This window comes from Miniopterus natalensis, chromosome 2 (genome assembly GCF_054644295.1).
Source record: "Miniopterus natalensis isolate mMinNat1 chromosome 2, mMinNat1.hap1, whole genome shotgun sequence".
Taxonomy (NCBI): domain Eukaryota; kingdom Metazoa; phylum Chordata; class Mammalia; order Chiroptera; family Miniopteridae; genus Miniopterus; species Miniopterus natalensis.
Window position 1 is genome coordinate 120182640 of NC_142082.1, and position 284751 is coordinate 120467390.

The window sequence follows — 284751 nt, forward strand, 5'->3', positions numbered from 1 at the left end:
GAAATGTAACACGTAAGGAACTATTATTTATTGAGCCTGTGTCAGGCAGGATGTCTAAAACAGTCCCTCAGAGACATCCCTGGAACCTGTAAATATGATATGACTCCTGTTATTAGGCTCTGTTATGTGGTCAATTGACTTTAAAATAGAGAGATTATCTAATCCCAACAACTCTTAAAAGCAGACACCTCTCCCATATCGGTGGTAGAAGGGAAAGTCAGAGAGAGAAAGCAAAGCATGAGAAAGATTTGACACCTGGCTGGCTTTGAAAGTGGAGGAGGCAATGTGTACAAAACAGAAGCCCTTAGGTGCTGAGAGGGACTCACAGTTTACCACCAACAAGGAAACAGGCACCTTGGTCCTGCAACTGCAACTTGAATGAGCTCCAGGGAGCCTGCACAGAAGAGCCCAGCCCTGCTGACACCTTGCCTTTGCACTTGTGATACCCTGAGCATAGAACCCAGCTGAGCCCACCTGGACTTCTACTACAGAACTGTGAGACAGTAAGTGGGTATTGTTATAAGTGTTATGTGTGTAGTAATTTCTTACAGCACCAATAGAAAATGACCTACATGTCAATTACATATGCAAGGCTCTTTACCTATGTATTAGGAATGAATTTCACTTAAAGATTCCTTTCTTAATTTTCTATAAAGAACTTGATTTCAACCTTCACACCTGGCTAGTAGGGAGCTCTATATCAGTCATTCTTGGAGGTCTTTCACCTCCACCAAGGATGTGACAAGTTTCTGAGATCATACCACATAGTGCTACTGGGGTCATCAGTCATGCTTGCACACTAGTTAATGCTGGAACATTTCTTCTACCTGGATGACCTCTTCAGGTATATCCTTGACATTCAAGTCCCAGCTAAGGACAGATTTACTGTGCAACTGCAGGGCTTTTCATTTGAATGAGTCCCTTCCAAGGCCCTGTATTTAATTATTTGCAATTTTATATCCCTTTTCTTAAAGGGGGGTGCCCAAACGATACAAACTGTATAAATCCACTAAACCTGGATATCCCCAGCTCAGAACATCACTGATTAACTAACTAAAGCAATTCCTCTTCCCTCCCCCTACATCCCCTTAACTGATTGTAACTTTAGACATGGTCTTTTACTTTCTCTCTAGTCCTAATTTTTTCACTACACTTAAATATCTGAATATTAACTTAATCATTCAAAATGTGTTCATTTCCTGCCCCTTCCTGCTAGAATGTAAGTTTGTGGAAGGTAGGCACTTTATGTTTTAGTCATTCCTATATCCCCAGAACCTAGGATAATGATTGACAAATAATAGATGCCAATCGATATGTAGTGACCGAAGGATCTCATGTCTACCAAACTGCTACATTCCGGCTCTTTTAGCCCATTTTAGACTGCTATAATAAAAATACCATAAACTGGGCAATTTATAAACAGCAAACATTTATTTCTCAGAGTTCTAGAGGCTGGTGAGTCTTCAGATCAAGTCACTGGCAGATTCGGTATCTGGTGAGAGCTTGCTTCCTGGTTCATAAATGGTGGTCTTTTTACTGTGTCCTCACGTGGTGGAAGGAGCCAGGGAGCTCTCTGGGGCCTCTTTTGTAAGGGCACTAACATGACCTAACCACCTCCCAGAGGCCCTATGTGCTAATACCACCACATTGGGGGTTAGGGTTTCAACACAGGAGTTCTTGGGGAGACACAAGCATTCAGACCATAGCACCGGCCAAGTTTGTGGCACAGCTATGTCTGGCTAGTAGGAGTCACTAGTGGGAGTCCCAGGCCTAGGCTCCAGCCTCCCTGATGCAGCACTCAGCCATTCACTCTGACATCCTGTCACATTCTAAGGACAGTTCCAGGGATCAGGGAGCAAATCCCTACTGCTCTAGAGACCTACCAAGTTCTTTCTCATCCTTTTAGCCTAGGCATCACTTTTTATTCTCAGTGAAATCCTTCTTTCCCCAGGCAGTACCAAAGGATGGCCTGGAAGAATTTCTCTGCTTTGTTCCCCCTTTTCTACCTTAAATATAAATAATATTACATTATATTACAAATTCACATTTTTAAATGAGAATAAAAGCAAACTTAGAAAAATGTTCCTATTTGCATTGATTTGTAATACTATACGAATGCAGCTTCAATAAATTCCTAGCCACCTGGTGCACTAGTTCCAACCAGATTACTAGCCCTAAACTCGTGAAGTAGAGATTTGGGGGTGGCTATTTCAAGCTAGGAGGGAATGTGTTTTGAAAGCAACTTCTGCTTTCTTCCCTGCCACAAACATCCCCTGAGACAAGGAAGCAGGGTTGCTATCAGCTTAAATGAGGGAAGGAAAAGAGGCAAATACAAGAAAACAAACAAGATCTCTTTTATTTTTCTTTCTCACATACATTATTCATTTAATCTTAAAACAACCACATGAGCCCGGCCAGCATGGCTCAGTGGTTGAGCACCAACCTATGATCCAGGAGCTCGAGGTCCGATTCCTGGTCAGGGCACATGCCTGGGCTTTGGGCTCGATCCCCACTGGGGGGAGGGGAGTGTGTGCAGGAGTCAGCCAATCAATGACTCTCATCGCTGATGTTTCTATCTCTCTCTCTCCCTCTCCCTTCCTCTCTGAAATCAATAAAGATACATTTTTTAAACAAAACCACCACATGAAGCTGATATTATTCCCATCTGCCAAAACTGAACATAGTCATTACCAGTGATGCTGTTATCACTGCACGTTTATTCTCATTAGTATCCCACTCTGTCCGATTTTGTACTCTGGCCTCTGGAGAAATTTAGAAGCTTTTCCTAGGATTTGAGTTAAAGGACATTTGAATGAATCTCTCATCTGGATGCTAGTGTTCCAAATGGAGCTCAAGCACTTAAACTCTCCCTCCAGATGTTGGAGCAGCTTTTAGTTGTTCTTGTAATTTTGGTACTACGGAGGATGACTCTTAATTGTTAACTTCCTTCATCTTTTCTCCCAGAGCTTATAGACACTTTCATATAAATTGGCCTTCCCATAGCCTGCCTTGGTTATCTTGAAGTGGGTGTGCCACAGAGGCCTTTCCTGTAACCTTCACTGCATTAATTATAATAATTATTATACATGGTAATTAAAGTCAGCCAGTGTTTCTTACAGTGTGGGATGTGTAGACTGATGGTACATGAGGTCATTTTATTTATTTTTATATTTTTTAAAGTGTTGATCTGTTTCATTATCTGACTGGAAAACTAGACACTCCACCAGTTCAGGGGGATGGGTGGCTTAATCCCCCTCATCATTTTGGCTCCTGCTCACCCTGGCCTACATGAGATAATTTTAGATGGATGGAACATTAAAATGCCAGTGAAACCACTCATTGAAAAAGCTATTCTTTCAATATCCTTTAATCTTCCTGATTATATTAAGTAGAAAAATATTAGGTTGAGGCTAATATGTAGAACTCTTACCAGTCTTCCTTTTCCAACAAATTGAGAGCCAGCCTTGGGCTCAGACCCTTGATAAACTACCTAACTAGAATGACATTTTGTTTTCCTTGCATTTGTTTTTAAGGTCTACTTTTATTTACTCAATTGGAAATGTTTTCTGCTTACAAAGAATATAATGTTTCCTTTTAAAGTAAATCTATTTAAAATAAATCTATTTAATTTTTTTAAAAGGTTAATTAATAATATTTCATAATAGTACTTGATAATATTTGTGCTTCCTGGATCAAGTAAAAATTGTGACAAAGTTTGGGAAACACTAAATTAAGCTATTCCTATGAATGGTCATGTGATGTTCTGACATTGACAATAATACAGGTTGCAGGTCATGTGCATTAGAGGCAAGTTATCATCTCTTTAGCACGATGCCTGTACTTTGGATTGTTGCCAGACACTCATCTAATTCCCTATTTGTGGGGACCAGTGGAGCTTCATGGGCATATCAGCCACCAGTAAATGTGCTAGGGTTAGGTTCTTGGGATGAAGCTGGGTAGAGAACACACCCGGAATAGTTAAAAGCAAGCTCACTTTCAGAGTAGTGGAAGGAACTAATGGGTCTGGGGAGTGAGGGTGACTTTGTAACCCAGAGGTAAAGCAAGGGGTTAGATGCTATGACCCAAAAATCAGGACTGGTCTAAAAGTGGAGTCTGAAGCAATTTAGGCTGGTTTAGTGTTGGTTCCAGTCAAAAAGTGGGTGGGACTCTTAAAATGCTAGCAAATTATGGCCCTGGCCTGGTAGCTCAGTTGGTTAAGAGTGTTGTCCTGATACACCAAGGTTGTAGGTTTGATCTCGGGCCAGGGCACACATAAGAATCAACCAATGAATGTATAAATAAGTGGAACAAATAGATGTTTCTCTCTAGCTCTCTCTCTAAAAAAAAAAAAAAAAAAAAAAATCAATTAAAAAAAAAAATGCTAGCAAATAATTTTTCTTCAGGTTCCTAAAAACAACATTGGAAAGAAATGATTATACAATAGAAGAGAACCTAGCCCATGTGTAGAGTACAGGTAATTACACCAAACTGCCTTGTTAACTGTTCCATTCTCAAGTGTATGATGTAAATTAGAATCTCAGGTTTGGACTAGGGATGAGGAAAACTTAAATATATGACTTGAAAGTACTTATCAATATATTATGTACATTTTTGTACTAAAACACATTTCCAGTTGTATAATAAAAGTAAATGGGAAAAAGATTCACTGAACAGAAAAGTTGGTTTATAGAAACTTTGAGTATATTACACTGTATAAATTATACCTTCATTATTTTATAAAGAATGTAATGGTCAGCAAAGCAGTGAGCTGTCAATTCAACAAGCAAAGAAACAACTTAGACTCAGAGTCATAAGTATTTTCTTCATAACAGAAACTTACTTCTTTTTACATGTAAAGATATTTTTTACCAAATGGCAACTAACTTATCTTTTAAGAAACAAGAGACTAATTCTGAAAATTTTTATTTTATTACTTTATTTTTTTTGCTTGGGTTTTAAATTTTCATTTTCTTGTCTGTGTTCACATATTGCAGTATAATCAAATAATACATTTTCAAGCTTAGGTTCAGTAATAAATGAATAAATAAAATTCCACATTGTTTAAGTTGGTACTAAGGCCATACATACACAAGCTTTTATATTACTTTCTCTGGTTGTTTTGCTAATAATGAACTTGACTATAAGTGTAGCATCATATTATGCTGGACTCTTTAGGTGATGTATAGCAGAGAAAGCACAGAAAAAAAATTCAAGCTTTGTGTGTGTGTGTGTATTTTATATATATATAGACAACATAGATAGAGAATATACAGATATTCATAGATACAGACAACAGTGTGGTGATAGCCAGAGGGGAAAGGGGGTGACGGGTAGATGGAGGTGGGCAAAGCAGGGGAAAAAGGGGGTGGAGATTTTGCTTGGGATGATGGGTGCACAATGCAGTGTGCAGATGATGTTCTGAGTTGTACACTTGAAACCTGCACAGTTTTGTGAACCAATGTCACCCCAATAAATTACAAAAATTCTTCAAATTGATCATAATTAACAAGTAAATTGATGATTAGTAGTGGATATCTGTAATGTAATTAAGCCTTGAAAAAGATATGTGTGGATTGTCTTCTGACAACCTCTTGTGTGCAATAACTAAATACTCCAACATGATTAATGATTTGCTGCAACAAAGCAAAACAATTAGCAAATTAATATAGTTTAATTTGCACTTCTATTTTAAGGCTTAGGTTGCTTTAAAGGTGTTAAAAAGTATCCTCACACCCCAATCTACTTAAAGGCCATTAGGAAATTAAAATATTTGCATTTCTCAATTTCTTCTTCTGCTTAAATTTTTAAATTCACTCAGCTATTAAGGTAATGTGAATGACTGGCTTTGTGTTGTTTTGTAAGTAAGTTTTACCTGTTCTGGAAAAAACCATAGGTCTTCAGTACCATTAGTTCAATAATATTTTTTAAAAACCCAAGCAGGTGCACTTTAAGAGTACTTCCAAAGGGGGGAGAAAAAAAAGAGTACTTCCAATGAGATGAACATAGAATTAGGAAGTAGAGCTGGGGAAGGAAAGCTAAACTCAGTGAAATTTGCATACATTAATAGCCCAGTTGGGTTTTATTTTGTTTTTCACTGGTAGCCTCTGGGAACTGATACTTAACTATTTATGTTTTATTAACGAACAATTATTTTGCTTTATTTATTAATTTTATATCCTGAAGTGCTTAAATAGAAATAGCATACTTCCCACCAAACTTGCTCAAATGAAAAGCTGAGATATCAATCTATAATCCAGAGCACTTTTAAGAGCTACCAAACAGAACGTAACATTCTTGGGAAAGAGTATGGGTAAGCTGTCAGTTTTTCTAGGTAGAAAAAGTAGCTGACAGGGCAATCATCAAATTCCTATCTTTTATTCTAAGAGATGTAGTCTGGAGTTTTTTAAGTGAATAGGAATTTTGTATTTTAGTGCTAACAGAATTCATCACTTAACTATCACATTCAAAGGTCTGATATTACCATTGGTGCATTTTATGCATGTTACACACATTTTCTATTTCTACAATATTTTCAGGGGAAATATTGTTATCGTAACGGGTTCTATTACTCCTACTAATTGCAGTTCAGAAAATTCAGTCTTACAGGTAGGTGATTTCCTAGTCATATTTCACTCAATTATTTTGTTTCTCAACAAGATAGGCTGCCATGTATGTAGTCTACTGGAGAATAAGGAAAGTTTACTCGTTCACTGCTGTATCTGCAGTATCTAGTAGCTTGACCCAGTCTTGGTGCATAAAACTTGTTGAACAAACCCTGATCCTGCTGAGTGAAAAATTAAGTCAGTTAGTTCTTTGGGGACTCAGGCTAGATGATCCCTAAAGTTCCAGTCAATGGTAAAGTGGAAAAGTATTTCTTATTGCCTCTAAGTACTCTGAAAAACAGTGGATGAAAATAGTGGTTTAGAACAGTATCAATGAGTGGAGATTGCAAATAGCTCAAAAGACATTAGTATTTGGGGTTGAAGGGGGGGGGATGGGGGTTAAGGTGAAGGGATTAAGAAGTACAAATTGCCAGTTATAAAATAGTCCTGCAGATATAAAGTTCAGCGTAGGGAATACAGTTAATAATATTGTAATAACTATGTATGGTGCCAGGTGGGTACTAGACTTATGGAAGGGGATCACTTCTGATACAAATGTCTAACCACTGTGTTGTACACCTCGAACTGACATAATGTTGAACGTCAACTGTAATAGAAAATTTTTAAAAAAATATTAAAGACATTAGTACTTGTTACAAAGCCTGTGTGGTGTATCATAAAGACAAAGTTAAAAAGCTGACTGCATGATGATAAATTACGTCTTTTTTTTTTTTTAACATGTGACCTCAAAAGGTAGTTTATTGATACTATTGTATCAATAGTGCCTAGAACAATGTCTGGTTCACAGTGAGTATTCAATAAATACCGGCTGAATTAATCGTGTAATACTAACATTCCTTTTGAACTCTAGAAGCAGTTGGGTCTTTACCCATCCTTAGAAAGCGATGGAGCAGGAACAGAAATCCCTTAAAAGGTCAGGACTAGTAACGGGGCTGAGCTACGCTCTCGGGTAGTACCGGACAGGCCTAGAGCACTGAAGGAAAAGGAAGAAAGAGGGCCCAAATTACGCGGAAGAGAAAAAACAAAACAAAGTGACAAAAAAACAAGCGTAAGAGGAAACACGTTTCTATAGGGGAGGCTGGCAGGAAGCCGCCGCAATTACCGCAGGTCAACCCTGTCACCAGGCGGTCACCTCCGCTGAGATCTGCCTACCCCCAAAGCCCTGGGCTACACGGGCCTCACTTTTAAAAAGTCCTTATCAATACTGACATGCCCAAGTTCATCCGAGTTCCCCAGAAAGGGAAATCACAAGCGCTTAACTCACAACCTATCCACCATTCCATTCAAATTACGCAGCCAATAGGAAAAACCGCCCTCCTCAAACGACTCGGCGGAGCCGTGACAGCCTTGGAAGCAGGACTGCGGTGTCAGAGCCGCCGCACCGCCCGCCTGTCGGCCTCCGGAACCTCAGGAGCCCTCAGCCCGGCAGGACAACCTTCCTTCCCTGTCTCCGCCCTTCCAGGTTGGTCCCAGCCCCCGCAGCCCCGGCGGCCTGGACCACACCCGCTTCCCTCCGGTGGCCTGGCCGCCCCCGCCGCGGCTCGCGGGAGCGCTCTTCCTGGGGCGGGCGCGGGCCCAGGGCGCATGCGCCCTGACCGAAGGGCGCCTCCCTGCCCGGATCTCGCGAAGTTACGCTAAATTGGCCGCCGGTGACGGGTGGCCGGCCGGGGGCGGGAGGGCTTCTGTGGTAGAAAGGGAGGTCCGCTCGGCCGGGCGCGCCGCCCCAGTGCTCTGTGGGATACTGGAAGTCTCGAGCGTCTCCTCCCGGCTCCCAGCGCTCCTCTGGCCCGCACTCATAGAAACAGTCACACCCCCCCTGCCTCCCCTCTCTTCCCTCTCCGCCTCCCCCTTCCCCCCTCGCGATAAGAAGACCCGGCGGCAGGAGAGGGGATGAAGATGGCGGACGCGAAGCAGAAGCGGAACGAGCAGCTGAAGCGCTGGATCGGCTCAGAGACGGACCTCGAGCCTCCCGTGGTGAAGCGCCAGAAGACCAAGGTGAAGTTCGACGATGGCGCCGTCTTCCTGGCTGCTTGTTCCAGCGGCGACACGGACGAGGTCCTCAAGCTGCTGCATCGCGGCGCCGACATCAATTACGCCAATGTGGACGGACTCACTGCCCTGCACCAGGTCTGTGCGCCCCGCCGCCTGTTCTCTCACCCTGCGGGTCCTCGTCGCGCTCCCGCCGGGGCCTGCGCTCGGCGCTGGGCCTCCTGAAGCTCGGGGCGGCTTCCCGCGATGGAAGGAGGGAGGCAGGGAGAGAGCTGGTGGAGGGAGGGCGCTGGGTGGGAGGCCCCCTTCAGACCGGTTGGCGGTGGAGTTGGGAACCGGCCGATTTCCGGGGCCGAGGGGAAAAGGGACTGTGGTTGGCTTGGGGCCCCAGGGCCTTTTGTGGACGTGTGTCTGGGATTTGGGGACGAGACCGGGAGGGGTGGGTGTAGTGTGGCTGTGCCTGAGGCCCGATGCCAGTGATAAACTCGGAGGGCAGAAGATGCTGAAGAAAAAAGACCAACAAGGGGCATTAGGGACCCTTGGGCAGTTGGCCGTCTTTGGCTTATAGGGGCATTGGATTTGTTGTACTTTGTAGGACTTGATTACAAATGATGATGATGATGATGATGATGATGATGATAGTAATCAAGAGCCCTAAGCCTAGAGCCCTGAGCGGACGATTTCCTGTTTTCTCCTTTATTACTCTTGGTCACTGGGGAGGGAAAAAAAAAAAAACGGGGTGTAATTAGCTGATCTGCACCGGCTGAAAGGGAGGCGACGGGGTAAGGAAGCGTTTGCAGGGGCTTGCCTACCCCGCCGGACCCGAACGTATTGAATGGAGAGTTTGCCGCAGTGTCAGAGATCCTTGAGCCGCAGGTCCTGGGGTGTGCACTGGAGTTAGAAAGAGAAGAATAAACACGGGCACTCTTTTCAAAGCCAGTTACCGGGCTCTGATTTTTCTTGTGGGGGTGGGAAGCTGTTCACAAACTTTTCTCAAAATGGATGCTTTGTGCATGTTAAAGTTTTATAGTAGTCTGATTGGGATCTCTCAATGTTAGCCAAATAAGGAGAAACTATTGGCAATCCAGAGATAATGTTCCTTTGCCTTTAACAGGCCAAGAGCAACACAACCACGTAGAGTTCTGCATAAAAAGCAATTTTTAGTGATGGTAATAGGTGAGAAGACATAGACTCTTTCCAATTTCTTAGTGGGCAACTTGGGAGTTACTAGAAAAGGACTTGACAGCAAAGCTTCCCCTTACATTGAAAAGACTTGTACAGTAGCTCAAAGTTGCCTTGGTTATATTTGGAAGATTGTGGCTTTATTTTGAAAAATATTGTAGCAAAAACTTGTTTGGGAGGTTGAAAATTAAGACTTTGTATTTTATGCGTATTACCTTGCTGCATTTTTCAAAGAGACGTGTGTGGTGGTGGCATTTTTCCTTTTACTCTTCCTGTTTAATGAATGACCATCGCTTTAAGCTTTAATTGAATTCTCATATCAAACTTGGCTTATAGCCTTTGTTTACAAAGTTGACTGGATGAACTGAAGTGACTGACAAGTTGCAGGACAAATCTGGAATTCAGAATGTGGCACCCCATGGTCTATGCCATGGTCTTTAGACCCTTTTCTATTTAATTAATTCAGAGTCTGTAATGTATATGAAGCTTTTTATTTGGCTGAAGTTTATTTTAAGGCATAGCATAACTCTAAATTCTAAAAACATGGTGTTGAAAATGAAGATAAGTTTGGCATTAAAAATGATAATGTAATTATATAAAGTGAATCTTTAAATTTATTTCAATGTGGTTTACACATTTTATTATGGAATTGTTTCCGAAAGACAGTTATTGTATGCCTGAGGTTAGGATACAATTAGATAATGGTTCACATCAATATATTTTATTAAAATTGTCAAATAGAAATGTAAAGTTGTTATTGTTGTGGAGGAATCCAATTTGTAGAGGAAATTTTCTAATACTTAATATTATTGGCTTAGGTAGGCAGAGAAAAAAATATGTAACAGGCTTCTTAAAGATTTTTTTAATGTATTCTCAACTTAGACTTGTTGCAAGAATTATCAATCAGATTTACCAGTGTCTTCCTGAATAACTGAATTCAGTGGTTAGTTTGGCATTATACAGGTGTAGTCTTCATTGGATATTTTGTTTTAGCGGACAAGTGCTTAAGCAGAAGTTTCCAAGTTTATGCATAATCATTTGCATAACATTTTTTTTGTAATCTTTCTGCACATTCCTAAATCAGTGAAGCTAAATTCTTTAAAATATCAAGGATTAAAATTTTTTTTTACCTTTTTCTCCGTTCTCATTTCTCCTTTATTAAGTCTTGTTTTCCTCTATTGTGATTGTGAGCACAAGGAGTTTGCCTGAGGCAAATTCAGGACAACAGATAGTGAAGGGTGATAAATAAAACTCATTTAAATAAAAGAATTACAAGAAAATGTTAAGCTTTTAAGGAATCTTTTGAATGCTGCTTTTTTAAATACTTAAATTATAAAACCTAAAGTTGACCCACTGATTTGTTAATAGTCCTTGAATAGTTATTTTATTTAGCTTCTCAAAAGATCATAGAACACTTAAAATGTTTTTAGTAGATTAATTATTAGTTAATGTTTTGGAATATTCATTTACTTTTTTTGCTTCTGATCAAGTGTCCTAAATTTCACTGTCAGGAGAAAAGTTTTAGGGACATCACAACACACAAATATCTAATATTTTCCTTCCTTTTTTTTTAATATAAGCAACTTATATTTAAAAGTTTCTCTTTTTAAAAAAATATTTCTTTATTGATTTCAAGGAGAGGGGGAGAGAGATAGAAAATCAATGATGAGAGAGTCATTGATCGGCTGCCGCCTGCACGTCCCCTGCCCCTGGGGCATGGAGCCTGCAACCCGAGCATGTGCCCTGTCTGGGAATCCGGCGGGGATCTCCTGGATCCTAGGTGGATGCTCAACCGCTGAGCCACGCTTGGCCTGGCTAAAAGTTTCTTTATTAATTGGTTAAATGTGCTGTTATTAGGAGTTACAGAAGATAATCAGCTTTCGGCTCTCCTTTTTGTATAGAAATATGTCTTGCAGCCCTGGCCCGTGTGGCTCAGTTGGTTGGAGCGGCGTCCCCTGCACTGGAATGTCGTGGGTTCCATACCCTGCCTGGGCACATACCTAGGTTGCGGGTTTGATTACGGGTGTATGGGAGACAACCCATCCGTGTATCTTTCTCACATTGATGTTTCTCCCTCTCTCTCCCTCCCTTCTTTAAAATCAATTTTAAAAAGAAAAAAGGAAGAAATATGTCATGCATATAAGAAAAAAGAAAGCAGTGTTTCTTGTCGAATTTCCTATCTTGGTCTCTAGAATAGCCCACTCCCCCATTGCTAGAAAATGGTATGGAAATTATGATACAAATATCTGATTTTCTAGAACTGAGGTCTTAGAGTATATTTTCATTTATACAGTGGGTGATAATCAGCTCTGATTTTATAGCTACCTGGTAGAGTTTTAGACTTATGTGATCTGTATTGCAGTTTACTTTATAAAGATTTCAGGAGAGGAATAGAGTTTTCTATAGAATGTTTTATTGCTGACTCTTACTAATATTGGTGTGCATAAAAGGCAGGACTGAAATTTCTTCCAGTAGTTTTTAGTTTAGCCTTTTGTTTTGTACCTTAAAATCGTACCTGCTTCCTCTTGTGCCAGTGACTTCTAAGTCAATTTCCATTTCTCACATTTCTGCAGAGCTCCAGTCCCTCACTTTCATTTTTCTACAGATGTTGTATTGATTTATTATTCAATATATTGTGATTTTATATTTAAAAATATATCTTTAAGTTGTAATATAGCCCATCCTTTTTGCCATGGAATAGCAACTACTATACTGTAATTACATTTACTTTAGTGATTTCTTCAAAGGATCTTACTCAAACATGGATTTTTATAATTGTACTTCAGTTTTATAATATACTTTTATTACTTCAACCTGAAATGAAACTTGTCTTTCTTCACCAAATCTACTCTTTTCATTGATCCCTGTTTCTGTCAGTGATGTCGTTAGTCTCTAGGTCAGGGCTTAAGCATTTTAACTATTGTTTACTCATCCCCTTGTCTGCATATATCCAGTCAGTCTCCTTCACACTTGCCTTGCATCAGTTCTTTTCCTTGCCACTCTCACTATCAATCTAGTTCATTCCTTTATTATTTTTATCCCTAGAGTATAGTAATAGCTAATTGCTTTCCCCATATCTTCTTCCCTGGTCCAATCCAGCATTCAATTCAAAATTTTAATGATACCACTTTGTGTCACTCCTTAAATTCAGATTTAAAGTGTTTCATTATTTAGTTTATACCTGATATATCTGCATTGTGTTATAACTTTTATTTTTTTTAATTTCCATAACTATGGTCATACTTTTTCTGCCACTAGAGTATCCTCCTCCTTTGCCAGTCAAAATCCTAGTAAATTTTCAGAGTTCAACTCTGTTGCCAGCCAGAAGGTATCTTTCTATCTTTTGAATTTGAATAATATTATGGCACTGGAGAGACACTCCTCTGGGGTGCTCACTGTACCTTACTTACATTTTGCCTTTCTGTTGCTATTAAAACCCTTCTTAGTGAATAGTGTTTGTAAGTTGTCTTTCCTAGATGACTCCAAGGACCCAGGCTCCACAGTTTGTATTTCCAGAGCCTGGAACATAGTAGGTGCTCACTAAAGACTTATCGAATTGTATCTTTTGCCTTCATAGATACGAAGTTTATTTATGAGCTAAATTTTTAAAACCTTTACATCCAGATGCTTAGAGTATTGTTCTTGTACATAATAGAACTTGTATGTTTATAAAGAAATGAAAAATTTTGTTGTGGGTCTTCTGTACAATATTTTTTTATCTTGAGATTTAAAAAATTCTTAATATTAACCTTCTTCCTATTAAAACATCCTAAACCTGTTTAAATCTTGTTTAAGTAATAGATGAATAGTCAGTTGAGTCATTAATTTGCTACCTTCTCTATAAGGGTCTGAACTAGGTCCTATAGAGGAATACAAAGTAGAATTAGATCCATGTTCTATGTGATTATAATTTTAAAATGCTGAATTTATACTTTTCAATACAGATTTGCAGATATGTTTAGTATTAAATCCGTTTGCCCTTAAATATAAATTTTATCAACTTCTAAGGGAGCCATTTGAAGCTTCTTTGTAAAAATATGTGACTCCCATCTTGTCAGTAAAAGGAATACTTTTGTGCAGTCTTTTCTTAAGCCTTAATCTTCTCAGCCAATCAGTTTTCACTGGATTGTAATCTGAAATGTAACTCTCTTTTTAAAAGTATTCTAATAGTGCTACTTAAAATGTTTTCCAACCAGAAGGAAAAGAGACTGGAAGCATCTGATACTGAGTCTCTTGTGAGGCAATCATGTAATTGGTATATATGAGCCACCTATTTAAAACTGAATATAGAGCTTATAATTGTTTACCCTTTTTGGAGGGGGCATGTTAAGATCTTGGAAGACTCTATTGGATCACTCAAATAATGTTAAAATATGTGATTAAAAGAATGTGCAGTTTAAGTTATTTTTCTGCATAATATTCTTGTTAGAAAGCTATAACACTTTAAGCTGATGGCTCTTAAAATTTTTATTGAAATCATCCTAAATCCATTTTTTAAAAACCCCACCTAAACAAACAAAACTTCTAACCCCATACTGGCCCCTCACTTCCTGCAAATAAATGGACAACCCTAGCCATATATGGGTTATGCTGGTAGGGCATCAGTACCCACACTGTTGCTGTTATAATGCCTTCTCTGCAGTTACTGCCTTTGTGCTTCCTGGCAGCAGTTTTGTGGTCTGACTTTGAAGTGTCACAACCAGGACCATCTTTCATGTGCTTCAGCTACAGTGTGATTGCAAGCTGTGACTTAGCATTTTCTAGTATAGCCAGGTAGAAGCACTAGATGGAGTAGAGAAATTTCTTTTTCATCAACCATTTGTTACCATATTTTACAAAGTACTGTTCACGTAAGAAAAGTACCTGTACTTTTTTAAAAAATCTAGCAAGATGATTTTTAATACATGACTGTTTAGGGGAAGGCATATAAAACAGTTGTTTTTGTTACTGCTGTAGCATGTTACTTCTTGATACTTCCCAAAGTTTCTATTTTCATTTCATCTCTGCCTGCAAAAAAATGCCATTTTTACCCCACTTTTCTTTTGAAAGTTTGTGAAGTTCAGTCATGTTGAAAAGATGGAGTATTGGAATTTTGGTATACATCTTTGAAAGGTTGAAAACTGCCAACAGTCATTTTGTGTTTATTCGAAGTTGGGGTTTTAAATATGTAGTAGCCATGACTTATCACAGTGTTTTATTGAGGAATGGAATTGGCTGGTGAGCATTTGCTGAGGATTTGCTATATGCGAAACATTATGGTAGGTACATTTGCAACCAATATCTCATTTAATTCTCAGAATGTCCTTTTTCTCTTGATCAGGGTTACTAAGATAATAAACGGAAGAGTGGGGTTCTAACTCAGGTTCTATCTGGTTCCAGAAGCCCAAACTTAACACTGTGTTAGATGTTTTCTTTTAAGTCTGAAGAAGAAAGCACATATTCTTAAATCTTCCAGTCATTATGATTCATTATTAGTATTTGGAGGGTCCCCTCAATTAGCAGAGGATCAAATGAAACACACGCGTATATATAATTTTTTCTTCATCTACTTTTGTGTTAGCTAGCCAACACTTTAAAAAAAATTCTATAGTAATTGAAATGCAGTAGTATTGTCAGAATCTGTCCTAAATTTTAAGGACTGCCAGTATTGTGTCTAACTGGTCATTATGTGCAGAGTATTTGATCAAGTGCTTTGGGAAGTTTCAAAGGAAGTTACAAAAGCAACAAAAACTTTTGTTTTAGGACAGAGTTTAATCTTTAAACATCTTCATTTTCCTTTATCGTAATAACAATTTATATTGTTGCTTTAGGTGTTTTTATATATTCATTTACAGTAAATACTTTATAAAACACACATTCTTAACTCTTTTAATGAAAAGAGGTAAATTTTAGGTAGACTCATATCACTGATATGAGTTCATCACTATTACTTAGCTTAATCCCCTGCGTTTACTTTCAGTTTGTCACTACCATTTAGCTTAACCTCCTGCAATTTACTTTCTGTGCAGTGATTATTGATATTTATATTTAAGACTTGAGATATTACAAGAAATGCTAACAAAGTTACTTGAATTAACTCCTGAATTAGTAAAACAACAATAATTATGTTTGATTTTAATTGGAAGCCTTCTTTAGTAGGAATATCCAAGTCATAAGAATATTCCATTCCTTAAATTATTTTGCACACTTGAGCCAAATTATATTTCAGATCTTAACTTGGAAAAGGCAATAGAAATTTTTTTTCCTTATGAGAGCACCATTTGAAATGGGATTTGCTTGTTGCCCATCAAATCATTGATTCCCAGAATTTTACGTTTCATGGACATGGTTTTAAATTTTTTGATGATTAAAAGAAGATAGTCTAATTTTCATTTTGCCATGTTTGGGCATTAAAAACAAACAACTTGATCACCTTCTATCATCATTTCGTAGAGAAAAAGAATAACAAAAGGATATAGGGTATGAGTATGTTCAAATGAAGGACAGTGGGGTCTCATATCAATCTACAGTATTGCTGTATTGACCACAGCTGTTCTTGGTGCTCTTTTATGCAAGTAGAGAGTGTGATTGGGGGTGAACAGATTTCATGTCTATTTCCTATGTCCTCCTTTTAGGTAGGATGTGATAGAGTGCAAGTGGTGTGGCAGGCTAGATTGCATCAGGGTGCAAGCTCTTGGCTCCTCATCGACCCAGTAAGGAACAATGAATAATTTGCCTGAAGAGATTCAGGAGATTGGTGAAAACTGCCTTTAGGTACCACTGGTTTCATACTTACACTTCCATAAGCCTTTGCACATGTAATCTTCCTCTGGAATGTATTTCCCGGCTTATTTATATTAAGGCACAGCTCAAAGAACAAACTGTGGACTTGCTTGACCACTGGGGTACACGATGATTCTCTAACTTCCTATTTAAACCCTAAGAGTGACACATATACACTATCTGCTATCCTTAGTATATCTTATCACCTGACAAAATAGTGAATTCCTTTAAGTAGGGGCTTTGGTTAATTTTTCTTTAAATTCCTTTGGTAACTGCATTTTTTAGCAAGTGCACAGTAAATGTTTGTTGACTGAAAAAAATTGAACACAAATAGACTAATCTTGTGAAGAGCTGAATGCATAGAAAACAAAATGATGATAGTTTGTGTGGGTAAATATAACAGCTAACAAACATTAAAGATGTTCTAATAAAAAATTGTATACCAAAAACTTACTTTTATAATACTTACAATGTAGAGGTAGTTGTATTATGGTCAAAGTGGAATATATTCTTGATTACCAATACAAATAGAATGTTGCTCAGTTTATGTAACATTTAAAAAATTAATTTCTTTAAACAAATCATTGGGTGTTTATTTAGAAAAGGAATCCCTAGCATACTGGCATTAGAAACTAATTCATATTTTCTAACAATTTTAATCACACTTTTTTTCCTAAATAACATTTTCACTATGGATCCCTGTATGTCAGTATTTTCTTACCTTATTAGTATTTTGGTGGTTTATCTTTTCATTGTTGTGCTGGCTAACCATAAAAAGACAAAGTTGAGCTCTCTGTTACTGCCCTAAGTGTGCTTTCTCGACTTGAATGTTCTTTCATGGGTGGAGACATTCCACATTGTCATGTGTCGTATAGGCATTTCTGAAATGACATTCAGTAGAAACCATGGAAAGAAATGAAGGCATTCCTCAGCTGTCACCTTTTTAGTACTCTATTTAAATGCGTTATGTGCATTGAGTGAGATGTTCTGCAGGGAGAGCTTCACTGAATAAAAAAGCATTACTTTAACTTGGTTATTAACTCATATTTGAGACGAAATTACTTTTTGTTTAACATGTTCTTTCACAAAAAAATCATAAGGCTGTAGAAAGTTGTGTCATTTTCTTGAATACTTGCGTAAGGCAAAGGAGAAATTTTATGAGATGTGAATTGATACCCTCTTAGAAATTAACCGTGTGGGAAAGTGTATTTTCTTGGATTTACTGTTAAAGCACATAGACACACACACCCCAATTATCTTTACTTTGCATTAAACATACTAAAGTATATTAATTTTATTTGCCTTCAAAATTATTTTAGATAGTTATAAACTTATTTCAATATTTATACTTTTGCTTGTAATATTTCTGGAAGTCTTCTATTAGAGCTTCAGCTCCAGAACACTCTTTTGACTATTTTCAGTGTTGTGGTTTTTTTTTGCTGTTTTGTTGTTTTGTTTTGTTTTTAATTCTTTCAGTTTTTTAACTTTGAAAATGATAGTCATTTTGAGACAAGACTGGCAGATAGGTAGGTCATGGGTAATCATGGTTAATAAATACTATCAGTGATTAGATGATATTTTCTAAAAAGCTTATTCTTAATTGGAGCATGTTCATAAAAAGGCTATCTTGGACTTTAGTTAACTCTTTCTGCATTGTTTGGATTTGAGTATGCTTCAGAGTTTCTTTATGATTAACCTAGTGTAGTCTTCATTTGTTTTCTAGACTTTGCATGAAGCAACTCAAGGTGATAGCTTGTGATTTGAACGTGGTCTTTTTTTTTGTGGATGTTGTATTTTCCAAAAAAGAATTTAATGCTGCTTTTGCCAGATCACTATACTGTATTTTATTAAGAGCTATTGTTTTCTCAGAGATATGTTAATTTATACAGTCTTTTTTAAAAAAAGATTAACACAGATGACTTTTTCAGTAATTTCTATATCCTTTCCAAGTACATGGAATAATCTGCATAAAAACTTTGCCTCATTCAAGGTTTTTTTCTTTTAAAATATCTATTGCTATTTAACTCTTCCAATCATATTTTTTTTTATAAGTGTCTTTAAATTTATGTTCTTCTCAGTATTTTTATTTATCTTATGTTGTACATGAAAATGCCTTAAGTAATTATTAAGCCTTCAATGCCTTCTGCTCTGTCTTTTCCATCTTCATTTTATTTTAAAAAGGCTTATTTTCAAGTTTGTTTGCTGTTCTATATGTATTTTAGCTAAAAAAAAGAAAATTAAGAAAATATTTAAGTACTTAAAGCATCAAAGAGAAATAATAAAAAAAATTAAATGCTATCCAAATTTTCAGACCTGAAGGTAGCCCTATTTAAAACTTTGGTAAATTTGCCCTGGCCAGTGTAGCTCAGCGGTTAGAGCAATGGAGAAAATATCCTCTGGTGAAGATTTAAAAAAAAAACAAAACTTTGATAATTTTATTTTATCCATCTCTAATACAACTTGTTATAATTATACTTAACTTTCTGGTTTATAACCTGCTTTTTATATTACACATTGTTAGAAATATTTCTCTGTTAATGAATATTGATTCCACTGTGTGTATATATGTGTGTGAGTACACTTATACATCCCAGAATTTATTTTCTTAGTTGTCTGATGATGGATATTTAGTATATTTCCAATTTATTTTTATATGGTGGATATTATACAAAGATACACATCAGCAGTGTTCAGCTGATGTGCTGCAATAATTTTTAAAACATGCAATACCTGACTATTTAGTCAGGGGCAAATAAAAAAATGACAACAGCCAATACAACAATAGCCGTCCAGTAGAGGATGAATTAAAATTATACCTACTTTTTTTTGTCAGATTCGCAAAAATACAATACATTTTTTGGTGTGCCACAGAATTTTAGTAGTTAGTTTATGTGTGCCATGAGATGAAAAAGGTTGAAAATTGCTGATGTACATCTTTGCTCATTCATGACATTGTATTGCTAGAGTTGTTTCTTAGAAATTTTGTGTTTGCTCAAAATAACGTGGGGCTTTAATGTTGGTTTATACAAAATACATTTTCAGTCAAGTTTCTGGTATATCTAGTGTAGAATACTAACCTTAAAAGTAGTCGTGCTGACACATATCTATTAACATTCATAACGTGATGTTATCTTCCTTAAGTCACCCATAGGAAAATCTGTTTTATTACTTTGTTAGTCTGTATGTATTAATAAAATTTGTGTTGTACAAATTTTTAATATATTAAAGTGTTTGTGTTTTACAGATATATGATGCTGTAATTCATTTAGTTATTAACTCATTCATGCAACAAATAGATAAATCATTATTTACAGTATGCCTGGCACTGTACTAATCTCTAAAAGCAGTGGTCCCTGCCTGCATGTGCTGTACAATATAGGGGAAATGGCAGTATGAACAAGTAATGACAATTTTAGTAAATGTTAGAATAGGGTGAGATGAAAGTTTTTATTAGGAGGATTTAACCTAGAATGTCAAGAAAGACATCCTTGAGGAAATTATGTTTAAGTTATAGGTAATTTAACAGATGTCTTGAGCACTGCCCCCTTCTTAGTTGTCCTCTGAATGCCTCTGTTCAGTTTCTCTTTTTGATCTATTTCTTTCTTAAAGAAGAATGTTTCAGGGTTGTTACATGTCTATTTTTTCTTTTCCATATCATTCATTCTTATAGTTTCAACTGTTTTCTTTCTATGTGATCTGTTCTCCTTTTTAAATACACATCTTATTTTTGACATCATTCTTTTAATAAACTAAAATCATTGAGTCATCTTCGGTTTTCTCCTTTACTTACATACAGTCAGTAACTCCTGTTACATGCACAGCTGCACAAGAAATACTCCCAAATTCATACTAGCTTTTAGATATTCTTTTTAAAATAAATTTTATTTGTATTGAATGACATTGGTTAATAAAATTATATAGGTTTTTGGTATACAATTCTATAATACATCATCTATATATTGTATGGTCACCTCCCCAAGATACTATACTCATTTAACAGAATTAAAGGCCTACTCTGTGTCATACACTATTAAGTGCTGGGGGGATATATTTTAAAGCAAAACAGGAACCAATACTATCCTCATGGAGTTTATAGTAAAATGAAATTACTTAGCCATCAGGAAAGTGCAAATCAAAACCATAATGAGTTACCTCTGTACAACCACTAGAATGGCTGTAATAAAAACAACAGATAATATCAAGTATTGACTAGGATATGGGAAAATTAAACCTTCCTACACTGCTGGTGGTAATTAATGTAAAATGGTGCATCCACTTTCAAAACAGTCTGACAGTTCCTCAAAAGGTTAAACATAGAGTTACCATGTAGCCCAGCAGTTCCATTCCTAGGTGAGTAGAAAATACATCTGTGAGAATTGAAAACATATGTCTACACGAAAATGTGTACATTAATGTTTATAGCAGCATTGTTCAAAATAGCCAGAAAATAAAAACAACACAGATGTCTATCAGCTTATGAATGGGTGAATAAAATGTGGAATATTTTGTTACTAGAATCAGTGGAATATTATTGGGCGATAAAAAGAAGCAAAGTACTGTCATGGCTGGGTGGTTCAATTGGTTGGAGTCTTAGCTGTACACCAAAAGGTGTGGGTTCAATTCCCATTCAGGGCACATACCTAGGTTTCGGGTTAGATCCCCAGTCAGGGCAGGTATTGGAGGCAACCCATTGATGGTTCTCTCTCACATTGACTGTGTGTGTGTGTGTGTGTGTGTGTGTGTGTGTGTGTGTGTGTGTGTGTGTCTCTTCCCCCCCCCCCCCCCCTTAAAATCAGTAAACATATCCTTGGGTGAGGATTTTTAAAAAAGGAAAGAAAGAAACAACATAGATGAATCTTGAAGATACTATGCTAACTAAAGAAGACCAGTCACAAAAGACCACATATTGTATGATTCCAGTTTATATGAAATGTTCAGAATAGGCAAATCTGTAGAGACAGAAGATAGATTAATGGTTGCCAGAGGGTGGAAGTGTTGTGGAAAAGTGGGGAGTGACTGCTAATAAGTATAACATTCCTTTTTAGGGTAATAAAAATGTTCTAAAATTGTAGTGATTATACAACTCTGAATATACTAAAGCTCTTAATTGTACACTTGAAATTGGTTATTGTATGATGTGTGAATTATATGTCTATAAGCTGTTATTTTTTTTTAAAGAATGAAGTTACTTTTGTATTGATCAGTGTTCACCACTAAAAATTGAGGCACTGGCAGAAGCTGTAATTATATTCTGCCTGTCCCCAACCCCACCAGGGGCTTAGTGTTCATCACTGTAGTGTGATGGCAAAGAAGACATTATTTCTGCCCTGACACAGCTTGCAGTGCACTAGGGTATATAGACAGATACACAGATAATTATACATTTATGTCAGTTATGTGTAATGATATTTAATGGTAGTACAGAGTGCTGTGGAAGTGTATAAAGGCACATCTCACCTAGATTTTGGGACGGGGAATGCTTCCTAGAGTGACCGTAAAAGTTAGCCCAGGTTGTAAGGGAGGGAAAGGTGTGGGAAACTATTTCAGAGAGAGGGAATAGCGTATGCAAAGAACTGGAGGTGAACAGAAGTGTTGAAGGATTTTAATCAGGTTAAATGGAACAAGCAAATTTTCTTTTTAAGAAAAATCACTTTGACTGCTGTGTCTCAACATGCACTGAAAAGAGGACAAGACTGGAGGCAGGGAGCCCGGCCAGGCGTGGCTCAGCAGTTGAGCATCGATCTAGGATCCAGGCGATCGGGGTTCGATTCCCTGTCAGGGCACATGCCCAGGTTGTGGGCTCAATCAGTGACTCTTATCATTGATGTTTCTGTCTCTCTCTCTCCCTCTCCTTTCCTCTCTCTGAAATCAATAAAGATATATTAAAAAAAAAAAGACTGGAGGCAGGGAGACTGGTTTAGGAAGTTGAGTAGTCTAAGAGAGATGAACTAGCTTAGTGGCAGTGGAGTTGGAAAATAGTAGGTAGACTCAAGGACATATTTAAAAAATAGAATTTGTAGGACTTGGAAATGGATTGGCCTGAGGGAATAGGATTTAAAGGTGTGAGAGCACTTGGTTTCTGGTTTGGACAACTAGGTGAATGGGGGTGCTTTTCACAGCATGCATTCATTTAATAAGTACTTAGTGTGCTTACTCTGCAGGTCAGGAGCGGACTATATTTGAATGATATTGGGGGAGACAGACAGTAAATAAGAAATGACAAGTGTGATATGTATGCTAATAGATATACAGGATGTTGAGCTAGCATGGGCCTAACTATAAATAATCTATCAAAATCTTGTTTGGAGGTATGTGTTTTTTAATTTGTTTGTTTTGGTTTTGTCTTGGACTTAACCTGTTTTCTTAGGTCTTTTTAGTTATCTGGAAGTGTGAATACCAAAAGCAAAACTATTTATGAGTCTACAGAAAAACCACAGTATAAAAGATGGTTAGATTTCTTAAGGGTTTGGTGAAATATCTAAAAACATATGCAAATTTTTTGGTTTGTTTTTCTGTACCTTAGTTTAGAAAAATTAATGAAGAACTCCTAAGTATGGCCAAATTTACTTTTATGATGTTGTGGGGGAGGGCAGAGTATGTGTTTTTAGAGGTATGGGTAGGGGTGGAGCATAGACCTGTTGTGGAGGAATAAAGGAGTGGTAGTAGTAACAATCTAAATGACTTTTATTGCCTGAAATAATACACTGTGAAAATAAGGTCATAGGTTAAAATAAGAGGTGAGAGTACATTTTCTTAGAGCATGTTGAATTTTGCTAAGAATTGAATCGATAAAGAATTTATTCAACAATCTCTTAACTTCCCTTAGTTTCTAAATTTACTAAATGGTGTTTTCAGAGAAAATAAAGATAAAATATTAGTTATAACTAAGAAACTTATACCTTGATATATTTTAATATTATTTTGCTTGAAATTTTGCTAAAGTCGCTTTGAGTATTTGTGACTTCATTGAAAATTTAAAGTTTTTAAAAGTTGCACAGTTAATGAGAAAAGTAGCAGTTGTACAGAAAAGTCGTGTGGGTTATTTTGACTTTGAGCAAGCATAATTAGACTTGTTTTCAGCTTAAATGAAACAAGAAATGGTTATTATATGTTAAACTTTAACTCAAAATTAACATGGCATCTTTTTCCTTTTTCAACCTACCCTTGACATTTAAAGTCAATCTTGGGATGAGGGGTTAATGTGTTTGCTTGTTTCATGTGTGAAATGGACTGATAGTATATAAATTGTTCTCCTTCAGAAAAAATTTAAGTGTCAGAAAGTTGTTTGCAAGACAAGATGTATGGTATGATTCCATTTGGAGGCAAAAAATGTTTGTATAGAAAAGAATATCTGCAGAAATTACCCCAACTATTAACAGTGGTTATCTCTGGGAGGGAAATATAGCAGATTTTGAATTATGCCATCTTTGACTCTCTTACAACAAGCAGAAAAAAAGATGATGAATCTGAAATGGAGAATAATGCCTAAATGGCTACTTCCATTAATGTATTAAGTTTTAAGGAGTAAATGTAGAAGTATTAACATAACTAAAGAATTTTAGTCTTTGGCCACTCAAGAAAGTGATTGATGGTTAAGTATTTCTGTATTATGCCTGCCTTTTCTCTCAGCCTTTTATATCATAAGGAAAGACTAATTGCCAATGTGAGGGACACCTTGGGAGAGTTTTTAAAACAAGTAAGAAAATGAATTAGAGGTTTGGTTGGATGTATTTTGAAGCTTTTGGCAAGTGGACTACAGAAAATTCAGAGAAAAGATACGCATAATTTCCCAAAAGGCAAAAGTTTTTGAGGGATAAAGGGATTTTAAAAGATAAAATTTGGATTTCAGAATTTTAAACGATTCCAGTGGGAGACAGGTAGAGGAACTATATAGAAAAGACATTTTTTAATACAGTGAGCTCTTTTTGCTATGTTTTATATATGAGTATAAAAAGCATTTAATGATGAATATCTGTTTTAAGGATTGAATTGCGAAAAAAAAAATGGCCACACGTCTCCAAGAACAGATTCAAGAATGTTGAAACTCAGAGTTTACATGAATTTTGTGAAAATATTTTCAAAGATAGTGAAAAGTGGGCTCTTAAGAGTTGTAAACTGGAGCAAGAAAAGGGAGTACTAGAACTGGTGACAAGGCATTTAATTTATGTGTACATTTGTTTTAAAATGGTCTCCTACTCCAAAGGGCAAAAATGTAATATCTGTTATTGAACAGGTAGTTTGAGAAGATAATTTCTTGATAACTAGATGTCAGTTTGAGGTTTCTGAAAACAAGTCATGTTCACCTATACTTCCTTTTCTGACAAGATTGGTACATTTAAATGAGGGAAATGATACAAACCGAGTATAGCTTGATTTTTAGTAAAAAACCTTGGGCAGGCTCTTGTTAGATCTTTGTGGTTAACATGACAAAAGTCTGGCATGAATATTAGCAGGATTAGATGGATTAATCACTGGATGAGCCACTATGTACACGTCAGCCTACTGATTACATGTCAGCCTACTGATTGGTCACTCAGTGTCAACCCAGAGGGAAGACTAATGTAGTGGTCCTTGTGTTCTTTTTCTTTTCTTTTTTAAAGAAAGAATTTTCTTAAAAATATATTTTTATTGATTTTAGAGAGAGGGAGAGATAGGAACATTGATCCATGAGAAAGAAATACAACATCGATTGGTTGCCTCCTGCATGCCCTCTCTGGGGATCACACCCGCAACCTGGGCATGTGCCCTGACTGGGAATCGAACCGGTGACCTCTTGGTGCATGGGTAAATGCTCAACCTCTGAGCCACAATGGAATCTTGACCCTATCCTATTAAACATTTTAGTAGATAAAACTATAGAGCTGAGAGAGAAATTCAAAAAGACGATGAGTTATTAATGTAAAATTCTGCTTCAAAACATTGATGAGTTTAGCTTGGTAGAGATCATCTTTGGCAAACATGAGAAAAAAGTTACTGAAACTTTAACAGCAAGTTTAATATCTAAAAACAGTATAATAATTTTAAAACATACTACTTCAGTATAAAGCTAAATTAAATAAGCCTTTAGCCTAGATTTTTTAAAAATCTATTCCTCTATACTGTGAGATCACATCTGTAGAACTGCGTGTAGTTCTACAGTTTGATATTTGTTTACTGTATCAGCAGCTCTTACCAATTACAGCCTTCTTTTGATTACCCACCAGAGGAATAGCTTTTGTGTAACAAAGTTAGTTCTACAGAGAAAAACAAACCTATATTCCAATACTGTTTTCTAGAATTCTTAACAAATTTATGTGTAATTGCACACACACACACACACACACTTGAAGTTATTCATATGCCCTAAGACCACCCCACACCACCCCAGACCATGAGCTCAACTATTTCTTTTGAGCCCCCTGAAAAAAGAAAGGTGCCAATTTTCAAAGCAACATACTTACACCAACCACTAGTAGGAAAATAGTAGAAGGACCTCTTGCATAGTATTAGTTAGGGTTCTTCCTTTTAAGTTAGAAAAGTCCATTGGAACTAGTCCAAATGAAGTAATTAACTATAAGGGTATAGAGAGAATCTCATAGAATCTGGGGTTCTGGAATGAATTAGAACCAGGAACTCTATGCAGCCCAGGAAGTCTTCTATCTACTCATTACTGTTTCTAACAAATCTACTTTATTCTCTTTTACAGCAAACTAGATTTCTTGTTTTCCCAGTTAAGAAGGCAAAATACAAGGTTAACAATTCCAGAGTTTATATTCTGGTCTATATATCTAGAGAGATTGAGCTCCTTCCGAATTCTAAATCCAGATATCCAGGAAAGGGGTCCACCTTAGGTCATCAACAGCAGCTGGTGGGGCTGGATCCCTCTGAGCAAACATACCTACTGTAACTGTAATTATTTTGAGGAGATGAGAGAGACATAAAGCTAGAATTAAGAAGTGAGTTTAGCCCTGGCGAGGTGGCTCAGTTGTTTGGAGCACTGTCCCTATACACCAAGAGGATGCGTGTTCAATACCCAGTCTGGGCACATGCCTGAATTGCAGCTTCGATCACCTCTCTAAAAATCAATAAAACATATCCTCAGGTGAGGCTATATACATATAAAAAAAGAAGTGAGTTTAGGAAGACACAAATATTGATTGGGACATCACAAAAGAAAATATACAAGTGTTGTTAAAGGTACAAAAAGATATTCCATATCATTCATCAGATAAATGCACATTAAGAATGACAATAAGGTGTCAGTATATATCCACCAGACTGGCTAAAATTAAAAAGATTGATAATACTACATGCTGAGGAGGATGTGGAGAAACTAGGATTTTCATATACTGCTGGAAGAAGTATGTGAAATTTCACATGTATTCAAGTATATTAAAATTTGTTTCTCTTACTGAGTTGGACATACATAATACCAAAGGGAACATTTACTCTGTGGATTAATGCACATTTTAAAGCTAAAATTTCACAGGAATCTGCTGAGGCTCCTTGTTAAACTGATTGTTATATAAAAATTAGAATTTATATTTATAGGTGGTAGATATTCTCTTATATTGATTTGCTGTCACTGTTCATTGGCTTAAAAAATGATTGCCGAGTGCCTTGTATGTGCTAAGCTTTTTTGTTAGGAGCTAAGGAATACAGAGATTAGCAAAAGAAGATAAGACGTTGCTCTCATTAATCAAATAATTAATGTGAGTTGTGTTAAATAGTTTGAAGGAAAAGTATAAAATATACGGGATGGAGCAAAAGTAGATTTACAGATGTTCGTTTGGGAAACAATACAATAATTAATAAATAATACAAGAATAAACTTTTGTATACTCACAACTGTAAACCTACTTTTGCCCCACCCTGTATATGTCACATGTATTTCAATAAATAATACAAATATTATAAGGGAGGAAAACGTTTTGAGACTTTGGATGGAGTCTCTGTGGAAGTGATGATTGAACTGAGAAATGAAAGATGAATAGGCTTAACTTGGTAAAGAGTTGGTAGAGTGTGGAGAGGTAGGTTCTTGGTGGTAGAAAGTGAAATAGTTTCTGGCCAAAGGAAATAATATATAAAAGCCCTTCATAGGAAGGAGGGAGAGAGGGGGCAAGGCTCAATGGAAAAACTGAAAGTGCCACTGGAGCACAGTGGGTGAGGGAAAGAATGGTGTGTCAAGAGATTTGGAGGTTAGGCAGGCATCACCTCTAGTAGGACCCAGGAAGCCTTGTTAAGTCCATTTCATACAAAGAGCTCTAGAAACTCATCGAGACCTGTAATTGCCCTGTAATGTAATCTGATTTTCATTTTTAAGACAACTGCTGCCTATAGAAAAGATTAGGGTGGAGGTGGGGATGAGTTCTACCGGGAGACTAGTTCCTGAAGCTGTTACAGTAGTTCAGAAATCTGTTCTCTGATGGCTCTACAATTGAACATTGGTATTTTACAAAATGTTAAAAGGCAGGCTAAAGGGGGTGAGGATGGGGAAGAATTCTTTGGTCAGTATGTTTAAGAGATGTTTCATAACACAAGGTTAAACAGATTTTGCTAGAATTATTCACTCTTTAAAATGTGCTGAAAGGTGTGAGTGAGGAAAGGAGCTGAACTCAAGTGACAGAAAAGGAATGGGCGTATTTGAGCCTGAAGGAGGTTTGGTTTTAGGAAGTGGAGGAATAGACTGTGAAGAAAGGTTGAGAGAATGGATCCTGGCAAGTCTGGAAGTATAGGCTTGAGTTATAAATTGGTAAAGAATTTGTAGCAGTACAGTGAATGAATTAAGGTCTACTGTAGAAGATTAATTTGATAGTTTTAGAAAATAGATTAGGACATAGCCCCTGGGAAGCCATTTCAGTAGCTCATCTCAGATAAAAATATTCCTTTTAGCCTCCTTTTGATTTTATTTGATACTGTAAGTTTCCTATTTACCAAAAAGAGAGGGGTTTTTTTAGATCAATTATTTTATAATTAAAATTATAATCAAATTATTTTATAATTTTAATCTGTAGAATTTTGTGCTTAAATTACAACATGATTTGTATTAGAAGCTATAAGAAGTTAGGAATTGGGTCAGGAAAGATTAACCCAGGAATTTATATGCATGCATAGCCCATGGACGCAGACAGTAGTGTGGTGAATGCCTGGGGGGTTCAATGAAGGAAAAGGGAGGACATCTATAATACTGTCAACAATAAAGGTAAATTTTTTAAAAGGTTAGGAATTGATTGATAAATGTTTTTCTGCTTTCCCTCCTGACTGGGAATTGAACTGGCAACCTTTTGGTACAGGCAATAATGTTCAACCAACTGAGCCACACCGGCCAGGACTATTTTTTGTTCTTACTACTCCATTATACAAATGAAGAAACGGAGTACAGTTGTAACTGCAAGGTCACAACAAAGCTTTTAAATTGTGGAGCTGAGAGTTGAACCTGGGCAGTTTGACTGAAAACTGTTCTCTTAAACATTATGTTTATCCCCTCTGGACTACTTGAATCACCAGATTGTATCTCTAGAATCCTCAGGAAACCCTGGCGCTAAATTATAGAACTGTAGATAGACCAGAGCAGATCCGGTAGGTCAGCTATCTTCTGAAGCTATACTAATGGTGTTCCAAGAAACTTCCTAGATACAGTCAGGGAACACCAAAGTTTAGCTTTTGCCACCTGACACGCTCTGCTTTCCCAGGGCTCACTGTTTATTATTATAAGTACTATTGGAAAAGAAGTTTAGGACTCTGTTAAGTATGGTTATATTATCAGTCCTTGGTTCTAAATACCTTTACCTGAGAAATGTTAACTGAATTTATAATGACTAAAATATAACAGAACTAGTAGGTCACGGGTCTTATGTATTTTATGTCTTCCATTAAGTTCTTTAAAATGTTCCTTTTTTCAGAAGACATTGTATAAAAAGTCTTATTAAATGCTTCTGTTTCATTTTTAATCTTACATATATGGGATCTCATACCTGCTTTTCTGTTTCTGTTCCTGTATTAAGTAATTTTTTCCATTACTAAAAGCTTGTTTGTTTTTGTTGGATAATCTGATTCTAAGTTTAGAACTTCTACGAAGTTTTACAGGACTGTGGATGACAGGGAGATAAAAAACTAAAAGACTGTAAGAAAAGCAGTTCCTAGTTTCAGCAGAAAATTCAAAGGCATCTGTTTTGTGTGTGTGTGTGTGTGTGTGTGTGTTTCTATTATTAACTGCTCTCTTCCTATTTTGGAATAAAAGTAAAACTAGTGCCTAGTTTAGGTATGGTAGTTATCATAGATACAGTACTGCAAGTAGTATGCTCTTTGAAGATCTGAAATAAATAAAATGGTTTGGTTCATCACCCTGTTTTAAATAGAAGTGAATTTTCAAGAAAGATTCTATTCTTTAATTACTCTGCAAAACACTGTAAAATTTAACATTGTTTAAGAAAGCCTTGTATGGGAAAAATGAATTATGAGTTATATCCTAACTAAACATTTTTATTCTCAGAGACCCATTTATATGAATAAATCTTTATTCTTTCAGAAATTTACTGTAGCAAGCAATCTGATTGCTGCTTAGATTAATAATGGGGATTACTCTATAATACTATAAACTTATTGACTTATATCAACAATATAACTGTCTTCCAATTTTTAAAGGAAATAGATATATTTTTATTTAGAGCAGGGATTTTCAACCTTTTTCATCTCATGGCATACATAAACTAATTACTAAAATTCTGTGGAACAAAGAAATATATTTTTTGTCTATTTGACCAGAAAAAAGGTATAATTTTTATTTCATTCACACCAGACAGCTATTACTGTGTTGGCTATCATTTTTTTACTTGACAATCTAAGGGGGGGGGCTTTTTTCTGCCAAGGGCCATTTGGATATTTATATCATCATTCTCCAGCCATGCAAAATTATCAACTTAAAAATTAGCAATGAAAAAAGCTCCTGGATTTATTGAAATTCAAGTCCTGCCTGCAGTTGCCTAGGCAGGGCCAGACCAAATAATATATGGCCCTCGGGCTGGACATTCCCCACCCCTGCTCTAAGGGAAAAGAGGTTAGTGTCCCTGACTAAATAGGCAGGTATTGCGTGTTTTCAAAATTCTTGCAATACACCATTTCAAAATTGCTGATTTAGAATAATAAAATTAGGTTACTAAACCCACCATTATTGAAAGTAGACAGTAATAGAATGAACTTTTATCTTTGAAAGTGCTTGCTCTGTTTACCAATTTCTTCTTTTCATTCCCTCCCAAGGAAATAGTCTACACTTTAAAATTTTTGTTTTATTTTGTTCTCTTTAACTTTTTTTATTTGATGATCATTTTGTTAGCATAGGCTAAATATCTTCAGACAATCAATTTTTGCCCTTCAATTTTGAAGGTAATACTAGAGTTCAGTTTTATGTTTTTAGGTGTCTTTGAAAGCCAAGATATGTTTATTGTAAATTAAAATTCATGGGCAAATGAGTGCCAGTAGAACTAAGAAAAGGATTAGAACTTATCTTAAAATTTTCTTATGGTTATTTGGGAATTTATCAAAAGACATTTTAATTTTCTTTTGAATCTTTTTCACAAGGACTTTTCTAGATGGCAGCTACACTCCTCCCACCTGCCTCTCTCTCTCTCTTAGAAATAGACCTAAGAGACCATTGAGTGGGAGAAGACAGAGAATTACTATAACCCATTCTTACATATTAATAAAGTACATTTTAAGTTTTAATTAAGCACAGATAAAGAGAATCTTAGGTAATTTATGAAGTATAATTTTAATTTTTAATTTTTATTTTTTTGATCCTCACCTGAGGATATTTTTCCCATTACTTTTCACAGAGAGTGAAGGGGGGCGGGGAACATCGATGTGAGAGAGCTACATCAGTTGGTTGCCTCCTGCACTCGCCCCACCCGATATGGAGCCTGCCACCAAGGTATGTGCCCTTGGCCAGGATCAAACCTGGGACCTGACAGTTTGCGGGCTGACATTCCAACCACTGAGCCAAATCGGCTAGGGCTAAGTGTAATTAGTTTTATATAAAATAAGCAATGAAAGCAAGTTGGGTTTTTTTATACTGATATTTGTTAAATGTTTAAGTTCGTTAGCTTTTTTAGCTTTTTCATTTTAATGTTTATATATTCACCCTATAGAAAACTTGGAAAATACTAAAAAAAGAAAAAGAAAGAAAAGAAAAAATTGTGTTAATATATTGGTGGTTTTTTTCTTGCAGTCACTCTACCTTGCATGTGTTTGTATTTGTTATGTATTTGTGGTTGTACTATATAGATAATTTTTTATATAACTTAACCATATAGCTAATTATTCCTATAGAATAGTATTCATTTGGATGTTTATAGTTTTCTTAACCATTCCAATTCTGTTTAAAGGTTTTCATTGTTCATAGTTTACACATTCATTTATTTTTCCAGCCAGCAAATATTTATTGTGTGCTTGCTCTTGCACTCATAATTTGATAAACGTTTTAACATATAAGACTTTTTCAGTGAAAGTAGGATAATTTCTTTAGCATAGATTCTCAGAACTGAATCTTATGGGTCAAAATGAAGAAACTATTTTAAACCACTTATCATAAGCATTACCAAACCGCTCCCAAAGGGTTGCACCAATCTAATTGACCTTTTGAAATGAGAGTCTGTTTTACTGTACCCTCACTTGTAATATACATATCTCAGCCCCTTTAAGATGAATGTAGAGGTATGGTTAATTTTTAGCATCTAAATATATTACAGGTAGATTATGTAAATTTAAAAAATATGTGTAAATGAAATCCATTCCATAATTTATTTCTGTAGTTTCTTCTACAGAAAATGCTTGAATCAAAATCATAATTAAAAATATATACACAAGAGTTAAGAATAAAGCAAAAACAGAAACAAATGTATGACGAAAATGTGTTTGATTGGAAAGAAAGTTATAATACCAAATAACAAATAATGAGTCAAATTTAACACTGCATAAGAGGGAAGGTAACTGGAAAGAACGCTGGTTCTGTCTTAGGTTTAAATATTTCCTGTGCCATTTATTAGCTTTCTGCTCTTAAGGGACCCCTCTAGCTTGTTTCCCTTTTTGGAAAATGTGGATGATGAAAGCCAGGAAAATCAAGGAAGAAGATTTGGAATACACAGTTACTGTATGCCTCCCCTTTAGGAAGAAAGATTAAAGAGTAGAATATTTGAACAACTTTTATTTATGTAGCTCCAGCTCTCAATTATTGTTACTGTTTTAATGTATTAAGATCTGGTGGTGCTATTTTTAGATTAGTGGGGTTTTCAATTTTATTTTGATAGAATGCTTATACAGAATTTTGTACGCTACTCTGTAAAAAATTATTTGAAGGCTTTTAAGTATATCAAGCAGTAAAGTAATAGCTATAGTAAAACATGAATAAAATTAGTAGAGAAAGATTATTTTAGTAACATGGCAGCTGGAAGAAAGATTAGCCAAGCCATCTGTGAATTTAATTACAGTATAACGTGTTAAAGTGGATTTTCAAACATGAATTTTGCTATTTTAGGTTTTGGAAATGTTTTTGTATTTGTAGTTTAACTTTTGCATGATGTTGGTATTCAGTTCAAGCAAAGTGAAGATGCTTCATTATGTCTCGAAGAAATACCATAGTTATTTTCTCACCTTGCTTTCTGCTTTACCTCTATAGCACACAATTCTTTTTTTAATCCTCACCTGAGGATATGTTTTCTGTTGATTTTAGAGAGAGAGAAAGGGGGTGAGAGAGAGGGAAACATCTATCAGTTGCCTTCTTTATGCACCCCAACCTGGGTCTAACCTGCTACCTTTTGGTGTACAGGACAATGCTCCAACCAACTGAGCCAGCCAACCAGGGCCACACACACTTTTGTTTTGCCCTTATAAACACCTAGAACTGTTGCCTTTCAAAAAGTTCAATATGGAACAAGTGAAATCTTGTATTTTCAAGTTTATGAAACACTTAATTGCTTAATAAAATGTTATATTGTAGGGCAGTGTAGGTGTTTAGAAAATAGAGAGCTAGTGAAGTGTAGAGGGAAGAACTTCTACCACTGCAATGAGCTGGGAGAGACAGTTATTGAGAAGAGGAGCAATGGATTCACTAGACAGTAATAGTTGTGTAGTGTGGTTTTACATTCTTTTTTTTTTTTTTGAAAAGCTGTGGATTCATGATTGTATCTATATTTACCTTCACTTTTCCAAAGAATTCATTGTAATAAGCAAAATAGATAAAAGAAAGTATACCTGCATGAATCTAGAAAGCAAGATAAGGACTTTTATTAAGATTGTGGTATTTTGAATTATACAAAAATTTATATTCTGCATGATTGGTATTTTAGGTAGAATCAGTTAAAAATAACTTAAGAGGTAAACAGCATGGAAGCAAGACTTTCCCCAAAAAAAGTAAATTACTTTCAATTGTTTATCTCTCTTAAAACCATCTTTTGTGTATCAGATAAGTAAATGTTTGTTGAACTACATTTTATAATTTTAAAATAAGAATCTCATACTATATTTTTTCAATTTGGGAATCAAAGATTTCAGAAATCTAGCATTTGCTAGAAAAAAATGGACCAATTGTAAGGATTAGATGAAATACTAAATTTATAAAAAGGAATACTAATAAAAGAACTTAAGAGGAAATGTCAAATTTTCACTTTAAACATTGGTACTGACATTATTTGTAACACTTGAAGCTTAGAGGAAATAATGTTTGTTAGAGAACATTTATTATAGACTTAAAATTGAAATCTGCTTTGAATTTCTCTCTCTCTCTTAAATGAATTTTGAGATGTATAAAGCATTTAATGGGGTATGTAAAGTAGTTCAACTCTCTCCAAGTTGAACAAAGTTGTTAGGGCATAAGACCTCAAATTCTTAAAACCTGTCAGGACCTTACTTACTTCTGTGGCCTCTTCCCCTTGTTCATCTATATTCTACCTGTGCTTCCTTCAAACCCTTAATTATACTAAGCTCTTTCATACCTCCAGCCCCTGTATGTTTTCCTTTTGCCTGGAACAACCTCTCTACCTCTTGGGTAACTCCTGTTCATTAAGCTTTGTGACTTCCTGAAAGAAGCCTTCACTGACTCCTTGTCTTATCCTCCGCAGACCTGTCTTTCCCTGTTAGAACCCTGTTCTTTCATACCTCTTCTCTTAGGGTGTAATCATATATCTGTTTGTTTACTTGCCTACCAGTGAAGTGCAAGCATCTATCATAGTGCCTGGCTAATAGTGAACACTAATAACTAATTGTTGAATGATTAAATTTTTAAAATTCAGTAGCTTCATTCCTATTAAAAAATGGGCAGAATACTTGAAAGAATACTTTCCCCAAGACATACAAATGGCCAGCAAATATATGAAAAGTTGCTCAACTTCACTAGCTATAAGGGAAATGCAAATCAAAACCACAATGAGATACCACCTCATACCTGTTAGAATGGCCATTATCAGTAAGACAAGAAATAAGTGTTGGAGAGGATGTGGAGAAAAAGGAACCCTCATATACTGCTGGTGGGAATATAAATTGGTATAGCCACTATGGAAAATAATGTGGGGTTCCTCAAAAAATTAAGAATAGAGCTACCATATAACCCAGCAATCCTCTTCTGGGTATCGACCTGAAAAAAATTGAAAATATGTATTCGTAAAGATACATGTACCCCTATTTTCACTGCAGCATTATTAATTTTTTAAAATCTTCACCCTAGGATATGTTTATTGATTTCAGAGACAGAGGAAGGGAGAGAGAGAAACATCAATTGGTCCCCCCCATACACGCTCCGACTGGGAATCGAACCCAGAACCTAGGTATGTGCCCTGACTGGGAATCAAACTCTCAACCTTTCTGGTATATGGGATGATGTTCCAAACAACTGAACCACCCACCGGGGCATTGGAACATTATTCACAATAGTCAAGACATGGAACAACCTGTTTCCTTCGTGGATCATTGGATAAAGAAGATGAGCCCTCTTGTGTCCTATTCCTGAACTCACCTATTACTGTAACTGTTCTGTAATTGTTAGTTTACTTGACTGTCTCTTCCACTAAAACATAGTTCCTTCATTTTGTCTTTGTAGCCCTAGCACCTAGCACATTACCTAGAATACTGATTGCTAGACCTTCAGGAAATGGTTAATGATATGAAGAATTTTCTTCACAATCATCCATTTCAAAGACTTCAATCTTAGGGCTTTGAATAGAAGTGGACATTTGGAAATTGTTCTTCCTAATTTATTTGATGCATAGATACACAAGTGAATAGTTAAGTTAAGATTTTTAATAAGTGGGCAATTTTTTAATATTACAGTACAGGACATCTCATTGTTGACTTGACTTGGTACATCTGTGGTGACTATTCAGGAGCCTTCTCTTTCTTTAAAATTCAGTGAGTATGCTTCCAGAAGTCATATTCTGTACCTAGTTTAAAAAGATTACTATTTCAGATTGTGTGAAGATACACTTTGGAAAATATTTTAAATCCCAGAAAGTAACCTAAATATATATCTAGAAAGATTAAATTGGAGGGTAGTTACCAACCCTTGATTGTCTGTAGCCTCATTTCACAGATGTGCCCTAAGGATTTTTTTTCTTTTTTTTTTTTGGTTAACCATACCAGGAAGGACAAGTAAATTTTAATAAGCAATTTTATTAAACTGATATTTATTGTTCCAGCATGTAACACTCTGCTGTAAACATTATAAAAGGAAAAAGAGGGCAAACACAATTTGTAACTTAGTCTAATAGAGATGAGTCAAGTGCACATATAAGTAACACTGTACAGAACGAGGTGAAAGGTACAGCCCAATGCCAACTATATGCAGAAAGGGGAATGTTACACCAACCAGTGGCTAACTGGAGGAAAACTCAAATCCTCAAATGCTGGCAGGGGTATGGAGTAATTGGAACCGTCATTGTTGGTGGAGAGGTAAATTTTCCCACAATTACTTTAGGAAAATGTTTATCATTTTCTTATAAAAGTAAATGCACACCTGCCCAGAAATTCCATGCCTAATGTTTACCCAAGAAAAAGGAAAACATATGTTCTAAAAAGACTTGTACCAGAATATTCATAGCAGCTTTATCTTAATAGTGGAAAATTTGTAAAAACCCAGGTTTTTATTAATAGGAAAATGAATAAACTACTAGGCAAAAAGCAACAACAACAACAAAAAACTACTGATACCCACAGCTACATGAATGAATCTCATATATATTTTGCTTAAAGAAGTCATTCCCAAAATAAGAATGTGCTCCGGGATCCCACTTAAATGAATTTTAGAATGGCAGCATCTTACTTTTTTTTTTTAAGAATACTTTATTGATTTTTTACAAAGGGAGGAGGAATGAAGAAGAGAAACATCAATGTGAGAGCGTTACATTGATTTACTGCCTCCTGTATGCCCCGCTGCCAGGGATTGAGGCAGCAACCCAGGCATATGCTCTGACTGGGAATGGAACCAGCAACCCTTTGGTACATAGGACAACCCCCAGCCAACTGAGCCACACTAGCCAGGGCATATCTTTTGTAGTAGAAAAAAAACAGGAGTGGTTGTTTCAGGGCAGGGGTTGGAGGGAGGAGGGTTCATTATATAAAAAGAAAACTAAACATATTAAATTCTACTTAATTATACACATGCTAAAGTATTTAGGGAGATAATTTACTAGTTATACTAATTTCTACAGTTTTATACCTTTGGTACATTTCACAGTAGCTAGATTACTAGATGGATGAAGGAATGACAAGGTAGGTAGATATGTGCCAAAGCAAGTAGTAACGTTAATAGTAGAATCTAGATGGCAGATATATAGATATTCACAGTAAAGTTCTTTCTGCTTTGCTGTATGTTTGAACATTTTTATAATAAAGTGTTGAGGAAAAGAAGGGAATATTACATGTGGGAGGTAGTATCAGGGAAGTATTTTTATGTTTTATGTGATTTAAGGGATGTAAAGGATTTTTTGGAGGAGGGGGCAGTTTAGGCAGAGGTGTGGGAAAGCATTATAGGAGGAAGGAACAGCATTAGAAGAAATACCAGGGTAAGAATTAGACTAATGAGTAGTTCAGTATGTCTGAAGCATAGGGTAAAATATTGAAACATGAACATAGAAAAGTAGAAGACATTTGTGTAAGAAGTCATTAGGAATTTTTTTTTTAGGAATGTAGGACATTTCTTCCTCTAACCAAAGGAAAGGAAGAAGTGGGATATGAAAATACAAGAACTCGAATATGAAAACAGTGAGATTCTTAGAAAACCACCGTTGATCATTTCAGTTTTCTTGATAGAGTAAGAGTATATAGCTATTTGGTATTTATTATAAGTGGCATTGTGGAGCAGTAGGGTTTAATATTAATGGTATCTTAGAGACACTGAAGCAGTGGTAAATACAATGTTATAGGACTTCAGCCAAAAGACATGTAAGAATAATCTGACCTAAAAAAATAACTGGAAAATAAGCATTACTTACAGGACTGATACCGATGTTGCAGAATCCACACACTTAGCCCAAGTACTTTCATTTATTTGGGAGAAGTCCTCACATAGTTTCTGTGTACTTTTATTTTAGGTTCAATTTTTTTAATGTTTGGCACATTAAGAGCTATAAATTAAAATGATGATATTAATTTTCATTAAAGAGGAAGCTATCATAGATTAAAGTGGTGACAGATGAAAGCAAGATAGTGGGCAGAAAACCTATTAAGAGCAAATATTCCCACAAAGCATTTTAGGTATCATTTTAGCTGCATAAACTATTGGCAACAGGGACATTTGTTGTAAAACATCAGAGTTTAATAGTTGATACCATAATGAGTTAACAGAGAAAAGTTAAATTACTTTTTTTGTACTTGTTTGAAATGACAAAGGAATGTGTAACAGACTTAAGGAAGATTTCCATCAAAAGTTTGTTTTTAAGGAAATTTCAGTGATTAATGTATACTCTTTATGTATTTTAACTTTGTGGATTTGATCGTAATATTTTGCAGAAACACTTCTGAGATTACCTTGAGAATATATTTAAGTGAAACTAGAATAAAAAAACAAAACCTCTCATGGTAGTTTGGTACCTGTGTTTCATGTATTTTAAGGTTATTAGATTTGACTTCTGTCTAGGCGTTTCCATCCATGGGAATCCCAAGGCCTTATATGGTCAAGACTTAGCTTTTAGACTTTCTGTGAAATGCAAGGCACCACTCCAAAAAAGAAAGAAAACCAGAGTAGCTGGCTTTCACTTTGTCTTCTTTGCTCTCTTCTTGGCTGCCTTTATTACCACAGTAGCTAAATTACTGAGAACTTTATGTGCATTGGGAGTCTGTCTTACTAGTAGAAGGAATTCCTTTTGTGGCAGTAGTTTTATGCTCAGTTGCTAATGCTATTTATTGGTTATGTAATTTGATTTTTTTAAAGGAAACTTAGAGGCAGTTCTGGTTTATTTTATGTGGGAAAGGAGGGGATCATATCTGCATGTGGTGCAGTGGGAATTGTAGGTTTCATTAATGACAGGTATTAGAGAAAGTGAAAGTGAAATTATTTGCTTGGAGGCTTTCCTACCTTAGAACTCCTGTTGGTTAGGAGATGTAGGGTTTGAAAAAGGTGAACATTCAAGTGATAGCCAACAAAGGACTACTAAGACATTTACTTATTTCTACACTGGTATGATGTTTTCAGCCCTAGTCATCTTCGCTTTGAAGAATGTGGTGGTTGTTTTTTTAGTGGTTATAAGTATCACTCATTTGTACATTTAACTTTAAAATACTTTAATATTTTGTAAATATTAGATTTCTTAGTATAAATTGCACATTTTTCATGTAGGAAAAGAGAAGGTATCATTCCCCCTAACATAATAAGATTGCAAAATGTTCTTTCTGTAACTTATCCATCCTCCTGTAGTAAGTCAGATATGACATGGAAAAATTAATTTCTCTAATATTGTTATCTACAGATGACAAAGAATCAGCAACCTATTTCTGAGTCTTACCAGTAAAGCTAAAATCATACTTGTAGGTCCCCCCATTTAACATTTGATTACTGTCATTTGTATTCTAGATACTGTTATGAATACATAATTGGGTTCTTGCCTTTGAGAGCTCATAGAATGGTGGAGGCAAAATGAAACGGAAATGAATGCAGAGTAGAAAATTACAGTACAATGTTTTAAGTGTGTTAGGATAGGTATGTTCAAATATTACAGAAAATGGAAGGAGAGAGTGATTTAACTCTGGTTGCATTAACATAGTCTGGGAAAGGCCTTAGAAATAAAGGATTAAGATGATTAAAAGAAGACTAAATTGAGGAGCAATCTGTTGGGTCCAGTATTGTCTCAGCCATTACTCAGGTGTGTTCTTTTGTCTTCTTCCAGAGAAGTTATCAAGTCGCAAACTACCTTAGTTAATTCTAATGACCAAAAATAATTGAAATTTTATTATCAGGTTACTTTTCTTTTTCCTTTTTTTTTTTTTTTAATGTCTTTATTGCTGTCAGAGAGAGGAAGGGAGAGGGAGAGGGAGAGGGAGAGAGGGAGAGAGAGAGAGAGAAACATCAATGATGAGAGAGTCACTGATTGGCTGCCTCCTGCATGCCCCCTACTGGGGATCGAGCCTGCAACCCAGGCCTGTGCCCTGACCAGGAATCAAATCTCGATCTCCTGGAACATAGGTCATGTTCAACTGCTGAGCCACGCCCACCGGGCTCAGCTTACTTTTCTTGGCAATTGGACTCAACCCTCTCCTACCTCCAACTTGCTTTTTTGTGATAGAGCTAAGAATGTGCTTTTTATAGGGTTTTTAGCACTGGGTTTTATCTGAAGTCCTTTTTTATAAATCCTTACCTGAGAATATTTTTTCCATTGCTTTCCAGAGAGAGTAGAGGGACACAACTGGTTGCCTCATGGACTTACAAACCAAGTATGTGCCCTTGACCAGAAATGGAACCCGAGACCCCTCAGTGCACGATCTGATGCTCTAACCATGGAGCAACACCAGCCAGGGCTGAAGTCCTTTTATTTGTCATGTCTGCCTTAGCAAAATTTTGTAGCTCCTGTCTTTCTGGCAGAAGTATCTAGTGTCAGAGTCTTTTAGATAGCTGGAGAACCATCCCAATGGAATTTTCTTGGATCCATGTAGTTATTGATGCATAAAATCTGCATACAAAGTTTTTTCCCTTAAAGGTGTAAAATAGTATAATATTATGAAATTATTAATTTATTATCAGTTATCTGTATCTGAAAGAGACTTAGAATTCACAGTGCAGTGATACACACATTTATTATATTATAGATAGATTATATGTATGGGATGATGATTACCCAGACTGTGTGCCTCAACTTGAACATAAAAATTGATGTTGATAATAAAAATAGATGTTAGTGGGAAAGGGATTTGTTGACAAGTTCTGCTGCTGTTTTATTCCAGTATTTTTAAATTTAATTGTTAAGAACATTCATGTTGAAGACCATTTACTAACTTTTCTAGTTCAGTAGTTTCATGGAAACAGTTGGAAATATTGCAGTAAATTTTTGTGATAAATTATCTGTAAATGTAGAAGTATTGGCATCTTTTTATAACAGTTTGGGGAAAGTGATTAAATGAGTGATTTATGCAACACAAAATTATACATATTCCTTTCCCTTGATGCAATGGATTGTATAATTGCTATTCATATGCCTTGCCTCCTCAAAAGTAAACAGTGAAAGAATAATAATTTTTATTATTTATTAAAAGGTTGTTATTTTACACCTTTTTACTCATCTAGTACAAGTACTGGCACATTATCAGGTGATTCTTGTTTGTTTATTCTGAAGTTATAATTTCAGATTGTTTTGGAATTCCAAGAAATGGAGGATGGTTCAGTGTTAGAGCTTTAAGTTTGTGGAAATGGAGAGATTTAAATTTAGATAACTTTAGCTTAAAGAACTGATGACATATATAAGGGGAGTTGGAACACAGATGAAAAGACAGATTAGAGATTAAGTAGAGAAGGGAACGTGATGCTTGGATACATGCAAGCTAAAGCAATGAAAACTGGTATATAAATAAATGCATTCTATGTTCAGAAATCTAGCAATGTAGCCAGTATTTATTGCAGCATAACAGATTACCCCTAAACTTAAAATACTAAACACTTATTATCTCACATTTTCTATGGTTCAGGAATTTGGATGTGATTTAGCTAGGTGTTTCAGGCTTAAAGTCTCATATGAGATTGCCCTCAAGCTATTGGCTTGGACTGTGGTCACATCTGAAGGTTTAACTAAGGGGGCTTCAAAGCTCACTCATGGGATTATTATTGGCACGCCTTGCTTCCTTGCCACATGGGCCTGTCAGCATGACTGCCTCTTGATGTGGCAGTTGAGTTCATCCAGGTTGTGAGTGATTCAAAAGAGGGCAAGAGAGAGAGTTAAAATCTAATCTCAAAAGTGTTATCTCATCACTTCTGCATCTTTCAGTCTGTTAGAAGCAAGCTACATTTGGTCCAGCCCACACTCAAGGGAGAAGCTTACACAAGGGTGTGACTACCATGAGGCAGGGATCATTGCCTTCTTAGAGGCTACCACAAGAAGCAAACTAAACTAAAATAATTTTTATGGCATTTTACATACCTCAATTTATATTAGTAAATACTTAACAGTTGTTTCCTATTTACTGTGTCTTGCTTACTAGAAACTGTTTATTTCTCCCTTTCTTACTGTTCAACAGAACACTTGAAAATGAATTACGTGTTTGCTTGGTTTTTTCCCCTCTGCTCTCCATCTGAATGTTTGGTGCCCCTCTTATTTTGTGACTTGAAGTTAACATTAACTCCTGCTTCCTTAATATCTCTATCAGTGGTCCCTGAAATGCAGAGTAGCTTGGTAGTCTAAAATGGAAAATAATATTTGCTTAAAATAACCAAGTAAGTCGAAATGGCTCAGTTGGTTGAGTGTTGTCTCCTGCACCGAGAAGTTCCGGTTCGATTCCTGGTCAGGGCACATGCCTGGGTTTCGGGTGTTGTCTGTGGTCAGGGAGCTTACTGAAGGCAATCGAACAATGTTTCTCACATCAGTATTTTTCTCTCTCATCCCTCCTCTCTCCCCCTTTCTCTTAGCATGTCCTCTGATGAGAATTAAAAAATAATAGGAACCAAATAAGATTTTTTTTTTCAATTTCCTTCCCCAGGAAAAATATCACTTCATCATATATTTTTTGCTGAAGCATATCTGAATATAGCAGAACAACTACCACCACATTCTCAGCTTGTTAGACACACCTTTGTCCATTCCTTTCTGAAAAGGGTGCAGGAGTATAGTTCTCTTCCCTGATTTTATTTCTCCTATTCATATCATGGCATGATAAAAAAATTGTCTCTTCCCAAACCCCTCCCCTTTTTCCCCAGTTTGAAGTTATACACGCACACATCTAAATTTCCTTAAAATTTAACATTAATTCATGAAGTTTCATGAAATAATTCATGTATTCTAGTATGAGGAGAAATAGATATTAGAGAGGACTTGTCATTTTGTAATTTTATCTATGTATATGTTTATTTCCGATTACACTATGAGTTTATTGCAGGCAGGGTTTGGCTCTTTTTAAACTTTGAGCTGAGCACTGTCTTGTATGCTAAAAGAGCAATAATAGTTACGTAATGGATGTTGATTATCCGTAACTAACCATCATTCATTTAGAGAACATTTCAGAATTTCTCTATACAAATCCTTTGACATACTTTTATTTAAAAGGACACATATTACATAACTATTTTAATTAGAATGTATTAAATTTAATTTGCCAGAAGGAAAACAACAACAGAATAATGGTTAAATTTTAGTTTTTTTATAACTAGAGAGCATTTCCTTAAACATTTTTTTAAGGTTAAGAAAATAGGCTATAAATACGTAGTAATAGGATTTTTTAACCCACGTTCCAATTTTAGAAAGATTCTAGGAAAGATTAAGGAATCAGCACATATATTTTTGCTCTTTTCCCCCCTCATTTTGTTAGCCATATTATTATTTCTACCTTGCTAGAATTTATAATGTTTACATTCTTTTTATTCACTTACTATGAGTCTTTTGACCATTTTGTCTTGATTTCTGAATTTATTTTGTTCTTTTCATTGGCCAGATTTTATTCTTACATAGGGTTTATCATCTTATCTTTGATCTTATGTTTTTTTAGTACGTTAATAAGTAGCACCAAAATGTGCCTTTTTTCCTTTGGTTTGTCAAGTCGTACTTTCTTCCACACAGTTTTCTCTATCTGGATATTTGCGTACTTTCATACTTTTTTTTTTCTTTTTCGTTTTGTTTTGTCTCTCCTTTCTCAAATAGTCATGGTTCCTCAGGTTTGAGATACGCTTTTCCTTATCACATTTTACATATGCTGCTTATGCCATGTTGTTTATTTTTCTAGCTTTAATTACCATGGATATCAGTGGGAAGTTCTTTAAAGTGGAAATTCTTGGGGATCACCCTCAGAGATTCCGATGCCTACTCTATTTCTTCCAAATCTTCAGTACTCTGCTTAAGTTCATGTAATTTATCCTACCTCTTTTTGTTATTGTTTGTTTAGTTATCTGTCTTGCCTGCTGGATTCTAAGCTCTGTGAGTGCAGAATTGTGGTTTGTATCCTTTACCAGTGTATTCCTAGCAACAAGCGTCTGTTTATAGTGGGCACTCAATAAATATTTGTTGAATTTATGAATAATCTGTGCTCTTTATTGGCCACATATTTTGCTGAGCACTGAAGAAATTCATCAAGAAACAGTTAGGTGGCTAACAACTATATGAATCTTTTCATTTGTTTTGGAAAACCATAATTTTATATACTCTCTATAGATAAGCTTTTGGAAAATAACTCAGTGACTTTAATATTTTGGCATATATTTTTCCAGACTCTTGATTGGGCATATCAGTGGCAAGAATTGTATCAGATAATGCACACTCTTGTAACCTGTTGGTTTTTAAAATTTTAATTGAATAAAATAGTAAGCAGATACTTTTATTTGGTCCCCCAAAACTAAATTATTTTCTTATTAGTATGTATGCATTGATTAAACTCTCTTAATCAGTTTGTGACTATGTCTGATAAAATTCAACAAGGAAACCAGTTGTCTGTAGCTACTTTCATATCTATCTACAGAGTTTAGACAGTAATGAAACCTGGCAAAAAATTAATTTTCCCCCAAAAGCTCTCCTCCTTTAACTCCTCTCTACTTATATACTACTTACTCTTCCTTTATTACTTCTATATTGGTTATATAAATTGCTTAGTTTTTTCTTCTTTATTTGCTTATCTTAATATCCTAAGTAGATTATGAGCATCCTAAGGGCAGTGCTACATGACCATTTGTTTTACTTCATTAACAAATATGTAGGTATTATGGGGTATATAAGTCAGTTTGCATTCTTAAGGGACTATAATCTAGTTGGCAGAAAAGATTGGAACACATGAAACAATAATAAAGGCATCATGTCTCACACAGTACTTGGTGTAGTTTTATGTACACATACACGGTAGGTCATAAATGCCTACTCCTTAAGGAGAGGTTGGCATTTTATTTTGATTCATTCTACATATATTTATTTATGTCAGGCACTGTGCATAAAGGAAACAAAGAGAATATACTCTCTAGTGCCGATCCTTGAATCCATCAAAATAGGTGACTAAATCTGTTATAAATAGTAGGCAATCAATGAAAAAATTATTTGTAAGAAAATGATCCCATAGTCGATACTTTTTTTTATGTCCCTAAAAATTCTAATCGCTAGAGGAAATTGTTCTTTCCTTACTAAGTCCCCAAATTAAAGTGTTAGCCTCTAAAGAGCTAGGTTTAACTTAGTACTGTTCTTACAGATATTTATCAATAAAGGAAATAACAATGCTGTGTAATAAGAGTAGATAAAGGGCAAACTTTAATCTTTGAATATGGTTTAGAGTTTTTGGCATTCTCATTCAAGTAGTTAGTATTTCTTGGGTGAAGTATGAATGTTTAAGCAGTACTTAGGTTACTTTTACTGTAGGAACTTTCATTCTTTTCTTTTTTAATCTCAAAAATGGTTTTTCAGATTTTCTTATGGCCTATTTGCCATGTCTAGTTTATTCAGTCCAAAAATATATATTATATCTTCTGTATTTTCTCTAGGATGCTATATATACATAAGTCTGAACTTTTCTTCTAGCCATTGTATATAACCTATTTTGAATTTATTGTTCCATAATTTTATCATTTGAATATATGAATTATGAGGACAGGTTTTTATTTTTACATCTAGGTTTCCTACTTGTTTATATGATAAAAGAGGTAAAAAATTTAATTAAATGCAACGCTGAACTTGTTAGCTGTTTTTATAACTAAATATAACATGACCTCCTAAGATTATACATGCTCTTTTATTTGCCAATCTTAATGGAAGACCAAGGTGTTTGTTTTTTATTATTTAATATGGGAGTACTGCTTGGAGTTTTCCATTGTTTTTCTTGTATAAACCATACCCGTAATTCCTCCTTTGATATGTCCAAATTCAGTTTTCCTTAAAGTAGAAGAAAACTGACATCTATGTCACTCAGAATGCTTAGGGCATGGGCAATTTTCTAGTGTATCTACAAATTTCTGATCCCACCAGTTGAACAGAACTGAGATTTTCTTACTAAGGAGTCAGAGTCGTTTCAAGGAAGTGGAAATTGATTTAGAGAACTTTGTATTCAAATTAATTGTCTATTATTTATTATTAATTAACTGTTACTAATGATTAGGCACAACCTGTAAGCATTTCAACTAATTGACTAAAATCATGTGTTCACCTAAGTTGCTATAATTACATTTATACAACTAAGTATTGTCTTTTGCCTTATTCTACACTGTATATAATTTGTATGAATGAGCTTATATAAAACTTTTATATATAAAAGTGTTTGAAGGAGGTTTGGCATCCCTAAGATTTTTCTGAGGTTAAAATTTAATCTTCCTCTTAGAAATCATTGGTGAATGGGACTTTTACTGAAAGTAGTGGTACTAAAAGGAATATTTGGCTACTCTGCACCATTCGACTATTTTGTTTTGTAATTTATAGAGGGATGAAAAAGTAAGTTTTGGATAAGAATATAAAAAAGAAAAATTTAAATGATGTAGCACATGGCTTATAATATTGATACAAACATAGTAGCACTATTTGACAAGCACTATTTAAGTGCTGTATATATTAATTCATATATTTTTCGTAGTAAATGTTTTAGGTGGGTACTGTTATTCTCCTTTTCTAGAGGAGACTGTGGCACACAGAATTTTAAGTAATTTACCCAGTGACATCCAGCCTAGTAAGTGGCAGAACTGAATTAATCCAGACAATTGGGCTCTAGAGTCCGTACTTTTAACAAAACCACTTTCATGAAAAGGAATATAACAGTATTAGAATATATTTCAAATGCTGCTAAATTTGTAATTGTGATTTACTCTATTGAATTCCGTAGTTGCTAAACACATTTGTTTTTATCTTTTCTAGGAGTGAAATTTAATGATTTTTTAAAGATACACATGTCCCACCCAGAATCTTATCTTAAAGCCATGGAGACTCTGTCTTTGAGCCGGTGTTGTATAGCTCCTTTATTCAACTTTTTGTTATTAGGCTTCTCAACTTTTTTCCTAAAATGTGTAGGGAACAGAGTTTGTCCTTGAGCTAACTTCCTGAGAAAATTGGTAGCCCCCCTTTAAAATAAAAACAAATGTTTTATATACTTGAACTAGTTTATTGAATTAGTTTACAGCTCAAGTTGACAAAAGCTGCCTCTACCTGGACTTAAATGACAAAAGTGTCTTCACACAGCCATTTATTGTTGGTAATTACTCTGAATATATATTCAAGAAACACTTAAGATAAGCCATGTCAGATAAGATTTTGGAAGTATATTTGAGTTCTGTTTCTTTCCATATTTAGTCAAATTTTTAAAGTCAGCAAATCATGTGTCTCTTAATGTGCTGCATGTCCTAGCTTTTGATTCTCTTAGCAACAGTATTGTTATGGGCATGCTTTGCCAGTTTCTTGTGTATGCTTTATAAGTGTTCAAGAGAATACTTGGAACAATTTACACCACAAAGTTGAGATTCATATATAATATATATTTTGTGACAATTGTTTGTAGCATTTAATTTATATTGAAACATTTCAAAAACTTGTAACAAAATAAACATGTATATTTAACATTAACTGCATTAGGTATTTTTGTTGTTTTTTCTTATGTTACACTGAAAAACATAAATGTTTTTCAAATAGCCAGGTCATTCACCTTCTTAAAATGGAGAAACTTTAAAAATTAATCATTCCTTCTGAAAATCTTTTATCTTCAATGCCCAAGAATTACTCATAAGATAAGACAAATAAGACTCTATTCTGGATCCTGCCTACCTTTATCCTCGCCATGTGTGACTTTGTATCTTCATAGACCAGGAAGTGTTTGTCATTGTTCATACATTAAGCTCAGGTGTAGAGCCGCCTCCAGGAAATATTCCCTGACTGCCACCATTTCTCCTTAGTTCTTTCTTTTTTCTCCGAGCTTCCACAATAAGCAGTGCATGGCTCTGTAATTATATTTATTACATTCCTTTTGATATAATCTTCTACTTGTGTATTTGTCTCCTTACCAGATGGTGAACTTGAGAACTTTTTCTTTAACTAAATGAATAAAATACCACAAGTGTCTTTTTCTTCCAAGTAGAATTACTGATCATAATTTAATCTTAATCCTTCTCTTAATTTTTTCATAGACACTTCTCTACATTCTCTCCCTGAGTGATCTCAGTCACATTGTTTTCATTATTACCTTAATGCAGATAATTCCCAAATTAATATTTTCATCACATGTCTTTTCAAAGATCTGCATATCCAATTGACCACTAGATAATGTGTGGTTGGATAGAGACACAGATACCTATAAATTCAGCATATTCAAAGCTAAAAATTATCTTACTTTCCCCAACCTGCTCCTCTAATCTGTTGTATTTATTTCCATGAATGGCTTCTCTCTGTCCTTCACTCTTCATACTCAGTCTTTAATTAATTTGCACATTTTCTCCTAAGTTTTTTTAATATAGATCTATTCTGAGTAACTGCTCTTGCTCAGATCAGACTCTTCCCTCTTCATATTGCTTCCAGTAATCTTTTCTGTAATACTGACCTGATCATGTCATCCCCTCTGCTTAAAAGCTCTGAATAGCTTTTCAAACATTATCTTGAAATTCTGAAATGTTTTCTACTACTTCCCCCTACTGCTGAATTGAGCCACTATCACTGATGGAAATGTAGCAGGTTACCTGATGTATGAGAGTAGAATGCAGATTTAAAACAACCTGTAGTATCCAATCCGGTCACTTTTGCATTATATGCAGATCTTTTACCTACAATATATTCAGACCTTTTACCACCTAGCCTTATCCTGTTTTGTAATTTACAGATACTTTATACCACTGAATGACTTGCATTTGCTCATTAAACTTCCTTCCAGTTAACTTTCTAAGTGAACAACTTCTATGTAATCTTCAAAACTTTGCTCAAATATGTACTATTTAATGAGACCTGTATGGACCATCCTAGTTAAAAGAATAATACCCTTTTATGTCCCCAGTGATATTTTAAAACTTTCTACCCTCTGCTATTAATGCCTTATATGATCAGTTATTTATGGACTAGTCTCCTATATTATAATATGATCTTTTCCATCCCCTGTGTTTCTAGGGCCTTGGCATATATAGTTTTGAGCATATATAATATGAAGAGTAGCTAAAGAAATTAGGGAGACTTAGCCTTAAAAAGATCTGATAATTCTTAGAGGGGAAAAGTCTTTATAATATTTAAAGGTTATCAGTTAAAAGAGGAATTCCATTTGATATGTGAAGCTTAAGGATTCGTGATAGAAATCAAAGGAAGACACTTAGCATGTACAATTTAGAAAAAGGTAAATGCCTTATACTGAAAATAATAATAGTAGGCTTTCAATAAATGGTACCCTATTGTTTTTTACTTCTTAAATTGAGGTCTAATTTACATACAATAGTATACACAGTTTTTAAGTGTATACATTTTTACATGTGTATATGTCTAAGTAAAAAATCGGAAAGCTAGATAACATTTCCAATCCTACAGAGAGCTTCCTCATGCCCCTCGAATCATTTCCCTGTGAATTTAACCATGATTCTCAGCTTTACCACCAGATATTACATTGTTTTTTATCGTCACCCCAGGATGTGTTCATTGATTTTAGAGAGAGGAAGAGAGAGAAACATCAGTCTGTCTCACGACCAGTGATAGTCACTATTAACCTTTGGTATATATTATATACTGGTTGTTTGTTGCACATATTTTTAGTAAAATTGGACTTATTAGGCACCTTGTTTTGCATCCTTTTTTAAAAAATAATATATTGTTGACATTGTCCCATATCCTTTTATAATCATTTTTTTGTTTGCTTGACATTCTCCATTTTTAAAAGCCAATAATCGTATTTGTATTAGATACATTTATTGAATAGAGTTTTATATTTTTATATTGATAAAAAACAGAATACTACTTTGGAGCCTATAGGAATTAAAAGAGGTTGAAAGAAAAGGAGAATAGAATTTAATATCTATTCTCAAGAAAAATTAATGATTAGCTTATAAATAGGCCTATTATTTCAAGCCACTGTAAATCCTTAGTTATCTCAAATAACATAAACTACTTTCTAATATAATGGAATTTTGATTTCTTCTTTTGTTATTAGATAGCTTTGGTTCTCAAATTTCTCTTACCCCTTATTTAACCACTGTTCTTTGAAAAAAACAGTTCTTTTCCCAAGCAGTGTATACTTAAAGCTTGCTTATAACTTGTTTCAAGAGGAAGAATCATGGATACTTAAAAAATGGTTAACTTGTTAGGGAATTTGACTTCTTCCCTCCACTTGAAAGATAAAGATACCAAAGTACCAAAAGATTAAATTACTTTTCCACAGCCGCAAAATTTGTGACAGAGCCAGAACTAAAGCTTAGAATCAGAAGCTATGATTTCCAGTAAGTGCTTTTTTTACTTTACGTATAAAATACTTTGTCATTAGAACTTTTCTTGACACTAGCTTTGTCATTTTTCAACTAAGAAAATCCTAATTGCTTCTGTGATAGGTAAAGGAAAATTGGTTTTATTTGGATAACAAACACTTAAGTGCCTAGAATGTATGATACCCTATTTCTGAGACTGCAGATATGTGAGAAATACATTAATGAGCTAGGAATATCTGTGGGAAGCAGTGTTAAGTGTGGAAAGAGCTTATTTTTTGGAATCTGAACATGTATGTTAGAATCTCAGCACTACCATTTCCCACCTGTGTGGTTTATTCAAAATACTTAATCTCTTTGAATCTTTGCTTTCTTGTTCATTCATTCATTTATTGAGCCCCTACTACATACCAGGAACTGTATATGTTAATGGGCATGCAGCAAATTCTTGTTCGTATGAGGGTTTTTGTGAAGATAATGCACATAAGTCAGTAAAATAGATAAAGGATCAATCATACTACTTGGCATAAAGTAAGCATTGATAAAAGTTTCCTTTTTTTACTATAGGTTGAGGTTCTCAAACTTTTTCATCTCAGGACCCCTTTATACTCTTAAAAATGATTGGAAAGAGCTTTTGTTTCTGTGGATTGTATGTATTAATGTTTACAACACTAGAAGTTAAAACTGAGGATTTTAAGTATTTATTAATTCATTTCAAAGTAGCAATACTTTAGCCATGTTACATAATTAACATTTTTTAATTAAATAACTTATTATTTTGCTCTTTTTGAAAGCTTCAATTTACCACTGGCAACAAATACTGTTAGTTGTTGTTTTTGAAATGACAACTTACTTTGTTCATTTTCAAGAAAATGTCGGCCAAAAATCCAAGTTAGACTAACTGTAGTTTGTCTAAGTAAAAATGATATTGCATGGGAAAAAGTGGTGGGTTCAGCTTGCAACTCAGCCACACAAGTGCTTTTCGTCAGGGCATTCCTTATGAGAAGTGGTTTATGCGTACTTCTGTCTTGTTCTACAGAATATTAGAAAGATGTGTATTTAAGGGTGAAAATTTAATTATTATTTTTATTTTTTTTGTAAATAACATTCATAAGTAAAAAATAGCTTTTTTCTTTTTAATTAGTGCATAGTGGTGAAGACAGTGTTAGAGTTCCTTTTTTTTTGCCACTGCCTTAATGTGTACTAAGGTACAAGCAGTTTTACCACTAGTGCCTTTACACTTTCAAGTGCACATGTCAGCACAGTGAAAAAAGGAAATAGAACCTTAGTATTATTTTGAAAATGGTTTTGACCATGTCAGCTCCCTGAAAGGATTTCTCCCCCCTCAGCAGACCACATTTTGGAAACCATTGCTATGGAGGGTATTTTTGGTGCTTAATTATAATGTTTTGATTGTTTTCGTTTTAATGAAATGTACTTGTTTTCCTCATGGGGTTGGCATCGTCTAGTCACATACACTACTGTTGTAATGTATCTAAGCAAGGGCTCTTACAATTAAAATTTTTAGTACATTGGCCTGTTTGATGGCAGTACAATCAAAATAGCAGTAGACTAATTTACAGAGAATATATTATAAAAGCTGCAAAGTAGAAATTTTATGTCATTGGTATATATTAGGAGTGTTGATTCACATCTGTTGTAATCTTTGTGTTTTTAGGCTTGCATTGATGACAATGTTGATATGGTGAAGTTTCTGGTAGAAAATGGAGCAAATATTAATCAACCTGATAATGAAGGCTGGATACCACTACATGCAGCTGCTTCCTGTGGATATCTCGATATTGCAGAGTAAGCCAGTTCTGTTTACTTTTATCCAAATACAATTTTAGAGACCTGAGATTTTACAGAAATTGTTGTTAAAAGTAACTGAGTGATATATTACTGTAATTCATGAAAATTATTCTTCCCAGGAAAGAGAATAGTGGTTCTTGGGAATCCAAATATCAATATGAGATCATCTTCCTGTTTCCCAACTCTTTGGCTTTTGTTTGGTATTTTGTATTAATATGAGTAATTGTACCCATGCTTCACTCCCTCATTTTCTTTTGAGTTCATGTATTGGATTGTCAAATGATTCAAGGTTAATATTTAGGAATCCAGTTATCCGTATGCAATTATGAATTGTTAGGGGAAATTAATAATTTTCAATTTGGTTACTTTGCTATAGGGAGAATATGATACATAGTTTTCCAATTAGCCAGTTTATGCTTGCTTAGTTTTCAAATTCAGTAAGAAATAGTCATTGTATTAACTACCTTAAATGAGTGGATGCTTTCCAAGAAAATGTGATTCTTTAAGCTTTTAACAGGAAGTATGGATATCTTGACAGAATAATTTTTTCATTAAGTTTTTTCTTTTTACTATGTATCAACACCATAAACATTTTTGTTGCCTGTCTGCTCACATCAAAGCTTTTCAGTGAGTAAATACTGAATATGGGAGTTCTACTCTATGAATCTCTGTTAGTACACCTTCATGGTTTTATTTCTTTGTATATTTCACACACACCCCCCAATGTATATTGAAGATATGATACTTAAATTTTTCAATTTAAAGGGGAGGCATTGTTTGGTGAAATGAAAGCGCTCTGGCCTTAGAATCAAAAGATCTGCATTGGGTTTTATTACTGACTCTTAACACTAACTGCACTACATCTTTTAGTAATTTGTTTCCTCTTTCTGGGCCTTGATTTCTTTATGTGTAAAATGAGGTATTTTTGCCATTGCACAACAATAGTTGTTCATAATTATAATCATGGTTCTCAAGTTCCTTACTCCTCTCTGTTCTTTTTATGCTCATCAGAGGACTTGGATATCTTCTTGATAGAAAAAATAGCTAATGTTCATTTATCTTTAGCTGTCCTTAAATATTTGGTACTTAGGCTCTGGAGTCAGCTGAGGTGGATTATGAAGGCTTCCTCAATCAATCTCCAGCGGCATGACCTTGCTTAACTTTTATAAGCTTCAGTTTTCTCCTCTGTAAAATAGGAATAATATTTCCCAGGTTTATTGTGAGGGTTAACTGAAATAACTTACCAAGCATAATATTTGGCACATAGGAAATACTATGTGTTAACTTTTTACCATTATCTCATTTATCTCTTCTGGGAAAATGAAAACCCAATTTCTTTAGGAGTTTAATCTTTGTGTTTTTTTTATTTATGCTTCTGAGTTTGAAAAGACAATAATAATTATTCTGAATAATTTCCTATGGAATAATTTCCATAGACTTGATTGATAACCCATTGTGTCACTTGAGATGACTTTAGCTGCAAGTAAGCGTATCAAATTTAAAATTCCCTAAAGAATAAGAGCTCTTGTTAGACAGGATAATATCTACTTTAGAGAAAGGGCATTCAGGTTTATTAAAGTGCTCGATGATATCATCTAGGGCCTGGGGTTTTTCAGTCTTTTTTCTTCTTCTGACTTTCCCAAATATGGACCTTACTCTTACCCTTGTCCCCTCCTCCTCGCAAGATGGTCACCACAACTCCTGAATTGTGTTTTTCCATATGCACATCCCAAGAGCAAAATAAAAACTGGGTGAGCATTGGAAAGTATCTTTTCCATACTCTGTGTATGTCAAGGAGGGGAACCTTTCCCAGAGAACCTTCTGACTGCAGTTTATTTCCCCTTAAGGCACTTAAGTTGGCCCTGGTTGGTATTTGCCTCTTTTCTACACTGGAAAAGCAAGTATCTGGCATATTCAGTTTTTTACATGCCAGTAAATAAGTCTAAGGGGGGTGAGCAGTCTGCTCAGATGTTAATATTTTCAATAGAGTAACTGTAACTTCATTTTTTGGAAGGTGGGATATGGAATATGTGCTTCATAGGACCTGTGCAAACAAGAAAGACCTGTTTTGACCAAGGTTGACTAGAATTTTGCTGATCTAACTACCTTCCTATAGGCAGTTAGAATTTATGGCTGTGGTTTAACGGAAGTGTTTAAATACATAGTTTCTTTGAACCAAATTAAAATTAGAAAATGATGATTTTTCCTTTTTTGCTCTTTCTGTCATATGAATTTTTAAAAAGTAATGACAATGTTTTATAAAAGTTAATTTAACTAGTATATACTTGGTTATTTGTTAAGTGATAGCCCCAAACTTTTCCAAATGTATGATTATTTTTATCAGCATTATCTCTTTCAGCAATTAATTTCACTAATAAGCGTGAGAAATTAATGAAACCCTAGTTTTCTTGGGCCTGGAAAAATATACCATAGTGGGTGGCTTAAGAGATTGGGTGAAGATATCCCCCAAATCAGAGCATTTGTAGGATGAAAGGCCCTAATAATACTAACGTAGTGACAACAGTTAAAAACCAGGAATAACCTAGGAAAATTGGGTCACTCTGCTAAGTGAAGTATTTAGAGTTAAATTTGTTCAAATCCTGGTTCTACATTCACTAACTTTATGCCCTTGTCCAGGCTACTTAACCTCTATGATTAATATTATTTATGAAATAATATGATTATTTGGGGAATAATCAGGCATCTTCCTAGCTCTTATTTCTCATTTTGCTTTCCATGTTTTTCAGTATGTCAATACTGAGCTACTTTTAGTTCCCTAACACTCCCTACTGATTCACATCATAGTTCTTTGCACACAGTGGTTCATTTGCCTCATTTCTACCCTTGATCAGTTCCTACCAAACTGTCTAGATGCAGTTTGTGGAAGGGTCACTTCTTCCAGAAACCTTTCTGATATTCCTAACTGATATTCCTTTCTGATATTCATCGTCATCTCTAACATATCAGTTGCTTATGTGCTTCTTTACCAACTGCATTATGCACAGAATAGTGCTAACTCATCCCTATTAACATGAGAGCCGAAACAAACAGTGAAACAGAGATGGTTTATTTACTCTGAGAATTTGAGGCTGATTAGGATACAGTGAGTTCTAAGTTTTTGACCTTTATTGGAGATAGTAGAACAAAGAATATGAGGTTACAGTTTAGTTTCTAGACATTTAACAATTTCGTATGTGGCCTGTAGTGTAGCAGAAGCCAGTTGAATAGATGAATGATAGTTCTTCATATTCTGGCTCAGTTATTCATATTCTGGCTCAATTATCTCACCTTTTCACCAGGGTAATTACCCTCAACCTCTCCCTGCTTTGAATAAGGTAGAAGTCTTAGGGAAAACCAACAGTAATGTTTGATAATGCCCCTTCTCCAGAGTGGACTAGAGGACTTTTAAATTAAGTGAGTTTGGGAGTATCATGTTAATGTTCAGCATATGCATTGTTTTACTAAATACTGGTGGGTCATGTATTGAAATTGTGTGCATTAACATCATTCTCTTCCTTTGGTGTGCTGAATTGATAGTGTTATGGACTGAGTTGTGTTCCTACAAAATTTACATGTAGAAACCTTAATCTCCAGAACCTTGGAAGGTGACTGTAGAAATGGAGCTTTTAAAGAGCTGATTAAGTTAAAATGAGACCTCTAGGGTGGGCCCTAATCCAGTCTTACTTGTATCTTTATAAGAAGAAGAAACTTATATATAAAAAGAGAAACCAGGGATGTGCACACAGAGAAAAGACCACCAGGCGACACAGTGAGAAGGCAGCCATCTGCAAGCCAAGGAGAGAAGCTTCAGAAGAAACCAGACTTGCTAACACCTTATTGGACTTCCAGCCTCTAGAACTATGAGAAAATTAATTTCTTTCATTTAGACATTTAATCTATGGTATTTTGTTTTGTTAGCATTAGCAAACTAATATTGGCAATATAAAATTCTCACTGTCACATTAAGGTATTCTTCCCCAAAAATTATAATGTTGATGTCATTGAGTTATAGATGAGAAGTAAAAGTGAATAGTATGACTTTTGAACATACTAGGAAAGGCAAATAACTGTGGAACCCAAGAAACCATGTGTTCAATTTATTGTTCCAATCTATAATGGTCAATTAATTATATCTCTCTAACCATAAATGTTAACTAAATTATATATGTAAACTATTATATGCAAAGCATTGAAAACCAATGCTTTATTTCTGACAGAAGAAATAATTGGAAACCAATGCTTTATTTCTGACAGAAGAAATAATTGGATGAAAATATAATAGCTATACAATGGCAGCATTTTAATTTTGTCACTGTTTTTCATTGGCTAGAATATTTTTGTAAAAGAAACTTTCTCATATCTACTATTTGGTTACCCCCAGTACAAGTTTTATAGGAAGGATGGTATATATTATTTATTCTTTCCCTCTATATACTGATTTTTAAAATAATGAGTTGGTTCACTAGTTACCTTCAAAAAGAACTGATTGGTCTTTTGAGGTGTTAGTAACTTTAGGAGTTCCTGCATTTAAATATACTTGATATGTTTCAGTCCACTGCCGTTATAATATCCTTATTGATTAGCACATTGTACCATCTTTGGTCATTAAGAGTCTTGATATTGGCTTCTGAGTCTTTGGGACATGACCAATAAAGTGCATTTGCACTTTAGTATTACAAGATGTTACAGACATATTTTACATTTCCTGCCCTGACTCTAGACTTGCCATTTTTCCAAGGAACCCCTTGTTAAGGGTGCTAGAAGTGCTCATTGTTACTACTGGTTATTGTTTCCAATTCAAATTCAGTATCAAGGTGTTTTTCTGTAATCTCTTCCATTTTATATCAATATTTCCTTTTTTCCTCACTTCATTGCCAGAAACTATAAGATTAAAATAACACATCATTACTATTTGTTTCATTATATATTCACATACATTACACTGCTTAAAACAACAATACCACCAACCGCAACAATATGATTACTAAATGGTATCCCACTTGAAATATACCATCAGATTACTCTGTGTAGCAGTCACTTGAAATAGTTCTTTTTTGTGTGGTTACGCCACCAACTAGATACACTGTTAGTTCATTGTTTAGTTTTATTTATTTTTGCAGTTTGCTTTTTAAAAATTTAATTTTGTTTTATAATTTATATAAAATACCAGGTTCTAATAGCAATCCCTGTTCTACCTCTCTCTTTCCCCCCACATCCTATAGTTTTTTTCAAATTTCTGTTTTATTTATATATTTAAATTTATCTTTATTGTTGAAAGTATTACAGATGTCTCCCTCTTGTCCCCCATCGAACCCCTTAATCTCTTCCCTCCCCATTCCCCCTTCCCTCTCAGATTAATCAGTCTGTTCCATGCTTCCATGTCTCTGGATCTATTTTGTTCACCAGTTTATTTTGTTCATTAGATTCCACATATGAGTGAGATCATGTGATACTCGTCTTTCTCTGACTGACTTATTTCACTTATTCCAGTGTGTTTTTTAATGTATTATTTAAAATAAATATCACTCCTCCTTTGTAGGTAAATGGTAGAACATCATACACATATTTCTCCACTTTGCTTTTTTCACTTAACGGTCTATTATGGAGAATGCTATATAGTGGGATATAGAGATAATTCTCATTGTTCTTTTTAGGTTTAGTACTCCACTGTGTAGTATGTCATTGTAATTTATTCAGCCTGTCCCTCTTGATTGATCAGTGAAGGTCATTTATTTGAATGACTACAGTTTTAGCCTTGGAATTGGTGTTTTTTTGGTATTCTTACAGATCATAGGAATTTTTATGTTTATGTGAAAAATATTTTGTTTTTGAATAATAAAACTTAAATGACTTGTTTTATTAACATTTTGGTTATTGCTGTAATTGTTTTAATTTCATCACTTTTTTTTTTTTAGACCTCCACTGCAGATGTTTAAGGAATACTTTAATCTTGAGTTGCTTTAGTATTTGCCATAAAATTTTCCAGTAGTAGAGAAAATTAGCCCTGTACTAAGCTAACATTATTTAGCTTCATAGTATATAGAATGAAGTATTGAGTAACTGGTATATCTAATATATTTTTCTTGTTTGAAGTAGTTTGAAAAACATTACTGTTGAGGATTCATATCATTATAAAATGCTGGTAGGATTCCATCAGTGACATTTTCATGGTTTCATTTACAACTTGGAAAAAGTTTCATTAGCTTTGTCACTTGATCATTAAAGAACCAGCGATTTAAGGATATGAAAACTTTTAAATATTTGTGGTGGCTTATTTATAGGTTGGCTTTTCTTCATTTTAACCTTTATTCCATAAACATCCATTTGTATCCTCAAGGTTTTTCTTGGCTTGTCCTTGAAAATATATCCAGTATCTGTTTTTCGTCACCTCTTTCATTTCTCCTTGATCCTGGGCACAGTTGTTTTTCTTTGGAATTATTGCAGTTGCAGTAATACTAACCATAACCATCCTCTTCTCCCCATGTATTTTCCATATAGTAGCTCTAAGCTCTCCTACAGGTTCATAATGCATTCAGAAGCCAGAGTTCTGGCGACCTATGAGGCTATTGTTTGGCCCCTCATCACCTTTCTTACTTCATTTCCTTCACTTTTCTCCAGGCTCTTTTCATTCAGTCACGCTGGTCTGGTTCCCTTGCTTATTAGCCTTTAAACAAACTAAACATCATGCTTCATAGTCTGATCCTGCTTGATTTCTGTCTGGAATTAAATACTAGTAGTTATTATTGGTAAAAGAATCAGAAATTCTTACCAATTTAAGAGCTATATAAACTCACCACACCAATGAGGAACATTATAATACTCCTGAACTCAAGCTCAGGAATCAGACAGCTCTGTTTAAATTTTAACTCTGCCAGGTAATTGGTGTTAACTTTGAACAAATTACCAGCTTCTGTGAACCTCTGCTTCCTTGTCTGTTAAATGGAAGTGTTAATACTTGTCCCTGCTTTATAAGATTATTTTGAAGATTAAATGAGATAATATGTATAAGACACTTGGCACAATGTGTAGCATATACTTAGAATTCAGTAAATGTTAGCTAAATTACTTAGTGCAATTTTTGGTTACTACTTTTAGTGCAAAAAGATAAGCTCTTGGTTCTCCTAGGTTATTATAATTTTGTCTCAGGACAAACCTAGCTAGATAAGAAGAGCAGAGGAAAAATGTAGTCATTTGTCATAATATCTTTGATTTGTGGGTATTTGAGCCCCAAGAAGAGTTGGCAAATCCATAAATTTTTGTTTTATTTACATATTTCTTGTCAAGAATGATACTTGTTAGTGTAAACCAGACCAGGCATTTTGATTAAAAGTCTCAGAAGGTGAAACTAAGTCTAGGTTCCTATGAAAATAGTAAAATTTTATTTGAGAGATACGTATATCTTGCTATAATGACAATGAGGTCTGTTTGTCTAAAACTATAAAGGTAATGTTCTCATATACATTTATATTCCATTTTTTAAACAACTTTATGGGACTGTTCACTGTTATTTCCATTTCACAGAAGTGGATCCTCATTCTCAAAGACTCAAATTCTGATGTTCTATTCATTATAGCACAATTGTTTCCTATAGTTTTGTTAGCCATTGTGAGATATAAAAATGACTGCAACATAGTCTCTAACCTTCAAGTTTACAGAAACATGTGAAGTCGATTAACTAAGACCAGATGGAGTAAATGGACCAAGAGATGAACAAGTAGCAATGAGGAAGAACTGGTTAATTCTATTTAGGCCAATCAGAGAAAGATTCTATAACAAACAACATTATTAAATGATAAGTAGAGTTTTTGCCTCTGGGAATTGAAAGCTGCTTGAGGAAAGTCATGTTATTCATGAGTGAGAAATAATATATGTAAAGCACTTAGCTGGCTTCTACTGTATTAACAGTTGTCATTTCTTTGTTAAAACATATTGACTGATTTCCATGAGGTGGTTAGAATGGAACACTGCAGCTAATGAGCTACTTCTACTAAGTTCACTCACTTTCAGTTCCACCAGTTCAGTTGCAAGACTACCAAAAGTTAGTTGTGTTTTTTAGCCTGTTAATGCCTGTTGAACTTGTTAGTAATTATATAATTTAACCAGATAGCCCCAAACTGATAAAATGTGTACAAAAAAGAAAATTGTTGCTGTAACTAAATTTAACTCTTTGGAAAGACTCAATAAAGGCAAGGCCCTAAATATATAATTGCTGTTTAATTAGACATGGGTTTGACAACTGAAAGAATAAAAGAAAAATTACCTAGATTGTTTTTCAGTTTACTTCAAGTTTTTCCTTCACTTTAAAGATACTTTGAAGTCTTAGACAACACATTATTATGGGCATGGTTTGTTTAAGAAAGACAGCATGGATTTGTCTTTGGAGACATTCTTTAATACCTTTTATGTTGAAATGTCTTATTTACATTTATTTGTTTTCATAAATGTACTATGTTTTATAATTCCCTGTTTTAATCAGCTTTTCTTGTTAACCAAGCAAATACTGACCCCGATTGTAGTGGATAAAAAGGTTTCTCTGGAGCTGTAATTTTTTTAGGGGGGGAAGCATTAGTGGAAAAAGGAGAGCGTAGTAGATAAAACTGGGAAGTCTTTGTTTATCCCACTTACTATAAATTTACTTTTTGCAAAAATATTAATGTATTTGGTTATAGAGTGCAACCTCAGACTTAGTGGAGTTGTTACATAAGCTATATTATCTTTCTAAAATATGAATTTTATATTTTTGGATGAGTGATGGGTTTGGGTGAGTGTTGGTAGACCTATATTATAATTCTTCTTTTATAGGTGAGGAAACTGAGTCATAGCAATCACACAGTAAATGGCAGAGGTAGGATTTGAATCTACACAGTCTAACTTTCCATGTCTGCATGTTTAGCTACTGCACTATTCAACCTTTCTTTCTAGCCTTTGTAGTTGGGAAAATGATGCCATTGAACTTATTAAAGGATCTGAAAAGCAAGAGGAGAGAGTGTATTGGAATGTGGATTTAGATATGCTTAATTTGAGATGCCAGTGGTAAAGGTGCAGTAGGAACCCAGGAATATTTTGGGTACGTTTTTAATGCATATACTAGATTTCATCAAATCTAAGATTCCATTGTTATACACAATGCCAGTATTTTATGTACTAATTTAAAAGATTAAAATAATCAAATTATGTTAGTGTTGTTCTTTTAACTTTTTAATCACCTAGGGTTTTTTCTTTTTTCACATAGTATTTTTCTCTGGGCAACTTAGTGTTACTGATGTTACATTGCTTAAGAATGTTCTGCTGTTACCTTTGGGATTTTCTTCTAAGCCACTGATATACATTCTGCAAATTTTGATGTTGGTCCTTTCTTGATCTTACCAGAAAGTATCAACAAAAAGTTTCAGACAGCATCCAGGAAAACATTTTAAGCAACAGTTAAGCTCAACAAATAAGGGAGTAACAATGCACATAAGTCGACTGACGTGAGGACAGATATTCACAACTACTTCTTATCTGCCACCTGGCCATTTTAAGACATTATTTAGAGTAAGATCCATTGATTGTAGAAGATTTCAGTGATATTAAAATGTAAGGGAAATGTACATCTTTTAACCGTTACACATAAGTAGGATTTTTGCCTCTGGGAATTGGGAGCTGCATTAATAAAGTAATTGATTTTAATAAACAAATATGTGTTTTTAGGAGTTCGTTCATGATCAAAAAAGTATAGAGTCACTGTTCTGGGGAATAATTGAGAGGAACTGGAAATGCTAAAGACAGAACCTTCACGACCTCCTATATTTAATAAAGGTGCAAAGAGAAGAGAGGAATTAAAATTTCCCCACAGTTTGAATTTGTTTACAGATGACAACCCAGATGCCTACACAACTGGAAATAGAGCCTAGTTTCACAAATAGACCAATTTCTCTCACAAGTATTAACCTGGTTTTTTCTATTGGCAGAATTAGTTATATCTGTAGCATAATTGTGGAATTATGATGTCAGAAATTAAAATTTGGCAAGGTGTCAGGACTACTAACAGCTGTACTAATAACATGATTTATATACAAAAATAATACTTCCATCTGTGGGTTTTTGCAGATTGAAGTATTTTCAAAAGGTTAAAAACTGGTAATGTTATAAACTTTGCAATTTATTGACAATTAAAAATGAGAGAATTTCTGCCTCTAGGCAGATAGAATAGATATGCTTTATTCTCTTCTTCCTGCTAAGTACAACTAAAAACCCTAAACATCATATATAAACATAAGGAACCCTCTAAAGGTAGAAAGAAGGCAGAGCAGCTAGGGATCTGAAGAGCCAAAAAATGACACAGATGAGTTTTTTGGCTTTTCTTATTGCCACATATATCCCATACTTGGAGCTGAAGAAGCTGGTAACCCAAAGCACCAATGAATGCAGACCCAAAAAAGCCTAATCTCTTTAGCCAAATACTAGGAGAGGGGCACCCTTGCAAGGCAGAAAACTTAAAATAATAATAATTAATAGTAATAATGGTAACCACTCTACTCCAGCCATACACCGTGGGAAAAAAATCTTAATCCCACACACTCACCAGCAAAGGCCAAGTAGGGAGTGTAGACTTCCATCCTTACTAGACTGTAATAAGGCACCCCAATACCCACACTGTAGTGATGTAAGATTAGGCTAGATACAGAGCCAGACAAGACTTTTATCCCCATCAGATGGTTAGTCTCCCCCTGCCCCCCACTTGAAGTGGAGACCATATAGGAAGCCTGGACTTTCACCCCTACCTGGCAGGTAAGGAGGAGGTCTTACTCCTTCCTGCTCGGGTGGTGTCTAAATCGGCCTAGTAGACAGTGAATACTTTTCACCACCACCACCAAGCATTAAAGAGCCCTACCTCCCTCCCATCATGGTGTCAGTGGAGGCTACATGGGGAATAGTGAGACAAGGATATCCTTCTCAGCTAGGTAGGTATCAGTATAGGTTTGGTAGTGAGCCAGAAGTAACAAGGAGCTGCCCCATCTCTGATATCACTGGAGGCTGAATGGGGAACCTGGACTTACACTCCCCACCTTCCTCTGCTAAGGTAGGGCCAGATAAAGCCAGCTGACATAGAAGATTTAAGCACGATCTATTCATAACACATTGCCCAAAGTGTTCATATTTCATTTGAAAATCAAGTCAGACCAATAAATATCTCAAATTAAGTGGAAGAAGATAATCAATAGAGACCAACCAACATTTCTGTGACAGTAATGTTAATCTTTAAATTATCTGATAAAGATTAGCCCGGCCGGGCATGGCTCAGCTGTTGAGCCTCGACCTAGGATCCGGGCAATCGGGGTTCGATTCCCGGTCAGGGCACATGCCCGGGTTGTGGGCTTGATCAATGACTCTCTCATCATTGATGTTTCTATCTCTCTCTCTCCCTCTCCTTTCCTCTCTCTGAAATCAATAAAGATATATATAGATTTTTAAAATTATCTGATAAAGATTATAGAGCAGCTAGCATAAAAATGTTTGAACAAGTACTTACGAGCTTGCTTAAAACAAATGAATAAGTCTCAACAAAAAAATAGAAAATCTGCAAAGAAGTAGAAGGAAAATATTAGGAAGAACCAAATGGGAAATTTTTTTTATTTTAAATGTTTTTATTGAGTTTAGAGAGAAGGGAGAGGGAGAGAGAGAAACATCAAAGATGAGGGAGTCATCATTGATAGGCTGCCTCCTGCACGCCCCCCATTGGGAATTGAGCCCGCAAACCCAGCTTGTGCCCTGCCTGGAATTGAACCTTGATCTCCTGGTTCATGGGTCGAAGCTGAGCCACACCGCCTGGGCCATCTTAACCATTTTTAAGTGTGTAGTTCAGTAGTGTTGTTTATTCATTGCACAAGAGATCTCTAGAATTTTTCATCGTGCAATACTGCTACTCTGCCATTAAACACTTTGTCCTCTCCTCTCCCTGTAGTTGTTGGTAACCACCTATTTTCTGTTTTTATTATTTTGACAACTTTAGATACTTCATATAAGTGGAATCATAAAGCATTTGTCCTTTTGTGACTGGTCTATTTTGCTTAGCATAATGGTCCTGAGGTTCATCTTTGTAGCAGAATTTCTTTTTTTTTAACGCTGCACTCACTGACTTTCTCAGATTTAAAAACCCATGTATTGAATACATGAAACATTCATATATTGGTTAAACTGACTTTTTGATACTAGTTTTCCTACACTACATAAGAAACTCAGTATTTATTAAATTTGGACACAAAATATATTGAGCTCTTGCTGATGAAGTTACTTTCTCCTTGTCTCTTTGATCACTGTTCTCAGCTTCTGATTTAAAGACAAAATTTTAATTAAAAAATCAGATTTTTAAAATAAACTATTTCTCTTAAACAATTTTATCTGTAGTTTGATATTTGACAAAATTCAGAATCCAAGATAATTGAGACTGTCAAAATTTGTATTACAAATTCAGTTAACACTAATTCTTTTTAAAAAATTCTTTTAAATTACAGTTGACATTCAAAATTATGTTAGTTTCAGGCGTACAGCATAGTGGTTCTGAAACTTACATAACATTTCTGTAACTTATAGAGTGGTCCCCCCTGGCACCATACGTAGTTATTGCAGTATGATCGACTATATTCCCTATGCTGTACTTTACATCCCTGTGACTATTTTGTCACTACCAATTTGTATCTCTTAATCCCTTCACCTTTTTCACCCAGCCCCCCAGCCCCCTGCCATCACAGAGTAATTCTAACACAGACAGAATCCTACCTGCTTATTTAATACACCATATCCAAATTGTAATCAGTGACTTGGTTAACTTTATACCTTTCGTTTGGTTTTTTAATAATTTTGTAAAATTCCATTTGGACCGTGTCTTCATTTTAAGATGTTAATTTATTTATTGAAAATTATTTATTTATTATAAATTCAATAAATTTGGCAGTTCACCATTTTATCACTTACAAAATTCATAAAGAATGTCATCATTTACTAAGTAGCATTTCCTGTTTTGGTCTCCTTTGCATTACTTGAATAAATCATTAACTATTTACCTTTGAAGCATCAAGAAAGTTGCCCATCGAGAAACAGCCTGATTTTCTGACTTTCAGTTTGGGACTTCTATGAGAAATGTTTGGGTTTTTTCTTTCTAAGAAATCTTAGAATAAATATAGTATATATTTTCTAATTAGCAGTCACTTGAGCTTCTTATAACATCCCAGTTGGTTTGTTATGAAGGAAATCTAGGCCTGTGTTTGTTATGAAGGAAATCTAGGATCCCTCAAAGTGAATTTCTATATTTTGTTTCACATTATCTTAAACATTACTTTGTAAATGTCTTGATTTTGCATGATGTGATAATAGAATTTTAATTTTAATTTTAGATAACTCATTTAAACTTCATACAGCCCTGTAAGTCACATATAAATGAGACTTCAAATGTTTTAAGTTAATGAATGTCACAGAGCTTTCCAGGCAGAGGTGGGAGTCTAACCCAAAGTCTGTAGAACTTAAAAAACTTTTATGCTCTTTTTCATCCAACCAACATTTGAATGGCTTCTTGAGACTATTAATAGTAGATAAGAATTAATACCATGGGACTTTATGTATTTTAATACATCCTTTTTTAAAATGTACATTTGCAATCAATAGTTCTGGAGTGCAAAAGAGGTTTGCGAATTGTATGCATGCGATGCATGCGCGTGTGTGTGTGTATCTATATATATATGTGTATATATATGTGTGTGTGTATATATATATACACACACATATATATATACACCTTAACTTTTGGCTCAGGGATTGCTCCAGGCCCTGCTTCCTGCCTCTAGTTTTGGAACTTTACTCTTGTTATTTTCTCTTAACATCCTTCCTGTTTATATAAATTTTGGATTGTCTATATTTGGCTTTGACTTGGTATTTCCTTGAGACTCTGCTTCCCATATAGCTCCCTCTGCTGCAAGTACTGCAGCTACATTGAGGTATTTCTTTTATTTTCAGTATTTATATCCTGTGAATGATTTCTAATATTGTACCTAAGCAAAATAGAAGTGGTTTTATGTGTAAATATCCCTAATTACAAGGTTTTGCCTAGTAGAATAGTTTCATTTTCATATTCTTTTGGATCATAATACAGTTTTTACTCCACACATTTTTTTCTTTGCTTCATAATTCATTTATTTATTTGTAGTATATAAATGTTCTTGTTTAGTTTTATATTATGTTTTCCAAAACTGTGAGAAAGAAAAAGTTACTTCAATTCAGGTATGACTTCTGTCTGTAAAAAACCCATGAAAATCATAAAAAATGAAACATTACTTTGTAAGGGAGAAATGTTTGCAACATGTTACTAAGTTTAAAAACAAGCTACAGAATGATATGGCAGCCAGATTGTGGTCTGATACACATATATATAATACACTTGCTGCAGAAAGCTTGGATTACAAAAAATTTCTTCTCACCAAAAAAACCATAACTAACACAAATCCCTTCTAATCCTACCTCTTACAGATGATCGGTTAATTTTATAGTGTGTATTCTTTCTTTTTTTTTTTTTTTCTTTCTATGTGTGTGTGTATGTATCTGTAAAAGTTACATCTCCACATAGATACATCTAGCTAGATGGGGAGTAAAGGCCTTCTTAAAGCAAAAGATTGGCAAACCTGACTTCATAAAACCTTTAAAATTTAGTAAAATACAAAGTGCTATAAGAAAAGTTTTTTAATGCAGTGAAATGAAATACGAAAAAAAAAATTTGTAGCACATCTATTAGTCAGATGCAGGGAATAACAAGTTTTTTCATATATCATTAATACCACTATCAATCCATCACATCATGTAAGCCAAGAACTTTAATTTACCTTAGACACCTTTTTCACATTGACTTCTCATGTCCAGCTGATCTCCTAACATCTCCTAGGTGTCTCTAGAATTCATCCATTTCCTCTTAATGAATGGGGCTTCCAACATAATTGTTTTATACTACTACTGTAGCTACTTAACTGGTCTGCCTACTTTCATTCTTTCTCTATTCTAATTTATTTTCCATACCACACAAAGTGATCTTTTAGAAAACACATACCTGATCATGTAAGCATCTTACAAAAAATAAACATTCGCTCACTTTTGGCGGGGGGGGGGGTATCAGAGACAGAAATATGTAGAGATTTATCAGTTATTTCAGTTACTCTCAAGAAAATGAACCTGGCCCCTGTCTAGCCATACACACTTCCTGTCACAGGGTTTTGGTTCCTTTTGTTCTCCCTTCCTGGAACACACTCTTTTGGTTATCTTTGTTAGTACCTACATATTCTTCAGGAAATTCTTTTCTCACCTCACCAAATCAAATTACTCTATTTTTCACTGCTAGATATGACAAAATTCTCTGTCATAAGACTTACCATAATTTTACATTTATTTGGGTGATTTGTCTAACTCTTTTACTAGACTGTAGGCTGTTTGAGGCGAGGGGCCACGCTTGTTTTTGCTTACCGTTGTAGTGCTAGCATGTAACATAGTGCTAGATGCATCCTAGACACCTGTTTTAGTCAGCTTTGGCTGCTATAACAAAATACCATAGACTGGGTGGCTTAAACAACAGGCATTTGTTTCTCACAGTTCTGGAGACTAGGGAGTCCAAGGTACTGGCCAATTCTGTATCTGGCACTTTTCCTGTCTTGCAGGTAGCTGTCATCTTTCAGTGTCCTCAGGCAGAGAGGTCATGAGTTCTCTTCCTCTTCTAAAAGATCACTTAATTCCATCATGGGTACTCCACCTTCATGACCTCGTCTAAACCTAATTACCTCCTAATACCATCACATTGAAGGCTGGGGTTTCAACAAGAATTTGGGGGGACACAAATATTGAGCCCATAACAACACCCCATAAGTATTTGTTGAATTAACACATTAGAAATACAAGCAAAAGGTGTAAATAAGTTCACAAAAGGAAACTCATATGCCAGTAAACATACTGAAATATTTTCAACCTCATGTGTAATCAGGAAATAAATTTAAACAATGATAAGATGTTTCATCCTCATAATGTTGAAGAAATTTTAAAAGATTGATAATGTCAAGTGTTTGTTTTAGAACATGTCCGTTTGGAGGACGTTATCAAATAAAAGTATCATCCAGCCTTTACATATCTAGTGAAATATTTTCAGCTATTAGAAGGGAAACAATGCATTCCAGTGCATTTAAAGTATTCCCATTAATTTTTGTTTTACAATAAGAACCTCAAAGTGACTATGCATATATGTTTATATATACACATATAAATTCATAGCAAAGGTACTGGAAAGATATTTGCCATATGGTTGATAGTGTTTACCCCTGGGAAGAGATCATGATAGTAGAAGAAGAGGTTTAAAGAGGAGGCCTTTCCTTTTTCTTTTTAAATCAGTGGATTTTTTATTATTATTATTTTTTACTATTTTTATAATGAGAAGGTTATGTAGTCTGTGAAAAAAAATACAATTAAGAGTTAAGTTGTTTAGAGACATAGAGAAAAACTCATTCTTTATATATAAAAAAGGAAAACCAGGGATGCAAAAAAGAGCATGGTTTAGTCTGGAACTACAAGCAGTTCCATATTGTTGGAGCTTAAAGTGTGATACAGGAAAGAAGAGGAATGAGGCTGAAAAAGAACACAAAACCAGATTATTGAAGGTCATGTGTGTTTTCTCCTACTATGGACAGCCACTCAAAATTTTTTTAGTTAGAAACTGACAACGGTTATGTTACATAGATGATTCTAGGACAGGTGCAGTTGACACATGAAAGTGATTGATAACTGTCTGTATCTGGATCCCTTTGGCAGGTTTGATGAAGCCTATGGATACTTTCTCAGAATTGTGTTTTGGATGCATAAAATACAAAGTATAATGAAAACCGATTTTATTGGATTTCATTTATCAAAAATTAGAAAAATACATTTGTGGTATATAGTTATATATGTGCTTCTTTAGTAATACATTAAATAAAAAGACCTAATGATTGGTCTAATAACTACTTTAATTTCAAAATAGTGGTGAGCATACATAATATTTTAAGATATCTATGTCAGTGGAATTGTCTTCTGAATTATGTCCCTGGACCCCAAGTAAGAACTGTTGCTATGGCATGAGACTGGGAGCATGAAGATCAGTCAGTATGGAGATAATGAAAAATCTTAGTGGAGACAGTCTGAAATGACTCTATGAAAGACTTTCTAATTATTATTAAAAATCAGCATTTTTTTGCTCCCAGCTGGGTGGCTCAGTTGGTTGGAGCATCATCCTATATGCCAAAAGGGTTGCAGGTTTTATTCCCAGTCAGGGCACATACCTAGGTTGTGGGTTTGGTCTCTGGTTGGGTGTGTATGGAAGGCAACCAATCTATATTTCTCCCCTCTTTTCTCTCTAAAAATCAATAAAAATATCCTCCGGTGAGGATTTTTAAAAAATCAGCATTTTTTTTTGTATTGATAGGGCAATTTGTGTACATTATAGAAAAATTAAGAAATATAAATAAAACTTAAAAAGAAAATATGCCCTATGGTAGTTATTTAAACCTTAAGTAATACAGATCCTATCCTTGGTGTTTTTAGGTTTTTTAAAAATATTTTTTATTGATTTTTAGAGAGAGAGGAAGGGGGGGAGAGAGAGAATCATCAATGTGAGAGGGCGGAAACATTGGTCAGCTGCCTGCTGCACACCCCCTAGTGGAGGTCGAGCCCACAACCCGGGCATGTGCCCTGACTAGGAATCCAACCAGCAACCTTTCTGTGCACGGGACAATGCCCAACCAACAGAGTCACACCAGCCAGGGCCCTATTCTTGGTTTTCATTGATGCTCTTACATAGTTTTCCTCATTGGCTATGCATTTAGTCTTATTTCAGTGATATCATCCTTGCTTAACTGTCCTCCCTTTGATTTTACAGGTTTTTGATTGGTCATGGAGCACATGTAGGAGCTGTCAACAGTGAAGGAGACACACCTTTAGATATTGCTGAGGAGGAGGCCATGGAAGAGCTACTTCAAAATGAAGTTAATCGGCAAGGTAATATAAAAGCAGCCTAAATGGAAAAAATGTTTACAACTGTTTTAGAAAGAACATGATACTTTTTCAGTAAATTGTTGACATTGAAAGACAATTATAATTTGAGTGAGGGGGAAAATCAGCTTATCTAACATACAGTATGATTCTATTTGAAAAATATGTTTCCCAACTCTACATCTTAATATTTTTAAACTTGAAAGAAGTATCTTAAGTGGTAGGATCAGGCATAAAATTATATGGTAATAAGAGTTTGGAGAGAAATAAAACAGGCAAAAAGGTTAAGATGTGCATAGGATGAATGTGACACATTGTAAGTTTAAATAAGTGGTCAAGAAGTTCTCACTGATAAAGTGGTACTTAAGCTAAGATCTGAATGAGGAGAGGGGATGAATCATGTGGATATGGGGATGGAACATTCCAGACAGAGGGAATAATGAATGCAAAGATGCGAGGGTACCTGGTGTATTCAGAGAAGCAGCAAGTAGCCTAGTGTGACTGGAACAGGCAGAACAAGGAAGAGGCTGGAAGGGGATAAGGTCCCAAAAGATAACAGTGACCCATATTACATAAGGCTGTATGTGCCATTGGAAGGACTTTGGCTTTTAGTATGAGTGAAATATGGAGCCAAGGGTTTGAGGTAAAGAAATGACATGATCTGACTTACTTCTGGAAGGATCTCTGTGGCTGTTGTGTTGAGAATAGATTGTAGGATATTAAGGGCAGAAGTAGGAGAATGACAATGGCACAAGTCGGGTGGTGGTAAAACAAAGTGATGAGAAGAGGTTGGATTTTTAGATATATTTTGAAGGTTTGGCCAAGAGGGATTATTGAATGATTAAAGGTAGGGTGTGTAAGAAAAAAGAAAGCAGGGGAAATTCTAAGATTTTTTGTTTGAGCAACTAGGTAGATAAAGTTTCAGTCTGAGAGGTGAATATTGTGGGAAAAGTAGATTTTGTAGGGAAAGTTCAGGGGTTCATTTCCAAGGCATGCTAAATTTTTAATCTATTAGATATCCAAGCAGTTGAATATGTGAGTAGAGAGAGGTGCAGGCTAGAGAGCCAAATTTGGGAGGTGTCAGTTTATAGATGAGGAGTGATTGCTTATGGGTAGAGTTTCTTTTAGCAGTGATGGTTGTTCTAAAACTGTAATAATCGTAACATAACTCTGCAAATTTACTAAAAACCACTGAATTGTATACTTTAAATGATATATCTCAATAAAGCAGTTATTTTATATACTATATATATATATATATGTGTGTGTGAATATATATATACACACATCAGTGAAATTCAGCAATTCCTCTTCTGGGTATATACCCAAAGAATTAAAAGGAAGGTTTCAAAGAGATATTTGTACACCCATTTTTAAACGACATCATTCACAATGACCAAAATATAAAGGTAACGCAACTGTCCATCACCAAATGAATAGATAAACAAAATGTGCTATATACATACAATAGGATACTATGCATTGTTAAGAAGGAAATTCTGACACATGTTACAGCCTGAATGAACCTTGAGGGCATTGTATTAAGTGAAATAAGCCACTCACAAAAAGACAAGTACTGTATGATTTCACTTATATGAGGTGTATCTCAAGTAGTCAGATTCATAGAGAAAGTGGAATGATGACTGTCAGGAGCTAGGAGGAGGTAGAAACGGGGACTTGTTTAATGGGTATAGCATTTTACTTTTACAAGATGAAATGAGTTTTGGAGATTGATTTACACAACAATGTAAATGTACTTAACACTACTGAACTCTATACTTTAGACTGGTTATTAAGATGGCAAATTTTATGTTTTGTCTATTTCACTACAATTAAAATTCTAAATATATATAAATAAAATTACTGTGTGTGATTTCCACTATATTTCATTTGGCAGTGATTAAATGGGTATTATCAAAAGAGAAATGTGTTTTACTAAGGTTAAAGGATAAAGAAAAAGTATGAATATTGGGTTAGAGGGTTGACTCCTACTGAAATGTGATTCATCAGGAAATAGAAACAGAGATATAGAAACTAAGCCAGTCCCTTGAAAAGAGATTTTTATTCTTTGGGATTAGGAGAAGTCATAATGACTTCTCAGTTGTTCCTGGAAAAGAAATTTTTATTACTTGGGATTCAGAGAATTCATTATGACCACTCAATTGTCCCTGGAATAGAGATTTTTATTCCTTGGGATTAGGAAAATTCATAATGACTACTCAGTTGTTTAAAAAGAAAAATCTTAGGCACTAAAACTGAGAAAATATTTAAATGCCAAATAGAATTGAGGCATTATAACAAGTGGTTAAAGATACTAGGAGAAACAGGACACACTTAGAAAAGTTGTCTTAAACTGAAGTTTGAATAAGTACACAGAAGAGCTTTTAACAACTATGCCCTAGGCAGGCATTTTGGAGTAATGGGATCTTCAATATTTGAGGAAACTAGAAGAATAGATACAACTCATCACAGGCTAGAAAGAAGAGTACCTTATCTACCATATTGTCCTGATGAGTGCACAGATAGCTAGCAGTTTCCTGTAAAACTGGTTAAAGTAAATTGTTTTGTACTGTCTAATATTAGCAAGTATTAGGAACTAAGCAAGGCATGGATAGGTACAGAAAACTTCTTGCCTTTGGTTCCCTTTTATAAAAAGAAAACTGTTAGCAATGCTGATTTTAATTGTAGTGATTCATTCACTATTGATTAATGTGCCATCAGATGTTCTGAGTGCTGGGTATTAAAGGAAGAAAAGACGACAATCTTTGTTCTTAAGAGTTTCACAGTGGCAGATATATCAACAGAGCTTCACAGTGCAGTGTACTATGTGTAAAATATAGATAGAAACAAGGTTGTGGGAGAGCAGAAAAGGCTCCAACTGCAGTAGTCAGGAAAGGTTTCAGAGCGATGACATTTGAGAAGGAGTTTGCTTGGCAGAGAAGGGAGGCGATGGACAGAAAAGGCATATCAGAATGGGCTGCCAGCAAATGCAAAGAAAAGGAATTGGAGACATAGCATATATGGAGAATTTATTAGAATTGTAAAGGAGATAAAAAGTCAAGATGGAATTAGTAGGAGTTGGAAGTGAGGCATAAAAAGATTGGGCTGGATCCAGATGGTAAGGACAAGTATTTGATAGGCACTGAACAGATGCAACAAAGATCTCAGTAAGAAATAACCTGATTGGTTTAGGTTTTTAGTAATAAAGCTGATGGCAATTTGGAGGATGAATTAAAATTCGGGGGAAGGGAGGGTGCATGGTGACAAAGAAGGCTCTTAAATATTAGCCCAGATGAAAGATGATAAGGGCCCAAACTATAACATTTAAGATGGGAAAGTAGAGCTTTCTTGAGGTAAAATTAAAGTAAAATTAAAACAGTTTGGTGAAGAATTGAATGGGGAGATGGAAAAAATCATTTGCCTTCCTGAAGTTTCCAGTTTAAGAAGTAATGACTGGATGAATTTATATGGGAAAATGTGGGACACAGCAGGAAAAGATTTAGGAAGTACATGAGTTTGTTTTGGGATATGTTGAGTTTGTGGTGGCTAAAGCATTTCTAGAAAACAGTGTCCAGTGCACTGTTGGAACTTAGGAGATGTCAGGGTGGAAAATGTAAATCTGGGAGAATAATACATGAGGGAGAATTCTGGGAAATAGTAAATGAGATGACTGTGGAACTGAAAAGGGAAGAACTAATACTAATAATAGTAGCTAACTCTTATTAAATGCTGGTTATATGCCAGGCATTGAGCAAAAGTCTTTATGGGTATTACCTCATTTCATTTCATCCTCATAGCAACTTAATAGATTAATACTACTATTATTCCCATTTTACAGATGAGAAATTGAACTTAGTGATTTGCTCAAAGTCATACAGATAGGAAGTGGTGCTGTATGTAGTTCAGTCCCAAACCCTATGATAGATATCTTGAGCCTACACTCTTCATCACTGTCCCAGACTGCACTTACTAAGAATGTGTCCTGCCCTGGCCGGTGTTGCCCAGTGGTTAGAGTGCCTTGGGTTTGATTCCTGGTCAAGGCCACATACCTGGGTTGTAGGTTCTGTCCCCAGCCTCCTTCAGGGCGAGTACAGGAGGCAACCAAACGATGTGTCTCTCCCACATTGATATTTCTCTTTCTCACCTCCTCCCTCTCTACCTCCCCCACTCTTTTCCTCCCTTCCACTCTAAAAATCAAGGGGGGTAATATCTCCTGGAAAACATAATGCTGTTTACTTTTTATATAATTTTCATGAATTTATATAGCATAACTATATTCCAAAGAAACCAAAAGACAGGGACATCTTTAATAGATTTTAATAATTATAAAAGAACTACCCTAAATTTATCTCTGGTAATAATAATATTTCTCACATTGTTTATCCTGGTATGAAAGTTGTTATTCAGTATTTTAAAATTCTTTAACCATTCTTTTTTTTTCCTTCTAATTTCTCCTTCTAATATATTTGATCAATAACAAGTTAATATAAGTAAATTTCCTTTGAAAGTAGTAATGATTGACTCTTGCTGGGTTGCTCAGTTGGTTAGAGTATCAATCCCAGTACGCCAAGGTTGCAGGTTGGATCCCTAGTCAGGGCACATACAAGAATCAACCAGTGAATGCATAAATAATCAGAACAACAAATTGATGTTTCTCTTTCTCTCTCTCTCTCTCTCTCTCTCTTCCCCTTCCCCCTCTCTAAAATCAATCAATAAAAATTATAAGAAAGTTGTAATGATTCAACAGTGGCTAAACCTATTTCTAGTTTATATTTTAATGTAATTTTCTTTATTTCACTTGGGACACAAGTCAATTTTTGTATCTTAGCTCACCAAATGTCAGTTTAATTTAATTTAATTTAATTTTTTACCTAAGAGATTTGACTACATTTCAATCTAATAGTTATTGTTTTTCAGTAATAGTGACAGATATTAAATAGTCTAATCACTGTATTATACCGAATTTAGTTTTAATATCTGTTGTTTTCGTTGTTTAAAAACCTTGCAGGGGTAGTGGATGGATTAAATCGTAAATACATTATAAGATTTACTTTCTATTAGACCATAGACCAAGAAAAGAGAAGCAAAATCATAGACTTTTAGATCTGATAATGGTGTTTAATCCTGATCAGCACTTCACATACATCAGTTTATTTAATCCTCAGAGCAACCCTATGGGATAGGTACTTTCATTACCCCTATCTTAGAAGTAAAGAAACTGAATATTAGCACAGATTAAGTGTCTTGCCCAAAATAATAAAACTAGTAAGTGTAAATGGCAAGTCAGGGATTGAAACTCAGCAGGCTAGTTTGAGTTTTTCTAACTGGAGTTTCTTAAGCATAAGAAATTTTCCTTTGCATATGCTTGAATTTTAAACTTGAGTTGTTTTGTTTTTATATAATTCATATGAAAGGCCTTTTTGGAAGCAAAAAATTGTATTTTTTTTTGTAATTAGTTAAACATAGCATGAAATTAGATAAATCTAAAAGTAAGAAGTAGGGTTTTGGGTTTTTTAAATTTCAAGTCCAGAGGAAATTTAGAATAGTAAAAGATAGTAAAACTCTGAAAAAGTGGATAAAGATAAGAAGCTCATGTTTTAAAAGACTAATAAAAGAATAAAGCATAAGAAAATAAATCAGTCTGAGAAAAAATAACAGTAAAAAGATTTTTCTTAATGTATAATTCAGTTTTATAAGTTTTTTCTGAATAACATGAAAAGATGTCTTAAGTAAGATGACCTGGTTATCTTTTGGTAGGGAAATTTTAATATATAAAATTGTTTTATTATGGAAATGGTGATACTTTTAAAATAAAGATTATAATAGATTTTGTTCATTACACATATACAGTATATATAATTGATTGTTTTTATAAAGTCTATTTGGGAAATCTTTATTGCAAGTTTCTTTCAAATGTGGTAATGATATATTACAATCTTTAGTTTGAAGATGACTTTACCTGTACTTGTGTAATCTTGGGATTTAAGAATTTTTTTTTCAGCCATTTACCGTTAAGCTTCAGTTCAGCAGTTTAGCCATGTTTTGAGTGAATGGCAGTTTTTAAGCAAGCAAGTTAGGATGCAGCCCTGGAGGAGGGTAAAGCTTGCACACCAGCACCCATGCCTGTGCACCTGAGGGCCCAGGCAGAGATCCAGGAGATTAGAATGCTAGGTGACCATTAGAGGAGAAAGGCTAGAGGCTAAAAAGGCACTGAGACCAGGTATTAAGCAGCTTTATGAGCTGCTCCTGTTGTTTTATAGGAGGTGAGCAACTTATGTAGAAAAGTAGACAATATATTTTGATACAGCAGAACTGGTGTGACATTGGTGTGGGGAATGAAGCAGAAAGGACTGAGGCTGAATGAGTTAAAAGCCAGTAGTAGTAGTCAAAGTGTGAGACATAAGATATGAACTAAGAATGGTGGTAGAAGCCATCAAGACGACAGTCTGTGTCACAGGGATGGGGAACCTCCAGCCCACAGGCCTTGTATGGCCCTCAAAATCATTTAGCCTGCCCCTGCCAAGGCAACTACAGTTCTAGCCGTCACATTAGACGTGAGTTAATTAAATGTTTGACCAAATATAGCAGGCTAATTTTTAAGTTGATAATTTTTGTATGGCCCTTGAATGATGCTATAAATATCCAAGTGGCCCTTGGCAAAAAAAAGGTTCCCCACCCCTGCGGAGATGGCACCTCAAAAGCTGGTAATTAAAAGGATAGATTAAGGATGTCTTCCATGTTGCTGGGTAAGTATTAGTACCTAGCATAGTAAATGTAAGACAAACAGCAAGAAGCTTGGCTGGGGAAAATTGAGTTAAGATTTTAGCATTGAGTTGAGATACCCATGGCATATTATTTTATTAATTTTTTTGCGTAGTCTTGACCTCTTTTCTGTTCTCTGTACTCATATATCCGACTGACTACCTGATATCTCCAAGAAGATGTCTATTAGGGCATCTCAAACTTCACATTTTTCATATTAAAAACTTAGTTTTTTGCCTGGCCAGGCGTGGCTCAGTGGTTAAGCGTCGACCTAGGATCCAGGCGATCAGGGTTCGATTCCCAGTCAGGGCACATACCCGGGTTGCAGGCTTGATCAATGACTCTCTCATCATTGAAGTTTCTATCTCTCTCTCTCCCTCTCCTTTCCTTTCTGAAATCAATAAAGATATATTTAAAATAAAATAAAAACTTAGTTTTTCAAATTGCTCAGGCTAAAATAAAAACCTTTGATTCATCCTTGACTTCTCTTTTTCTCATACATCCAAACTAACAGCAAATTCTGTTGGTGTTCCTTGAAGAATCCAAAATCTAACCTCTTTACTAACTTCACTGCTACCACCCTGGTTTTAGTAACTATAATTTCTTTCCTGGATTATTGCAGTAGCTTTCAAATTAATACTTCAATTTCTGCTCTTAACCTTTTAGTTTAAGTGATCCTCTTAAATTAAGTCAGATTGTATTACCCTGCTCATTGTAGATACCCTGGTTTTTCTAATCAAAAGATCATTCTAAGCAGGCTTCTACCTCAGAGCCTACTACTAACTTCCCTCTGCTTGGAATGTTCTCCCATATTATATATAGTGTGACTGTAACTCACTTCATTTCTTGCTCTAAATGTCACCTTATCAAAGAGACTGTTCTTTACCAATTCATATGAGATAATACCTCTTTTTCATTACCTTCTGTCCTTTTACCCTGCTTTATTTTTCTTCACAGTTGTATCATCTTCTGCACATAAGTTGACTTCTGTACCCATAGCAACTTATAAAGTACCCAATATATAGTAGGCACTCAGGACATTGGATGGATGGATGGATGAAAAAACCCTGAACAGATAGTTGGATACATGGATATAATTTATAGGAGATATCTTAACTGAGGAGATGTGTGTGTGGTGTGTGTGTATGATTGTTTTTTACTCATTTATTCATTTAGTAAACATTTACTTACTGATCCCTTTTACTTGGTATCGGGTACTCATCCACCTCATCCACACAGTGGGAGTACAAGATTAAAAAGCAGTATCTTTACCTTTAATATTCTTCTCTAGTAAGATTGTAAATGCATTGTGGTATGTGCTGTTTATTAAATAGCCAGCCAGTGAAGCCATAAGACATGAGATCATTCATGATTTTCAGGATTATCTTTTCTATTTACTTTTTTCCTCAGGATGCTGATCTCTTTGAAGGTAAGAACTAGAGTATCCTGTTCCTTTTTAATTCTCCCCACTCTTATTATCAACCTAGCACAGTGCTTAATAGATTCTTTTAAATTAATGAACATCTATATAATTTATGAAAATTATAAAATTAATACTAATGATATGGACAATGTAATGACATTGGAAAAGGAAAGAACGTTTGGTAGAGAAATAATCTGTTTTAAGATCTGGTAAATTTTAGATGAAGACAGCACCTCCAAGTGTTCAGTAAACGTTTATACCTAATAGATTAGAGTTCAGAGAACTGGTTAAAGCAGTAGATAGAAATATGAGACTTAATTACATATGATTTTTTTAAAAACAAAAGGAATAATCAGTAAAGGTAAAAATAGAGCCAAAATAATATTGTGGGGCAAAAACTAAATACATAATCAGTAGAGAAGGCTAATAAAATATCTACAATATTCCCACAGTTTTCATTAAACCAGGTTGTTATAAGCAGCCCATTTTTCAAAAATAATTTCACTTTTAATTTTCATTTAAACTTGAAATGTTTTAGATAATTTTATTTTCCAACATAGAACATTTTCTATAAATAAATATAATTTTAATTTTATCAGGGGTTGATATAGAAGCAGCTCGAAAGGAAGAAGAACGGATAATGCTAAGAGATGCAAGACAGTGGCTAAACAGTGGTCATATAAATGATGTCCGGCATGCAAAATCTGGAGGTACAGCACTTCATGTTGCAGCAGCTAAAGGCTATACGGAAGTTTTAAAGTAAGCATTGTTTTCACAGTTGTTTTCCTACCTTGGTTTGTTTTCTTTACTTCGGTGTTCCTTTTCTTAAGATACCTTGCACACATTTCGAAACAGCTTATAAAAGTTATTTAATGTTTGTTTACAGAAAGAAAAACTGCTTTGAATATTGCTTTGTTTCTAAAGCTCTTTCACTCTCAAATTTTTATTATTTTACAGTCGTTTTCTTTAGTTGCAATTTTCCAATAGGTTAATAAGTGTCAGACAACCATTAGCTGTTACCTTCTTGGATAATAAATTATTACAGAATCGTTTTGAGGTTCCCAGATTGGTCACCTCTGGTTTCTGAGACTAAGAACAATGTCATATATTAACGTATTTCTGTTTAAACATTCTGAGAGCTTAGTTCTCAGAATTCTGAGAGCTTGGTTCCTATTGAGTGTTTATTAACATGTAATTTATTTCAAATAGTTTCTTTTTGCTATGTATACACTGGGACTCAAGTGCTATAATATTAAATATCAAGCCGTAAGCAACTTAGACTATATAGGGCTACATATTGATCAGCAGATTTCCTTGGAGCAAAGTTTCTTTATGTCACAATAAATTTTTGTGGGTTTTTTTACTTATACAGTGCAAAAGTGTTAGCAACTATGTGAAAAATATAATTTAGTGCATAACTTTTGTTATGGGTATATGAAAGGAAATAAGTCTGACCCTAGCAAAATCTACTCTACCCTTTATATTGCTTTTGTTCCTCTTGGGTTTCTAATATCATGTTGTTCTTATTCCCCCTCCTCCGTAAAAAAAGTGAAGCAGTTTAAGTGTATCAACTATTCCCAAATTTCTTCCTTTATTCAGTCCCTACTCCAATAATTTAAGTCTTCTCTTAGAGTAGTACAGTTAACTTCTGATTAGTTTCCTTGTCCCTCCTATCTGTTTCTCTTTAATCTAAAACTTTTTAAACTTTCAGACCCCATTATCGGGTCATGAAATGAACGTAGTGAGTCTCCAACAGCATTTTTAAAGAAAGAATTGGAAATATCAGAGTATTGCATATGGTAAAGGTAAATATGATTTGTTAAAAGTTTTTTCTGAAAACATGTATGTAAGTACTGGGCTACACTGTAAAATACTGTAGATTCTAGACTGCTTTCAAGTGGTCTTTGTAATTAGGTTATCCAGGTTCTTAAAATCCTTCATGAAGATTCTCAGTGGGGATCAGTATATATGTTAAACTCCTCAACTTAGCACATAAGACCATTTGTCATCTGGCCACTGGCTCCTCTTTTAAACTATGCAGCTATCATTGATCCTCAGACATGTATTATTCTGTCTGTATATACTTGAAGTTCTGTCATGATGTCTTAATGCCTACTCTTGTTTCTGTCTAGATACCTTCATTCACTATCTCTTCAACTTGGAGGCACATTTCTTTCGATCCTTTGTCTCAATTCAAGCCTCTTAAGCCTATGAAAAATAAAATGTTCAACCTCATTCATAATAAGTGTAGATAAAGCTATAATGAATTACAATTTTTCATTTATCATAACAAAGATCAAAATGTTTGGCACCCTGTCTTGGCAAGATTGGGGAAAAGGACTCTTACATTACTGGTAGAGATATAAATGACAATTGAGCAGATTCTGTCAAAGTAATAGTTATTCTTGGCTTGGCAGTTCTACCTCTGGGATTTTTTTAAATTTTTTTTTAATATATCTTTATTGATTTCAGAGAGAGGAAAGGAGAGGGAGAGAGAGAGATGGAAACATCAATGATGAGAGAGTCATTGATTGGCTGCCTCCTGCACACCCCCGACTGGGGATCGAGCCCTCAACCCGGGCATGTGCCCTGACCGGGAATCGAACCCTGATTGCCTGGATCCTAGGTCGACGCTCAACCATTGAGCCACGCCCGGCATGGCTACCTCTGGGAATTTTTAACAGATATTCTCACTCATATAGGAAGTAAGATACATGTTAGCAGTGTTGTTTGTAACAGGAGTAGGAGAATGGTTTGAATGAATTACAGTACATCCTTTCACTTGAATACTCTAGCAATTAAAACACTGTATATAGATATGGAAAGAGCACTAAGGTATATTGTTAAGTGTCAAAGTCAGGGAGAAAAGTGCATAATTTGTGTTTATTTAAAACTTAATTGTATTTGCTTATATATGCATAAGATTTCTCTAAGGATTCAATCAAAATTAGTAGTATGGTTATCTATAGGGAGGGGAAACTGGTTAAAGATCAGTAGCAGAGGAGTGACTTCACTATATAGGCATTCTCTTCTATTTTTAAACCTGTAAGTATATTATTTATGAAAATACATAAATTAAAATACATGTGAAATGAAAAATAAATAGAGGGTATCTTTTTCAAGTGTATTCTCCCCTCTGGTCCCCTTCCCCCCAAACACACACAACCCTTTTCCACTGATTTTGATGCTTTCAGTTCTGTACTCCCATTGCATCGCATCATAGAGCCTGTCTGTGAGGGCTGATTGTTGTTTCACTTGGTTTTTGTCCTCCATTAGAGGCTCTTTGAAAGTAATAGGTACTGTCTTAGATTTTTGAGTGTTCTTGTATGGCCTGGAGCATACACAAAGAACCATATATTTGGGCAGGGTGGAGGGTGTCTGTCTACCTTCCTGACTTTTTTTCTCCACACAGGCTCCCAGATACTTATAATTTTATATTGTTCAGGATATTTAATATTATTATAGTTCATATCTTCTAATGGGTATACCTTATATTCCAACATTATTCTAAGTTTCTGGTAATATATACACACATACATATGTGTTTTAAAATATATGTTTATTGATTTCAGAGAGAGGAAGGGAGAGGGGGAGAGAGAGAGAGAGAAACATCTGTGATGAGAGAGTCATTGATTGGCTCCCTCCCTACTGGGGATCAAGCCCGAAACCCGGGCATGTGCCCTGACCAGGAATTGAACCTCGATCTCCTGGATCATAGGTTGATGCTCAACTGCTGCTCCGTGCCATGCCGCCAGGCTGATTATATATATATATGTATATTAATGGACGTATTTTTATTTAAACCTTGATTTATATGCGTTAGCCTGTTCTTTAAAAGATTGGTGGTCTTCAGGCAGGTGGCAAGCATGGTATGAGAATTATATGGGGGACTTATTAAAAATATAGATTTACCAGGCCCATCTCCTAATATGCTGCTTAATCCAATAGGTCTAGGGTGGAGCTGGGCAGTCTTTTTTTTTTTTAAACTCTTCACATGGTTCTGTTATGGAGCCAGAATTGGAAACAGCTGCTTTAGATATTGTTAGGAAATAGGGAATTGGTACTTAAAATAAATGAAGGGTTATGTATTAGCTATCACTACCACCTTCTGTAGGTAAAAAGAAGCCCTTCTCAAGCTCAACATCTTGGAAAGTAAGGTAAAGGTCACCAGATTTCATGAGTTGTAAAGTATTTAGTGTTTCGCCTGTGTGTGTGGGGCTGTGCTATGTGCAATTTATAGACCCATTCTTTGCTCTCTGTGAGCTTAATTTCTAAATAAAATAAAGGTTGATGTCAGTATACAGTTAGAAGGGCATACTAACATAATTTGTGCAACTCTTTGCATTGTATTAAAATGTATTCCTGTTTTCTAGCTTTGTTGATGATTGGATATCTGCTTTCTACTGCTGCAGAAAAGTAGACTGGACCCCTTGGAATATTTGTTTTGCTTTGTTTTGTTCCTAACAATCACATTGTCATTTTCCTATGAAAATTTTTCATGGTAGATCATAAAGGTTTGTGAAAACTTTCACAGACTTGTTCCTCAACTATAAGGCAACAAAAACACTACAAAGTAAGCTTGTTCGATCCAGGTATATTTTTAGAACACATTTAACCTGAGATAAATTATCATATGGACACTTGAAGACTTCCATACAATAAATCAGTTTAACATACAAATTGATCCAGTAGCTTTAAATCTCACATTGAAAAATATAGGCTTTCCTCTGAAAAATTTAATATTAACAAGAATTAATCAGTGTCACACCAAACCATAAGACTTATAGGCATTAGGAATTAATTAAAGCTGAATGCATTATTATGGCAGTAACTCAAAATGCTCTTTGCCAGAGTTTTCTGAGAATTACTTTCTTTTGCCCTATTTCTTTGAATGGGGATAGGGGAGAGATATGAACTATGATAAGGGAAATATATTGCAAATTTTTGTTAACTCGCATGGTATAAACCTATTGATTACAGTTGTTCATTTCTAGATTTTAATGATTATTTGTCTAACTTATTATAATTTCTTTAGACTTTTAATACAGGCAGGCTATGATGTTAATATTAAAGATTATGATGGCTGGACACCTCTCCATGCTGCAGCTCACTGGGGTAAAGAAGAAGCATGTCGAATATTAGTGGACAATCTGTGTGATATGGAGATGGTCAACAAAGTGGTAGGCCTTTTAAATGTATTTTAAATTTTAGAAATATAATTTTAGTCTTAAAAATATTACAAGAATAAATTACATAATTGTATTAATTTTTTACTAACTGTAAAACAAATTTTTTCAATTATTGATTTTTATTATTAATTGTTTATGTCTTTTTCAGCTACCTATGAGGTGGTTTTGGCCTTATTCTGCAAAGAGAAAATTATTACTCTTTCAGTAATCATATTACCATACATATGGAATAGATTGGGGTACTTCAGTTGAAATTATGTTCTTAAGAATTCATAACTTTGGAAAACTTTGCATCTCTATAAGAATGTTTTCTTCTGTTATCATATTTATGAATTGGAACACATATAGAAGTGTGTTTCTAATTCTTCTCACCTTATAGACCTATTAGCTTGCTTATAGTAGCTTTTTAAGTGACGTGGATAGTAAGTTATCAGATTTATTATTAGATTAGATTTTTCTCCTCTGCTCCCTTTCAGGTACCATCAGTTACCAGTGTCACCATTATTCTTACTAGTTCCCTCCCACTCCATGTCAGTAAATTATAAGGATCATTTACCAATAGTTGCAGAGCTCAAAACATATTTTTTTCTAGTGAGCCTAATTATCCTTGACTTCCATGAAATATCCCTTATATATGGCATTTCATAGGCTAGTATAGGTTCCTAAAATGATCTCATCTTTTATTCAGATGTGCACATCTAATTCTTTTGTTTCCATTAAATATGGATGCTGGTGCTGATTTCTCTAGTAACTGCGTTTTCTAATTGGGGCTCTGCAAAGGGAAGAGATACACCACATGCCCAATATTTTCCCACACATAAGTGTTTAGAGCTTAAGGATAGTAGTGCGGATTCATTTCCTAGTTGCTGACATAAAGGGATAAAGAAGCCCTCTGAATGTCTTTGCTCTTTCTATAGTATTTCATATATGTATTTATAAATGTATTTTAAGTAAGAAATATGCAGGCAAGAAAATCATAGGAAGTGGTGAAAATCTTTAGGAAAGTTAAGATAAAAAATGTTCTACAATGATTCATCTATAACTATAGATTTGCCCTTAGAAATAATTGTCTTCAATCTAAATATTTTTTAAAACTTGATAATTTGCTGTCTATTTTTAAAATTATAACAGTTTTCTGTTCTGTAATCAGCATTAGAAAATGAGTAAATATTGATACTATTTAATTTTAAGTTAAAGGACAGCTAATTTTAGCTTTGACAATTCATATTCCTCTCTAGCAGTTGGAATTTTTCTGAAGAAATTAGCAGAAGAATATCTGTTACCTTCTGATCTTTATTCTGCATTTCTGTCTCCCAAATTGTGTCCCCTACAGGCTACTTGTCCACTGGCATGGGCAGTGCTAATACTGGTTTATTCAGTGATAGTGGCTTTCAGATAAGGACCAGAAGAGAGAAGCTTATTACTTGAAATGATTTTCCAAAAAGATTATATTACTTCCTACTTTAAACATGTTGTTTTGCTAATGAAACATACATAATATATAGTATGTATGAGAAAAATTATTTTATCTTTCATCTGTTTTATCATTGTCTAACTCCTATGCCATACAATTCATAATTATGCTCTAGGAAAAAAACTACATAAAATCATTTTGGCCCTAGCCTGTGAATCTTCAGTTGGTTGGAGCATCGTCTTGTGCACCAAAGGGTCGTGGGTTCGATTCTGGGTCAGGACACATACCCAGTTGGGTTGTAGGTTCAATCCCCAATTGGGAGCATGTACTTGAGGCAACAGATCAATGTTCCTCTCTCTCCCTATCCCATGCTCTCTCTCTCAAATCAGTAAAAAACATTAAAAAATCATTTTGCTTTATCTTTTATTTCTGTATTACTATATTAGAAGTTCCTTGAGTCATCCTATATTTTAATACCTATCTCTTCCTTTTATTTTTATTTTTTTAATTATATTTTTATTGATTTCAGAGAGAGGAAGGAAGAGGGGGAGAGATAGAAACATCAATGATGAGAGACTCGTCATTGATCGGCTGCCCCCTGCATGCCCCCACCTGGGAATGTAGCCCACAACCTGGGTATGTGCCCTAGGTGGGAATCAAACCACAATCTCCTGGATCCTAGGTCAATGCTCAGCTGCTGAGCCATGCCCGGCCAGGCTTATCTCCTGATTTTAGCACTTTAGTGCATCTTTATGTGATCTTGAAAGACTTGTGCCTCATAATTCCTTAGAATATTTCGGTTTTCAACTTGTTTTAGGGTAGTGCTGTCCTTTTAACAACTGCATGAAGTTATCTGAATTTTGCAGATTAAGGAACATGATCAGAGAAATAGAATAATTTTCATAAAGCCCTAATAATTGTTTCCTTTTAGTCTGCTAAGTTTTCTGCAACTTTTGTTAGTTTTTGAGTTCTCGTATATTTTATTTTTCCTGATACTAACTCATAAATTGTAAAAATATGGTTTGTAAATTTTTATTAAAATATGATTTTTCTTTTAAAATATCAAGATTTAATAGCAAGAGGCTACATAGTACACATAGCATTTTGAGGGCCTTTGTGGCATAAATATATCCTAATACAAGCTTTTTTTTAGGATTCTATAGTAATGGAAGATATTTTTATAAACTTCCAATTTTTAATTTTATAATTTTGCCTATGTGACTTAGGCTGTCTCTGTTTTCATTGGCTACATTTTAAAGTAACATGTCATAATTCATATTCAATCAAAACAAATTAGTCTTGATTATGGAAGCCTGCCTATATGAATTTATCTTGTCATTTGATACTTTCTTCAGTACTTGTAAATTAAAATTTTTTACTAAATTTCTTTTTTAAACGATATCAAGAAATGTGGTTGAGGTACTTTCAGAGTTTAGATAAATTCTTTACTAATAGAACACATAATTTGGGGAAATGTATAATATAGAAAATGTAATAAATCATATCATAGAAAGCTTGAAAGTTTTTCTACATGAAAATGGAGAAAATGTGCTAAAGTTACAGTAGTATTTAGAAATTTTAGTCTTGTTCCTTTAGTTTATTTGCTAACTCTAAACACATTTGCTATCATTTTAACTTTAAATTATGATATCAATTTTAAATTGAAAGATTTTTATTTTGTTTCCTTAACTAATTAAAAGAATTATTTTACTAGAATGTACCCAAATACTAGCTCTTTTAAAATATTAACTAAAGTGCCCTTATAGTTGGAATTTTTCTCTAAATGCGGTATTACAGTCATTGGTAGAGAACTTTTTAACTTTGTAGATGTCATAATGAAGATTTAAATGAATAACAAAACTGCAACTGTTATTAATGGACAAGGGTTTTTTTCCCTGATTCTATCTGAGCTGTTATTTTCTGTAAAGACAATGGAAGAATAGAGACAAAGATTCTGTTCCCACTTTCTTTTCATTACCTGCATGACTTAGGCAAATACCATACACTCAGAACCTGAGTTTCCTCATCTGTACAGTGGGAACCATAATAATGTATGTCCTGACTACTTCACTGGTTGTTGTAAAGATGAAGAGAGATCATACCAGCAAAGGAAATTCAGTTAGAACAAGTGAGGAAGGAAGAATGAAGAGACTGTGCAGTTAAACAGCGGCTCTAAGGTGGCTTTTGTAATTTACAGATGTATCAAACTGATTTTTTTAAGCAGTGATTTTTTTAAAAAATAGTTTTCTTGATTTATTCTCTTCTACCTCAGCATTTTGTGCCCTCCTCAGTAGTTTCCTGGTTGCTTTGAGTGACTGCTTATATGCCCTACTTCATTAGTACCCCATTAATGAAGCATAGCAGCCTTATAGTAGTTAAAATTGGTTAGGCTTCATAACTGTCCTAGCAATTGTTTAAAGAGCATGGTTAAGTTACTGAGTTAAGTTAATGGGTGTGCTTTTCTGAAATTAGAAACTTTTCTGTGTTTGTAGCCTACATTTTACTCTAGTTTTTATTCTCTATCAGCTGCTGTTTTACGAAGTAGACTCGTTTATTAAGGGAGAAAGTAAAAAGAAAGGTTAGTAAGGTGATCCTGTTTCTTATTCTTATAAAGGAAAATTCCTTGGTTACGAAAATACCGCATCGCATTTAATTGCTGCTAAAATTTTATTACAATTTTTAAAAAATGTTCAAGGTGTATTTTATTTATGAGAAGGGATAATAAATGCTTAAAAGAATACTTAAAAGAAGCCAGTAAGATATTTCCATATAATAACATGATCTTGAACAGTTTGTTTAGCAAGTACAGCATGTGTAATATTATAGAATTAATCATACAAAGAGAGTATGATATAGCAAAAATGGGATTAACATGTATTGCTAATCTCAAAATCCCCTCCTAATTTTGAGCCAGTTATTTTTGTCTCAAAGCCCTTTATTCTTCAGGAATTTAATACTTAGCATTTAATACTCAAGGTGGAAATGGGGAAAAGAGGTTTATTAAAGCTAAAACATTTGGACTAGGTGGGAAGGATAGATTGTCTCTTAATTTCTTACTGGGAAGACTTTCTAACAAGAAAAGGCAGATATAAAAGTGTTTTTCAATCTTGTAAATTTTAAATACATACATTGCCCTATTTGATAAAGAAGCATTTTATGTACTTTTAAAATATATGTTGTATACCATATCTTTTATTTTATAAACAGACAATGGAAAAACTAGCTCAAATGTTTAAGTAGCTTATATTTCATTTTATAGTGTTGGGAAATGTAATTGATATATGAGTAGATGCCAGGATTCTCATATTGGAACAGAATTGAGGGTTGTAGTTTTGTTTGTTTTTAAATGGAAGAATTTGTGTGATTTTAAAAGTCGTTATCTACCCATTTGGCTTTGTTGTAAATATGAGACACCTGTTACGAAAGAAATTTTAATTTCCTTTCAGAGTGATTTCTAGTGGAAAAAAGTTAAATGTTTTTTGAGAAAGGATCATACACTGGCTAACATATAGGGTAGAATATGTTATAAATATGAACTTTTTGGCATTTTGGAAACTTGTAACAGAGGGTTATTATAAGGACTAATGCAGGCAGCAGGGAAAATTCTTCCTGTGTTTGGTTACCAACTCTTTTAAGTTTTCTTTTCCACACTGAATAAAAATACACTGACAGATGTTCATCTGGATTAATTTTTTAAACTAAGCCATACTTGTGGCAGGCTGCACTTTAAGCAGTTTTTTAGAAATATATTTTTTAATTGTATTACTCTAAGAAATTAGTTAATTTTTGTAGAGGTATCAAAAAGTAATAAGGCCTCCAAAGGTTAAACATGGAGTTAACATATCACCCAGTAATTCCACTCATAAACTATACACCCAAGAAAATGAAAACAGATGTCCAAACAAAAACTTGTACACAAATGTTCACAGAAGTTATTATTCATTGTATGTAGCATAAAACAGAAGCAAATATTCATCAACTCATGAGTAGCTTAGCAAATGTGTGTCATGCAATGGAATATTATTCAGTGATAAAAAGAAATGAAGTATCGATACATGATAAAGCATGGATGGACCTTGAAAAACTTATGCAAAGTGGAAAAAGCTAGTCACAAAGGATCACGTATTGTATGATTCCATTTATATGAAATGCCCAGAATAGGCAAATCCAAGGTAACAGAAAGTACATTAGTGGTTGGCTCAGGCTAGGAGAGATGAGTAAGTGGAGAGATGACTGCTAATGGGTATATCCTTTCTTTTTGGGGTAATCAAAATGTTCTAAAGTTAATTGTGTTGATAGTTGTAAAACTATGAATGTACTAAAAACATGAATTGTATACTTTAAATGGGTAATTTTTATGGTATATGAATTATATCTAAATAAAGTTGTTACGCAAAAGGAAAGGTGTATCAGCTAATTCTCTTTCACATGGTTTTTTCATATATCTCCTTTGAGTAATGTGTACTATGTATTATAACTACCATAAAATAGTTATCTAACTTTTTTTCTGTATAATTACACAGAATCACCAGAGGCATTTTGTAATTTATTGACTTTTTACCGTTACCACCCCCCTTGTCTCCTACCTAGGGCCAGACAGCCTTTGATGTAGCAGATGAAGACATTTTAGGATATTTAGAAGAGTTGCAAAAGAAACAAAATCTGGTATGTTTGATGACTGTCTAAAAATTATCTACATTAGGGTATTTCCTTAATAGCTTTGACTTTCAGATAGGTAAAAAAAATATTCCTGTGATGTTTTCTACTTTGGCCATCAAACTAAAATGATAGGGACAAGAAAATAAAGGAGTGGTAGTGGTGTTTTGCCTGTGTGTTGCTTATCCCCATTCTTCTAAACTCCCCTTCACAAAATGAATACTCTTATAATGTATATGTCCTGAAGAATATACATGTTCTTCTAATTTCATAAGAAAGTTTGCTTCAAAAGTAGAGGCTATAAAATCTCAGATTTCTCAAATAGCAAACCCTAGATAAGCAAGGAGTGATGTAACTAGAAAACAGATTTTTAAATAAAATATTATCAGACATCCTAAGTGGTGATTGGATCTTGACTTTTTAGTGAACTAAAGTTGAGAGGGATCTAAAAGAGTCCAACTTAGTCCTTCATGGAGTTTTTTAACTGTCTAAACTTTTTCTTTATCCAAGCCCTTTTCTTTTCGGGTACAGCTTAAATATTTTCTTTGTTTTATTTTGTTTAGTGTTTGGAAAACTACTTTGTTATTATTTTCAATTTTGTGTTTTATTAATGTTATCTTAATAGTATTTCTATTTTCCTTTGCGTAACTTTTATGAAGCTGCATAGTGAAAAACGGGAGAAGAAATCTCCACTAATTGAATCAACAGCCAATATGGACAATAATCAGTCACAGAAGACCTTTAAAAAGTAAGTAAAATATTAAAGTAGATTTTGTTATTGTTATGAATGAGTTGGCATGATGGTCACAGGCATGATTGTTAGATTTTGTAGATCTGGGGGAAAATTAATGTATTTTGACCTTTTGTGCATATAATTGTTTGAAAGCTATTTTCCTTTCACAGCAAAGAGACACTGATTATTGAGCCAGAGAAAAATGCATCCCGTATTGAATCTCTGGAACAAGAAAAGGTTGATGATGAAGAAGAAGGAAAGAAAGATGAATCTAGCTGCTCTAGTGAAGAAGATGAGGAAGATGACTCAGAATCAGAAGCTGAAACAGGTAAAATTTGAAGGATAAAAGGATTTTCTATTTTTTGTTTTGGTGTTAAGTAAGCTGCGAGAACAGGCTTTAATTTTGAAACTTTTCAGACTGATTTGCTACTTTTTTGGATACCTACCAAGCCAGTAAATTACCTTCCAGGGAGTATAGTTGTGATGTTTTGTTTTCTCATTACATGGAATCTCTTTTTCACCTCTGTCTCTTTATGACCTTTTTAGGTTTGAAGGTGAAAAGATTTCTAAGTCTCTCTTAGGATGGCGTAGATAGGATATAAATGAGTTTCCAGCAATCCAAGAATGTTCCTGCTATTTTCTGAGGCCCAAAAGTCCAGAAGCAGGTCCCAGCAGCATCCCAAAAATTACCTTAGAAATAGTAAAAATTTAGAAAGTTGGGGATGAGTCAAGATACTTTCCTGTGGGAATATAGGGAAATTTACTTTGAGAAATTTTAGAGATAAAGAATAGTATAATAGAAATTCATATTCCAGCTACCAAGACTTAATAGTGGACGTTTAGCTATATTTGCTTTAAATTTTTCTTTTAATAAAATTAAAACAGCACAGTTGTCTTCTTTATATACCCTAGTCTACTTCCCTTTCCTCTCTTTCCAAAGACAGTCACTATCATGAGTTTTTCTGTAATCTTCTAGTCCATTTTTATACTCTTATCTTACACATACATTCAGAAATAATCCATAGTAATTATACGGTTGTTTTGTGTTTTTGTTTTTATACCTTAGGAGTTGTTATGCAACTTGCTTTTTTACTCAAAAGTTGTATTATTTAGATTTGTTCATATCTGTTTCTTTATCTTTGTAACTTACCCCTTTAGTTGCTGTATAATATTCATTAAATGCATCCATTTCCCTTCTGATAAATATTTACCTTATTCTCAATATTTTGTTGTTGCAAATAATGCTGCAGTGATCATTTGTGTAAATGCCTCCTTGTATATAAGCACAAAAGATTCTCTAATAGAATTATTAGTCACATTTTCTTTTTATTTTATTTTGTTAATTTAATTTTAAATTTTTACTAAATTTATTGGGGTGGCATTGGTTAATAGGATCCCATAGGTTTCAAGGGTAGATTTTTATGATAAATGATGTGTATATTGCACTTGGTGCCCACCACCCAAAGTCAGATCTTCTGTCACCGTATATTAGTCACATTTTGAATTTTCATAGATGCTACCAAATTGTTTTATCAGCGCTGCCATAACAATTTACATTCTTTTCCTTTATAGTATCAAGGATATTGTTTCTGCGTTTTTTCCTCTCATACACATTTTTATAGATTTACCAAATTGCTTTTATTAACATTTATTTTCTTATTCTATATCAGTTAATCTCTCAGAACTTCTGAATAACATGAGATTCCAGTATTGCCATCACTGAATTGCATAACCTGGTGTTTTAACATAACTTTATCAGAAAAAAATATACCATTTCCAATAAGATTTTTGTTCAGTGGAAGACCTGTCATTATCAAAACCAGTTTGGTGGTCATTGGTAAACACACAATAGAGCCCTAGAATTTCTTAGACTACCTATTTGTCCTCTAGAAACAACAATAACAGTTTTGAATTAAATTTTACTTTTATTCAGCGAAATATTTCATATAACAGAATGGAAGAAGCTAAAGTTTACCAAATAAACACATGTCGAGGAACATAAGTTTCCCATTAAAAACAAGATGTTGCTTAAACAGATACAGGCTAGCTTTGTTGTGAGGTGTTTTGGATATGTTTTGGATTCCCTTATTTTATTTTATGTTTTTTTGAGAGAGATTACTAATTGTACAAGTAAATTATTTTTCAGTATTTTTGATATATGTAAATAGCTAGATTCTAGTCACTTAGGGCCTTAATTTTTTTTATTTATTGCTGTCACATTGCTGGTCAGGTGAGTCAGTATATATCCTTTGTGTTGGTGAGACAGTAATATCGCTAAAATTGGAAGCTGAAGCAACAGGTAATTATTGAATGTTATAATTTATTTCTATAACATGCTAATTAAAATATTTCTAATTATCAAAACAAATTGTGTGAGAATCAGCATGCACAGTGTTTTAAGAACACACACTGATTAATGCATGTAATTTTAGGTGTGGGTAGTATATTTAACCTTACATTTTTCTGTGAAATTATGATAATATCTGCTTTATATGGGTACTATATAGCAATCAATTGCTTTATAATGTGTTGGCTTTCATATAATAATTGTATAAAATTCTTTACTGCTCATTTAAATATGATCAATATTCATGCTTACCTGGTATCAATCATCACTTCGGTTACATTTGTGCTATTTCCCATGTTCGAGATGAAATACTATCATTGAAATTTAAATTGTCTCAGATACTTTTCTAAGTACTTAACGTTATTTTTGTGTCGTTAATCTCTTCCTTATGCAACATGTCTTGGCCCCCAATCTATAGTAAAATACATAATTAAACTGTATGCACATTTGCACAAGAAAGCCAGGACTAGCATCGAGATCTCCTAACTCATGTGTCAAGTCTTTTACTACTTACAAAGTAGAATTTAAGAACTGTAAGTCCAGGCATCTCACAGAGATTTTTACTATCTATTTTTTAAATCGGCCCCTTCTGTACAATTTAGTGTTCAATGGTAGGCACTGGGGAGCTATTTAAAACAAACAAAAGACAGATTTAGGCCTGTCTTGCCACTGACTAACAATTCTCCTGACCTCTTTTGGTTGAAATTTCCTTGCTTGTGAAATAAGAAATGGACTAAATGATCTGGATAATTCTTTAAACTCTACTATTCTATAAATATAAATAGAACTAATTACCATCAAATTGTATTGTATTAGTTCCTTGTTAGGGGCTTAAGCATACCAGTTACTCTCTGCTTAGTTTCTCACTGAGCTAACTTTAAATGTTCCTCTGAAGCATTGTACTATGATAATTTTGTTCTTCCTGTTGCTGATAGTTGTGCCAGGAAAATTTGACTCTGTCTCAAGAATTAATCCATGTAAATGCTGTGTGGTTCTTTCTCCCTCTTTTAATATCAACAAGGCTTTATCATACTTTATTTGGCAAGCTTAAGAAAGCATCCATTTCCCTGTAGAGCTACAGCTTGATTTGACAATTTCTAAACTTTCTTTTTTCTACTTTTTGTATGGTTATTTTTTTTAAAAAACTCTTTGACGTAAAATAACTATTTTGCTGAATTTTCTTTCATAAATCATTTACCAAACCAGTTTTTAAATTGGTGTTCTTTTCATAAATCAGATGAAAATAGGAACTTAACCAAAAATTTAATTTCCTTTCAAATAGTTTATAAATTTGAGAGGTAGCTGAGAAATGAGAAAAGGGAGGCATACTTTTGACTTTAGGTTTTTTTTTCCATTAGGACTTGGAAAATTTTCATTCTTTGTTAAAATCAAATGGCTAGAAGGGCTTCAGCTATATTAATAATGTTTATTTACTTTAGTTGGATAGTGGACATCTGGGATTTGTTTCATTATTATTCTTAAACCAAACATAAATGTTTACATACATGAATATACATTCTTTGGTGTATATATTTCACTGATATGAAACAGAATTTTAAACCAAAAGAAAACAGGGAGAAAAGGAAAAAATAAAATGAGAGAAAATCTGTTGGACTTTATTATTTATCTCTTCTACTAGACACGTAAGCTCTTTGCAGTTAAGATAGTTTCTTTTCATCGACTGATACATTCCCAGTACCTAGGACAGTACTGGAAATATGGAGACAATACATATTTGTTGAATTACTCTCTCCATTTAAGCGGATTGTTTTCCAGGAAGATGGTCTAATTAGGTTATACATTATTCATATTTAACTGTGCTTATAGGCTTAGCTTCTCTTGAAGGAAAAGATGTATTACTTAACAGTGAAAATAAATTTTATTAGACTGAGTCTAGCTGATTTAGTTTATTTGAAAACCTAATGTTATAATAGTTTTTAAATGTGACAGTTTGCCCATGTCCTTTGGTATAGTTTGAGATACACTTTTTACCTTATTAACATCTTATGGATGTTTTTGTAGTCACAAATTGAAGTGAATGAATCATTGCAAATTCATATTGTTGGTGGGATGTCTATACTTGCCCTGAAGATAGGGCTTTTTAAATATTGTCAACTTAAAAAGTGTAACAGCATATAGTAATGATAAGGTGGAAGATTTCTTTGGAAAACTGATTATCTAAAGGAGAGAGAAAGATAGTATAATGAAAATGAGTATCTCATAGAGCTTTAAAAGCACGATACTTCTTCTTCAAAGTATAGAAGGATACCTATCCTACCTCATTTTGAAACTAGATAAAATGACCTTTGATCATTTGGAAAGTAAACTTTTCTAGTTCATTTATAAATTGCAGTTAATATAAAGATTTAAATTATGTATGACCTTTTTGGTAAAAGCCAGTCTGACTTAATTGTTCAAACACAGTCTGAATTTTTTCTAGCATCAGATCTATTTTTCTAATATTTTCAAAAATCTTTTTCTAAGCGATTCATTATCAGTTGGAAATTGTCTTGATACATTGTGAAAAGAGTTTTAACCTGATCTTATGCCCATTTAACTATAGACTTTTTAGAGGTGAAAAGGCATGCTCTGTGACATTGAAGCATACCTTTATTAGGAATCTAAGCTGATTATTGACAGAAAGCACTTTTAGATTTCCTGGAATAAAGAAGATTCATCAGTTTTAGGTATATAAGTTGTTTATACATTAGAAAATACACAGCTCTTGTAATTTTTTTAGTTACATTGTATTTATGCATTCAAGTTTTAAATATTAATTTAAGAGACTTCTTAAATTTCCAGTGTTAAAAGTGCAAAAGTAAGATTCTGTTTATGCTTTTTATTTTTTGAAGCTTTGTTGTGTTTCTTCATATTATTTTATTTAGGTTAGCATACATACTGAAACATTTCTAGAAACTCCTTAAAAATTTTACTTGTTTAAAGGGATGATAATAATAGTGGGAGAAGACTTTGAATTAATAAAACCTTAAAACAAATAGAATATAAATTTTTATTATTCCAGCCATTGAAACCAAGTTCATATAGAATCTTAACTCTTAATCTTCTTTTTTTCTTCTTTTTTTTTTAATTAAAATAGATAAGACAAAGCCCATGGCTTCTGTAACTAATGCCAATACTTCTAGTACACAAGCAGCTCCTGTAGCTGTTACAACACCTACTGTGTCATCTGGTCAGGCAACACCTACATCACCTATAAAAAAGGTAAGCCTAAATTGCATTTGCTAAAAATACATATCTTCTATTTAAGTACCATTGGGGCTAAAGTATTAAGACAGTTCTCAGTTTTTATAGTTTATTCCAAAAATATCTAAGGTTTAAAAATAAGAATATATTTTTCTTTCTTTAATTTGATCAGATTTCTGAATCATATTATATTATAGTCATATTATATTCATTATGCTTTTTGCAGTTGATACTATAGTTGATAGATATCAGAAATAAACGGTAGAATGATTAAAATTTTCATATGAAAATTAATCATGGTAGTTTTTATTTCAGTTAAAACTTCGAGAAACACAGATTTTCAAAACTCTTTTATCTCTGTTAAGTAAAGGTGCATTTTGATAATTTCACATGAGCATTAAGTTAAGCACGAGTCAATGCGAAAACTAGAATCTAGATTTTCTAACTCAATACAAAGCACCACGCATGCAAGTATGGCATACCAGTAAGAGCGTGATCTTTGAAGACAAACCAGAGATTAGCTCTGACCCCACCTGTTGTAAGTTTATGCCTTGAGTGAGTTACTATCTTCCTTATCTGTCAAAAAAGAAAAAAAAAGATAAAAACAATTAAGTAAGTTAACATTAAAGTTTTAGTTGAGAGAGCCTGGCTAGTGACAAAATGTTAGTGTCATTCCTTCCTCCCTTACTCTGTTCTCCATGTGTTCTCTGTCCTTGCTTCCTTTTCTCCACCAAACTGCTTTTTAACTAGTGTGTTGATATTTTTAAACTTTCTTTTTCCCTGCTTCTCTAAAACCTCCACTTCTTTAAACCCAAATTAAAGATTAATTAAGAGTTCTATGTTACTGTTTTTTTTACCTACTTGTCTCTTTTTAAAGGCTTCTTTTCCACCAGCCCTTATCTTTAAGGAACATACTCATGCCTCTTTCTGTATGTACACACAAACCCACAATGCACAGACTTACACACATACCTTTTTTTTTTTTTTTTTTTTGCTAAACCATTTAAGAATTGGTTGCAGTCAATATAACACTTGACCTCTAAATACTTGAGTATGTGTCTCATAGTACAAAGTCATTATCTTTCACTCCCACACTAAAATTATCATACTTAGGAAATTTAACTTTGATATAATACTATTATCTATGTTCAATAATACACAGAACATACTCAAGATTTTTCCAATTTCCCTTTGGTTATAGTTACATCTTTCTAACTGTTTGGTTGTTTTTTATTTTGTTTTGTTTTTCAAATCAAGGGTGCACTCGGAGATTGTATATTTTTTGTCATGTCTCTGCCTTTGGATTTATTTTGTTACTTGTCTGACATTATTTGGTTTGCTTGGGTTTGAGGACTGATGTTAAATCCCTATAATGTTTCTATCACGGTGTCAGTCTTGCTACTGTTTGGACTTGGCTCCAAGTGGTCAAAATATGAATCTTTTAAAATCATAAAGTAGAGAATTTTTTTTTAATCTATACTCTTTGTAATAAGCCTCTTCTAAAACTTTTTCTAAGGAAATCAATAATGTGAATTCTTAGTGGTAAAAATCTATGGATTTCATTGGTACAGCTTGAGTATCAGGAAAGTATATGAGTGAGTAGTTGTCTTAACCTTCTATAGTCTAGAACTGAGGGCTTCTTGAATCAGCTAGATCCCATGTTCATATGATTATAATTATATATGCTTTAAAGTGGAATTTTCCAGAAGCAGCCTGTCTGCAGAATTTGGTTATCATGCCATACATAACAGGTGTCACCACAAGCTACTTTAACTATTTAATCCTAGAACCCCTATATACTTCTTCAATGAATGCTAAACTTTAGCTCTTTTGATTTATTATCTGTTAGAACTTGGATTATCAAAAATTTCCAAAAAGCTCCATCTCCTTGGAATAGTTGGCCAATAACCTGGCTGTCATTCTTTTGAGTATTTAGCTAAGCCATGTCTTTCTTACCACAGATAAACAATGACAGTAAACTACTTGTGATCAATTATGTTTTTCTCAAGCATAGTCCTACATTTATGGCAATTTACTTCTTGATTTATGCCAACTATCTTAATTGAAAGCAAACGCTTAATAACTCTGTTAGATTAGTGAACTAATAACCTGTTTGCTTATAAAATTCTTATTCAGAATTACTTTTGATTTTTGTAATTAAATTGATCTAATCTAATTTGAAGATTATATTATTTCAGTCTTTGTTTTTTAAGGTTTTCTAGCCAAATTTTATTCAAAGCAATAAAGTCATGGTGTACAAAAAATTTGAAGTGTTACCTTAATGGATGGAGCAACATTTTATCATTATTGTATGACTTTTTTTTTTTTTTAATGTATCTTTATTGATTTCAGATAGAGGAAAGGAGAGGGAGAGAGAGAGATAGAAACATCAATGATGAGAGAGTCATTGATCAGCTGCCTCCTGCACACCCCCGACTGGGGATCCAGCCCGTAACCCAGGCATGTGCCCTGATGGGGAACCGAACCCTGATCGCTTGGATCCTAGGTCAATGCTCAACCGCTGAACCATGCCTGGACTGGCTATTGTATGACTTTTAAGCCTCTTATTATGTTCACTACTACTTTATGTACTTCAGTGTTTTTTTAAATATGTATTTTTATTGATTTCAGAAAGAGTATGAGAGAGGGAGAGAGAGAGAGAGAAATACCGATGAGAGTGAGTTACTGATTGGGTGCCTCCTGCATGCCTCCTACTGGGGATCAACCCGCATCCCAGGCATGTGCCCTGACTGGGAATCGAACCTCGATCTCCTGGTTCATGGGGTCCACACTCAACCACTGAGTCACACCACCTGGACTATGTACTTCAATTTAGCGTTATAGTTTTTCTTAAGTTTGTTTCAAGATTTTTTCTGTAACTTAGAGACCTAAGAGATACAAATTTTCTTACATGAGTTGTTAATTTGTAAATACATCCTTAAAGATTTTACAGTTGTGGGTTCTGTCTATTTTTAGATTCCCACTCAGTACTCTGCTTCTGATATTTAGACAAAGTTACCTTAAGCTCTTTAGTTTCCTCCACCTGTCCATAAACTACAGCCAGCCTTCACACACGCATGGGCTTATGACAAGAAATAGATCACAAACCAGGAAGCTCTAAAACAGTATTAAATATCATTTGTATTCCATAATAACTGGGGGTGACTACAGGGAAACATGGATGTATTTATTTTAAGTGATCTTCCCTTAAGGTCTCAACTTCTTGAGCTAAAAATAAAGAATTGTTTCTGTAGCAATGAGATCGGGCCTATGAGTTGTGCAAATGTTAGCTATAAAACCATTAGTTTGATTTTATTATTTAAAATTTTAACTAACAATAAACTTATATCGCTCTATAGTCAAAATAAATATTGTTGGTATCTCTGAAAAAGATTACCTACTCTGCTGTATGCACATAGATTTCAGTAAGTGTAAACTATTTTTCTTTACAAAGCAGTAAAAATTAGAATTTTCTTGGTATTAAATGTTTTAGTTAATTGAATCTAATTATTAAGCATAATCATAATAAAATACTGTGTGCTTTCAGTGTATGAAGTATGCCAATAAAAGTGTACAAATGTAGAATTATAGTTAAAAATGGAAGAAATATTTGATTTCAGGTAATGGAATTAGGACATTTGAGATAAACTTGAAGTATGAGTAGGCAGTATTTCAGCCAAACAGAGAAGGGAGGTTTGTGCAGTTAGTTGAAAACAATGTGAGCCAAGTAGGGATAATGTGGAGTATTTTGCATGAAAAATGAGTTGTATAGTTTGATTGACTTATAGGGTGCATATAGAAAATAAAACAGGAAACGTAGAGCCGAATTGTGGAATGTCTTCATTACTACAGTAACATTGTTTTACAGTTTGATAGTAGAGTATTATAGATGTTTGAACAAGGCCATGAGAGAGTTATGCTTTATAGAATATTACTTTGATAGCAATGTACAGTTGCATTTGAAGGTGAGAGGCTAGTTGAGAGATTTATTAGAAAGTCACTGAAGTTGCCCAGGATTAGAATATAAACTAGAGAAATGGTAGTGGTCTTGTAAAGGAGAGGAGATTTAAAGACTTGGCACCTAATTTGTAAATGGAGAAAGATGACAAAAAAGTCTAACATGTCTAACAAGTTTCAATTGAAGAAATTATTGGTGCCATTAAATGAAATAGGGAACTAAGAGATGGTTTGGAAATAATGGTATTTGATTTTAGAGATGTTGAGTTTTGGGTTCCAATTATCATTCTAGATAGTCCTTTCTTTTTCAGGGCACGTTTAATTTAGTATTAAGAGAGTGATACAAAAGGCCCAAATGCAATGAAGGGACAAATTCCCCCATTAACACCAATGACAACACTCTTTCAACATGTGCCTATTGAATGGAATGGGGATTTAATAAATTTCACTAAAAAGGCAGTGAGTCTCATCCCAGCCAATATTTTTATACAACCTGGTTGTGAAATGAATGTCTGTAATGCTTCAAACAGTTTAAACCTGAAGTTTGATACCACACCTTCCTGTTTGTATAGCCCTCAGTAAGATTATCTACAGTATTAACAACCATTTAAAGAACAAACCATTGATTAAAACCACATTGATTTAAGGCTCATTCAAGTAATGTAGAGCCCTAAACTAAATGGTGAAATATATGAACTATAACTATTAAGTTGTTTGTTCTTTTTCTAAAGGTAAATAGAAATTCAGGAATGGTCAAGAATGGGAATTTAGGAGTCAGACTGAGCTAGAGAGTAACAAATTGGAGAATAAGCTGAATGCAATTAACATTTAGCCTGAGGAAATAGAGCACATCCTACTCCCAACCCCCCAGGAGAAGAAACTGGAAGGAAAGATGGGAGATCTGAGAATACACTCTTGGAGTACTTACATTGCAAGGCTATGACAAGGAAACTTGCTATTTACAACAACGAAAAGACCAAAACAAAGGATGTAATCAGAAGAATGGGAAAGTCAAAATAGTGTCCTATTATATAAGCCAAAATAAGAGTTTCAGGGAGTGGGTCTAGTTGAGTATGTCAGAGAGGTTCACTTACACATCAAATAAAGTTGAAAGGTGCTTTTGAACTTAAATGCAAACTCATGTTACGCAGAGTGGAAGTGTATCAGTCAGTATAGTGCAATAAATGTTCATTTCAAAATTGAAAATACTGCCTCCTTTTTCTTAACTCTAAAGTGGTAATAGTAGTATTTCATTGGGTGGTTGTAAGAATTAAATGAGATAACCCATGTGAAGCATTTCGCTTAGGTCCTAACACCAATAAACATTTGTTAAGTGTTAGTTTCTTTTACAGCATTCAGTAAATGTTATCTTCTGTCTGATCATTTTATCATGGAGAAATAACATTTGTTTCCAGTTTGGGGGAGGTTCTAGGGCAGGGATTGGTAACCATAGCCTGTGGGCCAAAGCTGGACCACACTACCTGCTTCTGTATAGCCTACAAGTTAGAATGGTTTTAAAATTTTTTAATGGTTGTGGGAAAGGGAATCAAAAGAATATTTTGTGACATAAATTCAATGTTTCTACATCAAGTTTTATTGGAACACAGCCACGTTTTTTACTTATGGATTACCTGTGGCTACTTTTGTGCTACAACAGCATAGATGAGTAGTTACAACAGAGGCTCAGGTCTGAAAGCCTAAAATGTACAATTTGGTCCTTTACAGAAAAGAGTTTGCCAACCTCTGTTCTAGAGGACTATGACTTTAATCTCAGAAATTAATAACCTCAGTGCCTGTCATGTGGCATAAAATATTACAGAGATTCCTGAGCTTTTTCAGTCGATGGAGCCCCTAGTGTTTTACTAATTTATTTTTTCACAGTACCACTTGGCTGAAAGAAATACCTATTTGTTTCATTTATTAAATAGTTAAGTGCAAATAAGTTAATGACAGTTTGTCCAGTGTCCAACAGATGTTACTGTGTTTCTTTCAAAGCTTTAAAATATCCCATAGCGCTGCTGTGATTTTGTTCTGGCCCCTGGAATGCCTCATTGCACACTTTGGGGAATGTTATATATCATGTGTCTGTTTTTAGCTCTACTGATAGGAATTAGCTAATGTAAGTGCCAGAGGTATCTTATAACAGTGTTGTCTATGAAGTGGCCCTCCAACATCATGGCTGCTTTAACAAGCTCTATTAAACTGCTAATTATAGCAAACTTTGGCAATAAATATGAAAGAAAGGGATTTCTGTGTTTTTGTTTTTTTGTTTGTTTGTTTTTTGGTGTTTGTTTGTTTTGATTAATTCTCACCCGAGGTAATTTCCTCCATTGATTTTTAGAGAGAGTGGAAAGGGGGGGAAGAGATACACATCGATTGGTTGCCTCCCACATGCACTTGGATGGGCTAGGGATCAAACCTGTGACTCTTCTGTACATGGGCCTACTCTCTGACCACTGAGTCACACTGGCCAGGGCTGAAGAAAGGGATTTTTAAAAAAATATCCATGTCCTATGTTTTTAGCAACTAGTTAGTTGCTATATTCACCCATCTATATTTCACTGTGATTATTTAAATCTTGTAAGTGAAGTTGGTGATGTGAACTAGTTAAAGATAACAGATGTTTCATTTTTAAGGCCATTGGAAGGAAAGCCCTGGAAATGAAATAAGTATTTGTACAAACAAAGTTGTTAGTTAAAATGTTTAATGTTTAGTGAAAAAAACAGAGAGTAAATATAAGGTTATGATATTTAAAATATTACTGAAGATATAACTAGAAAATATATCACTTGTTACTTTTTTGTTGATTTTACTGGATTTAAAAGTTTTTAACCTAAATATATAAATGAATAAAAACAAAGTTCAAGTGCAGTAGTACACTCACATTCTATAATGTTATCTGCTCTATATGCTGCCTTTCACTGCTTTAGAAGTTTCTCTGTTATATTCTTTCAGACTCTTTCATGCTGAAAGTGAAACTTTTTCCCGGTGACTTTTAAAGATTGGATTATTACCCAATTACTGGTTTTTAATTTATTATAAAATTAATTTTTAAAAGAAAAAGTATGTTTTTTTCATAACTTCCTTTTCTGTTTTCATGCTTTCAATCTTTATCTCTTTACTGTCTTATTTTAATTGGCTTTAGTATGATTTCATTGCTCCTATCATGCCTGTGGTGGAATCAGTAGATCCCGCATCATGGAGGCAGGGCTTGCGCAAAACTGGCATTGTTCTTGTGCCCAGTAAGGGTGAAAAATCTATGGTGAGGCATTTCTATGTGCAAGGATTTATATTAGGTTACAACATAACAAGTTTAATATGAATATTGGTTCCAAAGATGCATGGTTTTAAGTCCTTATTGGTGTGCTCATTTCTTTGTATTTGCGGCATAATTTTTCTGTGTGATATAAAGTGTGGAGTGTGTTTTCTTAAATCTAACTTCTGGAAAGGTAGCTCATTCCTTTTTAGATCTTTACACTTTTGACTAAGACATTAACCTCCTTAGTAAAAGCGTTTCTCCTGAAACAATTAACTGTAATTTTAAACATATTTTTCTGTAAACTTACTTCCAGCTTAAGGATTGATGTCTTGATGATTCTTTTTTCTTTTCCTTAAAAATAAAATAAAAACAGTTTCCAACCTCAGCTACAAAAATTTCTTCCAAAGAAGAAGAGAGAAAAGACGAGTCTCCTGCATCTTGGAGGTTAGGACTTAGAAAGACTGGCAGTTATGGTGCACTTGCAGAAATCACAGCATCTAAAGAGTCTCAGAAAGAAAAAGACACTGCAGGTGTTATGCGTTCAGCTTCAAGTCCTAGACTTTCCTCCTCTTTGGATAATAAAGAAAAGGTAATCAATTTCACGATCTGGTTTGTTTAAAAACTCTAATGATTTATTTTCTAGGAACGTTAGATCTCTTAGATTTTTTACTCTGTATCATTAGATCTATGTTTCAGCTTAATTCATGTGCCTTAAACATGTATCTGTATGGAAGCATTAGATATGATTAGACTGTATTCAAAGGAACCCTTTGTCTTACTTGAGAATTTACAATAAAATATATCAAGGAGCAAGTTTATTTATTGATTAGGTAAGTTTTCCTAAGTTTAGGAACACATTTATTCTAGGATGTGATTATACTCATAAGTTGCACTTACCTAGAATCCGCAACTTTTTTTTACCGGCTTTTCCATCTGATACATCACAAGCAACTTTTTCTTCATGAGTAGTTTTAATAACTATATTTTTGAAAGGCAGTATTAAATTGCATCACACAGGCTGTATCACAGTTCATTCAGTGTTACTTTATATAGTTAGGTTATTTATTTTCTACTGCATTTTTAGTGCTTGGACCTTTTTTTCATACAGTTTGTTCCCTCTATGTAGAACTGTTTCTTTGTATCAGAAATTCAGAAATGGAATTTCTCATCAAGTAATTTTAATATTTTATTTTGTATAAATGTATCACCCAGTTGTTTCCAACATATGTTGATTCCAACATAGTAGGAATGTATCACATGCCATTGTCAAAACCATACTTGGAGATATATAATTTAAATAATTTTGTTTTGAATATTATAATGTTAATATTTTAAATGGTAGAATATCAAGATAATAAATACCTTATGTAAGTATTATAAGTGATTGGGACTTAATTAGTGAACCATATTTGAGAACTTTTTTCTCTGGAAGAAAAAGGATATTTTACTTTCTGATACTATATTACTTTAAGTGATCTGTTACAGAAGTTTTAGAAAAAGTCATTAAAATGTCAACTTATGTCTAACAATGTTTTCTGATGTTAGAATGAATATTATCTAATTCTAGATAAAAGAAAATTAGTTTGAACAAGCTGTCCTTTAGTGCTTGTAGTACTTGACTGTTGATAGGCATCAATTTAGAGTTTAGCTAGGAACTATGGAAATACTGTAAAGTAAACTGTGATGGCTGTGTAATTGTACATTGTTCAGTACTCTTCTTTAATAAATACTCTTGGCAGTGCGCACTGATTTATTTTCACTCATGTGTTTTTTCCGGTTGTATAGGAGAAAGGAACTAGGCTTGCATATGTTGCACCTACAATACCAAGACGACTAGCCAGTACATCTGACATTGAAGAGAAAGAAAACAGGTGAATTCATCCTGATTTGCTTTATGTCTTTACTATAAAATCTTTATTACCCAGCATGAGAGTTAAAGCATGAACATTATTTTAATTATGTGGGATGTGGATTGTGGGAAGATATGGAGGCTATTCTTAATAGAACAGCAAGGACTCCTGAGGAAGTTCTGGCTTGGTACACTCATGAAACAGCAAAAAAAGGCATGTGGTTGGAAAACAGAGTGAGGAGACAGTGATGGCAGATGAGGTCACAGACTAGTACACACTCTTTAAATATGTGGAACATAGAAAAGGAGAAAAAAGAAGGATGGGGAAATGCCCTTACTTGATTTAGTTTGTTTGTTCCTACTTCTTACCACATAGAGTGTGAGAGCTTTTTAGTATAGTTGTAGTCATGTTATAACCTCCAAAGTTGTATCTTGACTTTTTTTTTTTACTCTAACATCACATAAGCAGTCTTAGATGCTAATATATTTTTTCAATAAGCATTGTTTTTTGTAAGTACATAATGTTCCTTAGAGTCGATCTGTTGAGGTTAAAGTAACCATTTCCCCTCCTCAAACTATGGATATTTAAATTGTCTAATATTTTGTGATCATAAATTAAACCTCTGTAAACATTCTTAATTTTGCCCCTATAAATAGGATTATACTTTAGGGATAGAATTTTAGAACTGCAATTACTTCCACTTCTTCATAAATATTCCAAAGTGTTTTCCCAAGGGTTTTTTTTCTAGTTTCTCTTTCTACTAATGTTTATTAATGTACAGCTTTATTAACCCTGTTTAGAAATTGTCTACCAGAATCTGAAAGGTATTCTTTCCACAGAGACTCTTCAAGTTTGCGAACAAGTAGTTCCTATACAAGGAGAAAATGGGAAGATGATCTCAAGAGGAATAGCTCAGTTAATGAAGGACCAACTTACCACAGAAGGTAGTAACATAATTCTTAAGTAACTTTCACGTGTTTTATAAAAAGACGAGGCAGTTGGTTTGGACTCCTCAATTTAATATCATATAAGAAAATACGGGCTTTTTAAAAATACATCTTTTGTTGTCTAAATAAAACTTCATTTAAAGACACAGAGTATATATTTAAAGATGAGTGAAACTGCTCCTACCAATGCCTTCCTATTATATTACATCGAGTCCTCACATAATGTCATCAGCAGTTTCTACTACTTTAAGCAAAATGACATATGACAAAACCAATTTTACCATGCGCTAATTGATATAAAACAAGAGTTAAGTTCCTACAGCATCTTGTTCAATGTTATAGTGAAACGATGTTGAACGAAACGACGTTATTCAAGGACCTGCTATATATATATATATGTATATATACACAATTAAATTAGATATTTTATGAAGTATCTTTTGGATTGTAGCATAGTAAAAAGGAACTCCTTATATAACTGACTGGAGCAGTTATATAACAGTTAAAACACTGAAATAGATCAGTGTTTTAATTGACCTAGACATCATTTGGTGACCTGTGAGGTTTTCACTTGTCTTAGGACTCAGAGGTATAGAAATGCCTTGAGTTAGAATGTTGGTAATATCATGGGGGGTCTATAAGTTATTTCTTGGCTGAAAGCAACAAAAGATAGAGTAAAAGACAAGTATAATATAGTCATGGATCACTCCTAAGGATGTGACCCATCGCTGAAACAATTTTCTTCAAAAATGTCAAAGGCTGAACTTTCCCTGAGTAAATCCAAACCAAAGTGTTTTTCTCAGACCTAGCCTGGCATGACCATATGGTCTGAACAGTTCCAGAAAATGTAAACTATCAGATCAGATCATCTTTGAGTTTTGTTGAGGGAGGTGGGGAGGCAGTAAAATGATACACTACCAAATTTGTGAAATCATCTAGACTCTAGCAAGTTGTAGGTGCAACTCTTGGTGCTGGAGCTGGTGGTGTATTTATTTAGGAACACAGTTTTTTAGATTTTCCCTAGCCTTGTGAATCTGTATAATGTATAGACATTAACTATAGAATACACATACAAACACATCCTATATAGATATGACTCTTTCCTTTAGTTGCTCCTTTGGTAGAAGACAAGATGATTTGATTAGTTCTAGTGTTCCAAGCACCACATCAACACCAACAGTTACCTCTGCAGCTGGGCTTCAGAAAAGCCTGCTTTCCAGCACAAGCACTACTACAAAGATTACAACGGGTTCTTCCTCAGCAGGCACACAAAGCAGGTGAGTCACAGATACATTTTGTGTTCAGGCCTACTGTGTGCTTATGTATGTGCATGCGTTTTTGTTTAGAAGATTGTGGGCTCTGGATTTTTTCATTTACCTTGTTAAAATCACAAACAAAAATTGGTTCCAAAAAGAGGCTGTGATGCATGTCTGGGGAAAAAAATTAGATTCCTGAATTACAAACTTCCCTTGAATGAGGCTTCTTAAAATATAAATTTCTCAGCTCTGGTTGAACTTTTTGGTTCATAGTTGAAAGATGTCTTGCCTTGTGTTTTAAAAAGTCCATCCCTGTAGTCACACGTTTTCAGCTGCTAGAAAGTGCTTTCATTGTTTAGCTGTTTTCCTTTTCTCTTTTTTGTGTTGCTGCTTGTGATGCTATAGTACCTCAAATCGTTTGTGGGCTGAGGATAGTACTGAAAAAGAAAAGGACAGTGTTCCTACGGCAGTGACCATTCCTGTTGCTCCAACTGTTGTAAATGCTGCAGCCTCTACCACAACCCTGACTACAACTACTGCCGGCACTGTCTCCTCCACATCAGAGGTCAGGGAGAGACGCAGGTGTGTAAAGGTCCTACTAGAACTGCTGCTGTATCTTGCCCAGTGATGAAAGTTGTTTGCTTTGTTTTGTTTTGTTCATCTTGTGCAGCTGGTGACCATCTCTCCAGTAGGTTAATAACTGATACAACTTCTATCGGCTCAGAACTATGTAGGTTGATATAATTAGCCATTATTAGCATTCAGGCTTGCTAACGCGCCTCGAACAGAATTGATGTTTTTGTTTAAAGGCAGTGAGCCAGACAGTTCTTACTTAACCAATCTTACTCTTTTTAATGATTGGTTTAATTCAAAATGTTTTTGTGACAAAAATCTAAACACATATAATCATACTCATGGCAAACCAGATGCAACATGACAAAAACAGGTTTTTTATTCTTCTCATATTTCCCCCTCATTACTAAGAAATCTGATGGATGTTAAACTGTTTTTGTTATTTTTGAGAATTTCGTTTTAAGATTCTCTTGGTGAAAAGTGGCTTCTTATGCATATGTATAAGCCCAGTAATTTTAACTGTGTTGAATACACTTACTTAGTTTTAATTCTGATATATAGAAGGCACTCATTAATTAAGTCTTTTTAAGGGTCTTATGAGTTTATTTTGTGTTCTTCTGTCAGTGGTATGGAATCATAGATGTAGAAAGGAACTTATCCTGTTATCTTTTGTGATATCCTCAATTTACAGAAGGAAAGTGAAGACCCAGAGAGATTTAAGTGACTTTTCCACTTTTACATAGTTAGTGTGAGAGATAAAGCTATACCCAAGATTACAAAAGAGTCGGTCCAGTCTTCTTTCTTCTATATCATTCATAGTCCCTAGCTTTGAATTTTGTTTTCCCTCTTGAGAAAGAAGAAAATCTTAGGAAGCTAAATGTAACCTTTATTATATTTTATTCTTGCAAAATTAATTTAGCTGCATACCTGATATTTTCTTATTAAAATACCGAGCAGGTTAACTTGTTTGTCTTACCTTGTTTCAATGATGTTTGCAGTAATATTAATGTTTGTGTTTTGTTTCATGTCAAGTATTTGTTTGCAATTTCGAATACATTGTTGGCCTCTTCTGTTCGTCTTTTAATTAAATTTCATTAATTTTTTTGAAATGTATATGGTTGAAAATTTGCCTCCAAAATATATATATATGATGATTTAAGAATATATTGTGGCTGAAAAACATTAGGTCAACACATTTATACTATTTTAGGTACCATTTCATATGTACTTTTGGATATTATGTAAAGTTGCCATGCACACTAAATTAAATTCCACTGTATTTTAGAATTTTCCTGTTTTTATTGATCTGATTGGATGAGGAGTCCTGTTTTGGTTAGTTAAGATTTCCAGTGGATTAATTTTAGGAAGGTAAAGTAGAAAGGAGAACCTAGCATTAGATAGGTGGCCCATGATAGCAAATTTCTTTCATTGTTTAAGTATTTCTACATTTCCATAGTCTTTTCAAACTGCAAGACATTATGTTACTGCCCTGGCCAGTGTGGTCAGTTGGTTGGAGTGTCGTCCAGCACTCCAAAAGGTCACGGGTTTGATTCCCAGTCAGGGTACATATGGGAGGCAACTGATCGATGTTCCTCTCTCAAATCAGTGTTTCTCTCTTTCTCCCCCTCTCTCTAGGATTGATAAGCATATCCTTGGGTGAGGATTAAAAAATAAATACATAAAAACATAAAACTCTAGAGAGTTGATGTATAGGCAGAATGAAAACTATGAGACAGAGCCCTGCAATACAGAAAGAAAACTTCTGAAGTAATATTGATCATTGGAGAAAAGTTTTTTGTTTTGCAAGGACCTGTCCTATCTTTGCTGTTCAACTCTTAAATTATTTAACTCTTGATATAGATTGCATGCTTTTAAAATTATGCATGTCCTAAGTCAGGATGGAACATAAATTTAGATACATAAGATGAAATTTAATGAAGATAAAGATAAATGCTAAGTTCTCTTCTTTATATCAGAAAGTCAGTTACCCAAGAATAATGCTGATTTTAAAGCAGTTCATGTATAAAAACCACTTGAATTTTTAGAGAACTCATAGTGTGAACAAGAGTGCGATATCTGCCAAAAACATTATTAATAAATGCTCAAGGACATGAATGCAGGGAGTGCTGCTTACTCACTAGTCATCCTGTGTCCTGAATGTTGCATTCAGTCCTAGACACTGTACCGTAAAGACATAGTCTAGAAAACTTGACATATGACCAGGAAGGTGTTGCAGAGAATCAAAAGGGGGGCTAAGAGAAATGACATTATATAGTTTTTAAAAAATTGTAGTTAGGAAGAATTTGAAAAATGTGATCTGTTAATATGATTAGTTCTATCTAATCTAAAAAATTATCAGATTGCATTGTTGAATTTCAGAGTGGATGCAACCATTTTCTGAAGACTCACTTTCTTAAAATCTATTAAAATGCTAAACTTGTATGTTTCACTCACACATTTGTATGTAATAACATTCATAGGTATTGTATCTCCAACTAACAATTATTATATATTACTGTAGATCATACCTCACTCCTGTTAGAGATGAAGAGTCTGAATCCCAAAGAAAAGCAAGATCTAGACAAGCAAGACAGTCTAGAAGATCAACACAGGTATATTTAATGTTTGCAATATGTAAAACTAAAAAATAAATTACCTTTTCACTTTTCTGTGAATATATTCATGTCAATATATAATGTGAGTAAATCTTTAAAGGTGAAAGTTGCTTTAGTCCTGGCCCATGTGGCTCAGTTGGTTGGGCGTTGTGCTGTGCACCAAAAGGTTACCGGTTTGATTCCCTGTCACATGTGGGCTCAGTCGTCGGTAGGGGCCATGCAGGAGGCAGCCAATTGATGTTTCTCTCTCACATCAATGTTTCTATCTCTCCCTCTCTCATCCTCTCTCTCTAAAAATCAATAAAAATATTTGTATTTTTAAAGTTGCTTTAGTACTCCTCCATAGCCTTTTTTATATGGTTACACTGTTAATATTATATTTTATCTAATTAGCATAGTCTTGTACCTCTGAGTATTTTTTATTCCTAATGCGGTATCTGGCACAAAGTATTTGATATGTGTTCAGATGAATTAATCATGTGATTTCTAATAATTACCAAAGAGTTCCGTGAATATTTGGAGTTGGGAATAGGTCTATTAGGTATATTAAATAGTTACTGTGCAAGTATGAGAAAAGTGTCACTCAGACTAGTTATCATCTCATTAGCTCCTCCTTGCCATTATAATTATATTCCATATATTCCTTTGTGCCTTTCCTTTCTTCGAATTGAGCACCAAAATCCTGGTTCAGCTGTTTGAACCTTACCATTACCCACATATCAAGCTAAACTATTTGCTAAAATTTTAACATATTTTTCTGTCTTTATACTTTTACTTCTTAAAATCTAACCTGTTCTTCAAGGCTTAACCTTCAAAATTATTTCTTTACTGTGTGCGTATACATATATAAAAATATAAATTAAATATATAAACTGCATTTTTTTTGCTTTTTCTTCTTTTGGTGAACTTTTTGGAAATATTTATATTCACATGGCATTTCTGTCATCTCCTGTGCTACTTTGTTACTTGAATATAGAGATAATTCCTTACACATTTTTTTTACATCTATTATTATACTTGTTCCTGATGATTCTTCATAGAATGAATGTGACTTGCTAAGTAGGAATTGTTTCAGTTGCTAACCAATTCCAAAGATGCATTTTTGGCTTTTAACATTCACTTTTACTTTATCTATATAAAGTATTCCTTTGAAACGAGCTTTAATATGCCTCATAATTAAACTTATCTTTTTTGTGTGTAGGGGGTGACATTGACTGATCTTCAGGAAGCTGAAAAAACAATAGGAAGAAGTCGTTCTACCCGAACCAGAGAACAAGAAAATGAAGAAAAAGAAAAAGAGGAAAAAGAAAAACAGGATAAAGAGAAGCAAGAAGAAAAAAAGGAGTCAGAAACACCTAGAGAAGATGAATATAAGCAAAAATACTCCAGAACATATGATGAGGTAATAGTATACCAAAGACACAGCTGAGTCAAATGGTAGGAATAATTTTTGTGATTTTTCAAAATCCAAGAGAGATTCGTATACCAACACGCCATATGCAAAATATTCAAAAGGATTTTAATTAGAAATCCGAACTATTTTGATATGAGTAGAACATTACTTTTCCATTGAAATAAACTTAAGTGCTCTATATTTTTAAGTGTGTTTAATATTGAAAATGAATTTTAAATCTCATATTCCACAGACCTACCAGCGTTACAGATCAGTGTCGACTTCAGGTTCAACCACTCCATCCTCTACACTGTCTACCATGAGCAGTTCACTCTATGCCTCAAGTCAGCTGAATAGGCCCAATAGTCTTGTAGGTGTAACTTCTGCCTACTCACGAGGATTAACAAAAGAAAATGAAAGGGGTAAGAAGACCAAATTTTGAAAAAACTTTCTCCTTCAAATAATCCTTTAAATTGGTTTTTCCTAATTAATATTTCAACAGAAAAGAAACAAAATCTAAACTGGGAGTCATTCTACCTAAATGATAAGATAGTTGAGAATGAGAAGAGTAGAAAATGGAAAAAAAATTATATGAACTGGCACTGATAGATATGTCTTTATAACCTAAAGTGCCACAAAAATCTTGATGTCTACCAATATAGAAAAGTCAGTATAGAAGAAGGGTGCAGCAGTTTATTAGTGCTTTTAGTTATTTCTTACCTGTTATGTATATCATATCTTTTACGTGATTTTTGTGAAATTGATTTAAACTAAAGTCCCTTAACACACATAATGTCCTTGCTAAAACAAAGTTGTTTTTATGCTTGCTTCTTGAGAAATAGATTTTCCCCCAACTGTATTGTCGTCCTGATGCTCACTATTAATGTTTCCTATTATTTCATGTAAACTTTCTATTTAAATTCTAATTAATTTCTACTTTAAATCAGAGATGGGTACTAAGTAAAATTATTCCTAATTGTAGGCATTTTATGTTTTACAAGCAAAATCTTATAGTTTTAGTCATGATAATAGCAGTAATCATGTAGGATAGACTTCAGAAGATTAAATTTCTCCTAATTTCCAGCTGCTTTTCTTTTGTTGGTCATTGAGATATTTCAGTTTTTTAATTCACTAAGTTGAGAGTTCCACATAATGTTTATAAAAAATTTTAATCAATATTTAAAATTATGGATATTTGCATAATAGTTCAGCTTTCTGTCTTATTGAGTAATTGGAAGATTTGGCATCACTGGGTCTGAAATCTCACATGTCCTCAGTTGGCTAGAGCCGGTAGTAGCAGCCCTCCAGTCCCTTGGAAGAGTGCCCTCCTGGCCCCCTTATACATTCTTATTGTCTGGATTGCCACTTCTAGGCATTGGAGTTTGAGATCTTTGCTCTAAACTCATTCCCAAAATAATTTTTAAAACCCCTCTTAATGCTATAATTTTGGGTTGTCTTTTGCTGTGACTCTTTGCTAATGATACAAGGAGCTCTTGAAAAATCATTTCTTTGTTCCATCTATGTGAACCTCTTAAAGCATGTTCAAAGGCCCTAATAATATTCTTGTAGTATGTTTGTCTGAAGCCATTTTAACTGTCCTGGGAAGGACAGATTTTCAGGCTAATATTTTTTTACATTGATTTGTTTTTTTTTAATAAAGATAAATATTTTTTTCAGAAAAAAGTATTTGCTCTTAGATGCTGTCTAATGAAATGAATACCGTTTTTATTCTGCTGAACGAGTACGAGGAATGGTAGTAGCAGAAACTGATAGAGTTACATGACGCCTACTAGCTATTCCACCGTTAAGAACGGTTAGTTTTCACAAAGGGTTGGCTGGGTTAGTAATTCTCTTCCTGCCAGACATTAATAAGTAGATCCCCATTCTCTTCTTAGGATTTAGTTATTTTCTGTTCAGCAAATAAGTGTATCTCTTGAGCAAAACTTTTGTTTGAGGCACTAGGAAAATGCAGTAATAAAATGAGTTCTTGTCCTGATCCTGAAGAATGTATCTGGTGAGAGATACTAATACGTGTTTAAACCAAGTGTTGCAGGAACACTGAGGGGCAAAATTTGATGATTAGCGAATTTTAGGAGGCTTCACAAAGAAGGTTGATTTAGAACTGTTTTTACATTTGCCTTGCAAAATACTGCCATGTGGTACATTGTAATCCTTAACAGAGGGGGAGAAGAGAGAGGAGGAGAAGGAAGGCGAAGACAAGTCGCAGCCCAAGTCCATCAGGGAGCGGCGGCGACCGAGGGAGAAAAGGCGATCCACTGGGGTTTCATTCTGGACGCAAGATGTGAGAACTTACTAAAATATAACTCCTTGATAGTCTTCTTCTTTTCTTCTTTTCTTAAATCTTTTTTTAATTGATTTTAGAGAAAGAGGAGGGAGATAGGGACTTCGATTTGTTGTTCCACTTATTTACGCATTCATTGGTTGATTCTTGTATGTGCCCTGACCCAGATGAATCTGAAAACTTGGCTTATCGGTACAACACGCTAACCAGCTGAGCTACCCGGCAAGGGCTAGTGTGCTTCTTTTCAAAAGTACATACTAATATATGCATATATGCATAACCCATGGACACAGACAGTAGTGTGGTGAAGGACTGGGGGTGGGGTGCAGGGTGGAGGGAATCAGTGGGGGAAAAGGGGGATATTTGTAATACTTTCAACAATAAAGATAAATAAATACTAAAAAAAAGTACATACTAATAATATCTTACATGGCTCAAGTTATATACTCTTTACATCATCACTGTGTGTTGTTGAGCCAAGTTATGAAATAGGAAAAGTTCTTTTATAAAGGATAATTAACAACTACTTAAATATAGGAGCTCTTTTGGAATAAAAATAATGGCTGCAGCTCAGCACAGGTTTATCAATTATTGTATAATGACTAAACTGCTCTTTTATCTTAGAGGTTCTTAAAAGAAAGATGCTTTACATAATAATCCCATTTTCATGAACATGATTATAAGATATATACATAACAATTATTTCCATCTCCAGTGATGCTGGATAGAAGCAGTGCTTTACCAAATTATAACAATTATCCTATAGAATTTAATTTTTTTCTGATCCCTACTTGTATGTCTGGCACTGCTCTTCATATGCAAGAGGAAAAAGAACTGTGGGGTAGCTCTGTTAATGAGAAGTTTATACTGTTTCAATACAACGTATAGTTGTTGTAGGAAAGCATAATTTGTTTTGTTTGTTTTTTACCTCTTGATTTTTTTCCATTTTTTTCTTTTAATTTTTGTAATAGGAAAGTTCAGATATACAAAATTAACAGGAAAGTATAATGACCTCACCCCAGGTACCATTATTTAAGCTACTTCCTCACCACTTCCCCAACTCCCATATTATTTTGAGAAAATCTTAGACATATCATTTTTCCTATAAAAATTTCAGTATGTATTTTTAAGAGAGAAGGACATCTTTTTAAATAATTATAAAAAATAACACAATGCTATCACAATTATCACAATACCATGATCATGCTATTATTAAATAAATTAATACTAAATCCTTAATATTAAATATTCAGTCAGTTTTAATGTCCAGTTAATCCAAATATGCCATAAACAGTTTGTTCTTATGGTTTTCTGCTTTGCTGGTTTGATTAGGAGTCAAATAGGACCATAGATGATGATTAATTATCTCTTTAAAGTCTCTTTCAATAAGTAAGTTTCTCCCTCCATCCCTTTTTTTTTTAAATTGATTTTAGAAAAAGAGGAAGGTAGAGGGAGAGAGAGAGAAGCATGGATGAGAGAGAAACATCAACACCTGTTGGCTGCCTCCTGCACGCCCTCTGCCCGGGATCAACCCTGAAACCCTGGCATGTGCCGTGACCCAGAATCAAACCTGTGACCTCTTGGTGCGTGGGTCGACATTCAACCACTGAGCCACACTGGCCACCCTCTTTTTTTTTTTTTTTTTTTTTTTTTCCCTCTCTCTCTTTGTTACAAGTGTTTTCTAATGAACTGGCTTCCTACAGTCTTGAAGTGTAGTGTTTTTTTTTTCCTGTCAATTGGTAGTTGCAGGTAAAGAAATGGTCATACCCTGGTTCAGTATCCCTTTGGCAAGGTATTTCTGTCCTCCATCAGAAGTGCATGATGTATGGTTGGTTGTAATTGACATTTTAATAACAGTGAGATTAAACCTCACAGTCTCAGCACCCTGACATAGTAACTTATTACTTAAAACTGTTTCACCTTCTGAATAACTGATACATGTTAGGAGTCTCATAGGCAAAGCTGTATTTATTACAATATAGTATTTATTTTTCCCCGGTGCTATTCAGACCAGTTCTCCCTTCAACTCCAGTCTCTGGATTACAAGGATCCTCCCTGAGACCCATACTGGCAATTCTCATACTTTTAATTTGAGCCTGCATTGAATTGTGTTCTAATCAGCCATCAGAGTCACAGTTCTCCTTTCCCCTTCAGAGCCACACCTATATCGTTCAACATACAAAAAGAACCAAGGGCTGTGTCAAAGAAAGGATGGTGTGAACTTGGGCAGCTTTTTGCTCTACTGTATTATTAGGTTCCTTTTTTCCTAGTTACTACTTTTCGGGACCTCTGAGCTCCCCCTCCCCTTCTTTTATTTTCAGTTCCTCTGTTCTCCCCTGAAACTGCAATGCATAAAGACAATTAGTTCATGATATGGAATTAATATATTTATATTAATAAATAATAATAGCAGCTGCAGCATTGATTTCTCCTGTTCCCAGCTTGGTGTCCACATATAACTTTTTACTAGGTACCAAAATGATAGCTTGTACAGATTCTCTCTAATCCTCAGAGCAATTCTGTAAAGTTTTTATCCTTTTATGTATAAGGTTACTATGGCTCAGGGTAACTTAAATTTTCCCTAAGTCACATAGCTGAAAATAGCTATACTAATGTGAATCTAGAATGACCTAGTTTTAAAGTCTATGGTGTTTCTATAGTGAGCCCAAGACAGGTATATTTGAATGCAAACTTCCTTTTCTTTCAACCCTTTAAGGTTTGTTGAGATGTTCAAGACCTTCTAATAGGGTATTCCCATAGTCTGGGATTCCAGACTCTTAACCTGCTGAGACTGATTTTTTTCTATTTCGTGGGCTATGAACTCCCAAAGAATTTCCAGATGGATAAACTACCTAAATATAATAGGGCTGTTGCATAAATCTTGCCAAGCTTATAGAATATAGCTTTTCTTGCTTATGATAATGAATTTCCTATTTTTGCTGCCTCATTATAGTTAAATGGCTAAATAGTACTTATATTGACTATTAAAGTACATGCAATATTATTACAATATAAAATGGAATATCTTCTATCTCATGCTGAGCCTCCAGTTTCCTCATCCCAATATGAGTGTTTCCCTAATCAGGGTGTTAGGTAGATGGTCTTTCTTCACCATATGTGCTAAACTACTAAGATTATGCCATGCAGACAAATAGGCCTCCTCTAGGTAAGGTAGAAAAAATTCCCACTTAAAAATCAGTGTTTCTTTTGATCCATTTCCCTGGTAGATTATTCTCAAGGTTCATTTTAAATTAGAAAAGCCCTAAAGCATTTAAATATCAACTGTTTGAAGTATATCTTAACTTTTAAAAATAAATTGGTAATGTGTTTTAGAGTGATGAAAATGAACAAGAACAACAATCAGATACAGAAGAGGGATCGAATAAGAGAGAAACTCAGGTAAAAACCTTTACTTTTTGTATTTAGAAGTATGCATATTTTCTAACTATTACTTTTTTAGTTGTGTTTATGTTTATTCATACAATACAGTTACTGCACACTGTACCTGCATAGTGGGGATAGACTTATCAGTGGTTTGCTGAGATCAGGTGTGGAGGGACTGGAAAGGGGCACAAAGAATAAGTTAGAGGCAATGAAAATGTTCTGAATCTTGATTGTGGTGGATTCCTGGATATACACAGCTGTTAGAACTCATCAAACTGTATACTCTTAAGTGGATGTAGTTTCTTCTGCGTAAATTAGTCTTCAATGTTGAAAAGAAAACCAAAAAAAGAATAGTATTCTTGACCAAAGAAAAGTATCTAAAGAATATCCATGAGTAGTGGATATCGTACCATACCCCGATTTTAGTTTTGTAAATGATAGAGTAGTGTTCTAGAAAAGACCATACACCTTTTTAATTTTCTTCACATTTGTTTAGAAATTTAGTATTTCTAAATTACTTTTACATTGATTATCACAACTGATCTTTCCAGCAATCTTCTGAACAGGGTAGTTTTCTCAGTACTGATGAAGAAACTAAGGCAAGCTTGAAAACTTGAGGTTGCATAGCTATAGTTAGCAAATAGTGACAGTTTCTCCCAACTACTCCCCCTCCCCTGAAATGGCATTCTGGTCATATCTCCCTCATTTTGACTTAGAGCTGTTAAAATTTCTTTTAGTCAGCAAGGAACTGCAATACTGTGAAGTGACCAGAAGTTGGTTACTCATGGGGATTGTGGATATTACTTTTGGGGCCAAGTTTGCCTATTTTGACCCAAAGCATACTTTTATTTTGTCTTTATGTGACCTGACAGATTGAGAAATTAATTACTTCTAAGAGTAACTTAATTTGTAGGGCTAAAATTTTGTCACTTTAAAACCCTTTGCCTATCAACTGTCAGCACTTCCCCAGTTCAGTTATTCTATAAACTTGTCCGTCTTTCTTTCCTTGTGGTACCCTATGAATTCCCATCTTTCAAGGAAAAACCTTGGACAGGTAAACAAGTGAGAGGAACTTAGTAAACCATCCCCCAACTCACACTTCTCACTGCCTTATCACACACAGATCCTACGTCCCACCAGATTAGGATAAGAGGTAAAAATATTCTGGCTTCCATAGTTGTGACTTTTAAACATATTGATATATGTACTGTTCAAATTATACGTGAGCTGCAATAAGGTTGAATAGAACTTTGTTTCGAAGAAGAAATATTTTTTTAATTTCAGACAATTTAAACAGTTTTTGTTCATTTTAAATAGAGGATTGTTTGGATCTTGCTTTGTGCTAGCATTTTTTCAGTTACAAGTAACAGAGAACACAACGCAAACTGAATTAAAGAGAATTTATTGCACTCCAGTTATAGTACATAACTCTCTATGTCAGCTTCACCCTCAGGCTGGTTTATCTCATTGGGCTGGGATTGTAGTAATTGGTTTAGGCCAGAGGACGCCTACCAGTGCAGTGTTACAGCCATTTTGTTAATAACGTGGCCAAATACCATCTCACCTACCCCCAGTGACTGCTAGCCCAGGAGGAAAAGGAGGAAGGAGGCTATTGTAGAAGACACACCCACAGTGTCTTCTACAATAGCCTAGAAAAGTACTTCTGCCCAACAAGTGTGCTGCTTTCCTTTTGAAAATTTGTACAATTAGCCCTTACTTCTCTGTGAAAAAGTATAAACAGCAAAATTCTTCTGTGCTGTTTCTGAAATAGTGTTATCATCTCAAAATTGTGTTTGATAACAAAATTGCTATTGAGTTTATAAAATCTAAGTTAACCACCTGAAAAATGTTTTCTGGCACGTACTTTTTTCTTTTTTAAAATATATCTTTATGGCTTTCGGAGAGAGGAAGGGAGAGGGGGAGAGAGAGAGAGAGACAGAGACATCAGTGATGAGAGAGTCATTGATGGGCTACTCCTGCACGCCCCCCACCAGGGATCAAGCCCGAAACATGGGCATGTGCCCTGGTCAGGAATCGAACTTCAGTCTCCTGGATCATAGGTCAGTGCTCAACCGCTGAGCCATGCCAGCAGGGCATGGCATGTATTTTTTTCTTCAAAGAAAAGCATTATGTCAAATGCCAAAAGGTTTGTGAAAATTCTAAACTGCGTATGAAGCTCAAGCTGTCTGCCTTCAGGATATAAGTTTAAAGAAAATTTATAAATTTTATCACAGAAAATTTGAATTACTTTATTATAATATTATTTTTAAAATGGGGCTTCTGTTGCTTGGAATATTATGATTTGCTTTCATTAAGCTATTGGATGGCAAAAATTTTACCATGCAAAGGACATTAGTAATTAGGAATTTAAATATGACACTAAGGCAAGAAACCATAAAGAAAAGATTAACAGATTTGATTATTTAAAAATACAAAGCTATAATATGGCAGAAAAGACACCCTTATTAAAGTTTAGGCATTGTTGTTTGCTCAGCTAAAGGTAGAGAATCTTAGCCTTTTTTCTAACATTTAAAGGGTTAATATTTGTACTATATAAATGTGAAAAAATAAATGGCGGCATAATACATAAAATTTATAAATTTACAAAAGAAGAAATACAAATGACCAGTAAGCTTGAAAATGCACTTAATCTCAATAATCAAAAACATAATACATAAGTAAAATTGGTGAAGGTTAATAGTTAATAATGCCCAGATTTGGCATGATTAATTTTGAGATAGGCATTTCCATATAAGATTTTGGGACTGTAATAAATGTATCCTTTTTGGAGGTCAGTTTAGCAATACAGAAGCCTTACAAAAAAGTTCATGCCTTTAAATTTAGCAATTCAGCTTCTAGAAATTTATTTCCAAGGAAATGACTGGATTATTTAAACATAAATCTATATGTCTTTTAAGGCAAAATATTGAAAACACTCCTAAATGTCTATTGGTAGGGAATAGGTCAAATAAAATGTATTTGCATAGATAGATACTTATGTGTTCACATGGATATGTGTATAAAAAAAGGTTAGCTCTAGGGGATTTGAGGGATGGGGAATTAATAGAGAAACTTACTTTTTTAGAATTTAAAGAGTTTATTAGTGAACCAGTGAGACAGAGAGTAGGCTACTCCACAGACAAAGCAGCTGGAAAAACTTTTTATATTGTGTTGCTTTTTTATGAGCTTCCGGCACTGTAATCAGAAAAATTAAAAGGCTATTTTTTTACTTTGGAAATAAGGAGCAAGGACATCATGCTAAGTGAAATAAGCTGGTCACAAAAAAGACATACTGTTTGATTCCACTTGTATGAGGTACCAAAAGTATTGAAACTCCTAGAAACATGAAGTAGAGTTGTGGCGGCCGGGACTGGGGATGGGAGGATATGCTGGGTTGTTCAATGGGGGTAGAGTTTCAGATTTGCTAGCTGAAAAAGTTCTAGAGATCTGTTGCACAAAATTGTACAGAATATAGTTAATACCACTCACCTATACTCTTAAAAATAATTTAGATGGTAAATTTTATGGGGTTTTTACCACAATTTATTTATTTATTTATTTTTTAATATATCTTTATTGATTTCAGAGAGAGGAAAAGAGAGGGAGAGAGAGATACAAACATCAGTGATGAGAGAGTCATTGATCGGCTGCCTCCTACACACCCTAGACGGGGGATCCAGCCCGCAACCCGGGCATGTGCCCTGACCAGGAATCGAGCCCCAATCGCCTGGATCCTAGATCGACGCTCAACCGCTGAGCTACGCCCGGCCGGGCTTACCACAATTTAAATATATTTCTTTTAAAAACAATGATATCTCCATAATTGTTAAAGACAAAGAAATAGAATTTGAGTGATTTCAGTGATTGCTTAGAGTTTTTATTATGAAAGTTTAAATCAGTGAACCAGAGTACAGACTGTGAGGTGAGATGTGATGCTTGTTTGATATGTACACATTTTATTTTATGCATGAATATTTCCCTAAATTTAAATATCTTTTTTTTGTTTCTGCACTTTTTTTACTGAGATATAATTGATGTATAACATTATATTCGTTTCAGGTGTATAGAGTAATGATTCAATATTTATATATTGAGAAATATACAAATCTAGTAAATCTAGTTAACATCCATTACTACACATAGTTACAAAAAAATTTTTTTTGTGGTGAGAACTTTCAAGCCGTACTTACTCTCTTAGTAGCTTATGAATTTGAATATTTTGAAAATTAAATTTTAACTTCAAAATTGGTAATTGTTATAAAACTAAAGAATAAATGAATAAAATAAAACATTACATTAAAAAATAGGAAGCTAGTGCAAAATTGGTTTTGCAAAGGAAATTTAAATAGAATTTAAGTAAGTCATTTGTGAATTAGACTTCAAACAGTCCCAAAGGAACCAATAATGTTACAGTGCATTCGTAGATTAATAAGAAAATGCAAATACCTAAATTCAAGAATTTAACACACCATTTCTGAAGAGTTACCTTACTGAAAATCATTGATTCAGTGAGTGTTTCAATAAAGAGAGAATGAGCTAAAATGACCACACACCCCCACACACCAAAAAAAACACCTACCTCAGTTCCCAATAAGACTATTTTTGTCCTATTAATTATTATGCAGCTCAGATAAGAGTTATCAGAACTTAGTATAGCTGGGTTTTCAAGAAAGTAAACTTTAAACAAAATTTGTGTATAGTGTTATATATAAAATCCCTTAGGTATTCGTTTGTCTCTTGTTATTGCCTCAAAAATAGAAAAATGAGAAAAGTAGTTGCTTTGAGTTGGCATATAGTAAAACTTGACATTTTTTAGTATGTTACTTTCTCCTGCTGAGTGGGTATAAGTAATGGCTATGTCTTAGTCTTTTTTTTTCCTAATTAAAATAATGTATGTTGGAATTTGTGAGAATTTACAAAAGATGACCATAAATTGCCAAATGTAATTGTGTGGTATTGTGCATGTAAACATATACAGTGACTCTGTATTCTAAAACTTCTTTCTAAGAACAGCCATGTTAAAGTTAAAACATATATAGTAATTAGATGTTAATTTAATAGTGTGAAAATGGTACTGATGTTATGTTAAATTTACTTGATTAATCAATAAGTTACTTTACTGAAGCCTAAAAGTTTAATATGCCTATATTTGTTTTTCTCTTTTTTTCTAGACGGATTCCATTTCTAGGTATGTTTTACCTCTTTTTTTTACTACCTCCTCCTTTTTATTCTTTCTAAAAATGTGTGGCTACATATTTATAGATTTTGTAAATTGATACAAATATTTTGAGTACTAAAAATCTATCAATATTTAGATGACCTAATAACTGTTATTAGCTTTCTTTGTCAAAGGCATTAATTCTGGTTCTATAGTCACAGTGAGTCACAATTTTTCTCAAATCTTTACAACATTGATAACTTTTAAGTTTTCCTAAGCTTCCTAAGTTACTTCAACAATGACTATGTCATTATTAACATCAGAGGCTGATGAAACCCACCCGAAATTTATTTCATTAAGTATTCAGAATTTTCTTTCTTATCTGGTTTAAATAAAAGAAAGCCAGTGAAAACACTAAGAAATGTCATCTAGCTCAAAATTAGTGATCTTTTTAGAGCACTCCCTTAAATCTAATCTCCATTCCATTTTTCTTTCCCATAATTGTAATCCAAAACCTTGTAAAACCAGGAACAAATTTTTATGTACTGATGATTGTATTGAGTTGAAATGTAGAGACATTATTAGAAAATGTAACCTTGAATTCAGAACCAGATAAGAGGAGAATTCTCATTTACAAATGAGATATGTTTTTCTTGTTTAGGACAAATCTATTATCTGTCACTTTCGGATAGACTGTTATTAGTTCATCAAATCAAAAATGTTATAATTTTAAAGCACAATTACATACTACTTTAAAAATAAGAAAAATGCTTCCAATTAAACTGTAATACACCATCAGTTGTAAGCTATGTTCTGATGATGTTTAGAGATGATAAAATGTGAGAAAAATGTACAATGTAAAATTTTTTAAATAATTTATCCTGGTGTGAAACCAGTTTTGACTTTTGAATTTCTTCCTCAAATAATGGAAATTAGTAGTATTAAAAATAACTTCTCTTTTATTATATATTATAAAAATTGATTAGATGACAGATGAGGGAGAATGTTACCTACTATTTGGAATATCAAGTTAATGTATCCTAGGATGAATGTTAATGTAAGTATGAAAGCCTATAATAAAGATTTTGACTTAAACTCATCTTTTGAAGATATGAAACCAGTTCCACATCAGCTAGTGATCGGTATGATTCCTTGCTGGGTCGCTCTGGCTCATACAGTTACTTAGAAGAAAGAAAACCTTACAGTAGCAGACTAGAAAAGGACGACTCAACTGATTTTAAAAAGGTACTTGGGTTATTTAGTTAAATTTAATTTAAAGTAATTTGTTTGTTAAGATATATATGTTTAAACATTCCTAGAAACTCATAATGAGATCAAGATCTTGAACTATCTTACTCTAATTTTTAGTTTGGAGCGATTAATGGTAAGAATATAAATGGCTGTCCATTTGTTTGTTTTTTAAAGGAAAGGGTAAAATACTTAGGACTTTATTTCACATTTAAGTGTCTCAGACCAGTACTGTGATACTGTGATTTAGCTGAAAAGAGGCACTGGGGCAGGTGTGTGTGTATGTGTGTGTGTGTCTGTGTGTCTGTGTGTCTGTGTGTGTGTGTACAAGGACACACACACACTTCTTTATTGGTTACTTGGAAGCAGCCAAAGAATACAGGTTTTCCTAGGAGAATACCATTTTTCCTAGGTAGCAAAAAAATTGCTGTAGCTCAACTGTTGTTAATAATAAAGGGTGGGAGTAATTAAGAAATAAATGGAAATTCAGCAATCTAGGATTCTGACTGTCACAATCCTTCATATTATGAGCTTGGAGTAAACCTGATGAAGTGTGTTGGAAGAAAAAGAAGGCTTGTGGAATTTGTATATGTTCCCAGGTATTTGGCAGCTATTTGAATTACCCACTTTATTACAAGCCAAATCACCAGGAGAAGAAAGGTAGGGGGTCAGTTTACATTGTGAATAAGATTCAGTCATTCAGTAAAGAAGTGAACACTGAACTGTGCTATACAGGAAGTGAACTTCCACTCATGGGCAGTGAGATGGAGATATTGTCCCTGCTTTTATGAGCATCTTCCATGTATTGGGGGAGAGAAATTTTCATACAATCATACCAATGTATGTATACCTTAAAAATTATAACAATTATTAAGAAACAGTTTTTATAAAGTGTATAATAAAGTTATATAAAGTTTTATATAGTAAGGAAGCAGTTTTATAAATGTATGTACAAAGGAAAGTGTCAGGGCCTGAGGATGGATTTCCTAAGGAAGTGAAGCTGCAGCCAAAGAACAGAAAGGTGATGAGTAATTACCGGCAAAACTGGGAGAGAAAAAATGTTCCAGGTAGAGTGAACTGCAAGCACATAGATCTGATGGTGGAAGGGTACACGATGCATTGTAGTTAAATTTTCATTATGGCTAGTGAATGGAAGGGATGGTGGTGTAAGATGCAACTAAATGTGTAGACTGGAACCAAGACCATACAGTAATACCATAAAGGCTATTTTAAGGATATCTTTATGCTGAGAACATTGGGAAGCCATTCATGGGTTTTTAACATATAAGATGGAGATGTTAATGGAATGGTTGGTATATGAAAATTGAGATTGTCATTTTGAAAAGTTAACTTTTGCTGCTGTGTAGAAAACAGGTTAGATGGAGGTCAGGAGAATAAGTCTAGCATTAGAATCGTTTAGATAAGAGATGATTATAGCCATTTATCATGGTAGTAGTAGAGATGAGGGAAAAAGAAGTAGTAAATTCAGGTGTTATGAAAGTATTCAAGAAAGATTTCACTTACCTTTTAACTTTAGTAAAAATAATGCAAACATAATGATAAATGCAATTGATACTCTCTCACTGTCAGGAATTGAAGAGGGCATGATAGGCAGGAAAGCTCACAGACCACAAGTAAATATCACAGTGTCTCCATAGCTCCAGCTATCATTACTGTGCACATATGTGGTCCCTCTTTATCAGAAAACTGAATTTTTTTTTAATGGAAACTGAAAAATCAGATTTTTCAGTGAAGTCTTTAATTTTAAGTACTGGAACTAGTTTTTTAAGAGTTTATGTAGGACAAACACCTGTGTAATCAAAAATGTCTGCATTGCAACCACAAAATATTAAAATATAATTTTAATGTATCCTTAATACCTCATGTTACATTAATCTTTCTATACAAGTTTTAATATTGCAAAGTAATCAATAGGAAATCTTATTAAACTATTAGGGCAGAAAAGTAATTTGTTCTCTTATTTTTATAGCTTTATGAACAAATTCTAGCTGAAAATGAAAAGCTGAAAGCACAGCTACATGATACAAACATGGAACTGACAGATCTTAAATTGCAGTTGGAAAAGGCTACCCAGGTTTGAACTGTTTTCTCTTTTTTACTATAAAAGCAATGGTTGTGATTTATTCTGTCTAAAAGATTGTATTGAAATGTTCTCTAGTGTTCTAAACATAAGTTTGGTTAATGATATATAGCTTATTTATTAGTCAGAAGGAAATAAAATAATACAGTTTACTGATCATTTCATCTACCTTTTTCTAAACTAAATTAAAAATATAAAAGTATAGCCTCAAAATGGAAAGTCTAAATACTTTTAAGCTTTTTAATACCTATGTTGTGATACATGAAGGATTTAAATGCTTGTTTCCAGCATACCAAATGTAGCAAGACATTAAAAGCATCCATACAGAATCTCCTTAAAGTTATAAAATTTCTTTATAATAATGTTTATTTGTTATGAATATTTATCGTTCAAAAAAGATGACTTGATATAGGAATGCTGAAAGAAGATAATTGTAGTTATAATTCATTTTGCCTTCCTTCTATGAAATAGCCTAAAGGAGAGTATTTTGGACAAGAAAATTTGATAGCCAAACAGAACTCAGAACCTTGTTCCTTTGGTCTAGGATTTGTATGATGTAGGAATTGTTTCCCAAGCTCTTTTTTCATGGAACGCTAGTCCCGGGAGACAGTAATAGGCGTATTTCCTCCTCTTTCTCCTCCTGCCCCCACTTCAAAAAAAAATAGGAGCTTTGTGATCCAAGAAAATTGGGAAATACTGTATGTTCTACATCTCAGAGATTTTACAGAGTCTCTTTATATGTTAAAGGGTCTAAGGGGTCTCGTTTTTGTTAAGAAAACAAACTCGTTTAAATTTAACATGGGACTTTTTAGCATAAACACATGTCTGCAGTACAGCTCTTGGAATCCAGTTTGAAAGCACTGGTCTGAAATGTCATCTCCAGTTCTATAAATGATACTGTGTACTTTCTTTGGCCGTTTTTTACACTCATCTTTTTCATAATTTTTAAAATTAATTTTCTCTGTTGGACTTATACTTGTTACCAGGTCCCTTTTTATTGTTGTTGTTAACTACTATTATGTTGTAAAGCAATTGTCTATGCAAAATGGAAGCTGTGCTAAAATTCCAGAGCTCAAGCTAACCTTATGAGGCTATAAAGGTTCTTCACATTTCATTAGTTAATGAGGGTTTACTGTAAAGATACACAGAACAAACAAAGCAGACAAACAGACTCATAGACACAGATCACTACCTTACCAGAGGTAAAGGGGGCCAATTTTTGGTGACGGAAGGAAACAAGATTTTGGGTGGTGAGCACACAGTGCAATATACAGATGATGTATTATAGAATTGTACACTTGAAACTCATATAATGTTATTAACCAGTGTCACCCCAATGAATTTAATTTTAAAAATGGGGAAAGATACACAGAGAAATAAGGCAGAACAAGAACACATTTCATGGTGATGTGTCAAAAACTTGGAATGTAATACAAGTTCAAACTTGCTGGCTTATTATTAGGCCTCATGGTAAACTGGAAGGTCATCGTTCTTCAGGTTGCATTAGTAGCTTAGTGAGCCTCCATATGTGAAAATACCAGTTTTTTGAAAATAGCTTTAGCTCTAGAAATTTGGTAATAATGTTTTCCAAATAAAAATGTTCACTGCCTGTTCCCTACTGTAGTATTCTGTCATAGTGACTCAGCTAATCTGAGCAGTTTCCACTGCTTACTGCCTTCTCTGTTTTTCTCTGCTCTTCTGCCTCTCTGTTGTCATCTGATTCTTCCCATGTGTCTCCCATTCAAACTCTACAAGAGAGTGGAACTGATAGACTTAGCCAGTTACTATCAGTATGGAGCAATCCTGTTCGTGCTCGTGGCTCTAATAATGACCATTTCCTGGGACACTGAATAATTTAAAGCAAACTGCCTTTGGGTCATAAACCAATTTCTGATCCCATCAGCTGGCCAGAGAAACAAGTCACTGTATTAAAAAATGCGACAGTTTCACCCACGGGGCCAGTGTGGCTCGGTGGTTGAGCATCGACCCATGAACCTGGAGGTCGAGGTTCAATTTCCAGTCGGGGCACGTGCCCTGGTTGTGGATTCGATCCCTGGCAGGGGATGTGCAGGAGGCAGCTGATTGATGATTCTCTCTCATCATTGATGCTCTATCCCTCTCCCTTCCTCTCTCTGAAATCAATAAAAACATTTTTTTTTTTAAGTGATGGTTTCTGCCTTCACAGCCATACCCAATATACTGAATTAATAATGGGAAGGGTAATTCAAAGTGTAAGATATTGAGTAAATATTCAGAGTTAATATCTTAGTTGAAAAAACTATGTAAATCTCATTATAAAAATTTAGGAATATATGTAAGAGTAAAACTGATAAGCATTAAAAATTATTTTCTTCTTTAGAGTATTTATCTTGAGCATTTAAGTCTACTGTGAATCCTTCCACCAGATTTTTTTTTAGCATTACTTCCATAACTACTTAGGAATATACGTAGAGGTGGAAGTTTTGATAGTTGCATGGAATTTTTCCAAGGGAACTATTATTCCAAAAATTAATCTTAAAGTTTAGGTGTATTTGATAGTATTTAGCCAATGGACTTTAGAATCCTTGAATCCTGCCTTACTCCAGCCACCCCTCTCCATATTTCCAAGGGAGAGAAATAGGCTAACTTACCAGAAACTAGTTTGATGAATATTGTCAAATGTCAATTCACCACATTTGCTAGTTGCAAGTTTAACATGACATCTAGAATATTTACCAAAAATATTAACTAAAATTGATTTTTTTTTTAACCTAAGAAATTGGCAACTGAATCATAAAATTGCTAAAATGTTCCTATATGGAAAAAAAATGTCCAATAAAATACTAATTTTCTAAAACTTATTTAACTTCTATTTGATGACATTGTTCCACCTATTTATTATTTGTTCTAGGTGCTTTTTTTTTAATATATCTTTATTGATTCCAGAGAGAGAAAAGGAGAGGGAGAGAGAGGGAGAGAGAAACATCAATGATGAGAGAGTCATTGATCGGCTGCAGCCCACAACCCGGGCATGTGCCCTGACCTGGAATCGAACCCTGAACGCCTGGATCCTAGGTTGACGCTTAACCACTGAGCCACGCCCGGCCAGGCTCTAGGTGCTTTTGAATGTAATTTAATTCTTCAATCTTTTAAGCATTTTTAGGATTCATTTACATGTTCTGAAATGGTATATTAGCCTTTGTTTTACATTTCTAGCAATTAAAATATAAATTCGAATTTTAAAATGTCAAAAAGAAATTAGGATTAGCTGAAACAGTTTCATCATAATAGAAATTCTGAATTTGATTTATAACAGTAAACAACTGAAATACCCTCCCCCCCTTATTTCATTACACTTATATTCCTCACATATTTTTTCCTTTTCTTGCAGAGACAAGAAAGATATACTGATAGGTCACTATTGGAAATGGAAAAAAGGGTAAGTGTCCATTTTGTTGAATATCATTTTCCTACTTTATTGTTTTGTATAAACAGCAGTAGTCTTTTTCCTTTATTTTTGTGGATGGTAGTTTTAATGAGTTAAATTAATACTCATTAGTTTAATTCGAATGTTTTCTAGCTTACCTTCTTTTACAGAGTTCTGTGGGGTGTCTCTCGGTGTGAAAGTGTCTTGTTAGATAAGACTTAATTTACTATATTATTCTTTTAGTGGATTAAAAAATATCTTGCTTGATTCTGAAATGTACACATTGTGATAACGAATTTGTTACTTTTGATATGTCATTTATTTCTGATTTTGGTAGTAATATACTGAAAACATTGTAATCATGTATACATTTAGTTTAGGTCTTTGCAAAATTAAAATAGTTCCTTTTTTAAAGCTTCAGTGGGCATCAAATTTTCAAATTCTTTTAAAAAGTTATTTTAATAATACTTCATTTTGAGTTTAAGTATTTAACTTAAGTAAAATATTTTAAACAAAAAATATAAGAAAATTCTTTTGCCATTTTATGTCTTTCTGTAATTTTTTATCTGGCTATGATATATTCACTTTTATTTCTTTCTGTTTATTATTATTATTGGCCAGGGCCATAGGAATAACTGTATAAGTTTAGTCTGAGCAGTTGAGAATGTATAAATGATCAAAAGTTAAAGAACAAGTGCTTGAAGAGTATCTGTTAATGAAAATGGGCGGTGACTAGTAAGGTTTCAACCAAAGAAGAAATTTCACCCTGGGTATCTGTGATCTCTAGATCAAAGAACAAGTAATCAGGAGCAGTTGATTTAAAAAACATTTTCTTCTATTCCATTTTAAAAATAGCCAATTTATTGTTCTCACCAGAGAGAGAGAGAGAGAGAGAGACAGAAATGATACTAAAATATGGAATATATAAATAAAGTCTGTTAATGTCTGTGCCATTTACTAAATTGTACCTTGAAATAACTAGTTATTTTATTATGATTTCAGCAGTTTTAAAAATTGTTGTTCTAGGCCATTTTAAAAATTATTGATGCCCTGGCCAGGTGGCTCAGTTGGTTAGAGCATCATCCTGTTGCACCAAAGTTGCTTGTGGGTTTGATTACCAGTCAGGGCACATGATAAGAGTCAACCCGTGAATGCACAAATATGTGGAATAACTAATCAATGTTTCTCTCCCTCTCTCTAAAATCACTCAATAGAAATATGTGTGCATGTGTGTATAATAAAACTATTTGTATAACTAATAATTGCTAAAAATTTAGAATCACTTACTTTATTAAATTTAATATTAATTATATTCTTTCACAATATTACTGTTATTGAATTATATATATAAGATCTGTAGAAATCGTAAAAACCACTCACTTCTCTGTTATCCATACTAATGGTTGAGATGAATAGGCATATAACAAAATATACTTACTCAAAAAATTATCTTTAAGAATATTTAATATTTCTTGTGAAAATAATGTTTATCACACAAAAAATTAGCAAAAGAAAAAATAAAATCATCTGTAATCCTGTCATAAGAGATTGATATTTTGATGTTTATCCTGTTTGATCTAGACTTAGGCACATGATACACGTTTTTGTTTTCTGACATCCTCACCTCGCCTCTTTTTTCTGCCAAATGCAGATAAATTTACAAAGTAGCTAATTCACTCTCAATTTAACTGACATTGGCAGTCATAGCATTAATAATAACTGCCAACATTTATTCAGCACTCTCTTACATGCTAGGCAGGTTCTGGGCTAAGCACTTTACATGCATTTTTCTCTTAACCATATTTTTAATGTTAGTAAGTTTATTTGTCAGACATAAGAAATATCCTATCACTTTACAGTTATCAGTTTGGCAAAAGGCAATTTGGTACAGTGTTTTGTCTTTATCACTAAATGGTTAAAACCTTGAAGTCACCTAATAAAATTAAGGATGGTGGGGCAATTAATTACTTGTCAGTTGGAGAAAATAGGCAATTTCTGATATTTCACAAAGTTATGAGAATTAAATATGACACTATGTGTCCTAGTATTTTGAGAAGTGCGATGGTTTTTATGAATTTGTCATGTCTGTATTAACTAGGAGAAAGGTCTGTTCATAGAAAATAACATACTGATAAGAATAACATGGTGTACTTATAAAACTACTAGTAGAATTCCATCTATTTTTTTTAATTACATACCCTTAAAAACATTAACATTTACAGTAAATATACCTCTTCACTAAATATGAACATTAATTATTAATCTGGGAAAGAATGTCTTGGAAGTAGTTTTGGTGTAATTAAACTAAATTTAAATGGTTTGTATCTGAAAGGTGACCGGCAAGAGTCAGTATCTTCTGGGCGGTATGACCTAACCAAAGTTTTACAGCACATTAATTATTGCTGCTTGCTTTTTGCATAACACCCTAGAATGCTTATTATTTGAGGGAGAATATAGCAGTACACTGCAATAATGTATGTTGCCTTTGCCTGTCACTCTTTGAAATAAGGTATTTTGAAATAAAATAAATGCTGCAGTTGCTTCTTCATTAGATTCACTGCATAATGCTACACAGTATCAACCTAATACAAAGCTGTGAAGTAAATTGGATAAGTAATGGCTAGTAAATAAATGTGGGTGGAAGAGATGAACTTCTCTTAGATCCTATCGAAATTTTAAAGTACAAATATTTTAGGCACGTTTGCTTCTGGCTTTTCTGCTTCTATCACTAGAATGATTGCATCTTTGTGTGAGTTTTTTTGTTTGTTTTCTATACAATCCTCAGTCTTCAGTATTGGTTTACTCTATCCTTGAGTTTTACGTGAGCTAAAACAGTTTGAACATGTTATATAGCATCTTACCAGGAAGTCAGTGCTTTAAAGAAAAAGCTATAGACAGTAATGGACCTTCATATTTATTTCTCTCAAAGTTTGGAAAGCTCTTTACACATCACTGGCATCACATCTTTTTCTACACTGCTCCTAATTTGATTTTTTATTCTAAAGTGGCACTATTTCACAATTTAGAAGAAAATGTAAGAATATAACAATTATATAACTAATATTGGTACCTTAAATTGATCTAGGAACGAAGAGCTCTAGAAAGAAGAATATCTGAAATGGAAGAAGAGCTCAAGGTGAGTAAACCATGCTGCTTATGAGACATAGTGCTGCCTGTGAACTCAGTTTCCAGTACTGTTATGATGTATGTTTACAGTAATTGTCCTCAGAGCTGTTTGCACAGTCTGTGATTTATCTACATCCATGCCTCTCTTTCTTCCTAGGCCTTAGGTGGGCTAGGAAAGTATTTAAAACACACACCTTTTTGTTAATCAATTTTTATGGCACTTTTGATGTCCAAGTATAGAACAAATTAGACAATAATGACTATAAGATTTGAGATTTATTATTTATTCTTCACATTCACATTTTCTGTTTCTTGGAAAGTAAATAGTGAAGGTGTTTCAATATAAAAATACTCTCCTTTAAAAATAAAGGATATTAGAATAGTGGACAAGCAGAGCTATATTTTATCAAACTCTGCATTACCTGTGGAAATAACTATTTGTTTTGAATGTTGGAACATTGTTTGCAGAAGAAAAAAAAAATAGAATAGTTAATTCATTAACTTTTATCACATTGTCTTGCATAAAATATCTCTATCACATTATGAATTAAGGAACGAGTGCATAGGAAATTGTGCCCATAGAATTAGAATTTCAAGATTAAGTGTTTTAGTATTAAATTATTTGGTTACTTACTAGAACATTATTATTGAGTGCCTTTGAAGACAAATTTTTTGGCTTTTGTTTGCTTATGTATTTTGTTTGATATGGAATTTAAGACTACACTGTTTATCTTTGTAAATCTCATGGAATACTTTTTTAAGAATTAATTTTTTCTTATATTCATTGTCTATGATGCTTTATATTTTTTTTACTGTACTCTTTTCCATTTTCTTATTTTTTTATTTCTTTATGTTCTGATTCCTGCAGAACCTGCATCAAATAAAGCAAATTCAAACTCTGAGAGAGTTAAATGAACGACTGCTGATTGAGAATAGGGCCTTGACGAGAGTGGTAGCCAAGCGCTCAGGGTTCTGTAGGAAACTGCAGTCTGTGAACCTATAATTTATAGTTCCATCATTTCTTCTTGGTAGAGCCAGGCAGGTGTTTTTATATTAGTAAGCGTGTCTTGAATTCACTTTTACAAATTAATGCCATTTTGTCTGGAGCTTATCATTTAACTTTAATTATGCATGGCTTCTCAGAATGTTAGAAAGTGTCACTAATTATATATTTAAGCTGATAAACTACAGTAAACTTAGGGAATGATTTTGGAATTTAAAGACTTGTCTGCACTTTCGCAAAGCTTTGCACATTTTGGCTCCAAAAATATTTTAAGGCTTAGAAATATGGTTGTTATATTTAAAATGCTTAACTGGAAAGAAAATAGAACATAAACAACATAACACATATTTTACACATAATATATATTGAAGCTGGAGATTAAGCATGCACTATCTGTTCTTTAAAATGTCACTTTCAGTCAGAGCCATCTTAATAGTCACTTAGTTCTCTATTACAGAGGTATTTTAATACATAAACTTCAGATTACTGTATTTTATATCCATAAATTTCAAACACAGGTAAGAATTGGTCGGGTCCATATAAAATTAAACTCTTCATATCGATTTTGCTTATATTTTTGCTTATATTTTGCTAACTATCTTGGAAAGTATGTTTTAATGTCCAAAATATAAGCTGTTCCATTTCCTAGCAAATCTAGTAGAGCACATGTAATTTAAATCATTCTTAGTAGAAAACCCAGGTCACTAATAACATTTTCTCCCCCTCCTTCAGTTTGTCTTCAAAACAGAAAATGGATTTGCTTTACTTTGAGGATGTGAGGGTGTATTTTCTGTTTATTCCAAATAACTGGTTATTTTTTCTATGCTTGAATATTTCCATAAATACAGGCTTACTACTTATGTTTATAAATTATTTTCTCCTATTCTCATAATAGTAATAATTGCTTTATTACCATTGAATGAGCACCTATTTTTGGATCAGATATTGTATAGTCACTTAAACTCAGTACCATAGGAGAATCCTTTAAAGAATTTTAATAATTTAGAACAAGTCTAACTCCCTCAAAACTTTTCCAAATATGTTGATTTTCTTGTGAAATATATAAGTGTTATGTTTTGAGGTCTGAAGTAAGTTGAGCAAAAGGCCTTGCTTTAGGTACAGACAGGAACTCTTAAAGGAGCTCCATTTTATCCTAACAAAAACAAGCTTCATTTTCTTGGCTGCTCTAATATGGTGTGCTTGTGAGTCATAATATCAAGTTATGTAGTACATTTCAACTGATAACTTTGGGAAAATAAACCTTTCATTCCATCGTTTATTAAACTAATTAGCTTCACAAATTGGGTGGTTGTTTTTTTCTTTCTTCCTGATATGTTTTAGCCACTAGAAAAATATATAACTGACAAAGCTTGTTCATGTGTCTTGTGGTGAAAATATAACATTTATTAAGAGTAACATTTTATCTTTTTATTGAGGCAAAACCTTTTCTTCATTTTTCCCCTCATAGATGCTACCAGACCTAAAAGCAGACAACCAGAGGCTAAAGGACGAAAATGGGGCCTTGATCAGAGTTATAAGCAAACTTTCCAAATAAAAAAAAAAAAAAAAAAGCAGCAAATCATGGAATTGCACATATTAGTAACCCAGTGGACCATAATTGACAGTCACTGGAAGCCTGGAGAGTCCTTGGAGACTGTCATTTTCGGATATCCTGCCAAATGCCCTCTTATCTTGGAGTTTTGTTTAATTTTCTGGGCGTTTTTTTTTTCTTCTTCTTCTATCAAGACCATTGTTTCATGTTAATGCAGCTGCTGAGAAGATTTTTTTTTTTAAAGACTGAGAAAACTTGTTTACAGCTCCAGCATATAAGGAAAGTGTTCAAGGCCAGATATGCCTCAGATATTTAACCAGTAAGCCTTAGTTGTACATAAATACTTTCGTGTCAACAAAAACTTGCAGCTCTCACAGAAGACAGTTATTCAACATTCTTGATGTGCCACAGTTTCCAGTTTTTCGATATTTAAATTTTTTTTTGCTTTACATCTAAGTTTGGGTTTGTATGTTTTTCCTTCTAACTCTTCATGTGGCAGACTCTTCTATGTTTTCACAGCTTTTCATTTACAGAAAAGAACACTTGCTCTTCCAAGGTCATTGTCATGTATTAGGCTAATGCTGTGTTGTCTCCCACCTGGAACTGAATTGCTTGGTGGAACATTTGCTTTCACTGTTTGTGCAATATGCATTTATTTCTTATATGAATGCTTTAAAGTCAGTTGAGATTAGATTCTTTTAAACCCTATTTCCTGCCTTCATTGGTCACTTTTTTGTTTTGTTTGTTTTTTACTATTGTAGTACAAGATGTTAGATTCTATAATCTTCACATTCATTTTAGCAGGTACTGAGTGATGCTGTATATATAAATAAGTGTATTGTTTTGATTTTTAGACCACCACATGGCATGCTTGACTATTTTCTTATTTCAGATGTCTGTTAATGCAAAGTAGGCTACTCCATCATAGTGTTAAAAAAGAATTTGCTAACAATGTGATATAGACTTTAAAAGTAACACATTATGTGGAGCCCTATCTTTACAAAAGTTTTCTACTGTAAAGTGCTTTTACTTTTATTTTCAGTTTTTATTTGATAGTATTCAACCATAATTAAAGTTGCATAAGATAATTGCTTCACATTTCACATACTGATATTTATCTGAGTGCTGTCTAAAACTGTTGTGCTAGCCAAAGTAATGCTGTGGAATCATTTGCAGACTTAACCGTGAGTTAATGTTAAATGCACTGTTATTGCCATGTGAAGAGGCATCGACTTTGATACCACCATCATGTTCAGACCATTTTATACATTTCAGTGGCCTTTAAAAAAAATAGTAAAACCAAGTACATAGTGGAGATGGCTTTTATTTGGACAAATAGCTTTTATATTTTCATTAAACCATGCAAAAAATATTCCATCTTTCGGGCACATAACTGTCTCCTTAACCACTGAACAGTTCAGCCATTTGAATAAATTGTACATTGTAAAGCTTATAGTAGCTAATTGTATTATTGATTGTATTGTATACTATATTAAATGTGAATTTGTACCCCTTCATTTTAAAAGGTCATTGTGTTCTACTGCCTATTTTAGATTACTTTGGGGTTGGGAAAGGGTGTTTTGGTGAGCAGGATTTCAAGTCCTCTTTCTCTTGATTGGTTTTATGAAGATATAAGGTTATGCTCTTACTACCAAGCTCAGGATTCTTGATTTTTAAAGGTACAAGGATAGTTGTGGGAATTTTATTTTTGGTTATATTTGAACTGTATGAATGGTGGGTCTGAATATAGAGAATTTCCATGGTCTTATATAGACATAAAATATACAGATGATTGATCAGTTTGAGTGACTGCGACGTGTTCTGGTTGCACAGCAGTTCGGCATGCTAAGGACTGTGTTTGTGAAGTCTGGGTGCCTGTGAAGAATGGTTAAATACGTGTTTCTAATAGTGTAGTGTTTTGTATTTAGGTTATTTATTCTTTGTATCTAAAACTGAACAGCTACTGTGCTATATTGATTTTATTGGTAGTATTGAGCAGACCTTGTTTCTGCATGAAACTAGTTGCAAAACCCACTATTTTGGAAATAAAAATGTATTTTGACATATACAAATAAAATGAATAAAACTATTTTAAATGTGTGAACTTTTACTGAGACATTTTAAATTTTGTTCCGAGATATTTAAATTCTGCATGGGTATTTTTTCACTAATTGCTTTACTTTGATTCTAATTTGAATAATTTTTGAAATTGTAATATTGTGATAACTTGCATAACATTGTACATGCACATCTGTAAATTCAGTCTTAATTGCCATATTTATGCAATCTGTGTACCAATTTGGACAAATGTTTATATATTTTACATAAAGCTGTCTGTATGCAGAATGTGAGAACTAGTTTTTTTATAAGTGGGTAAAAAATAATGCTAACAGTGAGTTTCAAGATAGTAGCTTTGTAGCACGAGTTTTTATTTACATAAATGTTTCATGGTTTCTGAATTAAACCTGTGCTTTTCCTTAGTTGCAGACATGGGCTTGACAATACATATAAAGATAATATTCCATTAAGATGCAAAATATTAGATCATTTTCCAACCTAGATTTGTTCAACCCCAATCTACTCATGTAACTAGATAAGAGACACTTCCAGTTGGGAACTTTGGTAGAGGATTTGTCATAAGCCTGTGTTTAAATTAATACAAGAATTGGATTCTCTTCTTTCTGGTTCCCAGTACTTTCCCTGTGCAAGCTCACAGAATGATAGATTTTACTGTTGTTGTTTGTCCTTCAGAAAAAGGAGAATTTCACATGCAAATACTTCAAAACCAAATGAAAAGCAGCTATAGAACTATTTAGGAGAGTAGTAATATAAAAAGTAAAGTAGATATTTATTAATCCATTAGGCTACTTTATTCTCCTGCTTGAAGATTTATTATCACTTAGTCTTTCCTGGCTAATTTGAAACAGTCATGATTCCCAGTGTCAGCACTCTGAGTCTGTTGTAAGAAGAAAATATCTGGAGTGCCAAATTTTCTTCAAACTAGGACCAAGTATTTCCCATGGGACATAATAACCTTGTAGGTTGTCCTTCACTTTGTCATTATGAGCAGAATACGAAGCAAACTCCATTAACAGTTATTAACTATCCATTAGCCATGTCTTGCTAATGAAAATCTTTGGTTGCAAAGATGAAAGCTGACTGATAAGCAGTCTTTTCTGTGATGTTCTGTGTTTTATGCTATATGTGTGTGGTCTCTGTGTCTTGAGTGTGCATGTTCAACAGGGATAATTGCATATGAGAGCTGCTGTCCAAAAGGATTGGATATAGAATGAAATATTTATTTTCCTATTTTATTCTATATATAAATGACTAAATACATTTCTCAACTTTCATTTTGGAAAGGTTCTTTTGAGCTAAGTGCTATGTAAACAACAGAGTACTCTTTCTCTTAGGCAAGTGGTATAGAGAGCGTCATATTGCATTACAAAGTAATAAATTCAAAATAAAAACAGGGGTCAGAAGCTTAAGATTCTAACATCAGGTTACTTAAATAACCCTATATTATTGTAATTTTATTACAAGTTTTCTGAAGTTTATTAGACGTAAGCTTTTTTGAGCTAAGCTATTCGAGCTTTTTACTGCTTAAATTCCAGTAAACATCTAGGTCACAAAAATTTACCAGACTTTCATTTTTAAAGTCTGAAGAGAAAGAAGGGGAAAGTTTGAAGAAATGAACAATATCAGTAGATTCTCCCCTGAATAATATACAGCTACAGCTGTAGGGTCTATAGTTTGTCCTGTCCATTTTAATAGGCTACCTCATTTGATCCTTAGCAGACTGGGTAAATAAAGTCTATCTCCATTTTATACATGAGAAAGCTAAGACTTATGATTATTAACTGTTCAACATTCTAAGCCTTGTACAGAGTAGAGTTCTTAACCCAGTTTAGTGGTGGTAGTGATTATTTATTGCCGACTCTTAATCCAGGACTTTTCCCACTGTATCAATCAGTTTCATGGTTTATTTGCATGAAATTGCTTAAGTTACCTATGAGTCTATATTTTCGGCTTAAAATACATGATTATCTTTGAGAAATGTGTTTATTTTTTTTTTCTTCCACATTTTTTCTCTAATCCCACATCCTCACCCCCATATCCAGTTAGAACCTACTGTTACTAAACCACATGCCCTGTAACGGGACTTAAAGATGAATGCTTTATGGCCGAGCAGCTAGTTGATTCCCTGGTACAAATTCTAACTATGCCCACTACACCATCATAAGTTTGAAAAGACTTCACATACCTGCATGCAAAAGAACTTACACATCCTTAAAAAACAGATTTTTTAAGTTGATCAGAGCTTAATTCCCAAAAACCTTTTTTTATTCCCAAATAGAATAGGCAACATTATTTGTGCTGTGGTATTAGCAGATTTTTCTCCAGTGAAAAAGTGTGGAATACCAATGTATAAAACAGATGTGTGTACTTACATTACTCGTAGGTATGACCACACCCCAAAAGAGAGTACTCAAAATAGGCCTCTGTAAGACAGCTTGACTCCCTCACTTGTTACTACATGGTTTTTAGGACCATATTGCTGAGCAGGTGCATCTTATCTGCACTTGCTTTTATAATAAATGTGCTAAACCGGTGCTCTGGTACTGTACTAGTTATGTGTTCTGGCCTAAAGAAAATCAGGAACAAGTACAGGGCAGGAAAAGCTCCACGCAAAAATGAAATAATCTGGCAGGATAAAGTAGACCATTAGTGCTCTCCAGTGTTTTACAGTTGTGTATGTGTCTAAGTGTATTGTTTTTATAACCTTTAAGAGCATTTTAGCAAACAGTTTGAATCAAACTTGCAGGGTCCGTAGAGCACCTTTGCAAAACCAATGGGGTACTGATTTTTAAACATTTGACACAGTAGAAAGAGCTTTGGATTCAGTCAGAATTAGCTGTAAATCAGCTTCACCAGTTGATAACTGGTAATTCCAAACTATCTTGTGGTATTAAAAAATTTAATAGTATTGCCCTGGTGAGTGTGATTCAGTGTTTGGAGCATGGTCCAGTGCACAGAAAGGTCTCTCATTAATTCCCGGGCAGGGCACATACCCAGGTTGCGGGTTCAATCCGCTGTCAGGGTGAGTGTGGGAGGCAACCGATCAATTCTCTCTCACATCGATGTTTCTCCCTTCCTCTCTCTAAAAAATCAATAAAAACATCCTCGGGTGAGGAGTAATAAAAATAAATTTAATAATATTGTTTCTTCTTAGAATATATTAAAGCAAATTTTTGGAATAATTTACAGTTACCATAAATACCTAATTTTTTAACTCTGGGATCAGTAAGGGAAAAAGATATGAGGTAGGTTTCGAAAAGATCTCTTTAATCATTGAAAAGAAGGAAAAATTACACCTTTTAACTATGTCACATCTAATGGGACCCGGAACACTACTTGTGTGAATCTAATCCACTTGTGGACCCCAGTTGCTGTTAGCAAAGAGGGAGAAATAGGGGAGAGTGGCCGAGTTTATTCGTGTGACACAAGTGCATTTGCCATAGAAAGTACTTATTGTTAATTGCTCAATATTCCTTGTTTCCATTAAGATTTATAGTTGTAAATTAGGATTATCACTAATTTGGATGCTATTCCAGTTTACATAATACTTCTCAAAATATCCTGAGATCGTCTGGGCTGTTTATCAGCCTCATGCCACACTAACCTTGTTACATAATAATCTCCTGCATAAGAGTTTTATAATCTCATCTATTACGTTGTCTGAAATTAAAGTCCAGCCCATCTCATTCTTACTCCAATGTTGGCTGCACCTCTCAAGTCTACTCGCTTTACTGTGACCAGTAGTAAGGAAAACCAGGGGAGAAGGGAGCTGAATTTTAGTATTTTCTGTGTATCAGACCCTATACATAGCCTGGTTTTCTGGTTTTAATTTTTTTTAAGCTGTTTATTTTATTTTACTTTACTATAAGCTCCTAGAAAAGAAAAGTTATTTTTCATCTCTGTTCTCAGCAGTTAGGACAATGCCTGACACATAGTAGGTGTTTACTGAATGTTTTTAAAAGGAAAGAGAAAATCTGAACAATTAAATTGTGATATGTACATTTTGTGGAGGAACAAACCTTTACAGGCATCTAGATTTTTAAGAAATTTTTTAAGCTATTAATATAAACATTCTGATTCCTGCAGACGCGTCTATGTGATTCAGTAAGTTATTGTTAGGACGTACATGCCCGACACTTGCTTATGAGGTGAAGGTAAAACCAGAAGCAAACCAGTCAAAAATAAAATCCCTGCCTTGTGGAGGTTACATTTAAATAGGGGAAAGACTGAAAATAAGCAGTTACCCTATTTTAGAAGATATAAGCGATTTCAGGAATTAGTTGAGAGCTAGTCAGAGAAGGCCTCACTGAGAAAGTAACATTGAAGCCAAAACTGGAAGACGTGGGAAGGCAAAAGCTGCAGACACCTGGGAAAAGAGAATTTCAAGCAGAGGGAGCAGCAAAAGCAAAGGCCTTGAGGTGCACATGTTTTCAAGTATTTGACAAACAGTAAGGCTGATGTGGTTGTAGCCAAATGAGCAAGAAGAGGAGTGGGAGAGGTCAGAGGCAACAGGGAGCTAGATGAGGGATTTAGTTTAGACATGTATTGACCACATACGTGCATTAGACTTTCTTGGAAGTGACGGACTTGTTCATTCAAGAACTTGACTACTTTTATCTATAAACTAAAATATTTTTATGAAGATTTTTTTATTGATTTTTAGAGAAGAAGGGAGAGGGGGAGAGAGAAACAGCCATGTAAGAGCAAAACATCGATCTGCCTTCTGCACACCCGCTGCTGGGGATGGAGTTCACCACGTGGGTATGTGCACTGACCTGGAATCAAACCAGCAACTCCTCGGTGCACAGGATGACGCCCAACCAACTGAGCCACACCAGCCAGGGCTAAACTGTAAAATTATTTTTATAAGAGAGAAGAATTAAGATTATAAATTGGAGAGAATAATTGTACTAGGAAACCTAGGCTAAGTTTCCTAAGGGGAAACACTTAATCAAATAAAAAACATTTGCAAAGACTGACAACCAAGTTAAAAATGGAAAAATGGACTATTAGAAACATCATTACTATATAAAAGAAGCACATCAGTTCACTAGACAAAAATATTTTAGATCAATTCCCAGGAAAGAATTTTTCTCATTGATTTTACCATTGATCTATACATTGCCTTCATTTGTCTCAACTTTTTTTGTAGTATTTCTGTTCAGAAGCTGCTTTAAAAAGCAAATTCTGGGATATAAGATGTGCTTCTATAAATGTCATGATGTAGAGGGATCAGAGTACTATAATCCAAGTGTTTAGTATTCACCATTTTTTCTGGTCCTACCAATGTCCCAGGAATGGTTAGCTTAATCATTCCTCTACAACAGCAGTTCTTAAACTTGAATTACCTGTAGAGCTTGTGTAGACATAGTTGGGCCCCACTCCTATTTCTAATTCAGTATTTAGGTACTGGGGTGGGCCCATTAACTTTGCATTTCTATCAGGTTCCCAGGTGATGCCGATACTGCTGATCCAAGGGCCGTGTTTTGAGACCTACTGCATGCTAACATCAGTTCATCTCCTGAATAGAAATAGAGAATCAAAAATAAAATCCCTTGTGATAACCTAAAATGTAGGTACAGTATCCTACATTAAGTTAAAAAGATCATATAGAGATCAAACCTTGAGTAACACCAGTGGTAGTTTAAAAATAAAAGATCATGTGTCCCATCATCCCACATATACCCTGGCTGGGGGAAAGGACACATGCAGACAAGTCGAATCCAGTTTACCAGGAAATAAAATCAAAGCAAAAGGCTTTTTTTTGTATGAGACACAAAACTCAACAACCATCCCATACACTTCATGGTGGGGGGGGATGATAGCCAATCCCTTAGCATCGCCTTTTCTCTGCTTGCTAGAGAGCCAAAAAGTCTAAAACTACAGGTATGGGAAAGCAAGTGTCCTAAAAATCTACGTGTCTTGCAAGCTTAAATCAAGAAAGCACAGTCTGGCCGGGCGTGGCTCAGCAGTCAAGTGTCGACCTAGGATCCAGGCGATCGGGGTTCGATTCCTAGTCAGGGCACAGGCCCGGGTTGCAGACTCAATCCCCAGTCGGGGGTGTGCAGGAGGCAGCCGATCAGTGACTCTCATCATTGATGTTTCTCCCTCCCTCTCCTTTCCTCTCTCTGAAATCAATAGATATATTTTTTTAAAAAAAAGAAAAAATCAGCACAACTGCCTTCTTACCTTTGAGGCCCAAGCTGCCTGCATTTCATGCAGTGTATTAAAAATACTGCATAGCATGCTGTAGGGCTCTACTACATCTAAATTCATCCATTTGTGTCGTGTGGCTTAAGTGGATAAATATATCACGGCTGCACTTACTATAGCTAAACTCCCTTGGATTAAGGGAAGATGAACTTAACCAGTTCATTCATACAAATTTTCAAACTGCCATCCTAGGACCAACAATCACAATATCATCTGGGAATGTGTTATAAATGCAAATTCTTGGGCCCCGCCCCAGACCTACTGAATCAGAAACTGAAAATGGAACCTGGCCGTCCTTTTCAGTAAGCCCTCTAACGGATTATGATGCAAGATAAAATTGGAGAACCACTGGCCTATAGGTTTTAAATCTAGATGACCTGGGCTGAAGTGGAGCATAAACATTTATATATAAACATCTATATATTTTTTTCCTCAAAAACTGTATTAGTGGAGAGGGAAAAGAATGATCAGCAGTGTGTGTGCAAAACTAGCTGTGTCAGGGTTGTACTGCTGTCTCCACTCAATCTGAAAAAATACTAGGGAAGGTTTTATTCTTGAAAATGAATTGGATTGGGAAGGTTCATAATCAGATGAATTAATCTGAAATGGAGCAGATTCACCTCAAAAGAGCAGGAACATCACCATTAATGGATCTCTACAAAAGGAACCCAACAAGATATTTTTGTTTGGGGGGAGATAAGGTTATATTATAAGATGGGGAATTTATTATTCACCGGTTTTCAAGTTACAAGTGAAGTCCCAGTCCATTAGAGGACTCCTGCCTCTGAGTGAGATACAGGATCACTGAGAAAACTTAATCCCTGAGACCAGAGATACAGGGTTTAGCTAAATCTGAGGCAAAAGCAGGGCCATAGAAGGCTCTTCTGGCCTCTTTGCCCATTCCATACCCAAGCAAACCAAATAACAAGTAGTAAGGAAGAAGCAATAGAAATGTATGGTTGGGGATGAGTCAAGAGCATGGAGACCCTCTCTGAAGCACTAACTAATAGAGAAGTCTTTAAGGGAGAAACAATGTTGAGAACAAGTCTCTGATAAACCATTTCCCACCCTAACCACAAGGTAAGTCTAAAACCAGTGGTATATAGAAAGTAAATAGCAACAAAAGACAAACCCAGTTCAATTCCTAACTATATTGACTCTACTCTCTACAAGCCTAGGAGGAGAAGAGTATCAATTCCAGTAATATATACTATTTACCTTAGTCTCTACTGTTCTACACATATGCAGCAAGAAATAAGTATAAGATGGGAAAATTTTTATAAACACATTTTTTAAAACTCATTGTCAAGAGACGAAGCAATGAACAGAACCAGATGTAGAGATGAGATGTATATGGGAACTATCCAATAAAAAATCTAAAATCATTATGAAATAGATCTCATTTTAAAAATAACCAGAAAACCTTTATTTGTAGTAATTTAAAATCATTATGAGTAACGTGTTAGCCTACAGTAGACAAGGTGGGGAACATGAATGAACAAGGAAATTCAGCAGAAACAGAAGCCATTAAGAGTCAAAAGGAAGAGGTAGAATAAAAAAAAAAAAGACATAGTAGCAGATATAAAGAATGCCTTCTAAAGACACATCAGATTTGGCACAGCCGAGAAAAGAGTGAAGTTGAAGATACAGATTATCCAAACTAAAGCTCAAACAGAAAAAAAAAACAAGATGCAAGAACTGTGGGTTAGTATCATACGGTCTAATATGTGTAATTTGAATCTCAGAAGAAGAGAGTTAAAATGAAACAGGAGACATGTTTGAAGAGATAGTGGTTGAGAATTTTCCAAAAATGATGAAACATCAAACCACAGTTGCAAAAAGCTCAAGAGAATCCCAAAATGGATTTTTAAAAAAAACTAGAAAAAGTATATTAACAGTGCTGAAAACCAAAGATAAATTCTTGTAAGCAATCAAAGGGGGAAAAATACATCATATGCTGAACAAAGATGAGACTAATAGACTCCTCAGAAACTATGCAAACTGACTAACAGTGGAGCAACATCTTTAAAGTGCTAAAAGAAAAAGGAACTGATGGCTCCTATTTCTATGCACAGCAAAACTATCTTTTAAAAAATGAAGAAAATGTACTTTTTCAGACAATAAGGGGGGAAATTCAGTAGCAGATGCACACTACAAAAAAAAAAGTTTAAAGGAAGGTCTTGAGAGAGAAGGAACAGGATATCAGACAGTAATTTGGATCTCCACAAAGAAATGAAGATTCAACGAAGCACTTAAACTGTAAGTAAATATAAGGGACTTTTAAAAATATTAATAGCTCTTAAAATAATTGACTAAATAAAAAATAGAACCAATATATTGAGGGTTTATAATATGTAAAAGTAAAGTATATTACAACAATAGCACAAAGCAAGGAAGGGAAGAATTGAGAGCATATCAACATAAGATTCTTAGACTATATGTGTTGGATATAAAGTGCTTTAATATGCTTTCAATTCTGGGTTGAACTTAGGATAAGTAGAAATTTCATTTTTACCTGACATAAGTAAGCTTGTTCACATATGAAAGCAGTTGAAAACTGCAGCAAGATGTTCATTATATTTTATGAATTACAGGATTTTTTTTTTTTACCCAGAAATCCAAAACTTGTCTAGAGGCAGAGCAGTAAATCTCATCCGAGTGTACAAGCATGTACAGCTCACAAATTCCCAAGCTGAGTAGATTTAGAGAAAGGGACCCTCCCCGAGTCATACTTCCACAATTTAAAAAACTAGCTTTAAAAAAGGCTAGACCAAATGGACCAAAATATAGCATTTTGTATTAGGGAGTAGTTTTACAGGTAATATTTTTTCTTCTATTTTCCAAGTTTTCTATAATGTGATATTTTTAAAATAAAACTTTTTTTAATGGATAGAATTTGTATGGATTGAGAAGCATCCCAGTAGGAAGTGTATTAGATCTTCTGTAATCTGGCATTTTTTTTTTTAATTAAACATTTTTTTAATGGAAGGAGTTTGAATGGAGTAAGAGGCATTTCACATGTAGGAAGTGTATTAATTAAAGTTAAAGGTGTGTCTGTGTGAAGATCATGAGTCATCTCTGGGTCAGCTGTTTGGTGGGAGCAGGATGGTTTTGCAAGGGTGGAGAAGTGTAAAGAAACAGGAAACTCCACCATTATACAAGGGTAATTATTGTCAACTCATTGCCAAAGGCCTGGGTTTTAAACCTGTTGAATTACCTCATGTAGTAGAAGAATAAATATACCACAGAGAACGATGAATATTTTATTTAAAATTTCCAACTTAATATTACACAAACTAATGAATGAAAACACATACACAACTAAAATGTATGCCTTTGGATGCAAATCAGAAAGGGATCCTGGGAAAAGGAAAACACTTATTTGTAGAGTGATGAAATTTGGGGAGGCTTTTAAAGCAGACCATGGCTTTTAGGGGGTGGATTATATAGGGGGAAGTCATTAGTCATGGTGACTCAGGGATTAGGATCTCGGTCTCTATGGAGTGGTTGGGGCCAGGAGGGGTTGGCGATCACTGCATATGGTCCTCATGTCAGCCATGGTGTTCTGCCTGCCTTCGAAAGGATACGGACAGTGGGGTCATCCTGCTTTTCTGGGTCTGAAGCTGAAACACAACGGAGGCCTCAATGTTATCTTTAATTTGACTGAAACTCTGTTTCAGCGGTCAACAGACCAGAGGCTTTGTTCCTAAGACTGTTTACTGCTGACCAGAGCCTCGTTGTCCTGAGGGCCCCCTCTGTGCTCCATCCGCACTAACATATTTGCACTCTCACACAGGCCTCAGATTTTCCATGCTTTTGCCCATGAGCTACCTTGTTTGCTCCATAGCTGTCAAGATGGCTAAAATAGGGCCCCTTTTGCGAAGCCTGGTTTTCTTTGGGCTCCTCCGGCCCACTTTCTGCCTCTGCCATAGGAGTTATAAAAGGCCATGCATTTCATCAGTTCCTCCTGTCAGACCAGGCCAGCAGCACGTCTTATTTTTGTCTAAGGCCCTGAAATGAGTCATTTCTTCCCTTTACACTTATTACAAATTGAATCCATTTTAGAGCCTATTTTAAGCATGAAAAATACGTATGATACTTAGGAGGTAAAACTAGTTCAGTGATACTCATTGAATCTAACAAAAATATTATAGTAATATCTATATTTAATGAAGTATGCTGTCATTCATCAAAATTAATAAAAAGATTTAGTGAACATCATAGAATTGCAGAGTTGAACTTGACTTTGTAGCCTGTTAGTCTGCCTCTCCTTGTCAGGCCAGAGAATTCTTGGGCAAGCAGGCCAGGATGTCACAGAGGCATAAACGAAGGAAGAGCAAGAGAGGAGGGGCCCTGGCCGGGTTGTCTCAGGGGTTAAAGCATGGGCCACGGACTGAGGGTCCCAGGTTCGATTCTGGCCCAGGGCACGTACCTCTGTGGCAGGCTCGATCGTGCGGGAGGCAACCAATCAACGTGTTCCTCTCACATCCATGTTTTTCTCTCCCTCCCACTCTCTCTGAGAAGCAATGGGGGAAAATCCTCAGGTGAGGACTGAAAAAAAAAGAGTGGAGGGGAATGATTGCTAGTGAACTTACATCCCAGCTGTGAAAAGGCCCCCTCCATCCTCACGCCTCGGCGTCACCTTGTACATGCCCGTGGTTGTCGCTGTGGAGCTCACCCCTACACGTGTCCTCTTTCCTTTACACCTGGGTCTGGGGCGTTGGAGCAACATTCGGAAGCTTTTACACTCACTTCTATACCTCTTCCCCCGAGATAGGAAGAGAGAGGCGTGCAAGACTATGCTAAAGGCAAGTTCCAATGACTGCTCAGAATAGTTACAAAAATGCACCTCTAGCCCGGCCGGTGTGGCTCAGCGGTTGAGCATCCACCTGGGGTCCAGGAGATCTCGGTTCCATTCTGGGTCAGGGCACATGCCCAGGTTGCGGGCTTGGTCCCCAGTTGGGGGCGTGCAGGAGGCAGCCGATCCATGACCCTCTCATCATTGATGTTTCTATCTCTCTCCCTCTCCCTTCCTCTCTCTGAAATCAATAAAGATATACTTTTAAAAATAAATAGAAAGAAACAAATGCACTTCTAAGTGTTCCTCCTGCTGCCTTGGCTAGATTTATACTTAAGGTACAGAGGCAAATCCAAATCCCTAGACACCCCCCCTCCCGAAACTGAGTGAATGATTAAGTGATTGAATAACTAAGTAGAATAATATTAGATGCAAATAAAGAGAATAATATAAATTCAAAAAAAAAAAACAAAGAACAGTATTGAGGGGTTTAATTTTTTAAATGATCTAGTTGGAAAAAATAAAGAGACAAAATACACTTAGTGGCTTAATAAGGAAAATATTAAATAAGATTTCGAATGGCAAACTATATAACTAGGCATACTTACGGACTATTTCTTACATATAATTGTTAGTCAAAGTTTTAAAAGTTTAGTTAAAATTTCCATTATAATTTTGCTTTAAATGTTGCCAGATTTTTAATAAAAGGGCTGAATTGGCCCTTTATCAATATGCCAACCATTTTTTTCCTTTTGCTCAGTTCATCAGTAAACCACTGAGTTAAGAATGGATTATGTCCATGAATGGCTGCTGAGTGGGACACAGATGACCACTGCCAGCACGGGACAGTATCCCTGCCTCTCGCCCTCTGCTCACCGGCACGTGATGCCCTCAGTCACTAGCAGACCCACTGGCAGCGGAGGGGGCGCGGGGGGGGGGTCGGCCAGTTCGGCACCAAGCACATCCAGCAGACCAAATTTTGAACCCTCTCAGTATCCATATATTTGTGCACATATTTCAAAACTGAAGGAACATAAGAAGTTGTTTTTGGTTCAAGAGAAAAACCCTGTTTGCAGTCCCTAAAAATTACAAGCTGGTAGCTGCACCACTGTTTGAATTGTGTGACAATGCACCAGGGTACGACCCGGCATGTCTAGTCTCCCTCAGCTTTTGAGCAGGTTCCATTTTATACACAAGTGAATTCCCACAAGTGGAGAAGTCAAAGAAGCCGTCTCTGTGAGCAGAGCTCTGCACAGTATAGAATCAACATGGTAGAAACGGGTTTTTTGGTTTTCTTTAATCTCTTTCCCAGCCCCTAAATTGCCACCTGCTTTCTGTTGTTTGCATAGTAAAGTTGATATGAAGGACGAGATGGTGGTGTAAGCAAATGCGATAATGTTTAATTTGCTTTTTTTCTACTCATATGTTTTTGTACATTAAAGAAAATGGACTTCTTTCTATTTGTATTTTTATAATTTCCCATTAAACTTGTAAAATTCCTTTAGAAAAAGAATGGACATGTCTATAAGCACAACTTATTAATATGAGAATGGGTGAGTGTTCAACAGTTGTTGAGGATCCCTAATATAGACATTACATCTCAATAGTGACATTTAATCGATTATAGAATGTTTATGTTATCGGTTTTGGACGGTAACGTTGGAAGAGGTAGTGAGTCAAATAAAATCCTTAAAAATCATAATCTGTATTCATTTATACATCTTTGCGAATGTTAATAGAAGCAAGAGTTATTTTCTCAAATCTTGGTACTTAAATCTCATTAGACATCACCATTTCACATTTGGTGGATACTGATTCTAAAAATAGAAGGGCTCTTTTTATAGCCTCTGTACTTATTATTCCCTTATTCTTTACAAAGTTCTATATTGGCTCTAAACTAAGGAATTAGCGACGTCAAGTTAAAATAGAACGAGCAAGTTTCACTATCTTGTAATGATTAGATTTAAAAACATAGATTTCCTAGACACAAAATCCACTTGTTATAATTATGTGTAATAATAGATTCTTAGGGCATAGGACTTTTATGTGAAACTTATTAAAAACAGCTCATGACTTCTTTGCTGGTGCAGGTCTGTGCTGCCAGTGAAACCCAAAGACCATGGGAAAGAACTTTGAATGCTTTGCCCATGGCTTTACTATTATTGTCTGGTATGTTTAGTCTCAAAGAAAAAAGAAACGAACATTTCTTGATCACCTACTGAGTGCCAAGCATTCATAAGCACCTTACACACAATATATTTATATGATTGAATCCTCACAATGACTATAATAGGCAGAATAATTCCCAGTTTACAGAGGAAGAGACTGAAGTCGTGCACTCAGGGAATACAGAAGCAATGAAGCCAGGATCTGAACAGTGTCCCCCTCGAGGCCCATCCTACTTCATGTCACTCCAAGACGTCGGCAACGAAAGGCGTCGCGTACTTTTCCTTCAAAGCCTATTTTGTTCCTACCTGTCTTCGACATCCAGTCTGAACTGTTTAACTGGAAAAATCTGAGGGTATTCCAAGAGCATTCAGATTTTTTCTTTAAAGCAGCAAATAACTTCAATTTGTCAGTTCGTAACTTACATATAAAACTTAATATTGCCCGATATACTAATGAGTTTGGAAATGCGCTACATTTGCCTCACATTTTCTTACCAGGTTTTTATAATTGGCAGTGTGAAAATATACCTCTAGTCAATGATTTAAAAATATTCAATTTTTATTTTTATTTTTTTTAAATATATCTTTATTGATTTCATAGAGAGGAAAGGAGAGGGATAGAGAGATAGAAACATCAGTGATGAGAGAGTCATTGATCGGCTGCCTCCTGCAGGCCCCCAAGCCTGCAACCCAGGCATGTGCCCAGCCCGGAATTGAACCCCGATCGTCTGGATCCTGGTTTGACACTCAACCGCTGAGCCACGCCCGGCTGGGCAAAAATATTCAATTATTAACATAATTCTGGAACAACAGAAAGCATAATGTGCAGAGGTTGAAACTTCTAAATGAGCACTTAAATTTGTTTTCCAGATTTCTCCTGTTAAACCTGTTCAGCCCTCTCAAGCATCGTCTCAGACCATTTTTGCTTTTGCCAGGGTGGTACCTCACCTCTGCTCCTGAAACCCCTTTCTCTTCTCTATCACTGGTCCCATTCTTCTCAATGGCTGCTTTCGTAACCTATGTTCTTGGATTTATTAAATTTCCCTCTACAGACTTGTTAACAACTTCCCTTATCCTTGTCTATGAAATCTTTCTTGTGTACTTAAGTATTTAGTGATCATAGTCATAATTGTTCTGAAAATAGCTTTGAAAAGTGGGTCATCCCAGAAGACCAGCAATTTCTAAAGTTAATAACACCTTGAGCAAATAAATTATTTTATGATTCACTCCTTTCATGACCCCTCATAAAAGGAGGAAAATTGTTATATGGTAAGAATATAGAAGTAATTATGCGTTGTAAGGATTCAATAGTTCTTGAGATGGGTTTGGTCTGCTCAAATAATTGCTTTGGTGTTAGGAGGAGGATTGTATCTGTTAAATATAGGTTTTCATTGAAAGAAATGTGTGTTCATTAGAAAACTTCAAAGAGTTAAATCCCTTTTAGCGGTTAAGTTGTACACTTAATTCTAATTGCAGCCCTATGACATGAGTTTTTAACATGATCATGAGATTTAAAAAAATTTTTTTACACAGACTAATACTTGCTTTAATTAAAAAGTCCAGCTTGCAGATTTTTTTAAAAAAAGAATGATTAGGACTTTTAAGCCCCTAATGTAACATGCCTATTAGTTTTACAGGAATCCTAAGGATCTAGACTAAGTAAGGACTCACTATCCTGATTTAAAAATCAGTTACAACTATTAAATAACTTGGGCTTGAAAATAATTCATCTAAGTAATTTGCTCTATCAAAGAAGAAAGTTTTTAACTAGCAGAGATAAACTTTATAGCTAAACCAAAAACGAGCCTTTTCCTTTGCATTCTGAAAAGCATTTCCACCTAGAACATCATAGAAATAAAGTGGCTGAGGTAGTTGGCAAGGACTTTTAGTGTAGCAATTGAAATAGCCTTAAGGAGAGGGGGAATCTAAAGTATCTTCTGAATTACTACAACATCTACCTCTTGAGCCACTAGGTGGCACTAACAAGCTTTTTCCAAATATGTACTCTAAATGATGTAGAAGACACTCCTTGAATTCCGTCCGCTATAAACAGTATCCAATATCACCACTACCAACATGTCTACAAATTCAACCCATCTGTTTAAGGAAGACTGTATAAAGTTATGGTTCTAGATGACAATAAATGTTATTACTTTAGCAAATTACTAGCTGTTTAAGAAGTTATCTGCATTGTTGACAAAAATATTGAGAATTCAATCAAAACACAAGGCACCATGATTTAGTGAAAAAGCACTGGACTTAGGGTCAATAGTCCTGGTTCTGTTTACAGCTCCACCAACAATGACCTTCGCATATTGAGTAAGTCAGTCATTGAACCTGTCTGGTTACCAGTCTTCTAGTCACTGAAATGGAGCGGGGAGGGGGGGAAAGAAAAAAACTTTTCTCCTGCAAAATCTCTTAGAATTGTAGTATGGAAAACAAATGAAAGCAAGGCTGAGGGCATGGAGGGGATGGAGATGGAATGTTAGAAGGGGAAGGACGTATGGGACACACTTTCTGCTCTACTTCCTATCACTCTCCACCATGGACATCCAACCCACGGTCTCCATGGTCCAGAAAAAATAATCTGGAGAACAATGAAATAGAAAATTACTATGGTCCCTTCTGTTGCAGAAGTCTGGTTCCAAGTATGTAGCTATGTGCAAATTCTTAAATGTTTTCCCTTTATTTGCCCAGTTCCAGGATATAGTACACATTATTTACTCCATTTTACAAATGAGTAAAGTGAGGCTGAGTAATTTACTGTTTTTCTAAAATTCACCTGGGCATAGGATCAGAATCCAGAAGTTCTGGTATATTTTTTGTAATTAAACTTTCTATTTTAAGAAAAGTATAGATTCACATGCAGTTGTAAAAAATAACACAGAAATCCCATGTACCTTTTAACCAATTTCCCCCAATAGTAACATCTGCAAAATTATGGACCATATCACAACCAGGATAATGACATGAAGACAATACAGAACAATTACACCACCACAGGAATCCCTGTGTTGTGCTTTTATAGCTACACAGGCTTCTCTCCTGCCCCCACTCTCTCCTTAGCATCCCCACCCCAGGAACCACTAACTTGTTCTCCAGTTCTTTTATTTTATCATTTTGAGAATATGATATAGCCCGGCCGATGTGGCTTAGTGGTTGAGCGTCAATCCATGAACCAGGAGGTCCCAGTTCCATTCCCAGTCAGGGCACATGCTGATCAATGATTCTCCCTCATCATTGACATTTCTATCTCTCTCCCTCTTCCTTCCTCTCTCTGAAATCAATAAAAACAGAATATGATATAAAGGGAGTCATATAGTATGAAATCTTTTAGGATTTATATTCTCACTCGTAATTCTCTGTAGGTTTATCCAGATTGTTCCATGGATCAAACATTCATTCCATTGTACTGCTGAAGAGTCTTCCATGATATGAATGTATCATGGATTTTTAACCATTCACCCATTGAAGACTATCTGGGTTGTTTCAGTTTTGGGCTCTCACAAGTAAAGCTGCTATAGCATTTGTGTACAGGTTTTTGTGTGAACATAAAAACCTGTACACAAATTTCTCCAGGATAAATGACCAGGATTGCTATTGTTGAGTCATTACGTAATTGCATGTTTAGTTTTTTTAAGAAACTGTTAAACTATTTTCCAGAATAGGTATACTATTTTACATTCCCACCAGCAATGTAGGAGCGATACAGAATTTGGTGTTTTCACTACTTTTTTGGTTTTAGTCATTCCTGTAGGTGTGTAGTGATACTTTGTTGTGGTTTTAATTTTCATTTACCTCATGGCTAATGATATTAAACATCTTTTAATGTGCTTATTTGCTATCTGTATGTTCTTTTTGGTGAAATATCTCTGTGTCTTTTGGTCATTGTCTAATTGGCTTTTTTTTTGTACTGAGTTTTGAGAGTTCTTTATGTATTTTTTATCTTTATTGTTGAAAGCATTACAGATGTCCCCTTTTTCCTCCTTGCCCCCTCCCCCCACCCCGCTTCCACCCACCCCTACCCTCAGGCCTTCACCACACTATTGTCTGTATCTGTGGGTTATGCATATATGCATGTAAATTCTTTGGTTAATCTCTTCCCACCCCCTCTTCCCTCTGAGATTCGTCAGTCTGTTCCATTCTGTATTTAAGCACTGGTCTTTGTCTTAACATCCTCTTAACATCATCTTTCCCATAGCCTAAGTTTTGAAATTTAATGAAGTCCAATTTATCAATTTTTTTATGGATCATGTTTTTGGTGTCAAGTCTAAGAACTCTTTGTGTATCTCTAGATTTTAAAGATTTTTTTACTGTGTGTTTTTCTAAAAATTTTATAATTTCTTAATTTACATTTAGATAGTTGATCTATTTTGACTTAATTTTTAGATAAGATCTGAGGTTTAGGCTGAAATTCCTTTTTTGAAGTGAATGTGTTCCAATTGCTCCAGCACCATTTTTTTTTTTAAGCAATTTTTCTTTCATTGAATTGCATTTGTAACTTTGTCAAAAATCAGATAGGCATATTTATGTGGATCTATTTCTGGGCTGTTTATTCTGTCCCATTGCTTAATGTGTCTGACTCTCCACTGATAACATACTGTCTTGATTAATAAAGTATTAAAAATCTTGAAATTGGGTACTGTTCCTCCACTTCATTCTTCATTTTCAAAATTGTTTTAAATATTCTACTGCCTTTGCTTATTCATATAAATTTTAGAATGATCTCCTTTGTAACTACAAAAATTATGCTGGGATTTCTATAGAAATTGCATTGAACTTATATATTGAATCAGGGACAATTTACATCTTTACTATGTTGAGTCTTCCAATCAATGAACATGGTATGTCTCTCCATTTATTTAGACTTCCTTTTATGTTTTTTTACCAGTGTTTTGTAATTTTCAGTACAGAAGTCCTATACTTGTTTTTGTGATATTTACACCTAAGTATTTCAGTGTTTTGAGTGATTGTAAATGCTACTGTGTTCTTAATGTAGGTATCGACAAATTAATTGCTAATATATAGAAACTTAGTTGGTTTTAATGTGCTTATTTTGTGTCCTTGATGAACTCACTAGTAGTAGGAGTTTTTTGTAGATCTCTTGGGATTTTCTATGTAGACAATTATGTCATCTGTAAATAAGGAGAGTTTTTATCTTTTCCTTCTTGATCTATATGCCTTTCTATGTCCTCTTCTTGCTTTATTGCACTGGCTAGAACTTTTAGCACTATGGGGAATAAGAGTGGCAAGAATAGATATTCTTTCCTTGTTCCTGATCTTATCACCCATCATTAAATATAATGTTATCTGTAGGTTTTTATACAGGCTCTTGATCAAATTGAGGAAGTTCTCTATCCCTATTTTTCTAAACATTTTTATCATGTATCAAATTTTATCAAATGCGTTTTGAGCATCAATTGATATAATCATGTGGGGTTTTTATTTTTATTTTTAGCCTATTAATGGCAAATTACATTGATTGATTGTCAAATATTACACCAAAAGTGCATCCCTGGAATAAACTCCACTGGTGTGGTATATAATTCTGTATGTATGTATGTATGTATGTGATGTATATATGTATATATGTGAGTATGTATATGGATGTCTGAATTTTACTTGGTAATGTTTTGTTAAGGATCTTTGCATCTATATTCATGAACGATATTGGTTTGCAGTTTTTTTTGTACTATCTTTGGCTTGGGCATCTGGGTAATAATAGCTTCATAAAATTAATGAGGAAGTATTCCTTCTATTTTCTGGAGGAGGTAAGAGCTTATGTGTAATTGGTAGTAGTTCTTCTAGTGGTTGTTACCTATTTTGTTTTCCTTCAGCTTGAGATCTTCCTGGTTCTTGGTATGGTAACTGAATTTCAGTTGAAATGAGGATATTTAGGTATTATGTTATGACACTCTGAATCTTATTTAAGCCTTCTGTTTTAGCTGGCTTCCTCTCATACCACTCTAGCACGGAAAGAGGTAAATGGGAATGCTGCATTATAATTTCCAGGTGAAGCAGAAGTCCAGTACTCAGCCTTTATTGGAAGCTCGGGTGGGGGCTCCTTATTACTGCTGGGTGGGGGTGTGGGTTCTAGCTTCCTGCTAGACTTCCACTAATATCTCCTTGGCTGGGGAGCTGGGAGAGTTAGGAGTGCCTCAATACTGTGGTCCATGTGACTTTTGTTCACACCAAGGTGGGGTGGGGAGAAAAGCTATGTAATTATTTTCACTGGGCAGCGGTGAAAGTCCTGGGACCACCATAATGGGGAGTAGGCAGGAATCTGCATGAGTGCCAGGTGGGAGTGGAAGTCCAGGCTCCTCAGATGTTTTTTGTTGTCCCTGCGGAGTATGGGGGTGAGAGGCCATCACTGGGGGAGCTCATCAGCTTCCCCTCTTACCCTCTCTGACACCACATTGTTGGAGCAGTTGGCATGCTGCATTTCAGCCTGGAGAGGATGGAAGTCTAGGCCCCCGTATGGCCTTACCTGATGTGGGTAGGGGTGAGGAGAGTTTTTGTCTGTGATGTTTGGCTGGAGTAGGGTGGTTATTGTCTTAAAGTTTTCTCTCTTGCTAGCCTGCCCTTTCTTGGTTCCCTGGTTAGATAAAGCAGGGGTTGTTTGTGTTTTTTTGTATGTGCCTGTTGGTGTTTCTAGGCTGAAGGCTTCTCCAGCACCCATTCCAGGATATATGAGGTAAAACTCACCATCATTTCGTTCCTTGGATCCCAAGGTCCCTGGGTGGTCTGCCTTCTCTACATCTTTCAGACTATTTATGTTTGTTTTATGGATGGGCACAGTTTTACATTACATTTCATGGGAGGAGCAGGAAAAAGTATATTTACTCCCTCTTTCCAGAAGTAGAAGTCTCATTTATGGTCTTTTCATCTCATGCTTTGAGACAATAATCTCTACCGTACCATTTAAAATGACAATAAAAGTATCTTAAAGTGCGCAATTAGTGTCAAACGCAGAAGAGATTGTTATGGCTTAAGGACACTCCATGAAGCAAGAAGAACTTGACTTGAATTCCCATCATAATAATCAAATGCCATCATATAAGTCCTACAATTCTTCAAACATTATCTAATAAAAAGCTCAAAAATAATTATAGTACCTTAGCTTTGACCGTGCGCCAGACACTGTTGGCTGTCTTATATGCAATTAATGCTCTTAACAACCAAATGCTGTAAGCATTGTTACAATTGCGGAAAGTGAGACTTAGAGACTTGACGTAAATAAGACAGGTCTTGCGTTTGAACTGGATCTCTGTGAAACCAAATACTAAACTTGAACTGCTCTGCCATACTGACTCATTCCTTTCAAAGTCAAAACAAATGCATGTAGAAAGGACCTCCAGGCACCATCTGCCTAGTTCAAACCAAAACTAAACTGTTGCAGGCTGATAGATATCGAAAAATATACGAGCACACAGTAATATGGGAAGCAGACGCTTTAAAGTGGGGTATAGAGATTCAAAACAAAAATGACTATAAATATTTAATATAGAGGTGAAGATTTTACTTCTGACAATATCACTTGCCTTTGTGATCCTCAGTTTCTCTGTGGGAAGATAATGTAGAGAAACAAGCACTGTTCTTTAATTGAATGTGAAGTAAGATGTGCCAGCATTATGAATCACAAGACAATGAAATATTTTATGTGGCTTTAAAGCTCCTGAGCCTCAGGGGAAAATACATTCCTGGTCAATGAAGTATTATGAGGTTGTGTATTTATTCTACCTTTTTAAGTTATATAAAAGCACTTTTCCTATAACCATTAATGTTGTCCTTTTCATTAATCAAATGCATCGCAATGATATCATCTTCGAATTCATTCTTTTTCTCTTGGAACAAATGGATCCCTGGGAGTGTCTTTCTAAACAAACACCTCTCATAATTATTTGAAGACTCAATCTGAGCTGTTCTTTTCCTGTTCATATTCTATCTGCTTGTCTTCCAAATTTTCTGAGTCTGTTTCAATAAATGTTCTTGGTCTTTCTTTCTTATAAGAACATTCTAGATGGGAAAATATCTCCTTGGAGTTGAAGCCTATGAATCGCAACACCACTGTGTCAGGGCAATATAGAGATTTAAGAAAGGGGAATGGAGCATGAGCTGACTCTTCAAATATATGGCACCCTCTTTACTAGGCTTCTGTCAACCCTTTGTTGCCTTCCCTTCATTGTAGAGATCAACAAATGTGCCTTTGTTTATCAAAAGACCAAACAGTATTTTTGTTTCATTTTTTTACATTTATGTTGCATAGAACTTTATAACGATGATTTTATGCTACATTAAGCAATATTTTTAATGTTTCATATAGTGCTCATTTGGAAATTACAACATTGTTCATACATTTAAATTATATAAACTGAGTGCACGTATGGATTTTTTTTAAAAAATTCTAATTCACTTCTTAAAAAATTAGGCAATGACTATTACAGAATATTCAAGTATAAGTCTGTGAAATAAACATTTTAGTCTCTTTTTTGAATTGGTTAATTTTAGGAAATTGTAAGAAGCTATATTTGTAGTATTCCAGTCAATGTATTTAACTTTTATTAATAGTATTAGCTACAACTTATTAAGCACTTAATGACTTCTCTGTTGAGAATTTTACATAAATAATTTTATTTACTTTTCACAACAATCATATGAATTAGGTATAATCTTTTGACTGTTTTACTGATGAAAAAGATGATGCTTAGAAAAGGAAATAAATTTCCCCAAAGATAACCTCGATCTGCTTGTTTGATCCCAAAGACTGATCTCCTTATTTTCTCCTTTTACAGGTGAAGAAACTGAGGCAGAAGGAGTTAAGTGACTTGACCAAGGTTACAGAGTAAGTTGTATAAACAGGATGCAATTAAAGGAAGTCTGGCTTTGAAACTCATATTTTAAGCACTCTGCTACGGCCCCTGCTGATTCCAATACTGAAGGGTGCCGTAATTTCTGTTGAGGCCTTCGAAACATTAACAAGTAATGAACATATCTTTTGCTTTAGAAATAATTTTCCTCCAGTTTTCCTTCCTTTTGCTATTAGGTTGAACCATATGAAATTGATGATATTCAACCATTTACAAAATGGCAATTTCATATAAACATAGAGTTTTTTAAAAACATACTTGTCTTTCTCATTATAACTGTTCTCCTTCCCTTGACTTCTGGAATATCATTTTCTCTCTTATTGTTCAATCTTTTCACAGCTCTGTAGACCGTACATCAGAATACCATATAAGAAGATAATTGGGCCTCACCCTTCTTGTAATACAGGCCTGTAGCTTCCTGGCTGGCCACCTTTTGAACACTGCTTTGTACATTTATTGTGATATTTATATTGTAATAACATAAGGCAACAGGGATACCAAGTCATGATATTAGTTTTTAGAGACTAATAAGTATGTTTTCCCTTGTTGTTTATCCAGGTTTGAAAGAAACAAATCCAAGGCAAAAATAAAGTTGGAAAACTTTTTCAAAGGAAGTTTCTCCTTTCAACATTTTTCATCAACATGTATTAAGTACCCACAAGGTACTGGCACTCTATGAAGCACTAGGGTGTAGAAAGATGTGAAATGGGGGAAACTTTTTTATCTGGGCCCTACAAGAATTTAAAGGATAACTTGTATACTTAACTATTAACATTATTTATTTATTTATTTATTTATTTATTTATTTATTTATTTATTTATTTATTTATATGTGTTTGTGTGTGTGTATGTATGTATGTATGTTTGGCATTTTCTGGTTTCTGACATCTGTCCTTAAAGGAAAATTATAGAGAAAAATCTGTCAGGGGTTATTACACTCTCACCATATTGTTGACTAACTTTGCAAATTACCAATTATAATTTTTTGAAATGGTGATTGATAGTTCACAAAATAAAGTTCTAATGATGAGCAATATAGATCAACTGATTATAAATCTAGATTCCTTTTCTTGAATACAGGGATGGTTGCCAACAAGACACTCTAAGTTCTCTGTTCATCCAGGTTGCTCGGGTTCATAAACATGGGTTCAGGGAAAGTTGGGGGCATGAAGGGCCCCAAGGTCAGGGTTCCATGACGCTCCAGGGCCCCAGGCCACACCAGTGGGCTTCACCCTGAGTGCTGAGGAGAGTAAGAGAGGCCAAGTCTTTCCTTTGGCCCTGACTCCCTCTTCAAAGTTGGAGTGATGGATATTTCATAACTTTTATATCTCATATTATTTATTAAGGGCTGTTCTTTCCAGTTTCACATTATTTACTTATTCATTTGGCAAACATTGGCTAAGGGCCTTTTTGTGTGCCAAGGCCAACGCGAAGTGTTGAGGACAGGAAAATGGAGAGAATATGGTTGTTGACCTTGAAGTGCTCACAATCCACAAGTACAAACAATTATAAAATATGATGAAGGATACAGTAGGGACCTGGGAGTCACCCTCTACAGAGGAATAAGCGCCTAGCTCCTTTGAGAATGGACACAGAGGGCATCACGGGGAGTTCACTGAGGAGCTGATTCTGAAAGATAAGTAGGTGTTTTCAAGGCAGACGAGGGAGCAGGGGAGGCCACTACAGGCTGAGAGAATAAAGTTTTTATATGTTGGTTGGTTTCTGTGTACTTGAGCCTACTTGAAAAGGGGTGGAGACAAGATTCCAAAGTATGTTTAGCTTATGCTAAGGAGATTAGACTTGACCCTGAAGCAAACTTAACCAAAAAACAAAAGATTGTAATCTAATCAAATAGTGTGATCATCAGATTATATTTTGGAATATTATTTCGCTCTTATTGCGGAGAGTCACTTAGTGGTTGAAGGAAGTCATCCATCCAGGCTAGAACAGATCAGAGTTTTCTGATATGGGAGATAAAGCAGGAATTTAAGAGATTTTGGAAGTAGAAACTCCAGGGGCTGGTTACTGTGGGGGTTGAGAGAGGGTAACCTCTATGACCTCCAAGCTTCTGACTAGGTGGATGGTGATAACAATACAGATTTCATTAATTCTAACAAGCACATTCTTTTCACTTTTAAACATTGCTGACAATGAGACCCATCTTATAGTTGATGGCATGGCTACTAAATATTTTAAGTAGTTTTTCTTTTTCTTTCTCAGTGATACAGTAAATAATGGTGCATCATCGTATGATGACATCTTAGATTTCTTATAATATGGGAAATAAGGTCAGGAATACAGGAGGAAGATCAGATTTGGGCAGAAGGGCCATGAGGGAGAAAGTCATCACCTCTGAGAGATGAGGGGAATGTGTTTGTAACCATCATATATCACTTTATTTTTTAAAGCAAAACCCACATTCCTGTCTCCCTGTCCTGCCGCACATGGAATGCTTGGCTATTCCAGGCAGATGACATGTTCAGCTCTGGAATCTGGACGTTGGGGGATGGAGGGCAGGCAGATGCTGGGAAGCTCACCTGGAAAGCTGAATTTATGGAAGGGTGGGGCAGTCTATCCCATTTTGTCACTGACTTATCTTTTGTTAAATTGGGCATCCTGCCTTGTTAGATTTCAATTACCAAAAAAAGCTCTTCGTATAAATGAATATCTCCATGTTTTCGATCTTACAGTATTCCAGCAGTGCAAAATATTTTAATTTGTCCCCTGTTCTAAAAAATAAACAGGCACAATCCTGTCAATGGAAACAGCCGTCCATAGGGCCTACTGCTGGAATGCCCTAACCAGCCTCCATATTTCTACTCGTGCCCTTCTCTGGTATATTCATCAATACCCACCAGTGTAGCCGTTTAAAACTGAAATCTTACATCACTTCCCTGCTCAAAGCTCTCCAGCGTTTCCCATCACCCTTAGAAGAACACCCAAACTTACCTCAGCCTACAAGTCCCCGTATGATCAGATCTGACCTGATCTTTTACTGTGCCCCTTACACCCCTCTCGTGAGACCTGTCTTCATGCTGAGCCCTGCAACTCCACTGGATTTTTCCTACCTCGGGGCCTGTGTCCTTGTTCTCTCTGCCTGAACTTCCTTCCTCCGGATCTCCCCAGAGTTTTCTCCCTTCGTTCGGGTCCTGTCCAAAGTCATGCCTGCGCACCTGACCTGAAACGGGCAGGGCCGCACTCCGCCAGCCCCTTTCCTTCAGCCTGCCTCATTTCTCTTCATGGCTCTCACCACAGCCTCAAAGTGTAGATTTCATTCTTCACCCTACTCATATGTAAAATACAAAAGGAAGGATTTTCCCTTATCCTGGAATTAGGTCTGGCACACAGTAAGTGTAAAAGAAATGAATATTCATTAACTGGATGCTGGCATCTTCAATATCTGGACTAAATGGAGCTGTGCTAGAGAAGAAGCTGTGTTCTCAGTGCTTCATGTTAAGATTCTAAGGACTTTCCTCAGCTGATTGAACCAGAGACTGGGCCACATGAACCAAAGACAAATATCTTCAGGCTGATTTCTCCAAAGTGTGGTCCACAGACCAGCAGCATCAACGTCACCTGAGAGCTGGTCAGAAATGCAGGCTCTCAGACCTGCTGAATCAGAGTCTGCATGTTAGCAGGATCCCTAGGTGATCTGTATGAGCATTAAAATCTGAGAAGCACTGATCGATAGCTTTGTTTTTCTAATGGCAGACTTAGAAAATCAATTTAGCAAGTTACTAGCAATTTTTTAAATCAATAGAGAGGAATGAAATAGGGTAGGGTAGAGTAAGAACAAAATATCCAAATATAAAACATGTAGATTGCTCAAGTTTTATTTTAAGAAACTATGCACATATGCATGTATGCATAAGAGCACAATATAAAAATAGATTTATTACTGTGGATTGTGATCAAAATGCTTGAAAGCTGCTCATCCATAGGATAGTGAGGAACTTGCAGTGAGGATTAACCCATGAAGGAAAGTGATATTATATTGTGACAACTGATTCAATCAGTCAATAAAGTTTACAGAATTAAACCAAAGGGGTTCTTTTGACAAACCTTTCCCAAACTCTTAAAATTTTCCTAGTTTTGTTTTTATCACAGGTACAGTAGTACATAAATTATTCAACTCCATATTTCCACCATTGAAACCTAAAAAAAAATCAGACACTAAAACCTCTAAAAGTCAGCAATTTGGACTTTGGAAATGTCCTTACCTCAGCATACAAGCTGTTAATGAGTAACGGACCTAGAGGGTTACAAGTGCCTTTTGGGCATTTTAAAAGAAAAGTTAAAAGTAAAATAGCAAGAGATAGAGTAAATTTTAACTATGATTGCTAAAGTCTTAGTACAAATCCAGTTATTAGCAATCCATAAACATATTGTTATACTATGACATTGCAAAACCATCTACATTCACCATCTTTTTAAAAGCTGGTACATATGTCAGAGTAACCAAAGCCTTTCCTTTGTTCATTGACATTGCAACCATCACTAATATAGAACCACACAGGGCTCACTGATCACCTCACACTCACTCATTCAACAACTCTTAGAAACACCTGTTGTATTTAAGGCACTGTGGAGGGTAGAGATGGAAGCCTTTGCACAATCTCAGAGCAATTCCTCTAGACAGGAAAACTTGAGTACTGATAGATTAGACAAGCAGGGGGCCAAGTTTTTGTATATTTGAGAGAGAAAAAGAAATAGTCTCTTTTAGGATCAAGTTTTGGCAAATTGAAGACATACTGCTAGTTATTTGGATCTCATACCCCTCCCTTCTTTGTGTAAAAAATTATGTACTTACATATACCTACATACACACAGACACATGCATTCTTGCATACACACACACACATGAGCATGAGCATGCACACTTGCCCATCCCGAGCCTTTCTGGAAGGATATGCAGTGAGCTGGCACAAGCGGTTGTCTCTGAGAGCGTGAGAGCAGGACTGTGCCGCTGGCCACCACAGGTGGAAGGGCAACCTGATTTTTCATGCTTTGCCCTTATAGCTTTTAAATGTTGGTCCACAAACACACATTATGTACTCAAAACTAATTTTTCTTAAATCGCTGATTTAAAGAATGACCCAAGAAAAGCAGAAGCTTCTGAAAGAGACAGAGAAATAATAGCCGGAGGCTCAAGAGGCAAACAAAGGGAGTCGAGTGTTCTACAGGTAAGAGGGAAAGGGCTTCAGGGAGACGGATAGGTCTCCTGAGTCTTTGGCCCTGAAGAGCTCCAGAGCCTCATCCCTGTGTCTGTGTCCCCAACCCCACACCTTTGTCTCCACTCCCAGCACCAGCGGCTCAACCTTCCTCATTCCTTTTACATTTCTGTACTTTTGCATAAGTTTTTCCATCTACTGGAATGCACTTTTCTCTGCTGTCTACTTAAAAATTCCCTTATTCATTCTTGGGGAATATTGCTTCCACAGCAATTTGTCCTTGTGTCCATTTAGAATACCATCATTTTGTTTACGTGTTTTTATACAGATATTTTCTGGTTTCTATTTTTGCTTACATATGTGTTGTGTTTACACACCTGCAAGCTCCTCAAGGGCAGGAGATGTCACTTATCTTTGTCCTTTGTTGCTTAAACAGAAACTTGTGTGGACAAAGCCTGGCACACAGTAGGTACGTGCCCAAATGTTCATTGAGTGAATACTGTAATCCTTTTCTTCATGTAGTTTACATACTGGCTTTAAAATTAGGAACAATTTCTATTGGAAGATCAAGGAACTAGACCTCTAATGAGTAGCCTTAGAAAATGCTGGGTACTCCTGTGCTATCACCTCGCATACAGCGTCTAACTTAATCCTTTCCACAGTCTGTCAAGGATAGCACTAATATTACTTCCCTTTCAGAGATCAGAAAATTGAGGCATAGAGAGATTAACTAACTTGTCCAGTGTTACACAGCTAATACATGATAAAGCCAATAGTTATGTCAAAGGAATTTTTAATGTAATAAAATAGATGGAATGTAAACAGCTCAGTTTCCATGCATTTTTCTGTGAAAGATTTATTCTGATTTCACCAAAATTTTAGGGCTTCATAATAAGTGATTCTTAGGGCTAAGAACAACTAGACAAGACAAGCCACATAACCTGGGCTCCCTGAGAAGCCCCTTCACCCTTGGTCTTTGCATCCCAGTGTCTGGCATACAGCAGGTGCTCTATGCCTAAATATCTGTCAGATGGCCCACAGGCAGGATGGGTGCCCTAAGGCTGCCCAGGAAGTAAACTGTTTCCCGGGGCTTCACTCGGGAGGTGGGGGCAGCTCAGGGTGGGGAAGTGTTCCTTGGTGTTTGTACCATAACCAGCCTTTGATCCTCAGCTTTGATTCAGAACTCTGATTTTATCAGGAATCCAGTGTTTACTGGCCTCTGCTATGAGAGACTGGACATTCATCTCCACAAATGTCTCTCCCCAGGACCTTCGCATTCTGACTCTTGTTTGCTAACAAGGCTGCTAACTCTGCTACTGATGGACTCATTCCTTCTTTGAATAGGCCAATGGTTTTAATCTGGTTATGGTCATGTTTTATTGGTCAGACCTCTTTCTGGTGAATTTGCATATCTTTGCAAAATTCATTCATTGAACTTTTTAAAAGTATAATTCTCCAGGGCAATTTTATTGGTGGGCATTCTTACTAACAAAGGCAAACATATAATAACAGTGATCACTTTGTAAGTTATATAAATGTCTAACCACCAGGTTGTACACTTGAAACTAATGTAATAAAAAATTATTAAAAAGAATCAGTGCCACCCTGGCCTGAGTGGCTCAGTTGGTTGAGCATTGTCCCATGTACTGAAAGGTTGCCTGTTTGATTCCCAGTCAGGGCACATGCCCAGGTTGCCAGTTCGATCCCCATTAGGAGGCATGCAGAAGGCAGTTGGTTGATGTTTCTCTCTCATATTGATGATTCTCTCTCACATTGATGATTCTCTCTCTCTCCCCCCTCCCTTCTTCTGTCTCTATAAAATCAATTAAAAAACAAATTTAAAAAACACACAAAAACAAATCAGTGCTGGAATGAGCATTTATTTCCATATGTGCCTGTGTACAGGTCAGAGTTCCAGTAGGGTAGGTACCTAAGAGTTCAGTTGCTGGTTTATCAGGAAATCACATCTTCAATGGAACAGCTGAAAAGGGAAACACTGTGCTTCCTCTAATCTCAACACTTGTGACACTAAATGTTGAGAGGTGAGGGGTGATTCCCACACCAAACAATTTCCCACACTCTGGACACCACCTGGATGTCCCACAATTCAGTTGTAACACTATCCAGAATTAGAATAGGCCCCGGAAATTCAAGGTTTAGTTCCACAAGGTTGGAACAGTGACTAAAGATAACTTTTCCAAGAATTTTGACTGTGAACATGAAAAAAGAAATAGGACATTGACCATATTGGATTCTAAAGTCAAGGGAAGTTTTTTGTATGTTTTTCCTAAGAGGGTGTGGTATTCAGAATAATGACCTCCAAAGAGTTCCAGGCCATCACTTGTACTAAGAGCCCAAGCATGTTACCAAACCTGGATTTAACACTTAACCCTAAGTGCAGTTTTGACCTTTTCCAGAAATGTAATCTTAACCAGTCTGGAATTTTCGGCTCAGCTCTGATGACGTTTATCTGTCACGAGGGCCATCTACATTCCCCAAAAGAACAGGCAAACTACATGATAAAATCCTTCCTGTTTTCTGGGACCAAAGAAGAAGATATCCTGACCTAAAAATAAACCTTTCTTTTCTTCTGCTAATAGCTTCCTTGCCCCACCCTTCTTTCTATAAAAACCTTAAGTTTTGTACACTTCCTCAGAGCACCCTTCTAGTTGCTAGATGGGATGCTGCCTGATTTATGAATCACTTAATAAAGCCAATTACATCTTTGAATGTACTCACCTGAATTTTTTAACAGTAATCACACGGATACTTAACAGTGGAAAAGGGAGGCATAAGAGAGAACCATAACATTTTGTGACTATGGAAGAAAGGCGTTGAGAGGACAGGGTGTTGTGACATTGCTTGCTTTGAAGATGGGGAAGGGGAACATAAGCTGAGAAATGTAGGTGGTTCCTAGAGGCTGGAAAAGGCAAAGAAATGGATTCTTCCTGAGAGTTTCCAGAAAGGAATGCAGCCCTGATGGCCATTTGATTTTAGCCCAATGTGACCTACGTAGGACGTCTATTTACAGAGCTGTAAGATGATAAAGTGGTATTGTTTAAGAAGTTAAGTCCGTGGAAATTTGCTGCAGCAATAAATAAAAAAGTAATACCAAAGGGATTACCAGAGTTCATTTGTATGTTGAAGGGAATGATTTCACAGAGAAGAAATTGATTATGAACAAGAGGAGAACATAACTGTAGGAGCAAAGCCCTTTAAAGAGGAAAGACATAAATGGCAGGACTGCCTTTGAGAGGAGTAGAGAACTTTACCTAAAAGTAAGAAGGCAGAGAGTAGATCCAGACATAGGAAAGCGGGTAGAGTTGTCTTAGGAAAGATGAGGAGCTCTGCTCTGATGCATCCTACGTGGTCAATGACGTATGAAGGCAAGCTCATCAACCGACCGTGAGGTTAGGCTGAGGAGGTATTGGAGATTGAAAGGACTAGTGAACTGGTTATTCAGAAGCACAGGAGAGTAAGATTAGGATTGCAGGATTGCCAAACAGTATGAACTTCTGAGTTGAAACTATGGTCATGCATTTAAGGTAGGGTTTGGAAGCAAGCTGTACTGTTTTGTTTTGCTTTGCTTTGTTTTGTTTTGTTTTACATGGGAAAGGCTTTAAATTTTTTTTTTCTAATTTTATTTTATTTATTTATTTATAAATATATCTTTATTGATTTCAGAGAGAGGAAAGGAGAGAGAGAGACAGACAGACAGAAACATCAATGATGAGAGAGTCACTGGGGATCGAGCCCGCAACCCGGGCATGTGCCCTGACCGGGAATCGAACCCCAATTGCTGGGATTCTAGGTCGATGCTCAACCGCTGAGCCCTGCCCGGCCGGGCTCTAATTTTATTTTTTAATTATAGTTTACATTCAATATTATTTATTATTAGTTTCAGGTGCACAGCACAGGGGCTAGACAATCATATACAATTACAAAATGTTCCCCTGGTATTTTCAGTACCCACCCGGCACCATACATCGTTATTATCACACAGGGTGGGGCAAAAGTAGGTTTATAGCTGTGAGTATGTGAAACAGTTTATTCTTGTGTTATTGTCTATTATTGCATTATTTCCATATAGACCACTGTAAACCTGCTTTACCCCATCCTGTACTATTGACTGTATTTCCTATGCTGTACTTTACATCCCTGTGACTATTTTGTAACTACAAACTTATACTTCTTAATCCTTTCACCTTTTTCACTCAGCCTCTAGCACCCCTCCCTTCTGGCAACCATCGGTCTGATCTCTGTACTTATGAATCTGTTTCAGTTTTGTTTGTTCATTTATTTTGTTCTTTAGGTTTCACATATAGGTGAACTAATATGGCATTTGCCTTCCTCTGACTGACTTATTTCACTTAGCCTAATACTCTCTACGTCCATCCATGCTGTCGCAAATGGTAAGATTTCATTCTTTTTATGGCCAAGTAATATTCCATTGTGTATATGTACTGCAACTTTTTTTAAATCTACTCCTCTACTGATGAGCACCGGGGCTGCTTCCATATCTTGGCTGTTGTAAATAACTCTGCAATGACCATAGGGGTGCATATATTCTTTAGAACTAGTGTTTTGGGTATCTTCGGATATATACCCAGAAGTGAAAGTGCTGGGCCATAAAGCAGTTCCATTTTTTATTTTTTGAGGAACCTCCATACTGTTTTCCACAGTGGCTGCACCAGCCTGCAATCCCACCAACAGTGCATGAGGTTGTCTTTTCTCCACACCCTTGCCAGCACTTGTTTGTTGATTTATTGATCATAGCCATTCTGACAGGTATGAAGTAATACCTCACTGTGGTTTTAATTTGCATTTCTCGTTGAGCATCTTTTCATATGTCTATTTGCCATCTCATGCCATTCTGTTTTTAACTAACCTTGTTTAGATGAGCAGGTGCAGGCACAGAGGAGGCTAATAATGATAAACTTTAGAACTGAAACTGACTAAGGAAGTTAGGACATGAAAAGGAATGACACATAATAAAAAACTGGCATGATCAGTAGATCAAAAATTCGTCGGAGTAGGGATACCAGAGTAAGTGTGCTGGAGGGGTAGGAGGTGGTGTTGGAAAATGAGATGTTTAAACTGAATTTTTGGAGGTGCATTGACTGGTGATGACAAAGTCAAGAGACTAACTATGAGAGTGCCTGACTGGAGAGGGTAAAGAGGAAATGGTTATTGGAAATGAGAAGGTCAAGTTAAGTATGTGAGATGGGAAGAGACTTGGATAGATGATCTATGTATGTTATCAGGAAGAACTGATACAAATCAGAGAAGACAATTGGCTAAAGCTAAGGTCCTCAGTAAGTCAAAGTGCCTGGGGAGTGGTTGATGACAGCAAGAAGGAGGTTGGGGCGGCAAGCCTGAGGGCATTAAAGCTAGTCTGTAGGAAATCCTTCCAATCATCAGATGTGTAAAATAATCAGAGAATTCTGTTTTTATTGTTACCTAGTCAAAACAGAAGTTCTTTCCTATCAAGAATATATTTAATAATACAGGGTATAAAATTATAAATGCCTAGGACATTATTTTCTCTTTCTTTTTTTCCTTTTAAAATATATTTTTATTGATTTCAGAGAGAGGAGGGGAAAAGGAAGGAGATAGTAACATCAATGATGAGAGAGTCATTGATCGGCTGCCTCCTGCATGCCCCCAACTGGGGATCAAGCCCACAACCTGAGCATGTGCCCTGACCAATAATCGAACTGTGATCTCCTGGATCATAGGTCAATGCTCAAACACTGAGCCATGCCGGTCGGGCAATTATTTTCTTTTTTGATGGAAATAGTACCAAATAGAATTTATCACAGTTCCTGTGTTTGTGGTACACAAACCTATATATTTGTACTACAAATAGAGGGAAAAAGCTGAATGTGAAGTCACATATTTTATGAGTAATAAATCATAATAAAGTCAATAATAATAATGCAGGTAAAATAGTGTTATGGAAATATATCACAGTAAATTATGAATAATTTGGTTGTTTTCCTGAATTTTTATAATGCTTATGGTATTTTTTTCAATTTGTTAAAATTTATAATTTTTTAAATTTATTTTTTTATATTTATTTTTTTTAACCATTTTTTTTTTTTTTCCTTAAAGAAGAGTGTATAAATGTCAGGCACTACATAACCTAGATCTTTCCTTGATAGGTCATAAATCTGGTTAAAGATTATCAGCAGTCAAATGAAAAAGGGAAAACTCACTAGTTAAATAACACATAGTTTTACTGTGGTTTAAAAAAAGTAACAAAAGAAAAATACAACTATTTTTAATATTAATGTCAGACATTTTTTCCTAGGTTTTAAATAATAGGAACATTCTGCAACATAATAGGCCACATTTTCAAAACAGCCTACAAAAAATACAACACATTTCATAGAGCTCTTTGTAATAGTGTCAACCAATAGGGGCTTATGATTTCATTCAATGAGGAAGAAAATAAGATGTAGTTGTCTGTACTGATCTGACTTCATCATGGATTAGATTTCAAAGTATCTGGAAATCTGCAAGATTGATGGATTGGACTTCTTGTTAAACATAACAGACTGAACACACATTTTATCTCTACTCCCTCAAGTAACTTCACTAAAACAAAAGTAAAATGATAAACCAATAATAACAAAGAGGATGGGAGATGAGAAAAGAATTTTGGAAGATGAAAGATGGAAAACTGACTTTAGGAGAGCAGAGAAAGGTGAATTCTAATCACCTGCAGGAGGGAAAGTGAATAAGAAGTCCTTTTTATCCCAAATTACCCTAAAAAGAAAGCCCAGCAATTGGAGGCATCAGCATATACCTCCGAGAAAGAGAGCAAAGGTCAGGTGTGCATGTCTGTGTGTGTGTGTGTGTGTGTGTGTGTGTGTGTGTGTGTGTGTGTGTGTGTTAAAACAGAATGACTAGTTGAAAATCAACATAAGGAAAAGTTAGATTCTTGAATCTGCTCTTCAAGGCTCAGTAGCAAGGAGTCTGTCTCCCCTGATCCTCGCAGAGGACCGGAAGTTTATGCTCTGCAGATCAACATCACAAATGTAATGAACTTAAGCACACTAGGCATACTGAGCACAGGGACTTGGTGAAACCAGCATGTTGTGTAGTGAGACTCCCACAGCCCCTTTTCCCTACTTGGCTCCTGAAACAGTTGACAAGTGGCAACGTAGGCAGAAACACAGTTTCTCTCAGGGAAATTGATCTGGCCAAGAGAAAAGCTCCCTAGATGCTGACATTTGGCACATGCTTCCACAAGATCCTGGGTCCAAGCACCAGCCTCCTAAATGAGGACCATTAGTCAACAAACTCTGCCTGTTCACAGAAGAGCTTTTAAGTGCTCCAGTCTCAAATATGAAAGAACAGCAGTCTGATGAGGAAATCCTCTAACATGAAAGATGAAGACTAAAACAGTCAAAAAGAAAAAAGGAACATAAAGGCTAGAGGCAGTGTGCAGGACTAGCAGGAGAAAAGTTATATTTCCTTAGGGAGAGAAAAGATAAAGAATCTGAGACACAGGAATAGGATACTAGGAAAAAAATATTTAGAGAATAAGAAACATGTTAGAAAACAATGGTGGCAGGAACAGAAAAGTCAATAGAAAGATTGGCACATACAGTGGAGGAAATCTGGCTGGAAGTGGAATAGCATGCCAAAGAAATGGAAACAGGAGAGTAAAGATTAAAAATGTATCAGAAGCCCTAGCCGGTGTTGCTCAATAGAGTGTTGGATGAGCACCCAAGGGTCGAGGGTTCGATTTCTGGTCAAGGGCACATCCCTGGGTTGCAGGTTCGATCCTGGCCCTGGGCTTCAGCTCTCGACTGAAGGGTCCAGGGTTCAATTCCCGCCAAGGGCACATACATCCATTGCAGGCTTGATCCCTGGCCCCTGCTGGGTCGAGTGCGGGAGGCAACCAATCAATGTGTACCTCTTGTCAATGTCTCTCTCTCCCCCCCCCCCCTCTTTCCTTTCCACTGTCTCTGTAAAGTAATGGAAAATATACCCTTGGTTGAGGATTAAAAATAAATAAATAAATAAATATGAAGATCTATATTAGCAGAAACAGTTAAAAGAGTTCAAAGTTCTGGGAATGGTTTTGGGAATAGAAAAGGGTAAGTTGCTGTTTTTTGCTATAATCCTTACAGAACTAAAGTATCTTAACTTTTAAAACTGTGTACATATATTATTTTTATTTTAGAGGTGAATTGCATATGCTCCAGAATTATTTGCATTGAAGGCAAAATGGCTATTTTGCAATATCCTATCAATTATTTCAACACATACAAATGGGCTCTTTTACATCATAGCTAATCTACTGCCTAGAAAACATTAAGTAAGATTTAACATTTAGAAAAAACTTCACTGTGACATATTAAAATGAATCTCTTTGTTTTGTTAGCATCATCATATTTCCCTTTATTATTAAACGCAAGTGAGTCATGAAAATTAGTTATTTTAGGCTAGCTCAGAGCTTCTCATCTGGGGAAGATTTTGCCTACCCTCCCTCCCACCCACCTTGAAATATTTGACAAAGTCACAATTGGGGCTGGGGGGCAGATACTGGCATCTGATAAGTAGAAGCCAAGGATGCTGCTAAACATCCTACAGTGGACAGGACAACTCCCCAAACAAAGAATTATCTAGTCCCAATTGCCAATAGTGATGTGGTTGAGAAACCAAGCTCCGAGTCTCTGAAGATGATTTCATCAGAACTCTTTACATAAAGATTGATGATATGCAAACATGTTGCAACCTAGGACTGACTCAGCTAAAATCTTTGTGCAATGTTGGACGCAGTTTGGCTGTGAAATATATGTTTGGGAATATTGAGAATGGTAAGGTAAAGACAAAGGTATGATAACAATAATAATATACAGTGCTTTGTGCCTCAATATTCTCTTTCATCTGTGGTTCCTAGGGCACTTTATAGACTAGTAATAACTACTTTGGTACTCATATATTACCTTTTATCTAAGGATCTCAGGCACTTTCACAACACTCTCACAATGTAGGAAGTATTATTACCCCCATTTTATATGTAAGTAAACAGAGGCACAAAAGTTAAGCAACTTGTTCAAAGCCAAAGCCACACAAGTCAGTAATAGCCAACATTCCCAACGCAGAGCCTATTACTATTAGGAGAACTGGCCTAAGAGATGCAGGGACAAATTTATGTGGCCTCAGTATTATCCTAGTTTACTCAGCCTATTGTGTCCCAGTTCATATTTTGTATTCAGTACCTTATCTTTTTTGCCTAACTCCCCTCAACCCCCAACAGCTTAGAGATCCAGGACTCTTAACTGCTTGATATCCTGTTAATAAGAGGAACCTTATTTACTGAATGCCTTCCTTGAAAGGAGCACACTTCAAACACAGGGTCGATTTTTAGAACAGCTTAAAAAATATACACTGTTATTGCTTTTACAGTAAAGAAACCTGAGTTCCAGAGAACTTAAACGACAGGCCTGAGACCTCTCAGCTACTTATGTTTGTATCCAGGCAGTCTCTACAGCCCCTCCAAGCACCTTCCTGTGAACCTGTTTACCTCCCCCCTCCCCCTCCTCCTAAAACTCAGAATGGCTTAGTCTGTTACTAAGGAATCCTTAGTGAGGAATTTCAGGGGGTGCACCCAGGTTGGTACCAGCTAGGCTCGAGCCTTCTAAACCCATTCCCAAGCAGGGGCTTTACTTTTCTAAGGATTTTTCCGGAGCTCTCTCCTGGTTACGCATATGTTCAGCTCAACAGCGGCCAGACCTCAACAAAGGCCAGAACTGTGTGTTTCTCTCTGAGAAATAAATAGCAAGTGAGTCACTTTCTTCTGTTCTCATTCTTGAGGCAGGCACACACTAACTGCCCACCCACCAGGTGTCACCTGGGCAAAATAGGAACACTAAGGAGGAAGAAAGATGGGTGCTAGGTACGAGGGTGACTCAAGGCTCGCCCACTTCTCACCAAAGGGTGACCTGACATTTCTCTGCGCCCTGCGACCGACCGACCGTGACGTGCGCCCTGGCATCGCCCGGGTGGAGTGAGCTCAGCCTGCTCAGGGCCGTGCCAGCCGCAGGGCACCCAGCCCTGGTCCAGAAATCTTAGATGACTTGCCTCTGAGGATAAGATGCACCCTCGCGTTAAGGAGAGAAGAAGGGAGACAATCACCGCCCCTGCTCGGATCAAATGCGCATCAATGCAGCTTTAGAGCTTTGGTAGGGAGCTTTTGCTGCTAAATTCTGTCTGCGAAGAGGAGGGGCAGAGCCAGGGTTAAGAAGGAAACGCTAAATAGGATTGAGACAGGCAATACAGCCCTGTGGGAATGTTTTAAATTTTCTCCTGTAAGTCTAAGAGAGTAATAGTAAGCCCTTGACACCTCACTGTCAATTTGAGGCCCCCCTTTCAGGTGACCCTTTCACCAGGAGCCACCAGCTTTTCTTACACGGAGGGTGCTGGGTTTGTCAGTTTTTCCTCTGCTCGTCTCTCCCTGCCACCCCATAAATCTGAAAAGGGGCAGCGAGGAGGGACGGGGACTCCAGAGCGCTTTCCCATCCGGGCTCGTCAGGCCCTGAATCATCCCCCTCAGCCAGCAGCATTCGAGACTTTCCCTCGAAGAATCTGTCTTGTACTTAAAAGGAAGAGTGGTGGGAGAAGGGCGAGGCGGCGAAGAGGAGCGGGGGAAAGGGCGTGGAGGGCCGCTCCCGCCCGAGTCGGAGGCGCCGGGGGGCCGGACGCCGCGAGGCTGCGAGCCCAGGAATGTGCCGTCCGCGCGGCGGGCCGGCCGCGGCGCCGCGCACCTGAGCGCGGGGGCGGGGCGGCGGCGGGCAGGACCCACCCCCAGCCGCGCGCCGCGCCCCTCCGCGCCGCCTCGGCCCTTTCCGCCCGCGCTTCGGCGTCGCTCGGCTCCCCTCCGCCCCTCTCTCTCCCTCGCTCCCTCCCTCCTTCCCTCCCTCCCAGCCCGGCGGAGTCGGAGCTCGGGACGACTCGCTGGCCGCGGCTGCATTCGCGCGTCGGCTTTGGCTCACCTGGGAGCCCGGTCCCAGCCCCGCACCGCACCGCCCAAACTTCTCCCAGGTAAGGGGCCGCCCGCGCCGCCCTCGCCGCGTCCCTTCCCGACTCGGCTGGACGGCTGGTGCCTGCGCGTCCCCCGTCCGCCGCGAGCCGGTGCCGGGCTCCGCGCAGTGCCGGGCAGTGGGAGCGACGGCGCTGGGGACCCCCGCCGGCCGTGGCCCGAGCGAGGGGCAGGAGATGCGACTGGCCGACAGGTGTAGGGTCTGGCCCCGGTACCCCGACCGCGCGGACCCCGGTGTGGACGGCGCGGGGGGATAGTCCCTTTCTCCTCCCCTGGAGGGGCGGCGCCCGTCGCGCCCGCCGTGTAGGTGCGTCGGAGAAACCGCGCGGGTTCGGGACTCGGCGGCCGCTCGCCGGCGGGGACCAGTGGGCGCGCTCCAGGTCCGGGGGCTTCGAGGGGCGCGGCCGCTGGGCAGACCCTCGAGCCGCGCGAGGACCTGACGCTTCCCTTCCCCGCCCCCTGTTGTGTTTCCTCTCAGACGGCGGGCGGCTGGGGGAGCCGCGGCCGCCCAGCGCCCGGGGGTCTTTCGCTCGTCTCCTCGGGGCGGCGGGAAGGAAGAGGCGGCGACGACCGGAGCCGGGGTGGGCGGCCTGAGGTGAGAGCCCGGCCGGCCCGCTGGGAATATGGCGACCGGTGGCTACAGGACCAGCAGCGGCGGCGGCAGCACCACAGACTTCCTGGAGGAGTGGAAGGCGAAGCGCGAGAAGCTGCGCGCCAAGCAGAACCCCCCGGGCCCGGCCGCCCCGGGCGGGGGCAGTAGCGACGCGGCCGGAAAGCCCCCGGCCGGGGCTCTGGGCACCTCGGCGGCCGCCGCGGCCAACGAGCTCAACAACAACCTCCCCGGGGGCGCGGCCGCACCTGCCGCTCCCGGGGGCGTGAACTGCGCGGTGGGCGCCGCGGCGCTGACCCGGGCGGCCCCAGGCCCGCGGCGGCCGGAGGACGAGCCCCCCGCCGGCGCCGCCCCCGCCCCCGCCGCCGCCGCCTCCGGGGCACCTCAGGCGCGGGGCGACGAGGAGGAGCGGGACGGCGGCCCGGAGAAGGGCAGGAGCTCGGGCCCCAGTGCCAGGAAAGGCAAGGGGCAGATCGAGAAGAGGAAGCTGCGGGAGAAGCGGCGCTCCACTGGCGTGGTCAACATCCCCGCGGCGGAGGTGAGCCGGGCGGGGGCGGCGGCCGGACCTGGGGGTGGGGGCTGCTGCCTCCCGGCGTCTTGCTCCTGGGAGCTCTCGGGTCTCCCGGGCCCAGAGTTTTCCCGCTGTAGCTCCTGCAGCTTATCCTTTCAGGCAGGCAGAGGGTGATGGAGTTTTACTCTTGAGCAAATGCTTCCTGGGAAGTTCCCCAAACCCAAAGCAGCACACGTGCTTTTCAAGCTTCCTGGCTAAGGTCTCAGGCTCAGGATACATTTTTACAGCGGTGGAAAGACAACTCCTGGCTCAAGAACTTGCTCACTCAGACTTGTTTTTTTTATGCTTGGTCAGTTAGAAAAATTGATTAATGGTGATGACGGCATACTCTAGTTTCCTACGTGCCAGGCTCAAGTTATCAGATTGTTGATCTCCTCTCTTTAACAGTGTTTAATAGCACCTGTAAAGGAAAAGTGGTCTTAGCACTATCCAAGACAGCTTCATCGTTCAGTGAACCCAAGATGAGTATATCCAAATGAATCTATGCCCTATTTCATATACAAACCACACACATATATATAGTTTTTTTCTCAGTGTAAGTGATATTTAGGACAATAGGAACGCTGTAACAATGCACAATTTTTTTAAGACGATCTCTCATATTTGTGTGCCCTGGAATACATTTGTGGTAGGGTGTTGTTTTTTTTGTTTGCTTGTTTGTTTTAGCAGTCTCAAAACATTTCTGCAGGCAGTAGCATCTTCCTATTAGAGTGGTGAAACATTTTTACCTCGTGTATAACTGCACCACTTTATCCTCAACAAAACAAAACAAACCTAAACAAGTTTGGTTACTTTAATAGTAGCTCACCGGTTTTGGGAAGTGATTCAACAACCTTGTTTCACCCAAAGCAGTTAGTTGCATCTTTTTCTCATTGGCTCTTTATGTTTTACTTTTTGTTTTTTTATGCTTCTGGTCTTCAATTTATTCAACTTTGACACCAAGAAAATTGTAAGAATTTAATTGTGGTTCAAGTAAAAGCATTGGCAGTAAGTTAGGGTGTATATCAAACATACCCAAATTTATAAGTCTTAATATGATTTCCATACCTGGAAAATCAGTTTGTCTTTGAAGAGTATATTTTTATGAGTGTTTCAGAGATTTTTATCAGCCAGCAAAACGGTCCTCTGTGGTTTGCTACTTGCACAAAAGATCTGTTATTCATTAAATTGCTCTAGAAGGAATTCTAAGAGTGGTAATCAAATTTCTAGGGTTTTTTTTGTTTGTTTAGTTAAAAATATGAAGATTAAGGGGAAACTGAAGACAAGGCTTTGGAAAAACTACATTCCACAACTTTATTTTTAAAAGTAGCTGATGGTCCAAATAAAAGAATTTGTCATTTTCAGCCTTTTCCTCATTATTCATTTGACAGGGGTCTTATTTGGGAAATTACATTGGCAGATGTTAAACTTCATTATTTGGCTGGCTGCTTGTGCTAAAATTGTTATTTCTCAAGTACTTTTTTTTTTTTTTTTTTTTTTAACAAGGGTAATGTTTATTGAGGGAAATAAGTATGGTGTATCTTGTAAGATCCTAAGAAACATCCTTTGTTAATACTTATGCTTTGGGTAAGGAACATAGTGCTGAGAATGTAGATGACTCCCCACTACAATTGAGTCTAATACTCTGGAATGTTTTTCATTTGGGTGTTGGCAACTCCTAAATTTAATCTTCCTTAAAAACAAACAACCCAGGGTACCATTTTTTGTCTGTGGAATTTGAACCTTTTTTATTGAATAGGGAATTGAGGACTGCTTTCTTTTTGTGGTTACTATGGCTCTGTTTCATGCTGTAGGACCCAACAAAACATGGTAATGTTTTACCATCGTATCTAATTAGCAGGCATGCTTCTTGAGTGCCTCCTCCCCATACTTTCAATTTTTTAAAAGACAACTTAAGTCTTTCAGATTATTTTATTAGTGGTAAAATATGTGACTCAAAACCTTGAAGGGGAACCATTTTCATAAATATCTTTTGGTTGCTTTTTTAGAATTGTGTGCCATTTTTTTCTGTTAATAGTTTCAGAATTGAGAAGGCCAGTTGCTGTGCAGCTTCTTGTAATACTACTTAGCACTCCTGTTTTAAAAAGTCATGTAATATTTTACAAAATTTTCAGGTATTAAAATATTATAGAAGCAGAAAACCACCAATCTGTCAATATTCAAAAGTAGACTTGTATTATCTATAATGTTGAGTAAGACTTATTTTCAGACCCTATAACCAACCAAGTTTATATTAGATTAGCATGTAATTTGTATGCAAAAAGCCTGTTTTGGTGATTGATAAGCAGTAAACTCCTGCAGGAAGTGTTTATTAAACATATGTGTGACACATTCATTGTAACTTTCATTAACTTATTTTACTAATTACTGAGTATTATAAAATTGTTGCAAAGGCACCTGACAGCAGCTAAAGATACTAGAAGCAACTAGGAGATAGTTTTAGGAAGGAAGCAGGTCAAGAACTGAAAGTGGGTAAGGGTAAAACACTGGGTGGATACTGCATCTGATGACTGCAATAAAAAGTGCAAACACACAGATGCTTATTAGTGAGATAAACTTTATATCTCATTTACAAAGTTAGAGATTTTTAAAAAGCTTTTTTCTAAATTTTTATTCTTTTATTTTTGGGAGGGGGATAGCCCATATTGGATATTGGATGTGACATAGTTCCTGCCAGTAATTATTGTATATGTTTATTAGATCAGTCAAATGTTTGCTACATGTTTGTGTTCAAGATACTATGGTAAGCACTGTGGAGAAAATAAGGAGCAAGACTGGACTCTAGGAAGAAGGCTAAGGCATAATTACATGAAAAAACTCAAGAGCTGAGTTAGTCTGAAAGCCATCTTAATAGCTCGTAACGAATTGTTTGTTAGAAATAATGTGTATTTAAAGGGAATACTTGATTGGGCTGAGAGAGGCTATTGAAGATGAGGGTCTTGAGCTAAGGCTTGTGTTTCTTTACCTATATAATCATACAGACATGTGTGCATACCTGTTTGTCTAGTATTTTAAATGTCAGAGTGCAGTGGTTCTTCACTGTGGCAGCACATTTAATATCACGTGAGGATCTTAAAAAAAATACTCCCCCGTACTGATTACTCTTGCCCTTTTCCTCCCTGACCCCCTTATGATTTAGTGGGTTTGGGATGGATCCCAGGCAATAATATTTTGATAAGCTCCCCATGTGATTCTAATGTGAGTCAGGGTTAAGAACTATTGGACTGCAGTCTGGGGCACAGAGATGAATAGGACACAGGCCTTGCCCACAAGGGACTCTCAAGTAATAAAGGCAAATATGTTAAGTACAGTGTTAAAGTACAGCCTATTTCCTGAGCAGGGTACATAATTCAAGGAGGGAGGAGTGTAGTTGAGGGAGGCTTCCTAGATAGTTATATACCCCTGTTTTCAGTGCTTATAAAGTTACTGCTATTGAATAGGTTTGCATGAATGGGTTAAAAGAGATGGCTACCATAGAAAATAAACTCTCAATAAGTAGAACTCAAATGACACTGAGGTTTTGATTTAAATTAGAAAAATTAACATATATTGAAACTTGATTTCATAGTGGTTGGCTAATGTACTTTATGTGTCTTAATTAATGCTCACAGCAACCCCATGTGGTAGTTATATTTACTCTTTTTATCCCCATTTCTAGAGGAGAAAATGGAGGCTTAGAGAGTTTAAAATGACTCAGGATCACATGAAAAGTGAATAAATGATAGAGCAATATTTAAAATTTTTTGTGTGTGTGTGGTGTGGTGTGCCTAGGGAAGGGGAATTTTAAAGAATTAACCTGCCTTCATTATTTAGCTTATTTCTCTAGACTTTTTAAAAATGAATTTTTATTAGAGGTTATCTTAAATAATTTAAACATCTAAATGGGGAAAACAGTGAAAGTGTGGAATTGAATAGAACTTAAGGCCAAATTTGTAGGCTCAGAGATTGCTTCAACTCTCTAGTCTATAGTTTGCTTGTCAAAATTTTGAATACCAGGCCATCAACAAAATATAAATCTGTTTTTGGCTAGCAGTCAGAAAATGTGGATCTTTGATTTTACTTAAGTGATATGTTGTTTTTCTGTCAAGGTGGGGTTTTAATACCTACTCCATAGGTTGAAGGAACATTTGATGATTAGAAAGCACTTTTAAGTGAACAAAATTTAAGTCATAATTATTCAGCATATTTGCTGAACATTATATAGGACACGTTACACATAGTAAATAAACCTTATAAATCTAGGTAGATTAAGAAATGCCTTTTGGTATGCCCATTATATTCCAGACTGTCTACCTTTCTATGTGTTGAGTCAGGGGAGGAACTAATGGTGAGTCAGATTTGGAAAAATTGGACTTGTGACTAGGGTAGATACAGCATAAACACTGAGGCTGCTTAATAAGATATTAACCCAGACTTTCCTAAATGTTTTAGTTCATTGATAAAGTAAATTAAATTTTTAATATTATCATGATTTGTAACGAGTTATCTAAGATGCGGTGCTTTTTCCCCATACAAATAATGATTATGTAATTAAAGTAGATGGCATTTATGGTGTGCTTTCTTATTTATTAAATGCCAGGCACTGTTCTAAGCACTTTACATATATTGGTGCAGCAACCCTATGGGAAAATGGGGCAGAGAGAGTAAGCTAGTTACTTGCTTGAGGTCATGTATTTGGTAAGAAGCAGACTAGAGATAGTCTGCCTTCAAAGCCTGATGTTTAATAACCATCTTATTATATTTTAGTGTGTTATATGCTATATACTGAATTTAATAAATACAAAGATTATTTTACTAAAATATAAGATACTAATATATTGCTATAGAATTTGAAAATAGCCCTATATTAAAAGGTAGATGAGTTGGGACTTTATTGGAAAAATTTAGCAAATAAACATATAAACATTGGCAGTAAAATTCTTATTTAAAATCATTATTAGGCTAGTGGCCTTATTTATACTCCTTATTATTTCCTACATTGGTTTTTAGCATCTGTGATGAAGGCCAAAAAATAACTGCTACTTAATAGTAATGCTGATATAATGTCTTAGAAGTTTAAAATTATTGGGAAATTCAATTAGAGTTCTAAATTTTCTTTTTTTTTTTTTAATATATCTTTATTGATTTCAGAGAGAGGAAAGGAGAGGGAGAGAGAGAGAGATAGAAACATCAATGATGAGAGAGTCATTGATTGGCTGCAGCCCGCAACCCAGGCATGTGCCCTGACTGGGAATCGAACCCCGATCGCCGAGGATCCTAGGTTGACGCTCAACCGCTGAGCCACGCCCGGCCGGGCAGAGTTCTAAATTTTCTAAGTGCTTTTTTCCTTTTTAAAAACTGAGATATAATTCACATAAATTCATCCTTTTAAGTGTTTGATGGTTTTTAGTATATTCACAAATTTGTACTCTTAAGTGCTTTTATATTTTCATCTTAATTTTCCATTATGTTCCTAGAACCTGAGGTACCTAAGTTTTAGCTCCCCACTCAGTAAAGAGCAATAGGTTTCAAACCATGAGAAGCTATTAAATTAAAATAATCAGTTTTTCCTGCATTTTACAGAGAAAATGAAATTAATGGTAGACTCTACTTAGTTTTAAGTTTCTTAAAACTTGGTCACCTACTACCATTTGTTTCTACTGGAGTTTAGTGTAAGGTATTTAATTTAACTGAATGTAATATTTCAATTTTTAAAAAATTTTATGTATCTTTCATGGAGATCTGCAAAGCTCTGTGGTCTACACCAGTGATTTTCAACCTTTTTCATCTCATGGCACATGTTAACTAATTACTAAAATTCCGTGGCACACCAAAAAGTATATTTTTTACTGATCTGACAAAAGAAAATAGGTATAATTGTATTTAAGGATTTCTGGTACCAAGAATTAACCAGACTTACCTTTATTATGCAAGGTGACCAATAAGATGCAATTCTACTATATGATATATATGACATATATGACATATATATATTTCAAGATAGGCATTCACACTGTTGGCTGTTTTTGTGTTGGCTGTTACTATTTTTTTATTTGATAATTTAAGGGAAAAGAGGTCAGTGCCCCTGACTAAATAGACAGGTATTGCATGTTTTAAAAATTCTTGCTGCACACCGGTTGAAAATCGCTGATCTGAACATTTGGGAACTTTGATTCAGAATACAAATGGAGTTTTAGACCACTTACATCGTTAATATGTTACTTAGATCAGTGTTCTCAAAGCTGTGTCTGGGTGAGGGTGGGGAGGGCACCACCTATACGTTGTTTCCTTAAAATGCTGATTTCTAAGATTCATCTCAGTCTGGGGATGGTAGGAGTTACCTGAGACTGCATTTTAACATGTCATTGAATAACGTACACCCTAAATTTTGGGAAGAACTGATTTAAATGCCCCATAGTGATTTACCGATATCTCAGATGAGGTTGATACTGATTATCTAACAGGATTATTGTATGAATCAAATAAAATAATAATTTGTAAAATTCTAAAAATGACCAAATGATAAATTATAGTTGCTGTATAGGTTACACAAATAGTTTGTTGTTGATGTCTAATGGAAATTTCTTATTGGGATGTTACGCATTCTCATTTTTTCCCAATTAAACCTTATTGATATTTTAACAGACAACTTGAGCTATTTGGAAATTCGATGTACCTTACAAACATTTAGGTAATGGTCATATATTTAGTGTAAAACGTTATGTCTGCTCTGCTTCTTTTCCAGAATTTGTTAGAAGCTTAGACTAATGGAAAAAGGCCCTAACACTTAATGTGTAATTTGAACTTTATTTTAACTCATTTCTCATTTTTACATATCTTTAAGGGAAAGTGTATATATTTATAAATGTATTGACTAATTAGCAGTTCAAACTCTTAAGACAGGTTTTTTCCATCCTATCAGAATATGTATTTTTAAGTGCAAGAGTTTTTTCCTTATGTTTACTATCACATATTAGACCTATAGGTGTCTTTGACCAATTGATTCTTAACATATTTGGTTATTGCTGAGGCAACTTTCAGTTTGAATCCTAGGCATTTGTGTTTATAGGTGTGTACCTACTGGTATAGAATCAAACCTCAGCCATCTACTACATTCTTATTAGGATACTTAAAAATTTACTAGGCACCATGTCTTAATGAAATTATAAGAATATTTAATTTCTAAAAGCAGCAAGAATATTTACTTCCAAAGTATAAGCACCTCCAGTAGGTTCAAAACTTAGCATGTGAGTTCTGGCTAGTGTGGCTCAGTTGGTCTCAGTTGGTTGGAGAGATGTCCTGTACACCAGAAGGTGGCAGGTTTAATTCCCGGTCAGGGCACATATCCAGGTTGTGGGTTCGATCCCAATCAGAGTGCATATGGGAGGCAACTGATCAATGTTTCTCTCTCACATCCATGTTTTTCTCTCTCTCTTTCTCTCCCCCTTCTTTTCTCTAAACTCAATTACAAAAAGTAAAACAAAACAAAACCTGATAGTCTTGTGGGAGCTCTCTTTTATGGAACCAACTGCTTTTTTTCATGTTGCTTTGAAGATTCTCTCTTTATCTTTAACCGCTGGCATTTTAATTATGATGTGTCTTGACCATCTTGTTTAGTAGTCTATGTACTTCCTGGACTTGTATGTTTATTTTTGTCATCAAGTTTTCAGTCATTATTTCTTCAAATAGATTTTTAATGCCTTGCTTTCTCTCTTCTCCTTCTGGTACCCCTGTGATGTGAATGTTATTACCCTTGATATTGTCCTAGAGGTCCCTTGAACTATTCTCCTTTTTAAAAATTCTTTTTGCCCAGCTGGGTGTGGCTCAGCGGTTGAGCATCGACCTAGGATCCAGGAGATCGGGGTTTGATTCCTGGTCAGGGCACAGGCCCGAGTTGTGGGCTCGATCAGTGACTCTGTCATCATTGATGTTTCTATCTCTCTCTCCCTCTCCTTTCCTCTCTCTGAAATCAATAAAGATATATTTAAAAAAATAAATAAATAAAAATTCTTTTCTTTTTGTTGTTCTGATTGTGTTTTTCACTACTTTGTCTTCTAGACCTCTGATTTAGTCCTCTGCTTCATCCAGTTTGTTGTTTATTCCTTCTAGTGTAGTCTTCATTTCATTTATTGTGTTCTTCATTTGACTGGTTCTTTTTTATATTTTCTATTTCTTTGTTGACTTTCTCATTGAATCTCTGTATTCAACCTCTAAGTTAATTGAGCATCCTTATAACCAGTTTTTTGAATCTGTATCTAGTATGTATCTCATCTCCATTTTATTTAGTTATTTTTCTGGAATTTTGTCACCTTTCATTTGGGACATGTCTTTGTCTCCTCATTTTTGCTGAATCATTTGTTTGTTTCTATGTATTAGATCTGTTACATCTTCCGGTTTTGATAGAATGGCCTTATGTAGAAAGTGTCTTGTGGGACTCAGTGGCACAGTCTCCCTTGTCACCTGTGCTAGGTGCTCCAAGGGTGTCCCTTGAGTGGTTCGTGTGTGCCCTTCTTTATAGTTGGGCCTCAATTACTGTTGGTATGTCAGTGGATGGGGTTGACTCTCAGGCTGACTGGTTGTGAGGACTGGCTATGATTACAGTGGATGAGCTGTTTTACATGGGTGATTGCATAGAGCAGGAGTGCTTTAGTGGTGCTCTGATGCCAGCTGAGACTGCTTTTTGGGTGTATTGTTATTGGAGCTGGTTAGGTGGTGCTCCATTGTGCTCTGAAGCCAGCCACTGGGTGTGTTTGGTCTGGGGCCTCTTGGAAGAGGCTTGTTGCAGGCCATGGTCCACCACTGCTTATGCTGGGCTTGTGACCGCTTAGTGGAAGCTATGTTCCATCCCAATACTGGCCGCCGCTTATGCCAGGCATGGAGCTACCTGATGGGTGTTAAAATGCAAGTCGAGACTGGTTGCCACTTGTGCTGAGCTTGTGCCTGCTTAGCAAGATCTACAGGCATGCCAAGACCAGCTGCTGCTTGTTTGGGGTTTGTGGACCTTTGAGAGATTTTGGGAAAGTCCACAGCTTGAGCTGAGGCAGCCTGCTTGTGTTGAGCCTCAAAGAGGCTCATGCCGGGTGGGTGAGTTGGGTGGTCTCAGGGAGTCACCAGGGCAGGGGGAATGGTGTTAGCCAGGTTATGGAGAGCTCATATTTGGTGCTTGCCTGGCAGGGCCAGCTGAGTAGAAGAGTTCAACCAAGGAGTAATGGCGCATGCCAGCACTTCCATCCCTAGAGAAAGTTGCCCCAACTGACCCCTTTCCCTCCAGGCCCTGCCCCTGAAATTAGTCAATTTAGTTTCTTCCTGTATGGCCCTGGCAATTTTCGAGCTGCTGCTCCTGCACTGGAGCGTACAGTGAGTGAATTTGTGAGCGAGTGAGTTGGTGCATGGTCCCTTTAAGACCTGCAGCACCGCTATCTCTTGCAACCCTTTATATCTCTGAGACACAATCCCTGCTGTTTTTCACAGCGAGATCTTATGGGGACTCCTCTTTGTGCTGATTCCTGGGTTGGGGAGCCTAATGTGGAGCTGAGACCCCTCACTCCTCAATGGGAACCTCCGTAGCTGAGACATCCCTCCCAATTCTTAATCTCCATACCATGGGTGTGGGACCTGCGGGTTCTGCGTCTCTCCTCCTCCTACCAATCCCCATGTGGCTTTTTTATATCCTCAGTTTTAGGAATTCTGTTCATTGAGTCTTCAGCTGGCTCTCAATGATGGTGGTTCTATAATTTAATTGTAATTTTGAAGTGTTTGTGGGAGGAGGTGAGCACAGACTTTACCTACTCTGCCATCTTGGCCGGAAGCCCTTAGTTTGTTGTGCTCTTGCAAGTGCACAATGCAGTTTTCAGTAAAGTCTCATTTGTTTAACTCCTGTTAAATTTAAAGAAAGAGGGCTGTTGTATTATGAAAGTGAGTATTTTGTTGGGGTTTTGGTGAAATGAACAGAACAGAGAATTTATGTCAAAGATTACAATTCTGTGACAGCTAAAGATTTGTTTGCAAGTTCTTTATATAAACTCTAGGGGACCAACGGATAAGACAAATAAAAATAGTAAAATGCAGTTTGAAATATATGAAAATGTCTTTTGTGATAAAATTAACTTTAAAAGATACTGTTCAGCATTGTTTATAGCAGCAATTTTCTTTCTTTTTTAAAATATATTTTTATTGATTTCAGAGAGAGGGAGAGAGATAGAAACATCAGTGATGAGTCATTGATGAGCTGCCTCGTGCATGCCTCCTGCTGGGGATCGAGCCCACAACCCGGGCATGTGCCCTGACCCTGAATCAAATCATGATCTCCTGGATCATAGGTATATGCTCAACCGCTGAGCCATGCCAGCGGGGCTATAGCAGCAATTTTCAGCTGTTGTGCTGCAAGAATTTTTAAAGCATGCAATACCTGACTTACTTAGTCAGGGACACTGACCTCTTTTCCCTTAGATTGTCAAATAAAGCAATGACAATAGCCATCCAATGTGAATGAGTCAAAATTGTACCTTTTTTTTTTTTTTTTTGTCAGATTGGTAAAAAATATAATTTTTGGTGTGTTGCAGAATTTTAATAATTGTGTGTGCCATGAGATGAAAAAGATTGAAAATCGCTGATCTTTGGGCATATAAGGAGCTACTTAATCTTATTTATTTCAGAAACTTACAGGTTATATAAAGTATGGAATGATTATTTTGAAATTGTCTTTCAGGAAATTTTTAGTAGTATTCAAAAAGAATAGAAATTTCAGTTATGAAGACCAAAATTAACATTCAGAAGATGGTACTTGAGGAATATGAAATAAAAGTAAGGTTATATTAGCTGAAATAGTCAAAGAAATTACTTCAGGTTTTAAATTCTTGATAAGACTTTTTGGTATTCCATAATGCAAACAAAAGGTGATGCAAACCAATTTCTTATATTTTTTTCTGCTAGTAAAAGTAATGTGTACTTTTTTCCTTAAAAAAACATAATGTGTTCAGTGTAGTTCCTTTGTGGAAGTACAAGAAAAGATAAACATCACCTATTGTCTTATACATAGTAATGTCTGTTTCTAATTCTTTTTCTGTATATCTACATAAAAAATTGGAACCACATTATGCAGGTTTGTGTGAGTAGTTATTAATCATGGGTATTTTTATGATGTTAGTCTTATTTCAAAAACAGGAATAGATTTTTTTTTGGTGTGATAAAATACCCGTAACATAAAATCTTAACTATTTTTAAGTGTACATTCAATGGAATGAAATATATTCACATTGTTGTGCAGCCATCTCCACTCTCTAGCCTATACATAACTCTTTATCTTTTAAAACTGAAACTCTACACCCATTAAACAGTAACTCCCCATTCTACCATCCCAGCAGCCTCTGGCAACCACTATTGTATTTTCTGTTTTTAGGGATAGATATGTTTGTGTAATTTGATATCAGAATACTTAGGCATTACTTGATTGGGAAAGGACCCTGCTGCTTCTTTGTCCTATTATGTAGCTTTCTGATTGGCAGATAAATAAGTTGTCTGAAGATAAACAGCACACCCTCCCCAACCCTATATATTGTGTATCTTGAAACATTTTCAGGAAGAGTGTTTGGGTAATTCAAAATATCTCACAGGTACTAGGACCTTCAGATAATTGTGAAGGATGCCCACAGTTTTTGTTGTTGTTGTTTAACTTCCTTTATACCTTTGATTTTGGTGGAAAATTGGTCATCAGAACTGGAATAATTGTAAGTGTTGGTAAGCTATAACTCAACATACAAGTTCCTAAAACTCACCATGCCTTGCAAAACCACTGTACACTGTGTGTACAGTAAAAACCACAGGGCATACGGAAAAATGGATTTCAGGGGTATAACACTAAAAAATTTTGTCCGTGACATGTAAGCCCAATAAAGACCAGCACAATTTTACACATGTTAAATTGTGAAGGAATATATAAGTGCTATAATAAATATGATACTTGACCTCAAAAAAGACAAAGTTTGCTTGTAGAAGTGGGAGTCAGAAGAGTTGCAACTTGTGAAGTGGTGGAGGAAGGATTATCTGAAATTGAACTGAAAGGGCAGCACCAGGTGTGGATGGGTGTGGCTCATGACACACACAGTGAACTGAAGTACCTGGCAGATATTTGAGGCGTGTGCATTTTGTGTATTTCTGTGTGGTTGGGTTGTGTCTTCTGTGCTTATAGGTAAGTATTGCTTGCAGTTGTGCATGAGCAAAAGCGAAAACTGTCTTATGCTCAGTATGCTCCCTAGCATATTGGTTGTGTTGGAACAAATCCAGTTTTCTAAACAAATGTTGTAGTGTTACAAATAAATACCTACAAATATACACCTATCTATAAATGCACATTCATGTCCATCTATCCAAAATAGGTGAAACAGTGGCTTGGGAAAAAGGGCTAGGGAGCAGACAGTGACTAGAGATGAGAATGTTTATTTAAGAGCATGCTAATATTGATTGCTAGGGCAATGGCAGTAGAAAAGGAAAGGAATGGATGGATTTGAGAGGTATTTCATTGGTATTAAAAGATTACATAATGATGTTTTGAGCTGGAAAAGTCTTTAGAGATCATCTAGTCCATTATAATAAAAGTATTAACTTGGTTTTTCCAGACTACTTCTATCTCAAAATTTAAGTTGTATTTCCTTCAGCCTTCTTACCTCTAGCTGAGTGTAGCCGCCCCCCTACCCCCAACCCCACCTCTGCTAACTGCCCTGATTACTACCTTGAATCTTAAATACTTGCCCTTTCCTCTTGGTTCAACTTGCTGTGAAGAAATGTTCCCTTAATTCTGCTTCACCTTCAATTTAGTTTTTTCCTTAATTGCTCAATTTATATGCATTATTTTCTCCTGCTTACTCCCATTTCACTGCTCAGTTCCTACTACTTTTAGAAATTGATTTCTCCAAGATGGCTTTCTACTTCCTAATTGCCAAATGTGACAGCATCTTTTGTGTTTTCATTCTTTTTGATCTCACTGTACCATTTGCCCGTACTTCTCGTCCTTGGATGCTATAACATTTTTGTTAGAGATTTTTTTTTTTTGGTTGGTTTTATTTAGAAATATTTGAGTGCTCCAGGCTAGATGATACAAAGATGAATTATAGCCCGGCTAGGCGTGGCTCAGCGGTTGAGCGCTGACCTAGGATCCAGGCGATCGGGGTTTGATTCCAGGTCAGGACACATCCCCCGGGTTTCGGTCTCATCCCCAGCAGGGGGCGTGCAGGAGGGAGCCAGTCAATGACTCTCATCATTGATGTTTCTCTCTCTCTCCCTCTTCTTTCCTCTCTCTGAAATCAATAAAGATATATATTTTTTTTAAAAATGGTGAATTACAAACTCACCAGTCCTTAAGGAACTACCAGTCTTCATTGAGAGAAAAAGATAATGTATTAGTTCAGGTTGCTATAACAGATTTATAAACAGCAGAAAGTTATTTCTCACGGTTCTGGTGGCTGCAAAGTTGAAGTTGAAGGCAGCAGCAGAGTTGATGCCTGGTGAGGGCTTGCTTCCTGGTTCACTCTGTGTCCTCACATGGTAGAAGGGGTGAGAGAGATCTCTGGGGTCTCCTTTATCAGGGCACTATCCCATTCATGGTGGCTCCACACTTATGACCTGATCTTATCCCAAAAGTCCAACCTTCTAATAATGTCACATAGGAATTTGGGGGAGACACATATTCAGACCATAATGGATAACAAATGATTAGAATTTGGTGTAATAAGAACTATGATGGAGAAAAGAACAAAATACTGAACTAAGAAAAGGAAGCCACCTATTGCATAAGGGAATCAGGGAAGGCTTTACATAAGATGAAGTATTAAGCCCTGGGTCTTGACTGATAAGTATTTCCCAGGGGAGAGGGGGACATAGTAGCATCCTAGGTAGAGCAAATAGCATGTGTGAAGGCACAGAGCCAGCAAAAAATAGCATTCTGTTGCATGCCAACTGTATGCTGAGCATTGTACTGGGGCCTTTCTGTGCCTTATTTTTAATCTTCACATTAACTCACAAGGTAGATTTTTTTATTCCTCGTTTTATAGGATGAGGAAGTTGAGCCTCAAAGTTGTAACTTGCCCAAAAGCCAAACTGGCAGAACTTGGATTTGATTCCAGATCTGTGTGGCTGCCAGTTGGTGCCCACACACTGGTTATCGTTGGAAAGAGGGAGGGATATAACGTAACAGAGGAAACTTTGATATGCAGAGACTTTATAGTGGGGAATGAATGGAGAACAGTTAAAGAGGAATGATACAGACCAGTTGTGATAGATCTAAATGGTATGCCAAGGCATTCAGACTTTATTCCGCTGTTCTTTGTTAGTATTGTTGGCTGGGCATTTCCTTCCTCTGTCCATACCTGTTTATACAATAACTGACAGCTTATGGAATGGAAAAAAGTTTTGCCTACCTAACTTTAAATCATTAAGAGGATTTTTTTTTTTCAGAGACAGATATCTACTCAAGAATAGTAAATAATACAAAATCCTGTAAAAATAAAATGCATATAATAGATTAAGTAAATCCAAATTTCCATATGGGTTAAAAGGAAACAAGAGAATAGACTGTAAACAAAGTTGTACCAAGTGGTTCTTTTCAATTACAAAAATCATTCTGTACTGAAGATAGATTTGGGAATGACTTTTTTGGAGGAGCAGGATGGAGTGGAGATGAGGACTCTGGTGATATTAAGTTGCCAGATTCTTTTCTGAGTGTAGTCATGGAGTCTATAGCTTAATATTTTCTCTGGGTTTAGACTTTGTCCTGTACTCGATATAAAAGCTGGTGTTTATTCCATTCCCAGAGTCTTCCAGTCCATCTTGGAATATAGGTGCTAAAGGATGAGCATTGCCTTTGAGTCTTTTCCACATATTTGTTTAATTTCTCCAAATGTTCCTTCTTTGCCTTCCTTCTGCCCTCTTTTATCTTAGAGGAAGTCAAGTGCTTTTCCAAACCATGTTTTAGAAATAGTGTTTGTTTTTAGTTGATGATATAAAGGTAATGCCTTCTTATTGTAGAAAATTTGAAATAAACAGCAAAAATGGGATTGTGCAAAGATCAGCTACAGATTTTGTTATCAATTGAAATATAGTCTTCCATTTTTACTTTTATGCATTGGGATGATATTCTATGTACATTTTTATAACCTTCCTTTAAGCTTAATATTATATCATAAAATAGTATTTCCTTTTAAACTTTTTGAAAGTAAAACTGTTAATGGCTGCAAATTTTTGTTTCTTGAACATGATTCCCACTATCCAGTGTCAACCATTACTTTATAGTTTTGGTATATAGTTCTTGAGGATATTTTTGTGCATACACATACAACAAGTATATTTATAATCCAGAAATTTAATCATTTTACAAATATTACAGCCTTTTTGTATTCAGTATCTTATGAACATCTTTCTTTGTGTGTCAGTAAATACATAGTTCTGTTATTATTCTTAATGACTTCAGAGTATTCATAGTTTGGATATTCCAATGTTACATTTACTAGTTTCTTAGTACATATTAGATGTTAGACACTAACCTAGGCCTTTTGGGTATACGAGTTGCTGTATCTGTTCTGTTACCAGCATCATCAGAATTTAGACGAACTAATTCATGTTTTTGTCTTTGAGCAATTTATAATCTAATTTGGAGAAATAAGATTATATAAGACCATTTTGAAATGTTAATAAATGTACAACAACATGTTAAATGTTATGCCATACTGTTAGTACAGAGAAGTGAGAGATCCCTGGAGTACTGTGGTCCTGGAAGTTTCGTGGAGGGAGTGTGAGATTTGAACTGATCTCCAAGGATTGATAAGAAATGGATAGGTGAAGGAGGAGAGTCATATTTCAAACTGAAAGAGCAGAATGGGCAGTGGTACAAAGGTGAGAGTTAGCAACCTAATCGGAATGGAGGATATATATTAGGAAATAATTATAATAGGTGAAATTGGGGAGCAGAATTGTGAAGTACCTTAAAAACTAGGCTGAAGATTGTAGGCTCGATGTGTGAGCCTGTAGGAGAACTTGAGCAGGATACGTTCATATTTGTGAAATCAGGATTTTAGCGAGATCATCACTTATTGGGCAGTGGTGTGCAGAATGGGTTAGAGGAAGGAGAGAACAGAGATAAAGAGATGAGTTGGGAGGTTGTCATATACCAATTGAGGAGACATTATATGTGAAGTTGTTAGAACACTGTAGTAGAATATAGTTCATTAGCATGTTTTTAGTTTTATGTCTTGTTTAATTGACTATTAGTGTCCTCAATTAAAATGCTTAGGGGATTTTATTATCTGAGTGACATGATAATTTCAAAGACCAGAAATCACTTATACTACCAGCTGGTTTTTAGAATTATTTTATTATTTTGATTAGAAGTGAAAACGGGTATTTGCCTTTCAGGATAAACAAGCCATATTAATAAACAGATAACGTTTGTGTGCTTTCTGGGCCCTGCATTATTCTAAGACCTTTATGAGTTATTAATGCATTACATTTTAGAAAACCTCTAAAGAGGTCAGTGCTCTTCCCACATCACAGATGAGGAAAGTGAGGCACAGGGAGGATAAGCCACATTGAATTTCTGATTTGAGGAATTAGTTGCCAACTCTGCCTTTGTCTCTTAATTTTTCCCCCCTGTGATTCTAATGGAAAATGAGTACCACATTGTCTTGATTACTGTAGCTTTAAAGTAAGACTTGAAGTTGGGTAGTGTCAGTTCTCCAGGTTTGTTGCTCTTCAGTATTGTGCTAGCTATTTTGGGTCTTTTGCCTCTCCCTATAAATTTTAGAATCAGTTTGTAGATTTCCACAAAATAACTTGGTAGGCTTTTGATTTTGCTTTCATTGAATCCATAGATCAAGATGGGAACAACTGACATTTTGACAGAGTTTTCCTAGCCATGAACAGGGAATATCTCTTCATTTATTTAGTTCTTCCTTGATATCTTCAGAGTTTTATAGTTTTCCTCACATAGATGTTTTACATATTTTGTTAGATTTATACCTAAGTATTTCATTTTTGGGGGGTGGTAATATAAATATATTTTGTTTTAAATTTCAAAATCCACTTGTTTATTGCTGGTATATAGGAAAATGTTGTTTTTTGTATTATGTATTCTGCAACTTTGCTATAATTGCTGATTCTTTTGGGTTTTCTACATAGATGATCATGCCATCTCTGAACAAAGACAGTTTTATTTCTTCCTTCCCAGTCTGTGTACATTTTCTTTTCTTATTGTGTTAACTAGGACATTAGTTTTGTTTAAGTTTAAATTACCTGATTTCATGGTAATCTTTTTTTTTTTTTTTTTTTTAAATATATCTTTATTGATTTCAGAGAGAGGAAAGGAGAGGGAGAGAGAGAGACAGAAACATCAATGATGAGAGAGTCATTGATCGAGCCCACAACTCGGGCATGTGCCCTGACCGGGAATCGAACCCCGATCGCCTGGATCCTAGATCGATGCTCAACTGCTGAGCCATGCCCGGCCGGGCTCATGGTAATCTTTGAGAATATCGTTTTAAAAACAAATCAAAAGATCCCTTTCTAATTTAGTAGCTTTCCTTGTATTTATTTATTTATTTTTTAGTTCTTTAAAACATTTTGTTGTTAAAACTGTTTACATTGTTAAAATGGGGAAAAATAATAAAAATACGCTCTGGTTCAGGGAACGAAACTGTGATTAACAACCTTATTTCCTATTTCAAAGAAACGCCTATCTATAGTTAAAAATATAGGTTAAAAATATTGACTTTTTTCCCCTTAGAAAAGTAATCCATTAAAAACAAAGAATAACGTATCCCTATAGGATAATTTATTTAATAGCTTTAATATATTTTTCCATTTATTATTTTTTTTTTTAAAAAAAACATTTGAGAGTTACTCAACTAAGGATAGATGATCAAGGTATTTATATTAGAGTTGCTTCTTTTGGAGGACTTGAAAATGAAACAATTTACCCATTACATGTTTACATAAATGACATTTTGTGTAAACTGTTTTTCCAAAACAAAAACTTAGTAATGAGGTTGCATTGTTTTATGTTTTTGTAAATCTCCTTATTGTCCAACTTAAAAGAAGACAGCTGGATTTGAGAATCTGCTTTATCATTTAGTTTGTTGCAGTGTTACATATCAATGTAGCCTCTGGAAACTTCATGTACCCTCATGAAAGCATGAGAGGGGAATACAGAGCAGGTAACATTTAGTATTGTTGTAAAGTAGTTTTGACTTTTCAGATTCTCTGAAAAGGTTTTTGTGGACTCACAGGGGTGCCTGGACCATGCTTTGGGGAACTGGTGGTCTAGATCTATTAGGGGTTGCAAAATGGTGATATTCTAATTCTGTCATTCCCTTGTAATTTATTAGCTAGAGTATTTTATAAAGAGAACTTTTCTTTTATCAACTATTTAGTTACTTTGAGATTTGGTTTGTACAAATAAGGTAGGCTAAATGCTTGATTATCTCCCTTAGGGAGATAGAAGCTTTATTGCATTTGTTTTACCATGTGAGAAAGAGAGGGCCAGGAAGCACCCTCTGTACTAACTGAAACCACTTGTTAGAGACTCCTAAGGAAGCTCTCTGCTAATATATTAGAGTTGCCTTCTTAAATTATTAAGATGCAGTTTGTATCTCACAGGCTGCTTATTTTAGTAGTATATCAAATAACATTACAATCTCTTTTAGAAACTATTGAGTCTTAAAAGGATTGGAAGCTTCCAAGTTATGGGATGCCTTTACCTATCTGGTTTTTATTAGAAATTTTGTGAAGATTAACAAGATAATGTCTACAAGTAGCTTAAAGTTCTTTTATATTGTGTGATACATTTTTGTTAACTTCATAGAAGGAAAAATATAGGCTCTGTTATGGGTTATTAAGTTTTGCTACAGTTTGATTTTAGAAAACTGAACTTCCTAATCTACTTCCAGAATTGCTTCCAAATTTGAGTACTTTTGAAGCAAGACTGGGAGTTGTAAGCTGTCATAAATGATAAAACCCAGAGACTAAAACCTGGAATGGAATGAAGTCTGGAGAGAGATGTGTGTCAGAGTAGTGTAAGCAATAGATTAATTAGGCATAATAAAATTTCAAGTCTTGTTCTTAAACACAAACGGAAGGGGGAGATTGTCTTAATTCCTTACTTATGTATACTTGAGATGAAATGTGGAATCAGTTTTCCTGTACTTAACAGTTTTTATTTTAATTGACATTTGGAATTTTTATGATACAATAGAAATATGTGAGGACGAGTTTATTGAGCCAACTATCTATAGATCTTAAAATATTTGACAGTTTAAATAGTTATTTAATGTGGGTTAGAAGTGAGAAGGATATAAGTTGAAGGATGGGAAGGAAGCTGAACCAAATAGGATAACCTGTCAGCAAAATAAATCTTTCCAGTTAGACTTAACCTTTTATTGTTTTTGGACCCAATGAAAATTATTTTGGAGGTTAGAATTTAATAACATGGTTATGATTTGAAGGTATCTGTTTTAGCTGTATATTTGTAGACTATAGGAACAATACATTTAAATAATTTTTGCATTTAAAAAATTTCTTTTAAAAATTTTATATTTTTTGAAAATCTTATGAGTAACCACCATCATTCCATGGAAACATATCTCAGTTTTGAAAGTAAATTAAATCTTTTCTTTCATTGTTTTAATCTGTTCTTTATTATATTTATTTAGGGTATATATCAAGCCTTCACAGTTGAACCCCAATAAGTATTGTTGATTTTTGGAAAATTTGTTGAACTGCCCCTTCTTCCTTGAAATTGAAGAGGAGTTGTCTACTTGTAAATGATGAATGCAATGACTGAAAGTTCACTAAAGTTAAAAAGTTTTTTGGTTTATTTAGGTAATAGTATATGCATATTGACTATGCTTATTACACAATTATCAGTATATTTTCTGTTCCCCCTTTTTTAAAGTGTAAACTTTGGAGCTTTAAGACAAAAATGTTTACTCTGATCTTGAAATAATTTGGTATCACATTTAAGACTTCCTTTTTAATGTTACACTTAAAAACATAGACTTTCAAAAAACAATATATGACCAAGCTAATGCCATTGATTTTTTTTTTTTTTCTTTTTAATCCTCATCTGAGGATATTTTTTCCATTGCTTTTCAGAGAGAGTGGAAGTCCCCGAGAGAGAGAGAGAGAGAGAGAGAAAGGAACAGAAACATGGATGGATGTAAGAGAGACGCTTCGACTGTTTGCTTCCCTCATGCACATGAACCGGGGCTGGGTATCAAGCCTGCAACCAAGGTACATGCCCTTGGCTGGAATCTAACCCAGGACCCTTCAGTTTACACTTCAGTCCAAGGGCTGATACTCTAACCAGTGAGCCATACCAGCTAGGGCTAATGCCATTGACTTAAAAACATAAACAAAAATATACTTTCAGGGCATGTACCAGTAAATACAGATTCAGTGTAAGAACTTTGTAATTGTAGTTTATGGTCATTAATATAAAAGTACAACTTGATCCTAAAGTACAACTTGATCCAAAATTTAGAGAAGACTCTAAGATAGTAAGTAAACCTTTTTTTAAAATTGCTTGTTATAGACTTTTTTTTTTAATTGAGGGAGGATTTTGTAGAGGTATAATGAAAGAAGAGGATCATTATGATTCTCCTTTTTTTTTTAAGTATTTCTGTTGATTTGAGAGAGAGAGGAACGAGAGAGAAACATTGACAAGAAACACTGATCTGCCTCCTGCATGCCCCCTGCTGGGGATTTAGCCCCAACCTGGGCATGTGCCCTGACCTAGAATTGAACAGGCAACTTTTTGGTGCATGGGATGATGCTCAGTCAACTGAACCATACTGGTCAGGGCTGATTTCTCCTTTTTTAAAATCACTAAATCCTTTTGAGTAATGAAAACTCAAAAAAAAGGGTCATTAGTTGCAGCCCCTAACCCTTGAAGTGGTGGTCTCTGGTAACTTTTTTAAGGAGATTTGCTTTGTATAGTTCTTATGAAGATAATTATTTATGAAAAGTAGGTAAATAGTTCTAATTTTTCACTAGTTCTAGTTATTTTTAATGGACAATTTTTTGTTTAGAACATAAAATGAACTTTATTATTAGCTGCTGTAGAGTGAATGTTGAAACCTGATCTCCAATGTGGGGGTGGGAGGTTTTGAAGGTGAAGCCCTAAGGAATGAGATTATTGCTGTTATAAAAGAGGTCCCTGTGAGCGCCCTTGTCCTTTCCACCATGTGAGGAGAGCAGAGATTTCTCAGCAGTGAACCAGGAAGCGGGCTCTCACCAGGTACCCAATCTGTCAGCGCCTTGATCTTGGACTGCTAGCCTCTAGAACTGTGAGAAATAAATTCCTGTTGCTTATAACCCACATAGTCTATGGTATTTTGTTACAGCAGCCCAAAGAGACTTAAGATATGAGCTATTGGTCCAGTTACCAATTTCATATTTGCCAGGGCATTGTACTTTTCCTGGAATATGTGTTTTGCATGGGCTTTGTAGTTGGACTTATTTTTGTCAGATTATTACATTATAAACACAAAGCATAGTTAATCATAATATTCTTAATTAATTTGCATGTTAGTAAATCACTAGATATAGTATAACTTGTAATTTCTCTTATAAGTTGCTGTGTCAGAAGTTCACAGTAGACTATTTAATGTTATTAAACTTTAATTGCCAAAGGATCACTAATGGAGATTTAGTAAGTCTAGGATAGGACCCATAAATCTGTATTTTAAAGATCTCACTAGCTTCTAATGAAAGTGGGCCATCAACAATACCTTTTTTTAAAAATATATCTTTATTGATTTCAGAGAGAGGAAGAGAGAGGGGGAGAGAGAGATAGAAACATCAATGATGACAGTCATCATTGATCGGCTGCCTCCTGTACTCCCCTGACTGGGGATCTAGCCCACAACACAGGCATGTGCCCTGACTCGGAATCGAACTGCGATCTCCTGGATCCTAGGTTGATGCTCAGCCGCTGAGCCACGCCCGGCAAGGCAACAATACTTTTGAGAAACATTGACTTATGGAATTTATTAATAGCTTCATTTTAGGTAAAACAGATTACCCAATTTAAGTCTGGTTTATTTTTTTTAACTTTCTTTTTCTTTTTTTAATATGTTTTTATTGATTTTAGAGAGAGAGAAAGGGAGGGGGAGAGAGAGAGAAACTCGATTGTGAGAGAAACATCATTTGATTGCCTCCTGCATGGCACGCACCTCAACTAGGGACCAAACCCCCAACCTGGGTATGTGCCCTGACTGGGAATCAAACCAGTGACCTTTCAGTACGTGGAATGACACTCAGGCATCTGAGCCATGCCAGTCAGGGCTTGACTTTCATTTTTAAAGTTTTATTTTCTGTTAGATTTCTTAGAGTTGATAAACTCTTGGTATTTGGCATATGAAGGGTGAAATAAGCAAGCGTTGAGAACATGCTATTTAAAATGCTAATTATTAATCATAAGGAAATAATGGAAATGATACTATGTTGTCATTGTAAGTAAAAGTAGCTACCACTTTTCTGAGAACTCTGACATGGCAGGTAATTTGAATAAGCACTTTTAATTTATTTAATCCTGAATCTAAAGATAGGTAAGTGAATCTCCATTTTACTAATGTGAAACCTGTGCACTGCTCAATTTTATACAACTAATAGCTAATGATGCTGAGATTGAAATCCCAGTTTATCTCACTCCCAAATCCATCCTTCTTAATAATTCACATAATTAATAATTAACAATATTCAAAGATAATTAATAATATGAAGGATAAAAATTAGCATGAAAAATTCTTAATTAACATTAAATTAACAATTTGTGTAGTGGGCAAAGGAGGAGTGGATAGGTGTTTAGTAATGTCCGAGGCTTTCGCCCTTGGTGTTGCCAATGGAAACTCAATCACTTTGTATTTAGTATACTTTTCTCGTGAGGTATAGGGATCTGAGATTCTTGTTGGTGCTCTGCCCATTTTTCTTATCTCTCTCACGGTTTTAAGCATTGATTCACACATTTTAGAACTCTTTGTATGTTTATCTTCTGTTCTGTCCTCTAGGAATAGACTTCATGGGAACAGGTGCCATTTTATGATTTAGGATTTGCAGATATGTAAATAGACTTCATGTGATTTGGTTTAAACCTTGGTGGGTTTCTTCATCTGTCTCCATTTGAATTGATGACTGAACCAATGTACGAAAAAATCTTTTACAGGCTATCAAGATTTCATCATATGGCGATATAAAATCTTTTACAAGCTCTCTGTATTTCCCTATACAGAGATATAAAAAGTCACAGTCTAAGGACTAACTTTTCTGATCTTTGATTTACTTATTTATTAGAATACACCATAACCTACTTATTCTAATATCACAGCCTACTTATTCTAATATCACAACCTACTTTCAAGGTTGTTGTGAGAATCAAATGAGAGGTTATCTTTAAAAACTATTTTATCAAATATAAAGTATTATCCAGACATATGATATTTATCACTATTTCCTGCCCGAATGTCTGGAGCTTTTAAACTTTACTGAGACTTTCCTGTAATTCAGGTAACATTGCCTGCATTCCAGTAGGACTTTATTGAGAATATTTTCTTGTGTTTTTTTCAAGTGGCAACGCTGAGTTGTTGTTTGAGGTGCTTTTATTTATTTTTACTTTTATTGCTTTTCCCATTTTACTTTCTGAATATGATTAACCAGGCTGTAACCCTCCTATATTATAATTCCCTGAACCTTATAGTCTCTGAGCCCTGCTTAAGGCATGGCACTAACTAATCATATTAACTTTTACTAATGACACATGGGTCTTTTATAGATGCTTATGAAAATAAGTGTTTATGGGGATAAGGGGAACGTGGTGGTGGTGGTGCTTTGGTTTAATCTACATAATTATGCAAAAGCAGAATCAAGCTTTGTAGTTGACAAATTTTAAAGTTTTAATAGGGCTTTAGTGTTACAAAAAAAAAAAAAAAGGCAGTAAATAGCACTATCTTATAACTAAAAGTGAATTATTATCTTAAATGTAGTATTAAATTAAATGTAATTCATTCATTTTTAAAAGAGTTACATTAGCTTGGCCAGGCATAGCTCAGTGGTTGAGCATCATTGACCTAGGATCCAGGTGATTGGGGTTCTATTCCCAGTCAGGGCACAGGCCCGGGTTGCAGACTCAATCCCCAGTCGGGTGTGTTCGGGAGGCAGCCGATCAATGACTCATCATTGATGTTTCTATCTATCTCTCTCCCTCTCCTTTCCTCTCTCTGAGATCAATAAAGATACATTTATAAAAATAAAAAAATAAAAGAGTTACATGTACATGATAGCATTTCTAATGGTAGAGACAACCACTGTTATTTTCTTGTGTACCTTCCAGAGATAATCTCTACTTTTACCAACAAATATGTGTGGATAGCCCTCAAGATTCTTTCAGGGCTGATAAGGAACACTATAATATAATGAATTTGAAATCTTCTGTTAGTAAGTTTTCTAGTTTGAAATATTATGGTTAAGAGTTTAAAATACAAGTTCTTAACTGGCACAATTTTTATGTTAAGTTTAAGCATATACTTACTATTTACATTAATTCTTTCATTGTTTGATTTTACCTTTTTTAAAAGTACAATTAAAATGCTTTTTGGCCATCCTACCAGACAGGCTGAGTCTGAATTTTAGGGAAGAGGCTGAGCCTAGAGATAACAATTTAGAGCTTAGTCAGTCTGACTGGAGCAGTGGTTTTCAAACTTTAGCACGTATCACTATCACTTGGAGGGCTTGTTGTAACACACATTGCTGGGGTTCACCCAGATTCTGATTCAGTAGGTCTGGGTTACTGTCCAAGAATTTGCATTTCTAGCATGTTCCCAAGTTAGGCTGATGCTACTCTGAGAATCACATTTAAAAAAAAAAATATTTTTTTTATTGATTTCAAAGACGGGAAAGGGAGAGGGAGAATGAGAGAGAGAGAGAGAGAGAGAGAGAGAAACAATGAGAGAGTGTCATTGATTGGCTGCCTTCTGCACGCCCCCCCACTGGGGATGGAACTTGAAGCCCAGGCATGTGCCCAGACCAGGAATTGAACCTTGACCTCCTGGCTCAACCACTGAGCCACGCCAGCTGGGCTTTCTTTTTTAAATTTTTTTAACATTTTTTTAATCCTCACCCAAAGATGTTTTTTCTATTGATTTTTTTTAGAGAGTGTGAAAGGGAGGGTGAACGAGAGAGAGAGAGCGCGCATGCATGCACGAGAGAGAAGGAGAAATAGAGAAATATCGACCTGAAAGAAACACATAGATTGGTTGCCTCCCGTACAAGCCCCGAGCGGGGCTGGGGATCAAGCCTGCAACTGAGGTATATGCCTTTGGCCGGAATTGAACTGGGAACCCTTCAGTCCTCGGGTGGGCGCTCTAACCACTGAGCCAAATTGGCTAGGGTAGTACATTGGCTTTCAAAGTTTTTTCCCAGATTGATAAAAGTGCATTCAAATACCATGAGTAGTTTTGCTATTAGTGACATCCTCTGAGCAACTTTTTTTTTTTTAAATAAGATTACTAACTAAAATATTATATTCCCTGGATTCACAGGGTAGTTGTCTGAAGGCCAAAGCTCTAACCACTGAGCCAAACTGGCCAGTGCCACATTTTAAAAAATTTTATTCTCACACGAGGATATGTTTGTTGATTATTTTGTTAAATTTTTATTTATTTTTATTTTTAGATGGAGGGGGGAGAGAGAGAGAAAGAGAGAGAAAGAAACATCATTGTAAGAGAAACGTGGATTGGTTGCCTCCTGTACTTGCCTTGACCAGGGATTGAACCTGCAATCTGTTGGTGTATGGGATGATGGTCCAACCAACTGGGCCACCTGGCCAGGGCTGGGGACCACATTTTGAAAATGAATGATTTGTGCTATTAAAACCATGTGAAAGTAGGTATATCACCTAGGGAGGTAGCTGAGATATAAAAGAGCAGAGTTCTGAAGGTTGAGCACATTTAGTAATGGAGGCAAGGGGATGGGTAAGGTCCTGGCCAGGAAGAGGAGAAAAGTTCATGTAGTCCGATAAATTTGGAAAATCTTTTCTTTTGTATTGCTTTCTTGGAAGTTTCAGAATCTACACAAACATGGTAAAGGATTTAAGAAATTACTGAAAAAAAGGATTCTTTATTTTAAAGAAAAGTTTTGTATGTGTGCCTTGAGGGTGAGAAGGAAGGGGTTGCAGTAGAGATCACACCCATCTCCCCTGGCCTGCCTGGAAATGGAACAGTCTCTACTGCAACCCCTTCCTTTGAAGTCTCCTGTTCTATCACCAACACTACCCTCCTGCCCGTCTGAATACATCTTGGGCTCTAGAAATAGGTCATATATGGACTGTAGCTCTGCATGACAGGGCATAATGCTGTATTTCCATGAAGAGTATTTGTATGCTAAAATGAGGAGCACAGCTTTTAAGAAAGTGGAAATTTATCAGATCAAGAATATCTTTTTTGTTTTGTTTTTAAATTTTTAAAAATTTTTCTTAAATTTATTGTGACATTGGTTCATAAAATTATATAGATTTCGGGTGTATGATTCTATAATACGTCATCTGTATATTGTATTGTGTGTTCAACACCCCAAGTCAAGTCTCCTTCCATCACCATTTATCCCCCTCGTACCCTCTTCTACCTCCCCCCAACTCCCTTTCACTCTGGTAATCACCATACTGTTGTCAGTGTCCGTGAGGTTTTTTTCCTTAATCCCTTTCACCTTTTTCACTCAGCCCCTCAATCCCCTTCCCATCTAACAGCTGTCAGTCTGTTCCATGTACCCATGAGTCGATTTCTGTTTTGTCTGTTAATATATTTTGTTTATTATATTCCACATATAAGTGAAATCATACGGTCTTTGTCTTTCTTTGACTGGCTAATTTCACTTAGCATAATACTCTCCAGGTCCATCCATACTGTCACAAAAGGAAAGGTTTCTTCCTTTTCTATGGCCAAGTAGCATTCCATTGTGTAAAATACCACAGCTTTATTATCTACTTATCCACTGATGGACACTAGGGCTGCTTCCAAATCTTGGCTACTGTAAATAACAATGCAGTGAACATAGGGGTGCATATATTCTCTCAAATTCGTGTTTCAGGTTTCTTCGAATATATTCCCAGAAGTGGAATTGAGGGTCATAAGTCAGTTCCATTTTTTATTTTTTGAGGAAATTCCATACTGTTTTCCACAGTGGCTGTACCAATTTGCATTCCCATTAACAGTGCATTAGGGTTCCCTTTAATACACATCCTTACCTACACTTATTGTTTGTTGATTTGTTGATGGTAGTCATTCTGACAGGTGTGAGGTGATATCTCATTGTGGTTTTAATTTGCATTTCTCTGATGATTAGTGACATTGAGCATCTTTTCATATGTCTATTGGCCATCTGTATGTCCTCTTTGGAAAAGTGTGTATTCAGGTCCTTTACCCATTTTTAATTAGGTTGTTTGTTTTTTTGGTGTTGAGTTTTCGAAGTTCTTTATAAAATTTGGATATTAATCCCTTGTCAGATGTATCATTGGTGAATATGTTCTCTCATTCAGTGGGTTGTCATTTCATTTTGTTGATGGTTTCTTTTGATGTGCAATAACTTTTTAGTTTGATAAATCCACACCTTTTATGGTCAATTAATACTTGACAAAGGAGGCAAGAACATCCAATGGGGTAAAGACAATAAATGGTATTAGGAAAATTGGACAAATAACATACCAAAAAAAATGAAACTAGACCATCTTCTTCCACCATACACAAGCCATAAACTCAATGGATTGAAAACTTAAATACAAGACCCAAAATCATAAAAATCCTAAAAGAAAACATAGGCAATAAAATCTCAGACATTTCTCATAGGAGTATTTTTTCTGATATGTCTCCTTGGGCAAGGGAACAAAAGAAAAAAAACAAATGAGATTAGATCAAGTATATCTTGTGGGCCTATTTTATGAGTTCTGGACATAATATAGGAGAAGATGTTGCCCTCTGCTTTCTTTGCTCTTTTACACTACCTTTCTAACTATTCATATTTGGGAGTTAATTCTGTTACGTAGTGTCTCTCCCCCTCCTTCCATACATACATACAATTCTTATAAGTCCTTTCTTATAGAGACTCACGGTTTATAAATTGTCACTTTTAAAAACAAAATTGTAATTAACAGAACTTTGAGTATAGATAAATAACCAAATTCAACAAATACTTAAATTGAATAGATTAGTTAGTTAATTACAGGTCTCAGCCCTAATCTCTTTTAGCCTCAATTTCCTCACTTGTCATATGGGACTAATACTTCTGTGTTGCTATGTGGGTTAGTAGTAATGATGATAATGATAATCAGAGCTAAGTTTTATTGCTAGACACTCTTCTAAGCCCTATATGGGTGGTATTATTTTTATTATTCTCATTTTATAAATGAATAAATTGGCTTTATCTGCAATTCAGACCCATGGCACTATTGTATTCATTGAGTTTATACCTTAAATATCCTTGACTGCCATGTTATTTAGCACACAGGGTACCTATTAAATGGTAGGTTAAAAATAAACACAAAACAAAACAACTATAACAAAAAAACTGACTTAATGGAAAGAGTAATAGTTAAGCAAAAGGTTCAAAGGTTAAAATTTGCTCAAGGTAATTTTACTAGGAGATGAGGTAGGGAAAACTAGGGTTCAAATCTACGTCTATTTAACTCAAAAGGCAAATGATTTCAGCATTTATAGCTTAGTTTACTTATCTGGAAAATGTAGAGAATAGCTATCTGGAGTGGTTGATTAAATATAACTGCTTAATGTAGTGTCTCACTCATAGATATTTCATGAATTTTAGCAATAATGATTAGCATGATAGATACCTAATGGCAGTAATTCGTAACAAATTCTCTTCTCCGCTTGAATTTACCATGCTTTTTATTTTAAAATATTTTTAATGATATAAAATATTCATGTTTTTCTTTTACTTCTAACATTTTTGCTTTTTCTACCTCATTGTCAGACACATTTCCCTGGCTTAGGACCTCTCTATGAAATTAGGTTAGTGTTCAGTTACTGTCATTCTCATTAAGACCTGGGCAGTTCTTGTAAATTTATATTATGCTTTTGTTCTATGTCTTTGTACTTTTGTTTCTCTTTAGTGCCCCTGCCCTTCCTTCCCCACATTCACTTGTGTTCTATGTACACTCCATGTTTTTCAGTGGTCTCCAAGCAAGCATCCAGTGATGGATTTAATGGAGTGATAGGCATCCAGTGATGGATTTAATGAAGTCTCTCCCCTCCCAGACCATAGATATTATATAAATGGTCATGAATGGGATGAGTGTTACAAAAGGGGTAAATATTGAGCAGTGCTTTTTAAAGTGTGCTTCTGGGTTTAGCAGTATTATTACCTAGGACTTTGTTAGAAGTGCAAAATCTTAGGCTTCACCCCTGACCTACTGTTTTAGCAAGTTCTCCAGGTAATGTTTGGATATATGCTAGAGCTTGAGAACTTTTGATGTAGACCATTATGAAAGTATGTAACAGAGGCAGATATTTTTGTGAGGTGCTGGTGGTGCTGGTTGTGGTGTGTGTGTATGATGGTTATCCCCAGAAGTGTTTTTTAAGCTCTGCTTTCTTTCATTTTCTCTCCCTCTTCACTCCTTTTCTCAGTGCCTCCTCCTAGCACTTGTGCTGCTTTCTTCTACCTCTTTCATCTTGAATTGTCCTGTAGTATTTAATAACATGCCTCCTAACATGTTCAGCTGATCAGTAAAGGACCAGATTCCTATCAAAGCCACTTTGAAGTTTATCCTAGGAATAAGCATTTCACCTGTGTTGTTTCCAATTTACCTCATTTCATTTCCCCTGGCTACTCCTGTCCAGGATAAATTCATCAGAGACTTTACGCTGCTAACTATAGCTGATTGCAAAACTACCATAACTTGCATTTATAACACACTATGCTGGTGATGGATTTGCTTTTAATGCCTTTTAATGCCTAGTTATGTCTCCCAAACTGGTAACATGGGCTTAGCACTAAATATAATGAGGAATATATTGTTTGCAGCATTTTCTTTTCCTGCAGCTTTGCCTAATAAACTAGTTGGTTAAGAAGAGTGAATCCTTTCTTTCCGTATCTCACCTTCACCCCCACAGTCCGCCTTAATGTTTCTTCTTTTTAACAATTTGTAAAACTACTTTTAGGGATTATGTAGTCTTTCAAACCCAAATATTTTCTTTTGTTAAATGTCAGAAAGTTAAAAAAATGGAAACAGGATGGGCCACAGACAAAATTCTTTTTAAATAATACAGAAAATAATTTTTTAAAACTTTTGATGTTCTGTCTTTATCATTGATAAGTTTTAAATGTCTAGTCTCAACCTACAATACCTTATTTTCCTCTTATGGTATATAAGATTGCATGAGTATTCTGAGTGATTGCAGATAGAAAATACGCATAATTGTAAAATGGAATTTACTTTAGTCTTATTTAGGGATTGGTTGTTCTGGACAGTATGTGAACTGGTGGGCTTTCTCCAGTTATATATTACTACTGTAGTATGAAGATGTAATGGAGATGAGGCTACTAAGATGCGGGCAGTGTTTTTAATGACAAGAACCAATGAAGCCTGTCCATGTTTGTGAATGTGCATGGCTGTATTTAGCCTTCTGCATTGGCTTACTTTGTCCAATATCTAAAATGCCCCTGCTATAAATTATTACAAGATTTTTAGCTTAAGTTTAGGTATTTTTTTAAAAAAATATGTTGAGTCAAGAGACTTAACAAGTAGAATCTATTTCATAACTTTTTTAAAAAAATTGGAATATTTAGTTAATTGAATCTGTGTAACATTTAAAAGAAGTAGTTAAACATAACTACTTTTCGGTATTATTTACTTTGAAGGATGACTTAATATTCTGTTGGAATTTTAGTGTTGTATAACAGATAAATCTGCATTTGTTTTGAAGATTTTTCACTAAATTTAATTTGCTGCTTATGTGTACTGATGATATGCATCTGTATGTAAATAAATTTTATTCTAACATGAGGCAAAAAATTTTATTCTGTTTGGCTGGTAGAAAGAACATAAATAACCCTATTAATCATTAAAAAAGAAAAACTGGAAGAATTTCAAGTATTTAGTTTCCTGTTAAATGTAGATGCGGAGATAGACCTCCAAATTGGAGTTTTTCCTCATGTTAATGACTATAATAATAATTCTTAGCTAGATTCTGATTTAATTTCCTTTTAAAGACTCAATTAAAAACAATTAATTATTGTCATTTATGTTGAGTATAGCTTATTATTTCGGAGGGTGCCAATGCCAGATGCAGAATCTGTTGGTGCGTAGGTAGGATTCATGGTTTTTCTTAGCTATCACACCTAAAATAAAAATGTCACTGTATTTTAGTCTTCCTGGTTAAAAATGACACAAATTATCGGATAAAGAACGACTGTTTATCGTGGTGCTCTTTCTCCTACAACATATTGCCTGCCTCATAATCTTCCTCTTTTGTACATGGAACGTTTTTAAGGCCTTATCTTACATTCGACAATGTAAATTGTCTTTCCTTAAAAGACTCTTGGAACGAAAACTCTTTCCTTTGCATCAGTGATGCCATACTCTCCAAGTTTCTCCTTTCATTCTTTGGACACTGCTTCACAATCTCTTTGCTATACAACTTCTTTAAATGATGTTACTCTTTATGGTTTTATCCTAGGCCGCCTTCTGAAACTATACGATTGCTCAGCAATCTCAACCACTACCATAGCTTCAGTTTCCATGTGTATGCTGATAATTTATTTTATTGAGATATAATTGACCTACAATAAACTGCATAAATTTGAAGTGTACAATTTAACATGTATATACCCATGAAACCATCATTACAACCAAGATATGGAACATATTCATCATCCCAAAAGTTTACTTATATTCCTTTGTCATTTCAATCCCATTCGAGGGAACCACAGATCTTTCTCTCCCCAGCTTTGGGGTGCTTCTTCATGTGCATGCAATGGCTGATACTTAGTTTAAATCTAGAGAAGGTACCTTTTCACATCTCTAGAGATCTCTGTGCAGCTCTCCAGAATTCTGCCCTGCAAACTTTAGCTACCTTGGCCTTCCTGGACTTTCATACCCATTTTTTCAACTGGGTTTTGCAGCAGTTCTTCCTCACTGTTTTGCAGTCTGGAAATTCTAGGCCATAATTGTAGAGCTTACCTTGTTAATTTTCTCTCTCTTGGGTCATTATTGTGTGTTGTCTTATGTTCATTGTCTTAAAACCATTATTTCATATATTGGATCTGTTTTGTTGTTTCAGGCAAGAAGGTAAATCTGGTGCCTATTACTCCAATTGGCCTGAAGTGGATGTCATTACTGTCAATTTATAAATCTATATTTCCAGTGCCTATTTTCCTCTTGAGCTTCAGACTTGTGTGCCAGACTGCGTACTGAGTATGCCTGCTTTTTTCCTAAAAATTATAATCTTTTCCTGCTAAACTTTATTTAGTTTTTGTGTTCCCTAACTTGTGAGTAGTACGACCTAGTTTTTCCAAGTTGAAGTGAATGTTGTGAATTAACATAAGTATCTTCCATGTTTCCCTGCCCCACCTCCATATTACATCCATTCATTCACCATATGTTGTCAACTTTAGTTCCTAGATATGGCTCAGATTCATCTGCTTCTCTCCCATACTCTATTACTACACTAGTTCAGGTCCCAATATAGCTCACTTGGATCACTGTAGTAGCTCCTAATTAATCTATCTGCTTCTAATACTACATTTCAAAAAAATTTTCCTTTTGGAAAAGGAGTTAGGAAAAGTCCAAACTCTTTAAGGTAGTTTACAAGATTCTTTATATTTTGGCCTTTGCTCACTGTCCCTCTTCAGTCTCATCTCTCAGATCTGCTGTCCTTCACATTCTGGACTTCAGAAATACAAACAGTCCCTTGACTTATGATGGTTTGACTTAGACTTTTCTACTTTATGATGGTGTGAAAAGATATGTGTTGAGTAGAAACTCTACATTGAATTTTGAAATTTGCTCTTTTCCAGGGCAAGTGTTATGAGGTAGATACTCTCTTGTGATGCTGGGCAGTGGTAGTGACCTGCAGCTTCCAGTCAGCCATATGACCACAGGGTAAACAACCCATACTCAACAGTGTACTGTGTTGCCAGTGTTTTTTGGATATTGTGTTCTGAGCATGTTTAAAGTAGGCTAGGCTAAACTATGATGTTTGCTAGGTTAGGTGTATTAAATGCATTGTCAGTTTATTATATTTTCAATTTATGATGGATTTATTGGGACATAATCCCATCATAAGTGAGGAGCATTATAGTGAATTCTATAATGTGACCTCTTCTTCTTCACCTTCAGACCTTCACATGCACTACCCTTGGCCCTTGAAGGAATTCCATCCCAAATGTGCTCATCTCTTTTATATGTTACTTAAGAAATCTTCCTCCATCCCAGATCTGGGTTAGATATGTCCATTAGCATTCTGTCTTAATTAGATACTTGTCTCTTGTACATATTAGATGGTATGGTCCCTGAGAGTAGGAGTTTTATGTATTTTGTTAATATTTGCATTGGCTTTGTCTCAAAAAAAAAGTCTTGATACATATGAATATTCTGAATTGTAGCCCATATTCACATTTGACTTGAGAAAAAGAAATTGAGAGCAAAAAACTCGAAATCTCTGTTTTTGACAACCGTTACTAAATTACTAGATCACATGGACAGAAGCTGAGCTGTTCCTACTTAGAAATGCAGTATCTCAGGCCTCAATTAAGACTTACAGAATTAGAATCTGCATTTTCACAGATCTACACGTGATATATGAGTGCGTTAGAGTGTGACATGCCAAGCTCTAGTTTATTGGTTATCTTTTTTAGCTGTATGTTAAAGTGACATAGGGAACTGATGCTCAGTTTTTAATCCTGTGCTGTGGGTCCTGGATGTCAATATTTTTGTAACACTCCCTAGAGGACCTTAAAGAGAGCCAGGAATAAGAACCTACACTTTCCATTCAAGTCCTCTCTCATTTCAGTCTAATATTGGAGAAAGTGTCAGTTCACATTCAGATTTTGAGCTGCTTTCACAGTTCCATTTTAAAGCTTAAAAATGTTTGGAGATTGGTGATAGGTAATTAGTCCTGGAGCTACTCAGACTTTAATGTCCACACAAATCACCTGAGGCTTTTGTAAAATGCAGATTTTGTTGAAAGAATCTGGGGTGAGGCCTGAAATTCTGCATTTTTAGCAAGCTTATATGCTTTAGAAAACTAATAGAGATGTTAAGTGACTTTAGTAAAAACAAACTTGTACTTCTACTTCCTTAGTATTTCCCTCAGGGTACAGTAGCAAGATTTCAGGAACTGAAAGATTCCTTGATTGTTACTGAACAAAAGAAAGGGCATTTAAGTGCTGGCAGTCCCCAGTACCCAACTGGTAGTTCAAGAGGTGGAAAGGTACCACCAGAATTAGGCTTTTTGAGCTGCTTCCCAAGTTAAGAAGGAAGCAAACTCTCTCAGAGCCTTCCTTTACGGGTTGATTTGTGAAGAGAAGCACATTGCTATTGCACAGAAGGGCAAGAGGTCTATCTTTTGAGCCTTTGTCTTAGAATTGATCCAAAACTTTGTTACATAGGAGTGTTCCCCCTCTTTTCAATATATCGATCACAAGCACTACATTATAATGATATTATTGGTCATATTATAACCATTGGGTTGACTAGTCTATGTCTTTTCCCCTACACACACATATTTTGCTGATGCTTTAGTGGAACAGTATTTGTAATTAAGATTACGCTTATATTTAACCAACTCTATTACTAATACAAATGGTGGATGCTCTTATTGTGAGTAGACTTTAATCCATTATTCTAATAAATTTTGTTGTGCTAATAAGGATGCTGTTTTCCTGAGTCATAGGACTGGAATATTCTTCCAGTATTATCACAAGGATCTTTTGGTTTTACCCCTATCTATTCTTTAAGAATTGTCAGTTCATTTTTGTTAATCTTTTCCTCTCAGTTTCTCCGTTTACAGAAATTGTTTCAACATGTTTCACTACTTAAATTAAGCTGATCGGACAATTTGGCTTTTAAAAGAAGATATCAGATCATTCAGGTAGTACTTGTAATAGTACTCGATTTTCTGTAATTGTCACTCTTTAAATAATAATTTAGAGCAATTTGAGTTTTAGGCATAAACAAAGTTGCAGAATTAAATCGTTGGCTGCTGTCTACAATTAAAATAATTTGTTAAACTAATATTTTTTAAGAAACAAGAATTTGAAATTTAGAGGGTGAATATATTTTTATAAGCACTGATATATTTGAATGAAAAGTATTTAAGGAGATTGAAATTTTATCAGTTAAAAAAATTAGCCTGCTTTCTAGTAGATAACTTCTGTTCTTCAAAAATAGATCAGTTAAGTTTTTAAATGATGTGATTGATACAGGATTTCCAACGGTTGGAATATTTAATTTAGTCCTTTTTCGCTTAAAGTAGAAATGTGGTTTCAAACACTATTGTATTGTGGACAAAAAGCTAGCACAATAATGTGTAGAAAACTACCAGAAGATCATCTTAATTAAACTTTTATATTTTATTTCTTTATTAATGATGGAGAACATAAATGTGAAAAATCATGATAGAACATTTTAAGTTCTTCAGAAAAGAAACTCTTTATCAAATCCTAAATCCAATGCTTTGCTTTTAAACCAGGTTTCATTCCCTCACAAACTAATTTAAATCCTCCCAAGAATGCACAGTGTCCCTGCCAAAGGTTTTCACGTGGTGATTGATGAAAAGATTTGCTGCAGAATATGCATTCTTTGTAAACACATGTTAGGAGCAGGTTAATATAGAGGCTGGAAAATGAAGTGCATGATTGTCTGTATTTTTATCTTATTTTATGATTGAACTCTTTCCAAAGAGCTTTTGAAAAGGCATTCTCTACAGCATCACAAATCTGAAGCTTTTTTATATAAAAGATTTAAAATGACTTGTATTGAAAGCCCTTCTTTAATCAGCTGAAATTCTCACGTTCATCAGATTGTGGTCTATATTACAAGATATATTTAGCCAATGAGTATCTTTGTGTTACTTAGTAAGTTAAATATTTAAATTCCACAAATGCTGTTGAAAATCTTTTAGGGTCTTTGTAGTTGTGAGCTTAATTGTTTTTAATCATTTCCTTTCCCTTTTTTTTTATCATTGTGGTAAAATGTACATAACATAAAATTTACCATTTTAATAATCTTAAAGTGTACAGTTCAGTAGCATTAAGTACATTTACATTGTTGTGTAGCCACTTTTTCTTACCAAACTGAAACTGCATTAAACAGTTATTCCCCGCCCCTAACTCCTAGCTACCACTGTTCTAGTTTCTGTCTCTTTGAATTAGACTACTTTAGGTACAGTACTTAATAGAATTGGAATTGTACTATATTTGTCCTTTTGTTATTGGCTTATTTCATTTAGCATAATGTCTTCAAAGATTCATCCATGTGGGTAGCACATGTGTCAGCATTTTATTATTAGGGCAGATTAATATTATATTGTGTGTGTATACACACATACCACTTGTTTATCCATTCATTGGTCAGATGCCACTGGGTTGCTTCCTTTTCTTTTATAGTGTAAATTTTAAATACTGATTGTATCATTACCTTCTAGTGTTTTATAAATGGTTCAGAAATCCACTATAAAAGGGACTGAGGGATTTGAGCCATGGGACTATTCCTTTCCTTTTTGATTTTCTCATTGTTGTTATTTGAGTCTTTGTTTTGCTAGTCAAGCCTGGTTAAGAGACTAGTCTGATTCCCTGGTGAGATCTAAACTGAGATACTATGAGGCACCTCTATTGAGAGATTGAGCCGAGTTATGGCAGATTATAATCGGGGATCCAGGATTCAGGTTTGTGAGGGAAAGCTTCACATGTAAATTATATGCCATAATTTCTTTAAACAGTTCTCTCTTTTGATTGTAATTTGCTTTTCTTAGAGATTGTACATGTTTACACTTACTGGTGTGTTTATTTCTTTTCTGAATTGCCTGCATGTTTATGGTGTATACTATTCAGTCACTTAGAGTAAAAATTTAAGTGTGAGAAAAAAGTACTTTAAATTTCAGAAATGTAATATCTTGCTTTATTTAAAAATTTGTATTTATTTCATCTGCTTATGCTTTATGCATTTCCCAGGCACCTAGTTCTTTTGGTTCAGATCGTTTACTCCAGCATCCAGGGAGATCTACTGATTGCAGGTATATTACTATATAGTGTGTCTGTGTAGAATTACTCCTTCCCATCATACTGGCCTTATTCACACTGCTGTGCTGTAATACAGTGAAAGATTGCTATGGCATTAATGTTTTGGATTGGATCTCAAATGTTCTTCCCATCACGTATAAAAGTCAGCTTTTTGTGGTCCTTACACTAGAGAGCTAATGTCTAAGCCTGTTGACTAGTTTAGCTAAATCTCAATTCTGGCCATGGACTCACTTGGACACACAGTGAAAAGAAACTGATGTTGATAATATTTAAAGTATTAGTTCAATCCTTGAGTTTTATGTGAAGGGATAATTGAGATAATGATCTCCCACTGCTCTATGTAACAAGAGGATTTTTAAAGTTAAATTGTGATTGGCTTCCAGTTAGGGAAGAATTTTCATCTAGAGCCAGTGGTATTTACCAACTACGTCTGTGAAAACATTCCTTTTTACCCCCAGATGCTCACTCAGCCTTCTCTTTTCCAAGTGACATTATTATAGCCTTTACTAGTCAGAAAAATTAAAAGCACATTTTAAAAGCTTGTATAGCAGTCTTCCTTCAGTTGCACAAAATTACTACTTTTTACGATCATGCAAATACGGAGGATTTCTGAAACTTAGAGAATTTAAGTTTAACTGCTAAATATCCTTTGACATTTTAAGGACACAAGTCACAGATCATAGCAGTAGAAAGTATATGACAGGTTTTCGTTGTTTTATTGGGCTGCTTAATAACTCCTGACTTTGTTCAACTGAAACATGGAAATGTGACTATTTAAGAAGTTTTGGGCATTCTTTTTGCTATGACTCTTCATTGGCTGAACTAGCAATGCAACTAAGTCCTCAGATAGGATAAGATGAACATGATAAATATATTCTATCAGATTGAAGCTTTTCCCTTGGAATGCTAAATGGAGTAAATCTGATTTATTGGCCATTTGTTTACCTGTTAGTCTTTAGTTATTTACTTCATGGATTTGTTTTTGTTGTTGTTAATCTTCAGTTGAGGATATTTTTCCGTTTATTTTTTTTTTTAGAGACAGTGGAAGGGAGGGAGGGGAACATCCATGTGAGAGAGACACATCAATTGATTGCCTCCCAAGTGTGCCCTGACCGGGCTGGGGATCTAACCTACAATCCAGGTATGTGTCCTTGACCAGAATTGAACCTTTGACCCTTCGATGCATGGGCAGATGCTCTATGCACTGAGCAACACTGGCCAGGGCTTCATGGATTTTTTGGTAAGGTTTTCAAATGTTAGGAATGCTAAAAAAAACTATATTGGTAATTTAATTGTGATATTTAGTTGGACATCAAAGATTTCCCCCCCCTTATGTCACACTTTTCCCTCTTTAGTTTCTCCCTTCCCCCAGCTGACATCACAAGTAAATTATTTAACTTCTGAGTATTAGATTTTTTAATCTGTAAAAGGGAGTTATGGAAAGTTTGCCTATTTTGATTGTCTAACTCAGTGCCTAGTACATAGTAGAAGATCGATATTTGGTGTTTTTTATTAATATAACTTCTAATTCTCTTCTACCTCATCTATTACTCTGTTTTTAGAACTTCAAATTGCTGTAGCTCAAAGAATAAATTTTACCTAATGTTATATCCTATCTTGGGAAAATGTCTGAAAAAAGCATCTCTTTGGTCAACCTACATTGTGTCAGTATACATCTCGAAAACATTTCCTTTCTAAAGTATGTCTACTAAAAATGTTCTTAGAATCAGATTTGAAGGAATCCTTGGGAGCTTGAGGAAATTTTAGTTTCTCTGGTCTTAACTATATCACCCAGTTTAGTCCCTGTCTGTGCAGGAGTGTGCCTTAAAGTTTCGATTTTTACATACTGCTGCCATTTTTGCTAAGTTCCTTTGTTAAAAAATACTTAATATTTTTTTAACTTACCTTTAGTTAAGCAATACTATCTGTGAAATTACAGGTGCAATTGACTAGCTATATATTTGTGTGTGTGTGTTTATTTTTGTTTAAAATATTACAGATGTCTCTTTTTCTCCCCAGTGACCCATTTCACCCCTGCGATATTTTTTAAATGTGTATTAAAACAACTACATAACCATTTTGTGTACTATTTAAAATTGCATTGAATTACCTCTTTACTTATTGCCTAAAGCATCCCTGACAGGATGATCATCTAGCCTCTAAAAAGAATTTCCCTTCCTTCTCCTTTTCCTCTCGCTGTAAACCTGAACATAATAAATCCTTTTTGATAGTGAAATACGGCTTTTTGTTGAATAGGAACCATTATACATATTTATTTTATGTAGCAAATCTGATGTCTCAAAATATGGAGAATGCTTACATATTACTTCATTTTAATGTTTTGAGATCATTCAGGGTAAGGAGACTGAAAATACATTATATTTAGATGTTCACTCCTTTTTTCAGTGTAATTCATTACTTACCTCCACCCTTACTACTACTTCTACCTCAGATTGAGACACCTCTTTGGTGCAGTATTTGTAGAGAATAAACCTTGTCTGTGGGGATAAAATAGTTGCCTGACTGAGGAGGGTAGAGAGTCTGGTGTTATAACTTCCTCTTATATAGACTTTTCACCATTCCTCCTGTTTTTACCCCTTGCCCTTAGGGCTTCTGATACTTAACAGTTCCTAAGCCATTCCTCTAGTTCCTTGGTATACTTTTTCCCCCCTTTTTTGGTTAACATGTAGATTTCAACTTTCTCTGCTCTATTAAATCAGCAGTTGTCCATCTTCTTTCTATATTCCAAAACTTAATTGTCATCTCCTATTCTGTCACCTCAGCTTTTTGTTTTTTGGTTTTTTGTCATTATGTGTGAATTTCTTTTTAACGTTTCTTTGTTTTTATTTTAGTGAAGGGAATTGAGATTAAGTATATTAATTATTTCCCCAACTAGAATTGAAGTTCTATGAGGGGAGAGATTATGTCTGTCTTGTTTATTGCTCTATCCCCATTTGTTACCACAATGCCTTGCATATAGCTATTTGAAGGAATAATGTATCTATTAAGTTGTTTGTGTAACAGGTAACATAATTTCATTTGAACATCACTAAATGTGATTCTACAAAAATAACCCTTTTGTTGGACTGCTGTAATTAGAAGTAGAAATAGAAGCATTGCAAGAAATGCTAAAGGGACTGCTGTAATAAGAAGAAATAAAGAAACATAGGCATAAAAAATTAAAATGGCAATAAATAAGTCCTTATTATTGATAAGGATTATCAATAATAACTTTAAGGACTTTGAGGGAGAGATCAACAGCAATAGTCACAGTCGTGGACTTTAACACCCTGCTGACTTCACTGGGTAGATCTTCCAGACAAAAAGTCAACACAGAAACAGTGACTAAATAACACTCTAGATCAGATGGATTTAATTGATATTTACAGAACATTTTACTCCAAAGCTGCAGAATATACATTCCTCTCAAATGCACATGGGTCATGCTCAAAGATAGACCACATGTTAGGACACAAAACAAGTTCAAGAAGTTCAAGAAGATTGAAATCACATCAAGCATCTCAGATCACAAGGGCATGAAACTTGAGATCAACTACAGTAAAAACACTCAAAAACGTTCAAACACATGGAGGCCAAATAACGTGTTATTAAACAATGAATAGGTTACCAAAGAGATCAAGAAAGAAATCAAAAACTTCCTGGAAACAAATGAAAATGAACACACAACAACCCAAAATCTATGGGACACAGCAAAAGCAGTCTTAAGAGGGAAGTTCATAGCACTGCAGGCCTACCTCAAAAAGCAAGAATATTTTTTAGTAGATTAACCCTACAATGTCAAGAATTAGAAAGCTCCCCTGTGAAACCATCGGGACCAGGGCCTTTGTTTGCTGGGAGTATTTTTTTTATTACTGCTTCGATTTCATCAGTTATTAGCCTATTCAGGCTTTCTGATTCTTCCTGATTCAGTTTTACATGATCTCACTCATATGTGGAATCTAATAAACAAAATAAACTGAGGAACAAAATAGATCCATAGAGACAGAAGGATGAAACAGACTGATGAATCTCAGGGGGAAGGCAGAGGTGGGGGGAGTAGGTGGGGAGAAATTAATCAGAGAATTTATATGCATATATGCATAACCCATGGACACAGATAATAGTGTGGTGAAGGTCTGGGGGGTGGGGCAGATGCGCGGTGGAGGAGACCAATGGGGAAAAAAAGGGGGGATATCTGTAATACTTTCAACAATAAAGAGAAATTAAAAATAAAAAAAAACAAAAAACAGTGTCTGTCACTTAGGGGGAAAAAAAATGACCATTTTTGTGGTTGAGGATACTTGGATTCAGGAGGTAGAGGGACTTGCTAAAGGTTCTGTATGAGGTAGCAGAACCTGACTGCAACCCACATGTTGTTCTTGAGATCCTGGGCTTGGTACTGAAAGCTACTGCCTCTTTGAATTGCTGTAACAAGATCAACATTGAGCTAGCTCCCTGTTCCTTCAAATTATACAAAGAAACACTATAGGTAGGATAATAAGGGCACTGATATTTTAGGATATGGCTCTGAAAGTATTTTGGAGAAGTTCTGTATAATTAATATTAATGCTGTTACCGCTAATATTGTATGTGTTGTTCCCAAGAAAGACCTGTGTTAATTTGTTGAATAATTTTGGTGAATGTCATAAGAATACTAGTTTTTTTTATCTACATACTGAAAGAGGAAAATGAATTTGTGCAAGCCCAGATAAGGACAGAGGAGTATTTGCTCTTGGAGAGAGCTGCGAGGAACTGGATTCTTAGGCAAGAGCAGGACTTTAGTTAAGGCAAGAGGGAGGAGGGGTGGAGAATGTTCTTTGCAAAGGTGACATTTGTATATAGAGTATATTAGAGCTTACACAGTAACTTTTATATATGGTCTTTTGATGTTAAAGTGAACTAAAATGGTCATTTTTACTAAAGTGGTCATTTTAAGTGACTACCCCTTTGTCATTTCAGTTTATACTCATATCAGAAGGTTCTCAAACTTTCTCAATTCACCACATGATTAGTGTGCTAGTAACTTTTTCATTATACTCTTAGACTCAAAGAAATAAAAAAATTACATTTTCTTAGGGCCAGACAACTTAACTATTTATGTTCTAACAACTTTAATAAATAATACATATGAATTCTTTGATTTTTCTTCTTTGAACAAATTTATATATATATATATGTATAATTTTATATATATATATATATATATATATATATTTTTTAATCCTCACCTGAGGATATTTTTTCCATTGCTTTTTCAGAGAGAGTGGAAGGGAAGGAGGGAGGGAGGGGGAGAGAAAGAGAGGGAGAGAGGGAGAGAGAGAGAGAGAAAAAGAGAAACATCAATGTGAGACAGACACATTGACTGGTTGCCTCCCCAGTGCTCCCCAACTTGGGGCAGGGAGCAAACCCGAAACCCAAGTATGTGCCCTTGACTGGGAATTAAACCTCGACACTTTGGTGCATGGGCAGATGCTCTAACCACGGAGTCACACAGCCAGGGATGAACGAATATTTTTTATTTCATTCTTAATTTTTTTTCCAATGGGATGTGTGCATATCTTGGGTACTATACATACAACTTGTTAAATCTTGGAATCAGGTTGAAACTTCCATCATTTCATATTCTACATTGATCTTTTTGCCTTTTAAAAAAAATTACAAAGGCTTAGTTTTGCAAAGATATCATGTCATAAAAAAGAATGCAGCAGAATCTAATTTTAAAACTGAACTACCTGGAACTAGTGGTTTTTTCAGTGTTCCACAGATGTCAAAAATAATTTGCTTGCCTTGGAGAGGAGCTTTGAGTTCACTGCTCCTTGGTGCATTGTTTGGGAACCATCATCCTTATTTAGAATTACTAGGGATAGAATGTGTCAACTCACATCTATTTGAAATCTGAGAGACTTTTAATCCTAGTTTTAGTTTAGACCTCAAGTAAGTTGTTTTTCCTTTACCCGTGTTTTTAATGTTTAAAGTGATAATATTTTTACAAATAAAATAACAAAAATACAAAGCTTCCTTTCTTTGTATACAAAGCTCACAGACTTTTAAAAAGTGAATCACTGATATAGCTAAAAGTGTTTATTTCTTTATTTTTTAAATCTTTCTGAAGAAAAGGACTGTTTAAGTGCCAGTTATATGATAAAGGGAACAGGAAAACAACTAAGGTATGGAGAAATGGAACTTTTGTTACCTAATGTCCTATTTAAATCTCTCAGGTAAGTGATTTGTCGATAGTAAATGTGTTCTGAACACTGAAGGAAGGTAGGTAAATGAATACTTCATGCTTGTAATTGTTAGGCATATAATTTGATCTGAACTATGTAGTGGGAAGGACATATTATTATCATTCTTTAAAAGGCTTTGAAAAGTATGCTACACAAGAGCATTTTTTAGTAAATGTCTGAATTAAGACAAAATTAACTTACCATTTTCTGTAGCTATTTTGTTTTCTCCTTCATTATGAAAGTCTTGTTCAGTTCTTCTGACAGATGAGATCAAGAACTTCGGATACTTTTAAAATAAACTAAAACTCGATATGGGATTTTGACAATTTCAACATCTTAAATTTCAATCACAAAGAAAAGAAACCACATAATAGGCACATTTGTACTGAAGGAATGAATGTTTTCCTTTCTAAATAACCATTTTGTGTTAATGTTCATTGATTCAGATGTGTCAAATCAAAGCAGTGTTACTTATCCTACCATTTGCTTTCATATTAAATTGTCTAAATTTATAGAAAAGCATGGACACAAATCAAATAGTAGACCAAAATTGGTCTACTTTTGATCATGTACTGTTTTTCGTTTTTTTTTTTTAAATATATTTTTATTGATTTCAGAGAGAGGAAAGGAGAGGGAGAGAGAGAGAGAGAGATAGAAACATCAATGATGAGAGAGTCAATGATCGGCTGCCTCCTGCACCCCCCCCCCCCACCACCCCCGACTGGGGATCCAGCCCGCTACCCAGGCATGTGCCCCTGTCCAGGAATTGAACCCCTATCGCCTGGATCCTAGGTCAATGCTCAACCACTGAGCCATGCCCGGCCAGGCTGATCATATACTGTTAATCAGTACAGAGCCATTGAAATATTTTTCATATGGCTAAGATCCAACCAAACATTTAGATACTGCTTTATTTTTGCTGTGTATGTTCTGATATTCCTGGGCAGTGGAATAAAGCAGGTAACCATTTAAGACTTTCTTTTCACATAACCAGCTTATCTGTGCTTCCACTTTCTTCTTTGTAGATGGGAGCCTCAAAGATGATAAACCCTGAATGAGCTGACGACTTTGATGGTTTTTAATATCTAAGGTTTAGAGTAGGTATTCTATGTAAATGCTGTTTTTTATGAAGGCTTTTTTAGGGGAGGAAGGAGATAAAATTTTGTAAAAAGTTCTTGTTTAAAAAGCAGAATCATCTGGCTTTAAAAACAAGCTTTTGAACTACTAGACTTTCTGGAATTACATGGGTCCCATAAGCTTTGAAAAGTTTTTAAAGCTATGTGTTTTTTCTGCTTTCAAATAACATTTAAATACTCAGGGGGAGCTGGACATTTTGTTCATAAGAGTTTTTGCTTTCTACTTTTATGAGCTGTGACATGAAGCTAAGAACCAGCCAAAGTCTGTGTTAGTTCTTAAACTTGCAGTTTGTATCTTTATACCTTCTTTGAATGTTAAGTATTTTAGTTCAAGTAATCCACAGGATATCAAACTAAAAGCAGATAAGAGTTCAGAGTGCTATATCCTAGCCCTGGCTGGGTGGCTCAGTTGGTTGGAGCAGCTTCCCTGTACACCAAAAGGTTCGATCCCCAGTCAGGGTGCATACGGGAGGCAACTGATTGATGTTTCTCTCTTTCTCTCCCTTTAAAAATCAATAAAAATATATCCTTGGATGAGGATAAAAAAAAGAAAAAGAGTGCTATATCCTAAGTTCATAAATACTGGATTTATTTTCTTCCTTCTTCTCTCCCTCCACTCTTTCTCCCTCTTATATTTTTTGAGCAGCTACTGTATGCCAGGCACTTTTCAAGGTGCTAGTGAGTCAAAGATAAATAGTGGTTCTTATTCTTAAGTAATATAGAGAACAATGTGCAAAAATTGTGCAAAACACCATTTGCCTCTATAAAATGTGTAATTATTCTAGTATAAGAATATAGCAGGAATTAAAAATAAGGACTTTATTGAGCCTTAAACAACTTTTGAAAATTCCATGGAATAATTTTATTTTAGTGTCAAATGAAAACCCATCCTTTTTTTTTTTTGAGTTGCTGATCCTAATGTAGAAATGACTTTGTACTGAATACTATTAAGTCAACAGCAGCTTGCTATAACAGATATGATGTCTTGTATTCCAGGAATGGGCTCTACTAAGATCAGCTATTATATGTTGTTGTGGACTGAATATGCTGCTCCCTGCCCAATCATACGACTGTATTTGGAATAGGACCTTTAAGGAGATAATTTAAAAAGCATTATGCTAAGTGAAATAAGCCAGTCAGAGGAAGACAAGTACCATATGATTTCACTCATATGTGGAATCTAATGAACATAATAAACTAACAAAAAAAGTAGAAACAGACTCATAGATACAGACCAGACTGACATCTGTCAGACGGGAGGGGCTCAGTTGCTGAGCTGGGTGAAAAAGGTGAAGGGATTAAGCAAAAAAAGAAAAAAAAAACCGTCATAGACACAGACAACAGTATGGTGATTACCAGAAGGAAAGGGGGGTGTGAGCAATTAGAAGACGGTAAAGGGGGAATAAATGGTGATGGAAGGAGACTTGACTTGGGGTGGTGAACACACAATACAATATACAGATGATGTATTATAGAATTGACACCTGAAACTATATCACCCCAGTACATTCAAGAAAAAAGAAAGCAAGTACAGGGCAAAAATGAATGTGGAAAAGGAAATAAGGGGGCGGTGTCCAGTCTGAGAAGTTGTGCAGTGCCCAGTACGCACATATCTTCCATTAGTAAGTAACTGTGGTTATTTAAGAGTAAAATAGAAATATTATTTTCTGTTAAACAAAAAAGGAGATTAAGTTAAATGACACCCTAAGAGTGGGGTGCTAATCCAATATGCCTAGTGTCCTTATAAGAAGAGAAAGAGACACCAGGGATGTGCACACCTGGAGAAAAGTCCATGTGAGGACACAGTGAGAAGACAGCTGCCTGCAAACTAAAGAGAGGCTTCAGTAGAAACTAAACCTGCTGACACCTTGGTCTTGAACTTCTAGCCTTCAGAACTGTGAAGAAATGAATTTCTGTTGTTTAAGCCCCTAGTTTGTGGTGTTTTGTTATGTCAGCCCCAGCAAACGAATGTGTATGCCTTAACCTAGGCATGTGTTTGGTAAAGCAATTTCTTGTGTCGTATTGAAGTTCCCTACAATCACAGTTTTAAACCCCAATGTTAGGTTGTTGTCAAGTCTTCAGTTTCTTCCAAATATATAGATTCCTAGAATTATAAAACAGATTTCAAGAAAGTGTAATTTTCTTCTATTTGATTCAATCTGTTAAGGAACCATATATTGAAGGAGTCCTTGATAAGTGAATGTAATTCATTGACCTAATTACACTTTTGTTCAGTTTTTACTTAAGTTATGTTTTAAAATAATAGTGTACTATAGTTTGGCAGTATTTTCTTTCTCAGTGACACATAAAATAATGGTGTTTTTGAATCAGTGGCATCTTAGATGCAATGAGAGATATTTTCCCATTATTACCCCCCACTCCACCACCACCAGTTTGCCATTTAGCATCTCAGATAAGTATTTATGATCCTTAAAAATGCTCAGGAAAGGAGTTAATACGCATTTTCCCTTGGTAAATCATTAGACTTTCTTAAGTCTAATAATAAACATTGTATAAAACATCCACTCTATTTGAGACCTTTTTTTATATCAGCAAAAGTAGAGAACAAACTAGTCAGCACAGAATAGTAAATATGGCCTCTTAATCATTCACTGTGCAACCAGATTATCTGAATTCAAATCACAGTTTCATCACTTGTTAGCTGTGTGACATTAGGCAGATTGCTTAACTGTTTCCAAATTTGTAAAGTAGGGATAATAATAGTACCTATTTCATAGGGTTATTGTGAAGATGTAAAGAGTTATGCTCTGGAAAGAACTTAGAATAGTGCCTAGCACATAAAAGCTATGTAATTGTTAGCTGTTATTGTTACTGTATTTGAGTTAATATGAGTAGTGTTTGCTCTAATTTTTTTTTGAATGTCAGTCAGCTACCTGAAAAAACAAACCCTGAACCCTGGCTGGTGTGGGTCAGTTGGTTGGAGTGTTGCCTGATACATCAAAAGGTGGTGGGTTCGATTCCCAGTCAGGGCACATACCTAGGTTGTGGGTTCATCCCCGGTCAGAGGAGGCAACTGATCAGTGCTGTTTCTTTTTAAAATTTTTAAAATTTTACTATTATTATTTCTTAAACTTATCTTTATTGTTGAAAGTATTACAGATATTGCCCGTTTTTCCCATTGATCCCCTCCACCTCTCATCCATCCTCCCCTACCCCCTTCATCACACTATTGTCTGTGTCCATGGGTTATGCATATATGCATATAAATTCTTTGATTAATCTCTCCCCACTCACTGCCCCACCCCCGCCTTCCCACTGAGATTCATCAGTCTGTTCCATCCTTCTGTCTCTATGGATCTATTTTGTTCCTCAGTTTATTTTGTTTATTAGATTCCACATATGAGTGAGATCATGTAAAACTGAATCAGGAAGAATCAGAAAGCCTGAATAGGCTAATAACTGATGAAATCGAAGCAGTAATAAAAAAAATACTCCCAGCAAACAAAGGCCTGGTCCCGATGGTTTCACAGGGGAGCTTTCTAATTCTTGACATTGTAGGGTTAGATAATCTACTAAAAAATGTTCTTGCTTTTTGAGGTAGGCCTGCAGTGCTATGAACTTCCCTCTTAAGACTGCTTTTGCTGTGTCCCATAGATTTTGGGTTGTTGTGTGTTCATTTTCATTTGTTTCCAGGAAGTTTTTGATTTCTTTCTTGATCTCTTTGGTAACCTATTCATTGTTTAATAACATGTTATTTGGCCTCCATGTGTTTGAATGTTTTTGAGTGTTTTTACTGTAGTTGATCTCAAGTTTCATGCCCTTGTGATCTGAGATGCTTGATGTGATTTCAGTCTTCTTGAACTTGTGGAGACTTGTTTTGTGTCCTAACATGTGGACTGTCTTTGAGAATGACCCATGTGCACTTGCATTACCTTGAATACTTCATGCCATTCCCTTCTGGCCTGTAGAGTTTTTGATGAGAAGTCAGCTGACAGACTTATGTGAGCTCCTTTGTAGGAAACAGATTGCTTTTTTCTTGCTGCCTTTAATATTTTCTCTTTGTCTTGAATTTTTGGAATTTTAATTATGATGTGTCTGGGCATGCGCCTCTTTGGATTTCTCTTGCTTGGGGCTCTCTGTGCCTCCTGAACTTGTGTGACTTTTTCCTTGACCAGGTTAGGGAAGTTTTCTGCCATTATTTCTTCTAACAGGTTCTCTAACTCTTGTTTACTTTCTCCATCTTCTGGCATTCTTAAGATGCTAATATTGTTATGTTTCATGTTTTCCATAGCTCCCTTAGACTGTCATGTTTGTTTTTTCTTTTTGGATCTCTGATTGAGTGATTATTTTCTACTCTGTCTTCTAATTCACTCATCCAGTCCTTAACTTCCTCTAATCTGCTGTTTATTCCTTCCAGTGTATTCTTTATTTCTGATAGGTCATTCTTCATTTCTGACTGGTCATTTTTCATAGTTTCCATATCTGTTTTTATGCTGTCGAGCATCCTTACAGTCAGTATTCTGAACTTTATATCTGAGAGATTGCTTATCTCCATTTCATTTAGCTCTTTTTCTGGAGACTTCTCTTGTTCTTTCATTTGGGGCTTTTTTTAAAAAAAATTATTATTTTTTTATTGATTTCAGAGAGAGGAAGGGAGAAGGAGAGATATAGAGAGAAACATCAGTGATGAGTGAGTCATCGATTGGCTGGCTCCTGCATGCCCATGCCCCCCCTGGGGATCGAGCTGCAACCTGGGCATGTACCCTGACCGGGAATCGAATCTCTGTTTTCTGGGTCCTAGATTGATGCTCAACCTCTGAGCCACTCCAGCTAGGCTGGGACTTTTTTTTTTTGTCTCCCCATTTTGGCTGCCTGTTTTGGTTTGTTTTTATATATTAAGTAGGCCTGCTAGGAGTCTCAGTCTTTTTGGTTGGTCTCTGGTGCAGGCCAATGTCAGACGCTGTTTGTGACTGGCCCTGAGTACCCTGTGTGGAGCTATCAGCAACCCACGGCTTGAGGTCCCTTCTGTTGGGGCTGGGTGTGTGTGGACAGGACCAAGATGCACACCAAAGTCTGCTTTTCCAAGGCCTGGTTCCAGAAGCAGATCAGGCAAAGATTCAAAGCACTCTGAGGTCTGCGTCTGCTTGCAGGCTGATTAATCTGATTCTCTTAATGAGCCTCAGGCTGTAGAAACTCCATGGGATACGGTGAAAGGTTTTACAGCAGGGTAGAGCAGTTGCTTCCCCCTCAGGCAAAAGATGCTTGGAAGGTAAATGTCTGCCTGTGAAAGATGTCCTCTGCAGTATGGGTGAATGACTCTGCACAGGAATCCAGAGGGGTGCGCGCTGAGCTTTCTCCAGAGCCCACAACCCTAGATTCTCACACAGCTGCAGTCCTTTCGTCACTCTGCCCTCCTTCTGCTGGAGCCCAAGGTGAGTGGCTGCACACGAAACTTGGTTCATTGGCCCTTTAAGGGTGTGCCTGCATTTCCAGCCATCTCTCCCTGGCAGATGGAAACCTGGCTGCTTTTCAAGCCAGATGTTATGTGGGCACCTTTCTCAGTTCTGATGCTCTTGGCTGGGAAGCCCAGCCTAAGGTTTAGGCCCCAGAGTCCTCAGTGGGAATCCCCACAACTGAGATATCCCTCCAGACCTTCAGCTGCTGCTTGTGCGAGCCCAGCCAGCCCCCTCTTGCCTCTGTACTTCCTACCAGTCTCTATGAGGTCTCCACTTTTTCTCCTGTTTATGAGGGTGCTCTGTAGCTTGTCTTCAGTTGCAGTTGATTATTTAGGATGCTTTTTCTATATTTTAGTTGTAATTCCAGATTGGTCCTGGGAGAGTGTCAGGGTAGCTTCCACTCAGTCTGCCACCATCTTTAATTTCCTCTCTGTTTTTTGCTCACATTGACGTTTCTCTCACTCTCATTTAAAAAAAAAAAAAAGAAGGAGAAAAGAAAAGGAAAAACCCCCTGACAATTAGGGATGCAAATATAGCTTACGTTATCTGATGAAAAGTTAAGGTAAAATGAATCTACCATTTAATGATGGGTGTTATATACTAGACAAATGGAGATTAAATTTTTTAATTCTGTTTTTACTTTCTTTGCTCTCTAGCCACTGACAGTACAATTTACTTATTTCCCTTACCCTCAGGATCTCAGATACACATGTACATACTCATAAGCTCTTTTCCAAGATCTCTTCCCATCAAACTATTCTAGCACTGAGGTCCTTGAAAAGGTGCATCCTTGTGCTGTCAGCTAATCAGTTTTCTCTTTTTCATATCTGAGAGGTGTGTATCCAAAGTATTAGAGAACTTGAGAAGGCAGACTTTCTCTTGGTTCTACAGGTGGGATTCCTACTTTGGTCATACTGTGAAGTAGGCCTTGGATAGAGGAAGAAGGCACAGCATGTGGGATTGCGTCATGGAGTTTGAGGACTGGAGGACAGAAGACGAAGGGAGTGCTAAGGAACCACCCTTGGTGGGTGGAGAGCATGCTAGGCTAAAGTAGATTAATTAGTTTAGTTGTTAAGTTGTTCATTCATTTCCTTAGTATTAAATCCCTTTACCGGACCAGCCTCTGTGCTAAATGCTAGCTTACATTCAAGATCAGTTATAATTTGTTTTATATTGATAGAAATTCTAGTTTTTGTGAGAGAAACTATTCTTAAAAATGAAAGTATATATTCATATGAGTGATTTTTATGATAAGTTCAAATTAAATTATTTTTAGAATGACTGTATTATGTGTAGGGGAAAGATGTGCATGGGGACAAGGAAATTTAAACAGAAATGTAAAGCTTCTTGAGAGGGGCTCGATGAATGTTTGTAATGGGGATGGGTGGCAATCACTGAAGATGAACATGACACTGAACCAAAAAAGGTAGGTCCTCTATAGCAGCTCTTCAGACCTTGTGCTGTGCTTGTAGAAACCTTAACAGAACTATGACTCAACCTATTTTTCTCTAGGATCCCTCCCTATAACCCTCCCTTATTTAGTGTTTCCTTTTTAGTTATAGTTACGAAATGGTGACGTTCTTTATTGAAAATTCTGGCCAAAGGAGACGAAGCTGTTTGGTGGTTTTGTTTCTCCAAGCATAAAAGGGATTCCAGAATAATACTCAGTTCTAAAGAATTCAGTGCTATCATTTCTTTTGTTCAAGTATGTATACAAATTATTCTGTCATCCTGTTTATCCAAATATTTCAGAATTCTCAGAAAAAGTACATAGCATTTGAGAAATCTCAGTGTATGGTAGATTGTCTTCGGTTCTGTAGTCTTCTCTCTCCCTGCCTCTTTAAATCTCAATAGGTAGTTTGACTATAGGAAATCTGTGTTTTAATAAATAAACATTTCCACAAAAACTGGTAAGATATAACTTAAAAGTTTTTAGGACTTCTGCCTCCAATCCTTGTAGATTTGACTTAATTTCAGATTTTCTGAATTTATTAATCACTGCTTTTCATTATTTGGGGGGAGGGACTTGAGATTGTGGGTGATCCATACTAATTACTTAGGACATGGCAGTTTTGCTGGTTTTCAGTGAAGAGACAAGGCTTTACTGCATTTGTATAGTGTTTCTGAAAACATACTATGTATGAGAGTTCTTAAAAATCCTGTTTGTCGCCCAGCTGGGCGTGGCTCAGCAGTTGAGCATTGACCTAGGATCCAGAAGATCGCAGTTTGATTCCTGGTCAGGGCATATGCCCGGGTTGCTGGCTTGATCCCCAGTCGGCTGCGTGCAGGAGGCAGCCAATCAGTGATGACTCTCTCATCATTGATGTTTCTATCTCTTTCTCCTTCTCCCTTCCTCTCTCTGAACTCAGTAAAGATATATTAAAAAAAAAAATCTTATGTTTCTCATTGAAAATCTATAATGAAATTTACTGAGATAAAATAGGAAATAGGAGGTACCAGGAGTTATTTCTCCGTACATGACGATTTTTCAAATTGTATTTTTAAGCAGAAAGAATGTTTTTGCATCAGTGAATACATTTGGTGTGAAAATTGTTTAAAACTTTTACAGTTTTGGAAAATATTAGCATGCATTTGTATTTATTAAGTTCTCATTATATAGGTATTACTAATAAAAACCAGAAGGATATGTAAACAATACTGGATGAGGTTTCTGCCTTTTGGAACCTTAAAGTCTAATTAAGTAGATGGGATTTGCAAAATTGAAAGAAGGAAACAATGCTATGTATTATGTAAAAACTAGAATGAGTTAAAAATTAAGAAATTGAGAATTTATAATCTGATTTTTACATTTGAAATAATCAGAAAAGGTTTCATTCAATAAATATTCAATAAATACAAAGTGACTACTATGTGAAAGAATTGGATACTTGTGTTTGGATTAGCATAGAGAAGTAAGGAGAAGGTGATTCCAGTTGAAACAGCATTGACAAAATAATCTATAGTAGTACCTATGTGTGAAGATTAAATGAAATAATCCAAATAAAACATTAGAATAATGCCTCGTACATAGTGTCTAGTAAAAGTTATCTATTATTGCCCTGGCCAATGTGGCTTAGTTGAGTGGGTGTTGTCCCATGCATGGAAAGGTTGCCAGTTCCATTCCTGCTTAGGGCACAGGTTGCAGGCTCAATCTTCCAGTAGGGGGCATGCAGGAGGCAGCCAGTTGATGTCTCACTCTCACATCGATGTTTCTCTTTCTCCCTCCCGTTCCCCTCTCTTAAAAATCAATTAAAAAATCTTTTTAAAAAAAGTTAGCTATTATTATTAGCATGTTTATATGTACGTTTGAATATTCTTTAATGGGAGTTATAATAATGTTAATATACCATTTACTAAGTGCTTTGTGCATCACTCTTCTTAGCATTTTGTATACATTTAATTTAACTTTATGGGGCATAACCATTATTGTTATCCCCATTTTACAGGTGAGAAAAACTAAATAGAGTGGTTAAATATATTGCCCAAACATCTAGGAAATTGAAGAATAAGTATAATGGGATTAGATTGTATCATTAGGTGTAGCTAAAGAAAGGCTGTAAATACTGGATTGTTTAAATCTGATAATTGTTCAAAAAAAGCAATCAAATATAAATATTTGGGGTTGTTTTCATTGACAATTTATATAGTTGTGAAGTGTTGAGCTGAAGGGTGTGATGTTTATTTTCTAACCTCAGCACTATGCCATCATTGATACATTGAAGATAGAATATATTTTATTTATTTGTCTGTTTTGATAGTTCTTTCTGAAGATAGCCCTTTCTGTTATACTAATGCTTAGTTTGCTTCCCTAGTATTATTTGTGTGACTCACGTTGAGGAATTTTTGTTATAAATACTTAGGCCTGCTACTCCCAATTGCTAAGCATAAGAACACGTCTAATTAGTTGAAACCTGGGTTGCACATAATAAAGTATATAATATAAAACTGTGGAAAGAATTTTAATCTAAAACTAGTATGATTCTGGAGTTTTTGTTATTAAGTTTAGTAACTTAAAAAAATCTAGATGGAAAATAATAGTATTAACAAAGTTATTATGTTCAAGTACAATTGCTCAATGAATATCCTGCTGGTCAAGACTTGCTTGTGAGTTACCTCTTTAAACAACTAAGGGATATGGGAAGACCTTCCTCTACACTCGTTCCAAAAACACTTAGACATCTTGCTGGAAATATTAATGAGTTCATTTTCATAGTAGAATTGAACTCACGGCAATTAGTAACAGTTGATATTACAAATTGGCATCATTTTGAAGCCTTAGGGTCTTCATTCTTAGCAAGACCCTTAGCACTTTTCTGGAGATCCTTTACATTTCATTCACTTGCATATTTCCTACAACATCTATTTTAAACTTTAAATCTGCCTCACACCCATGGCCTCATCTTAAGTTTCTCCCATGATTGTCAGCGGAAGAGCACAGTTATTTCTGAGAGAAACTACAGAACCCTTAGAACTCTCTTAACTTCTGTTTGCCTGTATAGGGTGGGACAAAGTAGGTTTACAGTTAGCACTCAAAACAGAGTTTATTCTTGTATTATTATTTATTAAATACTGTTTTATTTTCCACATGAACAACTGTAAACCTACTTTTGTCCCACCCTATTATCTAACTTATTTGCATTTAGATCCATCTTAAGAGCCTCACTACAGTGTTAGGAAAAGGCATTTGGCCTTTGATCTGTACCTTGGTCCTTCCTTTCCTATTGTATATCTCACAAATATTTCAAATGCTTAACACCAAATTCCTCATCATTTCCCATTTATTTATTTATTATTTATTTATTTATTTATTTATTAAAATATATCTTTATTGATTTCAGAGAGAGGAAGGAAGAGGGAGAGAGAGAGATAGAAACATCAATGATGAGATAGTCATTGATCGGCTGCCTCCTGCTCGCCCTCTGCTGGGGATCGAGCCCGCAACCCGTAATCTCCTAGATCCTAGGCCTACGATGCTCAATTGCTAAGCCATGCCCAGCCGGGCCATTTCCCCCTTTTAAATTGTCTGTGTATGTGGGTTACATCATGAGCTAGAAAACTAGGAGTCATCTTGTAACTGCTTGCTACCTTACTGCCTTTTTATTGGCTCTCCCCAGTCCAGTCAGATTCCACCTGTTTGCTGTCTGTCCACAGTCCATGCCAACTTTCATTTCCTTAGTTCTAACTCATTGCTAACCTATGTAGCAACAACTATTATGTGGATACTGCTATTGTTACCATTTTGCAAGGTCACACAAATAATGCCAGTAGTTTTCTCCAAATAATTTATACATTAATTTTAATTTTTTGAAGTAATTATTTTACCAGGAGAATACATTGACTGGGAATGGCCAAGAGAGCTTTAAAGGTGAATAGTAATGAAAGGAACTGTAGATATTACTAGATACACTATTAATTTATAATGATAAAAGTAATATGATTTGGCTATTAATATAGTCAGATGAATCGAACAGAAAGCTGTCAATGTGTTTATTAGATCTTAAAGTGGAAAACACATTTTCTTAATATAGAACCACAAGGAGAAAATCTCGAAAGGAAAACTTCAAACAGATTTAAAAAGATGACCTAGAAAAAAAATTGACATTTTATGATAACAAAAGTTACCATCATCTTATTATATAAAGATCTTTTCAAAATACTAAGGAAATGAATAAACCAATATAAAAATTGAGAGAGGACATCAGTGAAGAACGTGAAGATAAATAAATACCTAAAGCCAATAAAAAGTTAACACAAGTTCATGCTGATACTAGGATTCAGTGAAACCATATTTACCTACTATATTTAAAGATAGCTATAAGCCCTCGCCTGGTAGCTCAGTTGGTTAAAGCGTTGTCCGGATATGTCAAGGTTGTGCATTCTTCCTAGGTCAGGACACATACTAGAATCAACCAATGAATGCGTAAATAAGTGGAACAACAGATCGATGTCTGTCTGCTTCTCTTTCATCAATAAATAAAAAATTTAAAGAGCTAAACAGTAAGGGTGGAGCAACCTTTTTAGGGGGAAATTTGACAGCATGTTTCAAGAGCATTAAAAAAAAGCAGTGGAGCCCTGGGCAGTGTTTCTCAGTGGTTAGAACAAGGCTCGCACACGGAAGGGTCTTGGGTCAGTTCCTGGACAAGGGCATGTACCTAGGTTACAGGTTCCATCCTGGCCCTGGTCAGAGTGCGTGTGGGAGGCAACTGATTAATGTCTCTCTCTTACACCAATGTTTCCCTCCCTCCCCCCCTTTTTGTCCCCCTCTCTTCCTCCCTTCCACTCTCTGTAAAAAGCGATGGAAAAAATATCCTCAAGTGAGAATTAACAAAAATATTATAGAGATGGAGACAAAAATTTATATGAAAGACTATGTAGCTTTTATGTATATCTCCCACACAGATATGATTAAATGAACTGTGAAGTGTTCATATCTGATATCATACTATGGAGCTACTAAAATTTTTATTGAAAACAAAGAGATGATACAAGTTGAACCCAAAACAGGATGCCTCATTCTCCTAATTAAAAAAAAAAAAGGTTCTAGCAAAAGGCTTTTGTACCAAAGTGATAACAGTAGTTTAAAGGTATTTCTTGCCCTTCCTCTCTCTGAAATCAATAGAAATATAGTTTTAAAAAAATATGAAAAAAGGAGAAGGGATGTGAGATAATATCTAGCTGAACTATTCTAAAAACTAGATAGTATACCACACAATTTATTCTGTCAAAATGTCAAAAGTAGCGAAACTTGGCTTACACATTTATTTTATTAAAAATTAACAATTATTAATGTGCTGAATTGAAATATTTTTAATTGTATTTTCTTGCTTAGTTCAGTATACATTATTTTAGATAAAAATAGTTGTAATGATTGTGTATTTTTATTAGGTATACCCCTACTGTCCAAGAATTCTTGTTAATATAGGTATGTATTAATGTACTTATATAATACAAATTGTGTTGAAAGTAGGCAAATGGCACATTGATTGCTTTTACTGAACTGAGTTTTGTGGAGTTCTTCTTTATAAAATTGATAGGGAAAAGCAATCATTAAGTAGATTCTTTTTAGTTATTTCAGTCTATAAACTTGTTAAATTTTTGATACATTCAAAACCTTTGAGCTGTAGTAGCAGAAAATTTAGTAGTAGGAAACTACTACCTTATAATTTCCAGGTCAAGTTTATTTGTATATTTTACATACATATCACTGTAAGCCTAGCCTTTCAAGAGCAGTATAACTCTCATTTGTTCAAGAAATTAAATGATTGGCTGTTGCATATAGGACTTCAAGTCCCAACTCTTCTTTAGCCTCAGTGCCCTTTGTAGTCTGGTCCAGTCTGGTCTCTCCATTACATGCCTCAGTATTTAGTTCAGTAAACATTTATTGAATATATACTATAGAAGTCGTGTTTTATAATAAAAGGATGATATGCTATGGTAATCCTGCTATTGGGATGTGCAGTCTGTTGCCTCAAGCAAGGTCTTAGAGCTATAAAAACATAGTACAGTGGCTTTCAAACTTTTTTTTTCTGGACTGATAAAAGTGCACTCAAATGCCATGAATAGTTTTGCTGTTAGTGACATCCTCTGAGCAACTTTTTTTTTTTATACAATTACTAACAACCAAAATATTATATTCCCTGGATTTACAGGATAGTTGTAAAATCTGTATATTTAAGAACTCTGCAACCACCCCACCCTTCTGTTTTTTAGAGGTAAAATGTGTTTAGGCTCAGATAATTATAGTTTTTTTCATCTGCATGACTATTCAGTAACACTATATTTGAATGGAATGTAGGTCAGTTCTTTCTTAGCAGGACTAATTTTTTATATTGCACGATATCCATTTCATGCTTCGGACCCATAAACCAGTAGTATACCTTAGTAATCAGTATATGACTGAAAATGCCTCCACAAAATTCCATGCCTCTTAGAGAGTGGTGTTAACTGAATGAGAATCATTGGGCTAGAGCATTGTGGCCAAAGGAGAAACTTGCTCAGTAAAGGTAGTCAGAGAAGACACTAACCCTATCACCAGGCTCTAATGTATGGGAGAAATTAAAAAATAGCTTCTTGTTGAGGAGGGCAAAAGGGGAAAGAGCTTTTTCAAAGAGCCAGCTAGATTTCATTTTGCAGCTGAGGAGAGCAAAAATGTTAATCAGCAGGAATTCCAGAAGGCACAGTGGAATGATTTGGAAGGGAGAGGAGGCATGCAGGATTTGATCAGATTAGGAAATGTACAGACCAATATGGAAATGAGAATCTGTACAGTGATGGATGAGACCTGGTAAAGCTTGGTCTGCTGTCAGTGATGGAAAACATGAAAGTGAGACCTTATAGAATCCTTTTAGAAAGTTGTTCTTAAAAAAAGTAAAAGTGTTAACATACACAGAACTACAGTGCAGATGAACCCTTACGTAACTGTCATCCACCTACATAATCATCAACTCATGGACACTCCTCTTCTGCAACTCCCAGCAATTCTGTGTTCTACAAAGTGACTCAGTGCACTGACAGGTAATATGAAACAAAAGTTTCGCAAAGAAGTGCTCACCGTTATTTTGTTTTGTTTCTTTTTCTTTATAAAAATTCACTGCACTATAGAAGACTCAGACAACTTAACACCAGAAAAACAAACAACCTAATTAAAAAGTGGGCAGAATACCTGAATAGGCACTTCTCCAAGGAAGACATATAGATGGCCAATAGACATATGAAAAGTTGCTCAAAATCACTAATCAGAGAGATGCAAATCAAAACCACAGTGAGATACCGCCTCACACCTATCAGAATGGCTATCGTCAATAAATCAATGAGCAAATGTTGTGAGGATGTGGGGAAAAGGGAGCCCTGGTGCACTGTTTGTGGGAATGCAGATTGGTGCAGCCACTGTGGAAAGCATATAAAGGTTCCTCAAAAAATTAAAAATGGAACTACCTTATGACCCAGCAATTCCACTTTTGGGAGTATATTCAAAGAAACCTGAAATACCAATGCAAAAGAATATATGCACCCCTATGTTCATTGCGTTGTTATTTACAATAGCCAAGATTTAGAAGTCACCCAGGTGCCCATTAGTACTGTGGATAAAAAAAGCTATGTGGTACATTTACACAGTGGAATACTACTTGGCTGTAAAAAAGAAGGAACTCTTACTTTTTGCAACAACATGGATGGAACTAGAGGATATTATGCTAAGTGAAATAAGCCAGTCAGAGAAAGACAAATACCATTTAATTTCAGTTATATGTGGAATCTGATATACAAAGTGAACAAAATAGAAACAGACTCATAGATACAGAGAACAGACTGACAGCTGTCAGGGGAGGGGGGGAGGGGGTTGAGGGGCTGAATGAAAAAGGTGAAGGGATTAAGCGGTACAAAGTGGTAGTTGCAGAATAGCCTCAGAGATGGAGATTGCAACATGAAGAATATAGTCAGTAATGTTGAGGTAATGGAGTATGGGGCCAAGGTGGGTGCTTGGAGCAGTGGGGGGACCGCTCTGTAGAGTGCATGGTTTTCTGGGCAATTTGCTGTACATCTCAAACTGATGCGGAACGGTGTATTGAATGTAAACTTCTGGTTGGAAAAAAAATTCAGTGCACTAAATGGATTTCATGACTGACAAATAGGTTATGCCTGGCAGTTGGAAATTTGAACTTAGGGTTTGTTGTTAGACTGCACCCCTCAACAACTACATATCCTTAAGCCTGTTACTTATTTCTAATCCTCACATCTCTTTCTATGTAGTATATACTGCTTTAGTTTTTTATTGTTGTTAATCCTTACCTGAAGATATATATATATATATTTTTAGAGAGAGTGGATGGGAGGGGGGCAAGAGAGAGATATATCAGTGTGAGACAGACACATCGATTGGTTGCCTTCAGTGTGCACCCCGACCTAGGTGGGGATTAACCTGCAACCTAGGTACATGCCCTTGACGGGGAATCGAACCAGCAACCCTTCAGTGCTCAGGCTGACACTCTAACCACTGAGCAACACCAGCCAGGGTTTTTATGAGAATTATATGAAGTACTAGATGTTAGGATGCTAGTGCTTAACAGTGCCCTACATTCCTAGAAAATACTCAGTTAATAGTAGATGCTATTACAGTCTTAAGTGATAGAGCTGGGATTCGAATCTAGGTTTCATTCATTCCAAAATCTGAGTTTTTAGCTTGTAATTTTCTAATCTGACATATACTTTATAGACAATTATGAAGAAAAAAAGAAAAATCAATCTAGAGATAGTTAAATGTGTATTTTCTATCATTCATACATAGGTTTTTTTCACTCTATATCAAGTTGCAAACATTTCCCATTTCTTTGAAAAGTTTCAAATAATATTCCACCACTTTGTTCCCTAGAGTCAGAAGTGTTAGGCTATTTCAAATAAAATATTTATCTAGTTCTAGTTATTTAATCAATGCACAGTTAAATTTTATTGTTATTTTGAAACTTTATTATGGGAATTTCAGTCATATACCAAAGGAGAAGGGTGTGATGAAGTCCCCGTGGACCCATCCTTTAGCTTCAATGATTGACAACTCCTGGCCAGTTTTATCTGTGGCAGCATACACTGCCCAGTCTATGTCTTGTGTTATTTTAAAGCAAATCTCAGATGACATACTATTTCATTTTTAAATATTTCAGTATATATCTCTAAAAGATAAGGAATCTTTTTTTTTAAACAAAAGAGCAATATCACTGTCATACCTAAAAAAGTTAAAAATAATTTCTTTATCTCATGAAACTCCTAGGGCTTACTTTCATCATATATTCATTGTTTAAACTGTCTCTTAAATGATAATTTAAAAAATAGTTCTAAAATAGTTTCTTTACTAAGGACACAATGAGGTCAATATATTGGTATTGTCATCCTTGCCTTCTGAGTTTCAGATTTATTGGTTGTGGAAACTGGCCATTTTTGTCTTTTATAGCAGAAGCGTGGTTCTGTATGAAACAGAACTAAAAAGTGTTTCTTATATTTTTAAAGGGTTATTTTAAAAAACAACAAAATACCTTCCTTATGTAGCTCCAGAAGCCTAAATTATTTGCACCTTGGTCTTTTATAGTTTTTTGAGCCCTGCTTAGAGTTTCCCACAATCTGGATTTTCATGATTGCAGCTCCATGGTGTTGTCTAATATGTCTTCTATCCCCTCTAGTTCTTTAATTAGTACTTGCATCTAGAGGTTAATCAGATTTAGGTTCAGTCTTTTTTTCTTTGTTAGTTTTTTTTTTTTAACATTTAATTTGTTCAGTATCTCCACTGTATTTCTTTTTCATATTTATTATGGCATCATTTACATATAATAATACACTGTTTTAAGAGTGCAATCTGATGAATTCTGGCAAATGTACACAACTTGGCAAATCCCCATGGGAATCAGGATGTAGAACATTTCCATCACTCCTGCCCCTTTCCAGTCAGCCCCCTACACATCCAGCTCCTGAAAACCACTGAAATGCTTTCTGTCACTAAGGTTTCACTTTCTTTAGTATATAAGTGGGCTCATACAGTATATAGCCTTCACTTTCTGTTTTTCTTGTAGCATAATACCTTTGAGACTCATTCATTTTGTTTCTGAGTAGTATTCTACTACATGGCTGAACTAGTATTTGTTAATCTGTTCACCAGCTGATGGACATTTGGACTGTTTCTGGTTTTGGCTATTACAAGAAAAGCTGATTTTTTTGGGTACAAGTTTTCAGTGAATATGTTTCCATTTCTCTTGGTAATAACTAGTACTAGAATTTCTGGGTCATATGATAAGTGTATCTATATTTATATTTATATTATTTATATTTATATTATTTATATTATTTATATTTATATTTATATTTATATTTATATTTATTTATATTTATATTTATGAAACTGCCAAACTGGTTTCTCACATGGCTATACCATTTTTAGTAGTCACCAACAATATAGGAGATACTCAGTTGTTTCAAATCCTATCACTTGCTATTCCAGTTTGTGTGTCGTGATAGCCCATTATGGTTTTAATTTGCATTTCCCTAATGACTAATGATATTGAGCCTATTTTCTTGTGTTATTTTGCCATCCCTGTGTTTTCTTTGGTGGAGTATCTTCAAATTTTTGCTTATTTTTAACGATGCACTGAAATTTACCCTGGTATGTGGTGTGTGGAATAAATCCAATGTCATTTTTTAATACTGCTATCCAGTTATTCCCCAAACCACATATAAAAAAGTTCATCTTTTCCCACTGATGTGAGTTTCTACTTTTATCATAAACTCAGTTTGTCTGTGTATTTGAATCTATTTCTAAATTTTTCATCCTATTCCTATGAATTAGTTTTTTGAGTCCTAACTAATAGGGCTTTACAGATATCCTAATTTTCTTTGGTTACTTTGTCAGATCTATAGCAATGATATGAATAATTATTTTAGAACATGTTATAGCTTCTCATTTTTTCAACATTAATTAGTGGCAATGAAAATCATACCTTTTAAAGGGGTTTTTAAGTTAACACATTAGTCCTGTAAAGCTCAATTTTGGCAGAAGCAGAGCTCGATGAAATTCAGTGATGCTTGTTATAACATCTCTGTTTAAAAGTTGTTATTTCTTATAATCTGACTTTATTTCAATTTCAAATACTTGTTAACCTAGTTCTCATACAGCTTTCTCTCATCCATGTAAAAGGAGAGAATAACTTCTACCTGTTTACATTTATTTAGAAATGAGAGCTGGGAAGAGAGATTGGGAATTCAGTCCCACATTATTGATATATAAAATCAATGTCTGTTTTCATTTGTTCCCCTTAGATATAAAAAGCTTATAATTCATAAAAACTTTAAAAAATACTTAGTTTTTTTCTTGGTTCTCTTTTCCTAGTACTTATTTAAAAATTGTGTTTCTCCCATAAGGATACCAGCCAGCTGTGTGCTTAGAGAATTATTAATCTTTGCAAGAAACCGAAGTTGAAAATATCTTTGCTCACCTTTGTCTATTAACTCAGTTCTTTTTTGATTTCATTCTTTTCTTATTTCTCACCATTTCTATCAAATTGTTCATCTAGTTATATTTATTCCAGTTATATAAGATAGCTTAAAGAATTTTAGGATGCTTGTTGCTAAAAGAACTGTACAGATTGCTAGAAGAACTTCAGAGGGAAGTTGTGATTCATCAAGTAATCCCTGTTCTAAAAGCTGCCTGGGATGTAACATGCACACTCTCCACAGAGATAGTATGGTATGATGAATAGGTTCCCAGGTCAGTGGATAATGGTGTTGCCATGGAAAAGAACATTCAGAATGTTAACGTGGGGTGCCACAGTCCATCTCCCTGATTTGTCTCATCTTGGTAACTCATTCATTTATCAAACATTTACTGAAGAGTTTTTCCCTTTCTTTTAATGTGCTGCTGATAAGAGAGTCTACATTTATTGAGGGCATGAGAGGAGGGAAGGTTAGTGGTGAAGGGCTGTGTTTCAGAAATGAAAACAAAGATAAACAACATCCCAGTGCTCACGGAGTTCATGGGTACCTTCCTCAACTTTTACTTTTTATCTATACTATTCTATGATTTAAGAATTCTAGCTTCATGCTACTGACGTTCAATCCTACATTCAGGGATTTTTGCAATCTAGGTACTGGAGAAAGGATGATTGCTTTCATAGAGTAGAAGACTAGAGATGAGACCACTCTTTATTCTGTCCAGGTCTTGTACTGTTGCTTCCCAGCCCCTACCATACACTAAATGGTTGATTCTCATCTCAGTACTATATGCTGAAGAATTTCTTTACTCAGTTTCTTTTCTGTTTTAGGGCCTCTGTCATACAGTTTTCATTATTGTGCTTTTTTACATTTTAATGTTAGTTAACCAGAGTGAGTGTTCTGTCATAAACTTTTTTTTTTAAGTAACTTTTCTGGATATCTTAGTATTTGTGCATCCAGATGATCCACCCTACTTTCCAAATAAATTCTCTTAAGATTTTGATTGACATTTTTATTCAGTTTATAAGTTGACTTATAGACTATAGACACCTCTACAATATTGTTCTTCTCAGTTTAAGAATAGGTTTTAATTTATATTCCTCAGTAAAGTTTTATAGTTTTTTCATAGTGTTTTAGTTTATTTTTAGCGTTACTTTTAAAATTTTATAATCTAAATGGCTATTGATGTTACTTTGGGAAGTTATTTTTGCTTACTTATTGAAAAACCATCTTAAGTAACTCTAATAATTCTAAAATATTTTTAGGTTATATTTCTGACAGGATCGTATCATCTAAAGTGATGAAGATTTGCCTTCTTTCTAATGCTGAAATCTCTTTTTTTTCTTACCTAGTTTTATCAGGTAGTCCTTCCAGAGTGATGCCAACAACTGTGTTGATAGTGGACATTAATGTCTTAACTCTAATTTTGCTTTTAAATTTTGTTGATATTTTACCATTAAACATTATACTCTATTGGTTTTAGAAATTTTTTTAAAAAGTCCTAATAGAGTTTCCTTTTCTAATCAGGACAAATTTCTTAAACTGTTGATAGCCTTTACTAAATTTCTTTTATTGATTCTATTTTCCACCTAGGAAATACCATTTTTCATAGGATCAAATTACCTACTGTTTGTTTGACTAGTGTCTCCACTTTTGGTACTTGTCTCTGTTAATCTGTACTGTGAATTGCTGTATACAGATTCTTTTCACAAAATCAGTTTGAGCATGTTTTACTTATATTCCAGGGAATTGTAGCACTATAACATTTTTTCATGTTATGTAGTGAAAAGTACAGTCTTCTCAAGCTATTTTTATTACTTATATTTCATTGTGATCAGAACATGGGCCTTTCTAATCTTCACCTTTGTCAAGAACTGTGAAGGGTCAGAGATCTTACCCTGCTTGCAGGCTACCATGTCAGCCTACTATAGTTTTATGGATCCTGACAGAAGACACAAATCTCTTGGGTCACAGACAAGGACAGTTTATTACTCATAGCAATTGCAGTAGCCACAGTATGATCATTTTTCTCGCACTAGTTATCCAACCCCATTTCTGACGGGTACATGAGTAGGACCAGATGATACCAGTACACACAGTTTAGTTTCATTACAGGAGAGGACCCTGAACATTCTCTGGAACCTCAGCCTGCTTATTTCTTGAATTCACCCTTTCCTTTCTTTCCCCAGCTTTCTCCCCACATCAGCCTAATTTAAGACTGTCTCAGCTTCCATATCCCCCATCTTGGACCTTGTGTCTTTGAATGTGCTGCTTGTGTACTAGGTTCCTCCCATTCCAGACACTCCAGTGATCCTTCTTGGTTTGCACAGTGGCCTCAGTCTTTTTTTTCTCTTTGGAGAATTTATAAGTTCTATTTTCTTTCCTGCCATATTGTGCTTTGGTCAGTGTCTTAGTGTTTGCAGAGTGCCTGCAGGGACATTATTTATTTTTTTGTCTTTCACAGAACCCTTTAGGGCAGTGTATTGGTTAGGAGTGTGTTCAGTTACAATGGGTGTAATAGAGTTTTGTTTCTGATTATGGGTGTGTGTTTTTTTTTCATGTAAAAAAGTCTTGGAGTAGATAATGCTGGTGTTGATTCAGTTTTTTAGCAACTCCCTTTCCTGTAAATTTTTCCATGTGCTCTTTCCGCCATGTGAAATTCTCTTTTTTCTATATCTGCAGTTCTAAATCATACCCATCCTTTAAATTATAAACTCTTCTGTAGAGTCTTTGTAGAAGACTTACTCCCCAACTGAAAAAACTCTTTTTGTATCTACTCACAGGCACTAATAAGCTAGAAAGTGGCCTTTATCATTGTTTTATATATATGTCTTATCTTCCCTGTAGACTGTACATTCCATGTCTGTGGTGTATCTTTTGTTACCTTCTGAAAAGTGCTTTGTTTAAGATAGACACAGTTTGTTTACTTGTTGAATGAATGATACAGAATGAGTGAACCTTACTTTTAAGCAACCTTGAGATTAGATGTTGACAGGGGTATGAATGTGGAGGTTTGGGTGTTAAGCAGGTAATTTAATTTATAGGAATTAAATGTATATATTGCTGAAAGGAACACCTGTATTGTGTAAATTAGTTTCTGAATGCACAAATATTTCTTTAATACTATCAAATGTATCTTCACATACTTTAAAAATGTTCTATTAATATTATATGGAATAAAATGGAAACTATTCTTTCTTTCAGTGCTTAGATGAATATGAAGATGATGAAGCAGGACAGAAAGAGCGAAAAAGAGAAGATGCAGTTACACAACAGAACACAATGCAGAATGAAGCTGTCAGTTTATTAGATCCAGGCAGTTCCTATTTGCTACAAGTGAGTATTTAAAAATACTAGGACATCACTAGCTTTTTTTTTTTTTAATCCTCACCTAAGGAATGCTTAGAGAGAGGAAGGGAGAGAGAGAAAGAAACATAGATATGGGAGAAACATCACTCAGTTGCCTCCCACACACACCCAACTGGGGATCCAACCAGAAATGCAGGTATATGCCCTGACTGGAATTGAACCGATAACCTTTCTGTACACTGGACCAGGCTCAACCAACTGAGCCACTCCCACCAGGCGTCACTAGCTATTTTAAAGATAATTTATAAGCTATTGTTAATAATTGTTCTAGTTTCATTTTGGTTGCATCAGCTTCATTGAAATATTTTCAGTGGATTTAACTACTGATTTTCCTTACATCCAAATACTTTTGACTTAAGCAGTGTTTGGTCTTTATTTCCTGGTCAATGAATATTTTGCTGACTGACTTACTAATAAGCAGGTATAAACAGTATCAATTGTAAAAACAACCAAGGATAATAATTACCTCTTTGCTCTTAAAAAAGTAAGAATTAGTAAATTTAAGTAAACAGTATCAATTGTAAAAACAACCAAGGATAATAATTACCTCTTTGCTCTTAAAAAAGTAAGAATTAGTAAATTTAAGTGAGTGTACAGTTCTCTTCTAGTTTGATATTTGTTTTTTTTTGTTTGTTTGTTTTTTAAATACGTCTTTATTGATTTCAGGGAGAGGGAGAGAGAGATAGATAGAAACATCAACGATGAGAGATTGTCACTGATCGGCTGCCTCCTGCAAGCCCCCTACTGGGGACTGAGCCTGAAACCTGGGCATGTGCCCTGACCAGAAATTGAACCTTGATCTCCTGGGTCATAGGTCGATACTCAGCTGCTGAGCCACGCCAGCCGGACTGATATTTGTTTTAGAATTGCATAGCAAATAAAGAGTTGAACAAGTTTCTACAAAGTCAAATGTTTAAACATAATAATAAAAGACAAAATTGTGAATTGTTAGAAACATCTGTATTTCTCTGTAATTATAAAATACTTCTTAAAATAAAATTTAACTCAGTTTTAAATTAGCTGTTATTTTTAATTCTTGTGGCACAAAAAATTGGGAGTTCATGGTATTGGGATGCCTCAGTATAAATCCACTCATGGAATCACTCATGGAATATTTCTTTGTTTTCCGTTATAATAAGATGTTACAGGCTCATCTTTAGCTCTCTTACCTTCAGCCTTGGAAGCAGCCATTTCTCTAAGGAGGCTTGATTCCTTTTCCTGGAAAATGATATTTTGAAGCCAAGATCTGGGCTGTAGGTAACATGTACATCTTGTGTTATTAAGTTGTCACTATTCTGCCCAGCCTGCATGGCCCAGAGGTTGAGTATCAACCTACGACCCAGGAGATCATGGTTTGATTCCTGGTCAAGGAACATGCCCTGGTTGTGGGCTCGATCCCCAGTCAGGGGCGTGCAGGAGGCAGCTGATCAATGACTCTCTGTCATCAATGATGCTGCTGTCTCTCTCTCCCCCCTCCTTTCCTCTCTCTCAAGTCAATAAAACATTAAAAAAAAAAAGATGTCACTATTCCTAGTTCTTCTCTATATGCAGACCAATAAAATATATGTATGTCTATGTGTACATACATACGTGTATATATATATATATATATCTGCCTGACTCCCTGTCTACATTCATACCTAGCTATATCCATCTATCTATATAGATATTGAAACTAGTTTTTACCAATATCTCCAGTTCATGTCTAATACCATAAGGTTTATTCTAGTATTTGTAACTCCCTTTTGTGACATTGAGAAACCTGTTTCCCATTATTCTAAATTTGTTTTCTTATTTGTTCAATTCCCCTGTATGTAATCTACCTCCCATTGCCACCCCTTCCTTACACTTATGCCTTCCTCACCACAAGTGGGTTTTGACATCCCATGCTGGCTCTCGCTGTGAATACTTTCCTCACTGTCTTCAGGCTTGGGCATCCCATGTGAGGCTCTGGGATGCTTTCCTTACCCTGCTTGATTTGTGACTCCTCACATCAGGTCACCGCCCTCTGGGGATTCCCTTTTATACACTGCTTAGCTTCTTCTGTCCTGTGACAGGCTGCTCTTCGCCATGGTCTTTTTCTTTGTTCCTGTTCAGACTCTTGAGACCTCATGCTGGATTCCTCTCCCACAGGATTCCTTGTCAACCTGATTGGGTTTTGACACTTATAGGCCAGGATACCACTCTCTGGACACACTCTTCATCCTCGTTGGGCTCTGGCACATCAACCCTGCTCATGCCTCTGCAGACATGTTCTTTGACGTGCAGGGGATGTGGGTTTGCCACACCAGGCTACCTCTTTGAGGGTATTGAGGACATACCCTTCTGGGGCTCTAAAATGCTATTCTGGGCCACCCTCCTAAATGGATGACCATCACACTCTGCTTGGGGTTCTTTTTTTTTAAATCCTCACCTGAGGACATGCTTTTTATTGATTTTAGAGAGTAAGGGAGACAGAGTTAGAAACAAATATTGATGTGAGAGTGAAACATCAGTCGGTTGCCCCCACACATACCCTGACGGAGGATCGAACCTGTAACCTAGGTATGTGCTCTGACCGGGAATCAAACCCATGACCATTCAGTGAGTGAGATGATGCTCCAACCAACTGAGCCACCCTGCCAGGGCTCTGCTTGGGGTTCTTGATGTCCCTTCATATGACTCCCTTTCTGACCTTGCCTCAGGACTGATAACCTGCCTTCCCTTTCCTGCTTTGTAGACCCCTTCCTTATTTTTTACAACCAATTTCTTAGGCCAGACAGATCCCCCTGCTGTATGGTCACTCCTCTGTTTGCTTGGGCTCTGATACTCTATGCCAAGCAGCTCTTCTTCACATAGTGTTTCAGTATTTCAGTACCCAAGTTTGGATCACTGTGTTTTCTCCCCACCTTCCTCTGCCCTACCTAATGGCTTCAGGATTGAATGGTTCAGGAAAGGAAGGGAAATTATGAGTTTTTACTTTGTTAATCTTTGTTAATTTGATAAAGTTCTTGTCTTTTCATTTTCTTAGTTACTTTATCAGTTATATACATTACAGATATTCTGTATTCGTCTTCAGCAGTCTGTCTTGCTACATTAAGTATACTAGCATAGGTATTTTAAGTTAGTCTTGAGGGCCAGTTAGTATATTATGCCATAATTTTACTGAGGGCTATGGCTTTGTTGCTAATTAGTTTAATAACTTAAGTATTATTTTGTTACATGTGCTTTTTTTTTTTTCAAATCCTTACCTGAGAATATTTTTTTCATTGATTTTTAGAGAGAGTAGAAGGGAAGGAGAGAAGGGGCTGGGGGAGACGGGGAGAGAGACATCGAGAAACATCAGTGTGAGAGAGAGACATTGATTGGTTGCCTGTTGCATGCACCGAGGCACCTGGGTTGAGGATTGAACCTGCAACCCAGGTACGTGCCCTTGACCAGGAATCGAATCCACAACCCTTCTGTGCGCAGGCCAACACTAACCACTGAGGCACTCCGGCTAGGGCATGTCACATGTGCTTTTATATTTGTTTATACCTGACTAGTTCTGATCAGCCACTGCACCTGTAAACACAGTGTTTATGGGATTTCCTTGTTGACTATTCTCAGCTTGAATTTAGCAGAATGTTTTGTTTAAACTTACACAAAACAGTTTGTGCTTTGCCAACATTTTCTAAGCTCTGCATAGGTCTTTCCCCTTTCCCTTTAGTAATATAAACCATCCCCTTGCAAGGAAGATTATTCCAGGAAAAGTATATTTTAAATCAGTTATATAACATACTTTAGAGTTAGTTGAAGGTCTAATTACATAGTCTTTGAAGCAGAATTTTAAGACCAGTATCATTCTTAGCAGTTGTATTTTTTACAAGGAGTTTCAGTGATGCTGGTATTTCTCCTTTCCCTCCCCATATTTAGAATTGAATTAACTTTACCAGTAATTATTAAGTTGTTACCCTTTGCTTGGAAATTTTTGTGTGTCCATAGAAATATAGATGCTTCTTGTTAAAAAAAATCTGAGGTAGTTTATATGTGTATAGAATTTTGTTTTAATGTATAGGAACTTCAAGTATTTTCCTCCTTAAAATTATAAGGGACTCTTTTGCTGCACTACAGGCATTGGTTTTGTTTTTTTCTATGTAACATTTCTTATTCAAGATATGCCTGATTTTTTCTTTTTGGAGAGGGTATAGAGATTACTTTAAACTCCATCTGTAATTATCGATCTTGAAAATGCATAATAAGCAAACTACTAACTACCCTTTCAATCTCTACTAGTCCCAATACTGATATATTCTATCCAATTTAGCGAACATTTCATTATTAAGAAATGTATTGATTACTAGAATCACTGTGAAGTAACAGTTGCAAAGTGGATAATCTAATAAAAGACCATATTCAAATCTACCAATAAGAATAAACTTAAGTGTTGTCTGCCTTTGTTGGAATTTTAACTATTTAAGTATTAGTTATATAGAAATAAGCTTAAATTCAAATGGTTTACACATCATCTTGGGCATGAGCATGGAGTGATTTGATTAAGTGTGTTAGCATTCTAACTTCTAGCTCTATAGAAAATACTGTACAAAACTTAATGACCCCGGCTTGTGTGGCTAAATGGTTGAGCATCTACCTATGAATCAGAAGGTCACGGTTTGATTCCCGGCAAGGGCACATGCCCGGGCTTTGGGCTCAGTCCCCAGTAGGGGGTGTGCAGGAGGTAGCTGATTGATGCCTCTCTCGATGTTTCTGTCTATTCTCCCTCTCCCTTCCTCTCTCTGAAGTCAATAAAAACATATTTATTGACCCCAAAACTTAATTGAGATGTTTTGTGTGACCAGTTTTTTTAAAAAAGCTGTAAGTAATGCAGGAAACTGGTATTATTTAACTTTCTGTTACTCTGCTTACCTGGAAACTTGTCTCATACTTTCATTTACAGTTGGGCCAAAACACAATAGTATAATGCCACTATAGTTTAATGTTGCTGAAAATGCCCTCCATTCACATTTCTGTATTTGATAAATTCTGCTCTAAAACCAAAGTTTTACCACATTAGGGAAATACTTATTTTAAGCCTCAGGAATATTATTTATTGCCAGGTTGTTTATACCATTTCAATCTATACATCAGTAATGCACAAATCAGCAAATCCAGTAAGGGCTATTTTCATCAGTTCTGCTTACTCCATTTCAGTAAGAGGTAGTCTGGGTAATTAAGTTGCTGTCATGTTTTGAAATTTAGGGCATTATTAGCATTTTTTCTAATGCATATTTAGAAAGGTATCATTTAAGGTATATGCCTTAGTTTTAGTTCCTATAGAATAAGATTAGGAATTTTTATAAAAGGAAGCTTTTATAAAATGTTATTTGAACTGCTGTTTGTGAGACTTTAGGGGACTAAGTTTCATATGAAATCATTAGCATCAGCATTCAATAAAATGTATTTTGAGTAGATACACATAAGCTTAATATTTCTTCTTTATCTGAATAACCAGTGACTAACATTTTAATGTAGTTATTATGGTTTCAAAAATAATTTAAAAACTAAATTTCATAAAGTATATTCTTTGTTAGTATTCACTAGAGATTTCATATTTTTGTAAATAGATCTGTTTTACATGTTTGGTGTACAAAGTACCAAGATGAATCTGCCTTATCTTTAGGGGCTGTCACATTAATGACAGGCAGATAGGAAAACTCTAAAGTAACGATTTTCAACCTTTTTCCATCTCATGGCACACACAAACTAATTACTGAGATTTTGCGGCACACCAAAAAATAGGTATAATTTTCACACAAGATTGCTATTGTGTTGGCTATTGTCATTTTTTTATTTGACAATCTAAGGGAAAAGAGGTCAGTGCCCCTGACTAAATTGTCAGGTATTGCATGTTTTAAAAGTTCTTGCAGCAGCCTGGCTGGAGTGGCTCAGTGGTTGAGGGTTGACCTATGTACGAACCAGGAGGTCACAGTTCAGTTCCGGGACAGGGCACATACCCAGGTTGAGGGCTCAATTCCCAGTAGGGGGCGTGCAGGAGGCAGCTGATGGACGACTTTCTCTCATCATTGATGTTTCTATCTCTCTCTCCCTCTCCCTTCCTCTGTCTCTGAAATCAATAAAAGCATATGTTAAAAACAAATTCTTGGAGCACACAGGTTGAAAATTGCTGCTCTCAAGTTTACTTAGGCTAGCAAGTAAAGAACAGCTGATACCCAGGGAGGGTTAAAACATGTCTTTGAACTGACTGTCAAAGCATGGCTTTCTCAGAGGTAGGCATGTTAAGTCAGGCCCACACATGTGGGTACTTCTAGTGTCCTGTCACTTGGTTACTTCAGGTTAATTACAAAGGAATTGTGTTAATTGTTTTACTCACTTATGCCATTTAATTTCCACAATAATCCAATAAAATAAAGGTTATTATTCCTTTTTGAAAATGAAGAAACTGAGACTGATAGAAGTTAAATAACCTACCCATAGTACTGGCCCTTAGATCTAAATCTTACTCTTAACCATATGGTTTGCTATACTGATTCCCCACATTGGTATGTTTTTTATTGCACCATGCAGTCAGCATTTGCTGTTTTAGTCTGGAATGTGGTCATCTTATAAAGGGAAATTATTCTCTGACTTCAATCATTTCTGAAATTCTTTTATTGTAGGCCTCTCTTAGAGACTTTAAATGATTAACTAGAAAAAAGAGTTATCAGTGTTTAAAAAGATTCACCATTTACATTTTTTAAAATATGTTTTTATTGATTTTAGAGAAGAAGGGAGAGGGAGAGAGAAACATGGATGTGAAAGAGGAACATTGATCGGCTGCCTTCTGCACACCCCCTACTGGGGATTGAGCCCGCAACCCAGGCATGTGCCCTTACCAGGAATTGAATCAGCAATCTCTGGGTCACCGTTTAATTTTGACCAGTTTTATTAAAATGATACTGTAAAAATATAGGGAGAGCCTGGGCTATTAAAAGACTGAACAGAGAAATAACTGTCTGGTTAGTTGCAAGATAGTAATTTCCCACCCCAATGGTTAATGTTAACTTACAGCAATTTTTGTTTTGGCACTTTAAACTCAGCATCAAAAATGCATTCTCACTTTTTATGTTTAGCTGTTTTTAAAAATAGGCTGTGGTTATTAAATATGTGTGTGGTGAATTGTAGGTTTATTAAAGAATTGAGGGCATAAAATAGACTGGAAGGGATTGTAATTGTTGCATATTTTAATGCTCATTGACTTTCAAATATATTTAAAAGTGATGTTTGAGGAATGATTCTTCCTTTATTTTCTTAGCTTTTAAAATTCTTTTAAAAATACAATTTTAAAAAAGTGGTTTTATCTGAAATATCAGATGTAGAGTCTTGTTTTGTGTGACCAACAGTTCGAATTTTTAAAAGTAATGGCAATTATTCCAAATGATTTTCTTTCAAAATTAGATATTTTCTATCTGCTTTTACATGTAATCTGGAATTGTGTGCTTGTGAACACACCCATACTGATATGTCATTATTTTCACTTCATAGGAGCCATCTAGAACAGTTTCAGGCAGATACAAAAGGTAAGAATCTTTAAGGTATGACTTACAACATATTGTAGACGTGAATGTAATGTCTGTCTCACCATGGCTTAACTAACTAGAACTGTCGAGCAGCTTTTTGAAAACTAAGAAACCTTTATATTGTGCTGTTAAAACGAAATTACACTGTAGGCAGGAGTGTAATGTCTGTCTAACCATGACATATTCTGGCATACCTTGCAGTCTTTGAAACTGTGTACACTGTGAATTTGTATGGACCTGATGAACTTAGCAAAATAAAAACTTAGAATCATTTTTCCTTATGTATTTAAACATTGAAAATACCACCTGTATTACTCAGCTTGGGCTGCCATAACAAAAAACCATAGACAGGATTGCTTAAACAGAAATTTATTGTCTTACAGTTCTGGAGGGCTGTAAAGTCCAAGATCAGGGTGCCAGCAGGGTTGGATTCTGATGAGGGTTGTTCCTGACTTTCAGATGGCTGCCTTCTTGCTGTGTCCTCAAATGGTGGAGAGAGAGAGGGTGGATTCCCTCAGGTCCTTCTTAATAAAGACACTAATCCCATTGTGAGGGCCCCACCCTCATGACCTCACCTAAACCTAATTACCTCCCAAAGGTTCCCCTTTCAAACAGACCATTTCATTGGGGGTTAGGACCTCAGCATAAGAATTTTGGGGGTGCATAGTTGGGTCCTTCCTTAGTTTTGTTCAGGCTGCTATAACAAAGTACCACAGACTGGGTAGCTTTTAGGCAACTGAAATTTATTTCTCATGGTTCTGTAGGCTGGAAGTCAGAGATTAGAAATGTGCAATTTTGGTCAGCTTCAGGTCAGGGCCCTCTTCTGGGTTGCTGACTGACAACCTATTGCTCTATCCTCACATGGTGGAAAGGGCTAGGGAGCTCTTGTAGGGTCTTTTATAAGAACACTGATTCCATTCATGAGGACTCCACCTTTGTGACCTAAGCACATCCCCAAGATCCCACCTCCTAATACCATCACATTGGGCAGTAGGATTTGGACATGAATTTTCAGGGGGTCACAAACATTCAGACCATAGTAAAGCAATCCCATGGCACCACCTCTACACAATGAGTAATGCTTTTACCAGAAAATATGAGTGTCTGTGCACATGTGTAGTATGAGAAGTTGTTTGATGGAGATGCCTGGGATATTAGCTTTGTTCTTCCCTGTTGAAGCCATAAAGGTTTTAGAAGATGTGATCATACATGTGCTAATAATTATAGAATAATTATAAATCAAGTGCTTATAATGCCCAAAGTGCTTTACAGAGAGATTTCATTCAGTTCTCATTTACTTTCATTTCATAGATGAGGGGTTAAAGAGGTAGAATAATTTCACTGGGGTTACAAAGCTAGTTAGCCTCTGAATCTAGATTTGAACTCAGGCAACCTGACTCCAGAACCCATAAGCTTGCACTTGACCATATCCCTAGATTTATATAAGACCATTGTTTTCCTCTACTTGTATGTTAAAGTTTAAAATATTTGGTTAAAAGTTTTGATTATTATATTCCATCTAAAATAAAACACTAAGAGGAGCTCTTATTTTAATACTAAGTTATATACAAATAAAATTTAACTTTGAATTTTTACCATGGCCATAATATCTATTAGTGGTAGAAAGGGAGATAAGAAGACCAAGATAATCAACAGTTAAGTAAATAGGTCTGAAACCATTTCTGTCAAACACTTAATATCGTTGCTACTGCTACGGCTTTTATTTTCATTTATGGGTAATTTTGATTTAGGTATAATGAAACTCAGATGCTTTTAAAAGCTCCTAACATTTATACATTGCTTGGTAATTTTTACAAAACATGAATAGTTTTAAACTAGAAAGAATCTCTTTTCTTTTGCAAGAAATCATTGCCAGTCAAATAGCTTTGATTTGTCCTATTTTGCACCTACCATTCTCAGACAAAAAAAAAGTTTTGGTTTGGGGAATAGAGTTAAACTTCAGCCCTAGCCAGTTTGTTCAGTGGTTAGAGCGTTGGCCTGTGGACTGACGAGTCAAGAGTTCGATTCTGGTCAAGGGCACATACCTGGGTTGCAGGCTTGATCCCCAGCCCCAGTCGGGGCACGTGCGGGAGGCAACCAGCTGATGTGTCTCTCTCACATGAATGTTTCTCTATCTCTGTCTCTTCCCCTCCCTTCCACTCTTTCTAAAAAATCAATGGAAAAAATATCCTCAGGTGAGGATTAACCAAAAATAAATAAATATATAAATGAATAAAAGATAAACTTTAATAACTTGTCAAATTTGTTGTATGAATCATATACATATCTAGTTCTTATTAAATAATAAACCTTAAATTATGATTGGCACATTTCAGATTTGTGTTCTTTTTATAAAAATTTTATTTTTTTAATTACAATTGTCATACAATATTAGTTTTAGTGCACAACATAGTGATTAGACATTTATATACCTAACGAAGTGATAAATGTAGCCCTTTGACACCATACATCAGATTTGTGTTCTTTAATTAAAGTTAATACAGCAATAATTTTCTTGTAAATCCTCATCAAAAACTTTATTTGCATATCATGCTGTTAAATCAGGAAGAAAACTGGTTCCCAGTGGTGTATATTTTTATTTTTAAGCTTTTTAAAAAAGACCATTATTTTACGTGTGACCTGTTTGTATACTTGTACTTTTTTTACTTTCATAGCCTAGAGTATTTCGTTTGTTACTTTTCAGCTTTCAGAGGTTTAGACCTGTTTAATACTGTTATAGAACAATAATTTTTTTTAAGTTCTAGTTATTATTCATATGACACAGCAACTTGTAGTTGGAATACTTTCTAAAAAGGAAAAAAAGGACACTTAAAAACATAAAACCTAGAATCTACATCTGAAATTACCAATTCCCTATATAGAGGAATTTGTTATACATCGGCAGCTTATTATTTTTATTAATCTGTCATCAAGTTGTAGCAATGACTAAAGAAGGCATAAATGTTTCTTGGTGAGGATGTATGCTGACTGATGGGGATAAAAAAAGGAGAAATGGGCTAAAGGATAGAAATTTGGCATCATATGTTAGAAAATATTTTCAGTAAACCAAATAACTTATATAGACAGTTATACAAACTCTTAAAGTCTAATATTAGAGGGTACAAGCACCAACAAGACTAGCTTGTATGTGTGCTGTTATAAATTTACGAATTAAATATTTAATTTTTTCTTACAAGTATCAAGAATGTGCTTTTTGAACATTTAGTCTGTTAAGCACTTACTCTAGTTATGCTATAGAATCGTCCCCCCTTATCCGCAGGCGTAGTCTAAGACCCCCAGTTGGTGCCTGAACCCATGTGTATTGAATCCTGTATATACTGTTCCCCTCCTATACTTGCATAGCTATGATAAAGTTTAATTTGTAAATTAGAGATTAACAACAATTAATAATAAAATAGAAGAAGTAATATACTATAATAAAAGTCATGTGAATATAGTTTGTCTCTCAAAATATCTTATAGTACTATACTCATCCTTCTTCTGTGATAATGTGAGATGATGTCTGCCGGATAAGATGAAGTGAGGTGAAGGATGTAGGTATTGTGACATAGCATTAGGCTGCTATTGACCTCACAATTTTTTTTCACTCTTCACCCGAGGATATTTTTTCCATTGATTTTTGAACAGAGTGGGGGGGAGGGAAAGGGGGGGAGAGAGAGAAAGATGTAAGAGAGAGACATCAATGGTTGCCTCCTGCACGTCAGTCAGTCTGATGACTGACATGGCTACTGTGTAACTAGTCAGGTAGTGTATATAGAGTGGATACACTGGACAAGGGGATGAGTCGCATTCTGGATGGCACAAGATTTCATTACGTTACTCAGAAGGGCTTGAAATTTAAAACTTAAGAATTGTTTATTTCTGGAATTTTCCATTTAATATTTTCAGAGCATTGTTGACCATGGGTAACTGAAACTGGAAAGAAAAATAACGGATAAGGGAGGACTACTGTATTTTATTGAATTGATTCTTATCTAGAACATCTCTCTCATGTTCACTGACTCCCGTTTTAAAATGTTTAAATAACTTTAAGGAACTACAGTCATCCCTCGATGTACTTGGGGTATTAGTTCCAGGACCCTACTCAGATACCAAAATTTGGGGATGCTCAAGCCCCCTATATAAACAAACCTATATACATTCTCTTGAATACTTGAAATCACCTCTAGATTATTTATAATAGCTATTACACTGTAAATGCTATGTAAGTAGTCATTGTGCTGTATTGTTTAAGGAATAGTTACAAAAAACATCTGTACATGTGCAGTACAGATGCACCCATCACTGGCCTAACTACAGAGTACACATCAGCAACATTGTAACATTTTTTTTCTGAATTTTTCCACCCAAGGTTGGTTGAATTTGTGGATGTGGAACCATTGGATATGGAAGGCCACTTGTATTTGGAGATGTGGGGGGTCATGAAATTCCTGAAACTCAAGGGTTAGGAAATACTCAGTGTCATATATTTGTAGGTTTTTTCCCAATGTGTAATTTTCTTAATAGAATGTTTACTTGGTTAAGTTTATAGTGCATTGATTAAAATAAAATTATTTTTAAAAGGCCAAGGCAGATATTAGTTGTGTGGCTGTGGATACCCTGCTTGATGTGATATCTAAATAAACGCTGCATACATACATACAACAAACAAACAAACAGAAAACCCCAGTCTGAATAACTTGCAAAGGGCAGATTAGCCAGGATGTATAATTTACAATTCTTATTTAAGCATGTGATTTAACCGTTAGGAATGGCACTGATTAAAAAACAAGGGAAGCAAGTTAAGCAGACATTGTTCTATCATTCTCACATAGTAATTAACATCCTTTTATTTTCACAGATTTTTTAATACATTATTAATTACCTTATTAAGTAACATTTATGCAAAGTGATAAGTGTGCTACTAAGTTGACCTCCTCTCCAGTAACAATAGGTTACATGTATGTAGCTTTTAATGATATATAGAGCACCTTCTTGTACCTTACCCAGCAATAGCCTCATCAAGCAGCCAGACAGACAGGCATCTTCTTTCCAAAATGAGGAAAAAGGTTTTGGTTCCATGAATCCTTTATTATACCACATTCCCTCTGAGCAGAAATTAGCTAAGTTGCAAGAGAGGAAGTATTTTTTTGTTTTTTTAGGTTAAAAGAGAGGGAACTTTTTGTTTGTATAAAGAACAGTGGACACACCAGGATATGAATGTTAGTTAATGTTATCTTAGCTAAAACGTAGGTGCAAAATTCTGTTTCATATCTGTAATGTTTCATGTTATTATGGTTCTATAACTATAATTCATATAGGTTTTCAGGGCTTTTCTTCCCTTACAATTTTTTTGCAGTTACTGAAAATGATCAGGGTAGCCTGGCCGGGTGTGGCTCAGCGGTTGAGCGTCGACCTTGGATCCATGCGATAGGAGTTTGATTCCCGGTCAGGGCACATGCCCGGGTTGCGGACTGAATCCCCAATTGGGGGCGTGCAGGAGGCAGCCGATCAATGACTCTCTCATCATTGATGTTTCTATCTCTCTCTCTCCCTCTCCTTTCCTCTCTCTGAAATCAATAAAGATATATTTAAAAGAAAAAAAGGAAAATGATCAGGATAGAATTTTTATACAACCTAAAAATTGTTTATTTTAAAAACAATTCTTACTATTGAATATTTGGATTAGAAAAACCCATTCATAACCATACCACCCAAACCAATCCCTATTAATATTACTTATTTTTTACTTCCAATTTATTTTTATAGGCTTTTTATTTGTATAACTATGTGGTTAATAGACATAAAATATTGCATTCTGTTTTGCTCCTTAGTTAATGTAAGACAAGTATCTTCAACTTTTAAGTTGTATGGAGAATGACTAGTATTAACTGAGCAATCTCTGCTTTTCTCCTTTTCAATGAAATGCAGCAACCAGAGACCTTCACTATAACTGTTTTGGGGACCCATAATTTTGTTGTTGTTTTGTTTTTCCATAATTTCTTTGTTTGGATAAAATGTGACTGACTCTTTTCCTCAAGTACCAGCATTCTCTTCCAGTCAAGTCTGCTAAAATGTTTGTTTTGATAACTTGAATTTCTCCCAATTGATATATTTGGGAACAGTTTGATCATAACGCAGAATTTGAGTTTGCTAATTGCACAACTTTAATTTTGTTCATGAGAAACAATAGATACACCCCGAAAACTACCTAGCTCAACCATGCCACATAGAAATGCACAGAGCACACACCTCAGATGTCTACCAGCTTACCTCATTGTGAACCACAGCTATCCACATGTGGTGTTAGAACTTCCTGCCTAATTTCAGATAACCCTCCTTTTCATACTTGGTGTTTAAAAAAAAGAGAGAAGTGTCACTTTTAAAAGTTTCTGTATGTCTTGAATTATGTCAGATCTCTTGTCTTTGAACTGATATACAGAGAAGTTAAAACATTAAATTGTCGCTTGATTATTAATGTTCTTTCATAGGAAATTGAATAGACTCTACTTAAGTTTGGAAAGTGAATAATTTATTTAGAAACTGTAAAATAGCCATATAGAGCTTTAAGATGTTATAACACAACTTAATTTTTTTCTAAATGGAAGTTTCTTTATAACCACTCTTAAAACCAGTATCTGTTTGCACATGTGTTTAGAGAACCACTTAGTCACAAGAAACTTTGTTGGTTTGTAGGTTAGGGGTCAAACCAAAAAAATCATCCAAATCCTTGAAAGGTAAGAAATTTCAGACTAAAGATCAAATGTATCTCCCAATCTTCTTGGGCTATATGTGACCTATTCTAAAGAAATATATTCCTTCTCAAGATCTTTTATGTCTGTATTAGCATAGTCTATATTTTACCAAATGCTATAATGCATACAATAGCTGTGGCTCTTCTGGTTAATAGATTTTGCAAATGGACTTGAAAGTAACAAAATGATAATTTAAAAGTAATTGAGACACTGGTACATTTTGTGGACTGAATTCTTCTGTGGTGCATTTGTGAAGTTTTTTCTGTTATAAATATTAGCTAACAGACACTATTAGAAGTACTTGCCATATATGTTAAGTCAGTCAGTTCTCCAGTAACCTCATATTTGATCTCTTTAGAATAATTCACTGTATTTATATACCAGAAATCAACATGTATGACAGCCTCTAACTGAAAAAACTTAAATTTTTAATGAGATAGGTTATAGGCTATAACATTAATATAAACAGTTACAGTTCAGACATTAAACTGATGCTGTAGAGGATCATTAATTATATAGGAAAATTATTACCTTTTTATATTAAATGGGGAGAGGGAATGCATTTTACAAAAAGTACGATATCAAAACAAATTCTAACAATATATATAAAATGTTCTTAACTTTGAAATCTATTGATGAACTGATAATTCTGTGTAAAAGAATATAATGTTTATCTGGGAGAAGAGCTATATTTTTCATTAGATTTTCAAAGGGATCTGCAATCCAAAAAGGTTAAGAACTACTAAAACATTACAGTAAAATGTATTGGCATTTATCTCTGGGTTAGTGGGATTACTGGAGATATTTATTTCCTACAGTAAATCTGTATCACAATTTTAAAAAAGACTAAGAGATTATTTTGATTTTTAGTTGCTCTCTGTGTGAAGGCTGTGTGTGCATGTGTGTGTGTGTGTGTGCGTGCATTTAAAAGAGGAGAGAGAGGAGACATGCACCGAGGAAAGGGCTGTTTTGAAGAGTGGGAGTGGTGGTGGGGAACAAGGTAGTAAAACATTAAAAATATGAAGGCCAATCATGGACTGTTGGTTACTTAGGAATTTCATGATTCATCCAACACTTCTAGGTATTTGATATTCATTCTAAAAGTAGGATTTTACTCATGAGTCTTGGATTTCTTTTCATTGCTAAGCTTTAAAATATCTATTTTAGTGGAAAATTCCTCTAGCTGTAATCTCACAATGCTGCCAATCTTGTTCTCATGATAGTTTTAGAAGAACAGTGTTTTATTCTCCCACATGACACCTCCTAGTTTTTCCACAGAAGATGTGAAAATTCCCAGAGGAGGAAAACTTACAGTAAATGGTAGTATTTATTTTTAATGATACTGTGTATTCTTTTTCCTTTTCTGAACGTTATAGTTCATATTTTTGTAGCTGAAGGCAGAGCGGGGGCGGGGGGGTTTCTTTTTGGAATTGTATTAGAGATTTGTGTTAACATTCCTGAGTAGAATGTTACAAACTTTTTGGAGTTAATGAAACAATCTTCTTTTCTGGGTATTTTGTGCTGCACATATCAGGCCCTCAAAATAGGTTAAAAACATTTCTGTTTCTAGAATAAACAAAGCTAAATCTGGCAATAAGATCAAGTAACACAGTTATTCACAGTTCTGACACTATTTCTTACAAGCCTAATCTGAATGGGAATAAAGCACTGATTTTGTTTTCTAATAATAACTATCCCTTGTTTTTAATTTGTGTAATGGTATCATTTATGTATTAACTTAATATGTAAGTATTTTTAAAATTGTTAATAGGTTAAACTTTTAAAAATACTGTTTTAAGCTTGTCCATCAAGCAGATACAATGCTACTAAGGGATATCCATGTTTCTAGGTGTTTGTCTGCAGTTGTCAGCGTTGTAGTTTCTATTTGAATAATCTTGTGGTTGATGCATATCATTGGACTTTTTTTTAAGTGAAAAGAGGTCTTTTTAAATGATTCTAATGCTCTTATATAACATGATGTGGTTTCAGTGATACTTTACTCTCTTGATTTTCACCTGTTATACATATAGATTTCCGCCCAGTTTTTAATTAAAAATACTTTAATTAATATCTTTATAGCTAAATAATTGTACATTGTCTTGATTACTTTTTAGGGTATATTCAATATTCACCAGTTTCATTGTTGAAAACAAGCAAAATGACTTTATTCTCTTTTTGTTCTGTGCATTTTTGCCAGAAACATCCTTCACTCCAATGACTTCAGTTACTATCTATAAATATGTTGATAGTTTCACATCATTAGCTCTATCCCTGTATAACCAACAACTTTTAAATATCTACTTTAGATGTCACAGAGGCATCTTAAACACAGCATGTTCAAGAGTAAACTTGTGAAACTTAATGAATTTCAGCACTTGGCATCAAAATCCACTCTTGCTCCAGCCAGAAATCTGGACACTTGTTATGACTTTTTTTTTTTTAACTACTTTGCTGAGTTTATGCAGTGCCAGCATACCAATCTAGGACACCATCATCTCTTAACATAGATGATATAATAGACTCCAAATTGGCCTCCCTGCCTCCAGTTTGATCATCTCCAGTGCATTTTGTTAAAATGATTTCCACTTTTCTTGCTTTACTGAAACTTTTTAAAAATTTTAAATTTTTATTGTGATGCATCCCTTTCTGCTAGCATAGCTGTAAAAACCAAATACTCAAAGTGATGTCAGAACTAGCTCTTTGAATCTCTGTGATGAAGTATATTTAGTTATACTTTCATTAAAAATGTTACAGTCAGCATGGATAGGTGGAACAACAAATCAGTGTTTCACTCTTTCTCTAAAACGAATAAATAAATACATTTTAAAAAATGTTATCGTCAATTTTTTGTGAAAACAAAAATTTTGTGCCGTAAATAACTAAAATATAAACTTTAAATTCTTTTCACCCCTTACGTTCTATTTTTTGTGATACAGATAATATTTATTTTAATAACATGATTATATTATAAATCATTGATTTGTGTGTCTGTAACGTACATTATGTGTATATTTGTATAATTTGTATATAATATGTAATATATAGTCATATATAACATGGTGGTCAGTGGACTCTTGAACAGGGTATGGACTAGTCCAAGTGCCATGGTGCAGTTTTTTAATTTAATTTTTAGAACAGTTTAAGGTTCACAGCAAAATTGAGGGGAAGGTATAAAGATTTCCCACATACCTGTTGTCCGCACACACAAATGCATAGCCTCCCCCATTATCAGCATTCCCCAACAGAGAGGCGTGTTTGTTACATTGATGAACTTGCATTGACACATCATCACCCAAAGTCCATAGTTTACAGCAGAGTTCAGTCTTGGTGGTGTGCATCTGTGGGTTTGGACAATTGTGTAATGACATGTATCCACCATTATAGTATTATACAGAGTAGTTTCACTGCTCTAAAAATCCTCTGTGCTCCATCTATTTATTCCTTCCCCCATTACTTCTCCTCCAACTGCTGGCAACTACTGATCTTTTGTACTCTCTCCATAGTTTTGCGTTTTCTACCATGTCACGTAGTTGAAGTCTTGTCCTCTCTTTTTCTGAGTTAGCCTGGGTAGGGGCCTATTAATTTTATTCATCTTTTCAAAGGCTTTTGGTTTTATTGATTTTCTATATATTGGTTTCCTGTTTTCAGTTTAATTGATTTCTACTCTACTTCATTTTTTTTCCTGCTTACTTTGGACTTAATTTGCTCTTGCTTTTGTAGTATCCATTGGTAGAAACAGGATATTGATTTTTTATCTTTCTTTTCTAACATTCGCATTCTGTGCTATAAATTTCCCTTGAAACACTGCTTTCACTGCATCCCACAAATTTTAAGTTGTGGGTTCATTTTCATTTAGTTCAAAATATTTTAAAATTTCTCTTGAGATTTCTTCTTTGATCCACATGTAATTTAGAAGTGTGTTGTTTAATCTCCACATATTTTAAGATTTCTCAGTTATCTTTCTCTTACTGATTTCTAGTTTAAACCTACTGTGGCCAGAGAGCATACATTGTATGATTTCTATTCTTTCAAATTTGTGAAGATGTGTTTTATGGCCCAGAATATGGCCTGTCTTGGTGAATGTTCCATGTGAGCTTGAGAAGAACGTGTATCCCGCTGTACATGTGTTATTTTTATATTAGTCATTGGTAACCCAAAATGTTTAAGAGTTGAAGAAAATGTAAAGATTTATTTACTTTAAAAATCTCGTTTTGGATTAATTAGACTTATTCTTGTTCCATTAATAAAATAATTTTAAAATAAATATATAATAATTAAGCAAATAAATAAAGTAAAAAAATATTTTCAATTTCTGCTTTTGTTAGTATTATCTAAACCCAGGAAGTAAAATGTATATTTTTATTCTAATTTTTTATTTTTTATTCTAATCTATATTTTTTATTCTAAAAATGTATATTTTTTATTGTATATTTTCTATTTTTTAGTTGCATTAAGATATACCTTTTCTGAATGTGACTTTTGTAAACGAAGTGATGATGATGGAAGTAATTTCAAAGAGATACAGAACAAAAGAGTTTTGTTGGGGAGCATTATCCCTCCTATATACTATATTAGCTATAATTGATGGGGAAGTGCTAAAACCACAGCAGGTTATTTGCAGTGATGTACTGTCTACTAAAACAATAAAACCATCAAAATTTAAGTGGCATTTATAATAGGCATGACATAAATATATTCACAACCACAAATGCATTATTTGAAAGAAAGAATATTACTGTTAAGAAGCTGACAGAGCAGATCTTCAGGATTTCATATGTAATCATTAATGTTTTGTGAATTATAGAGTCTCATTTCAGGTTGCTGACATTTAATTTTTTAAAAATATATCTATTTTTTTAAAAAATATGTCTTTATTGATTTCAGAGAGAGGAGGAGAGAGAGAGAGATAGAAACATCAATGATGAGTCATTGATCGACTCATACCCCCAACTGGGGATTGAGCCTGCAACCCCGGCATGTGCCCTGACCAGGAATCAAACCTCGATCTCCTGGATCCTAGGTCGATACTCAACCACTGAGCCACACCTGGCCGGGCAAGGTTGCTAACATTTAAAAACCACACACAGCCCGGCCGGGCGTGGCTCAGCGGTTGAGCATCGACCTAGGATCCAGGCGATCAGGGTTCGATTCCTGGTCAGGGCACATGCCTGGGTTGCGGGCTAGGCAGCCAATCAATGACTCTCTCATCATTGATGTTTCTATCTCTCTCTCTCCCTCTCCTTTCCTCTCTCTGAAATCAATAAAGATATATTTAAAAATAAATAAATAAATAAATAAATAAATAAATACCACACACAAATGATAAGACAAAGATATTTACTTGGAGATATTGGGTGAATCTGTAGCAAAGAAGGTAGTTTGTGTAATACTTCCCAGCAATACCATAATTTTCTGTATTTTTCTGTATCACTAGTTTAGTGATTCTTCAACAAAGATAGCAAAGGAATTTTTTTGTTAAAATTTAATTAACACATTGACTTTTGGACAGTGATATGAAGATTTTGTTTTTTAACTTCCTTGCTGACAAACACAGCATGCTCTGAAGTATATAAAACTTTGAAGTGTTAACAAATCAAATGTGGTTTGGAGTTTTGCTTGCTTTTGTAGGAGCATGTTCTGATTATGTAGAGACAGTGACGGGGAAAACATGCTGGAACTTACGCCAGAATGTAAATTAATGTCCTGCTTCTTTCTTTGAGAAAGTCTTGCTATCTCAGCTGAACTAAACAATATACTTGTTATATCAGCTAAATTAACAGTGGTTCACTAAAAGTGTGAATCACTTAAACACTAATGCATTAAATTTGAGATTTCAAAAATGTAAATGACAATTTGGAAGCTGTACCAATCAACTGTTAATTGTATGCTGAAGTAAACAGTAATTTTCAAAGGGAAATTTTCAGTCAAAAGTATTTGAACTTTGGGATGAACTCAGTGTTTTTGCAAGCTAAGAAACCAGTTTGATCCCCAGCTTTTTAAATATGTGAATTAGACTTATTTCTCTGATCTTTTTTTTTTTTAATGATCTTAGTCTTCCATGCAAAGGAGAAATGTAAAATGTTTTCAGTGTTATATAAGACCAAAGGACAAAAATGTAGAAATTTTGGGGGAATTTTCTACCAATTATGATGAGTTCCACAATATTGTAACAATTATCAGTAAAGTTAGTAGTGATTTTAGTATTGCACATTTGCATAATGTTATAGTCAGATACTTACAAAATTTGCTAAGACACACTTTGAATTTTATATCAAAAGGAAACCCATGCAGCCCTAGCTGGGTTTGCTCAGTGGTTAGAGCATCGGCCCACGGACATAAGGGTCTCAGGCTCGATTCTGGTCAAGGGCATGCACCTCGGTTGCAGGTTCAATCCCCAGCTCCAGTTGGGGTGCGTGCGGGAGGCAACCAATTGATGCGTGTCTCTCACATTGATGTCTCTCTCTCCCTCTCCCTTCCGCTCTCTCTGAAAAGCAATGGAAAAAATATCCTCAGGTGAGGATTAAAGCACAAGAAACCCATGCCTAAGAAATTAATAGATCAGGGATCTTTTTTTTTTCATCAAAAGCTATTTTAGATTTAACTGTAACTTTGATGGACAGATGATTGGAACTGATTGCTAATGAAGGACTGGAGGCATTTTGAAAGGCGTCATTTTCTGCATTTAGGGTAAAAGTTGAAGATGAATATTCTGAGCTTACTGAAATTCCTATAAAATCTCTTCTATTCCTGTCCGCATACATCTGTGAAACTAGTTTCTGTTATGAGAGCTATTGAAACAAAACATACATGTAGTTTAGATATACCTTATCCCTTGTGAGCAGAGTAATCATCAGTCCAACCTAGTATAGGTAAGTTAACAAGTATGGTAGCCAGCCTCCAAGAGAGCCCCCCAGGAAGCCCTACCTCCTGGTATTTAGAACCTGTGTAATCCCCTCACACGTTGCAACACAGGTTAATGTGGTAGTATGTCATTTCTGAGATTAGGGCAGAACAGAAACTATAGTGTCTCGTCTTGGTTGCTATGTCACTTTCTCCCTGGAAGACAGCTGCCATGTGGTGAACAGCCCAATGTAGGGGCCCACATACTGAGGAACTGAGGCTTCTGGACAGTAGCCAGTGGAAAACAGGCCTTTTGCCGTCAGACATGTGAGTGAGCTTAGAGGCAAGTCCTCCAGTCCAGTCAAGCCTTCAGATGACTTACTAGTGTGATAGCCTATTATTGCCTGTTTGCATACTTCCAATGAAAAATATGCAATTTTATGTAATTCTTTCCTTTTTTTCTGTTTATTCTAATTATATTATTGAAACAATTTTATGGGTCTGAATCTGATAAAACATTTGGACTTGTATTTTGTATGGCCTTTTTTACTTTTATTTTCCCAATAGTTCATTTTTATTTGGTCTTGTAAAAGTATTGGTCCATGGTGGATTGGAATTTTTTTAAAAAAAGGAAAAAGAAAAGTGATTCTTCACCACAGATAGTCTGCATTAGGTCCCTGTTACAGTGCTCTAACTTACCTTATTGTGATGATCATCTTGCTTTGTTATAATTGGTTATAGTCTCTGTTAAGTTGAAAGGCAGAGTCCATGTCTGTGTTTGCTGTTACACTTTCAGTATCCAGAACAGTGTCTGGTACTTACCAGCTATCCAGCCAGAAGATTTGGTCAAAATAATTAATGAGTGATTGTCATTGTGTTGGAATAATAATTAACTTCTGTAGTTATGAATAAGTTGATTACTATAATTAGGTATCCTCAGAGGAATGGTAATTGTTTATGGTGAATACAAAATATTTTTGGCATTCTTCTTGCAGAGTATATTAGGTATTTTTAAATATATATATATTTTTTTATTTCCATAGCACAACTACTGCCTCTGAAGAAGATATCTCAAGTAGATATCCCCGAACAGATAGAAGTGGGCTTGGCAGATATAACAGGGATGCAAATGCTTCAGGTAATTTGGTCTCAAGTAGCACATTGGAAAAGAAAATTGAAGACCTTGAAAAGGTATGAATTACAAGTTATTTAAGATTGATAAATTAATGTACTATTTGTATTCCTTTTTTTACTTGCATTAGCAGCTGAGAGAGAAAACAAATAGAAATTTGTAGGGGAGAGACGGTGCCAGAGAAGGGAAAAGAGTGAGGGCACTAATGGAAGATATCAGTAGTGTTAATTGGTATTTCCATATATAGTCAAATAGCAGCTTTGAAGCACTGTCTTAAGTAAATTGTGTAGTTGCATAGTGGCTAGGCATTTTCTGATTTCCTTCGTATTTTCCTGTATCCAGTTCTGTTGATGTTAAAACTTTCAGAAGTAGAGCCAATGCTTTTATTCCTTAATATTTAGTGGCTATTCCCATTCTGCCAAGTGCTATCTTTAATATAATGAAAATAGTCTTTATCTTTGAAATGGTTAGAAGTTTTCCTGGCAGCATGTACTACTGTGTGTTTATTATATTATCTGTACAGATTGTCATTTGTAGACTTTCTTCTGGGTTCTGAGTTAGAGCCCAGAGCCATCTTCGGTGTTTGAAACAATTAAAAAAATTTTTTTTAATTAAATTTATGGGGGTGACATTGGTTAATAAACTTAATGAAATATACAGATGATATTTGAAACAATTTTAAGAATAAACCTGTTTAGTAGTATCTTTGAAAACAGTGCAAATGGATATTGGTATAAATTTATTAGGTTTGTTCTGTAGACATCCAACCTCTAAAATTGATAACGGTACTGAATTACTTTCTGATTGTTGAAAGTTTGTTCTGTTTTGCTGAATTGAAATTATTACCTTTGATATAGACTGTTTTTAGTAGAAATTTAGTTTTTAAAATTGTTTCTTTTTGTCACATCATTGCTTTTAGGTCACATCTGTGCTTTCAAACTAATTTCTATAGGTCTAAATTAAAAACTTTAAGGAATACATAGTTCAGTAGGTTTCAAGAGGATCCTTGAGAAAGGCTTTTTGAAGTTCCACAAGCGTTTGGATTGACTTGCTAGTAGGTGGCAGCAGTTGATGAATGAGGCCAGGTGGCTGCCTTCTCTGAGGGTTAGTAGGAAAGAAGCCAAGTTCTGGGCAAGACCTTTCTCAGTTCTTTTCTTTTGCCCTCAGGGTGGCTGACCCAGCCCCAGTCCCTGGATCCTAAATAAGATTTCTTTGAAAGAGGTGTTGCATTATTTAAAAAAAATAAGCTTAAAAACCAGTAATCTACTTCAGTTCTTTCATTTTATCCATTGTCAGTTAACTAACAGAGTGGGAAGTAAAACTGAGGGCCGTTATTTTTTCATTTAGACTTTCCCATGGAGCTATCTCCTTACCTTTTTTTTTTAAAAAAAAAAAAGAATTTATTTTTTAATTTGTTTTCCAGTTACAGTTGACATACTGGAACTTATATTAGTTTCAGGTACACAACAAAGTAAACTTTTTAAACTGTATTTTTAATAAATTTGAATGTTCTCAAACAGATATTATTCATTAAAAACTATTACTATTACTAATGGTGGTGATAAGCTAAAGAGGGGATCTCATTGAGTATTAGTATTTGTTAAAGACTTGTTTGGGCATAGATTTAATCAGAAACATACCTTAGAACTCCTGTATTCCTCTCATTCTTCGGTTCTTTTCTGGGATGGTTTTTTTCCTTCCCTCATCAAGTGACGTAAGAAAATTCATTGGAAATTTTCATATATCTAAGGTAGTTCACCAAATTTGGCAGATGTATGCCACTTAACCACCAATTATTTTCCAATTAATCAACTTTGTAATTATATTTTCCAGGAAGTATTAAGAGAAAGGCAAGAAAACTTAAGACTTGTGAGACTAATGCAAGATAAAGAGGAAATGATTGGAAAACTCAAAGAAGAAATTGATTTGTTAAATAGAGTGAGTACTTACATATTTCAGTTTCATGGTTTCCTTTTTTTCTGGCAATTGGATGAAAATATATAAATATGAAGAAATTATTCAATTTCATTATTTAGTTCATTCTTTTGTTAATTAGATAGTAATTGGTGGTAGTAAGAACTCTCATTTCATTCTGTAAATTGATTTCCTCTGTCCAATTATCAGTTGTATTCACTTAATATTATTATTTTTGGAGATGGACTAATGAATAGAATTTGCTTTGTGTTTTATTAGTCTGGAGGTGAGGGGCAGCTTGGTCACCACTACACATAAAAGACACAGAGTTTCCTCAATAAAGAACTATAGTTGCTACTTTCTTGCCATAGGAAATTCTAAATTTCTTTGTATTTTTCACTTCTTCTTTTTCTTCAGTTGTATGTATGCATTATCAACTTTAGGTTAAGCCTTATCTGAAGGTCTTTCTCATGATTATTTGTAGCTCTTTTTTTTTTTCCTTTTAGCCCTTGAACTTCCTGCTTAAGAAACAGGTCTTAATACTAGAACATACTTAGGTAATGGAGATGGGAACAGATTCCATTGTTTTGGTTTTTAGAAGACTTTAGATAAGACAGAAGAAGGAAATGTTTATTTCAGGGAAAAAAGGAACAGATTTCTAATCCAATCTTAACTCTGACTGTGAAAGAAGAGAAAATAGAGAGTCTTCATTATGTGCAGAATAATAAAGCTTTAAGGCATTAACTACAGGTTTTAGATGAGAAGCTGAAACTCAGAGTTTAACTTGCTCAAAGTCATATGTAATCACATAGTAATCAGCTGAGTCAGTATTTGACCTCAGGTATTCGAGAATCCTAATTCTGAACAAGTTCTTCCATTCTTGTCTGCCTTTCGTTTGGTTCAGAACACAGGCATCGTCTATTGGTTCTGGACATCTGCAAATATTTTTGGTGTTTATGATGTATTAGCACTGCCTTAGGCACTGCTACATTAAAGAGAATAATAAACACCTGTGCTTACAGAGCTTATAATCTAGTAATGATATATAATGTGTTTTATCATTTTTAATTCTGAATCTTAGATAAGTCTCGTAATTTTAGAAATCATGTATTGTTGTTTTCAACAGATCAGTTTTTCAGCATCACTCATTTAGTTTGTGAGTAAATGCAAATTCTGTTTTTGTACATTTTTAAAATTTTTATTTATTTATTTTTAGAGAAAGAGGGAGAGAGAGGTATAAACATCGCTGTGAGAGAGAGAAACATCAATCAGTTGCCTCCCGCACCCATGTTGACCGGGAATTGAACCCAAAACCTGGATATGTGCCCTGACTGGGATCTAACCCCCCACCTTTTGGTGCATGGGATGACACTCCAACCAATTGAGCCACACAGGCCAATTATACATTTAATTGTTTTTATACATTTAAAAATCTTGTACCTAATTGCCCAAAGACATTATACTAAATTTATCAGAATGCTGCTATCCAGTAGCACACATAATATATTGATTGCTCTACGTTTTAGTATTTTGAATTGCTAGGATAAATCTATAAATGTCTGCTTTCTAACCATCAGTAAATAGTTTGTCTTGAAATAATGTTTCTTCTAACTAAAACTTAGAGTAAATGGTCTTTGTATTTACCGTCTTTGTATACAAGGCACTAGGATTAATATAGGGAACTTAGAGCTAGAATCACATAACTTTAAAGCAGAGGGTGATTACTTAGTTCAGTGGCTTTTGTTTTTTTTTTTAAGCTCTAAACCTTTCACTCAAACAAAATGTCATAGAGAAACCTAACATATAAATTGAACTATATCAACTCTATATGCCCCAGGTCTCCTTTTCTGTATGCCTCAGTTCTATCAGCTCCCCAGAGTCTCACCCCATAACATGCACACATATAAAAGATCACACAAAGTGGTAGGAGTATATCTAGAACTTGTACCTGGATCTTTTTGATGCCTAATCTGACAGAAGGTTGTAGTCTGAGCCCCTGAGCATCATATTGCTTAATTTTTTACATAAAAAATTAAGTTATTTTTTATTTTATTTTTTTAAATTAAGTTATTTTTAATGATTAAAATTTGGAAGATTTACAATGAAAGAATTCTAATTTCTGGATTCTCTCTGGCAAGAGTTGGCTCATATTTTCATGATAACAGTGAGAAGGAGTTGAATGGTGGATGCTCGTCTTAAGTGGGGCATATTCTATCTAAAGTTGTTTTCAGAACTTGCACTCATTTCCAAATTAATTGCTTGTATGAATTTACTCTCAGTGTGTATTTTTTGAAGTGTTTTTAATCACCTTTAGAATATTTTAAAAACTCCCGTAATATATTCCTTTTTGTTTCCTTAAGGACCTAGATGACATAGAAGATGAAAACGAGCAACTAAAGCAGGAGAATAAAACTCTGTTGAAAGTTGTTGGGCAGCTGACAAGGTAGAAGATTCAGGCTCAGTGTGGAAAAGATATTTTAAAACTACTGATTGAATGTTACAGTTAACGCTAGGACCATTATTCCTGTGCTGCAATACATTAAGTATGTATATTTATTTCTGGAAAACAGTGGATGTTTATTTCAAAAAGATTTCTTTTTCATTGTTAGTTTCAAAAAGTATCTACTTTTTATTTCACGAATAAGTAACATCTTTCAGTTATTAAAATGATAACTCTTTGGTTTTGTGTGGTATTCAAATAATATATGGTTTAAAGTCACAACCATTTGAATATATTTTATCTATGGTAGTGCATTTTCTCCCTAAAGGAGGAATATACATAGTCTTTGTTTACATGAATTCAAATACTTTTGGGAGTTACCTGCAAATGCCTTATTAATGAGGTGTTCAACCTTTTATGTGTAGGTGATTTACTCATAAAGGTCTTTGTCTGCTGTCATGTGTTCTTTCAATTTAATCTAACCAATTTAGAATAATGTAGAGTCCCACTATTTTGTGTAACAGTCATCTTTAAAAAGGAAAGCTATTATAAAAAGTCACTTAATATCATGTACTAACTAGGTTAAATACAAAATTTAAGAGAATACTTGAATTGTGCTATAGTAAATTAAAATGTACTATTTTGTATTTGAATATTGAAAAAATTAAAATCATGTTAACTTCTGAGGAACATACATTTGTAAGTTTAATATAAAATTTCTTATATAGGTACTACCTTTTTTAGGTTCATAAGTGAACATGGGATATTTAAGAAGTTGTTTATTCATCAAGCTTGGAGAGAGCATACAATTTTCGTGTATAAGAAAATAAATTCATATCTTTAATTATCATATGCATTAAAATCAAAACCAAGATATTTATTCTCACTAAAATCATTTATACTACATTATGAAAGAGTACATAAACAGAGCTAGTATTGAAATACTTGGCTTAATTTCTAACTGAGAGAATAATACTGACACAGTTGTTCTCATATGAGAGAATTATTGCCCTACCTCAAATTTAAGGGATTTTCTTCCTAACATTGGATTTTTAAAAAAATAATTATTTTGAAGAATTATACATATTTTCTTTTTTATTAATTATCATTAGTATTTAGAGTTGTTTTATATTACATTTTCATGTTGAGTAAGGAAATCCCCTCCTTTAAAATAACATTAATATTAAGAAATGTATACCTGATAGTTGAGTCTCAAACAGTATACTGACACCCATTTATCTAATAAATACACATCAGTGGCTTGAACATAGTAAAATGCATTTTTGGCTTCCCCACTGATTCCTTTTCCTTCACTTGCCAAGCACCTTCATTATTCACTATTAGAAAAATGGGAAGGGTGAGACAGTTGGAAAACATGGAGAGTAAATGATGAAAATCAGATGTCAAGTTCTAAAGCTCTCTGCAATGACTTAGAGTCCTCCCACACACCCTTTTCCCCTTCAGAAGTTTTAACCTTGACTGATCATCAGTATCAGTTGGGTGGCTTAAAAAGAGGTTTCCTGGCTGTAGTTCCTAGATAGGTTTAGACTGAGACCCTGGACAGAATTTTTAAAGCTCACCATCTGATGATTCTGATCATAAGTTTGGAAACAGCTACTGTTGCCTCTTTCCTTCTATACCTTCCATTGAAGACTCTGGAATTAACATAATTTTAGCTACTAGCATTTTTTTCCCTTTTAGTTTATTTAATAACTTGGTCACTGGGGAAGTTTTCATATGTCCATGCATATTAACCAACAAGTTCAGTGTTAAATTACCAAACTTGACACAGTTGCAGAATTACTATGTAAGTGCATCCTTTTTGGAGAACATTACCCTACATGGGACGGTGATCCACTACCCACATGTCAGGTGGTCTGCCAGGCTCAGTTACCACCTTTGGCTTGAGGTACTCATCTCCCTTTAGTTACCCTTAGTTAGGTATGTGGCAAAAGGATCGGCATTGCCTAGTTTCCCATCCGCACTTTGGATGTTGTGAAAATGCTGTCAGTTTCTAGCTTTAACATATTAGTGTGCTAGTTTTTCCGTAAAAGAAGTATTTTGTATTTTCTGTGTAATTCATGTGTAAGTAAAGGAATATTCCATGTCCCTTTTAAAAATTATACCAGTTGTTGTTAATACTTAAAGACTGAACAGTTTTAAATTTTTTCCTTTTCTTCAGTTTATTGGAAATATTTCCGTCAATGATCTTTTACATGCTGGTACCTAGTACATATGCAGTGCCTGAGAACTTAGGCAAAGCTTCCACATGCAGTTCTTCCTTGAAATACGTGTGTATGTCACATACAGATTTTTACACTGATTATTGAAAAATAAAGTAGGATCTGCTGCAATATCCCTTTAAAATTTGTAAAATATTGAGATTTTGAAAAGGTATCTTAAATACATGTGCACCACCATAGAAAAGTTGGCTATTGTCAGTAAAGTGCTAGTATTTGTGAAACTAGTTCCATTCAGAAAGAATATTTCTTATATTTCCTGGGAATTTGTGGCATAATAAAGCATATCCAAAGTTATCATGTGTTTATGATATTATTTTCAAAACAATAAGGTTATTAACTTTCAAATGAACAGGACTTGCCTCCGTGATTTTCGGTATGCATTAACTTGAGAATTGATGAAGTAATCTGTTTCATTTTTCTAGACTTGTTATTAATTTTATTGCACTACAGTTACCTTCAGAGGGGAAAAGGAAGGTGTTAGGGTATGTGTTTGTAAGGGAATTTACTAAATACAGTAGATTAGCACTGTCACACTTGATCAAGTAGTTTAAAACATTAGAAACTTAAGTATTGGGGCAGATACATGAAGCAGTCTATTCTTTAAAATAACTTTTTAATTGTGGTAGAAGCAATGTATTCTTAAGGTCAAAAACCTACCTCAATTACATGTGTTTTATGTTTTCTGGGTTAATCTGGATTTTTATAATTAGAAATTAAAATGTAAGATTTTGCATCCACTAATATTTTGTTGAATATAATACAAGTCAGTGTATTAGACATGTCCATATGTTCAACACCATAAGGCAGAATAGGAAAGGCCTTGATTTGGTAATTGATCTGATGTCCTAGACAATATTCACATGTACAGTGATAGTCATCTTTCATCTTCTTTGTAGTTTTATGATCTTGAGCCTGTGCCTGGTAAGTTCCATGCAATGTTGGTACTTACATGCTTTTGTTAGTAATATGTTAAAAGAGTCAGGCATATATTTTCATCTTGTAATATAAAAACCAAGTGCATCAGCTTTTCATTGAGAGGAGTATGTTAAGTGAGAAGGAACTAGCATTCAGGAATCTGAACTTAAAAATAACATGTTAAGGTCAGGGCTAAACAGTCTGTTATTGTATCTGAACCACTCCTAATATGTAACAGTAAATTTCTTTTGTGTTGGAATTATGCTCGCTCTCATAAATAACGAACATCCCATTGACTAGGATTGTAATTTATATTACTTAGAACTTAGTGACACTTTTTCTTTTGTAGTTCCATTAAACAGAAAGCATAATACCAATAAACAATGAACATTTTCCTCATGTGCCTCAAAGGCACTTCCCCCCATGCTAATTAGTTTGTCGGTGATGTATAGAAGTTGGTTGTTTTATTCTCAGTCTAAAGACTTGAACCATTACCCAAGAAAACCTAAGCCCATACTTTTTTATTTTACTTAGCTAGAATCTCATATCATGTTAAAGTCATACCCTCATCCCCAAAATAATTATGTGGGAGTACGTGAGAAGAATATGGATGAGAGGGTTACATTAAATTTTCATACCCATTCTTTTAGCAAGTATTTATTAGTCAACAGTTACAGATATTTCAGAAGTTTTTAAAAAAATGGACATGGACCAGCCCTTCCATCTAGCAGTGTACAGCTATGTGGTCTGAGTCAGTAGCACAAAGTGCGATCATAAGTAGCATTAACCAGTCTAATCTGAATAGTTCATTCAAAAGGATTTTTTGTATTTATTATTCAACCATTGTCTTTTAGGTCTAGTTAGTAGGTACCATTTAATGTGCTGCAGCATTTACTGAGTGTTGGCGTGAAAGACCTGTTGGGAAGTATTGTACCATATTTCTTTTAGGTAATTATGTATTTGAAAAGAACATTTTAAAGGAATTTATAGCAGTAATGAAGTAAAAAGACTTCAATGTATGTCAGATACACCAAACTGTTGATGTATTCAAGCATGATTTTAAGTTAGTTTTTCTTTATATATTACTGATTATTGGTTCGTTTTAGGTATTTAAGTCTAATAAACAGTTGACATATGGACAGTCACTGTGGTAATAATAGAATGTTAGTCATGGTCACTTGATGGACATTTATTACATGCCTGTTTTGTTTTGTTTTGTTTCCCCCCTCTGGATACCTAATGTGTGTGTGTGTATTACTTTTCTCTTGAAAAATTTGGCTATGCTATTCAGGTTTTTTATTACTATATTTTTCTTCTAAGTTTAAGCTACCAGCAAAGACCATATGAAAGCTAAAATTTGCTTTTGAAAAATCAGCTTATTAAGGTAATCCAAATATTTAGAAAAACATCTGGATAATTTTTTGGCCCATATTAGTATTGTGTAGATACCTTTCACAATTCCCATTGCATAGGATTTCATTATGGAGAGTAGTCAGCTTGATTCACTTTAATATGCTTTGCATGTAAAATAATACTCAATAAAAAAAGTAAATTTTCATTTATTTTTTAACACTGGTTATTTTCTTACTGTACTGTCAGTAAAACCCTGATCATGAGTTTTACTTTTGAAATTAAATGCTAATATTCTAATTAACTTATGTGCCTCTTACTGAAACAGTATGCAGTACACTAAAATTTTTATTTAGTATATTATTATAGAAGGTATAATGTTTAAAAAAACAATACAGAGTGGATGAGATCTGACCACATTAATGGTGAGGATCCTTGAATAAGTGAGGTTGACATTTCAACCTGACTGAAAATTTTAATTATGTTTGTGTTTTAAAACTACATGAGTGATTTCTTAATTCAAAATAAGAACTGTTATCAGCTACATCTGATGGTGTTCAAAGAATTTCAGGTCCTTCATAGTTTGAAAAAGATAAGTAGAGGTCTGAGAATGTAAAAATCCTGTCTCTGTTTTTTCAGTAAATGGTTTACATAACTTTTGCTAATGTGCCGTTCTTCATACACCTGCACAAGCTAATCAGTCTTCTTTACTTCTAGAACTCGTACGTTAATCTTTTCAGTAATGTCCTACATGTCTAACAAGTGCACAAGCATCGTTCAGGCAGAATGTTTAGATAATGTCTCAAGTCCTTTCATAAGAACACACTCCATTCCTGGAGCAAGCCTGTTGAAAAAATCTATGAGGTCTGTTAGTTATAATTGAAACTGGAGCCATTTATCTTAGACTTCATCAAATATCTTTTTAAAATTCTAGATTTACTCTGTGCACACAGTTCTATCAGTAGCTGTAAAAAGCCCACATATTTTCTTAATCTCATGCTTCTAGTTTCTCTTTTCACCTCTATAAGAGGTTATGTTTTATTCCTGGTCAACTTCTTGGAAAGAATTTATGTAATGTTGGACCTTCATGTTAAAGAGATAGATAAAAAGATATATCTTTTATGATCCATTCATTTTATTTTGATGTCTAAGCAGGTAAAGTTAAAAAGGAAGCTAGAAAATGAAACTTCCCTCTTTTAATACTGGACCAAATGAAAAATTTTACTCTAACTTTCAAAAAACTTCTGTGACTGAATAAAGATGCCTTTAAGAGGAAAAAGCTCTCTATTTGGTGTCAGATAGTTGAGCAATATGAAGACAATTAAGATGAGCCAATTAGGAAAGGTAGATTGGGCTTTGACCTTCTATATGTGAAAGAAAAACAAATAAGACTTTTGACTGCTGTATATGTTTTTTAATTAAAATTAAAGTGTGCAACATTATTCAGTAGAAATTATAGTTTTAATTCATATATGATCAGTTGCCATCCTTTAGATATACCATGGGCCATGAAATTCGCCATCTTTATATTATGCTATAGGCTTTTATCCAGAGAAATATGTATTCCTTTAAAATGTGAACTATTTACGTGGTTAAACAAAGATTGATATTATCAGTGGACATTTCAGTTTTATGAAAGCAATTTAAGAAAAATTAGTAGAAAGGTATCTGATTTCTTTCATGATTTTTAGTGCAAAAGCATAAATAAAACTATCAGAGACATAGGAAATACCATTTGAAGAACCTTCAAGTCACTTTTGGTAAAAATACATTCATTTGATAAAGTGTTAAAAAAAAGTTGGATGGTTATTGGCTTTCCATAGCAGATTGAAAGTTTCATGTTCATATGATTCAGGACAGTGAACAACATCACTAATTTATAGTAAAATTATGCCAGCAATTCTCATATTAACTGTATTATTTACTGTTTAAAGTAAACCAGTGAATCAATGAAAATTGTAATGAATGAGTAAATGGACACTTCAGAAATGCTAAATGATGATCATATGAGGCTGAAAAGTGCCTCCCATTTCTTATAACACTTTTAAGATCAATATACCTTAAGAACTGAGTCACTACAGCTAAGGATAGTGACTCATTTAACAATATGAATATAACTTTTACCCTACTTTAGTATAGCATAAAAACATTCTGTAGTGCCAGGCATTGTGTTAAGTGATTTAAATATTGTTTTTATTTGATTCTTTAGAACTTATGCAAGGTACAGACTGGGAAGGGTAGTTGCCCAAGGTTAGTTACAGAGTGACTCGTTGTGCCTTATGCTATGACATACTCACTTTTATGACATAATCACTGTCCTACTGAATATTTTGCCAGTGGTTCTCAAAGTGTGGTCCCCATACTAGTAGCTTTGGCTTCACTTAGAAACCTGTTAGAAATACAAATTCTTGGGCCCCACCCAACACCTGAATGAGCTGAGGCCCAGCAATCTATGTTTAAACAAGCCCTTAAGTGATTCTGATGCAGGTCAAAGCTTGCAAATTTGCATTATACATTTTTATTTTTAGATTGTAAAAAAAGTGGTCTTTTTAAAAAAATTTTTTTATTGCTTACATTGCAAAAGACTGTATCAGGAAAAGCCTCAGCATGGATATTGGCAGTTTGACATAAACCCATTAGTTTTAGCAGTATCTCTGGAACACAAATGAATTCTTAAGTCTGAGAAACTGTGGGACAAAATCTTTGTTTATCTGTTAAGACCGATCTCTGTTATTGCCTGAAGGTTTTTGGTAACAATAATGCATTTTTGTTAAAATTTAATACTTTATTGAAACAAATAAATACTTCATCGCAGTTATAGTTTGTTTGTTTGTTTTTGCATGCATGGGACACTGTGGGGAGGTCCATGGGGAGATTATTGTCTTTTAATCATTTTTTAAATATGATGAGATAGTTAAATAAGCTACTTTTTAGTCTTCAAAAACTTGAGAGCAGTTAGATTACAGAATTATTATGAAGACAGTACAGAGTACTTGAATAACCCCACAGCCAGTTTACCGCTATTAACGTCTTACTATTAATGTCTTACATTAGAATGGCGTATTTGTCATAGTTAATGAACCAATATTGATACATTATTACTTCCTGAAGTCCATACTTGATTCAGATTTCCTCAGGTTTTCCCTGCTGTCTTTTATTTGTTCCAGGATCCAATCAAAGATACCAGGTTACACTTAGTTGTCTTATCTCCTTTATGCTCCTCTTAGTTGGGACAGTTTCTTAGACTTTCCTCATTTTTGATGACTTTGACTGTTTTGAAGATTATTAGGTATTTTCCACTTCTTACTATGAACATTTTCAGTTATACACAAAAGTAGAGAAAATACATCTTGCCAATCTTATTTTACCCCTCCTTTTTTCTTTCCTTTTTTCTTTTTGGCTGGAATATTTTAAAATTAAATTCCAATCATTCTATCATTTAACCTGTAAATACTTGAGTGTGTCTCTCTAAGAGATAAGGGCTTACAAATAACCACAATATTGTCATACCTGACAAGTTTAATGCTAATTTCTTTTTTTCTTAATATTTTTTTATTGATTTCAGGGAGAGGAAGTGAGGGGGGAGAGAAAGAGAAACATCAATGAGAGTCATTGATTGGCTGCCTCCTGCATGCCCCCTGCTGGGGATGGAGCCCCAAACCTGAGCTAGAGCCCTGACCAGGAATCAAACTATGACAGCCTGGTTCATGGGTCGATGCTCAACCACTGAGCCATGCCAGCTGGGCTAATGCTGATTTCTTAATATCTGTTTAGTTCAGTTTCCCCGGAGAGGCAGGCCTGCAAGAAACTTATTCGGGGAAAACACTTGTGAGGAAAAGTGGGGCAGGAGCTAGGGGAGCTTGGGAGACAGGTCTGACTGACATGAAGGAGGGAAGGGGGGGTGGTTGAGCAGGAAGTCTTCACCCACACAACAGTTCAACGTTTTAGCAAGGCTGTGAAAGTCCTCAGGCCAAAAGTGCCAGTTCTCCTCAGGAGACCCTCATCTTGCAGGAATGGGCTTGCCTTTATTCCTGCTTTGCTCCTTTGTTGGCAGGGAGCAGCCAGTAGGAAGCAGGGCCTCCCCTGAACACCATTCAGACCACAGCAGCTGCAACCGTCAGTTAAAGAGCCGTGGGCGACGGAGAGGCTCATCTTTATGGCTGCCACATCATGTAATACTTCGTGTTCAAATTTCCCCAGATACCTCAAAAATGCCCTTATGATGTTAGTTTATTTAAGTCAAGATTCAAATGTGAGTCATTCATTACATTTGGTTAATATGTCTCTTCCGTCTTTTTTTAATGTATAAGTGACATGTAGCCCTAGTTTTTGTGCCATTTTTCAAATTGAAGAAATTACATTTGTTCTAATTTTCTACATTTTGCATTTGACTGTTTGCATCTTTATAGTTTAACTTATCCATCTCCCCCCTCCCCTGTTTTCTGTAAATTGTTAATTAAACGTAGAGACTTTATTAGGTCCAATATTCCATAGGTGGTTTGTGCTTCCAGTTGAATCACAGAAGGTACATAATGTCTGGTTGTCTCACTTTTTTTTTAAATCCTCACCAGAGGATAAGGTTTTTTATTGATTTTAGAGAGGGAGGAAGGGAGAAAGAGAGAGAAAAACATTGATCACTTGTCTCCCATATGCACCCCGACCAGGGTTCAAACCTGAAACCTAGGTATGTACCCTGACTGGGAATCAAACCCACAACCTTTCGGTGTAGGGGATGGCACTCTACCTGGCCAGGGCTGGTTGTCTCACTTTTAATGATGTTAAGATTGATGAACAGATTCAAATGCTATTAGCTTGATTACTCTATTTTAAAAGTTCCCTATCAATCATTTATGTAATGGTTTTAGCAAATATTCATAATTATTGCCCATATCCAATATATCATTAGGTGTTGAAAGTGATAGTTTTCTAATTCTGTCATTCTATTTACATTAGTAGTTGGAATTCTTTAAAGAGAAACTTTTCTTCATCAATGACTTGGTTTCCCTAAGATACAAGAAAGATAAGATCACATGATCTTTCCCTTTATTTATCAATTTTGCAATAATGGTTGAGAGCCCAAGCAACCTACAAAGGTAAGTCATATGTTTGCTTTATGTATTTAATTTATTCTAATCCATTGCAGTCATTTTTTATGTTCCAGTTGTCCCAGATTTGGACAGTGGAAGCCCCTTCCTAGTTGGTGCCTGTGTCCTTTTGGTTGTCTATAGCTTCCTTGTTTTCTGGCCCAGTGTGTTCCAGTGTCACCTTGTACATTTCCTTTTCAGGACCTGAACTCAAGAGCTCAGAGGGCATTTGTAGAGCTCTTCATAACTGTAAAAGCCAACATTTTCCAACTAGTACCTTTCCTGGAAAATCTTAAGATGACAGAAATCTGCGATTTCTTATTTATTTTCTCACTCATTTTCTGTGCAAATGGTAGGCAGAGCTTAGATATATCTTTGGGGGTTTTTTGGGGGGGGGGGAATTTAAATCTATTTATGCCTGTTGAGAAACACAGGGAGTTAGTTATAAAAGTCAAGATTTTTTTGAGTAGTTAAATCACTTTCAAGTGGTGTTCAGAGCAGCCACATAATTGTAAAAATGTGTAGCTATTATTGAGTCAGATGTGAAAAGACAGAAGAGCTTACATAATAAGTTAAGCCAAATTCATAATAAAAATGAGGTGCCCAAATTGTGGTCTGTGCCCCCGCCCATTAAAATTTGACCCAAACGCACAGTATGGGTTTTAGTAAAGACTAGATACTTCATCCCTAATCACATCTGAATGAGGGTCCAGGCAGAGGTGCAGCCATTGTAAGTTTTTACAGCTGATGTGAGGCAGTCCAGGGCTCCTTACAGTCCTGGTTGTGAGGGAAGAGGGTTGGATGGTAGCTTTTGAGGCACAGGGTGAAGTTGCCCTGTGACTGATGGGACCAGAGTTCCTGCAGTGGTTAGAATAAAGCTCAGTTGCTGGGAGCCATTACCTGGAGGACCACCTGATAATTAATGTAGGAATAACCTTCCCTCTACTCCTGCCAATCCCTCCATCCCGAAAGAGGACCAACTCTTTTCTTAAAAACACAAAAACCAGCTTCAGCTTAGACTTCTTGTATATTGTATCTTGTATTGATTCACAAGTGTTTATTATATACTACTTTGTGCTGGGCTGTGTTCTGGGTACTGGGGACGTAGCAGAACAAAAAGACACATCCTATCCCTACGCTGTTTTATTCTTTGTTGCCCCATAAAAGCGTGTTGACACAGGGTTTAAGAGTGGTAGCTTCTTGGACTGAGTTTGGACCTTTCCAAAAGATGAGACTTGAAATTCACTTACCTGTCGACAGAGATAGTAGCTTCAATACATGTCATAGGCTATAGTTTGTGTTATAAAAGTCATGCTGAATGGTCTGATGTTTGGAAAAGATTTATTTTCCTAATCTTGAGAAATTGGGAGTGATTGGAGATTTAGAGCATACATTCATATTTTCATTAATTTGTATGAATTTTATTTTTCACCCCAAATATGTTCTTCATGGCCAGTTGTATTGTCCTCAGTGGGGGTCAGGGGCTCCACATTTCCTGGTACATTCTGATCATCTGAAGCATTTGGGATTCACAGTTTCTGTGCTTAATTTTACAATGGATTTCCAAATACTGTGTTTCTATAGCTCATAAAATTCCCAGTCACCCATGGTTAAATAAAACTATTTGTTCCTGTGTTTTTCTTTCCTTCTGAGTCTGCAATTGAGGTGGAACTAAGTACAGTGTGCTTTACAAGCTTTGATATCTAGTTACTTGGGAAACGCTCCCCCTATGGCGAAATCTTCACTCATTTACTTTTTTTTTTTGGTAATCGAGTGGTCAGGACACGTTATTCTACCCCTGTGATTCTTGCCTGAAGATTCATTTTGTTTGGGGAGGACATATGTGCAGGATTTAGATGCAGTTTTGAGGATCATTAGCTTAGGGTAGCATTTAGTCTTTTATACTTAGTCTTAAAAAACTCTTAAAGATAAACTGATAAGAGCGATTTCCCCTTCCCTGCACACAAGAAGGTTCTCTCACTTGGTCTCAAATGGGTTTATAATACCTTCCCGACTAACTTAAAAACCTGACTGTCTCTGTGCAGATGGGGAAGTAAGACAGAGGCTGGTTTTCTTTACTCTGAGAGTCACGTTGTGATAGAAACGGAACCAGATATCTTGCCAGTACCTGAAAACTGAGGTGTCGGGCCACTAATGAAATTGGTCTGCAACAGGTCTGATCAGAGATTACCGAATACCATAAAACCGTAAGATCTAGGAAGTTACAAAAATTATTTTTGGCATGGAGAGTAGAAATTAACTTTTATCCATGCCTCTTTTGAACATGATTTCAATTCAGTGTTACCAGTAGTTGGAGGCAGTGTTTCCGTAAAGGGTGGTAGTCCCCCTACCCCTCCATCAGAATCACCTGGAGGCCTTAGGAATGCTCGGGTAAATCAGGCCGCCTCTGTTCCCCAAAAGCTTCCACACGGTTAGAGAACAGACAGAATGTGCACAAGCAGAGAGGAGGGAAAGATTAATTCCTTAAAGGATGGAGGGAGACTCTCCAGGACCTTGAGGAGGGTTGGTATCAGTCATAGGAATATTTAGAACAATATATTCATCGTCTGATGAACCAGGGTGCTACAGCTGAGGGCTGCAAGGCTCTTTCTAACAACACAGCCTAATGATTGGTGGCTTCCAACTTAGACCCACTGGAGCACTAGTTTCCATGTTAGTCCTACTTGAATTCAGATCCTGGCTGTACCACTCAGTATAAGCTGTTGGAGGCCTGGACAGGTTGCTTTATACTTTCCTCACCTGCAACAAGGACAAAATCATGCCTAACTTGGGTGGGTTATTGTGGAGAATAAGTGAGATAATGCATGTAAAATGTGCGACGCAATGCCTGTTTATACTTGTAATGGGGAGGAATTAGAAAGATGCACCTCGACCTGGCTGGTTTGGCTCAGTGGTTAGAGTGTCAGCCCACAGACTGAAGGGGCCCAGGGCATGTACCTCAGGTGCAGGCTCCATCCCCGGCCCTGGTCAGTGCAGGAGACAACCAATCGATGTTTCTCTCTCTCCCTCCCTCTCTCTATCTCTCCCCCCCCCCCTTCCACTCTCTGAAAAGAAATGGGAAAAATATCATTTGGTGAGAATTTAAAAAAATAAGAAAGATGCACCTTTTTTGCCCTGGCCGGTGTGGCTCAATTGGTTGGAGCATCGTCCCATGTACTGAAAGGTCTCATGTTCGATTTCTGATCAGGGCACATGCCCAGGCTGTGGGTTCCACCCCCAGTTGGGGTGCATGAAAGATGCAACCCATTGATGTTTCACTATCACATCGATGTTTCTCTCTCTACCTCTCTTGCCCTCTCTCTAAAATCATTTAAAAAAAAAAAGTCCTCAGGTGAGGATTTAAAGAAAAAGAGATGCGCCTTTTATAATGTCATCTGTACCAGTGAAGAAGTTGAGAAAATTATAATGGTTGTCTTTCTTCCCTGAAATTTAAAAAAGGGGGTGGGGTTTACTAGGGAGCTCTGTGTAAGTAATAAAACCGCCACCCCGTCTTATATTTCTGCTTTTCTAGAGAGGCTGTCTGTCCTTAGAAATCCAACTGAAGCCCGTCAGAACTCTGACCTGAAAAAGAATGCAGTATATGTTGATTCCAATGTAATGTAATCTCTGTAGTCCTTGGTAAACTGTGGCTACTCGAGAAACATTGAGCAAAGTTTTGAGTAAAGGAAAACATCGTTTCCAAAGAAAGAGCTTCTTGAGTGAGTTTACTTGAGAAGCTCAAAATACTTCCCGGTTAGGTCTCTCTTCCTCTCAAATCCCCTGGCTCCACCTGGGCCTGTTTTCCTGCTAAGAAATGTCTGTGCCCGAGCTCCTGAACAAATATATTCCATGGCAGTGTCATTAACCAAGGTGATAGGGGAGCTAAACCAACAGGGTGAATCAGCTTGAATTCAGGCAGGCTGGCGGCGAGTCAGTTTCTTTCTCTACTTCTCCACTGTTTTCTCAGGGTACCTGGTTGCTAGCGACCCGTGTGTCCTGATAGCAGAGGACAGGAAGCATGTCAAAGCCAGGGGTTGTCTCCTGACCTGCTCCTGTGTAACAAGAAGCAGTTTTTGTTGATTTGGATACTGTAAGGCAGCAAAACAGAGGGTGGCGATTATAGGCGTTGATACTAGGGGGTGATTTTTCTGTTACTGTGGCAGAATGCCACAGCGGTATTTGAATTGCGCAAGTTGGAAAGTCATGTTTGTCTTATGACCTGGAAAAAGCATCTTAACTGGAATGTTGACATTTTATTTGCCCAATTCTATGTATTCACTGAAATTGTACACACAGCCTAATCCCTTTTGTTGTATTTTCCCCTCAGATATTATATGGGATCGTATACTTGTCCATTCTTAGACCTTGCATGTCAGCTTAAATATGGGTGATTCACTTGTCATTATATGACGTGTGTGGAATATAAGCAAGAAGTAAAGTTTATTCTCTATTTTAAATAAGTTAAGAAATAGTAGCAACTTTTTCCCCCCCATGAATGAGGTTGATGAGAAAAGCTAAAATAGGTGGACTCTTTTCAACTAAGAATATTTGGGACTTTAGCTTAAAATGGTGGAGGTTACCAAAGTAATATGGATTTAAGGAGAGAGATGGATTTTCTTAACATGTGAAAGACAGCAAACAGAGCTACTAAACACAAATTACATGGTACCATTTAAAATATATTACCCATTTAAAAATATTTAGTGTACAAAGAAAAGAGCTATTCCTAAAATGGTGAAATGCTATCTCTAGAAATAAAACTAGGGCATCCCTTTTCTAGATCTGCACCCTTTATGATGGCTACTTCAGGACTACATTGGTTGGGGGAAGCTTTTCTAGTACTGACAGCTGATACAGAATAATTGGCTTTTGGTGTCTGCGTGCATTTCCTTTTGAAAGTCCATAGGGGGTTTTTCAAATACCCGTTGAATATAAGAATGAATGAATGACTGAATGAGAGACATTGGTTGCTACTTTAGGCTAACCCTGACTTAATTTATTTTAAGTTTTGTGACCTTTAGCAAGTTACTTTACCTATGGCTCTGTTTCCTTGTCTATAAAATGGATTTAATAACACCTACCACACAGAGTACTTAATACGTGTTTATTGAATATCTGAATTAATCACTAGACCCAGTTCAGAAATAGTCCAATTTTCCGGGGTCTGGGAATTTTTCCCTTTTTTTGCAAAATCTACTGGTGAATCTTACGAACCCAAAGTTTGAAAACCACTCATTTAAACTCTACTGTTTATTGGGCAAGGCATTATGGCAGATGCCCAAGGCCGTAATAAAATAAATCAGACTGCCTCTGTCTTTAATAAGTTTACATGGACATAATGTGGACAAGCACAGAGGAAGGAGAGGTTAATTTCTTTAAAGGACTGGTGAACCTTCTTAAGGATCTAGC

General features: G+C 35.5%; 2 protein-coding genes across 5 annotated transcripts; both read left to right on the top strand.

The window, feature by feature from the left end:
• Positions 1-8339: 8339 nt before the first annotated feature.
• PPP1R12A (protein phosphatase 1 regulatory subunit 12A) lies at positions 8340-137575 on the top strand. Of its 4 annotated transcripts, XM_087814522.1 has the most exons (26): positions 8340-8750; positions 52214-52344; positions 70259-70377; positions 79156-79315; positions 83592-83736; positions 89750-89824; positions 90475-90563; positions 90719-90876; positions 95993-96117; positions 103202-103318; positions 103689-103904; positions 105101-105186; positions 106005-106109; positions 107222-107389; positions 107774-107950; positions 110463-110553; positions 111758-111958; positions 112203-112371; positions 114130-114251; positions 117585-117650; positions 122807-122823; positions 123903-124038; positions 126032-126136; positions 129513-129560; positions 132634-132684; positions 135146-137575. In XM_087814522.1, exons 1-26 carry the CDS (start codon positions 8514-8516, stop codon positions 135230-135232), a joined length of 3201 nt encoding a protein of 1066 aa, XP_087670648.1. In that variant the 5' UTR covers positions 8340-8513; the 3' UTR covers positions 135233-137575. The 4 variants fall into 4 exon arrangements, with proteins under 4 accessions (XP_087670648.1, XP_016054905.1, XP_087670647.1 ...); XM_016199419.2 differs by lacking the exon at positions 103202-103318 and having other exon boundaries at positions 8341-8750; XM_087814521.1 differs by lacking the exon at positions 103202-103318 and having other exon boundaries at positions 8341-8750; positions 107258-107389.
• A 38632-nt stretch (positions 137576-176207) lies between these two features.
• Positions 176208-277072, top strand: PAWR (pro-apoptotic WT1 regulator). The gene is made up of 6 exons (XM_016199455.2): positions 176208-176732; positions 242970-243101; positions 250635-250669; positions 265308-265455; positions 267230-267334; positions 269671-277072. The coding sequence occupies exons 1-6, from the start codon at positions 176208-176210 to the stop codon at positions 269755-269757; spliced, it is 1032 nt and encodes a 343-aa protein (XP_016054941.2). The 3' UTR covers positions 269758-277072.
• Positions 277073-284751: the final 7679 nt, after the last annotated feature.

Coding starts and splice junctions, on each gene's coding strand:
- PPP1R12A (XM_087814522.1), top strand. CDS start 8,514: ATGAAGATGGCGGACGCGAAGCAGAAGCGGAACGAGCAGCTGAAGCGC. Junction 70,378..79,155: donor AAATGAAGTTAATCGGCAAG/GTAATATAAAAG, acceptor TAATTTTATCAG/GGGTTGATATAGAAGCAGCT. Junction 107,951..110,462: donor GAGGTCAGGGAGAGACGCAG/GTGTGTAAAGGT, acceptor ATATTACTGTAG/ATCATACCTCACTCCTGTTA.
- PAWR (XM_016199455.2), top strand. CDS start 176,208: ATGGCGACCGGTGGCTACAGGACCAGCAGCGGCGGCGGCAGCACCACA. Junction 176,733..242,969: donor TCAACATCCCCGCGGCGGAG/GTGAGCCGGGCG, acceptor TCTTTCTTTCAG/TGCTTAGATGAATATGAAGA. Junction 250,670..265,307: donor GTTTCAGGCAGATACAAAAG/GTAAGAATCTTT, acceptor TTATTTCCATAG/CACAACTACTGCCTCTGAAG.